The sequence below is a fragment of the Chrysemys picta genome, chromosome 10 (genome assembly GCF_011386835.1).
Source record: "Chrysemys picta bellii isolate R12L10 chromosome 10, ASM1138683v2, whole genome shotgun sequence".
Lineage (NCBI taxonomy): Eukaryota > Metazoa > Chordata > Testudines > Emydidae > Chrysemys > Chrysemys picta.
The window spans coordinates 6545404-6833761 of record NC_088800.1 but is presented as its reverse complement, the minus strand read 5'-3'; the positions used below and the strand labels follow the sequence as shown (position 1 = coordinate 6833761).

The window sequence follows — 288358 nt, the reverse complement described above, 5'->3', positions numbered from 1 at the left end:
GTCCAGATCTACATGCAAATCCAATTAGATTTCCCAAGTCAATAACTTTAAAGCTGTGAATAATTATTATTCCAATACATAATCTGTTAGCATCTGCATTTAGCATGATGGGAAATTTAAATATTTTTAAATCCATTTAGTGGCAAAGAACAGTAGTGTATTTGCCATTAATGAAATTCTTTTATAGGCTTGACCCCATCAAGCTGATGTGTATGAACTGAAAAGAATTCCTTCATATACATCTTCTCCCGAGAAATGTGATTGAAACCTGATGAGGAGAACAATGGAGCATCCTTAGCTTGATTCCTTATCAGTAATGAATCAAGAGTTAAAATCTAAGATGTGTGTTCTGAGCACACAGTTTCTTTGCTTAACATGAATGGGGGCATAAGTTTCACAGATACAGAAATGGGGTCATTTTTCAAAAAGAAAGCACTAGAGAAATGGGGTGGTTTTTCACCCTGAAATGACAGCGTGAAAGTGGTAAAAAAAAAAAATAATTGGCAATACTGTTGTTTAACAATGGAAACTAAATTAGATTTTAAAAAAATATGTATTCTACCTGAACTAGAGAATCCCCGCTGAACGCTACTGTGGAAACATGTATTTTAAACCGACAGCTGGGTACTCAGGCTGCTCCTGTGAGATATGCAGGCTCAATGCCTATCGAGCGAAAGAGGAGTTTATAGTCTGTTTTCTGGAAAAGAGATCCTGGATTCTAAGGTCAGAAGGGGAAGTTCTGACCTCATGTCTAGCACAGACCAGAGGATTCAAACGCTTTGTACGTTTTCTCCCTATAAACAGTCAGATAAAGGGTGACATTCTTGCCCCTGCTCTGGAAGGGCCAGAGTGCTATAAAAAGGCCCGAAAAGCCCCAGATCTGGCTGGGGAAGGATTCCCCTGGCTCAAGCATGGCAGAAGATAGCTGTAAGACTGTCTCCCAAGGATTCCTGCTATGCAGGGGCCCAGAGGGAAGCCCTGCAAGGCTGCCTTAGGTGCAGAGCCTGTGTGATTTATGCAGGGGGCCCCTCCAGCTACTGGAGCAGCCCAGGACTGGGAGGACAAAAAGCTGGCTTGGGGTCGCCTTTGCTCCACCTTGGGCTGCAGATTCTGGGCCCTACCTCTTCAGGCACATTTCTTCTCTTTCAGACTGACGCCCCCTGAAAGAGCGTGAAATCTTTCTCCCCTAAATGTTTCCTTTGTCAGAAGAGCTCGATTGAATTCAACACATCAGAAGGTTTACGGTTCAGAGGTTGCCAGGTGTGTGCCAACATGCTTGCAATGAGACTCCTCGAAGAAAGTGTCCTCCTGGAAGTCAAGTTCTTCGGGGGAGCAAAGCCTAGGTCCCAATGCTGCATATGCTTATGCACAAGAGTAACTTCATGTGAGCAGTTCCATTGTCTGCAGGATTGGGCCCTAAAGTATGAAACTGGAAATCAGGATCTCTGGGCCCTCCTTGCAGCTGGGCCCCTAGCTGGCTGGCTGAGTGTGGATAAGCCTTGTCCCCCATTTGCGTTCAAAATAGGGTTACCATATTTTGTGCCTCCAAAAGGAGGACACTCCACGGGGCCCTGGCCCCGCCCCAGCCCCGCCCCCTCCCCCGCCCCAACTCCGCCCCCTCCCCAAAGTCTCCGCCCCCTCCCCTGCTTCCCGCGAACATTTAATTCGCGGGAAGCCTGGGCAGGTAAGGGGGGGTATGGGGGGAGGAGGTGCGGCCCAGGCTGGCCCCCCCGGCGGCTCCAGCCTGGGTCGGCTCGGGCCCTGGGGTGCCGGCCCTGGCCCCCGGCCGACCACCCCCGGCCCGCCCAGCACTGCCGGCCGGCCCCCGGCGGCCCAGCGCACCCCCCCGGCTCCCGGCCCCGGCGGCCCAGCGCACCCCCCGGATCCCGGCCCCGGCGGCCCAGCGCACCCCCCCGGCGGCCCGACCCCGCGGCCCAGCGCACCCCCCCCGGCGGCCCGGCTCCCGGCCCGACCCCCCGGCTCCCGGCCCCGCGGCCCAGCGCACCCCCCCGGCGGCCCGGCCCCGCAGCCCCGGCCCGGCTCCCGACCCGGCCCAGCGCACCCCCCCGGCCCCGCGCACCCCCCCGGCGGCCCGGCTCCCGGCCCGGCCCCCCGGCCCCGCGCACCCCCCCGGCGGCCCGGCTCCCGGCCCGACCTCCCGGCCCCGCAGCCCAGCGCACCCCCCCGGCGGCCCGGCTCCCGGCCCGACCCCCCGGCTCCCGGCCCCGCGGCCCAGCGCACCCCCCCCCGGTGGCCCGGCTCCCGGCCCGACCCCCCGGCCCCGCGGCCCAGCGCACCCCCCCGGCGGCCCGGCTCCCGGCCCGACCCCCCGGCTCCCGGCCCCGCGCACCCCCTCGGCGGCCCGACCCCGCGGCCCCGGCCCGGCACTGCGCCCCTGGACCCCGGCCCGGCACCGCGACCCCGGCCCCGCGACCCCGGCCCAGCCCTCCCTCCCGATTTTCCCGGACATGCCCAGCTTTTGGGGATTTCCCCCCGGACGGGGATTTGAGCCCCCAAAAGCCGGACATGTCCGGGAAAATCCGGACGTATGGTAACCCTAGTTCAAAACCAATCAGAAACATGCAAAACACCAGGTCAGTTTCTAGTAAAAATGGGTGAATGTCCGGACAGGCTCATTTCCAAGCAGAACATAGACCCCAAAACATGGGAAACTTTCCTGGATTTTTAGGTGCCTAAAACTAGTTGGATCCTCAACAGTGTGAAACATAAAAATTCAGAGCAGAGAGTTGGGAATTTGCGTGAAAGAGCAGCTTCATTACAGGAACCTGGAATTAGCTTCCAGATCCCCAACCTGGACATTTTCAAAGGAAAACGTATGGTTGCAAGCTGTCAACTTCTTCCAAGTACACCAGCAAGAAAAAAAGCTGTGGACATATGGCTTAGATGGTATAGAGGCTAAATTCTGCTTTCAATCCATTGGTGTGAATCCAGAGTAACTCCACTAATTTAAGTAGTGTTACCCTGGATTTACACCGGCGCAACGGAGCATAATTTGACATTTTGTCCGTAACATTCTTCTCTGGGTGTGATAGAAAATCCAATTAAACTATAATTACTGCAGTTTAAATGTTCTGATGCGTGTAACTCCAGCAGTGTCCCTTCCAAAATAAATAGATTCATGAGATTTATTCAGCTGGGATGCTTGTTACACACACACAGTCTGAGTGTCATTATATCAATTTAACATTTTAACTAATAGCTTTGCTTTTGACTGGTCCAATGTTTTCAACCTCTCTCTCTTCCTAAAAGATATCACTTACCTGTTAAAACCCCAAGAACGCTGTTTACTGCAGAAATGCAGCGGTAGGTCAGCAGATCAGCCTTGCTCACAAGATTAGTGATTCAAAAAGGACTTCTTTGCCTTTTGGTAAGATTAACTGTAGCATCAATTTAATATTGGACATATCCTCTCTTAGGGAAGGGGGGCGGGCAGGAAGACTAGAACTTGGCCTTGTATGGGCATTGACTTGGTTGTCCTAAGTGTATTCCTACCCTATAGGATATTTAATTACTATGACCCTATAAAACAATGGCAGTTATGTTTCCCTTTTCTATCTGTGCTTCCCACAACCCCTTTCTCCGCTTTTTAAGAGGAAGGGATCGGAGTGGGCAACTTTTTCCCTTAGATTGGATAGTTCCTTTTCCCAGATGCATGGGAGATTCAAGGTTTCATTTACCTGCCCGTTAGAGAATGACAGTGATTTCAGCATTGGAGAAATACATACAAAACCTACTAGAGAATGGACAGAATGAGACAAGGCATAAAAAGAAGAGGAAATGGAAGGAAAGAGTCATGCAGGGAGGAAAAACACTTGTTTTGTGTGCAAAATAAGTTGTAGTTTTTCTAAACACTAGAATGGATTTTTTTATGTTAGCACCCTCCTGCTAGGTTACTTGGCATTTAGAGCTAGTGGAAATTTTGAAGTCAAAACCATTTTCTGACACATTCTCTCTTTTCTAAGCTGGAGAGTTTTGTGAGCATTTTTGGTGTTTTATCATTTTCCTGTTTTGTTTTGTTTTGTTTTTTTCTCAAAATTTAAAAGTTTGACTTTTTTAAAATTATTTTTCCACTTTGCCTCCTTTTATTTCCTTTTGGCACTAAATGCAGTGAGATGAATGGTCTGGGTTTTATTTGTTTTGTTTGATGTTTGCCACATTTTGCAACTTTACTAAAGCCGAGGAAACTCTGAGAGCAGCAGAAGGAAAAATGAGACTCTAACTTTGCCTCCCTGCGACTTTTCGAAAGTTGGAGAAGTTCTGAAGAGTTACAAGGTAGCCAAAAGAAATATGGAAACAAAAAAGTCTGTGTAGGGAAAATGCACATGATGATTGTACTCGGTTGCAAAAAGGGGGGAAAAAAAGATGAGCCGGAGAATATATTGAAATTTCAAAAAAAATTCTAAAAAATCCTTTTGGGGGGGAAAAATTCAACCAGAAGTTTCCATCATATCTTAAACCCATGTTTCTTTATCAAGTGAGTATATGGCTCACGTAGGTTAGTATTCAGGAGTGCTGGTGTAGTTGTTGCACTTGGACATTTTTAACCAGTGCAATATATCTACTTGGTGTAAAGAAACTATAGATAAAAATAATGATCTCTCCAGCCAGAACCTTAGACAATTGTGGCTATTTGGCCACCGCTGTATAGAGAGTATGAGAGAGAGGATCTAATGAGGTATTGGGTAGGGTACTAAGTGGCTGTGTATTCGTACTTTTAAAACTAAATCCCGTTCTCTTTATATATAATATACAGAAATTTAGAATCTCATTTTTAAATTAAAGTAATGCTTTCCTGCAGGTGGTATAAAGCTTTCACGTTGGTAAAGCAATGATTCACTCTTACTTCTTGGTGCTTGTGTTTTCTAACGATCTCCTGTGGAGGTATGGACGTGCTGTACGTAAACAGAATAATACAGTCGCGCTGAGTCTGTGGAGCCAGCCTGAGGATATCAGCCCCTAGTCTCCCTCTGCTTACCTGAAGCTGGATGAGCCAGTGTAGTAGTTATGGGATGGAGTAGTTATGGGGTGGGAAGTCACAGCTAGAGGAGCCCTTGGGGTAGCAGTAGCTGAAATATTGCTGTACTAAGAGTTTGGTTTGAGTAGCAAGGAGAAGCGCTGCTAGCGCAGACTTTTGATTCTGACTGCAGCCTACGATGCTATTTGTATCGCCCCTTCTCTCTCTCACACGCACACACGGCCTGTTGGGTTGATGGATTCAGTGTTTATTGTCAGCGGTAATGGGATTGTAATGACCCCTGCACATGGAAATCAAAGCAGCAGTGAAGTAAGCAACCGCCTAGGCAATAATTACACTTCTCCTCTTCCCCCCACATTGCCTCGCATAGTGTACGCTGATGCTGTCACCTGTGGCCCAGACCCGGCTCCGTGTGGAAAGGTAGTCCCCATTGCTGCCTCCTCCTGTGGATAACTGTATGCGGGTTGTGACTGGAGATTACACTGATGCTGACAATGCATCCTCTTTCCTCTGCGGGTTACTTAACAGGACAGTGAAAGCTTTCTTCCTCTTGAGATCAGAGGCTCTAGTCCAGGAGTCAGATTCTCCAGCCTGCTCCAGTGGTGCAAGAAGCTGGAAGATGGCTGGATCTTCCAGCCTGGGGGCTCCCCCCAGCATGAAGAAATCCCCAGTGGATGTACAGCTATCACAGTTGGCTCCTACGCTTCCCCATGCAACCCCTGGCATATGAGGCATGTCAAGGGCTGGAGAGTCGATGACACTCTGGCTATTTCTAGCTGGCAGCTAGCCCCTTAGGGGGCCACATCTAGACAGCAGAAATTAGAGTAGCCCCAATGGTACCAGGGAGCCGGGCCCATGCTCAGAAGGGGCCCGGCCTGCTCCACTTGTACTGCACCCTGAGACCCCACCTGCCCGCTGGCTCCCCTCCCTCCCCCCGCCACCACTTGCTCCTCTCGGCCCCCTGGCCCCACCCGCCAGCTCCTCTCTGCCCCCTGGCTGGACCCCAGTGCACCTCCGGCTGCGGACAGTCTCTGCTTCCCACCACCTGAGGGGGCCCGCCTGTCTCCCTGGAGCTGAGCCGCATGGGACTGGTGCAGAAGCCTGCCCAATCTCGACCCAGTTGAGGGTGGGGAACAGTGGGGGGGGGGGTTGGCTGGGCCCCTCCAGGCAAGTGGGTCCTGAGGGAGCCCAGATTGCGCCACTCCCAAGGGGCCGGAGTGATTCCCCGCCCCGGGACCAGCCCTGGCTGCGCTGCCAGCTCAGCCCGGCAGACACAGTCACCTCCCAGCAGGGCTCGGAAGTGCAGCCGGGAGGCAGGACGTGGGGGAGTGAGTCTCTGGGAGGTCTGGAGGGGGGTGCTGGGCTGTGAGGGGGCGGGGAAGATCTGTATGTGTTGGGGCAGTAGGGAGTGGGGGTTCTGTGTGGGGTGCTGGGCAGTTGTGGTGGGGCTGTGGGCAGGGGTGGTGTTGTGTAGGGCACTGTGCATTTGTGCAGGGGGGAGTTTGGGGAGGGGGTGCGATGCTGGGCATAGCGAGTATGGGGGAGGCTCTGGCCATAGGGATTGGGGGGGGGAATTGTTGCAGAGGTGTTGACTTTCTGATTTCCCCAGGGGTGCTTGACCCCTGCTCTCCCCCAATCCCTGCCCCCACTCCACCCTTTCCCCCAAGGCCCCACCCCGATCCACCTCTTCCTGCTCCCGCTCCACCCCTGCCCCACCTCTGCCTGCTCCATTCTGACCCTCCCCTGACTCAGGGGGCCCTGAGTGCCCCCCACCCTTGCTCCGCCTCTTCCTGCCCCCGCTCCTGCTCCTCTCCCTCCCCCCAGCGCCTCCTGCCCGCTGCTGAACAGCTCATCAGTGGCGGGTGGGATGCGATGGGGGGGAGGAGCTGATTGGCGGGGCTGCCGGTGGGTGCTCAGCACACACTATTTTTTTTCTGTGGGTGCTCTGTGGGGTGTTGGCGCCTATGGGGTGTTGGGCAGGGGGGCTGCGTGGTATGGGCCTGCCCCCAAGGAGAAGGGTCATGGTGACAGCATGTAAATAGAGCCCTTGCACCAGGCTGGGCGGAGCTGGGCCGCCCCTGCCATGCCATGCCCCATTGCCCCTGGCTGGCCCTCACTCTGGGGACTGACCTCCCTGCGCCATGCTCCGTTGTCTCCATGGCGTCCCACAAATATGTTTGTCGCCAGGCCCACGAAAGGTTAATCCGGCCCTGGTTGTAACTAGTTCACTTGTGCTTTCCACTGAGACCTTGTGCCTCGGTTCTGACACTAAACCTAGCAGCCGAAGTACTGAAGGAGGTAGTAGTCTGGTTCTGTGACGCGCTGAGCTCTTCCTATGCAGTGCTGAGCAACCTCCGCTCACCTGGAGTACTTTGGAAGCTGAGGGCACTTGCAGAAGGGGCTCAACAGTGCAGGCCCACTGGAGTGAAAGAAGTTCTTCTAGGCTGATCCTGTTGCCAGGTATTAAGCAGTTAAACAAGAGATTTACAAATACACCCTTTTTTAGTGATCCTACTAATGCCTAATATCCTACTTCATTGCAATGTACACGTAGGAATAATGAGGTGAAACAGAGAGAGATGCCCCCTTTGCCAGTCTCTTCCCACTCTTGTAAAAACTGTCAGCATTTCTCAGAAATCTCTCTCCTTAGGACGTGTCTTGATGAGGTTATAGAGTGATTAATAGCTCTGCGATACTAGAATCTTAATTGAAAGTATGGAATCCCCCAGTGATGAATCTGACTGTAGCTGGTGCACAAATATCTCCTTTTAATCTGTGCTGAATAAACGAGTTCAATATCCTGTAGGACCTTTGGGCTAGAAGTGGAAAAGGTAGCTATTCTGATACCGGCTTCTTGCCGTAGACCCCATGGCAACTTGGAAAGTAGATCAAGAGGAGATGTTATAGGTAGGAGAGGCCATGGCAGGAAAATGGCTGGATTGTGATCCTGAATGATTATGATAATTATTCAGCTATTTGGTTTGGGATCAATTCAGAACTATGCCAAAATCTACATGAAACTCCTGCTCCTAGAGACAGGACCTGATTGCAGCTTGGTTGAACAGCCAGTAGTCCAGTTGCTAGTTTAACTAATTAGTAGCTAGCGTTACAGCTAACGAGGGTTGTCAAGAAGCTATGTTCCATCTGAATTGCACGGGAGGTGGATGCATTCTAGGAAGCCACGCTTTATAAAAAATTATATGCCTGGGGGGTTTGACCACTGTATGAGGAATTGAGTTATGTTGTACGCCTCTCCAATATGTTGCAGGGCGGCTGTAGGGAAATGTCGTTCATGTCACTTTATGAGAAAATTTCCAAACAAAAACAAGATCCCATGTACGCGCTAAGACCGGATCCTGCCCGAATAGAACTCTGCATCCAGCCAGAGCTCCTCTGGGAACTTGTGCGGCGGTAAGAGTCCACCCATGCGGATCAGATTGCAGGATCAGGGCCTAGATATAGAGCTAGTCATATGATGGGGTTGTTGTTTTTTTTCCCACCACAGAAAATTTTGACTTCTTGTCCAAAAAATAAAAATCTTTTTGATTTTTCTGCTGGAGGGAAAAAAATGGTCTTTCAGTGAAAAATCAAAAACTTTCAATGTAAGCAGTCACCTCCCATGAAAATGTTTGTTCAGTCAAAAGCCCAATTTTCTGTCAAAAGAAGGTTTTACTGGAGAATTTTTGACCAGCCCTACCTGTAACATAGGTATCATGTTAATATTCAACTTCCTAAATTTGGCAGCATGGTTTAGTGGATAGAGCGCTGAACATCCTCACATGCTTAAAATTCTATCCACGCTTCCGTACCTTACTGAATCAGGGCCTTACTTCATTGTTTCAGTGAACATTTCTGCCCAAAACCTCCATTCACTGGAATATTTGCTGTAACCAAACACACAGGGAATGAGGATATGCTCAAATCAAATTTGTTGCAACATGGAATGCATAATTATGGAGAATTTCTCACAGTATCTGCCTCGCTCTACTGCCGTTGGTATAGTAAAGCAGCAATACAGCAATAAATAGTAATGCCAAACCAGACTCTTCCATCCAGGATATTGTCGGTTGCAATGGACACGTTCTACTTCAGTAGCACTTTTCAGCGCTGGCAGTAATAAGAAATGTTAACTGTTTTGGGGGAGTTTAGGGGTAGATTTTTTTTTTAATCATCTGACACCTCAAAGAGCTTCTTATACATTTTAATTAATGTAGCCTCATGACTACATGTGGCATTTTGTGAGTGGGAAAACTGAAACACCGGTTCCTAAGTGTCCTATCCAGCTTCCGTTAAAGTCAATAGACAGACTTTCATTGACTCCAATGGAAGCTGGAAGCCAATGAGAGTCTTTTCATTGATGAACCAGTTAGTCCGGGAACAAACAAATCACACGGCATCTTATTGTTTAATTTTGACATCGGAATGAAAACACATCTTGAGCTTGAGCAGGAAAATATAGCTTGTTTACTTTTTGTTTCTGTAATGTTTTTTTCTGCACACACGCAAATTGTGGCTTTATTCCTGCAAGATTTACGCAACTAAATGATGGACAATCACAGAGGCAATAAGCAAGAGACAATTTGCTGCAATTATCTTATGCCAAATGCTAATTCCAGAAGAAAATTCTTTTGCCCATTTACTTGCTTCCAGACATCAGTTTCTGCATCTCAAAGTGAACTTGTAAAATTAACTTGCATAAACTCGGCGAATGGCATATGTTTCTTTATTCCTTCACCACCAAGTCCCAGGTAATACTTAATAGCAGTTAATAATATCTGACTGGTTTCTCTGGGCTATTTCAAAAGATACTGCCATTGTTTGTTTGTAAAACAAATGCATTTTCTGAGGAAACTGACAGTTTTAAGCATGTGTCCCGGAAAGGTCCGGGATCAGCAAATATCTTTTATCCGGTTTCTATTTGATCTTTACGGAGTTGGCTTAATTGAATTGACCATTCTTAGAAGCTGCATCTCTCCCCTATTCCTAATCAAGATTTTGTTACAGCCAAAAAAGAGTCTGCTCCCAGATTTTATGCTAAGTCCAGTTCATGCCAGTGTGGGGCCCAGTCCTGCACATCCTTTCTTGTGTGAATAGTTACTTACCCAGGGTCTCCTCCAAATTCCATTGTCATTGAGAGTCCCTTAGTTGTTAACTCTTGGTGCATGGAATGAAGATTTGCCCAACCTTTGGGGTAGGTATTAGCCAGTGGTGATTTGGAGTTCTTAAAGTGAAGCAGCATATGAAAGCTTGGCACCCAGTGCAGAAACACAGGAGATGGGGGTGGGGGAGAGCACGGATATGGGGAAGCCCGGTTGGAGGTTAAATATCACAAGACAGCCGGTGCTCAGCACGTCAGAGCAGGGGAAGTGATTTAGGCTCGGCCTTTACCAGAAAAACATGTTCGGAGAATGCAGCAGTGAGAGGAGCAGCCGTTTCCCATTAGGATAAGAATAGGTCAGGTGTAGTTAAAATTGGGTAAACGGAGCAGGAAACGTGGCAGTATATTACTCACTAAAGATATATTGTGCACATAACTTAGATCTGTTTGTTCAGATTGTTTTGCGATTCTAGACTTGGAGGAGTGTCTCCGGGTGGCCAAAATCAGGCTTTCCGCTCGTTTAAAATCAGTGTCATTGCTAAGCTTGAATAAAGCAGCCATGTTTTAAGAGTAACCCGAATACTGCCATGTCTTTTTGGAAATCTGGGGACTTAACGAATCAAAGCTTGTAATGTGCTTTTGAGGATGGAAGGTGTTGCATTACCATATTGTTTATATATCAAAGTAATTTATGAAGATTCAGTTAGTGATGTTACTGGCTTATAATGGCTTTTGCTATCCTGGTGGAAGGAGCCCTTCCCATAGGAGTGGAGGGGCAGTTTTCTTTTCAAATATTGCCAGATTTTACACCCCAGGGGACACATTCTGCCCTCAGTTACACTTGTACAACCATGGCAACTTTAGCGGGGTGGCGTGATCATAGCTGAGGTGAAAACTTGACTGTGAAGTTTGATTTCCCCCCCCCCCCAAAAAAAAATTGGGTATATGCTTTTTGAGTGCCAAAAATGCACCTGCAGTTCCATGTCTAACTTGCATGCTCATTGTCCACGACTGCAAATGCAAATTGTGTGATTGTGTGTGCCAGTTACCACTCAGGTGAAGAACCATTCAGCCGTGCATGCAGTCATCCAGCTTTACACATGCAAATGAGGTGCACAGATGTGCACATACCTACTTTTGAAGATCAGGCCTTCTATGTCCATAGCCAGAGCTTGTGGGATAGTATTTGTCTGCCTTTTCAGTACATTCACCTTCAATGGTTAATGGAGAAATTTACAATAAAGGATACAATACAACTTCCATTGACATCAAAGACAAAACTCCCGTTTTAGGAACATGATTGTGTCCAAACTGAATAAATACATTATATTTCTCACCTGCCTTCCCACTAACTAAGGGCTGAATCCTGCAAGGTGCAGAACACTGTGGTTCTGATCCAACACAGCCTGTGCTGCCCTTTACCCATGTGAATAGTTCCAATGAAGTCAAAAGGACTACTTATGTTCTTAAAGCTAAGCATGTACTTAAGCACTTCGCTGGATCGAGGCCAGGGTATTCAGTACCAGCTGGATCGAGCCTGAAAGCCCCAATTCAGGAAAGTATTTAAGCATGTGTTTAAGTGCCCATCCTGAATACATGCATCAAGTGGCTTTCCTGCGTCATGGCCTAACCGTGGAATTCTGGCAGGAGCAGCAGAAAATGCTGAAGTTCCGATTTCCCACCACTTTCCACCCCAACCCTCTGTTTTGTTACTTTCTGAAACTTTTGCCGTTGGGGCTGAATTTTCTGAGGCTTGATGAATTTTATTTCATTTTTAAAGTTTGAGTAAAACTGTTCCAGAAATGTCCTTCCAGGAGAGCTGGGGAAAATACACCTTTCTTATTCAATTTAAAAAAATCAATCTACATAAGCGGGGAGAGTTAAGGCCATGCAGGCAGTCATAAATTTGGTATTTCCTGACTCTTGAATGCTGAAGAAGTAACTTTCACATAGAATTTTGTATGGAATGAATATATAAAATAGAAGGGACGTATATGCAAGAAAAATCAGTTGTATGCAACTGTTAATTTGCATTACATGATTTTTTTTTTCCAAAAAATCCTCTTTGGCCTAAACCTGATGCATCTTATCTCTCTGTCATCTACCATAGGTGTTCTTACATGCAACCCCCGGGAGAGATGAGAGAATGGCCCCTATTACTGTAGTATAAAGCACCTCATACTCTTTAATGTATTTATCCTCACAACACCCCTGGGAGGCAGGGCAGTGCTGTTATTTCCATTGTACAGATAGGGAAACTGAGGCACAGAGCGTCTACGTGACTTGCCCAGAGTCACAGAGGAAATCTGTGGCAGAGCAGGGAACTGAATCCAGCTCTCCCAGGTTCCAGGCGCCTGGAACACCCTTCCTCTGAGACTGCGCCTATTTGAGGGCAGAGACTGGGTTTTCACATGTGCTATAGCATGTGGCCACCTCACGTCCATCTGTAGTGCTCTACAGCAGCCAATAATTTATTTAAAAGAGTTTGGGTGCCAAACTGGCTGAAGGAGGAAAAGAGAGTGCAGAAAAACAAATTAAGTTTCCTCCCCATGCGTTAGACTTTACAGGCTCGATAATGCCTTAAAATAAGGTCATTCCTTGCTGATACTTGAGGCCAACTTTCTGAGACACCAGCTCAGAGATGATGGGCAGCTCACTTGCCCATCTGTGGATAGTAAATTATGAAGCTACCCTAACTTATTTCGGTCTTTGCCTCCTACAGAGCTTTATTGTTTCCGAATGGCCTGCTTTTAACAGACCCTCAAGTTACAGCCATATATCTGTACCAATCAAACCCTAGATGGCAGATGGGTCACCGATGAGGTCAGATCAATTGTATGTCACTGATGTCATACGATGAAAAAGCCAGGTTTAAAGCTGCTCAGTGTCTTAAATTCTTTTAATCTCTTTGAAAGATACTAGGCAGGCAACGTTTTTCGGCATCTATCTCAACGTACCATGCACATCTTATGTGCGGGTCCAGCTTGTAAAAATAGATTTCACCCCAATATTTAATGTCTAATGTTTAATTGTTGGTCTATTTTAACATTGAGAGTATCCCTTTATTGAAAGGAACAGTTCCCTTTGCTCTAAATATTCCCTCAGTTGCTATAGGCTGGTGGGGAATGTCTTTAGATTTTGTAAATATGTGCTCTCCTACTAAATTCTCCAGGGCCAGGGTACTGCTCTGATCAATGGGTGCTTTAGTGAATTGCTGTTTCTCCAGAGCAGCCTGACAGACACACGCGCTGTTTTCAAGGCAGAGCCCCTTCCTGTTGACCTGGCCCGCAAAGCGGGTGCAAGGCAAGAAGTAAACAAAAAGCCACCACGTTGGGGTTGGTTTTGTTGGGGGTTTTTTTTGCAGTACCAGAGCATCACGGAGATACAGTGAGCCCAATTGTCCTGTCTTGTGATGGAAGTCTGGGGAAAGTGGAAGGTAGACATGGTGTGAGGGAACTTTAACCTCATCCTTCAGGCAAAATAAAGCCCCAATCCTGCAAGAATTTACACACCTCTGTAGCTTTCTTTCACCGGGGATCCCTGACAAGGACACCTTTCCTTGGGTAGCTTCCAGTTATTTTATACATCTCTTTTTGTCTCTCCAGCTTTCTGTCCTCCTTTTCCTTATCTTTCATTTTAGGTTAGGCTCCAAGGGCTGGTGAAAATCAGCATAACACCACAGAAATCCCCAGCTCTCTCTAGTCCGGTGTCTATTCTTACGTAGGTGTTCAGAACGGAGAGCCCAGGCTAATGCTGGGGGCTGTGTATGCTTGCTTTACTCCCACACCTCCTCCTCTGGTTTGTTTGGTCTCCTGGTTGGAATCTAGCTTGTCCACCATTTGGGGCAGGGACTCTCTTTTTAAATAAGCGTTTCCACCGCACCTCACATAATGAGGGCCCTACCAAATTCACGGCCATGAAAAACGCGTCACGGGCCATGAAATCTGGTCTCCTCCCGTGAAATCTGGTGGGTTTTGTGCTTTTACCATATAGCAGAAAGATTTCATGGGGGAGACCAGCGTTTCTCAAATGGGGGGTCCTGACCTAAAAGGGAGTTGCCTGGGGGTCATGGTATTGCCAGCCTTACTTCTGCGTTGCCTTCAGAGCTGGGTTTCCAGAGAGTGGTGGCTGTTGGCCAGGTGTCCAGCTCTGAAGGCAGCAACCTGCCAGTAGCAGCATAGAAGTAAGGGTGGCGTTACCCTACCATACAATCCTTACTTCTGTGCCGCTGCCTTCAGAGATGAGCGGCAGCTGCTGACTGAGGGCCCCGCTCTGCAGGCAGTGGCGCAGAAGTAAGGATGGCAAGACCGCAACCTCCCCCTGCAATAACCATGCAACTCCCTCACAACTCCTTTTTGGGTCAGGACCCCGACAATTACAACACCCTGAAATTTCAGATTTAAATAGCTGAAATCATGAAATTGACGATTTTTAAAATCCTATGACCATGACATGGACCAAAACAGACTGTGAATTTGGTAGGGCCCTACACATAATGCAGCCCCAGACCAGAAGCTGAAGTCCTTGGGCATTATTACTATACACATGGGAACAACAACCTTTTAGTCAAGCCCTTCCGTGAAAGCGGCGGGTGTCTGGAGCAACTGGGGAATGACCATGTATGGGTTGGAGAGTGGAAGGAAGAAGCAGCGTAGCCACTGGCCAACTTGTTCTGTGCTCTGTGGCCTCATTTCACCATTTGTTATTTATTCTGTATTGTGGCAGGCCAAAGAGCTGTAGTCATGGGCCAGGACCCTGTTGTGCTAGGTGCTGTACAAACACAGAACAAAAAGACAGCCTCTGCCCCAAATAGCTTTCAAACTAAGTGTAAGACAGGCGATAACAGGTGGCTCTGGATGGAGGAAGCACAAGGGAACAATGACACAATACGGGTTGGCAGTGGTTTGAGCACACGTTGTCGAGTTTACAAGTGCTCTTCACGTGCTACACTCTCTGGAAAAAATAAACCAGAGAACAATCCACGGGAGGTTTCGTGATTCTTACAGACCAGCCGCCGCTGGGACCGAACCTGCGCATTGTGGCAAATGCATTTGCGACAAATCCGAAATGTCTAGCTGTGTTCAGAGATTGCTCCAAAAGACAATGGGTGTTGCAGATCCTAGCATGACCTTCATGATCTGTAGATGGATTTGCTGTTGGAAGCTGCCTTCTGATTGTAAACCCCTGCGTGGGGCATTAGAATGAAAGGCCTTGCTTTTCTGCGGAAACTGGTTGTACTGGTGGTACCTGTAGGCAGCATTTTAGGTCTGATTTTGTTCCCGTGGTGTTTGTAATAATAGCTCACATGGTTAAAGGCTAAAGAGGTCCATTTGTATGCTGATAATATGGCTTTGTGAAACCGTGGGGTGATTTGCTACCACACCTGAATGTTTATAAGCTCTGCCATGGGCACTTTAAGCTTAAACCTCCTATTAACCTTTTAGAAATGGGTGTTTTGCCCCCACAAGCCTATGGCTGCGGCACATCGGTCCACAAATTGCCCTTTCTTTGCAATTGTGTCCTGCAGACTTGTTTGTCAGGCTTTCATAGCCAAATGTTGTGCCAACTTTAGACCCACAGTTGCATGTCTAGTTTTCACACCCAGTTGCTGTGATTGCACAATGGAAAAAGCTAATGTACTCAATGATTTTTTTGCCTCTGTCTTCACGCACAAGGTCAGCTCCCAGATTGCTGCACTGGGCAGTACAGCATGGGGAGAAGGTGACCAGCCCTCTGTGGAGAAAGAAGTGGTTCGGGACTATTTAGAAAAACTGGACGTGCACAAGTCCATGGGGCCGGATGCGCTGCATCCGAGGGTGCTAAAGGAGTTGGCGGGTGAGATTGCAGAGCCATTAGCCATTATTTTTGAAAACTCATGGCGATCGGGGGAGGTCCCAGATGATTGGAAAAAGGCTAATGTAGTGCCCATCTTTAAAAAAGGGAAGAAGGAGGATCCGGGGAACTACAGACCAGTCAGCCTCACCTCAGTCCCTGGAAAAATTATGGAGCAGGTCCTCAAGGAATCAATTATGAAACATTTAGAGGAAAGGAAAGTGATCAGGAACAGTCAGCATGGATTCACGAAGGGGAAGTCGTGCCTGACTAACCTAATTGCCTTCTATGATGAGATAACTGGCTCTGTGGATGAGGGGAAAGCAGTGGATGTGTTATTTCTTGACTTTAGCAAAGCTTTTGATACTGTCTCCCACAGTATTCTTGTCACCAAATTAAAGAAGTATGGGCTGGATGAATGGACTGTAAGGTGGATAGAAAGCTGGCTAGATCGTCGGGCTCAACGGGTAGTGATCAATGGCTCCATGTCTAGTTGGCAGCCGGTTTCAAGTGGAGTGCCCCAAGGGTCGGTCCTGGGGCCGGTTTTGTTTAATATCTTTATTAATGATCTGGAGGATGGTGTGGACTGCACTCTCAGCAAGTTTGCAGATGACACTAAACTAGGAGGCGTGGTAGATACACTAGAGGGTAGGGATCGGATACAGAGGGACCTAGACAAATTAGAGGATTGGGCAGATAAAAACCTGATGAGGTTCAACAAGGACAAGTGCAGAGTCCTGCACTTAGGACGGAAGAATCCCATGCACTGCTACAGACTAGGGACCGAATGGCTAGGTAGCAGTTCTGCTGAAAAGGACCTAGGGGTCACAGTGGACGAGAAGCTGGATATGAGTCAACAGTGTGCTCTTGTTGCCAAGAAGGCTAACGGCATTTTGGGCTGTATAAGTAGGGGCATTGCCAGCAGATCGAGGAACGTGATCGTTCCCCTTTATTCGACATTGGTGAGGCCTCATCTGGAATACTGTGTCCAGTTTTGGGCCCCACACTACAAGAAGGATGTGGAAAAATTGGAAAGAGTCCAGCGGAGGGCAACAAAAATGATTAGGGGTCTGGAGCACATGACTTATGAGGAGAGGCTGAGAGAACTGGGATTGTTTAGTCTCCAGAAGAGAAGAATGAGGGGGGATTTGATAGCAGCCTTCAACTACCTGAAGGGGGGTTCCAAAGAGGATGGAGCTCGGCTGTTCTCAGTGGTGGCAGATGACAGAACAAGGAGCAATGGTCTCAAGTTGCGGTGGGGGAGGTCCAGGTTGGATATCAGGAAAAACTATTTCACTAGGAGGGTGGTGAAACACTGGAATGCGTTACCTAGGGAGGTGGTGGAGTCTCCTTCCTTGGAGGTTTTTAAGGCCCGGCTTGACAAAGCCCTGGCTGGGATGATTTAGCTGGGAATTGGTCCTGCTTTGAGCAGGGGGTTGGACTAGATGACCTCTTGAGGTCCCTTCCAACTCTGATATTCTATGATTCTATGAAATGACACAGATTATTCACTTGTACAGTTATGTTCATGGCATACACACAGAGAGAACCTAGATTAAAAACATCAAATCTCTTGCTGGAAGGTTGCGATATAACATGACTTTTTCTTGCAATCCACAGCCCTAACACATAAGAACCAAAAACACAGAGAGAGACAAAGCAGGCTGCTCCCTAGGGCAGAGAGACACAACTCACCCCCCGCCCCCTTGCTTTATGCTGGTTCTTTGTTGAGCAGGACTGCTGAAGATACAGAACCCCTAGCCTCCAAACAGGACCAGGACAGCTTGTCATTTTAATAGTTTCCAATACACCTGAGTTGTGTATGCAATTGGATGTCTACATTTGGTGAAAATTTGGCTAAATTAAATTCATTGGAGGATTGGCTTTAGCTGTGCCAGGCTTGTGCTTAATGTGGCTAAAGGTGGAGGTGGCTCAGCATCAACTGCCTCTCCTAATCTTGGAGCTGAACCAGCCTATGGCTCAAGATAGAGCAGCCTAGGGGCTACTCTAACCTGTGCCACATGTAATGCCTCCCTAGGGACCATTACACTGGGGAGGATAATCAGAGCACAGTGGGCTGTAGCCCTGCTGTGACGGGCTGGATCACAGAAACCCCCCTGGGAGCTGCCAACCGATGTGCCAAGACTACCCCTGATCCTATTTTCCCTGCCACCTCAGGACTCCAGCACCCTGTCTTGCTGAGCCAGACACTCCCGTCTGCTCCAACACAGACCCAGGGTCTGAATTACTTGTCCCAAAGCTGCAGGTTTACCTGAAAACAGCTCCCAGAAGTGTGCTTGTCTTTAGCACTCAGATGCCCAACTCCCAATGGGGTCTAAACCCAAATAAATCCGTTTTACCCTGTACAAAGCTTATACAGAGTAAACTCATAAATTGTTCACCCTCTATAACACTGATAGACAGATATGCACAGTTGTTTGCTCCCCCAGGTATTAATACATACTCTGAGCTAATTAATAAGTAAAAAGTGATTTTATTAAATACAGAAAGTAGGATTTTAGTGGTTCCAAGTAGTAACAGACAGAACAAAGTAAGTCATTAAGCAAAATAAAATAAAATGCGCAAATCTATGTCTAATCAAACTGAATACAGATAATCTCACCCTTAGAGATGCTTCAGTAAGCTTTTTTCCTCAGATTGGACACCTTCCAGGCCTGGGCACAATTCTTTCCCCTGGTACAGCTCTTGTTCCAGCTCAGGTGATAGCTAGGGGATTCTTCATGATGGCTCCTCTCATCCTCTTTGTTCTGTTCCACCCCTTTATATATCTTTTGCATAAGGCGGGAACCCTTTGTCCCTCTGGGTTTCCACCCCCCCTCACTGGAAAAGCACCAGGTTAAAGATGGATTCCAGTTTAGGTGACATGATCACATGTCACTGCAAGACTTCATTGCCCACTTGCCAGCACACACACATACAGGAAGAGTCACAGGTAAACACTGCCATCTGCAGATAATGGTCCTGGTTAATGGGAGTATCATGATTCCAAACCACCATTAATGGCCCACACTTTGCATAATTACAATAGGCCCTCAGAGTTATATTTCATATTTCTAGTTTCAGATACAAGAGTGGTACATTTATACTAATCACACTCAGTAGATTATAAGCTTTGTAATGATACCTTACAAGAGACCTTTTGCATGAAGCATATCCCAGTTACATTATATTCACTTATTATCATGTTTTTATCAAACCATATAGACTGCACAACGTCACACCTGCCTCCTAAAGAACTCCCCTGAAATCACCCCTCATCACAGAGGACCTGACTGTATCTCTAACCATTCCTCCCTGCTGGGTGAATTCTCAGCTGCCCCTTTAAGGTAGGTGTAAGGTCTCTTTGTGCCACTTCACTTGTGCAAAGGGACTCTGGTGGGACTGAGAATTTGACGCCAGGGTTTTAGCGATGAAATTCCTTTCCCTACTTAGGGTGGGTGCTGTGTGCTTGTTAAGCTGCCGTGGGCCTCAGGTTTAGGATCAAGCCCATGGTGTGCTCTAAACCCAGATCCCTCCTCCAAGATCAGAACTGAATTCCGGGGCAGGGAGTCACACAAATGCCTATTCTGATGTTCCATTTGCAGAGTAATGCAGCTAGGGCACCATGTAATGACAAGTGACTGGGCATGCCATTTGTGTTGTCCATGGAGACAATGCCAGATGGGAAAGGCAGCTGGAGGGGCTGGATGCAGATCAGAATTCATTAGAGCTTTCTGTTTCCCCCCCCAATAAGGCATATGTCGAAGCGAAAGCCAGACAGAGCAGAAATGGAGAACAAATGGCAAACGGAGGGAGTGTGAGAACATGGAAGGCCCGGCCCTCAAGGCGGAAGGTTTGCTAGAGCTGTCCCGCTCCTGCCCTGCGACAAGTCAAAAGGGCTTTTTCAGAGATCAGAGGGCGGCAGAATGCACTTTGAAATAAAGTGCTGTGACTTTTCCAACGGCTGGAGGAAGGATTAGAAGGGGAGGGTGTCGTTCTGATGATGGCAAGCGAGGTAGAAAGGAGGAGGGAGGCCCGGCCTGCTGCATTCTGGGAAATTGCTGCCGCTGGAAGTGTGGTTTGGGGAAACGTTATCATCCTTCGCCTCCTTCTCCTGTTCAGCAGCAATTTTTATTCATCAATTTCCCTTTTTCTTAAAAAAAAAAAAAACACCTTCTTGATTAGCTCCGAGCAAACTCCGTCAATCAGCGAGCGCTGCGTGTGTCTCGACAAGCCCTGCTCCCGTCAGTGCCGGAAGGAAGTGAGGGCTGCTGGCTCGGATGCATTTGTTAAAATGAAATAACATGGGCAGAAGGTGCTAGTTTTCGGGGGAAGGATGTTGTTGCCCTTGGGAGCTGTCACTGTGTCCTGTGTGCATTAATGAAGCGCTTTCATTCCGGTTAGGACTTGAAGGATGCTCATTGAAAATCACGCTGCCATGGAAACCAAAGGTGTTAGTCTTTTGGGGATGCTGTTGGAGGGGGCTGGGGCGGGGAGGGGAGCAGACGCTCCAGCTAAGATGGTTTAACTGAAGGCTAGGTTTGGGCCAGGGCTGGCTGTAGCTGACTTTGCTGTTTAAAGAGAGGGGATGATGTCTCTGCTTTCTCTGTTACCCAGGGATTATTTATGTCCGGAAGAGCCTCCGTACACACAGGCACATCCCACCCACCCATTGCTGGGCATTAAAGGCCTGGCAGGATGGTCCAGTGCTAAGGGTACTACCCTGGGCTTCAGGAGACCTGAGTTCAGTTCCCTGCTTCCCCCACAGGCAGCCTGTGTCACCTTGTCTCTCCATGCCTCGGTTCCCCCTCTGTTCAGTGGGAGTTCCTTACCACCCAGGGATGAGGATAAATACATAGCGACTGGCAGGTGCTCAGACACTGTGGTGATGGGGGGCAGAGAAGTGGATGGACGCAGGAGTCTCATCAGGATTGGCCAACCACCACTCCATAATTGGAGACCAATCCAGCGCCCAGGATGTGCAGCTGGGCTGGATTCTGGGTGGGGCTGTGACGATGGAGGGAGGGGCCACAGAGCAGCTGCGGTCCTGCTTTATGGATGCTCTTATAGTCCAGTGGCTGGAATAGCATCTGAGTGGGTCTTTCTAGTCACAGCCTGCCCATGCACTGCTCCATGCAGTACAGTGTTTGCCAGAGACATCTCCGGCAGGTGTGGGGAGCACAGACTGGCTGGTGAAATATACCTGCCAGTGAGATGGGGAGTTCTGTTATTGTCCAGCACTGCGCGCTAGAATTTAACATGTATCTGTTTTGGGGAACCTTCTATTCAGCTAGCCCTGGAGGAACAGAGCATGAGTCCAACATGACGGTGCTCATGGGTGACTAGATGACATTACGGAATCAAATTGAGGTGCATTATACAAGATTAAATCAGAAATAATTAAATTGCATCTTTAAATCTGCAGACCTTGACAGTAAGGAAGAAAGGAGAAATAAGCCGGCAGATGTAGAGTGTTTGCACTCAGCGTAACTGGCAAACGGTAGCCAAAATACTGTGATCTAAATACACAGCCGTTGGCGCTACGACCCTCTCACCAGAGCTTGCATGTGCTGGTTTTGCATTTGTGAGAGCAAAGTGTGTAATGCCCGAGTTGCCCTTGGCACGAATATCGAAGTCCCTAATCACATGCACAGTTACCACTAAATGGTCTTTGTGTGTGAATGCTATAACCGATGCACGTGCATCCACTTTCTGCGCATTGGTCTTGGCTCCTATTGGCAATGGTAAGTCCTGCACATCCGACTAGAACATTGCTCCGTAAGGACAGCATCCCACACTCTGCAGACCCAGCAGTCTATTACAGGGAAGGGGGAGAGGGGGTTTCTTAACTTGGAGACAAGAGAAAATCTAGCCACAATCAACAAAGACTATAGAAGTGGACTAGGGTGACCAGACAGCAAGTGTGAAAAATCGGGACTGGGTGGGAGGCAATAGCCTATATGAGAAAAAGACCCAAAAATCGGGACTGTCACTATAAAATCAGGACATCTGGTCACCCTAAAGTGGACTGATGGTTTCTGTGGCATGCCACCCTTACCAGCTCCAATTGAAGTGAACCGGATTGAGACTTGAAAGTCTAAATCTAGGCTGCTTTGAGTTTACATTCAACATCTCCCTCCAGAGCTGAACTCTAGAGTGGTCCTTGCACCTGTGCCTAAATCTAATTGTAGAGTGATACTGACGCAGGTCGGTGACTCTATTAACTCTTTGTTGTGGGGCTAAAGGGACCCCAGCAACTTGAAATCTAATCAGTTTCATAGAAAGTGAGTTGTAAGAAGTTCTCACCCTGAGCCCCCTGCCAATTTTTGTGGCTTTGCAACCACATTTCCTTTGTTTAAAACCCATGGCCTCCTATTCCTAAGAGCAACAGAGGACTCCTGACTGAGGACACAATTGTCTGCCCATGTAGCTCTCATATGCAGGGACCTGACTGACTCTGCGACCATGACCATAAACTGGTCCCAGTGAGCCTGCACTTGCTGACCTTTTGGGCACAGATCAAAGGGTATTTTCCAGGGGGTGGTTTGCATTAACCCTTCTGCTGCTTTGATTTCCCGGCTGGCTGGATTTTTTGTTTTGTTTTGTTACCTGTCTGATTGTCTCAGGGTGCCAGCTGGGTGAGTTAATGTGTTACCTACATATGTACATTGAATGCTGCTGAGGCTCGTTATTATGTTACCATAAGTCTAATTAATTGTCAGGCTGTTTAGAGCGTTTTATTATTGTTTACATCTAAATCACAGAAGTGCACTGTTGCCAAAGGTAAAAAATAAGCTGGAAAAAATAAAAAGATAAATATAGGGATGGGGACGGATATATCGATCCATAATCACTTCTGTGATTTAGATGTAAACAATAATAAAAAGCTCTAAGCAGCCTTACAATTTATTTTGATATATATATATAACGTACTCTGGCATGACAAAGGCTCTCTGGCTGCGTGGGATGTCGCTGGTGAGCGCCTGGTAAATGCAGATCGGCCTTCACTGGGGTAGATTATCCAAAACCTGAGCGGCTGTAACTGAAAGATCAGGTTCCATATTGTTAAAGACATACTAGGGGCTGGACAACTGACTCTTTTACCTGCGATACTGACCGTAACAGGGATAGGAAACATGCATAGAGAGAAACTAATACCAACAATGTGTGGTCCAATCCTTTGAACTCCCAGTAGCAAATATTGCAGAGGATGTACTTGAGGGGACACAATCAATATAAAACACTGAATTGTTTTACCCCACCACAATGTTTATAACAAGGAGATCAGAGGGACATACATACATAAATGCCCCTCTGATCCTCTTGTTATAATCATTGTGGTGAAGGCTGTAGGGTGATCTGCATTTACAAGGCACTCTTCAGGGACGTCCCAAACATGAGAGCCTTTGTCATGCCAGCCACAGAGTACATTGCTTTATCCAAATCTGGCAACCACGCAGGGATAACGGCCTCGTTGCTTCCTGGCAGCTTGCCGCCACATCATAACAAATCAGCATTGCCAGAAGCGTCCCTTCCTGCCGGAGACGGAGCGGAAGTGCCACCTCCAGCCCTGCCAGTTCTCCTGGGGGATATGGGCCCAGCAGCAGTGGCAGAATGACACGTCTCCCTGGAATCAAGCCAGACATGTGGATGGTTGTTAGCTGGAGGATGCTAGGGCAGCCTTCCCTTCCTCACCTGGAGCCTCGCCTTTAGTAGCGGACTGCTTAGCGTTTCCAACAGCAAGGCTTCTTCCAGCAGTAACACCCTGACTCAAAGGACCTTCCCATTGTCTGGGTGTATGTTCTGCATATGCTGAGCTCAATGCAGACCCTTTTCTTAGACGCTGCCTCTGTTCTGGCATAGCTCATCTCCAGACAGGAAATTAGTGGGATCTAAAATCCCCCCACTGATGTCAGTAAGTGACAGAAGAAAAGCCTGCACCTCTTTAGAATTGATGGTGGTTTTTGTGGCCATGTGGCTAGAAAGGGCTGTCAATAGGACACCTTTCCAACTTTAGCTTTTTATGTCCATTACAGGTCACCAGACTTGAATCCCATCACCATGGTATGTGTTCTGTGAAACATTGCCTGGGATGTGCTATCGCCCGGACATCAAAGCAAGAATGGGCTGCTCATAAAAAAGACTGGTTGGAGAGTTTAACTATCAAGTCTTGCAGCTAATAAGCTCAACCTTCAAAGCTGATGTGCCCGCTTATGCAAAACCCAGGTGGGCTTTTTGCAAACATGAATGGCTTATTGTAATGCACAAATGAAAAATATTGGGCCCTTTGAGAATTTAATGCAGATGTGGGCACAGCAGTAGAAATACACAGCGATGTTAAAATGATATTTCTGCAAAGTAATTACATTTTTGGATACTAATGTTATCTTCCCATTAGCGTTTTGTATAATGTTTTAGTAAAATTCCCAGATGAAAACCTCCTATTGTAAAGAGCTGGTTCAGAACTCTAGAACTCCTTTAGGGATCTTTAGGGATGCCAGAAGAAACACAAGAAATAACTTCATTTAAAAGGGGAAAATGTCATTAGACTCTTCGAGGGAGAAGTACTTGGATAAGGTCATTTCAAAGCAGGTTGGTGCAGCATAGGCTAGTGGTTAAAGAAGAGGAATGGGGATCAGGGAGAGGTTCTGTTCTCAGTGTCATGCTGTCTGGAGAAGCTCACAAACCCCTGTGAGTTCTGTACTTAGATTTCACCAAGCAAGTAAGAAGTGTAAATTCCTCAGGCACTATAACAGCCTTACCATGGAGTCACAGACAGACTGGAGTGTCCCAGGGGACTATCTTGCCATGCAGGCAAGCCTGTCTTTGTGATAGGGGGTCCCTTACACCAAAAATCACAACAATATTTGGGTTACTGCCAGTCCCAAAGGACCAGTCATTTACCTCAGATCTCTAACCAAAGATCGCACTGGTAGCCAATCTTGTAATAAACTAACTAAAGATTTATTGACTAAGAAAAAGAAACAAGAGAGTTCTTTACAAGGCGAAAGCAGGTAACACACACACACACACACACACACACAAATGAGATGCAGTCTGAGGTTCCTTTGTGGCTAACCCAAGCCAAGCAGCTTGGGGATCCCTTGCTTATGCTTAGAAACACTGCCCTCTTTGGATCACAACCAGCAGAGTGAGACAGGGATTGCTCTTCCCTTCCCCCAGAGTTCAAGTGGTGATGGGAGGAGGGCTTGTTTACCCTCTTCCTGGGTGTGGAGGAAGCAATCAACAAAGTCTTTTCTTCATTGATGTTCCCCAATGGTTTGATTGTTGTCTATAGCCCTTCATTTGATGGGGAGGAGACGACACCTCTTGTGATAAATTATTATTTCAGCGCTTGGTAATGCTTCTCCCCTGACAGGTGTGTGTGTATGTTACAGTCTTAGCCAATGTTTTTATAGTTACAGAGCAAGCATTTAAATATTTACCTTATAACACATGGGATTCAGATGTTATAAGTAAGACTAATAAATGCAGCATCCTACACGCATTTCATAAAGTCTAAACACAAAAGACATTCTTATAACTCTATTGTCTCTTTTAAACATGCTAACACACAGGCGAGCCAAACTGGTTTGCAGCTATGCATTATCCGTGCTCAGTGAGGCCCGGTGGCCTTGGCATGAGCTGGCACCTGGTCTGTCTGCATCATACAGAGTTCTTTCCCTGACTTACTGTGACTAGAGTCCTTGGACAAGTTGCTTCTGTCTGTGTCATTTTCTCCATCTGTGCAATGCAGATAATGTGATCGTCCCCCTGGCAAAGCGTAAAGTGGGTTGAATGGTTTCGAATGTCGATGACATTTGGATAAAAATAGGAGAAACCTTGATGGCATTTTTGCAGAATCTCCTCTCTCTCTCTCACATGCACAGATATCCCACCTCAATTTTTCAACCCAGCTCGTTGAAATTGCTGGAATTTCAAAACTTTGAAATTTTTAACTTCTTTGTATTTTCCAAGTTTCCCAAAAAGACAAACGGTTTGAAACGAAATACTTGCCACCTTTTCCCCAATCATCTGTACTAAAGTTCTTTGCAATTGTCTGGTGACAAGAGCAAGACCTAGTTAGTGGTACCAGCGCTATGGGGTATTGGAAACCTATTGGTGGCTTGTGAGACTTTGATTTCTGTGCCTTTGACACTGTATATATGAACATGTTGGGCCTGATTCTACGATCCTTTTGGGTTGCTTTGCTCTGTTCCTCCAGCACAACGCGTCCCTGAAGCATTGTGTTGATGGATCTGATGCAGGACTGCCATCCTCGATAACATGGCTGTGAGAAGAGGGCTAGACCCACCTCCACAGCCATCACTCAAGATATGCACAGTTGGGTGTGACTTGTGCTGGGAAAACATGGCCTTTTGCTGCACTGGTGCAACACAATCCATGCTACCAGGACTGGAAGCTGTAGTGTAGACATGGTGGAGAGGTTTGCTCTGTCATTGGGACAGGAACATGGTGAACAACTTGCCCCAGTCTGCACACCGTTTGCTAGTGAAATGATCCTTTCTCATGCGGTTATTCAACAGCACAAATGTTAAAATGTACCATGTGTTTGCCTTGTGTTTGTTCGTTCTGTTTGCAGAGCTCCCTCTGCTGCTCTGTGGGTGGGAGTTCTCTTTCCTCCATTCAGAAATCAAACCTGAAACAAAGGAGAGCTGCCCAAAGCATCCGTATGTTCACGCAGATGCCTGTACTGTTCTGTCTTCCCAGCCTGACTCCAAGTACTTTGCCTCATCTGATTCTGTAGTTTGCTGACTGAAATAGCAGGTCCGTAAGAGAAGCACAAAGCCAGTGCTGTGCAGGTGCTCAGCAGGTCAGCCTAATAACATTGCTATCAACACTTGAGGGAGAGTGAGCTCTTCGAATGACGTCGGCAGCCAGAGCACTCAAAGCACTTTGCAAAGGAGGATATTGTTATCTCCATTTTACAGATGAGGAAACTGAGGCACACAGAAGTCAAGTGACTTGCCAGCGATCACTAGCAGAGGCAGGATTAGAATCCACGCATCTTGACCTCTAGCCCAGTGCCTTAGCCATCTGGCCATGCTGTCTCCCTAGAAGCTCTTGTTTATCTGGTTGCATTCAGTGCTGCAGACATTTTCAGCAGAACAGTTGCGCACCTTAGGCTTGGTCTACACTACCCCCCCTAATTCGAACTAAGGTACGCAACTTCAGCTACGTGAATAACGTAGCTGAAGTTCGAAGTACCTTATTTCGAATTAGTTCAAACTTACCTTGGTCCACACTCGGCAGGCAGGCTCCCCCGTCGACTCCGCGGTACTCCTCTCGGCGAGCTGGAGTACCGCAGTCGACGGCGAGCACTTCCGGGTTCGACTTATCGCGTCCAGACTAGACGCGATAAGTCGAACCCAGAAGTTCGATTTCCAGCCGTCGAACTTGCCGGTAAGTGTAGCCAAGGCCTTAGATGAACGTATGCCTCTGTAGCTTTATTTAGTCAGGACAGCTGTTCTAGCTGGGCGTCTGTCCAACAGATGTCAGTACTATCCGGGAAGGACCTTCTCTCCAGGGGAAGAGGTAGTTCTGCCTCCATGGCCCATTCAACAGCTGAGGCTGCCAATTGTGATGGTGATGTTCGTAATATTTGCACCTGTGCACTGCACTGAGAGCCAACTAATTCCGTGCTATGTAAGTTCTTATCACTGCAGCATCCGAGTGCCTCTCATTGAACATGGCTGTCAGCATGAGTAAGCTCTTTAGTCACATGGTTTTTCACATTTCAGCATTAAAATCCTAGCCTGCTAATGCTAAACGCAGAGCCCAGGAAAGCGAGTTCAAGTTGTGAGCCTGGTAGCACTACATAGCTAATCTGAAAAAGATTTCAGCAAAGCCTGCCAGCCAGTTTTCCTGTCTGTTTTTGTTACACTCTGCAGCTCCTACAGTCTGGGAAATACAAGAAGCAAATTTGCCGCGTGCTAAATCTTCGGAGGTTTGGCTGAAGTTCACAAAGTGTTCCTGCTCAGAAAGCTCGCCACTCAGCCTCTGATGCCTGCAGATCAGTGAGCAGGAAGTTTGTATCATGCTTCATATTGCAGCTAACGTGCTCCTGGTATTCTACCAAAGAGGGGCACGGTATCTGAGTTCATAATTACACTAACTGCACTCATTGATTATCAACCACTTAAAGCCATTAACAGCCCAGTCCTGAATAATCGCTGTAACAATCAACACTTGCCTTGTAGTATTGTTTATGTAACAAATGAATCCACGGTATGACAGAGGCACTTCTTTGTCATGTTATGGATTAGTTAGTTCCATAAACAGTCCCACAGTGGAAACTACGGCTTTCCATTCAAGGGGCAAGGCGGCCATTGAGGTAAGGGTTGAAAGTCACATTCCAGGCTGAAACTTATTTTAAGAGGGACTTTCACACTAGGGAAAAATAAATATCTCCCTCGTCTAAACTGTTTTAAGGCTGTAAACGCTTCAGGGAGCAGACCACGGATTACTGTGTTTGAACGGCAACTAGCAAAATTGGCCTGGGGTCTCGGGGGGATTATCTCATGTAAATATTAGATTACGCACGCACACACACACACATAAAACCAAACCAAAAACCATGTTGAAAGGACACCGTTAAGGTTGCACTCAAAAGTCAGGAAATGTACAACCTTCATTTGCCCCCCCCCCCCCTTGTGAGTCTGCATTATGATGCAATCGCTAATTACATGATCACATATTCCACGGGATCTCTTCCTCATTCAAAGTACAGGAGGTTGAAGGAGAATCCAGGCTGGGTGTGATAGAGAGCTCTAATTCCAGCAGAAATGTGTCTCCCTCCCCCATCCTCCCTTCACCCCAGCATCCTAATTATTATATATTTATTTGCCCAGGAAAATCTCCACTCAGTGCTCAGCATCTGGTTGTCAGTGAGGACCAGCATTTCACCTTATTTTTTCCAGCTGTGTCACCAGAGGTGGCGCTGGTCTGCGGGAGCTGCCCTATAAATTCAGTCCTTTTAGCCCTTTGTCAGCAAACAACCATCAGAGCAACCCTCTGGCCTGGAGCCCCTTTAACCAGGAAGCCCTCAGGTTCTCAGCCTCAGGGTATCCAACTCCAAACCCAAGAAATTAATAAGTGAAGCAGCCTTTCTCCTTTCCCAAGATGGAAACTGTGTTGTGGGAGGGGAGAAGGATAATGAGAGAAAAAACGGCTCATTGTTTTCCCATTGGGTGCAATTGCCTTGCAGAAGCAGAGTGGTCTAGTGGCTGGGGCATGAGACTGGAAGAGAGGAGTGGCAGTAGATTCAACTCCTGCCCCTGCCATTGGGCTGCTGGGTGACCTTAGAGAATGTTAGGGTGACCAGACAGCAAGTGTGAAAAATTGGGACGGGGGGAGGAGACAGGGGGGTAATAGGAGCCTATATAAGAAAAATACCCCCAAATGGGGACTGTTCTTATAAAATCGGGACATCTGGTCACTCTAGAGAATGTTCATTCATCTCTCGGGGCCCCTGTTTCCCCTCCCACCCTTTGCCCTTTTCATCCAGCTGTCTCTCAGCGGATATGTATGGTGCCTAAAGGTCTCCGAGAGACTACAGTTATTTGTGATGATACAGGAAAAAAGAAATGAACAAATACCACTTGAAAAGCCATTCACAGAGAGCCAGGATGGCTCACACCAGCTTAGGCTGAAAGTTAGTTATGCCAGGTCCTGTTCGGCACTCCTTATTCTTTCACTCCTTAGTTCCTGATGTCTATGAGAACTGCTAGTCATGGGCCCCGCTTCTCAGGGCATCCTTCACCTCTACCAGCTACCATTGTACCCCTAGGGGATATAGAGGTGGAAATTCTTGCTGCCAAGAGCAGTGGGAAATCCTCCTCTAGACGTTCTAATTTCAGGTATGCCTTTAAAGCAGGAGGTGAGCAGACAAGGAAGCTCGCCTTTGAACTAACCCGAACACAGAGGGAACGTCTACACTACAGACTCCACGGCAGCATACCTGTGCGCTGCAGCTTGCTACACTTGCTACAGCAACAGAAGAGTTTTTTCTGTCACTGTCGTTAATCCACCCCCTTGAGAGGTGGTAGCTAGGTCAACAGAAGAATTCTTCTGTTGACCTAGCAGTGTCTATATCACGGCTTAGGTCAGCTTAACTATCAGGGATGTGAATTTTTCACACACCCCTAAGCTACATAGCTAGGTCAAACTAAATTTTAGGGGTAGGCCAGGCCTCAGGTCTCTGGTAGTGAAAACTGCTATTCCTAACATAAGAAGAAACTAAACATCTCCCTAGAGCTGGTCACTTCTTTTTTTTTTTTTTTTAAGCGTCACGTCAATCTGTGAAATTTCAGTTGTTGTTCCCATTTCGCAGGGTTTGAAATGAACCCATTTCTGTTTTTTTCTTTTCTAATTTTGTATGACATTTTTAACTGAAAATGGCTGCTGAGATTTTCATTTGCTGCAAACCAGAATTTACTGGAACAGTTTTGATGACCTTTTCTAGAATATTTTCAATTTAAAATGGCATGAACATTTTTGCAACAAATGCACAGTTTTGGAAAAAGTCAATAGATTTTTTTGCAATGTGTTTTTTTTTTAAATTTTTTGAAGGTCACTTTTCAACTAAAAAAAAAATTTCTTTTGAAAAACGTTGCCCATTTCTACATCTTATTCTCCTAGGACTGCCTTGTGGCAGTATGATCACATTTTCTTCCGTTCCTTGCCTACCTGCTCTCTCTCTGATAATTAATATGTACTGAAGTGGGTTCATACAAAGGCTGTTTTAGATCAGCTTTGTGTTTGGTGGGCTGATGGATGGAGGGTCATGGAGGTGGCATAGGAGATTGAGTGTGTAGTGTTTTAATGTAATCCAGCAGAAACGTGTCCCCCTCCACTTGTTTCCTGTTCCAATATGACTACAATTTTCAGTGCCTGTAAATAGAAAGAAAGGCTTTCAGATAAGAAATAGCCTGGGCTGAGACGGTACTTTTGTGAGAACTAATATGTCAGGCTTACTTGGAGATGAATTGGAAGATAATATATATGAAGAGCTCTATGTGTCATTATATAAAGCAACTCTGAGACAGGGCAATAAAAGGGAAAGTAATCCAATAACCCTGGAGAAGGAAATTCCCCACTTAAATATAATATTACAGCTCTTTGTACTATTAGTGGTTAGGCAGGGGAATAAAACCTGATTCCTCGCTTTCTGGGAAGGAAAATGTGTCATTCATCAAAGTGGTGTCTTTAAATGGAGGGAAGTCATGGAGGCCTTACACAAAACATCTGCTCTACAAAGAAGTTTGGCTGTAAGCGAGTGTGTGGAAAAAGAAAGATGCAAAAGGAAGGAATTGGAAAATGCCTCCTCAAAATGATCTCAGTATTGTAGTTTGGCTTCTGACATAATCTATGTTCAATCTTCTTCAGTTCCTGATAATACAAGCACAGTCTGTCCCTTGCTTTCCCTTGTGCTTAGGAGAAGAGTCATTCCAAGCTAAAGCCCTTGGAGAGGACATCCCAGGATATTAATTTATTGACACACATATTGTGTTGCCAGCATGTGTCTGAATGAAGGCATTTAGGTTCTCATACACCTTCAAAGGCTACTGCAGCTAACTTCCCCATCTGTTAAAAAAATTACTGATCCTTACCTTTGTTTGTAAAGTGCTTTAAACATCTATGCATGAAAATCTCAGTAGAGGAGCTAACTATTATTTCAGGCCGAATTTGACAACCTTTGAGGCGTGCTGCAAAAAAGCATTTCTTTGACAGGATTTATTTTGGAAGGTTGAAGGTATGTTCCTTTGGGGGCTTAAGAGGTTGTTTCACTGCTCTGATTTATTGGCTGGCCGAGTTCATGCATTATTTGTGTATGATTAGGTTTTTGCTGCCGGGCATTCGTCATTTGTGATTGTAAGTCTTAATTAATTATTATGTCATCTCGGGCTTTTTGTTTGACTCTGGGTTGTTGTTTTTTATTAGCATTTCAATCCAAATTAATAATACAAACACTACTTAATACATTTACTATTTTAAACACATTGAAAAGAATCTAGCACTGACTCTATCCTAGGTACTGCAGATGACTCCTATTACCCTAGTATCGGAGCACCTCCCAGTCGTTAATAGATTGAACCTCACAACACCCCGTGAGGTAGGCAGTGCTGTTATCCCTAGTTTGCAGATGGTGAACTGAGACCCAGAGAGACTAAGGCCCAGATCCTCAAAAGTATTTAGGTTCCCCAGCCTCACACAGGAAGTCTGTGGTGTAGCAGGGACCTGAACCTTGATCTCCTGAGTGCCCAGCAGGTGCCCTGACCCACCTCTGCCCCTCGCATTCTGCAGCTCACGTTAGCAAGGCAGTATGTATGCCCACCTTGGACTCAGTGCTCTGTCATCCTTCTCTTAAGGGAAATAAGGTAACATGCAGGTAGCTGGAATGATGTATTTGCTCAGAAGGGACTAAAGCTACAAAGTTAGGCGTGAGAGTTGAACTCTCCCCAGTCCAGGCACAGAGCTGAATAAATACTGGTCAGGGGCCCAGGCATAGGCAGTCTGGCCTAGTAGTCACTGATGGACTGGTGTTCGAGAGTCAAGGCTGGCCTCAAGGCAAGCCAGGTTCAATAGGCAAGGGGCAGGGTAGGGTTCAGAAATCAGGAATAGTCACCAGACTGGAGGCAAGAGTCAGGTTGGGGTCAAAGATTGGAAAGCAAGGCAAGGTCTGGAACCACAGCAGGCCAAGAGTCTGCTGTGGCTGCCCGGACAACTACCCTCCAGGGTTAAATAGTAAATGTGAGCCAATCACAGGGCAGAAGGAGGCTGTCACTCTGGCCGCTTTGGGCGGTACTTCCTGCAGCACCTAATCTCCACAGTGCTCCTTAGAGGTGCCTCTGCAGGACCTCCCAGTGGTGATGTGGGAGTATCCACTGCCCCAGTTCCTGTAAGGCTAGAATCCAGGCCTACAGATCCTTACAACAGGGGGGGAAAGTATTTGTAAAACAATTTTTGTGCATTCTGGATTGCTATTTGATTTGTCCATGTCTATCTCACATATATCTGTCAGCAAGTTTTCACGGGTACAGATGTTTGTGGCATGCAAATTTAGGGCCTGTAGACAAGAAGCAGATAATAAAGAAACTAAATTCATTCTGTGCTAAAATACAGATGTGTTGCATGTGGAAGAGGTCAATCCCATGCAGCCCAAGTGAGACATTAGACACCTTGACTAGCAAATACGTAATACCTGAGTGAATATTTGCCACGAATGTGAAACAATTGTGAGCAGCTCATAGGCTGCCATTTGTTCTTGCTCTTTGTTGAACCAGTGCTGAATAATGAACAAATGTGTAAAGAGCAGCCTTTATGGGAGTGAGGAACCAGCTAAACTCACCCCAGGAAAATGTCTGATGAGCTCTGCTAGGGGTGCTCAGCTCAAAGAGTTTGGGCTGGGCTCATCGTAGGGTTGGGAGCCAACATCGAATTCAGGTTTGAGGCAGGAGAGGCCGATTTGCTACCCATTAAGGTTGTATGGTATTTGTGTGACGTGGTATCACTTACCTTGCATTGCAAATCTCATATACTTGTAACCCTTCTGCCAGGCCGAGTTGATAACAGCAAGGGCCCGGTTTAGTACATAGGGGTCCCCTCCCAACAGCGTGACACAAAACCAGCTCGAGCCCCCACCCAGTGACCTGGGAAAATCTTACACACACCCCTGGGTGCCTCGAAGAGGCAATACTTCCCCTCTCGCAAGCACAGAGCCTCGGTGTAGCAGAAAATGTTTAATAACATGAGGTAAATGACATAGCATTAAATTGGGAAAACACCACAACTAGAGTTCATAGACCAAACCATGAGCGAAGACTCACCCCAGCAGATTGGGCCGTGTCTTTTCCCATTGGTTCTTGAAACCAGCAACACAAAAATCGCCCAAAGTCCCAAAAGTCCAACACCCCCAAAGTCTCTTGGGTCCAGCAACCCAAGAATCACCAAAGCCCCAAAAGTCCAACAACCCCCAAAGTCTCTGTCCCTGGTCAGTGCAGCCCCAGAGTTCAAAGGGGGGCACGCAGGGTGTTAAGGGGCACCTTACGTGATCCAAGGCTGACCGGCCGCCTCTCTGTGGGGTTCCGCTGCAGCCTTCACCACGAGCCGCTCCTGCCGTCCCACGAACTGCTCTGCTCTACCAGCTGCTCCGCTCCGCTCGCCATTCCTTGGGCCGCTCCAACCATCCCCCCAAGGCTCCGCTCTGCTAGCTGCTCCTCCAGCCGTCCCCGCAAACTGCTCCACCAGCCGCTTAGCAATATAGCTTCAGGCTCCCCCACTAGTTAACACAGCACTCAGTGATCTCAGCTCTTAGTAACTTTAGCTCTTTTGTGATTTCAGCTAGTAGTAGGGGAGCCCCACTGCTGGTGCACTATGGGCCCAAAGTGAATTCAGCTCAGCAGTCTGTAACTAGACTTCTAATGGAATCAAAGTTAGCTCTGACATTCAACAGTGTAGAGAGGAGGCAGTGCAACTGGTGTTTCAGACTCACAAAAGAGTCCAACACCATGAAGTACAAATACCTACCCCCAACCCCTCTCAATTCACTAGGATTTTGTAACCCATGCCCCTTGTCAAGCAAGTGCTACTTAGTTAATGGTGAGTCCTTCTGTCATACAACAGTTCCACTGGTCTTGATTCACAGAATCAGGGTAACAAAACTTTATTCTTCCTGCCCCAATAACAGAGAAACTGGGGATCCCACACCAGCCAAAGTAACCACTTTCAGTTGCTGTCATCTCATGCCAGGCGGGTGGGTGTGCCTATGCAAACAAGATCAGCTCCTGGAGTTCTTTTCCACCCTCTCCATAATTCACCACCAGATGTCAGGGTAGAGCTCATCCTGACTCTGCTTACATCCTATCAAAATCAGCGAATGCAACTGCCTCCAAAGTGACAAACTCAATGCTTTGTGATTTTTCAGCTGTGTAATGGGAGAAGTGACTTGAATCGAGAATTGATGGTTATATCTTGGAAGGCCAATTCCCCTATTCCCTGCCTGCTGCAGATCAATGGCTCACGCATTGATTATTTCTCCGTTTCCGGAGAGGAATTATTGCATTTTAGTGGAGCACCATCTGGACAACCAAGGGGCTGAGGTTCATTCCCATTGTCCATTCTTGTCAATGTAACGCTAGTGTCACGCTGGATGCTGTATTTATATAGAGCCTTGAGAATGACCTTTCATTGACTGTATGCCGAATATCCTAAGGCTCTTAAAGGGTCAAGTCACAAACCGAAATCATAAATCACTTATGTTAAGAGTCCCTTGGGGCATTCAGTAAACTAATGTGCAGGCAGGGTAAATATTTATAAACTAGCGGGCTATTTTCTGTTTTGGGAAGTAATTGTGTTTGTGTGTATGACTTATAGATGTGTATATCTATGTACACGTGGCGTGTGTGTCTGTGGTTTAAATAAGCACACGTGTGTATGTATGTATACAATGCAAAAAACAATGGTGCTGTAGTAGACTCATCTAGTCATCTTGTATGATCATACTAGTATAATTTATGGTTTAAAAAACCCGGGGGGTAGGAGAGGGTGTATTGTTCTAAGAGCAGAAGGGAAAAAAAATCTGTGAACAAAAGCAATTGGCCAAATTTCACTTGCAAATTGAGCAGGGAAGGAAAATACCATTATGCAACTATAATTTATTCTTGGAAAATCAAGCACTTACAATATCTGCTTGTCACAGGTTAAGTTATAAAAAGGAAAAAAATTAGATTAATGATGAACATGGCAACATTTCAGGGTAAATCACACAGCGAAAGCCTTTGAAAAGCTTGTATGCTCTCTGCACAACACAGCTGTGGTCATCAGCATGAAAACAGCAACTGCTCTGGGTCTGTGGCATTTGGACTGCAGTTGAAAAACCAGGGACTGCACTGGACCCCAAACACAGGGCACCATCCCATTTCACTTCCTCTCCAGTAACTCCTTTGTTAAATCTACATCAATGACTGTATGAAGCTGAATAGGTTACCTGGGCCAGTCTCCCAGACTGAGAACGGCCTGTTGGATCCAGGCTTCGATCTCAGTTTGCCGTTCATGCCCGTCTCTTTGATGGGCCAAATTTGAATGTCAAATCCAAACCCTCGAACTTTTGGAAATTTACTGTTTTGAAACCCGGATCCAATCTTTAGAGCTGGAATTTAAGTTCCTCCCATTAAAGAGATACAAAGGGCCTGATTCTGCTCTCAGGGTAGGATAGCGTAAAGTCCAACAAAGCACTTACCCATGTGCTTAACTTTAACCATGCAAGTAATCTAGTTGTCGTCCAAAGTTAAGCATATGGTTGAATGCTTTGGTGGATCAGAGTCCAAATCCGGAGTAACCCCACCGATCTCAATGGAGGCACAGCTGATGTAAGTGAGAATTGTAAGTGAGTCTGACCCAGAGTTTGAGCCACAGTGGTTGGGATCCATTTCTACTTTCAAATGAATCCGCCTCAAACAAAAGCTTTTTTTCCACCTCCCATGATAGAGCCTGTTTCACTTGTATGTCAGAATCTTCCTGCGATTTATGCTTTAAGCGTATTTACAGGTTCCAGTAAATCTTTATGGGGAACTTTACACTGGATTTGAATACCTGAACACAGTGGAGCCTTTCCAAAGTTATTAATGTGCTGTAGCACTGCCACGCAATTCCTCGTTGGGGCTCCAGAAGAAGAAACCATGTTGGGATTGGGTGGAGGACCCTCTCACTTATTCCCTCCTGTAGAAAATATTTTGCCACTTCTTGCATTTCCCGCTCACCCTCCTTTCATTGTCTTACCAGAAGAACTTACGGCTTTTTGCATTTTGTCTGTAATTAGTCTTCTATTCAGTTTCATAAATATTAATGACAAAAAAATGAAGATGTTTTGAAAAACATAAACCAGACAATGGACTTTGAATCAGGATGTTGATGCTGAGGTCTCGTTGGTTTTACACTAATGCACCTCATTGACCTCAAAGGAGTTACTCCTGGTCTACCCCAAAATCTGCGTCTGGCCCTTTGTTTTCGAAAGATCATGTTTCAGCCAACTGAACTGCACACAGTACTCTGCGTAGTTGAGGGAGGACCAATCCAATTGCATCCGAGCAATTCTGCAGTGAACCTAAGATCGAACTCTTTGTGACTACCCCCCTTGGCCCTCAACCGGACGGGCCCTACTTGGACACCTCCTATCTCTTAGGGCACATCTACGCAGCCTGTGGCAGCAACCATCCCCGTCCGGGACAGACTTGGGCTCACGCTAATAAGCTAAAAACAGCTGTGCGGACAGTGCTTTTAAGTGACGGCTTGAGCCCACACATTTCGCTAGGCTTCAGAGTGTGAGCCGCAACATCTGCACGGCTATTTTTAGCATGGTACCGTGAGCTCTGCAACCCCTAGTCTATCAAGCCAGGCTTATAAACTCGCTGCTGTGGGCCATGTAGCTGTACCCTTAGAGACTCTAGCATCATACTTTAGGTCAGTATTTCCCAAACTTGGGTCGCCGCTTGTGTAGGGAAAGCCCCTGGCAGGCCGGGCCGGTTTGTTTACCTGCCGCGTCCGCAGGTTCGGCCGATCGCGGCTCCCACTAGCCGCGGTTCGCTGCTCCAGGCCAATGGGAGCTGCTGGAAGTGCCGGCCAGTACGTCCCTTGGCCCATGCCGCTTCCAGCAGCTCCCATTGGCCTGGAGCAGCGAACCACGGCCAGTGGGAGCCGCGATTGGCCGGACCTGCGGACGCGGCAGGTAAACAAACCGGCCCGGCCCGCCAGGGGCTTTCCCTACACAAGCGGCGTCCCAAGTTTGGGAAACTGCTTTAGGTCAACGGATGATTGTGCCTTTGCTGATTGGGGTTTAGGGTGTGAGCTTGCTCCCTCTGAAATCTATCTCCGCCCATCTCCCCACACTTTCTAAAGACACCCAAAACCTTTCTTTACCCTCAGAATTTTTTTTTTTTTTTTAGTTTGACCATCGTTCAGACCTCATATTTATTCCCACCCCCCAAATGTGTGACAGAGTGAAGGTTGTGTAATAAACCGACAGGGTTTGAACTTGGAACCTTCTGTGCTAAAAGCGTGGGTCTTGACCACTTAACTAAAGGAGGAGGAACTCCGTTAGCTGGTAGCAGGAGTAGAAGATTCTGATCCTCTGATGGGGACCAGTCATTAGCGGAGGCATAACAGTGTGCTAATGCCGGTTATATTTGCAAGCTGTATACCAAACAGTTCTCCAAGCGGATGCCAAATGTAAATGCTAATTTCAAATACATAATTTTGAACGGGGTGCCATGAAACTACTTAGGGTCAGATTCTGCTCTGGGTTGCCCTGGTATAACTGTAGTAACTCCACTGATGTCAGTTCAGCTAGTTCAGTTTTACACCAGCGTAACAGAGAGCAGAATTCACGGCTATGCATCTAAACCTAATTGGAATGCAGGCACTTTAGTATTCACATTTTTAGGATGACAAATACATGATTGTGCTTTTTTTATTCCTCTGTAATTAGTACATTCTTTAATGAGTCTGTTTCTTGCAGATGTGCATAATATTACTGCTGATCCACATTTCCTTATTTTGGCTGTGTATTAGCAAAATATAACCAGGGTTTAAAAGAAATGTATTTTTATATCATGTATTCCCTTGAGCTTCTTATAGCATTTTAAAGCTCCGTTTGCAAAGTATCTAATTCAGGAGAAGTCTTTCCCCTGCAATTTTCGTCTGGAGGAGGAAAGCAAATCAGTCTAATGGCGGGTGCAGTTATGGCTTGCCTGTGTTTCCGTAGTTGTTAGTTATTTCAGTGCTCCTTTTCGAATGGATCTCCATCTGAAATGTGGCCAGCCCAATCAGAGAAACCAATCTTGTTTGGAAAGCATAAAAATCTCAAAGCACTTTGCAGTGACAGGTAAATACCGTTATCCCCAGGGGCTCAAGGAGACGAAAAAGGATGGGGAGCTCTCCCCACACAAGCAGCAGGAGAGGACTGGGAGAATGCTCATGGCAGCAAGCTAGGTAGAAGAGGGAGAATTCTGCTCTGCGCTCCCTTTCTGCTCCTTTTATTATTCCCAGGCATGGAAGGGTTCTGTGGCTGATCAACCAGCTGATCGAGTCAATGGAAAGACTCTTATTGACTTAAGTGGGGGTTGCTTCATGAGCTGGCCCTAATGGTCAAGTCTCCATACTTCAAAATAAAAATAAACCATCCCTGCCCTTGGCATCCTAGTTGGCTTTTCTGCTGAGAATGTCAAGATTTTAATGGCCATGGAGACTGACCTAGACCGTCTCTACCTTTCCAGCAGTCCCACTAGAGAAGGAGACATGGAGGTGGGGCAGCAAGGAGATGCTCGCAGTGCTGGTCCCGCTGCTGTACCTGTTGTGTAGCTACACAAGGACTTTGGTTTCCAGGGCCCCCAATCTGAAATCTTCCCCCAGCACTAAATAAAACTAACACATCCCTGCATCTGCCTGTAGCAGAGATCCCATCTGGACAGGGACTTTGCCCCATTGCACTTGTTGGCTAGGGCTCTACACACAGTTTGCCTTTCCTTTGTATAATTGCACAAAGCAATCCACATTTTTTGTCTTTCCCTATTGGCCAAGTTCCGTTCCCATTTGATGTCAATAGATGCGGAGTAGAGCTTTAGTATCTATTTTCTTTTTCTGATCCAATAAGTAAAGTTACTGGATTATAACATAATAACCTGTGCCTTGGAAGCTTGATGCTGTATACATTATTGAAGAGAACATGCCATCCAGCTCTTGATCGAACCCCTGGGAACCATCCTGCCTCTCACACCAAGGCCGGGAGGTGATATTAACCAGTATTACACTTTTCAGTGTGAAGAGTTCAACAACCATAGAATATCAGGGTTGGAAGGGACCTCAGGAGGTCATCTAGTCCAACCACCTCCTCAAAGCGGACCAATCCCCAGACAGATTTTTGCCCCAGATCCCTAAATGGCCCCCTCAAGGATTGAGCTCACAACCCTGGGGTTAGCAGGCCAATGCTCATACCACTGAGCTATCCCTCCCCCCAATAGCTCATCCCTCTTCATTCTGCTGCCTCCCCCTGTTATCCAGTGTCATTTGCCTGTTTAACAGAGGCTGTTTAACCCCAGCAGAAGAAAAATGGTGGTGACTGTGACTGACGTGATGAAATGAAACTGAACAGAGCTGGTGGATGTCAGTTGGGTCCCTCTGGAGATCACGAAGCACCTCTTGTGCGGGATGGGCTGATCTTATGAAACACCTACAGTGATTACCATTAAAAAGCCAATAGTCACCACCTGGTGGTATTGGAAATACTGTGTTGGCCTGGACTTTCCTACCACCATGTAGTGATTGCTGGTAAATGTTGGTTGTTTTTTAAAGAGCAACCACTGTACTTGTCCATTGTTTAACTTTTATGGGAAAAGCTGAATATGGTGTATGTGAAGCCCAGGAAAGAGCAGATTTGTAACCCGGTGCTCTGGTTGAAATGGAGCCGCTATGCACTAGCGTTCTGAATGCGGCAGAAATTGCTAGGTATTAATCTATACGAATACTGACGTGTAATCAGGGCATACACTGTATGTGACCAGGTCAGTGCAGGGAAGTTAGTGTGTATTGGGTTCAGGGCCGGCTCCAGGCACCAGCTGAGCAAGCTGGTGCTTGGGGCGGCAGATTGTCAGAGGCGGCATTCTGCCCAATCCTAGGGTGGCACGGCTGCTTTTGTTGTTGTTGTTGTTCTTGTTCCACGGCAGCGCGGAGAACCAGAGCGCCCTGCAGGGCAGTCCTCTTCCTTCCCTCCCCGCCGACCGGAGCGGAGCCCTCGTGGCAGGCGGCAGGAGGCGGCGCAGCGGGAGGGGCTGCGTGGTAGCGCCCGTGCTGTAGCCCTGGCCGCCCCCTTCTCTCTCTCTCTCTCCCGCCCTCTCCCTCCCCCTCCCCCTCCTCTTCCCACTCCCCCTCCAGCCAGTCCCCCTGCACCCGCGGTCCGGCTGCGCCGCAGGTTTAAAAAAATTTTTTTTTGTTTGCTTTGCCGTTCTGGCGGCCCCGTTTTTTTTTTTGCTTGGGGCGGCCAAAAAGCCAGATTGGGTTATAAAACATTCCTGTGCATTGATCAAACCCACGTTGGGGTTAGTGGAATATTTATTTATTATACACCTGTAATGCTTGAATTCAATGGGGACTGTGCATGAAGGCAACACAACGGCTCAGTAAATCAGAACATCCCAGCAAACAGATGTGGGGCAATTACAGCCCGGTGGTACCCCTTCCGGGCTCCAAGAACACTGTTGTTTTACCAGGCTGGGAGCTGGAGCTCAAAAGGTTGATTAAAGAGTTATACAGCTGTTCTGAGGGGGCTCTTTTCAGCAACTATCTAGGGGCACAGGCTGACACAGAGAGACAGACTCTGCAGAGAGAGAGTGTATAGATGCATTGGGTCTTCCCAGATCCAGGAATGGTAAGTGTTAGGGGAAAGCAGGCACTGTGCTTAGGCTGGTTACTGGTTTTTAAGCTATGTTGCTTTAAGGAAGCTGTTTGACCACTAATGATCATGTTGTTGCTCTGGGAACAATACAGGGGATTGCGTGTTTCCACCCCAAGAGAGAGGTGCCAGCCTGCGCCTGGGAGCGTTTTTCCTGGAGAGCCTCGCCCACAGACAACCCACCAACCTTAAGCATATTCTAACCAGCAACCCCACACCGCACCATAGTAACTGTAACTCAGGAACCAATCCATGCAACAAACCTCGATGCTAACTCTGCCCACATATCTACACCAGTGACACCATCACAGGACCTAACCAGATCAGCTACAACATCACCAGTTTATTCACCTGCACGTCCACCAATGTAACATACACCATCATGTGCCAGCAATGCCCCTCTGCTATGTACATCGGCCAGACTGGACAGTCCCTACGTAAAAGGATAAATGGACACAAGTCAGATATCAGGAATGGCAATATACAAAAATCTGTAGGAGAACACTTCAATCTCCCTGGCCACACAATAGCAGATTTAAAGGTAGCCATCCTGCAGCAAAAAAAACTTCAGGACCAGACTCCAAGAGAAACTGCTGAGCTCCAGTTCATTTGCAAATTTGACACCATCAGCTCAGGATTAAACAAAGACTGAATGGCTATCCAACTACAGAAGCAGTTTCTCCTCCCTTGGTGTTCACCCCTCAACTGCTAGAAGAGGGCCTCATCCTCCCTGATTGAACTAACCTAGTTATCTCTAGACTGACTCTTGCCTGCATATTTATACCTGCCTCTGGAAATTTCCACTACATGCATCTGACGAAGTGGGCATTCACCCACGAAAGCTTATGCTCCAATACGTCTGTTAGTCTATAAGGTGCCACAGGACTCTTTGTCGCTTTTTTCTGGAGAGCTTGTGGCTTGAAATCCTGCTTGGAGGTTTGGCCAGTGTGCTGTAGATTTAACCCTGGTGTTCTCCTTTCCAGCTTGTCCATGCAGTTTCCCTGGAAGCTCAGTTGAATTGGTCACTCGTTCTCAGGGCATTCAGATGTTGGCTTTTTTCAAACTTGTCTCTAAATTCTCAAATACTGCAACGGGCTAGCCAGTGGCTATTTAAATCACTGCTTGGGACTGCTCAATGGGGTCGTAAGTTCTGTAGTGCTAAGGCCTAATGACTCGTCTTTAAATTAACAGTAGGGGAGAGGGGTGACTGAAGTTCTATTCGCGCTGCAGCCAAGAAGTTACCAAGTGATGATAGGGGTGGCTTAGGGACATACCATGAAACCCCAAGATGGTTGTGGAAGATACAGGTAGAACCAGAATTGGGACTCTATAAAAGCACCAGGGGTTACTTCCACATTTACTCTCTGATTTCTAGGTCAAATTCTGCTCAGCTTCCAAGACATGAGAAGTTTTCCCCCCCCTTAAGTGCCAACTCTGCTCCATGGGTTCTTTCTGCTTCTTGTACCATTTTCAACAGTGACAAAGCTTCGGTTGGAACGTAGCTGTCAATTCTGTTGATGGTGCACAAAGCAGAATAGACCCCAGCTGGGTTTCCCTCGTAGTCGCAGAAGCCTTATCAAGAATCAAGCCATTTGCTGTTAAAATGAGCAGGTAGAACTCAAAAATCCATCAAGAGCAGATTTGTTGAGAAAGAATGTGCCATTATTAGAGTCTCTTTTCTGCATTGCCCACACTTTTCCCCTACATTCAAGCACATAGTCCCTTTTCCTTCTGATCCGGGAGCAGCAATAACAGATTCAGCACTGAATAGTGTAGGAAACTGTGTTTTCCATAAGGCGTTATGGCATCATTGCAATTTAAGTGTGAAGAAAATTAATCCTGTACATGGGGAGGTGATACAAGGAGGCAGAACGTGTCAAAATAGAAGAGCTTGACAATTAGAAGGTCTAGTCTCCTTTCAAAGTGCGGGGGATTTTCTAGATTCGACCAGTTAGTGCTTGTGAATTAAACAGCTTGACTCCATTCTGGAAATCACACACTGGACATATTTTCTATGTCTTTATTGAAAGAAATGTCAGGAAATGGTTATGCTTTCTACCATCCGAACTGCATGAGGCAAAGGAAAAACACAACTGGAGTCTGCTTCAGTGGAAAATACCAGTATTGATGAATGATGCATGGTCAAGTCTTTATGGTCCTTGTCTGAGGAGTCTAGCAGAGAGAGACTGTAGTAAGATGGCCATAGTTTTAGAAAGAGTTAAGCCATGGCAGATGCCTTCCTCTTAAGGAATGAGCAACCTGTTTCCAAGCAGAATCACAGCTGATGATAACGCCCTTTCATTTATATTTATAATAGCACCTTAAAAACTGATATTAAAATTATCAACGGGTTGCGACGAGTCGGCCACCTCCTGCAGTGAAATGCAGCAACTGCTTACCCAGGACAGAGCAATATTCTTCAAGAGATTAGCACAGGTAGGGTGACCAGACAGCAAATGTGAAAAATCGGGGCAGGAGGTGGTGGTGGTGGGGGTAATAGGAGCCTATATAAGAAAATGACCCCAAAATCGTGACTGTCCCTATAAAATCGGGACATCTGGTCACCCTAAGCACAGGAAGGCTAGGGGCTTGTAGCCACTGAAAACAGCAGGGGCAATTGAAGTAGGCAGAAAGTAACTCCTCGGGTTGGAATATGGTCAGGACAGTGGGAGTAACAATGGACAGGACCTCAGATTTGCATCTGGACCAAAAGAACCAGAGTCTTTATGCTGGAACGCTGTCACGGCTGCACATGCAAAAGGGTGGAGGAGAAAGGATGGGGATGGATGGAGGAGGACTAGTTTGGAAATCAGACAATGCCTCCTGTTCTCTGTTAGCCAGGAACGGTCACCCTGGCTCCACGGCCAACAGAAATTGGGTCCTTCTCCAAAAATATGTTGTAAACTTTACCGAAAATCCACCACCAAACCGAACTCCCATCTTTGGCCTTTGGAGGGTTTGACGAGGCACCTCCCAGCTTTTGGGGAGCTATGTGGCTGGGGAAAAACCAACCCTGACCTTCAGTTTTCTGAGAAGGAAAGTAAATGGCGTAAGAACCCTTCTGCCTTGTGGTGACCTTTCTGTGAACTATGCCCCCCCCCACCCCGGCCCGCCAGCAGAATGAGGAGGAGGCCAGCTTTTGGGTGGTTGGTCTGCTCGTGTTAAATGCTCTCTGAGGCCCCGGGGCAAGACTAGGGAATGAGGCCAGTGGTGCTATGCAGTTTTCTCAAGGGACTTTGCATGTGCAATGGGGAACATGAGACATATAGCTGAGGAGTCACATGGGAGGTGGGGGATGGAAATATGGGCTGTAAAAACCCTGGAACCTTTCTACCGGGGGAGAGGGGGGAGAGAGCGGGTGTCACAGGCAGATGGAGAGTAGACCCCTGGGGCCTTCCCAAAGCATGTGTGGAATGAAGGTCAAAGAATGTGGCTCATCGGGTCTTGACATCCTTCCAGGAGAAGATCTGTGGTGAGGGGAGTGGTTTAAAGTGAGACAGGCTGTGGCATTTTGGACCCCTCTTGCCCCCAAGAGAACATATTAAATAGCTGACAAATGAGCGGACACCACTATTCTCAAGCTGCGATTGGGCTGGGTAAATAACATTAACACGCATCCTTACAGCGTTCTCAAATCCTGCCACTGGATTGCCAGACCTCTTTTGCTCCATCCCTTGGGGTCAGTAGAGCTTCCGCTTTCCTCAGAGTGGCAAGTTTGTTTTTAAAAGAGACGTCGATGTTTGAAATAAAGAAAGCCGCACAAATGTTTCCGAATAAAGGGGTCGTCTTGTTGTAAGTGCCACAAACCTGAGTACATTCCAGGCCCGTGTTTAAAATCTGTCCCTGTTTGCAGAGGAGTCTGGGAACAGTGAGAATGCTTTTCCATGCCCCGTGTGTCTGGAAATACATTCCTTAGCACCATGGAGGGAAGTTACAGATGGAGAGTCAGCCGGATAGCTGAAATTTCCCTGCTGTTCTAAACTTCAGTCGGACCCTGAGCCTAATGTTTGTGGATGGATTTTGAGTTTTAATTAAGAGACGCTCTTGTACCGAGCGTCCTTCCCAGATGGAGGAAACTTTCCCAGCTGGGGTTTTTTGTCTTGGCCGCTTTGGATGCCAGATTAGATGGCATTCCTTCAAAGAGATTCATCCTACTCCCTTGCCCACCAATAGCAATTAGGATAATGAATGGTCTGCCAAGTTCACACGAGATGTGCCCTATACCCACAGGCAAATGGCTTTCTGACCTGTTCACCAATGAAGCAATAGAGAAATGCCACACTTAGGGCATTACCCAGACCGGAACTTTAAGAAAGGAAGAAAACATTCCTTTTACTTTGCACATCCCAAACCATCATTTCTACTGTCTTCCAGGAAGTGCCTGCTAAAGACGTGAGTTTTTTCGCATGATCCTGACACCCGTCCTGCACCCTGATCCAGTGGTGATAAATCATAGGAAGAAGGTGAGCTGTGCATTAGAGGCTTTGTTTCCTTGATGCAAGAAGTGCTAACAACCAAACTTACAAATATGTGCCGCATGATTTGTTTTTTTAACAGTCACGTGGGGATACTTACAAAGAATGAGACATTTGTCTTCACCCCTTGATCTCATCTAATGTGTGCTAAATCCTAAACCATCAAACTCCTCGCAGACTCACTGCAAATTGACCCAAATGTTTGCCGTACAGGTAAGGTAGCTTCACTAGCCACAATAGTGGCTGGATCACGTCTGCCATTTAGGGTGATAACTAACCTCTCGTGGTATTTTTAAGGCAGCTCTCACTTTGGTACCAAGGCACTTTGTACAATTTAAAAGGTAGCAGAGATCATAACCAAAATGGCACTATTTCCCTGTGGCAACAGCCCGTGCAATAATGCGGTGTTATCCAGCAGGATACTGTGTAGGAGTTCCCAACAGAAATGTTACTGTCATCTGTGAAAAAAAGAGTGGATTTGATTTATTTCCAGAGCGGATGAACACAAGACTGATATGTGGTGGGTCCAGATTTTCAAGAGAGCACTGTTCCCCTTCAGGCCCCTAAATTAGGGCTAGCTCTTCTGAAAATCAGCCAGGGAGGTTCCTAACTGGGAGTTCGGCTCTCTTGAAAATCTGGACCCCGTTATGAATCCAGAGCCCTTCTGCAAATTCTAGCCCTATACGGCACTGCAGAGGTACCAGGTTAGGCCTCAGTTCTGCGAAGCATTTAAGCACAGGCTTATCTTTTAAGTTCTCTTGAAGTCAACAAACTTAAATGTATGCTGAGATGACTGTTTCCTACCCATGTGCAGGGGTATTGTCATAAATTCCCAGGTTCAGGTTCTGTAGGGGAAGCTTGGCTCTGTTTTGCAAGCCTGCGAAATGGTGACTTGTGATGGGGAGTCTCTTGGGTCACTAAATTTTGTCTTTCAAAACCCAGCCCTGAGTTGCTTGCAACGCATGTCTCTGAACTCTGACAGGAGGTGGGTTCAGATCAATGGAGCTGGTTTTGCCAGATGTGTGAGTAACCCGCTGGTCAGTGTGTTACGGGTCCTCTTCTGTGCCAGTCCGTACAGGGCATGAGTCTGTTATAGTCTCAGCTACGTAGACTAGCATCCTTAGCTCATGCTTTTAGGCCCAGAGGTCCCAGTTCAATCCCTGGTGCATTGGCCAAGCTAGCAGCCGTCACATCGACATGAGAATGTTTTCAGTTTTGCCCACCGTTGGTCAATCCAACTCCCATTGGAGTCCACATGCCTCCTCCCAGCTTGAGTGGGAAAGAGATCAAGTCCCAGGGTGAGGAAAGCCCCGTACCTGCATACCACCATCTCTACAACAGCGCCAGCCACAAATGCTCAAAATACAATTTAAGCACCTACCTGACAGATTAGTGCAATTGAGATTTAATTCTGCATTTGATTCTTCCAGCAGTCAGATGAAATTAAAGTCACCAACAAGGCGTGTGCAGAGACAGGCTATTTTTTTATTATGGTGCCATTAAATTGTTATCCCCGTAACAACGTATTTTGAACAAACGCAGCAATTTGCATAATTCCGAAAGGGCCAAGGCATTGTACATCTTCATCTAGCGCTCTGAAAATGCGATGATAAAACTGAGTTCACAGCCTTAGGATCTATTGCAAGCTGTAATAGTATGTCACATATTAAGGGAACATGTTTGAAACTACATTATATTATTAAAATTCATAACAATGATTTATAGGGGGTTTTAAAAACAGCAGCCTGCCGATATAAATTGGCTTAGGAAAGTCAACTGTAATCCACACAGGTCCGAATAATGACATTTCTTCCAGTATGGCCAAAAGGCTGAACAGCAGAAAATAATCTCTAGGCTCCCGCGATAAGGCAAGTGCCCCCAGGGAAACGGGGCTCTAAAATATTCATGCAGTTGTAGATTGGATGCTGGAAATAGCTTTCCCCAATGGCTGTGTTTAGGAACTGATGAATTTAGTTACTGCACCTTTATATTTATCGCTCAATAAACAAGACAGGCTCCTCTGCTACTCCAAGCAACGCTCATTTAGCCATTTCGGTGCTAAAGAAATTAGCTTTCTGGACAAGAGAAAGGTTCGTTAGTGAGCAGTTTTCATATAAAATTAGGAGAATTTGGTTTTTAATCTTTTCCCATTAAAAGTGGCGGATTTTTGACGGCTCTCTCGGAGGGAGGCATATTTGAATCATGAGACACATGTATCTCTTGGGGATATGTGAGTTGTGTAGTTACCTGTATGATAATCATTATTCAAATTAGGAAGGGAAAAGTGGGGGAAAGTCCTTAATGCTGAAACCAAGTTCTGGGCTAGAGCTCCAGTGAAGGTGATTGCTGCAGAATAGGGCTGATCAGAGCCACTTTTGATTAAACCCCTCCACCTTTAGCTTCACTTTTCCTGTGCCTGGGATGACTGTCGGCTCGCTGCTCCTGCTGGGAAATGGAGTTTGCTCCCTTTGGGTGCTGTCTAAGGAGCCAGACCTGCAAACCCTCCTGACAGAGGGTGGGAACCAGGCCAAGCAACCTAAGGAAGGGAGTTTGCTCTAGTGGCTTGAATAGAAAAGCAGAAATCAAGGCTTGTGGGGTTTGTTCCTGTCTCCTCTTGTGACTTCCTGCATCACTTTAACTCCCTGTGCCTCAGCTTATCTGTCTGTGAAATGGGGGGATCATGATATTCCCATATCTAGCTCACTAAATTGTGCTAAGAATTGAACTGAAAAGCTCTTCAGCGTTGGAAATCCTCATGTAAGTAATATGATGAGAGGCAGAACAAAAATTGCTCTTCTGTCTAGTAGATGGGCTGCACCAGGGCTATTGTGCGACCGTCCTTAGAGGCTCAAGGAGCCGGGGCGAGGTGGCTTTCTCTCTTCTTACTCCCTGTTGTTTTTCTTTCTCTGCATGCCCTGTGATATATCCTCAAGCATCCTCGCAGCAAGAAGTCTGCATAGGAGTCACTTCAGATCAAATTCATTGGAGTTGATCAGCGTTTCAGTACGACTCGCTCACCAGGCACGCTACCAGCCCAAAGGATGCCACAGGACAACCCTCTAGCTGGGAGCCAGGAGAGGGGGAGGCTAGAAGGTTGGGTTCTGGGGAGGCCTTTTGTGAGAGTTTTTCTAGAGAGAAATTTTCTTTTGATTCAGGTATACAAGGGCTCCCTTGCATGAGCCTTCCGCAGGGTTAGGGCTGCGAGTGAAATGTCCCCATTTCCAGCTGATTAGAATGACAGACTAGAGACTGGTTAGTCTAGGGCTGTAACGTGCTGTAACGTGCTGGACATCCTAATGGAGCTACAAAACTAGTTAAATAGTGATCGTACTAGGTTGCTCCATATTGTCAGGGCCCCCTGTATGCTGGGACTGTGCAGTGACGTAATTTGCTGTCTTTTAAAATTGCCACAGAGTTGTGATCCAGAATCGAACCTTGCATTTCAAACATCAAGACTCTGTAGCCCTTATGGTTGAGAAGCTACTTTCAATTTTCTTTGTGAAGGTTAACTGATGCCAGAGTCTGCAGACAGCCTGAAACAACAGCTCTGAGACCTGTGAACTGCTTTCCTTTGTCTCACAGTTGCATTGATACTGAAGCCTAACGATGGCCATTTAAGTTTCCTCGTTAACTATATTTCACCACTGCCAATTTCAGCAGAAAAATCCAGATGTGCTTATTTGTCATTGTTGGAGGCAGGGGCAGATAGTGGAAGGGGATGTGGGGCAGCTAGGTGTTGTCCAAGGTTGCTGGAGTGCAGAATGAAAAATTCAAACACTCCCACACACTCATTTCTCTAGGTTTAAAGCTTTTTTTTTGCTCCAAAGTGGGAAGAAATAGGAGATGTATCCCTGAGACCAAATACCTCACCGCACCTCTCATGTTTTTCTAGGTGCCATTCCCCTCAACTGTCCCTTCCCAATGCTGTTAGCACTATCAGTGCAGAATCCTCCAGCACAAGGAACATTTGAAATGGGGGGAGCAGTAGGACATTGCATTTAATACTCAAGTACATAAACAGAAGGAATTCTGTACTGATTGGACTGGACCGGGCAGCACCGAAGGCCCCAAATTTCAATGGTGTCCACCCATTGGAGAGGACTAGCTCAAGACACCATAAGCCTGGAGCTCAGAATTGCAGAACACACAAAAATCTAGCTGACGTCATTGGAGGCTGTGGTTGCTGAGGACTCGGCTCTTGTGTGTCCTATGTGCGGCCCCAGAATGAGAGGATACATTGGTGGGACAGGTTTCCCCCCCACTCGAGGGTGCTACCCGATACACTGGGGTCCCACTGAGCCTGCCCGTTCCACCAGCCTGGGCTCCCTCACCCTGTCCTGTTGTGCCAGGCCCTCAAGTCTTCTCCATCACACACACAGGTAGGGACACGCCCAACTGCAGAAAGATACACAGACACTGAGATCAGCTCTGGGTGGGAAGACTCAGCTCGGGGATTGCCCAGTGCTCAAGTGCACAGCTCCTTTGGGAGGCAACCCCAAAATGATGTCGTCTTGCGCTGCACAGAGATCTAAACAGCGTACGCGCATGAAATCCGCCCCTCCCTCAATGTGGAGGAAGAATGCACAGCTTCCCTTCGCCCCCCCCCCCCCGTTATGAATTACACAAACTGGTTATCGAATAAACTAAAAATAAGTTTATTAAGTACAAAAGGTAAATGTTAAGTGATTATAAGGGATAGCAAACAGATCAAAGCAGATTACTGAGCAAATAAAACAAAACACGCAACCTAAGCTTAACTGGTTAATAGTAGCATATTCCCACCCTAACTTGTTTTATGCAAGTTGCAGAGTTTCTTGACAGTAAACTGCTCTGCTTGCAGCTTAAATCTCCAGATATTCCTTTCACAGGTTAGAACTTTCTCACCTGGGCTCAGCCCCTGCCTCCCCCCCGCCCCGGCTTAATTCCTTTGTTTCTTCAGGTGTTTTCAGCAGTCTCCCTTCTTGGGCAGGGAGGCAGTGGAGAAGAACCAAGATTAACTCACTCCCCAGTGGGAATCCTTTGTTTCCTAGTTTAAATCCCACCCCCTACTACCAGGTGACATGATCACATGACCCTGCAGTGTCAAAACAGCATATCAGGAAGCTCTTCAGGAAGTGGGAGATCAGTATCTTCAAATTGTCCTTTCTAATGACCCATCCAGGCCGATTCCCAACTGTCTGCTGGGCATTCCCCAGGTGCAAATACTTTTGCAATTGATACAGAGTTAATATTCCTAACCTCAGATACAGAAACGATACACACATATAAACAGGATAATCATATTCAGTAAATCAGAACCTTTCCAATAATACCTCACATGACCCATCTTACATAAAACATAACTTAGTTATGCCGTAATCATATTATAACAATATTTCTATGAAGAATATGGGGTGTTGCGTCACAATTGGATACTATAGACTTGCTCAAGGCATCAGAGAGTCAATGTCTGAGCTGGGATTAGAACTCAGGCCTTCTTGGTGCTGTGTTTGCATTACGTCAGGGGTCGGCAACGTTCGGCATGTGGCTCGCCAGGGTAAGCACCCTGGCGGGCCGGGCCAGTTTATTTACCTGCTGATGCGGCAGGTTTGGCCGATTGCGGCCCCCACTGGCCGCAGTTCACCATCCCGGGCCAATTGGGGCGGCGAGAAGCCACGGCCAGCACATCGCCCGCCCGCGGCGCTTCTCGCTGCCTCCATTGGCCTGGGACGGCGAACCGCGGGCCAGTGGGGGCCGCGATCGGCCGAACCTGCCGCGTCAGCAGGTAAATAAAACTGGCCAGGCCCGCCAGGGTGCTTATCCTGGCGAGCCGTGTGCCGAACGTTGCAGCTTGAAAAATACAAACCAATTCCGGTTATTGAGACTGTCAGCTTTTGGGGGCAGGGCTATCTTTTTGGTCTGTGTTTGTACAACACTTAGCACAATGGGGCCCTGCTCCACAATGTGGTATGGGGAACTGTACCTTTAAGTGATTTATCCCCCCAGGCAGCAAGTGTCAGGGAGGGATGCTGCAGCAGCTTATATGCTGTTATTCAGGGGCAGTTGGGAGCTGCCTCATTGAATAAAGAGCGTCTCAAGCACCCTGCATCCAGAGCGATTACTGAACACTACACAAGTCTGGGGCATGATGGTAATACAAGTGATATCCTAAAAGTGCAGGGTGATGCTGGGTAAATGTGGTACCCTGCTGGTGTTAGAAAGAGATGGGAAGTTTGCTAAGTTACCTACCCCCTGCAAGACAGCCTGTTTTAAGTATATAGCCTGTTAACATAAAATGGGTCTGCTAAAGTTCTTGTTTTGATTTCAAACCCCCATGAAAACAGGAGGGTTTGTGATTACACGAGGCTCTTGGGCAGGTAGTGTCTTAGCTGGTCTTGCTTTTCAGGCAGCATGCCAAATAGAAATGACTGTTTTTAAAATAAAACAGGCACTTATTTAGCAGTTTATCCTGGGCCAAACATAACGCTTTCATCAGGCAACCCTGCAGCTTGCTGTGCTGTGCAAAATGGGTGCTGTGAATGGGTCTGTGGGGCTCCCTCGGCCCCAAAGGCAGGCAGCAAAACCTGTCAGACTGCTAGGGGAAAACAGCTTGTTAGCAGCAAAAGCTTGCATCATTCCTAGGCTCTCGAAGCGGAAAGCCACAGCGGAAAGGTGCGTAGGTGTGTCCTGGCAGCAGAGCTCTGATCTGAAGCTAGCAGTCAAGGGATAATTGAATTCCACACTGTCCCTGTTTGTAGCTGAAATGGGGAAGGGGAATCTGACCAGCCAAGCATCCAGGTAGCCTTCCAAAGGGTCACCCACAGGAGAAAGGGCAGCTGAAAAGCAAGGATGGGATGAAAAGTTTTACATTGAAGGGTTGGAAACTGGCACCTTCCATTGTGCGCTCCCAACCCCTTCTCCAGTTCTGGCATCTGACCTGAGCTACATAGCCCAACCCCACCCACAAATATCGAATTGTCTGACAACAATGGATGCACAAGGAATGTATAACTAAAGCATCTGTCGCCTCCGGACCAGGGCACAATCCCACGCCCACCAGGCTGATGGGCTGTCAATAGATGTCTCTCCCTACAGAAGGGTAGGCCATTTCAGGGCTGCTTATTTGCATACAGCTGTTGAAGATGTTCCAGCTCTTGATTTTTAAAGATTATTTTTCAGTGCCGAGAACATCACTATAAAGGTTTTACGACATCCCTGTCGAAATTAAGCGAAGATTCATAAAAGTGTCAGCAAATGAAACCATTATGCCCGAACTGTATTAAAGCTAAAATGACCTTTCGGATAGTTGGGATTTTATGGTATATTAAAAATTCTAGATGCGTTGGCAGTGTTATAAGTAGGACATTAGGAGTAACATCTTTTCCAGCAATACCTTAGGCAGGAAATCCTGCAAGTCTCCATCATTTGCATGTTCAGCATGCTCAGATTCAGTATCTGAAGGTGTTTTTCATTCTGCATTGGCAAACTAAGCAATCATGCCGACAACCTTCTATTTAGCCTGACGCTCGGCTATCTGCTCTACCCTGTTGGCAGTTGGCTCAGTTAACACCCTATTTCCTTACCTATAAACCATATAGACTTTTCAGATGAATGTTTCCATCAGACATTTGAAAGGGACCGAAAAATCATCTGATCAAAATCAAGAATGAAATTTCTTTACCTACGTTACTATCAACACCTTAGATTGTTAAAGGTGAGAGAAATTTTAAATGTATTTGTCTCTAAAGCCAGGATTGCCAACATTCCAGAATCATGACTTGGGCCCCCCCAAAATGGTGAGATTGAATTAAAAAAGCAGGAGATTTTAAAAATAAATCGGGGGTGGGGGGGTGATTATTTGCCTTCAAGGTTTTTTTTATTTTGGGGGGGGGGGTCATGTTTTCAAACTTTGCTCTGCCACCATGAGAGCTTGAAATGTTGTTTAAAAAAGGAAGCTGAGATTCTTATGTAATCGCATGACCTAGGAGCTGCAGTGTTAAGAAAAACAGTAAATAGCATAAGATTTGCGATTAAATCCAGAGTTGGTAACGGTTTAATACTCATTCGCCCCGGGCTATGAAAATGGGCAAAATCCCTTTCACTTGTGTTTATAGTTAGCTTCCAAATGGTTCATTCTGATTTATTGTTCTTAAAGAACCATTTGAAGATTTTGTTTCGAAACAGGCCATTTCATTTTGAAATGTCATTTGGCATCTCCGTTTTGTTTCGGCCAACAAATTAAAAAAATCAGTGATTCTCTCTGCTGCCCTTTCAGTGCTGTCATGTCTGGGCTTCAAACGTGACTGCGAGCTGCTGAAATGTTTAGAAACAATTGTTTTCATTAGAATTTTGTTTAAATGGTTGAATCCGTTCCACTGGTCTTAACTTTATAAGATATTGTTTTTATAAAATTTAAAATTGGGGCCAAATCTGAATGAAGAGTGTCCCTTTACGCTGAATATTTAATGCTGCAAATGAAGGAGGACCCCACTTGTGATAATGCTCATTCCATGCATCATAATATTTTTTCCTTCTTATCAAATGGATTTTAGTTTGCTAATTATCTAGGTTCCAAAAAGATGATGCAACCAGCAAACTTTTTTTTAAAAAGGTAAAACAGTTCACCAAAACGACATTAAAATGATTATCCTTTTTCTAGCCTCCTTTTCTTGAAATGGAGAATTCTTTAGCAGTTAAAGTATAAATCTCAACTACGACTGATGATGATGATCAGTAGACGTGAATTCCATTTCCGGCTCTTCTCCTGGTTTGCGACATTGGCCGAGCCAGCTAACATATCTCTGACTCAGAGTCCCTATCTGTAAATTAATACATTGCATCTCTGTAGTGCCTCTTACCGGAGAATCCCAAAGTGCTTTACAAACATTAGTGAACCAAACCTTACACATGCTGGTGCAGTAGATAGGTGATATTGGTCAGAATGTTCCAAAGTGATTTAGGAGCTTACAGGTAAAAATTTCAGAAGTGCTTATGTTCCATTTTCAAAAGTGATTTAGGGCCGCATTTGTAAAGGTATTTAGGTTCCTAAAGAGGAAGATTGGTACTTAGTGGGGTTTTCAAAAGGGCCTAGGGGTCTGATCCTCCAAGGTATTTAGGTGCCTAGCTCCCATGGATTGCATTAGGATTTAGGTGCATAGGTGCTCTTGAAAATCTAACTAGATGCTTAGTAAACATATTTAAGTGCCTAAACACTTTAAAAAATCTGGCCTTAATTGACTTAGATGGCTCAGTTCCTGTTTAAAAAATGACTCAGGGGCCTAAGTCTCCTTGAAAGTCAATGGGGCTTAGGCTCTTAACTCACTCAGGGGCTTTGGAAATTTGTACCCAATATCCCCAGGTTATAATTGCAGAAATTGCAGCTCAGAAGGGGTAAGACCAATGTCTTCAAAAGAGGCCTATGATTTTTGGATGCCTCCATATGTGAGTGCTCCAAGATGAACACCCAAAATCCAAGGCCACTTTTGAAGATTTTGACCTGATTTACTCAGGATCCCATAGCAACAGAGATGGGAATTGGACTTAGCTCTCTTGGGTTTGTGCATGGATCACACTATCACTGGCAAGTTGTAAGGTCACACCATTAGTGTCTGTAACGAGCTCAGCTTCTCGGGGTGGAGGCACGCTAGCAGGGCAGAACATGACTGAATTTCCCACTGTTTCTGATTGCCAGGAGATGAGGCCCAGCTAGGCATCTAACCTTCATTGAAATCTGGGCACCGTGTGTCTAAAGTGACCCCCCCCTTCCTTTGGGATCACCTGGTTGTCCACCCTGCATGACTTGCTCAGCGATACAATTCACCTTGTGATGTCACAGATGTGGCCACGGTAATGGATTGTGAGGCTACAACCATGGCTGAATGAATTGGGCCAGCTTCGACTGGCCCGGAAGAACCTCCCACTCCCATCTGGATACTGTAGTTGTCCTGAATGAGGAAGGAGGCTTCAGGAAAGCACACGCGGCAGGTAGACCATATGGGGAGAGGAACAATTGACCCTAGGGCCTGATCCAACTTCCAGTAAAATCAATGGAAAGAATCCCTCTGGTTTCCATGGGAATTGAACTAGACTCCATAGAGAGAGGCAGCATAATCGCAGCTATATCAGTGTCTACAATCTGCATCTACCTATGTGAGCGACTATTCAAACAGCCTGCAGTGCCGGGCGGGAGAATTCCTGCAGTATCTATGAACTGGGGTTTCATAGATACCCCTCCTCAAAGCTGCACCTCTGGGGCTCAGCCTAGGTGTTTATCACGCGTATTACCGGTGCTGTTGAAGGGCGTGATATGCACCAGTAAAGTTAAGGGGCATTTTCCGTTAACTGGAATAGAAGCATGCTCAAGCCCTAAATATCTGACACCAGTGACAGAAAGCCAGGAGCTCTGCTGCTCTCTATCTCCTTGGAAGGAACCATTGGAAACAAGCAGCAGACGGATTTTTGTTGGCCGTTAACGTTCAGATGAAGCCAATTTAAAGTACAAGTGACAAGGGTTCTTGAGCTAACCCATGCTGCAAGCCTTTCCCTTACAGCAGATAATTACTTCTGATATTAGCTAATTGCATCTGCATTCCTAGCGCTAGGAAAATTGTGCCAATCAGAGCAGACTACGCTGTGCCGGGGCTGATTTTCTACCTAACTGAGCAGAACTCATGAAAAATCATGTGCATTTATTGGGAGCCTTTTACATTTGTCACAAATTAGCCAAAAAAAACCCCCCAACAAACCCTTGAGGTTTGGCCTCCCTGATGGCGCTAATGCTAAATGAGCAGTCAAGAGGAAGGGTGAGCTTGCATTTAAAGGCCTGAGACTGGGACTTGCGAGATTAGGGCTCAATTCCCATCTTCGCCATAGATGTTTTCTGTGACCTTGGGCAGGTTGCTTTGTGCCTCAGTTTCCCCACCTGTAGAATGGAGAATGGTATGGTTTCTTTTGTCTGTCTTGTCTATTTAGATTGTAAATGCTTGAGGGCAGGGACTGTCTTCTGCTATGGGTCTGTACAACGCCCATCCCAGTGAGGTCCTGATCTCAGATGAGGTGTCTACCTGCTACTATAATCCAAATAATAACATCGAGAAGCAGCATTGTCTAGCTAGTAAACCAGGGGACTGGGTAGCAGGAGACCTGTGTCTTGCTCCTCTCTGTAGGTCATTTGATCACTACATGCCTCAATTTCCCCAGCTGTTAAATAGGCATATTACTATAGACCCATCTCTGTAAAGTATTTGGGTTCCTCAGGTGACAGATGCTGCATCATGCACGTTGTTATTAGAAACCGAACCCAGCACACTGGGAAAGAATGCTAAGAGTTTCAGTGTCGTTAAAATTGTCACCCCCACTTGGCATTAGCCAGCTCCAAGAACTCTAAACTTAGCCTCTGGGGGGGGGTCCTATCCTAGGCACTATAACAACAATGCCTACTAGATCCCTCTGACACCATTTCCCAGCATGCGTGGAGTCGGGGTGGGGACAGCACGGACTAGAAACTCCTCGCTGAGACCAGTAGGGAGGTTTCGGATGGATTGATTTAGACAGTTTGCAGGGTTAGCGATGATCAAGGGCCCTTCGTGCGAGGGGACAGCCTGATTCAGAGACAGAGACTGCTTTTCGTTTCAGTTTTGAGCTTAGAGCTGAGTGAGAAGTAGAACGCCTCAAGGAGTCTCCGATTAACTCCCCTTCCCATTGAACTGCTGTGGGGTCTAGTGCACAGGTCAGGTAGTTCCAGCCCTGCTGAGACCAGTATCCAGACTGGCAGACATCCAACCCAGCTCTGGCGACCAAGACCTCCACAGGACGCCAGACCAGAGACAAAGATACCGTAAGAGGGCTCATTTTTATGTTGAAGCTGGCCAGCGTTCACAGCAGTGCAGCATGCCTCTCTGGACACATCCTCAGCATCTCAGCCTGGGAAAGTGCCCGGGAGGGCAGAGTTGTAAGTAGTAGGAGGTGGGGGACTCGGTGATTTGTTGATGTATTAGTACAGTACTTACCTTCCCCAGATCCTATTCTCCTGCTCCCAACAGTGTCATGTTGTTATTTGTTATTCCCCCCTTTGTTATTTTAGGGCTGAATCATTTCTTTGCTTGGGTTTGTGTTGATGGATTTTATTGTTTCTTGTGTCCTGGCTTTTATACTCCTTCCCAGCATTGGTAGCGTTATTCATTTCCCCAGAGGACAGCACCCCTAGTAGGCCGGGCACACTGAGGAGGCACCTTGAGTGGAGGCACCAGGCAACACAAAAAGAAACCCAAGCCCCAACCCATGCTAGGAGAGGAGAGGAGAGAAGCCGCTCCCAGTAGCAAGCACCGGGGACGAGGCTTGAGCCACACCTCTGGGGAGGGGCAATATAACTCAGGGTTGGCAAAGCAGCACTCACCAAGCAAAATTGCATCATAATCTTTGACGTGAAGAACACATCCCGTATAGTCGTATGGAGTTTAATGGGCCTGGTGGGCTCCGTATGTTATGAGCTAGTGCCAGCCTAGAAAATCCTCATCTCAGTTAAACAGGCTTTTAGGGGGTTCACTGGGCTGAAAATATTTCTATTCTGGGTAGGATGCTTAAAGCCTTGATTCCATCAGCTCAAGTAAAGCAATAATGCCAGTGTGACCCCTTGGGATACGTGGTTTACTCAAGCATTCCCTGTTTCGGTTTTTATTGCCGAGTACCTTCTGTCTCTCATTAAAAGCATATTGCTACTAACACAGAAAGACATTCAGATGGTGGCTTAAGAAAAACGGGGGCGGGGGAAATCTTATTACTCTAGACTTAGCTGGATGGAGTCCAAGGAAATGTGTTCTGTGCTGAAAGAGTAGCACATATTACACAGCGGACAGATCTGGGAGTGTGGGTGGGGCGGAGCAGTGGGAAATAATTGAATTACAATTCAAGCCCCATCATGGGAGGGGGGTTGTTTGCCTCCAACTTGTCTGGCAAAAGCAGCCTCTTTGTACCAGGAGGGCATCTTTTGCCGCAGACCATAAGAGCTGCTGAGTCTGGAACAAGGAATTGTCACTGCAAGCGGCTGTTCTATCCGTGCAAACATTTTTATGGAGAGGTATTTGGGGAGTTGGTGGGGATGAAACGTACCATAGTGGGAGGGGAGGCAGTGGGTGGAAAGGGAAGGGGCTTACTGGGACCAGGGCTTGTCTTCACTGGGGAAAAAAAGCATGTGTCTGCTGTAGGATAACCAGCTAATGCTTGTTAGCTGTAAAAACAGTACCCACAAGGCACTTTACAGCAAGGTCAACTCGGCAAGGTCAACCCCAGGCAGGGGTATAATGTCGACCTTGGATAACGACCTTGTGGTAAGCCCCATCTGCACTTACTGGGAGAACTATCATCCATTTGTTATCTCGCAGTAAAAACCCACCTTGTTAAGGCCAGGTCTACACTAAAAAGCTAGGTCGACCCAGCTACGTTGCTCAGCGGTGTGAAAAATCCACCCCCCTGAGCGATGTAGTTAAGCCAATGCAACCCCCGATATGGACACTGCTAGGTTGACAGAAGAATTCTTCTGTCGACCTAGCTACTGCTCTGAGGGAGGTGGACTAACTACAGCGAGGAGAACCACTCCCATCGCTGTAGGGAGTGTCTACCCTGAAGCACTACAGTGATAGCTGACGCCTTCCATGGAAGGTACTGGAGAAGTGCAAAGTATTTTCAGAGCTAGTCAAACAGTTCTTAGATAGACGGGACCATTAGTTCACCTAGTCTGACCTCCTGTATATCACAGGCCAGAGAGTTACTCCCCATTTACTCCCGATACATTTAGAAAACTGGAACATTTCTCACACACACACACACACACACACACACACACACAAATCCATCCCTTTCCACTGAGAGTCAGAATTTCTGTGTCATTTTTCACCAGAATTTTTCGTGAATGGTTTGTGGAAAGTCCAGTCTGTTTTTTTGCCCCCAATAAAATTCAAAATGTCAATGCAAAATGTCCTCAAACTGTGACAAGCTCTAATTGTGATTACTCCTAACCAGTGACGAGCACATCATGTGACTGACTACCTGCCAAAAGAAAGGTCAGGTGTTGCATGTGGCCAGAATGCTCTCTCATGTTTATAGTCCTGGTGATTTTGCTGCTGCTCCTTGTATTCACCATAGTGAAGGCTTGAACCTGTAACCCTGATTCATGCAAGTGGCCTTAACTCCCATGAATAGCCTTAATTCCTGCCAGTAGTGCCGTGGAATCCAACAGAATGACTCAGAGAAAGTGCGACAGGCTGGGGTTCTGTGTGCCCAGCCTCTCCCCTAGCCAAGCTGGGTGGCGTGTAGCATACAGCCAGGAAACTGCACAGGTTTTAAAAGCTAATCAGCCTCGCGTGGCCGAGCACGTTAACGATTCAGACTGGAGAAATGTGTATATGTTTAATGGTAAAGGTAACTAACCACTGAGCCATTCATCATAACGGAGTCTCTCCATCGTTGACAATGCTCAAGCGAGACTGGGTGTTTTTCTAAAATCTGCTGGAGGAATTATTTGGGAGGGAAGTTCGCTGGCCTGTGCTTTAGGGAACATCAGCCTAGATGATCTCAATGGTCCCTTCTGGCCTCAGAATCAGAGCGTGGGCCAGATTGTGCCCATGGTGCTCTGTGGGGGGCTGGAAGGACCACGTTGCAGCCAGAGTCTCTGGTCCGAATTCTGGTTCCCTCAGCCACTGGCAGGGGGTGCATTGGGAGAGGATGCAGTGGGCCCCCACTCCTATTCCTTTCGCCGGGGCTGCTGGCCCTGCCTACATTCTGTCTTGTGCTTAGTGCTAGGAGAGAGCAGGGCCTGTGCGCCGGAGCCATCCCTGTCCAGGGTGGGAAGAGATGAGATTTATTCTCGCCCTTAGCCAGGGCTTTCAATCACACACACTACGACCTTGGTGCGCCCAGCACCAGCACAATGGAGCAGATCCTGAGCACGATCTCCCATGGGAGCTGCAGGGTGCCTTTCAATTGCACATACACAGAAGCACCATGTTCATCTCCAGAATGTCACTGACCTTTACATAAATGCCAGTTGTCCGTTTAAAGAGTGGTATTGGAATGTGACTAAATATGAATTTACTGTTTCCATGACAACTCCCTGCCATAATTAAGTAATGAAGGGGAGCTCATTCCTTAGACAGGGAAAACAAAAGTTCATGTAGCTACAAAGCGATCATGAATTTTTTTGAGGCCTCCTTAATTGATTTCAGCATTTGACGACAACCGTGCTGATGGCAAGCATTGCCGAATGCTCTTTTAGTAACAGCGACGTTTGCACAAGCCGAATAGGGCTCGGGTAGAGGCTGGCCATGAAGGTGGGTTTTTTATCCTAAAACAGTAAGAAAAAAAGGGCAGTGAGTTAGCGTGGCAGAGCCCATTTGTGAGCGTCCTTTTAGCAAGCCGGGCGAAACAGGGTGTGTACAAATGAGACGCCACCCGAGAGTTCATCTGAGGATCCGTCAGCAATTCAGTAGCACGGTGCAATTCACTAACCCACCCTGGACTCTGCTCGTCTCTCAGGTGTCAAGCCAAGCGCCTACAAATTGAGACAACTAAAATTTGTGGACATGTTTGACAACTTCGCTCTACGGGACTGTGATGAGCAAGTAATAGAGGCTTCATCTCCTGACTCTGGAGCCATTGCATGACCATGTTACCCTCCTTTTTCTCTTATGCAGCAGCCTTTAAGACCCACTAATTCCCAGTTTCCATATTAAAAAGGCAACATGTGGGAGCAGTTTGCAATACCGTTATTTCCTGTTCCAATTACAGAGGAGCAGTGTGGTATCTCACGCAGTACAAAACTTGCTGGCAAATTTTGCCTTCACCTTAGCATCCATGTTATTAACATGTTAAAAGGGGCTTTCTTTGAAGAGCAGGACCACTGGGAAAAAACTGGTGAGAAAGGGCTTGAAACTGCAAGATGCTGAACGCGCTGCAAAGCCCATAAACACGGGTTTTATTTTAAAACAGGACTAGTGTCGTTGATGCCAACAGGACCTAGGCACTTGCTTAAAGTTAAGCATGTATTTATGTGCGTGGCTGGACTGGGCCATGAATAAGAATAATTATGTATCATGGGGGATTCCAGCCACAGACGTATTCCAACTGTGTGGGCTGCAGCGGAGCCGGCCCTTACACCAGTCTGATTGTCCAGAGATACAGCGAGGAGGCCAGTGCCAGAGACACAGATGGAGTGGAGTGAGAGTCTGGCCCGTTTTATATAACCACAGCGAGTGGCCCGGCCTACCTGACAGGCATTGGGTCAGATCCTCCGCAGTATAACTCACTGTAGCTCTGTTAAAGTCAACGGAGCCGTATTGACTTACACTAGCTGAAGCTCTGGTTCATTGTCCCTCCTTTCTCCACTCCATCTGACCCAATGCCTGTCAGGTAGGCCGGGCCACTCGCTGTGGTTATATAAAACGGGCCAGACTCTCACCCATCTGGCCCTGTGCTGATTTGGCTACCCCACCGTCCCTTCTTGCACAGCAAGAGGTGCAAAAAAGTTTCCTTCGCGCTGCTTGAGCGCTTCTGCTGTGCAACATCTGGAACTAATCGACAGGACCTGAAACACTTTGCTTCATTGGCAAGTCTTCGCGCGCCATTTTTAACATAGTTAAAATCGTTTGCAAAACTTGACATGCCCTGATTGCTCTTGGCACTACACTCAACCTTGACCAAATGGTCCAGTGCATCAGGGCGTGAGCTCACCAGAGTGCCTGGCACCCATGACCCAAGCACTGCAAGGGGAATGTGTTCATACAGCTGCTGAGCTGCCTTCAAATTGTAAGGCTAAAGCCTCCGTCTGCAGCCAGATTAAAAGAGCAGCGGCCATTAGTTGAGAAGCAGGAAGTCACATCCCCACATTCCATCTAAATCACATTAAAACAATGTCATATCGGGCTGTTAAGAAGGAGACCCCGTCCTAATGGCCCCCACTATCGCCAGATACAGAAACAGATCTTCAGATGGTTAAAGAAAATTTCGTTTGATAGCATCTGTCTGTCAAGAAATCACTTATCAGTAGTTGTGGTTGTGAAATCCTCATTTCTTTATTGTTTTGTCATTATGGTCCCCACTCCCCTAGTGTTTGTCTGTATGGTCTCTGTCTGGTTCTTTGATTGTTTCTGTCTGTTCCATAATTAATTTTGCGAGGTGTAAATTAATTAAGGTGGTGCGGTAGGATTGGTTAGAGAATTTTGTTGCGATTTGTCAGGATTGGTTAGTAAAATGTTAGTATAATGACTGGTGAAGGTACAGCTCAGCAGGACTCAAGTTTCATGACATAAACTGGGGTCCAAAAGGACGTTCTTTGGGAACCAACTCCAGGACACAGCCCCAAAGCTCAGAGCTGCCAGACCTCAACCCTCTGCCAGTGCCATTGTGCAGAAACTGGAGTCTCCCAGATGGACCTGTTCCTGACTGGCCATCAAGCAACGTTCACCTGTTTTATGGGAGTGGTGAGCATTGGTTGTGTACCGTGTGCCTTCTGCTTTGGGTGATTGTTAATAAATAGAGGTTACGTAGGATATTACTGGGTAAGGCTCTTTCACTGGTAAAAGACCCTGCAAATCCGCAGGGTGTAAGGTTACGCCGTTAGCCCACAGAAGGGTGTGGGTGGGCACCTACATTGACAGGGTTACGCCTGAGCCCTAGGAACAGGGTAAGGGTGGGTGCACCTAGAGTGTGTGAGTAACAGAGAATTTTGTGCTGGTAACAAAGTTTCGTCTTTGTTTTACTCAACAGCCTTTTGTTTCCAACGGGGATTGTATTAATGTTTTGTCCACTGGGAGATGGAGAACTAAGATCTTTATGCATAGGATCCATTATCGTAGATTAGTAGACTCCAAGGCCGGAAGGAACCATTGTGATCTTCTAGTCTGGCCTCCTGAATAGCGCAGGCCAAAGAAAGAATTCCTAGAGCAGATTGTTTAGAAAAACATCCGATCCATGATGCTGGAGACTCCACCGTGATCCTTGGTAAATTGTTCCAATGGTTAATTATTCTCACTGTTAAAAATGTACGCTTTATTTTCATTCTGAATTTGTCTAGCTTCAGCTTCCAGCCATTAGATCATGTTATCTCGTTCTCTGCTAGATTGGAGAGCTCATCGTGATGCTGGCTGAGCAGGTTCCGGCTCACGCCAAGGCCCCGGGCCTTACTGAACCCTGGCAAATGCAAGGCTGGAAACCAGTCTGGCTGGCCTGCGGGTGGGTAGAGTTAAAAGAGATATTAGTGTTATAAGAATGTGTTGAGTGTTTTCACTTTATGGAATGCTTGTTGGATGCTGCAGGTATTAATCCTGCATATAAGATTTGTATCCCACACTATAAGGTCCTCTTAGGTGTTTGCTCTAGAACTGTAAAATGTTTGTTCTGAAACTCACCAAACCAGAAAAACTTCACCCCGTGCAAAATGCTGGATCCTGACAGAAGGTGTTATCTCCTGCCCATCAGGAAGGACTATTGAATCCAAATGGGCCATAGTGGAACAACTTTGTTGACTGCTTCCCCCACCCACCAAGGAAGAGGTTATGTGCAGAAGCACTCGTCACATCAGCTTGGTCCCTAGGGAGATGGGGATAAAAATCTCAGAGCAGAAGGGATTAGGATTTCCTTATGCCGTTTGGACTCTAAGGAGCAAAGATTCCTAAACAAAAGCAAGAGATCACCAGGACTAACCTAATGGACATATAGAGCTGGCATATTTCAGTAGCTCTATCGCCATCTGAAACTTAAGACTGCAGCTCAGTTGTGCGTGTGTGTGTTTATCTGTTTTTACCTTGTAAATAACTCATTTCTTTTTCCTAGTTAATAAATCTTTAGTTAGTTTATTACAGGACTGGCTAGAAGTGTTGTCTTTGGTGGGAGATCTATGGTGCAAATTGACCTGGGATAAGTGATGTGTCCTTCGGTCTGGGAGTAACCTGAATATTTTATGATCTCTGGTGTAAAGTGACCATCGATCACAGAGTTAAGCTTGCTTGGGTGGCTGGATAGATCGGTCTGCCCAAGGGACATGTCTGTCTCCATCTTAAGTCTGTATAGTGCCTTAGGAGTTTACACATATTACTTGGTTGGTGAAATCTAATTCTAGACCCCCTCAACCAGTTTGGGGTTTGTGCCCTGCTTCTTAACAGTCTGCTCTTAGGCTGATGAAGACAAGCCTTTAATAATGTGCGTCACACTGGTTCACGAGCGAGAACACCAACCTATCGCTTCCTTGGTTATAAACAAGCTCACGGTGGCATGTGCAGCTTTCCAAGCAAGGGGAAATGCCGTGATTCAGGGTGCGGCTGACAGACCCAAGTGGGCCGTTCACACTAGCAAGACCCACGTTAGCTCACATTTAGAGCAACTTGACTTTGTCTGTAAGCTCTGTGCGGCTGGGCTTGGGCATTGTATGTTTGTGCAGCATCGCACAATGGGGCCCTGATTGGGCCCACTCAGAGCCGTCACACTTCGGCTATTTAGCCATCAGAATAAGTGGGCTGTAGTCCACGAAAGCTGATGCTCTAATAAATTTGTTAGTCTCTAAGGTGCCACAAGTACTCCTGTTCTTTTTGCGGATACAGACTAACACGGCTGCTACTCTGAAACCTGAAATTCAACATGAGTTGCTGTTAAATGGAAATGTTACCTAGTAAAAATACACGTAGAGATTCTATGTACCGAGTGCAGCCTTCCCTGTTCGTGTCATCTCTAGCCACTTTATTGTGGAGTTGTATTTCACTCGCACTTTCAGGACCCTATTGTGCGCGGTGCTGTACGTACACAGAGTAAGCGACCAACCCTCCCCACACAGAGCTTAGAAGCTAAAAAGCCAAAGAGTGAGCGGAGAAAGAAGAGCGAGGGAATGCGATTCTGACCGCATTGGGGGAACAGACCCCGCCCCCACCAAAGCAGTTGACTGAACAGCACATGGATGGGTTTCAGAGTCGAGCTGTAGCGTGAGTAGTGAGTTCTGGGTTTTGCCAGCCTTGCTCACAGAGGGGCCCTGCTCCCGGAGGCAGAATGGGGCCCCAAAAGGTATAAAATGCCCCACTCCCCTAAACGCCTCCAACTTGTCGATGTCTCTGGCAGGCAGCGCCTCCTGCTGGGAACGGTGTCAGTTTGTGGTGCTCACCGATAACTTACAACCCCCTTTTTTACAGTAAATGCCCTAGCGCCCCAGCGGGCTTTGTGGGCTACACGTTACGTGCCGTGCACAGGGGATTAGCTGGGGCTTTCCCATTAGCACTCACAGGGCTGCCAGCCTAATGCCCTGCACGCTACACTGGAAACTTAGCTCTAAGCCTCAGCCGAATTAGCCGCGTGGCTTCCCGCTCAATCTGGAAGCAGTAAAAGTCCTAGGAAGGGACGACTTGAACGTGCTCTTATTTGAACTCTGAACCCTTAGCAAAATCCCTTTGAACGTGTCAAGGCAGTGTAGGGTGCAATTGTCAAAAGCCAGCTGGCTCTGGCCCTGTAGCTGGTTCCCACACTCTCCCCACCATATGGACGGGAAAAGAGCTTTGAGCTGATGGTTCAAAGATGTAGCCGTGTTCTTTCCTGTTGTTTCCCCAATTTTTTATGTGGCTTCGGTGCTCTCCGATGACCGCGTGGGGGGGCCTTTGGAAGGGGGGAGCTCAGATTGCAAAACCCGGCCCTGGATTTTAAACACCCCAAACTTCAGGCTTGTTTGGCGCTGGGTGTCAGTGTAGGATGCGGGCTCTCTCTCTCTCTCTCTCTTACTTTCAAACAACGAGGAGAGGCGAAAGGGGATGTGAAGAAGCAGAGCTGGTCCCTCCCCTGCAGGGGATTGAAACAGCCCCATGTGCATTGCTCAAGCCGTAGACTTCGCCACCACAGGTAACCAACGTGACATGTGGAGGGCTAGTTAATGCTAAATTCTTACTCCAAGCCAGCAGACTGCGTCTTACCAGGCAGTGGCACCCAGAATCACACTCCCCTCGGCGGCGGGTGACTCCGCCAGGCTGGCACCAAAGCAAGGCGTTGCTCTTTTTTAAAATCCTGCCTGTTGGTGGTGGGAGCTTGGTTTGGTTCAGCATCAGGACAGAGGAACGTAGGTTCCATAAGCCCGAGCTATGAACTAAAACTCTGCCACCCTGCTGCCAAGGGCAGTTCCTGCCCGCCATGCCACGAGTGCAGCGCCCCCAGACCATGTTGGCACGCTTACGTGGAGCAGCACCGCCTTCACCCCAGGCACAGCGTGGCAGGTAAACGAGCAAGCGCCCCGCTCGGAGCTCATGAGTTCTTACAGGAGGGATTTTTAAACCACCCGGACAGGGCCTCGCAGACCCTTTAAAACAGAGCTCAGGAAGGTGGGAGGTGACGTCACAAGGGCAGCACGCCATGTGAGCCAGGAGCAGGAGGGCCAAGCAGTGCAAAAGGGGTGAGCCAAACAGGCCACTGGGCTTTGTGCTGCCTTTGCGATAGTGCCACATGTTTCTGAGGACGGATCTTGGTGGTAGCTGAGTCACTTCATCATCTGGGTCCGACTCTTTTTGGAACCCAGCCGGATGCGTTGAAGTAATGAACGGGCCGCAGAGTCAGCTCCATTGTTATTTCCCTGCTACGGTCTCTCAGCAAGCTTGACTTTCAAGGCGTGATTCTCCCCGGCCTTTGACCTTGTGTGGTCATTGACACATGGGTAAAATGCCACGCACTCATGGGGGGGCGGGGAAGGGAGGGGGCGTGCACTGTGACAGGTGGACGTGAGCCAGCGGGTGATGAGAACTCCAGCTCGGAGGAGTCCAGACCAACGGGTGGTGTTTAGTGACCGTTTGTGCTGGTCGGGCCATTTGCTGGCAATGGAAATTGATTTCCTTCAGCTCCCCTGAGGCCCAAGGCCTGACGGTTCGTGTCTGTGAGCAATGAGTAGCTGACTGCAGTACCCAAATTGACTCCTCGTCATAAAATCACCAGTCAATAAGCAGATGGCTCTAAATCGGTTTCCATAACAGCCCCCTCTTCCGCCTCACCATCGTTCTGTGGCCTCCGGCTGGCCCCGGGACCCACCTGTCTCTGACCACTGGGAGACAGGCTCTGTCCCCCCTCCCCCCAGTGGTGCCAAGGAGCCATTAATGCCCTGAAACTAGTGGGCCAGCATTCTCCCAGCACCACCTAGAGCCCTGCCCCAGGGGCTGGGCTTGGGAGGGCGAGCGCTCATGGCACTACAATGATTCTGGGCTGGGCTGCGGCCCAGGCTGGCTCACTCCCCGGAGCAGCCCAGCACGCAGAGGCGTAAAGAGGAGACAAAGCCGAGGGTGCCATTTCCTCCGGCTCTCGGGAGGTCCATGACTCAGACCATTTAATTCCGCTGCATTTCCAGGCCCTCCCGGAAGCACACCACAACGCCTCCCAGTGTGCCTCTGCCCGGCTGCCCCCAGGTTGCTGCTTGAAAAATACCGTCCACAGCACAATCCTGCAAGGCTGCAGTCCAGCTGTGCGGCCTTCCGCCTCACTCGGCACCTGACCAGAGCGGGGTGGTGGTGATGGTGCAGGATTTGATCCCCCACCCCAAATTCCTAAGGTTGTTTCATGAGCCAGCGATACCTTGCACAGGCTTTGTTGCTGTCTATGTCTGAGTCCCACCCCCAGGTGTGTACTATGTAGAACGGGCAGCGTCACCATAATTAGCAGCCTGTGTCAAGCAACCGGCCTGGTTGAGCCAGGCTGTCGGTTCAACCAGGTCACAAGGGCAGGGCCTCTGCGCTAAAGACGTGCTTGCGCTCAGAGCGAGGGGAGGAGACGCTGCAGCCTTAAACACCTGCTGGGACTGTAGAACCTGCATACCACACAGCAGTGACCGCACAATACTGACAAATCCGACGGTGTCCGGGCCCACGCGGCCAGTGGCAAGAGAGAGCAGCGAGATGTCATTGGGCCAATCGAGGCATTGGGGTGGGACTCAGGACACCTGGGTTCAAGGCCTGACTCTGCCCCAAACTGCCTGTGTGACCTGGGGCATGTCACTTAATCACTGCTGGGGAGGGGACTTCATTCTGGCGCCAAGGCAGGGATGTAGGAGGGTGGCTCGTGCCATCCTTGTTCAGGTGCTTCAGGAGCTGGCACTCACGTCTGCCATAGCCTCATGCCAATTGTTGGTCTGCTTGGCAATGTCTTCACCCGCCCCCGCAGTGGCTCTGGAACCCCTCCAGGGTCAGGGGCTACTACGGGCCATGGCGGAAAAGCCCCTCTGTGCTTCGTCCTGCCCTAGTGCCTTTGTCCACCAGCTACCCTAGTGCCCAGGGGCATGGCCGGCCTTAGGGGTGGGCCACCCGGGTGACTGCCCAGGGCGCCGTAGTCTGCAGGCGCTGTGTGGCGGCACAGAGGTGTGCGCTGCCGGTGTAGAAACTGCTCCCAGCTGGCAGGGGAGCACCGCATGGGGGAGCACCCAGATTAACCCCTGCTCCCGCCCAGTGGAGGAACAGGCGAGCGGTGAGGCACAGCCACTGCCCCATTCCGCTGCTTGCACCAAGCGCTCCCTGCAGCCAGGTCACTTTCCCCATGTGGGTGCAGGAGGGGGGTGGCAGGCGTTAGGGATATGGGGGGCACACTGCAGGGTTTGGGGTGGGGGCAGGGGCTGGGGGGGGCAGGGATTGAGGCAAAGGGGGCACAGGGCAGGGGTTAGTGGGGGAGCCCAGGGCGTCCCCGGGCTTCAGGGGCAATGGGAGGCACCCACAGGGACCAGGGGCAATGGGGGGCACTGCGCCCATGAGGGCCAGGGCACCAAAATACAAGTTTGCCCAGGGTGCCATTTTCCTTAAGGCCGGCCCTGCCCAGGGCCTCTGGCTCGTTGTGCCGTACATGCCCAGCTGTACGCTGGCACTAGCCCACCTCACAGGGTGCCGTAAGGCTAACGGCATCACTGGTTGGCTACGGCTGCCATACGGGCATCGCAGGAGCTAGGGCGGGGCAGCCTCCCATCTAGATTGCATTGGCGGGTCCCGGGGGGGGGGGGGTGTCGCTCTGTGCCTCAGTTTCCCCAGCTGGCAAATGGGGATAACAGCATGGCTGCAGCAACGCGGGGGTAGGGGGGGCGCAGATAAGCAACTACGATGGATAGAAATCTGGACCATGTCCTAAATGGCACTTGTATTTATAATGGGCCATGCCAGAGCCCTGGCTTGACACAACCCTGAACTTTAAGGGTTCAGAGAACTGGACACACATTTTGCACCCACGACCTTTGATGTCCTGTGCAATGCTTCTGAGCCTGACGCCAATGGGCACTTTGTAGGAAGTGGGGTAACGCCAAGCAACGGGCACTTAAAACCCCACCCGGCCTTACACTGGCTAAGCGTGACAGTGCCATCAGCCACTTTAAAAGAGCAGCTTTCGGCTCATTCTGCAGGACGGCCGTTCGGCCCCACCCCGTCCAGAATAAGTTGTCATGGCTTATGATGACTCATTATGGCCTCAGCTATAAAACCGTTTAAAGCAATTGCTAGAAACCCGCCTCTGTTTGGCGCCGCGCTGCCTTTAGGCCTTTTACGCGTTTTCTGCTCCCAGCCCTTTGATAAATCTTCATTTTTTTATTATGAGCTGTAAAACTTACACACGAAAATGACTGCAGTGATTTTTGACTATCAAATAAATTTATCTTCACAACTTTGCCTTTACAATTGGTGATTTCAATCGCCTTGGAGCAGCTCGGCCATATTTTGTCTTTGCCTGCCTCGATTTCTTTGCATTCAAAGGAGCAGCGACGCCTTTCTTCCTCGGGGCTGGGGGGGGTAATCTTTAAAGTACGTCCGCTCAAGCGAAGCAGCAGATGACCCAGGCACCACACCTGTGTCTTGACCTGTTCTAGGAAGGCCAACCTAAAATGTGGTTCTGTACTTGGCTCTGCCTGGGCAGACTTGGACCCTCTCATGAGTCTTATTGGCTGCCCCGCACAAGGAGCCGTAGCCCCAGAGCCAGCTGCAGCGTTGGGCCATAGGAACCATCACACCCGATTAGAGCACTGCTCCAGCCTCCATGTCCTGTCGTTGGCCGTGAGTCAGGAAAGCACTTACACGTGCTTAAATGCCCTTCTCTGAATATAAATGTGTTCCTTAACCAGGGCCTTTGGAAGTAGCCACAATGTTCTTTATCACGTGTGGCCCTTAACGCCACGCCCCACCCCCCCACCTCCAAAACCAAAATGCTCTTGCCCAAGATTGATGCTTTTCATCCAGGCTCTCTGGCCCAGCTGGGGAACTAGGCTCTAGCTTGGGGGCTGCTTTCATGGAATCCTAGAATCTCAGGGTTGGAAGGGACCTCAGGAGGTATCTACTCCAACCCCCTGCTCAAAGCAGGACCAACCCCAACTCAATCATCCCAGCCAGGGCTTTGTCAAGCCGGGCCGTAAAAACCTTCACTTTCACTTGGGCTGGTAACGCACCCACTTTGCAATGAGGATGCAGGCTCACTAGCAGGGGTGCCGCTAGGCCACTGGTGCCTTCCCATAATTCCCCGGGTGCCCAGTGGGACAGGCCAGTTCGTGCACGTTTCTCTGGGAAAGACTCGGAGAGCGGCTCAGCTGAATGCAACACACAGACCCTTGGGCCACACTCCCCGAAGTCCTAGTGCCACAGGGGAACGCAGGTGTTTTTATAGGGTCAGTTGTGGGGGCTGGCGTGCCGCTAGCTGGAATTTGGGACTCTGGGTTTTAGATTATGGGCTTGATCCTCCTGTCATTTAACAGTGGTGTAAATCAGGCATGTCAGCCAATGGCGCTGTGCCGGGGGTAAATGAGAGAGAGAGACTCGAGGATGTTACTTTAACAAGATCCCTGATTACTCCCTGTGCTTGAAGAGCCAAGGGGCCCAGAGCCTTAGCTGATACGGCTCCAATTTACACCAGCTCCAGAGGGCCCAGGATGTGTGAGCAATGCCTAAGACAAAAGTGAAAAAACAATCCAAACAGTCACGGTGTAGAACTTTGTTTTTCCAAGCAGGGCCGGCTCTGGCTTTTTTGCCGCCCCAGGCAGAAAAGCCTCCTGCCGCCCCCCGCCCCCCCTCCCCCCCCCCGCTGGGGAGCGCGGCAGGGGAGGGCGCCGAGCCCAGCCGCGGCCCCGCTCTCCCCGGCCAGCCAGAGCACCAGGGGAGGACGGCCCCGCTCTTCCCGGCCGGCCGGAGCGCTGGGAGGAGGGCGGAGAGTCCGTCTGGGGCCAGGCCATAGGCGTTGACTTCTTCTGGTACTGGTGGGTGCTCGAACCCCCTCTGCCCCCAGCCCCGCCCCGACTCCACCCCTGCTCCGCCCCCATTCCAACCCTTCCCCAAAGTCCTCGCCCCAACTCTACCCCCTCCCTGCCCCTATTTGACTCCTTCCTCAGATCCTCGCCCCCGTCCCCACATCTTCCCCGCCGCCTCCCCTGAGCGTGCCACGTTCCCGCTTCTCCCCCCTCCCTCCCGGAGCTTGCTACAGCTGTTTGGCGGCAGCAAGCGCTGGGAGGGAGGAGCAGAGACGGGGCGCGCTCAGGGGAGGAGGAGGAGGTGGAGGTGAGGTGGGGGCGCAGAGCACCCACCGCCTATGGGCCAGGTGCGGGGCTGGGAGCGGGGCCAGAGCAGAGCTGGGGACTGAGTGGCGCTCCCTCCACACCCCCCCCCCATGGGGCTGGCCTGGACCCACCACGCCCCTCTGAATGCTTCTCTGTGTCCCCCCAAGGGGGGAACGCCCCACAGTTTGGGAACCTCTGGCTGATGGAAAATAGATCCTGTCAAACTTGATTTTTTTATGAGCTTGATTACACACATAGTTAATAAAGGTAATAGCGTTGATATTTATACCTGACTTCTGTGAGGCATTTGACTTGTGAACACATCACCTTTTGATTAAGAAACTAGAATGATGCAAAATCAACACGGCCTATAATAAATGGCTTAAAAACTGGCTGACAGATCTCAAAATGTAAATCATCATCAAGTGGGGGAGTGCCTAGTGGGGGGATCCTGTAGAGATCAGTTCTTTTACCATTTGTATCAATAAGCTGAAGAAAACATCACTGATTAAGTTTGCAGATGACTCAAAGACTGGAGGAGTGATAAGTAATGAGGAGGACACGTCACTTATACTGTGCCGTCTGGTTCACTTGATAAGCAGGGCACAAGCCAACAACGTATGTTTTAATATGGCCAAATGTAACATTACAGGAATAAAGAATGCAGGCCATGCTTACTGGCTGGGCGACTCTCTCCGTCCTGGGAAGCAGTGGCTCTGAAAAGAATTTGTGGCTCTACGTGGATAATTAGTTGAACATGAGCGCTCAGTGTGGTGGTGTGGCCAAAAGGCTAATGCAACCCGGGATGTATACGTAGGGAATATCATTCACGTAGGAGTAGGAAGATTATTTTATTTCTGTATTTAGCGTTGGTGCGACTGCTGCTGGAATCCTGTGCCCAGTTCTGGTGTCCGCAATTCAAGAAGGATGTTGAAAACATTGGAGAGGTTCAGAGAAGAGCCAGAATTGGCTTGAATTCCTTCCCCCTTGTTGTTAATATTAATAGTAAGTATCCGGTCACAATTTACCTTTTTAGTAAAGACTGAAGCAAAATAGATATTAAACACAGCAACCTTCTTGATGTCATGTCTTGAGCTCTCCTTCCCCACTAAGGAACTACACTTTCCTTCGTCTTTCTCTTGCTCCTAGTGGATTTCTAGAACCTCTTCTTACTGCCTTTTATTTCCCTTGCTCGGTGTAACTTATTTGGTGCCTTAGCCTTTCTGGTTTTGTCCCTACGTGCTCGGACTATTCTTTTGTATTCCACTTTAGCAATTTGTTCAGGCTTCCACTTTTTGTAGGATTCCTTTTTGATTTTCAGGTGATTAAAGAACTCCTCTGGCTATTCCTCCTATCTTCTCTTCGCATTGGAGTAGGTTGCTGTTGCATCTTTAATACTGTCTCTTTGAGAAATTGTCAGCTCTCCTAAACTCCTTTCTCCCTTAGATTTTCTTCCTATGGGACCTTACCTACCCAGGTCTCCCCATTTGTTAAAATCTGCATTTTTTGAAGCCCATTGTCCTTATTTGAGCTCTTCTCACTCCTTCCTTTGCTTAGAATCACAAAATCTATCATTTCATGATCACTTCCACCCAAATTGCCTTCAACCTTCAGATTTTCAACCAATTTCTCCCTGGAAGGTTAAGCGGTGAACTTGATCAAATGGGGAACAAAACTTAGATAACAAAGGGCTTTCCAATCTGACAGACAAAGCTAATACATGATCCAATGGCTGGAAGTTGAAACTAGACAAATTCAGACTAGAAATAAGATGTCAGTTTTTAACAATGAGGGTAATTAACCATTGGAATAATTTGCCAAGGGTTGTGGTGGATTCTCTATCACTAGCAATTTTTAACTCAAGATGGGAAGTTTTTTTAAAAGATCTGCTCTAGTTCAAACAAGAATTAATTCAGTGAAATCCTTTGGCCTGTGTTATATAGTAGGCCAGAAAAGATTTTCACAATAGTCCCTTCTGACTTTATAATCTATGAATCTATAATAACCATCCACAGCTTTAGTCCAAAAGAGAATGTTGCGTTTATACACTTGAAAGCAACCCAAATCCACACACACAATTCATTGATTTTGCATTTGATTTAAGAATAACGAAGCAACACTCATAATGAATCACTGGATCTAGTTTATTCTAGTTTTATTTTTCTTATACAAGTAGCCACAGGCTAAAATCTAAACAGAGCAAACTACAAAAAAAATCTATTTTTTTCTTTCTTTTTGTCTTTTATACAAGGACTAACAATCATAGGATCAGTGGGATTTCAAATATCAAGACAGATAAAAGTAAGAAAGGTAGAAAATAAACAGTAGAAAAGTGCTTTGCATTTTGGGTTTTTATTTTTCCTTAACAGTTTATTCCTGAAGAGGACTGGGACAAAGAGTTTTATTATAGTTATTATTACTTTATTACAAATGTAAAGATATTACAAGTTTACACAATGCTGCAAATACCATCAAAATAAACTCCCTCTTCGCTTTGTAAGAAAGAACCGGATCCAAAACCTAGTGAAGTCAATGTGAGTCTTTCCATTGACTTCAGTGGGCTCTAGATCAGGCCCCAAGTCCCTTCTCCTTATAAAACGTCCAGGGCCAAATCCTGCTCTCACTTATGCTGGCATAAATCCAGAGTAATTCCATTGATTTACACAGTCATGGCGGATTGATACTGCTGTAACTGAGAGGCGAATGTGGCCCTGAAATAACAGAGTTTTCCCTTGAAGATGCTACTGGCTTCACGCATAATCACTGCCAGAGTTCAAACATGCTGTCAGAAATTCAGTGAGATCACTATTCTAGTTGGTACAAATCCAAGTTTCCTCTTTTTTAATTTAATTAACAGGTGTCAAGGTGCTAGATAAGATCGTTAGTCTGCCTTTAATGTATCTTTATTGGGAGGGATACATTTGCAAATACCGTTTGCACAGATGATCTCCACAGGGGCCTCCCCCTGCACCCCCAGGCTTTTATCACTTGTTTCTATAGGATTTTTTAAATTTTTATTTCTTTTTTTGCTGTTCTTTTCAGAATCCCACTTGCTTTTAATCAGCTATTAACGCCTGCTGATGAAGACAGCTCGTTCGAACACATGGCTGCCATTCAAAGACCAAACCCCAGGTCTGATTTTCACCTCCACTGATAGCAGCAGATTTCCTCTGGGCTCACCCCAGCGAGGTAACTGGAATCTGGCTCAGTGAGTTTCTGTACAAAGCAAACTCTGCAGTAGCACCTCCCAGCTCTGTTTCTTGAGACATCCGTCTGTACACAAATATCACATTTCCTGTAAGTACCTCAAACTTTGGGCTTCTCTGAGCTTAAATACTCTTGTCTCTAAAAAATTTGAAAAAAATAAACCAAAGCTCTGTCCCAGCCGTTACGTTTTTCCCTCCAACCATGAAACATTAACATTGCAAATGTTTTAGGTAACCCACAACAAAGTAACAGCCGACCATGTAGAATAGAGATGCCAACTAGCTCTGTACAACTGAGACAATCCAGTGTCAAAGCTCTAGAAGCATTTTCTCTTCTATGGGTTACTTCCTCCCCCCATCTTCCTTTCTACAGTATATACACAGTAAGGGCAACGCTAATGATGAGAATCACAAAACACTATGCAATGGGACACCTACACACATGGCAGAAAATGTAAAGACAGTAATTTAAGAACGACAGCTGATCTGAGTCTTTCCCGGATTTGAAATCTTCCTAGCTGCGATCTCTGTGTGACAAGATATTTGAAGGCAAATCATGGGAGCAGACGTACCTGGTTATAATGGTCTTTCTTTGCAAAGACTTTTATTTGCTTTGACTGACAATGTGTGTGGGGCGGGATGGAGGGGGATGAAAGGAAGGGGACAGGATGGCTATAGAGGGTGAAAGGGCAAAGGTCATCACCAAAAGGATGATGGAGTCATATTCAAGGGGCAATGGAAAATAGTGGGGTGAAAAATTATTTCAAGGAGAATGTGTGCTAAGCACTCATTCACATTGAAAACATGAGCATTACAAAGGAACAAGACATAGGGCTTGTGAGGAGAGAAGAACCCAAATTTGAATACAGGCTAAGAAGTCTGGAATAAAGGATGAAGCTCAGAACAGAATTTGGAAATGTATTTTATCGTATGCTTTGCTTTTTTCTTAAAGACCATCATACGCTTCCTACACATAAAAAACCATTCATATTGATTCCCCCCAGTAGGGGCTCTGCAATGCTGTAGAGACTTTTGTCCTCAAATCACTGCATAGTATAATTATCTTAGTAAAAAAATGTGCCGGGAAACACACAGTGAGGTTGTTTCAGATTCACAATGCAGTGTGTATTTTGTACCATACGCCAGACCCACCACCCATGGAAATCAAGGAAGTCTTTCCGTTGATTTAAATAGGCTTTGGATTGGGCCCTACAGTGACAGCACGTCATGTATTGTTTCTTTTCTGATTGCTGACTTCAATGTAAAATCCTGGTTCTCTTTAATCCTGGGTGGAAGTTTTACAAATTCCAGTCTGGTTTTAACACTTACAAAATTCCAGCATCTTTATGAAACAAGGTAGAAGTAAAAAAAGATACATTTCACAAATAAATACCTGAATCCAACAGTCTGAAAATACCCTGTCGCAGCATAAAATTCTTCCCTGTTGAATTAAACATAAAATGCAGATATTTTCCCTGAGGTAGCAGCCATCTCTGGTAAACTTGGGAACAGATCTCCAAGAATAGGTCGTGCTCACTAGGGGTTATCAAAGCCAGGTCTTGGATACTTCCTGCCACAGCTTCACCTCGCTGTAGCCAGGAAAGCGATAGTAAACAAAGTCAGTTTATTTGAAGGAATGGAACGCTTTCCTTGGCTAAATATACAGGACGAGAGTCTGTTGTCAGTTACAGCAGTGTAAAGAAGGAGTAGCTCCACAGTGAAGCTACTCCAGATTTATACTGGTGTTACGAAGGGTATGTGCGCCCTGCAGTAAAACCCCCGTGGCTGGCCTGTGTCAGCTGACTCGGGCTCGTGGGGCTTGGGCTGTAGGGCTATCAAGTTGCACGATAGACATCCAGGCTCTGGGACGCTCTGGGCTCAAACCCAGCCTAAGCCCACACATCTACTCTGCAATTTTATAGTCCTGCAGCACAAGTCCTTCGAGCCCGAGTCAGCTGCCGTGGGCCAGCCGTGGGTGTTTTACTGCAGTGTAGACATACCCTAAGGAGGAAAACAAACCAACCAACCCTGTTTCTTAAGGTGCAGCATTCCAATCTCCTTTAATTTAAAACACTGGAAAGAATTTTTTTTTGTAATGCATGAGATATCAGGGTAAAGAACAACAGTATGGAATGGAAGCTTTTTGATGTTAATTCTTCAAACACACCCAGCTTATTGTCAAGTCCCCAAGATCAGCTATCAAAAAGAACACCATCGCTTTACTTCCATCCATGCATTAACACATGTAAATGCTGCTATCACCTGCCATATATCTGATGGTGGGGAATACAGTGTCCTAATTCGGAAGTCCTAGTCAAGCAGAGACCTCTTGTAGACGATAACATAAGACTGTTCCTCAAAATGCCCTTTGTGTTGTTTAGGAAGCCCAGCCACGGGAACTCAAATCCACTTGTCAATCCTCAGGACACATGGATCTAGGCTGGTTCAAAACTGAACATTTTCAGTGTAGTCAATGCACATATTTTTAAATACCCAGGACTAGATTCTCAGGAGGTGTAAACAGATGCAATGCTATTGAAATTAAAGGCGCTCTGGCAATTTAAACCTCCTGGGAATCTGGCCTCAGGTGCTTAAAACCACCGACACACATACATAATCTTTGATGCGGAATATTGTGTGTCGCACACATCGCACTGACAAGATCTCACCCAGTGCTCAGGAAAGACTCCCATCGTCACATCTGCGGTACATAAGGCAGCCACTGTTTGCTGCACACATAACTCGAACAAGTAAATCAGCACCGGCAAAAAAAAAAGTGTTCTTTACAACAACAAATCACTGGTATATGGAAACAAGAGGTTTGTGCTGGCTGGCATTTCCTGGAACGTTATGAAGGCCACTTCAACAAATATCCAGTAAATGTAAATGGATCTGTTTAAGTCAACATCCCCGACTCCGACCTTAAAAGCTGATCCTTATGAGTGGACACCATATTATATGAAGCTGGAGTAAATAACTGATAAAGACCTTGCGCCCAAATTTGCCCTCAACACCTTGTAAAACTCCATCTAAGTTGATGGGGTTGCACAAGGTGTAAGTCAGAAGAGCATCAGGCCCCACCTTTCTAGTTTCATTTCCAAGCTGGATTGTGTTCTTCAGGTTTCTATCAGAGATGGGTGAACCTGTCTGGATAAACCAAGAACTGACCTGATTCTCTGCCCAACACTTGAACCAAACCTAAAGTCAGCTTCTTTGGAGACTTGAAAAAGTTCAATTAGTGTTTTCCCAATTTTTTTATTTATTTTTTGCACAGGTCTGTGCTACTCTGTTCAGTCGGGGATCAAAAATGGAGGCATCCAAGAGCCAAAAAGATAGCTGCTACTTGTGTTAATTCCCATCTAACTAGAAGCTGGATGGTCATGTACTCAAAAACACACAAGGCAACGCCCGTTGTTGCAAGGTTTCCTGTCCAGTGTTGCAGACTCAGAAGGCTTAGATAATTCAGGTAGGATAACATCTCCTTGGTGGCTCTCCAGAATGGACCCTCAAACATTCTGAGGTTTGCCCATCACAAACTTCTGTGGATATTTTGCAATGCTATGGATTTACAAGAGCTTAAAAGAAACCTCAAAGTGAGGAAAATCTAAATATCTAAAAATAATCTTTAAAGGTTCACATATATCTTTTACTGTCTTAAACCAACAGATAATCAACATCAGTTCAAGCCATTACATTTCTGCATCTTAGAAAAAAAATCTATTCTTGACATACTACTGTATTTCAACTAATCGAATGGCACAGCATTTCCCTTTAATAAAAGGAAGTAGTGACAAATATGTGTTACTATTACAATATCACAATAATGTGATATTGAACTAATAACAGGTTCACAGCCCCAGGTATTTTGAGCCGAAAGCTAGTCTAAATTATGTGTTCACTTTGGCAACAGTACTTTATTCAATCTGAACTTCATTACACAAAGAGACAATAAAAACAAGAGTTCAAATGAGGGAGTCTGGGTTCTCTTTGATACCAGGTCGTAACTCAATGTACGAGGAAATACATCATCATTTTCTTTTTTCCTTCCTTCTGGTAGTAAATTGTAACCTCGGCAATACCGATGCTGTGCACGTGGCAGAGGGGCTCTGCGTCGTGACATGTCGGGTGAGTGCTGTAAGTGTTAGCAAAACGCCCAGAGCTGGAGATCAAGCTCTGAAATGCTCGAAATCCAGGCCTTGCAGTTTGAGCTTTCTCTAACAGGGACTTCAAATCTTAGACGCTGATTCTTGTTTTGATTGAAATAAAAGAGACACATTTATCAAGCCCTTCAAATCACTAACATTAACCCTTCCTTGGCTTTTCGTCATACACACTGGCCTTATTTCTTTAATAAGGCTCCAGCATCCCTGCCACTCTCGGGTCACCCTGCACCTCCATCGCCCATGACTTTGCCTCTCCAAACACTGGCATAAATTGGCTCCTACAAAACAATCTCTTCTTCTGTAGCTAGGCATCCCCAGCTGATCAATAATACCCTAAACTCAGAAACCACAGGGCCTGAGAGCATAGGTGCTCTGGCTTAAAGCTGTTATACTCTCACTCGCAATCTGCTTAAGAAATTTGGAGCGAGAGGGGAAAAAAACCCTCCCCCAGCATACTGTAAAAGCGTGAGCAGCAACCTCTCTGAGGTCATAGTTAGCCACTGCTTTATTGGCAGAGGGAGAGCATTTGTGGGTTTGATCGCATACAGATCTGGCCCTTTAAAACTCCATCCAATCCTGCAGTACAAAACATAACAAAACCAAAAGACATCATGTAGGACAAGAGGAATTTTAAAGGGCCAGGACACTTATAAACACTGACTCATATTCGCCACTGGCGCATGTTGCTCAACTTAATTGAGGTCAACGGCATTGCATCTGCTTATGCCAGTCTGGTCAATCGGACCCTCAGGGAAGCTGCCCCCTCCGATCTAACCCTCATGAGTAAATCTATTTCAGAACAAAGGAAATGGGAGTTATATATTTTTGCTCACTGTGCTATATATCATATGACAATTCTTTCAGTACTCAAATGCCAAAGGGTATAGTTAGTTAAGAGGGGCTGATAAGCATGTTTCTGATACATCCTGATCTATTCCACAGGTACTGAAGCTGTCGAACTGTTTTTCTTTTTTTTTTTTTTTTAAAAAGGCAAGACAATTAATTCTTTACTGAACCGAGTTTCCTTTCCTGATTCCTTTCCACTTTCAAAGAAAAGTGAAATTGTCACCTTCACGGTGTATAAAAATACTTCACAAATAAACTTCTTAAAAACACATGCCCGTGAAATGGCTGCCCTGGATGTTTAGAGCTGTGGATTGGATTCTCTTCAGCATCGCAATACAGAGGTTTCAATACCACCAGGTTGCTTGACCACTTGTACTGAGGTAGGTCACCAGCAACATGCACCGACCGAACACATTACATTCTAAGGCTTTGTACATGAGGTCTACAACAGATACCACCACCAATAGCCTAAAGATCAGCTGCCGGGAGGAATTTCTCCACGCCCGTTGGCACAATGCCACGTTAAGAGCACGGTGATCCTGTCAGTATACATGCTGGTGCCGTATCAACTCGTATGGCCAATTTTGGAGGGGTTGGGGACACTGACAGCTAGTCCTGCGGCACTGTACAAACTGCGGCTGTGGACACTCAGGCCTGGTCTACACTGGGGAGGCGGGGGGGGTGTTCGATCTAAGTTACACAACTTCAGCTACATGAATAGCGTAGCTGAAGTCGACGTACTCAGATCTACTTACCTGGTGGAATACTGGAGTCGACAGGAGAGCACTCGGCAGTCAATTGATCGCATCTAGACTAGACACGTTAAAACGACCCCCGTTGGATTGATCGCTGCCCGTGGATCCAGCAGGTAATGTAGACAAGCCCTTAGAACTGTCTCTTTTTCCCACCCTTCCAAATTGAATTAGGTCTTTACCATTCAAAACAGCATGTGGCTAAGCAAACAAAACCTTTAATGGCCTGGAGTGCTGACACCTTCTATTTCATAATAAAGGGTAATTAATGTAGAGTTTGAGGCAATCTAAAAAAAAAGACTGAGATAAGTGGGTCCCTACATTGCTAACCCTGGGCCAGATTCTGGCCTTGTTTCCATCTTGTGAAACCCTAATGGAGCTCCACTGGCTGGAAAGCTGCTCAAAACACAGCCCAGTGTAGTCTTTTGGGCTGCTTGAGAGACAACCATAATTGTCCCCAATAGCTCTCTTGACTCTTCAATGTCTTGACGAAGACATTGCATTAATTTCCTAACCTCCTATTAAAAAGCCGCTGCACATCCAAGTGATATATTCATCACTGCTGGAGGCTCTCTTTATGACCATTCCCTTCATCCTTTTTTAATACTACATCCAGCGTGGATGCACCCAACAACTGCCCTTTCCTGGTAAAAGGAAGCCATTTTTAAATGGCTTCTTGCTTTACGAGCGGCGCATTAGACATGGGCAAAGAGATTTTTTGTGTTAAAGCGAAGTGTGTTTGCAGACTACGGTGCACACACAGATGCTGTTGGGCAGCAACTTTAGTATATATTACCATGTGCACCCAGTCACAGGGCTCTTACTCCTGGGATCTCGTCAGCTGAACAGCAGAGAATGTGATGACCATCTAGTAGTGAAAGAGCGTAGGCGGGATGGTGAGGTGCAGGCACTGAGATGCACGCACCAGATTGTACTCTCCGTTAGCTGAGTGCGTCCCCACTAATGATAATGGACCAAATTCAGCCCCAGCGCAAGTGAGGACAACTGAATTGAAGTCAATGGAGCCAGGTCTGGCTTTGACCCATTGGGACTGAACTAGCATAGTTCAGGGCAGAATCAGACCTTTAGGGCTTGTCTACACTCACCAGGGGATTGACGAGCGGCGATAGATGCATCGGCAGTCAATTTAGCGGGTCTAGTGAAGACACACTAAATCGACCGCAGATCGCTCTCCCGTCGACTCCTGTACTCCACCGGATCGAAAAGAGTAGGGGGAGTCGACGGGAGAGCATCTCACGTCGACATCGCGTAGTGTGGGCCCCGCAGTAAGTATATCTAAGCTACGTCGATTTGAGTTACGCTATTCACGTAACTCAAATTGCATAGCTTAGATCGGATTTCCCCTGTAGTGTAGACAAGGTCTTAGTAACTTGTTTAGGCCTTCAGAAAATGGCTTTTCTCAGACACAGTTCTCACTGAAGCTAATGGGAGTTTGAGTGACTACACACTGAGTAAAGGATCTCAGATTTTGTCCTCTCTGCTTTAAATATATATACATGTTGCCTCTCACTTTATTTTTTCCATTTTTTTCTATATTAATAAAAAAATTCCCCCTTTCCTTTCAAAACAACCAATGTTCTTCCCAGTGGGGTGTTAATGAAATAGTCTAGTGGCCATTCCACCACACCGGGCCATCTTTCCACTCAGAAAGGTGACATACTAGGGTAGGCAGCTCATCCAGCCAGCTGTACCCTTGAACATTCGGACGTGCTTTTTAAGTTTCAAGTTTAAGCGGGTTTTTCATTCAAAAGTAAGAAGTGACACACTATGGCTGAAAAGAAATAAAGCTAATAAAGAAAATGCATCTTTTAGAAATATGTATTTAGCCCCAAAAGAGGGAGAAAGGGGTCAAAATAGACTTATCTTTCACAAAGCACTTCCCTGAGGCATTTAACACACGACAGAGGATGTGTCAGTCATTGTGAAATAATCAGGCAGCTCCTTGTATGCGTGAGGAATGAGGCTGAAAAGCCAAGCGTCTCCAGTATACAACAAGTGCCATTATCTCCGCTGGGAGTGTGTTATTCCAGGTAGCCAATGGTAGAACCTGAGGGTTCTGAGTGAAGATGGGAACGTGCATATGGGTAGGTGCTGTAGTTCTAATCTATCCAGCTGATGTCCCATAATGTGTCAGACTGGAACTGTAATTAGACAAACTGGATATTCCCTCGGGGCTGGATCCTGCATGGAGCTGAGCACTCTGATCCTAATTCAGCAAAAGACGCATGCTTAGTTCTTGGCTAAGCATTGACTTTGTTGGGCCAAAACCAGACTGCTTACTTTCTTGTAGGATCAAGCCCACAATCCTTAGAAAATGGGCAGGTTCACTGGTTTGAAGGAGCAATTGGGAACAGCTCACCTGTACTCCAGGGTCCAGTTTGGCCCTAATGTGGCAGGTGAAGATTCTCTTTAGGTTACTAGTGGTGGTAGACCTGCTACAGCTCTAACAGTCGTTAAAGTAGAACCATCATATAAAACTCCGTCACACAAAACCAAACACAAGCACTATGACTTGGCTAAATGTAAAGCTTTTAACACTAACGAAATGTCACCACAATCGCTACTTAACGCAAACACACTGCCCTTTCATTTGTCTTTGAACAGGTTTCACTGGAGCAGAGCAGAACAGTCAGATGAAGGAGGAGCAGGTTTGACGACACAAACGAATGAACTTCTATATAAAACTTGAGGTAGAACATTGCTTTCAAGGTTTGGAAGTGCTTTACATCAGAATGACGACGACACAAAAAAAGGACAACACCATGGCAGATATGGAGCATGACTTCTGAGGTAGTACCAAGCTTATGCAGACCAAGTGCTACGCTACTTGTTTTGAAAACAAAGGAAGACACAGATATTTGCTGCTTCCCCGAAGACATTCATTCCGGTTGAGGTAGGTTCTGAGTCTACTCGGGATGTTTGTCCAAGTCTTTCAGTAGCCCTCATGCAGGCCTCTTTTGACACATATTTTTTTTTCTTATTTATAGTCAATCACCAAAAAAGCATCCTGAGAAATAGAGAAAGTGTACAAAATCATCAAATCCATGGAGAGGTGGCCTTTCCCGGCCTGAATTTTTGGAGTCAAGTTAGAAGGATTCATCTTAATCCAGTCATCATGAAATAAAAAATAGATCACAAAGTACTCCTAAAGCTGCTAATGGGGAACATGGGCTGGGATGCCAAGGGAACAAGGCTCCGCCATATTCCATCATTGATAGAGTCTGGAGAATTTGTAAAGTCTGTTACCTAGCAGCCATGGGAAAAACAATCATGACCAGTCTTGATAATGCAATTGTAGGAAGAAATGCACAAAGAGGCCTGAGACAGGTCAGGAAGATAAACTTCATAGCGCTTCAAAAAAGCTGTATATCGATATAAAAGAAATAATAAAGCAAAAAAAAAAAAAAAAACCCCAGACTGTAGAAATCTTAAATTGACCTGAGATTGACGAATCATTGTAAAGACATCACCAGACATGGAAATGGTTCTTGGTGAGTCCTACAAGAGGCTTAGAGACTTGGCAATTATCCTTCATTGGTGGGACTATGTTTCAAAACTGGGACTTCCTGGCTAAAGTTGTGTAGCGGTCCACCCTGATCATCAGGCGCCAGACTTTTGGCTGGGGGATCGAGTTGTTCTTCTATAATGCTGAATTCATCCAGTGGAAGGGTAGATATCTGAGTCTCATCATGTGAGTCAGGTGGGACGTGATCTGGCTGAGAGGAGACAAAACACCCCATTACAAAGACAATAATTGTTGCATTTGGCTATCACTACCAAGATGCTGGGCTTCTTAGAAATGACATGGCTCATCCAGGAACGAATATGCACATCTTACATAGATGTCCTTAACATCTACAGTTTAAAATCTACTCCATCGGCCAGGAATAAGGATTGTTTGTGGGCTACCACTATGAAGTTGTACATTCGTAACCAACCCCGTTTGGGCTGACAGTGGGGTTCAAACTTGAGACTGTCAGTGCTAAAAGCAGGAGCCTCTATCACTTGTGATAAAAGAATAATTCCTCTAGCCAGCTGCTGTAGTAGACTCTTAACCTCTTATATGAACTAACCACTAGCGGGGGACAAAGACACACACTCTCCCAGTGTGGAATGGATTAAACATTAGTGCTTAGCGGATCTATATTTTCAATGCATGGAAGGGAATTAAGCATATAAATCTCTCCCCATAACAAGGGGAGAGGAGTGTGTTGGAAAGGGGAGAGTGTCCGTAAATCCCATGATTAATGTCAAGGCAGGACCCTTACCATTATTCCCTTATCCTGTTGATCCTGGGAAGGCAATGCTAGAAACAACCTTTCCAGTTCGTTCATCTCCAGTTGCTTCCCATTCATGTCCAGGTCATCCCTGTCCCTCCGAGCGGCTCCATTCAGAACCAGGCCTGTGGCGTTCCTCTGACTCCTCGGGATCTGGGGAGTTGACAGCTGTTCCTGGACGTTTTTACACATCAGCAGTCTGGAAAACCGAGAGGGGAGGAAACTGAAAGTGTAGCACCTCCCAGCACTGCATGCTGCCCCTTTATATGGGCCTGGACACACCTCGCCGTTCACATCTTACAGTGAATTCTATGCTCATATACAACCTCCCAAAACAGGAGCTAGGTTCAGAGAGAAGCCGAGAGAAGTCACAATTCTAGTCTTTGTCTCCGCCTCTCCTCCCCCTGACACCCGAAACCCCCTCCACACTTATCAGTGCGCCATGTTCTCTCGCTCCTCCTTATAACCCATTTCTCTGACACAGCTTTCAAAGCAGATCTCCCTGCGGATGTGTCCACCACGTGTGCCACCTCAGCTGTTGCCCCATGTAGGGTAGTTAGTGTAACTGTCTTTTAATACGTTTTGTAAAGGGGGCGGTGCTGGATTGACATCAAAGGCCTCTTGCCGGATGTGGCCGCACAGCTTTGCTTACGATAAAGTGAGCACCCACAACTCTTATGCACTTCAGGTCTAATCCAAGACCCTTTGGAGCCAATGGAAAGACTCCTATTGACTTAACTGGTCTTTGATCAGAGCCTAGGTAAGCGATTACTGTACCAGCGACAGGGATGTTATACAATCCCACGGGGAGGGGCACAATCACCAATGGAAGGAGAAGTGGACCCTGCAATCACAAGTGTGACCACGGCCTGGCCTGTGGACTCACAAATGGGAGGTGGTCCACGAGACATTCATGCTACTGCAACGCGGTTGAGTCTTAGAACCCTTTGAATAGCTTGAGAACCACCGGCGCAAAGCAAACAGCACAATACAAGTAGATAGTGTATTCGTGTCACCCGGCCGGTGTGGGGAGAGAACCGTACCTTCCTCTGTACCCACACATGAGGAACAGGACACAGAATATAATGCACGTGACTCCAATGTGGATCCCAATGATGATCCCCGTGGTGGAGGTCTTATTATTTTGCTCATCTTTCATGCAGTCACACGGGGGATTCAACACTGTGAGGAGAAGCAGTGAAAAGGGAGTTAGTCACTGGGGTTTTAGCCACCTAGACACGGAAGCGTTGCAGCATGTGCTGGGGTGGGAAGCCCAGAATCAGGCCATGTTCTTGAGTAGCTCAGAGGCTGCCTCTCCTTCCTGGGCCTAGTTGTAGAAGGAAGGAGGAGACAGGGAGGAGGCAGCCGCAGTCACAGTGACTAGGGGGCTGCTCTGTTCCCCCTGCTATCAGGACCTGGAACAGCTCCCTCCCCATTGCCCCCCAGGCTGAGAGTGCAGAGCAGGGGGAGCCCAACTGGGGGATGGTGGGGGGCTGAGCCAGCTCCAGGGAAGAGACTGATCCCAGCCCAGCAGCAGCTCCTCTTTTCCCCCTCCCTGAAGGGGAGCCGGGGTGGGGAAAACGAGCGTGGAAGGCGCTTCGGGGGAATGAGCTGTAGAACCAGCAGCCTGGAGGGGAGGACAAGGGTTGGGTGGGAGAGGGGAGGGCTGAGGAGTATTTGGGGAAGGGAAGGCTTGGGTGGGGGTGTTGGAGGGAGGGGTAGAGGGTGTTTTAGGGAGAGGAGGGGTGGGGGGTGTTTGTTGGAAGGTGGGAAAAGTAGAGGAGGGGAGCCTTTGGGAGAGGAGAGGGAGTTGTGGGGGAGAGGGAGGTTTGCAAGGGTCAGGGAGGGAGGGAACGTTTGGGGGGCAAGAGGGGCCTCACTGTACTATGAGGGGGTGCCTCCCCACAGCTTTGCTGGCAATGCGACTCCCTTGCTCTCCTTAACGCCCCACTACAGCAATGGCCACCAGTGAGGGGGCCCTGCCGGCTGCCCTCAGAGCTGGACTCCAGGCTGTGACCAGCAGGACCCCACTAGCACAGGCTCTTTGCTCTGGAACCGGCTCCCCACAGCCCGGCGAGTGGCTCTTTAGGACTTGGCGTAAGATGTGCTCGTTCGCCGTGGCGCTCTCTTCCGTCGGGCCCGGAGCCAGAGGGTATTTATTCAGCACCAGATGAGGGGTGTGGAGGCAGGGCTGTCTCTCATCTGTGCCAGCTGTTGCTGACAGTCTTTCATTGTAATGTCCCCAGATCAATCAACCGATATCCATGGTAACACCCAGGGCTAGCACTGGACACCATTATTTAATGAATGAAATGGGATCAGGCTGCCAAGCATAATATTTGTTTTATTCAGACTGCAGGTCGATGGCTGCAGCAGGCTGCCAGCTGAACACTCTTACAAACCGTACGTTATCCCCTCGCCGTGATCTGTATCGAGAACATCCGAGGTACCGATGCGCCTATTTAACTACAGGCTAAAGCTAGCTGAGGAGAAAACAACAGCCCCGCAACAGCTTTCCACGATAGCGACGCGCTCTCCCCAAATACACCCCCCTATCGCAGTTAGCTATTTACAGGCCAGCGTCTCCCCCTGGCCCTTTGTGCTGGAGGGGCTAGCAGGGACTTTCAACTGAACCAATTCCTAAGATTTTGCAGTTCTGCTACATGGTAACAAAAGCTTTCAGCCTAGTCTCCGGAGACCAGCAATTTCCTTTAAAAGTAGAGCCTGCATCTCTGATCTCTAACGCTGCGCTCGGATGAGAAGTGAAAGGATAACATACAATTATCTTGCCTTCCTGCCTGGGGATCTGTAAACTTTGCATTTTCTCTGTGTCAGAGGTATGATGGGAATTACACTGGAGGAAAAATGCAGCCAGCCAGAGCAGTTCATAATACCTTATTCAGTGGTATCCCCCAAACCAAAGGCTAAGTATTAGAACGGAGCGGATGGACTTATCTGTACTTCCAACAGAGATGAATGTTTACTACATTAAAGGGACAGTATGAATAACAATCTATGTTTTGAAGATATTCCCATTGGTCGTCTGGTGAAAATGACTCCCAAAGCACCAGGGTATTTTTCAACACATACAAGAACACAAAAGGTGTGAGCAATTAAAGATTCCCCCAAGAGGAGAATCCTGTTGCCTCCAGGTAACTAAAGCACTGATGCATTCAGTCTCTTTCTTGCTTCCTACCAAACATAGATGCCCTCCAAAGAACTAGGTTACAATTATTTGAAACCTGATTTTCAGAGGTGCTCTCGCCCACAATTCCAATGGAAAGCAATGGAAGCCGCAAGTGGTCAGTGCCTCTGAATACAGGGCCCAGAGAGGAGTCTAGTCTAGGTGAGGAAGAGCCAGGAGAGTAGAATTATGGCAGCAAACGCATCCTTAACCCATCACTGCGGCTCACAAACCAGATGCAAAACCACCAGCTGCTCTGAGACCAATTCCCTGCAGTGGGAACAGAATCCTAGTAAGGAGTGAGAGATGGCAAAAACCACGGTAGTCCGGGGAGTCATCTCCTTCCAAAGCCAAGATACCCTCCAATGTGAAACTGATAATACAGCTGATCATAACCAAAACTCTATAGATTCATAGATCCTAGGACTGGAAGGGACCTCGAGAGGTCATCGAGTCCAGTCCCCTGCCCTCATGTAGAACCAAATACTGTCTAGACGTCCATTCCTGTGCACCAGCAAGAGGAGCAAAGGATGGGTCAAATCTGGGCTTCAGTTCAGGCCCAGATTTGTAAAGGATTTAGGCACTTCTCCACTCAGCATTGCAAGGACTAGGCAATTTAGACAGTGATTTTGACTTCCGATGAGAAGTAGGCTCCTAAATCACTTTTGAAAATGGGACTTAGCATCTAAGTCGCTCAGGTCTTGCAGCGCTAAGTAGAGCAATGCCTAAATACCTTTACAAATCGTAGCATCCATTGTTTTGTCAGTTTCAAACAGGCTCTTCTTCATTTTCTTGTTCACAGGAATTTCCTTGTTTACTTGGTTTGTTGACAGAAAGAGACTGTCATGGACAAAACTGTCCCAGATTGTTAACAACCAAGCAATCACTCCAGAAACAATGAAAAAAGAACGAGGAGTCCTCGTGGCACCTTAGAGACTAACAAATTTATTTGGGCAGAAGCTTTCGTGGGCTAAAACCCACTTAGCCCACGAAAGCTTATGCCCAAATAAATTTGTTATTCTCTAAGGTGCCACAGCCCACGAAAGCTTATGCCCAAATAAATTTGTTCGTCTCTAAGGTGCCACAAGTTCTCCTCGTTCTTTTTGCTGATACAGACTAACAGGGCTACCACTCTGAATCCAGGAACAATGATTCTTTATCTGCTATTATCACCCACTTGCAATAAGTGTGTGGAGATTTAGAAAAGCAGGACAACAATGGGCTCCTTAAACTACTATAATCAATACAATCTCATCTAATCTGTCTAATGCACCCAGCACACTGGTGACTACACCCAGTTCTGCGTTCTTTCCGAGCACTAAAAGCCTGACGTGCTCCTCTGAGTACAATGAACTTATCTAAATGTAACTAAGGATAGAACTGGGCTCCGAGTTTATTAAGAGCCAGATTCTGACCTCGGATCCATGTTCCGGGTTCCCGCTGAAGTTAGTTGGAATTGCACATATACGGAACGAACTCCCAGGATTTAACCCTAAGACTTTTAAAACAATGTTGGTGATAAAAAGGAATGGCCTTTGGGGCAGGGACCATCTTTTGATTCTGTGTTTGTACAGCACCTAAGCCATGAGTGGGGCTCCTAGGTGATGTGATAATACAAATACATAACCACACTTGTCCATACACAGCTGTTGCTTGTGAAAGCGAGAGAGCTAACTGTGTGCACTCTCTAACCTGTCCACCAAACAGTATGCCACATTCTCCATTTGTGGCCTGTACAATCTGAATTTAGAAGACAAACATTGCTATTTAGTTACAGGAGTACCGGAAACTGTTTTCTGTAACTAGAGATCAGACTGAACGGAGCCAGATCCAGAATGTTTTCCTTCCTAGCAACACTAACAATCGGTAATGGTGGTTTGGAGTGTGCTACAGAGCTGGCGGTTCATGCCCATATTATTTTCAGTTGCTTCCTTTAGAAAGAAAGAAAGGGGTAATGAACTTGCATAAAGATTAAGCAACTGGAATTAAGCACATTAGCCACCAGAGGGCACCGCTTCTCCATGCAACCTAGCTTCACATTTATTTGCTGTGCAGAAAATAAAGTGCTTCTTAAAGGTGATGGTTCAGAAGTCGCAGCATACAGTGTTGGATGCACTATTAAATTAACTGTGCGTTAGTAAGACCCTCACCGTCTCTGGCTAGATCACTCCGATGCTGTGACGTTTCACATCGCGTACACAAGTTGGACTGATTCTGCCTCTTACCTGTTCTTTCAACAGTTTCTCGAAGGGATACAAAGCGGACAGTAGAATTTCCATCCCCATGCTGGTTATATGCCAGGAGTTTTACTTCATATACCACTGATGGGTCTATTTTAGAAAAGACACGAGGAGGGCATTTCAGGTTAAAGAGCTACAGTACACTAATCTTGCTGAGCCTGCATTTGTCATGAAAACAGAAACATCTTACACGCATTGCAAAAGCCAGTCACTGTAAGTATAAGTGAACCTGCTCTCACTTAAATCAGTGGGGGCAGGCTGAGGGCCTAAGGGAGGAGTGGAAAACAAACCTTGCTAGGCACTCATGATATATATTTCCTAGCTGTCGTATATTACTCTAGACATTCTGTTATGATGACAACATGAAGGGGAATTTTCTTGCTCAGCGAAGGCACGTAATGTGGCTAACGCCCTCCTCTGTACTTACCCAAGTGAGTAATGTTATAAGATGTAATGTTGCTGGGCAGGAGCATAGGGCCAGTAAAGTGGGATAGGTGAACTTTACGGTAGTAGAGTTTGAATCCTTCATGCTGGCCCAGTTTGACGGAGGGCTCCCACACCGCTTGGATGGTGGTGCTGTTAAGAACTTTAATAAAGAGGGACGGAATTGCTGGGACTGAAACAGAGAGAGAGAGAGAGAGAGGTTTTTCAAGACTTGGGTCATGCTTGTTCCCGTCGTAGCCTAAACATAATCGGCAGTGCACAGAAAAATAATGAAATCCCTCCTAGCATTTCATGGTAGCTGCTGAGTCAGGGGGTGTGATAGAAAGATTCACTTGGTCGAGATTAGCTTAGGCTAGATCCTGCTTTTATAGTCCTGAATTCCTGCAAGAAGTTGTGTGAGTTTCAAACCGTTTCCTGTTCTCAGCATGGCCGTTCAACAAGCTAGGAGGCTACTTTGTAGATTCTGTTGCAATTTGATTCTCGGCTCCATCGGGTCAGGTCAGGAATGCAGGAGCATTGGAAGTGAATTGCCAGATTCCCCTCTCCTCCCCCCAGGGCAATGGTAGCCTTTTAGAGTGATTAATCCCTGAGGGAGGGAGAAACCAGAAGGATGGAGTTAGAGACATCAGTCTTAAAGCAATAAGTGAAATATGCTGCAACCGGCTGAGCTCTCAGGCTTCCTGCACTGACTTGCAGTCACTGTTCCAGCAGCGTTTGCTAGTCTGGGCTCTGCTCTGCAGAGTGTTTCAGGGGCCATTACACAGAGAGGTTAATAAAGAAGGGAAAGAATCGGGGATCAGAGTGAAAAACAAAGTCGTTTCAATCAAGGCAGTACATTTCTCTACGTTATGTGGCTGCTACCTTGCAAGCAGTTTCATCATAATCTTTTTGGAAAGGGATGTGCTTACCGGATCTCAAGGATGCATGAGGTTGGGGGGCAGGGGAGATGCAGGACTCTCCTTTCTTACTTGGTTATCCCCACTTACCCATAATGCTGAGGCCAGGGCCTGATCCAAAGCCCAGTGAAGTCAATAGGAGTCTTTCCATTGACATCAATGGATTTGGGGCTCAGGCCCCTGGAGACAAGGGGAGGAGCTGCTAGTGGCAGGAGTGCTTTACTCCCACAAGGGATGGAGCTGGTAGGGTTGTCCTCCAATGTACGCACTGGGCACCGCTGCATGGCTGGCACTGACAGGGGGTAGCAAGGGCTGCTGCTGAACTTGGGTCATCCAGCGCCCCTGGGGGTATTGCATCTCTTCCTGTTTTCCACAGGCCACATGCCGATTTATGCCATAGAGGTAAAGAAAGATTTATAGTCAGAGCATTGGGCAGGCCTAGAGCTAGCTATATGCCCCCCAGGCCCCATTCTCAACGCTCTTGCCGGTGGCTGGAGTGGTGAGTTGCGCAGAGATTTTCCCCACATTTGTTTCTTCCTTGCACCCATCAGAGTGTTTTAACACAAAGATAACCAGAGTGAGACCACGTACCAGGAGCGAGCCAACCCCACCTAGCTTGACGGCCTGATTTGGGGGTCTGCAAACCCAGTTCAAGTTTCCCTGTAATTTAAACATGGGGGTTTTTCATGGCTGATTCAGTTTAAAAAGCAAGGTGGCTTCCGAAGTGATGGAAACCCCAGGCTGTGTTTTAGGGATAGAGAAAGTAGACTAACATGGGTGCCTGCCTAACACATAATACGAGAGACAGTTTGGACTGAGGTTTTCGGTTTGCTTTCCCCTTCCTCTCTGTGCTCCTTTCCCTCCCAAACTCTCGTGTACAACTTTCTTTAGACGTCCCAGGTGTTGCTCCGTCATTCACACTTTTGCTGACTACCACAAAACTCGATAGAGCAAATGTTCTAATCAGTGTCTGGCCCTTTTGCACCATTCACTAAGTGCAAACTGACCACAATTGGCCCACAGAGAATTTCCTTGTCAAAGGGGTGTGTTCCCTGCTGGTGCCGATGTGCCAGTTGTGGGCCCCTGACATCTGGTGTAGGGGGCATGCCAGGGGAGGGAGGAGGTGTTTTGGGGTCAGGCAGGAGGAGTGGCAGAGATCTGCCACACCATGGCAATCCTGGATGGTTTTAGGGTCCCTGAAGGACTCTAAACCAGTTATGCAGCTTGAAGTCACTTGTCCAGGGCTTGCTCCAAGAATCAGAGAGCTGGACCTAGCTCCTTATTGCCCCTGCCCTTGGTGCAGGAGAGAATCTAGCCCTATAACAATTTGGGAATAAATCTGATCTCAGTTAATCCTGGTAAACAGGAACACTGGAATTGCCAAACTGCAACAGGACAACAGTCCATCTATAGCAGAATCCTGTATCCAATAGTAGCCAGTATCAGATACCTCTGAAAAAGGTGTTCATCTTCCATAAAGTACCTAACAGGGATGAAATTAGTATCTGAGTCCAATTGGTTAGCAGTCTGTGCTCAAAAGAATAAGGATTGGTGGTCCTGTAGTTGTATCCTAGTGGCTCTAATTACAGTCATTATTCTTTTTCTTAGAAATGTCTAACCATTTATTGCAGTGCTGGTGTAGCCATGTTGGTCCCAGAATATGAGAGAGACAAGATAGGGGAGGTAATATCTTTTATTGGACCAATTTCTGTTGGTGGAAGGTACAGGCTTTTGAGCTGCACAGAGCTCTTCTACAGACTTGGGGAAGGAAGCAAAATTGGGACAGACTGCAAAACAGAAGGGGTAAGGCATGTTGGAGGTGGCTTCTTCCATCTACTCCACCTCAAGGAATTCTTTCACAACAAAGATGACACCACCCAGAAGCACCACATCCCCATTGATAATCATAAGAAAAAAGAATCATTGGACTGGATGTGCTACCAGAGGACAAAACCACACACTGGATCATTACATTGATTACTTCAGGAAAAAAATTCTCTGTGAAATCCTCAACAAACATTACATCCACCACAATCTGTCTACCACCAAGAGGAAAGCAGATAGTCTCTGAAATCCATCGACCAAATAGTGATCAAACCTGAAGACAAAGAGGACACCGCCATAGTCCTTTATCGTGATGGCTATGTCAACGAGGCTAACAGACAACTCTCTGACACTACCTACTGTAAAGAGCTCATAGGAGACCTCCTAACACAATTCACCCAGGAATTTAAAGATACTGTCAAATACTTCCCAAAACAACTTGAAGAAAAACCCTACAACCTCATCCCCCAAGAACCCACTCAAGGGACTTTCTACATGCTTCCCAAGATACACGAACAAGGGAACCCAAGCAGGCCCATCATATATGGCCAGGGCACTTTTACTGAAGGAATATCAGGATTAGCAATGTAAAATGTTAACCAGTTAATCGTAAGCATTAGTCATACCAGTTAACCCACCTTAACTGTTAACCCCTGGGCCGCCTGGCCACCTGGCTCCAGCCGCCCTGTGCCACCCACTGGCTCCAGCCACCCCACGTCGCCCCGCCAGAGCAGCCCCTGCTGCACCATACCTGGCCCTTTAATTGGTTAACCGTTTAACCATTTAAACAAAATATTTTTAATTGTTTGAACAGTTAACTTTTAAAATGATATTTACATCCCTTATCAGGACTCATAGAAAACATCCTTAAACCACTCACCACACAAAAGGGCAGCTTCCTCCAAGACACTACGGCCTTCCCCAAGAAACTCTGCAACTTTAACAACCTCCCTCAAACGCCATCCTTGCCACCACGGATGTCACCTCCCTATACACCAACATCCCTCAACGCAACAGCTTCGCTGCCTGCCTCAAACACATACAAGATAATGCACAACCCTCAGAAATCCAAACTCATCTTCACCCATAATAACTTCACTTTTAACAGCAAACGCGTTGTCCAAACCAGGAGGACAGCCACGAATACTAGGATGGTTCCTCAATATGCCAACCTCTTCATCGGCCACCTTGAGGAAGAATTTCTGGCAAAATGCACCACAAGACCAACGATATCCCTGAGATAAGCCATGATATTTTCCTCCTCAGACAGAAGACCTAAACTCCCTCGTAGATTTCCACCACAACTTCAACAGCCATCACCCATCCATCAAACTTTCTCTAGAACAGTGGTTTTCAACCTTTTTTCATTTGCAGATTCCTAAAAAATGTCAAATGGAGGTCGGACCCCTTTGGAAGTCTTACTACATAACCTGCGGACCCCCGGGGGTCTGCGCACCACAGGTTGAAAATCACTGTGCTAGAACACTTCCACACCAGCATCAACTTCCAGGACACCATGATTAGCTTTGACAATGGAACCCCACAAATGACTATATACAAGAAACCCACCTCACCTCCACAGAGCCAGCAACCACCCCAGACACACCACAAAAATCTGTTATCTACAGCCAGACGCTCAGAGAAACTCCAAAGAGAAAGTCCAGCGTATACACCTAAACACACGTAAACCCACCTTCACTAAACAAAGACATTCCACCAGAGAAGTAGATTGCATCATGGAATGGACTACCTAAATATCCCATGAGAACCTGCTTTGATACAGAAAAAAAAAACCACTGACAGCACACCTCTGGTTGTTACCTACCACCAGCCATTGGAACCCGTATGAGGTATCATCAAACAGTTACAACACATATTTGAGGGGGACCATATCCTGAAAGAAATCTTTCCTGAACCCCCACTTCTGGCCTTCAAATAACCTGCAAAACTTGCCAAGTTCATCATGAGAAGCTAACTTCCCACAGATCAGGACACACCAACTCAAAGCAGCACCAGGCCCTGCTAGAACAACAGGTGCAAAACGTGCAGACGTATCTCCATTGCTACAAAGATCAATATCCCTCACAACATACACCTTTCAAGGTTCATGGGTCCTACCTATGCTTATCACAACCTGTGGCATACCTCATCCAATGCATCAAATGCCCCAGTAACAACTATGTGGGTGTAGCTTGAAAGCTTGTACCGTCCACCAGTAGAAGTTACTCCAATAAAAGACTTTACTTCAGCTATCTTGTCTCTACCTTTTATCAAGGCTTACTGAGATATTTGTCTTGACAATATCTTCTAGCACAGAGTTCCACGAAGTTATTGTATACTTGAATAAATCATAATAATAACTGATTTTAAATGTATCCGTTTTTAATTGAACTGAGTGGCATCTTGTCCTGGTATTACAGAAAAGGTAAGTTTGTTTCCAAATGTCGATAAAAAGTAATTGTGCCAATTTGAAGCTTGACAACAGCAAATAAGCTACTTTCACAGGTTTTTACTGTTTTATGACATTACGGTCAAAACAGCATATCTGAAGGATCTGAAATTTCCCAGACATTTTAAACATTTTTTTCCAAAAAGTACAGTCGTGATGGAAAAACAAAAACTAATCTGTTGTTTGAGACACTTCTATGCAATCACGTCTTTCAAAAAGGTATTCCATCTCCACTGATTCCCAATGGGATGCAATGTCAGGGCAAGTCAATGAATTTTCCTAATGACTTGCATGTAAGTCAATAGAAAGGACCAATGAGTGGGAGTTTTCCCATTGACCTACATTAGGAGAACATCCCCATGTACATTCAGTAGAAAACGATAAGAAAGCAGGCTTCCACATTCATTTGTATAAAGATATTCCGGCTTAACATCTGTTATCGGAAAACAACCAATTATATCAAAGTTTGCTTCTTACCAGGATAGTATCCAGACGTGTAAGTTATTGAAATGGAAATCTGTTTACACCCTGGCTTTGTATGTGTACACACATCAGTGGAGTCTGTTTATGGATCAGAACTAAACTTGTACTGGAATATGCCATTTCATCCAAGATGTAGATATAATTTTTTTTTTAAATCCAATAATGTAATTTTTCCTATAACTCTTCTTCCCTCCTGATCCCTCCAGGACAAAACTGTGGGGTGGCCTGGGCTCCCCTCTTTGAGGTAGGCCGTTTGACTCAGCCTAGGGGGTGGAACTCCAGGCCCTACTCTAAAATGGAAAATAGCCTAGTAAACTGAATCCCTAGAGAAGGTGGAGGTGATGGACCCCATCCGTTGAAGTGTGGCCCTTATTTATTGGTCTCATGTCATCACATGGCCAGCATCTGCTCATGGTGACATCTCAAAGCGGTTCATTTCACCACATGACATTTTAGCAATGGTTGTGTCCCTGTTATAACATATGGGACCAGGAGTTAGAGACCAGGATTTACTTAGTTAGATTTAGACTCACACTCGCTTACCAAAATGTATCTTATATATCACCTCTGAATTCGGAACACAGAATTGAATAGAGCATAAAGGAGTCTACGCTGGTTTAACTAACATGGGGAGGACCCAGAAGGCAGCCGTGCAGCTAACAGGAGGATGTAAGAAGGTGTATTACATTATGCTTCTCTCCCCATACCCTTTCTACGGGACAATGGGGATAAAACGTGCCATTCCATGAGATGACAATATCATTATGGAGATAAAAACTGACCTATATAAGAATCATTTGATGCCCGAGGCGGTTGCACGGCATAAATCCAGTGAATGGATCTATGGCTACAACAGGACTGTGCTGCACAACATTAGTCAATTCAGGTAACCGCCCTGGAGTCAATCCCTAAGCTAGGGCTGAGCTATACAAGGGCGCACGTGATGTTCTCTCCGCTAGGGAGAAATAATGCATCACTTCTGTGTGATGAGCTCAGCATTTGGTAGCCCCAAGAATTGAAAATTTGAGTGTATCCTTAAGTAAACAGATGTCACATGGCAGCACGGGGTGCTTAGCCTTGTGCTACCTGAACAAAGCTGAAATGACGGGAGGGAGGGAAACTGCCTGGACATCTCTAAATTGCCCTACAACACTCAAGGACTAGGTGTTGCAGAAATCACCTTAGAGACTAAGAAACCTTGGTCAGGCACAGGATGTATTTAAAGAGCTTAACAGCTAAGGACACTAGGGTACAGAATTTCAGCCTCATTGCAGAGGCAGATATACCAGATAGCAACTGTGAAAAAACGGGACGGGGGTTGGGGGGTAATAGGCACCTATATAAGAAAAAGTCCCCAGAAACGGGGCTGTCCCTTTAAAAATGGGACATCTGGTCACCCTATTGCAGCTGTTTCGCACCGACTCAGCAAGAACCCCAGTTGGTCTGGCCACTGGAGGATCTACCCTGCATAGAGGACTCCACTTGTAATGCAGGGTGGCCACCACTGCTTCTACGCCTCTCCCCTCCCCCAGGACCAAGGGACCCGTGCAACCCTGCATGCTGGAAATACTTGGCTACTGGAATGGCTCTGAGGGCCACTGACAACAAGTGTACAAATAGCACAGCCCTAAGCTACGGCAAGCTCAGTTCGGCCACAGCCCGGTATCTGGCCTCAGCATATGAACTCTGAAAGCTGAGGAAGTTAGGAGAGGTCTGGCATTTAGACCATTATAAGCATAAGGGCCAGCTGCAAAGTCTGGATCTGGATTTGGATCCAGATTTCTCTAAAGTTGAGGGAATTTAGGATCTGGCATTTAGTGCTAAACGTTCTTATCCACAGTGCTTGTCAGGCTGCTGCCCCTGCCTTTTATAAAAAGGGCCTGATCATTTTCAATGGCACGACGTGCACAGAGGTGCATCCATAGAGGCTTTTCATTTGCTCAGGTGTGTGCAATTTCGATGTAATTCTCAAGTTCCTGGCATTTTGCCATAGCAGGCTTCAGCTGGGCAAAGCCCGTGAGCCTCTGAATATTGTAATATTACAGTACATAGGTTCTCTCTCGCCAGCTCTCAAGGTTCTTACACAGCATTTACAGTGCATGCCTCACCAGGGTACGCGCAAAAACTGCCCTTTCTGATCTGCTCGTTGAAGCATGTGTCTTTCTCTTGAGACTCTGCATGCCGAAGAGTCGGAGACACAACGAAACCAGCTGCCATGTTTCAACAGAAGAGCAGTGGGCACACTCGGGGCAAAGTCTCCCCCTCTGGACTCCAATGTTGAGCATGCAAGTGATTGCACCACAGAAGTAGGCATCTGCCAAATCTGTGCATACAAGCAGCCATGTTTCAGTTCCAGTGGGAGCCCGGCAATCCGATCTCCACACAAACCTGCAGGATCGTTGCAAAAACGAGTGTGCACTGGTTGTGCGGGCAGAAGTGGGTACGCTCAATGGCAGGCTGTCTGAAAATCTGTAGAGTGACCAGATGTCCTGATTTTATAGGGACAGTCCCGATATTTGGGGCTTTTTCTTATATAGATACCTATTACCCCCCACCCTCATCCCGATTTTTCACACTTGCTGTCTGGTCACCCTAGAAAATCTGCCCTTTGTTAAAGCCTCATTACCTGACTCATAAATGAAAATGTGGTAATGGGGGGAGAAATACCTTTATTATCCGTTGGACAAAGAAACATTAACATTGGCCACCCCAATTTGTGAAGAGTTGGTTTTATTTTACGGGTTCAGAGCCTTACAATTACTAAAAACCACAAGAACGTCTCTCCTTCAAAGCTTGAAATATATAGTATTCATTAAAACTTGGAATATATCATTTTCATTTTATGTATGCACTTGTAGAATGCATGTGCTGTTTATAATTTCATTACACAAATAAATGTATACAGCATGGCAGTATAGAGGTATGTGTGTATATATACACGTGTACACACACATTTATATGTGTTTCACAGAAGTAGATATGAGGTAAAATAGATCTAATATATGTAAGGAGTCTCCCAAGTTTACTAAGGGATGGAATACTTGTTTTCCTCTTCCGTGCTGTTTGGAGTTTTCCCCAGGTCATTTCAACTTTCTTCCTGGCGTCCTCTTTAGCCGAAGATGACTAAAGGAACAGTCTTCATCCTAGAGAAATGTCAAAAAGTCCTGGAGAAAACCCTAAAAAGCATTAAAAGACAAGAATAGGAGTGTGTGCTGCTTACACACGGTTATGATGCACATATAGTTTGAGATTTTAAAAGTCATATTGTTTGCATCTAAGGCGTGCACCTGTTTCTCCCAGTCTGTAATATGCCACCTCTTTATCTTGTTACCGGAAGGCTGAGCAGCAATCCCAACTATTGGAACAGATTCTGATCTCATCTACATGCCCATAAATCCAGAGTGAATACACTGAAATCAAAGGAGTTATTCAGCCTATTCCGCTCTTTCTAGGCTTGTGCCGTGTCATCTTTCCAATTCATATTATACTGAAGTACCTACAGTGTCTAATCCAGGGGTCCCCAACGCGGTGCCTGTGGGTGCCATGGCGCCCGCCAGGGCATCCATGTGCGCCTGTCTACTGGCCGCTGGACAAGCAGCTGTCGAAATGCCGTGGAGAAGCGGCAACGTCAAGAAGCGCTACTGCTGAAATGCTGCCAAATTTCGGCGTCGCCGCCTCTCGACGTTGCCGCTTCACGAATTTCAGCGGCGACGCCTCTTGATGTTGCCGCTTCACGGCGGCATTTCGGTGGCTGCTTGTCCGGCAGCCACAGCCCTTGGTGGCTAGTCGTCTGGCGCCCGCCCCACGGAAAAGGTTGGGGACCTCTGATCTAATCCATCTCTTCCCCTTCTGCCTGTGAATCATTCCCTCCGGTGACTGGATTGAGATGGTACCTGACAATACAACCAACAGCTTCTGTGCTGGCTCTTTCAGTTCCGGTGCAATTTAAATTTTCATTAAAAAAAAAAAAAAGATTCTAGACTATGAAGAAAACCTTCCAAAGATGGCCCAACGCGCTGCTGTCTTCCTGCACCTGCCTGTAGACAGCCTGAGACAATGGGCCCAATCTTCACCTCACTTCTGCTAGTGCAAATTAGGAGTCACTCCACCCAATTAAGTGGAGTCACGCAGATGTAAAACTGGCTTACAGGAGCTCAGGACCAGGCTGGAGAGCTCTAAGAGAAGCATTAAACTGCTGAAATGTGAAATTCTGCCAATGATCAAACAAACATTATATTAGAATGAAGCTCAGACTCTCCCACACCTTGTTATCACATCCCTCTCTCCATTGCATTGATTGCTTGTCCACTTCTCAACACACTATTGAGTATGGTGCTACTACTACGCCTAGAGCTTTACATGAGGTCCCTGCCCCGAGGAGCTTAGAATTCAAACAAGAGAGACATGACGAGAAATGAGAACCAGCTGTGGTGTAGACAGGGAGGAAGCATGAACAATGGAAAACATAGAGGAAGACTTCTCTAATGCCAGATATTTACCAAGGATGCAGATCGTTTATTTGGTTTCCCTCCTTGCTACCTTCTTCTTCTTCTTCTTCTTCATTTTTAATATGACCAGGTGCAAAGAAAGAAGCAGAAAGCACCCGAGTTGAGATAGTGACAGAAAATACGAGAGGAGTCCGTTTGGAGGAAGGGTTTGAAGGAGGCAGATATACACGGCTTGTTGCTATTTGCCAGCATTTGTGTGTTAGACGTGCATTTATGGGCATCGAAATCTGAAATAAGTCCAAGTCACTGCCCAGCAGCCACATCCCCATCCTCGGGCCAGCCACTAGAACACCTGTTATGGGATCTTTTCTTGTCTACAAACGAAGGGCCAAATCCAACTCAGCTTCCTCTCAGAAAGCTCCGGCTGACTTCTTCATGGGGCCTTACCCACAACCTCCCGGGGAAGCAGAGCTCACTTCTGCACTGCAAGTAGTGTCTCCCTGTTTTATGTTCTGGTAAACTGTCTCAGCACAGTTTGCATCAAGAAGCAGAGAGCCCTATACTCTTATGTAGCCTTGCTCTTAATGAGCTGAATTTCTTCACCATATTACACCCTGGAAAAATCTCTACCAGGTAATAATTCTGTATTGTGCTGACATTCACCTTGTGGCTAAGAACTACAATGGCCACATCTATACAGAAGTTACTGGGATACATCTGGCCCTGATGCACTGGACCCAACGGTTTACAATGAGGTTGGATGCAGTGTAAGCTAGGGCAAAATTCATCTTGTTATTTTGTTTAAGATACAAAGCTTGGCAAGCCGCCGCTGTGTGAGGAACGGGCAACAGACGTGCCAAAGCAGAGGATTCTGAGTGCATCTAATACGTCTCCTAGTAGCAGCGACACTAAGTGTCACCGTTCCTCTGTCCCTGAGTCAGGATGACAGAGCCATCCTGGGGGAAACTTGACAGCAACAGATAAGACATTGCACATGGAATATCGTATGGAGGGGAAACGACATCTTTTTTCCTGTCACAGTAACTTTAGTCAGTTTTAATAGACGAACACACCCATTTCTTCTGCAGACACGTACAGTCCTGGACAGCATAGGTCCTCTCCTGGCAATAAGATTTCACCAAAACAGCCACCTAAGCATCCGTATGAACATGTTCCACGGTACATAAACTTGGCTTCAGTCTTATACTCAGTGATCATCCACACCTAGTGCTCTACGTTTTCATGGAACTGGGATGCCACAGATTCTGTTCTTGCAGCTCCTTTCAGCCTGTAGATAGAATATTTTATCCTTGAACAGAAAACAGCTGGGTGTGGCAGACGGGAGCTCCACAATGACAATTTTCCACTGGTGTAAAGTCCATTCAAGACCCTAAGTCAGTGAGGAAACTTAAAGCAGCAGCTGTTCTACGTGGTCCTAAAACCAGGTCCGATCCTCAGAGTCGGGGAGACGTAACTGGCTGTCCCGAGAGGGCAATGGGAAGCAGAGTGGAAAGTAGAGCAGGCCCTCAGCCGTACTAGAATTTGGAGACTGCAAAGGTGGCTTAAAGCCATCTCTGCCCCACACCTCTGTTTCTCCACCAAGGGCAGGAACAGAGCAACTCAGAATCTAGCGTTTGAAAGATGTGTCTACACTACACCGCAGTGAAAGACCTGCAGCATGGCCATGACTGTCAGACGTATCCTAAGTCTCTCCTTGTCAAAACACAAACTGAACCTGGTTTCACTTAACTTAAAATAAGTCACGAAAACATTTCTGTTCTTAGGAGAGTCTTTTAGAACAACATCTTACAGATCAACTAGATGACAAGAGCCCCTTTAAACAGCAGCAATTGGGGGGGGGGGGAGAACGTGAATTAAACTCAGTGGAGGGAGAATGGGATATTTAGCCAGGCTTACTTGTCCATTACAAATTGCAGCTTAGTGGTTAATCTTTGTTACACGGGGCGATGTTGTTTTTAAAGACATTAGGTCTGGACGATGATGCCTTCAAGCTTCAAAGAGCCCGGAAATTTATTACCCTGATACAAAATCCGTAAACGTGCATGTGCTGATTTAGGGGAATAATGTGAAAAAGCCCTACCCAGCCTGCCCCAACCTTGTCCAGAAAACACCAAGTTTTATGAGGCATGCGTGGCTGCTGGCTACTGCTACTGAACTCAGAGCTTTGGGTCAAGGATTTAAAGTTTACACCCCCTCTCTCTACGCTGAAAGGAAAAGGATGACTGGTTTACTTCAGAATGCTGAGTGAATAACCTTGAAGGGTATCTACCCTGCCCGCCCCATTGCAAGGATTTATTAGCCCTTTTACTTAAATACTACAGCAAATGTTCACATCCACTGAAAGCCGCGTCACGATCTGATTCACCAACTTGAAGTCAATGGCCCTATTTCAACTATATCTGAAATAGGCCCTTTCTCCTCATATCATTGATATTTCAATTTCAAATTCATAATCAGAGTGCTTTCTTGAGGGAAAACACACCCCTCCTATGTATTTGTCTCACAGCAAAAGAAGATTTTGCTGTGAGACAAATAAACCAAATAAGGGATAAACCATGAAATGCTCAGAGAACTGCCCCTTCAGAAAACACTGCACCCTCCTGCACATTGGCAGTGACTGAAAGCTATTGCAGTTCACGACTGTGGCCTGTCAAACAGGGTTTGGTGGTTTCTGTCCAGTTTCCTGTGGACAAGTGTCTCCCATCACAAAGAGCACTTTCCCATTGGGGACACTAACTGGCAACCTCCACAGAGAGGCCAAGGTACGAATAGGCCCCAGAGGTTGAACTGAAAGATTCGGTCAGTCCAGGTCAGGGCTTTGCGGCTGGGAAGGAAACTTCTTGTTCTGTGGGTAAAGCGAGGACTTGCTGTGTGGGGCTGTTAATCAACTGCCTTCAGGAGGACCAGTGTCATCCAAAGAAAGTACACTACAGTGTTCTTCAGGCTGCAGACACCAGAGCCCGTGCGCATGTTACTACAGTATTTTGTCTCCGGGGGAACACGGAGATCTTTGTTTCATGCGTAGGGGTTTAGGCCCAGAGCCTCAATGCGAGTTCAGCGCCTGAATACCTTGGAGGACCTGGGCTTTAGTCTTTGTTAAAACAAGTGGTTTAAGGTTACAGTGCAGCGTTGGCCTGATCCTGAGATGGGCTGGGCATTCAACTCCCATTGGCTTCAGCGCTACTCTCGTGTAGCTGGCTGCCAGCGTAGGGCTACCCTTGCCCCAACCCTTGCCCCGGCCTCACCCCCTGAGCCAGGAACCAGGAAAGTGAGTGGCACGGGAGCAGCTCCAATCGCTCTCCATATCCCCTCTATGCAGGTGTGCTGGTTTTATTCTACCTCATGCTCCCCCTCAAAGCAGCTACCCCAGCTCACACCAGCTCCAAACTGAGACCCAGAGCACCACCTGGCAAATAGCCTTTACTTCCTTCATCGCTAGGGCCTCATCCCGCAAGACCTGCACACAGAATTGAGGGGGTGAGGGGGGATTCTAGGCACGAGGCCGCCCAAAGTCAGGCCCCACTGAGGTGATCAAAAGAACTCATTCATTTCCCAGAGAAGGGAGACTGACCCTGGGTAAGGAGAAATGGGAACAAAAGGGCCGTGTGAGGAAGCCACTGGCATTACACAGCACAAAATATCGCAGAGGTCTCTACAGTGTATTTAGATGGGGATAAAGACAGAGAGAAAATCCACAAACATACCCCACTTGCTGGAAAAGACTCTCCTTTGGTACATTATAAACAATAAAGAGCCTTTCACCTGCAACAGGTCACACAACCAACAGAGGAACAGCTACATTTAAAAAAAAAACCCTCAATAACTTCCAATTACACAATGTTAGGCTGTGTAGCATAGGAGGTCAGATAGAGCGTGAGCTGCTTGTGATTTGCCAGTACAATACTGCCAGAATAAGGAAGGCCATTAACTCCTTGTCATAAGGAGACACTTGAATTCTATGTAACATCCTACAGCACAATACAGAGCAGGAAAAAGGGGGAACAATATGAAGACATGATCTAAAATATTCAAGTACATTTATCAGCCCGATAAATGGCGTTGCTATCTGCAGGTTTCCCAGCACCAGATCTCGCAAGCTTTAGGTCTCCTTACCTTCTCCCAGCGTGCTCACCACCATGACTTCAGAGGCTTTGCTGGCACCCCGGGAGGTATAAGCCTTTATATAGAAGCTATAACTGGTCGAGGGCTCTAAATCGGTCACTAGCTGCTGGAAGGTGCTTTTGCTAACAGCCTCCTGGTATTCCATCTCCACGGGGTCTGAAATGCACAAGAAAGGGAAAGCAGAGAGCCATTAGGTTTGCCTAAGAGGGAATGACAGGACGGACAAATGTTGCAGCGACAGTTTACTAAGTCGTAGTTTTGCATCAAAACACGGAACTGCATTTGCCTGGGCCTGATTCTGCGCACAGTGGGAGTTGGACTGGGCCCATATAGCTTCACTTTCCCTTCCCTCTTAGAGGAAATACCAGAACGCAGTTCCTTATATTTAGCTATTAGGCTATATGGAAGGCTTGGTATCACTTTTCTGATATTCTGCTTATTCTTATCTCCTAGTCACTGCCCTGCACACAAAGATTAATCCTCAGGGAGATGCAGATGACAGGGATGAGATAACCGGATCATCTCTCTATCTAGTCATTTACATGTCCCTCATCACCATAATATTCAAGTGCCTGGGAGAAGGAGCATCAGGTTTTGGTCCCATACCTGCAGCTTTCCTTATGTGCAGCACATAACCGATGATCTCCTTGGTGTTCTGCAGAGGTTCGCTCCAGGATACCTGGACAGTGGTTGCGGAGACCGTCTCGGCTTTCACATTCTGCGGAGGGCCAGGCAACCCATCCGCCCACAGCACCGTCAGGCGGGCGCTGGCTTGGGTGGAGCCGGCGCTGTTCTCAGCGATGCACTGGTAGATGGCTTCATCCTCCTGACTGATCCCGTAGATTGTGAGCGTGCTAAAAATACAGGCAGACAAAACAAAACAAGATGTTCTGAGCCGAGCGCCTTCCTAGGAATATCTGGCCCCTTCAAAATCCTACCCGCCCGCCACAGCGAGGTCCATCCGGACGGGTCTGAGAAGACGTCACGAACGGCTGAGACTGACCAAGGGACCGTTGAAATAAATCCCATTTGGCATTGCTTGCTGAGCCAAACAGGAGCTATAAATAGGCTCCCAACCCTGCATCTGCATGTTGATGATTCCATGAAAAGGAAAAGCCCAGGGAGGAGGAAGAGGAAGAGGAGGAGACATTATCCTGATTTTGTAACCATATCTGTGTCTTGAATGGAAGAGATTGTGGTCGCCTCTAATTAAAGTTACAAGGGAAGAGGCACGCCCCGAGAGGCTGCTAACATGGGCTGTGGAGAAAGGTCGCAGTTACAGGATGGGCGACTGTGTCCTAGACTGAGCAGTGACTCTGAGAATGACTTAGGGGTCACGGAGGAAGTCAGTGGGACATGGGCTCCCAGTACAATACCGTGGGGCTAAGAGGGAGAATGCAATCCTCAGCTGTATAAACAGGCGAATATCGAGGAAGAGTAGCGAGGTGGCATTCTCACATCTGATCCATGTTCATCTTCTTGCTTAGAACCTGCCCTTTCTCAGTGGAATCTCAGTCTGCCCTTCCCCCCAAGCTCAGCTGAGTTGCTTTCAGCACAGCTCTTTATACCTGAGATATTTGCCAGTCATTTGTTATTTCAGCCTAGAGATGAGACCGGTGCTTCATGATCACAAATTGTCATGAGGGTGGGAAGCAATCCGAGTTCAGCAGAGTGAGTATGCAAGACAGCACAGGGATAGCGTGAATTTTGAGCCCCACTTTCAGTAAGATTTTAGTCCCACTGAAGAGCCTGATTCCACAAGAAGGCAAGAGCCTCTAGACAGGTGCTGAGCTCAGCTGGTGCCAACTTCAGCTGTTAACGGTGCTTGGTGCCTTGCAGAGATGGGCCCTAAACCTGCTTGGTTCCTGTGCCTAGTCACATGTTAACTTGGCTAGGAAGGATCATCATAATAGCTACCAACAATGAGCTGGCTTGCAAAGGCAAAGCACGTGAAATGTAAGCCAAGTCTAATCAATCCCCGTCAGAAAGCCCTCTGGTGATGTTGTAATTGTATTATAGCACATTCTAGCAGTCTTAGGGTAACATTAGGATTAGCCCACTTATCCTGCGGGGCTATAGCTTCATCCTTTGCCTTTGTGTGCTGAAAAACCGGATCATTTCAAATCGAAATCCAAAGCCTGCCAGCCTGTTCTCAGGTTTTCACAAAACCTCCGTGTGCATTTCTGACGCTCGTGTTTGAAAGCACTGATTTCATACTACAATAGTTGGAACTGCTCTTCAAACATATTGCAGGGATGGGGGTGGGGGCTGTTTTCAGTCACAATCATTTCAGAAGGGAAAAAAACCCGGTCACGCTCCAAATTTCTAAAATGCTGGTGGCTCTGTTCATTGACGCTCGCGCCCCAGTCCTGCCAGCGTGACAGGATGGTTGTTCACTGGATAGGTGGTAATAAGAAGGATTAGACTCCATTTACACCTCAGGTAGTTAAAGTGAATTGCTGCTTCAAGAACTGCACGGTTTTATGACAAGGGCCATTTATAACTGAGACAATTTCATATCCAATGGGGTGGAACAGCTGCCCAGATTCAGACAAACAGAGCCAGCAACTATCGATTTCAGAAAGAAAGAAAAAAAAAAAGAGGACACACTTGTTAGTAGCAACCTGCCTATTTTGCTATTTACTGTTCAAAACAGCCGGGGTGGCCAACCTGAGCCTGAGAAGGAGCCAGAATTTACCAATGTACATTGCCAAAGAGCCGCAGTAATACGTCAGCTTCCCCCCTGCCCCGCTCCCAAAGCCTCCCGCCCACTGGCAGCCCTGCCAATCAGCGCCTCCCCCTCCCTCCCCGCACCTCCTGATCAGGTGTTTTGTGGCGTGCAGGAGGCTCTGGGGGAGGAGCGAGGACATGTCAGGCTCAGGGGAGGGGGCGGGAAGGGGTGGCGTGGGGGCAGGGCCTGTGGGAGAGCCAGGGGTTGCGCAGTGAGCACCCTCCGGCACATTTGAAAGTTGACGCCTACAGCTCCAGCCCCGGAGTCGGGGCCTGTACAAGGAGCCGCATATTAACCTCTGAAGAGCCGCACGTGGCTCCGGAGCCACCCCTGAAAACAGCATTTTAATAACTTTCAGCTCTCAAAAGGGGGACCGAGTGGGGCAGACAATACATGCTCTTGTCTTTCAAGTTCTTACGTATTTCCTCAAAAATCAAGCTTGGAACAAAAAGAGATGAAAATCGCTGCGATCAAACGGTTACAAGAAATCACAAGTAAATATCCAATACATCAACCTTCAAAGACCCTCGGTCACTGTACTCCTACAATGTTCTTTCTACCACCTAATAGGAACAGGCAGGCAGCCTTCGAAGCTAGAATAAACTGGAGTTGCTTTTAACAACCTGGATGCAGTAGCTCAAAGAGGTTACAAACAAAATATATTTATAACTGCGTTAATCCAGTTACTATTGTGTTAAAAAGAGGGAAGTTGATGCTTTTTTTCCGCCTGCGCTGAAGATGTAAATTCCTGCTAAGCTCAGCATGAGAATATATTGTATGGGAGCAAATACTGGAACCCTTATTTTAAAAAATAAGAGATGGTAATAGTTCAAATCACTGCTGTAAATTGTAGTTGAATTGTAATTTCTGCTGGAAATTGTAGTGTTCTGGACCACAGCTAGAATACTAAAATACTTATATATAAGGTTACCTTCCATTAGCCTTAAATGGAGTTACTTGAACTCATCAAGGGGAGAACTTGGCCCTGTGTGTGGAGGAATGTAAGAAAAGTTAAAGGGAATATCCATCCACTTAGAAATCCCACTGACTGGCCCCCACTTTATTAATATGTCATGCTAGCCGTTGTAAATACTGATCACCAGAGGCTAGTAAAAGAGCCAAACCTCTCTGAACAGCATCCACGGGTTATCTTCATGGCTGATGTCAGGCACTAACATGAAGATCTGAGTTCAAGTGCAAAAGGAATTGACTAGGGGGCTGGCGCTCGGTCCTGGTGGGTGAATGACTCCAGCAAACTCCTCTGGCCAGCCAAAAAAGTGCAGAAGGGATCTGGAAGAGTGTCCTGTCCCAGTCTCCTCTCTGGGCGGGGAGGAAGGTTCCCACAGCTTGGGGCCTTGACTGGGAAGGAGTGAAAGGGAGAAGAACAATCTGGTGGGAGAGGTACAGTGTATGATGTCTTCAGACCATTTCTATCTCACATTCAAGGGCAAATGATAAACCATTGATGTAGCTTACATAGGTCTCTGTTAGAGATGAGCCCTAACCAAACACACAGATCCAACCCCTCACTCTGGGGAAGCTCAGACATGGTGCTAAACCCAGTGCCTGAGCCCCGTCCCTAACTGATGTCGGGAAGTTACCGGTACATTTACATCAGCCAGGACTGGACAATGTTGGAAATGTTTTTACTAACCCTTGAACTGGCATTTTAACCTACCATGTTCTATTGGATGTTTCTCATCACCTGACAAAATCCTGCTGGGTGTATATTTTCACAGAGGACATTTTTCATTCATTATTGTACGTAAACTCTGCTTACCACTGTATCACATAATACAGTTATACAGTGTGGTGGCCACATAGATGTTGCGTTGTATTTATGCTTATTGGCCTGGTTGTTCTTGTGATGATTTCCTGAGTTCTGTTCAGCACATTTGACAGGTTTTGAATGGGTGGTGCATTGGCTCACTTGTAACTTAGCAGTAACTTTCATTAGATCATAATGTCTCAGGGTTTCAGTGACATAGAATCATAGAATATCAGGGTTGGAAGGGACCTCAGGAGGTCATCTAGTCCAACCCCCTGCTCAAAGCAGGACCAATTCCCAACTAAATCATCCCAGCCAGGGCTTTGTCAAGCCTGATCTTAAAAACTTCTAAGGAAGGAGATTCCACCACCTCCCTAGGTAACCCATTCCAGTGCTTCACCATAGTATATGTCAAAGGCAGCATCCAATAAACGATTCCTGAACCAGAAACAAACACACACACACAGACCCTTTGGTATGTGAGAAATGCTCCAAGTCTAACCAAATCCTCATTTATTACCAGATCATGGCATTAAAAAAACCCATTTTATTACATTAGGGTGAATGTTCGAGATAAAGAAACGCTGGGGATGATTCTGATCTCAGTTACGCTGGAGAAAATCTGGAGTAACTCTGCTGAAGTCAATGAAATTACATGACTTTAAGTAAGGTCAGAATCAGGCACATTGTTTATGTCAGAGAAAAACCGTAAGCAGAAAATGTAAATTACAAATAACCCGGCATTGCCTGATTGTATATCATAATGAATGATTCTTTTAATTGTAACAAAAATATTGGTCTGCCTATATTAAAATTCATTATTGCTGTTGATTTAACATTCATATTTCTGCCCTGCAAATCATCAGGACTGGCGCACATGAGCAAATGTTTAACAGCCATCTATTTATGTCCTAGGCCTTTGTTTCCTTGGAAACATTGTAAATGGAATACGAAATGGGGTGGTTTCAGCTGATATGGTGATTTCAGTGAATCAAACCGTAAGCTCCCTTCATAGCCATAGGCTCAATATAGCTGATTAAAGGGGAAAGGAAAGGGGGGAAAGAAGGCCCAACGTGTAGCTAAACTGTGTCAACAAGAGATGATTTCCACAAGGACAGATGGTGGAAAGGCGGGATTATGCAATTCAAAAGCTGTATTTGCAGCTTTGCATAAAACAGATGATGTGAGAAAGGAGCAGGAATGCCGCTTCCGTCTGCAGCGTCAATACTGGGATTATTCTCCTGAATTCGCTGGGCATCTGTGTACCTAAGAACAGCCTTATCCAGGCTGGCTCTGAAGCAGAGGGGGGCGCGGAACCTCCCGACTGCACAGAAACAATGGGAAGCATTTAGCTTCCACTGACTTATAGCTGGGTTTAATATATATTTTAAATGTAGGAAGAGAGTCAGTGGAAGACAGTGGAAAGTCAGGGTTGGGAAGGGAGACGTGCCCAGGCTCCGTTCACACCTCACTGTCCTTTCGTTTCATTCTTGGGCTGGCTGCTCAGATCGATGGAGCAGACTCTCCAGCCTTCCTTTTTCATATGGCCACTTGCGAAGAAGCACTCAAGGTCAACGTCCAAGTCTGTGACTTCCAGTGAAAGGGAATGAATCAAAGCTGCCCCACCAGAGAAGGCTCTTAGAGGGCAGTGGTTCACTAGATGGTCCGGGGTTTGGATGTCTTCCCTGACAGCTTCCTGTAGTGGGGAGCCTCTGAAAATGTTAGGAACTGGCCCCTATTGAACCAGACCTGTACTTCATGCCCTGCTCTCCGACATGTATGTAGCCTTCTGTAAACAAAAAGCCAACTCTCTGTTGCAACATGCTGAGGAAATCACATGACACCAGAGAAGTAGATGCTGATCTAATCCCAGGGTCTGCAATCAGCCAGTTTCTAATTTATACCTTGGCACCAGATGGCATGTGAAAGAGCCTCCAACTCATATCCAATTCACCAATCCCCGCAGAATCTAGGTGTCAGATACCTAAACAAGTCGCACCAACGCTGTCAGGAAGAGATCAAAACTCTCCACCTCTCCCTCGACTCCTCAGCTGTCCTGAGTGGACCCACACTCGGGGGTTGTCTTCCAGAAGACTGTGATTTGGTCTTTCTGCAGTTGCATTACTGGGGGAAACTGGGTGGAGCATCATAACCGAGAAATGGTCGGGCTTGGTGATCCTGCTGATCTCTGGTGGCGGGAGATTCCCCAGCCTCGGATGCACACGCTACCGCAAATGCAATGCCCCCAAAAGGTCAGATCAACCTCAAGCCAAGATCATAGTTACAACTCTTAATACGAGGGCCTATTCTGCCTAAGAGATCAGAGCACTGCATCTAATTCAAGTCCAGTCTGTGGCCGCCCGTCGTAATGCTAAACAGGCTCTGTAGATTAGAGCAGGTGGCTTATTGTTCTTTACCGGTGAAATTCTTTACTGCCGAAGTCCAACGCTGGTGGTCTCGAATGTGTCACAGAAGAACAGCAATATAATAAAAGTTGAGCAATAGCAGTTCTCAGAGTGGAATCTGAACACTACGGCAACACAAATCATAGGTTGAATTTGAAATTAAAAACATTTGTTTCTTTTATCTTTAGCGCTGGGGAAAAGTGCTGGATTGATGTCTGCCTCTAGCCACAGAACAGGTACAGCTCGGGCTGCGGCAGGCTTGCCCAAGAATGGTCTGCCGACACTCCTCAATGCGGGCTGGGAGGGGTTATTTGATTTACCTCCATGTTCATGAACTGTCTCTCTGCGTTTTTCACAATGCACCCATCTCTCTAGTACCTAGATGCAGCATACAGGAATAAGAATCATATAACATCTGAATCACATAATGGATCCTGTTCATCATGGCTAGCTTTAGGTACTCTTCCCTGGAGGTGTTTTCCATATTTATTTGTTCTTTGACTCCTGTCATTGCAGGAAGGCTTTTGCATAAGAAGGTGACCTTTGCGCAGCAACAGAGCAAGACTTGGGATCATCTCCAGCAGAGAGACCCACAGTCCTCCGGGACCTCTCTGTCTACCCCCTACCACCTCCTACCAAAAGTCTCATCCCAGGCACCAACAGCATTAACATTCTTGACTGCAGCTGTCCTGGTGGGTCAGGAATGGAAAGATACACATGGAGGGCCTTAAAGAATAGGACCAGTGCCTTGATTTTGACCCAGATCTCCCTTCCCCCAGTTGAAAACAGCCTACTCTCCAGCCAGCATCATGTTGCCAGTCCAGATGAAATTATATTATCTCCATTAAAATTTGATCTGCCTCTGGCTGTTTCAATATTAGAAAGAGGCTTGTCTCAACACGTCTGCGGGCAGCTTATCTTAGTGGAATGCTAGCAGAGTTAAAGGGCAGGCAACTCAATTGCTGCAAGATAGCCACTGTATACCTGACCCTTTCTCCTGTATTTTCAGAGAGCATTTCAGAGGGCAAAGTGTGAGGTGATTAGCTGCCATTTTAAACCAAACCATGTTGTCCAGATGCTAGAACTTCCAGCCCAAGAGGTCCCTGGGGTTGCTAAGCGATCAGGCTCTGGGTAGGCATACCCTGTGATATTTCACAGGCACCATATGCCTTACCAATAGGACCCTGATATCACTGTATTCTGCCATATTAAATAACTAAACTTCCTCACTGAGCCGTAGCTCGTGAGATTTTACACCAGCAGCTCACATTCCTAGAGCAGACTGTCGTGGCTGAAGAAAGAAGATTCTGTGAACACTGAAGACAGCATGCAGCTAAAACCTCTGCCTTAGAGACTTTTTAAAACTTTTCTTTCCTGGAGGTTTATAAGTGCGAGTTTGTGAGTGGTAGATGATGAGGGCCAAAGATAGCCATTAAAAATGATCAACAGAGGCCACAGATGTTGTGTTACTTTGAACTAGGTCACAGACAGTGGGTCGATACAATTATTAAATTTTCAACAACACCTAAAAACCTTAATGAGGTGTAGAAATTGAGGGCAGAGAAGCAGGCAGAGTGCTTATCCTAGGAAAAAATGCTGTGCTTTCCATAAGGTACAATATATAAGGAACTAGTAACCTCAAAATAAAGCTCGTTCTCTCTCTCACACACTCACGCTGAAAAAAACAACACAACCTGACCTGCGGATATCACAAATGGACTATCAAGACTCCTGTATATCCTCAGTGGAAGCACCTACCATGGGTACTGGAAGTAGGGGTGCTGGGGGTACAGCAGCCCCCCTGGCTTGAAGTGGTTCCATCATATCCAGGGTTTACAATTTGGTTCAATGGCTCTCAGCACCCCCACAATATAAATTGTTCCAGCACCCTGCCTACACCATGGTAATCTCTATCATGCCTACGTTCTAAGGGGGGTTACTTAGCAGCAAGTCAGATATGAGGCTCTGCTCCTTGAAGAGGCCATTGGTAAGCTCCAGTTTGCCTCTTAAATATTTATGGGACCAATTCTGCCTGCTTTTGCCCATTGTGAACCCCCACCAAAATCAGTGAGGCTGCAGCAGGCGTCATTTGGGGCCGAATCTGGCCCGGTTTCCCAAAGTTGTTGGGTTTTTTTTTTTATTAAGAAGCTCAAACAAAAGCAAAATGTCGAGCTGCTGTGTGACCTCCCCCTCCCCTTCGCACAGCAGCAGAGTGGCTCTGGCTCGAAATGCCTGAAATATGCAAGTGCCCTTTATTTCTCCCTGTGAACAGAAAATCTGTCACGTTGGGACATCTGCTCTTTGAAAACTTTTCCGCTCCTGCCAGACTGATGGCAACATTAACGCATCAGACGATATGAGATGCCAGAACGCTTTCTGCTGGCCACTAAGCTGAGAGCTCAATCAAATTTTTGCACAATGCACTGACAGGCATTGATAAAAGTGGGGAGCGGGGTTGTTGTCAATTCACACCACGCCGATCTGAAGTGGGGGGTGGAGAGGAACAGGAGGCCTCAGCCGTTCAAAAGCAGCATATTCACAAGCTGTCTCTCGGTTCACAGGCAATCAAGATGACTGATCTCACTTGGGTCAGAGGTCTAGGCCAGTGACCAGAGCTCAGCTTTCCAAAGTGAAGGAAACCTCTTCACTGATTCAGCGGCACAAAGAAAAAGAGGGGCCTACTTGGAAAGGTATCGGCATGTGCACACAAAAAAAGAGGCTCGTTCCTGATCAGGAGAAAATGCGATGTAACTAACGCAGAGATTAGAGTGTGACTAGTTGTGGGAGCCTTTTCAGTTTTGTTGATGGCAGGAATATACCAGTCAGCATTCAGGTGCACGACAATTGCCCATTCAAAAAGTTTCCTACCACATGCTACGGCCAGCATGACTGTATTTGTGATGGTCTGTCTCGGAGACGACTGTACAGATGAATAACTGTCTCCCGGCCACTTGCCAGCCTGGTTAGAAAAAAGCTTTTGCCTGGAGGGGTGTGTGATGACGTCGTTCCAAAAGTGTCCCACATTTGGAAGCTAGACAAATTCAGAGTGGAAATAAGGTGCCTGTTTTTAAGAGTGAGGGTAATTAATGGAAGAACTGCCCAAGGGACGAGATGGATTCTCCATCACTTGAAATCGTTACATCAGCATGGATGTCTTTCTAAACAATGCGCTCTAGCTCAACCAGACATGATGGACTTGATTCAGGAACCACTAGGTGAAATGCTTTGGCCTGTGTTCTGCAGGAAGTCAAACTAGATGATCAGAATGGTCTCTTCTGGCTTTAAGCTCTATGGATTCACACTTAATAGAACACGATGTAACCCTCTTTCTGGCTGGCCAGGATCGGTTTTAAATCCTGCAATTGGAGCCTGGCTCAGACCTACCACAATTTCTCCAAAAGTACTGGAGTAAGATGGAGGACAGAAGTGGTACCCAGATAGCACAATGCATTAAAAATGGGCAGGTAGGTAGATACTGATAGAGAGGCTCCATATCTAGCTGTCCTGTGCTCATCAACAGGGGATCTGAATGTCTTAAAGATTTAGGTCCAGATTCTGCCTGATCGTCATATGGTTGGGCACTGGGATGAGGGAGCATGGAACTCCCCTGTTCCCAGGTCTCCCACATAAGAGTTAGGCAGGATTCCTGTCTATTTCAGGGGGAAACAGGGACTGCTCCTGCCTACTCCTTAGGGGGTGCACAACACGCCGAGGGGACAGGGCTTCAGCTCCACCATATCCTAGCCCCAGGCAGCAGAACTGGTTGGCCACAGAGGAGATAGTAAGCTGCAGCCCACATACTCCAGAAGCCACAGTCAAGGCCTTAAAAAGTGATCTAGTTTCAATCCAGGCCCATTTCATTATTATTATGATTTATTATTTGTATTATCATGGACCAGGACCCTGTTGTGTTAGGTGATGTACAAACACACAACACAAAGAGACAGTCCCTGCCCCAAAGGGCCTGCAGTCTAAGACGAGAAACAATAGATGGATACATGGAACTACAAGAGACGATCTAGGTCGGCAGGACCGGCAGCGGGTTCAGCACACCAGCAGTCTAACCTTCACTTTGAATGTATTTTCTCTCACAAGCATACACACAGCTGCACGTGCACACAAAGTACACACAGGTATGCAATGCGTACACACTCATGGTACACAAACTGCCCTTTGGGTTCTTTAGGATTTTACTGTTGTGGATATAGATATAAATAAAAATAATAATTACAGGTGTCCAAGCTGCTGGTTCAGATCTAAATCCCAACCCAAATCCAAACTTCCCTGAGTTCAAGGGCTCTTGGATCATGGTTTCAGTTGGTCCTTCTTACAGAGAAGGGTCTGAGCTGCAAAGTTTGGGTAGGGATCGGAGCTTTCCCAATGTCTGAAGGAGTTTCACTTAGAGCCCGTGTTGCAATTAAGATCCATCTCTAACAATACCTGGCACTAATCTTAAAGCAATTTTCAGAGGCGAGTAGCACGATTATCTTCATTTTACAGATAGGGAATGGGTGTCACAGAGAGTTTAAATGATTTGTCCGAAGTCAGTGTCAGAGCTGGGAACAGAACTCAGGAGCCAGGTTCTCTGTTGATGTCAGAAGATACAATTCCATTCACTTCTGTGGTGTTGTGTCTTCTTATGCCAGCAGAGAACCTGATACCGCAGTGGCTTCCTGATTCCCTGCTCTAAACAGTAGATAACGGCCAATGACAGGTTTTTCTTGATTACATAGTTTGATGGCAGCGGGTTTTATACAAACAAGAGGAAGCACTTTTTCACACACTGCACAGCTAGCCTGGGATGTTGTGATGACCAAAAGTATAACTGGATTCAAAAAAGAACTGAAAAAGTTCATGGAGGATAAGTCCATCAATGGCTATTAGCCAAGATAGTCAGGGACGAAACTTCATGGCGGGGCAACCCTAAACCTGTGACTTCCAGAAGGTGGGTTCCGTACATTCTCCCGAACCTCTGGTACAGGTAACTCTTGGAGACGGGACACTGGGCAAGATGGACCATGGTCTGACCCAGTATGGCAGTCCTTATGTCTGTTTGGGTGTGTGTATGTATGTGCTGGCTGGGTGTGTGTTGGGGGCGGGGTTAAGATATAAAAGGAGGAACGGGAGAACACGCAGAGCTGTACAAGGGACCCCTCTACAAATGTTTTGTTTTCCATACATAACCAACACAAGAGTGAGTTATAACACGGAATCAGCAAGTTATTAATATGCCAGCTAGATGGAACGGACCACTGAGAAAAATCACAGCAGCAGCAAAATAATCATCGAGACACATGAGATGGGAAAGACCGAGGTCCATCAATGTCAGCTGCCCTGTAATTGCTGCAAATCCATCTTGTGGGATATGACCACTGATCCCAATGCATGATCCCTGCTCAGTGCAGAGAAGCCTGAGTTACGATGATGCCTCACTGTTGGCTTTGTGCTCTGTTCGAGGGATTCTGCGTCCCATGCTGCAGAGGCAATTAGGTTGCAGAGCAGGTTTTACATATTCCTTCAAAACAAAATCAAACCCATACATTAGCTTTAAGTGAGGAGCAGCTGCTTAACATCTACCCTCCCTCCACCTTCTTGTTCTTCCTTATTTTTCATGCTTCTGGGAACTGAAATACACTTTAGCATGCAGCTCCCTCGACCCGTAATCAGTGAAGTTCTCCAACTGCACTCTCGACTTGAAACACACGGGCCTGATTGTTCCCCACATTTGTGCACGCAGTTCAGTCACGTCAGCGGGAATTTGCTGGGACCATGAACCCCTATTTGTTTTCATAACAAGCCACTGAACTATTTCACTCCCCTGCAAGGGGCAGTTATTCTACTCAGCCATAGCAAGAAGTAGATTGCTTGCATTTGATATCCAAAAGCTGACAATGCAGCGTAGACAAGAGCAGGTGGATGGGGACTGACATCTATTAGAATGATAGCCGGTGTATTGCACTGGAATTCAGCACAAAGAGAAGGAACAAAACTTTCTCTACATTTATTTCTAGTGTATTATTTTCTCCGATGAGGGTTTAACCCACACCACTCTGGTAGTAAGTCATTCAAGGGATACTGACAACAGGAGCTCAACATATAAAGGTAACAGAGTTTAAAGGGGGACAGTTCATAAGCTAAGGTCACTGAGATAGCAAAAGCCACTTGAGCCCTGGGGTGTACTGATGCCCTTTTCAGTGGAATAATTGAAACCCCTTAATTACCATTTTGTAAATAAAATCTTCCTGAAAAAATCAATATTTAGAGCCTGCCTTCTCTGTAGATGTTGGCCTTTGTTACTTGCTGTTATGGCAATTGCCGCCTAGCTAAATAAACCTCTGAACCTGATTTATTTCTAGCCTGAAAATGACCCCCTGGAACCTACTGAACACTTATTGGGTCAAATGATGAAAAGCAATAAACCTTTCATAGTGGCAATTTTGTTATTATTTCGTGCCTCATCCTCTCCTGGTATATTTCAATCTACCAACCTCAAAGGCATGATTTTGAAAAGTGTGCGAGCTCACCTCTACCGTCCAAAAGAATCACCCGTTCGCCAGGGTAACGATATGTTGTCTTGCCGATTGCATTGACTGCAAAAGTCTCGGAATTTGCCAGCAACACATTATACTCCCCCTTCCATCTTTGGGGAAACCATTCCAGCCTGTGTGTTTGTAACTATTTAAGAAGCAGTCGGACTCTTGTTGTTGTAAACTGCAAAATAAGGTACCGTTGACCACGAGCCATTGAAATCATTCTGTAGGCGAATGTGTACTCTCAGATCAGGGCAGAGTGGGACAGGTCCTCAGCTAGTGCAAAGGGCGTATCTCCACTGAAGTCAATGAAACTGCAGGTGAGGATCTGGCACTTTGTATGCAGACTCCACTCTACCTGTTCCGTATCCCCCACTGGAATCTGCATATGCAGGGTGAGCAAATCAGACCTGCAATCTACTGTGAGGATCCGAGAGCAGCATTCAGCCCTATGTTTGTCAGATGAAACAAATTCCAATGAGCTGGTCAAATGTACAATCATTCCAACAAACGTGGGCTCCATGGTCTGAGAAAGGGATCATATAGCAAGAATCTTACTTCTTAGGAAAAGTGATTTTTATTCACAGCTTTTCATGGAAAATCCCACAATTCCCTAGGCCTGGGCCTTCATGCATTTTTCATTAACAATTATCCGGGATCCAGAATTGCCTTTGATTTTTGCGAAACATTGATCAGATATTTTGTTCCCACACTGCTGGCATTTTCAAAACAAAACCACCTCCTTTGGAGAGGGCATCGCATTGGACGATCTTTAATGTTAATGTACTAAGAACTCTTCAGAGCATAAAATAATTGGAATTCACATTTTACAGATGGGGGAATGGAAAGGGTATTTCTTGGACTTTGCTTGTAAAGGTCGTTTGACTATGCAAAAAGACTACACATTGCTTGGCAAGTGAATCACTGTGTCCATAGCCCCATACCAGGCCTGAAGATCACTAAAATAACTGGCTCAGTAAGGCACAGGTCCGAGGGATATAATGAGTCACAATCTGCTGAGGTTTTAGTCGTAAAGAGCAGTCTACCCCATGGGATAGAATTTTTCATCCATCCAAAACCCAGTTCTAAATTCAGTGTTTCTCCAACATACCGAACTCTGATACCGCGGGTTGAAAATGAGGCTCGAACAATTTTCAAGAAGAGAGTCAAATTCTCTTGTGGGGAAAATTGTTGACGGTCTTTTTATATTTTAAAGTCACATGTCTCCTAATAGTTCTTCCTTCTCTTCCAATTATTTTAGCCACCACTTGGTACCTAAGGACACATGCACACATCCCTCCAAAAGGACCCAGGCCTCATCCTGGGACTCTCTGTAAGGCAGCAGTTTAGTCCAGTTATTCCATCTGGACAATTCTGTATGACCAAGCTTTACCTTCTGCCATCAATTCTTACTCAAAATTCTGATTGATTTCAATAGGACTTTGGCGTAGGAAGCCATGAGAGGAAATGGCCCCAAAGTCAAAGGTGTGTCCTTCCGTACCAGGAAAAACAACCCCAACGCCTTTGAAATGGTCTTTCCCTGTTTTACATTCAGACCACAAAACAACGTGGCCCTGAACTCCTATTTACTCCTTCCTTTGGAGACCAATCTGGGCTGGAACTGGCACATGTCAGGAAGAGCTCCAGGCTAGTTTTATCTTCTTTGGTTGTGTGTGTGGGGGGCCGGGGGAGAACAGAGAATACAATATGCCCAAAACTGATTCCCTTTTCCCCCTGAAGGATCAAATGGACAGAGAAATACCCTCAAGAGGAGACAGGGTTCTGAACACTCTTTCTCCAGCCTATAATTTGAATAATCAGATACAATTATCAGGAAAGTTCCGTAATTCCCAGTGCATCAGGCAATATTTTTAAAGCATGATCTCAGAAAAGTGAGTCAAAGCCTCTTAACTGAAGTGCATTAACCTCTGCGCTAGCCTTCTGACTGCTGCCTACTGTGGTTAATAGACAAAAGAGGAGCAGAAGTTTCTCTGGCGTGCGGTTTGCTTTCCTTGTGCAGAAGCAGCCCATACGGGGCATGACACAGGATGATCTAGACTTCCAGAAGCTAACGGGCCTCTTCTCAACTGCATGATGCCCTCCGCAAAGTCTTCAGAACAGAACTTCCTATATATGGCTTCTATCTGATTGGAATACAGGAAGAATCACTTAAGTACCTCAGCCTCCCTTTCTGGCACTGATCTGGGGACTGCCTCTGTCCCACTGGAGTGAACAGAAGTTTTGCAAGATTAGGTCTCTAAATGACTCTAAGTGAGAGGTGCAAGAATCCAAAAAGGCGAAGGGAAATGCGGGGGGGGGGGGGGAAGAGATTTCCTTAAACAAATGTCTACCGCAGACAATACTACTTTGTAGCTTTCTACAGCAGCTCCTTCTGCCTGAGGATGTCAGAGCATTTCACATACATTAATGAATCATAACACCATGGTGAAATATTATCATCCCTATTCTAGAGAAGGGGAAACCGAGGCACAGAATTCAAATGACTTGCCCAAGGACTTGTCACGTTATCTGTACTTTCTAGTGCACTATCTGGGCGCTCCCAGTAACCATGTGGAATGGCTGGGCTGAGAACTTTGATCTCTTAACTCCTTGTCCTGCACTTCACCCACAAGACAAGGAAAATCCTGCATGGTCACCCCCCAGCATCGAGAACCATGAATTCCCCCCATCATGGGATTTTGAAAACAACAAATTTGGGGTTATTTTATTTGCTTTTTGGTTTTTAAGTCTTTGTGGTCCACATTTTCCAGCTTTTCTCCACAACCCCTAGGGCTAGAAACACACTTCTTAAAAACAAGAAGCAAGATTTTCATGTAATCTTATGACTCCAGGAGCTGGGTGGTCTCTCTTACTACCCTTCCAGGATGGGTACAGAATCCTAGGCTAGTCTATGCCTGCATCTTCTTTTTGCCCTGAGACACTGTCTTAAGGAAGCTATAAGTGCTTTGTGACCTTGGACACAAACAGCTCTGCTCTTTTGGGATTACACGCCTCATTTTCACATGCAGTCTAAACCTTCTCTGCTGTGTTCAGCTGCGTTCCTGACAGATCTGAACATGGCTCCTTTAAAGGGTACCTCAGGGGCCTGGAGTGGGGGCAATCTATTGAACACGTGCAAAATACACATGGCAGCTGGTAGCAACAAGGAAGCAGGAGGAATGGTTTAATAGGCAGGGTTGACGCTGGAGCCAGGGACTTCACACAAGGCATTCTACCTTACCAGGGTTGGCTTGGATCAGAACCACTCATGGAAGGACTACACCCCTGAGAAGGCTGTCAGGAAATGTCCAGGGTGGGGATGCTGGCAGAGCAGAGACCAGGGGCTGGATTTGAGCGCTACAATATCTCCGCACACACAGCCCCATTCCAGTTCTTCCTGTCGCATGCTGGGGACTGGGCCATGCAGTCTTTATTTTCTAGGCTACGTATTGTCAGGGGGGCACAGATCAATTATTGCATAAAGTGAACGAAACCCAACTGTGTGGAAAGAACAATGCAATAGCTACCCTCTCAAAGAGTCTCTGTTTACCCTGTTTTATGCTATTAGAATGACTGTGGTACAGTCACCCAAGCAGTGTGTGTAAGTCCCACTTCTATCTGTCAATGGGTGCCTACGGACTCATAGAATATCAGGGTTGGAAGGGACCTCAGGAGGTCATCTAGTCCAACCCCCTGCTCAAATCAGGACCAATCCCCAACTAAATCATCCCAGCCAGGGCTTCGTCAAGCCTGACCTTAAAAACCTCTAAGGAAGGAGATTCCACCACCTCCCTAGGTAACCCATTCCAGTGCTTCACCCACTGTTTGTTCAACACAAGAGCCCGATGAAGGACCAAAGGGTTTGACTGGGAAGTTTTCCAGGTTGCTGTGCTTTAATTTCGTTATGCAGCCGTCTACAAGAACAACATCTCCAATGGAGGTGAGGGGAGAATGCACGCTCTGAGCCGATGTCATTCCTCGGACGGAGCCCCTCTTCCAAACTGCTTCTGGCACTTGACATATTTATCCGTCACTTCTAGCTGTGTCGTTTTCAGGAGCGGGGTTGTTCATATGGTGCCTTTGAAAATCAATTAGTGCACAATATGACTTTGGATGATTTATTCTTTTTCAAAAAACCCCTTTGGGGGCATTCAGACCTTTATAGCCATATTAAGCAGAGTTTTAATCCAAATGAATTTTCCAGGAAACCGGGTAATCTAATTAAAAAGCTTAGAGTGCAGTTTAGTAGCTTCATTACCATTAGATTCTAGATCCATCATTACATGGACAAATATTTTCTGAGTGCAAGTGACTGATAAATCCAAAGGCCTAATCGCAAATGGACTTTGCCTGGAACTAAGCAAGTTACAGTACTTAGTTATGCACCCAAGAATGAAACGAAAGGACACATTGAAAAAGGTCCTTGCAGGAAAACAAACCATTGACTTCTTTTCTCCAGTTCATCCTCTCCCACAACAATCAGCCGTTCTGTAAACCCACTTGCAATTGCACTTCTCAGATGAGTGGCTTTGGAAACTCCCTCAGGTGTGTCCCATCCCTTCCATCTCCCAGGGTTGCAAGCCCAAGTAGGCCAAACTAACTCCCAAACTATCTCCAAAGGTTTGAGTACCTCCAAGCTTTGGGTACTTACCACCTTCCTCAGACTGAGAGGACGGATGGGCTTGTGGGTAAAGCACTGGACTAGGACACGAAGAAGAACTGGGTTCAGTGCCAGGCTCTGTCACAGATTCTCTTAGGCAAAACCCTTAAGGTATGTCTACACTGCAATCAGAGGTGTGACCACAGCACCTGTAGGCATCCACAAGCTAGCTTTGGTCTAGATCAGCAGTTCTCACACTTTCCTTTCTCCCACTCCTTGTCTCTGTAGATTGGAAGCTTTCCAGGGGCAGGGACTGTCTCTTGTTATGTATCTCTATAGCACCAGGCATGATGGGGCCCTGAACTCAGCCAGCACTGCAATACAACTCAGGGGATGTGCATGTGTGCACAAAGGTATGGTGGGGCCTGGAGTTTTATAAAGACGCCTGACTGGGATGAAAACTCCACTTAGGGTGGATAATATCTCACTACCCTTATTCCAACTCACATCCTGCGATCATTTCACAAAGCTTCAAAACCATCAGAAACCTAATGCTAAAAAGCCTCGGTAAAAGCTCATGGGCGGCGGGTGGACCCTCGCGTCAGGGAGGCTAGCCCCCTGGCCCTGCCCTTTCTGTATGAGGCCCTCCCCCCCCGCAGAGCCCAAAGGCCCCCTGCCCCTGGAGCCCTCCTCCTGCCTCCCCCCTCCCCGCAGTTGGAGCCCCGACCCCCCCACACACACACGCAGCCGGAGGAGTCTTGGTCCAGCCCAAGCCGCCCCAGACCAGTCCCAGCCACCCTGAGCTGGCCCAAGCTGCCTAATAGGAACCGTGCCGTGCCACGCCTCCCCTCCCGAGACGCCGAGTGGGAAAAACATACGCTGTTCCTGAAGAACCTGAGCTTTTATATGCGCCATGCAGGTTCTGGGGCAGCTGAGGAGGCGGTATCTGCTACTCAGCTTCCCGGGTTCCTCAGTCATCTCCCCTGGCCTATTAGACCTGCCGCCTCTGGTAAAGCTTTAAAAAACAAAAGCATCGTTCTCCCAGGAAGGAGACGCTAATGCCACCAGAACATTTCGCTGATGGACAAAACTGAAGGAAGCGGCGTTTCTCAACCAATGTTGTGTTAATTGGATTCCTGCATACAGATAATACAGGTAACAGTTATATCACACCAGGGACCAGAAAGCTCTGCTGATAATTTAGGCGTATGGCACAGCGACTGTTATTTCATAGTACGTTCTTCCGTGTTATTTCCATAGAAACTGTGCTGTCAACTTGTAATTTTCACACTAAGTGCATCCCACCATATTATTTCTGCAACACAAACATGACCGTATTTTAGCATGGAAATGCAGTTATTTAGTACTTGCGGAAAACGCTGTTCCCCGGTGAGATAAAAGGCCTACATTTAGTGAAACTCTGCTACCGAGCCAATATTATCTCAAACGGGGGTGCCTGCAGGAGCATTTGAGCATACCAGGGATCAAAAGGTACAGATTAAAATGTGGTTCTATTCTGGGAACTGACGGTGTGAAAATATCTTTTATTGCACCAACTTCTGCTGGTGAAAGAGACAAGCTTTTGAGTTGCTCAGAGTTCTTCAGAGCTGCTGCTGCTTCCAATGGGTATGCAGAGTAATCTTTGCTTACTTCAGTGATAGCCTGTTTCTCCCATCGGCTCTGCAGAACCAACAGAGAGATGGGGGGAGCATTTTTCAGGCTCATCGGTGTGATTTCAAACAAAGGTCCTGATCCAAAGGAAGCACTTAAGCACATGCTTGACTTTAAGACCACGCGTTGGAGGCTAAAGCACACGCTTCCATGTTTTGTTGTATCACAGTCTACGTTCAAACTGCAGGCCCACCTTTGCAACTTTACCGCCTTTCAATGATTTCCTCAGTTACACCCATGCCGCCTCCCTGAAGGCAACAAAACCGCACGAGTGTAGTTGAAGCCAGAATCTGAGAACAAGGGAGTTGCACAGAGGTCACCGAGGGCAGCAGTTGGCCTACAGCCTCGTGATTATGGTAATGACACGCAAGCCGAGAACCCAACTTGGCTCTCAGATCTTGACTGAGTTTGCAGGGCTGGTTAGTAAAAACATCTTTTTCTTTGTGAACTGAGCAAACCCGGGGTAGGAATCACGGAGATGCAGCAAACATGGGAACCCCCTGATGCAAGTTCCATAAAGTCTTTTTTCAGAACATTTTTATAGTGTGATTTTAAAAAGAACACCCCACTTTTAAAGAGGGCCCTATTATGCTATGAGCTGTGCAGACACTTAAACTGAGACAGTCCCTACTCTGAAGAACTTGCCAGACAACGAGTGGAAGCTGAAAAATACCATTATGCCTTTTTTACAGATAGGAAACTAAAGCTCAGGGAGACTGAGTGACTTCCCACAAGGAGTCAGCGGCAGAGACGGGAACGGAACCCAGTCCTGGGTCTACGTCAGTGTTTAACTACAAGACCATCTTTCTGGTCTCCTTTAGCTATATAATTAGTTGCTCTATTTTAATAAAGAAGAAGTGTGTGTTTCTTCCTGCTCCCCCACCATTGGAGCCCTGATTGTTACTAATAATGGCTCTCAGTTCAGCTTCCTTTTGTAAGGCAGGTCAGAGAGTCTTTCGTTACAAGTGTCCCCTTGTTCCAGGAGCACATGTGAAACTGCCCAATCTCTTCTGCTCTATCCTCACTCTGAGATAGCGCTTTCGCTCTCCAAAAGCAATCAAGGAGCAGGAATGGAAGTGCCTTGGGATCGCTCATTTAACTATCGTCCAGTAGAACAGGGGACGTTTAAGCAGGGGCGGTTCTATGTTTTTTGCTGCCCCAAGCATGGCAGTCAGGCGGGCTTCGGCGGCATGCCTGTGGGCGGTCCGCGGTCAGGCGGATTCGGCGGCGTTTCTGCGGGTGGTCTGCCGGTCCCGCGGCTTCAGCGTACTTGCCGCTGAATTGCCGCCGAAACCACGGGAGTGGCCGCCGGCGGACCTCCCGTAGGCATGCCGCCGAAGCCCGCCTGACTGCCGCCCTCACAGTGACCGACATGCCGCCCCCCGCAGCTTGCCGCCCCAGGCACACGCTTACTGCGCTGGTGCCTGGAGCCGCCCCTGCGTTTAAGACACAGAGACGCCAATGCATGGGATAGAATTTGTCAGCATCTCTCCCCAAAAGTAGCATCACTGCAAAGGCTTGTCAGTCACTGTTACTTCAGGAGACTTCAACGGCCCCAGTCAAAAATGAAGGGATTATGCTTTCGTAACAAATTAGCCTCAACTATCTTCTATTCAAAAGGTAATGCCTGGGTGAAATTCATCTGCTCTGCTGCCCTATCGATCCTGTATCTAAATAAATGTCTGCATGGACAGCACACTTCCAAAAATGATTATTTAGGGGTTGGTGAAGTTCCCGACACATAAGAATTCTGCTCCAATTTACACCAGTGTAATGTATTGAATTCAGCAGCGTTACTCCTGACTTACACCAGGGCAATATCAGACCCGGCTGTACGTTTCATGTCAGCACTGACCTTTTTGCCGTCCCTCCACCCAACTCAACGAGGCTGAAATCTGTTGCCAACTGATTTACCTGTTGTTATTCTTCAGTTTGATGTGATCAGTCGGTTCTAGGATCTGCCCGTTCTTCAGCCAGGTGATCTGAGGGGAAGGCTCTCCCTGGGCCAGGCAGGTGAAGATCGCAGTCGTCCCTACGGGTCTGGAAATTGACTGAGGGTGTTGCACGAACTCCGCAGGGGCTGTGAAGGGAAGGAAACCGAAGCATGAGGAACACTGCCAGGAGCCAACGTTGCCCTGGCACCAAGCCTGTTCTAATCACTTGGTGTAAAATAACCTGAGTCTATTTTGTGAGCGCGGCGAAGGCTGACAAAAGAAAGCCACCGCAGTTTATCAGCCCCAGAGGTAGCTTGGCAGGTTTGACAGGCGTGTGTGGTCTACAGATAACTATAGATCGTGCTTGCCCATCTGTAACCATGATTGTAACCAACTAAAGAATAGAGCTGGGCTGGTTAATCGGGGAGAGGGAATTTTCAGTAATTGGATGATGCCAGGTGGGCTAGTCATTTAAAAACACAATGTCCCCTTCCTGCTCTTTAAGGGACCTGGATGCTTGTTTGTTTACACAGAGGCGCGTTATTATATTAGGCTGCCCTGAACCACAAAGCCCTGCCTGCTTACCATGGCTTTACTGCAATGGTACCATGGCTCTGGGCCAGTGCTACGGTGGTACAAGGCCCATGTGATGAAGGCTCCTTAAAAATGAATCCTGCACATTAGTAAGGCCCTGCTGGAACTTTATTGATCTGAATGAATTCAAACACAGGGATGAAATACAAAAGCCAGAATACCCCCCCCCCCATATATTTTTTAATATCATGTGCTGGGGAGTGTTGGCTTCATTCCTTCTTTCTCCTTGTGACTGATTGTGTACGTCGTATGAAATGAGCTCTGGTGAAAGGTGCCCGATCAGCAGCTCTGCAGTCCCGTTTGAAAGTGTGAGCCCCAAACTATAGTGTGTATCATTCCAGTGCCACTTTCACATCCTTCCACGCCCTGGCCCACACACCGCCAGGAATGGCAAATGATACCATAGCTTTGCACTCTACGGTAAGTACCGTGGGTAGAGTGCTGGGCATGGAGTCAGGATTCCTGGGTTCTAGTCCCAGCACTGACTTCAAATGTGTCTTTGGGCAAGTTGTCTCTGAGACGCCATTTACCCACCTTCACAACAAATACCAGGCCACCGACCTCAGAGCGACGGCGCAAGGTCTACTTAACGTTAGCTGTAGCAGGGTGGACACCCGCTCCTGCCCTGAAGGGCTTAAAACAGCCCTGGGGGAAGGTTGTGGCTGGGAGCTGCTAAGCTGGGCTGATTGGGAAGTGGCTGCAGCTGGGCCACGCCCCAATCAGGCCGCAGCTGGCCCTATAAAGGCTGGGAGCCAGGAGCCAGGGCCCTGTCTTTCTCTGTGTTCAGAGAGAGAAGGGCCTGGCTGCAGGGAGCTTTACCAGACACCTAGATTGGGAGCAGGGCTGGGGGAGGAGCAGAGAGCTCCGGCCTAAGAAACCCCCAGGCTGCAGGCCTGGCAAGGTCTAGTAGGTGTAGGGTTGCAGGGGGCAACCCATGGGTAGGCAGAGGCAGCAGGTGTGAACCCCTTTGCCTGTGATGAGTGGCTGATACTGCAGTCTGCCCTAGTGAACGGGGGCTACATGGAGACTGGGCAGTAGCCAAGACTGAGGCAAAGTGGGGATAGTGGGTGGGGGGTTCCCCTGGGAGGGGGAGACCCAGAACTGTGGGGGTACTGCCAGGGGACAGCACCACAGGTAAAAGGGCACCGGGGTCCTGGGAGGGACGTGGGGCCAGAGGACAGGTGGATCACTGGCCAGCCTCCGGAGCTGGAATGAGCTAATTCCCGGAAGTCACCAGCAGGAGGCGCCGCAGGGGTGAGTCCGCTCCTCTACATTAGCAAAGAGCTTTCCGCTGCTCAAATGCAAAATATTATGACAATTCTCTCTCGAAACGGGAGCTCAAGCTCCTCAGCTATACAAATCCCTCCGGAAATTGGAGTATGCTGCAGAGTTTGCCAGTATACGAGCAAATGGAGTTCAAATGAGCCACATTCATTTCCACCTGCCTGGCTGCGGAGCAGTCTGGAGTTTGTTAGCGATCAGCATTGCTTCACTCAAAGAGACAAACGGTTATGAGCGTTTCCGGCAATACCATTGCAAATATGATTATTTTGTGCTGCAGTAATGGGTAAGAGCGCCACTGTGCCAGGGATTATACATTCATAGAACAAAAAGCTGTTCCGAGCTTCAAAGAACTTCCCATCTAAGAATAAAACAAGAGCCAACAGGTGGAGCAAGACAGACAGACGCGGGGAACACAAGTAAACAAGACAGATGAATAAGGGAGTTCATTTCTTTACCCTATACACAGCCAGCCAGAGACTGTGCTCATATGCAGTGGTCTTCACCCAGAGATCCCAAAGCACTTTATACAGGAGGGTAAATAACATTCTCCCCATTTCACAGATGAGGAAACTGAGGCACAGAGAGGTGAAGTGACTTGCCCAGAGTCAGCGGCACGTCTGCAATGGAAACCCAGACTCCTGACACTCTCCCCTAGATGATGCTCCCTTAGCGAGCTACAAACATTTTGGCAGCTACATACAGCGTGTTTTTACAATAGTAACATATCAAAAGTTTGGCTGGCCATTCTCTCCTCGCCAGATACCCATTTGCTGCAGGTTCATAGACCAGTAACAGATCAGAGCTGCCCCTGTATGCCCAAGTCTTCAGCCTGGACCCAGAACTCCTGGAGGCAGAAGCCAGAACGGTTCTAACTGCTACTCAGTTCACAATAGTCACAAACGTTTCGGACTTTTCACCAGATTTTAAGAGGAAATGATTTCTCCCGCCTCCAAGCAGCTCATCTGAGACTTAAAATCATTTATCAGAATAGAGCAATATATTGGGATCCAGAAAGCGGCGCCTGAAACGCATGTCTGAATAGCTAAGTTTATACAAGCAGTTACGCTTCGAAGGGCAAAGCTATACTACACTCCATATTGCTGCTTCTAAGACCCGAATCCCATTGCAATCTCCAGCAGTTCCTAGGACGACAAACAAACGACAGCCACAGGTCTAATGAATTTATAGCCCAAAGGCACAAAGTGGCTTGCTGCCATTAAATATTTTTGACAAAAGCAAGGTTATTTAGTGAGGGATGCTCACTGCACAGGCGGGCATTTTCCAAGCAGGAGATTAGCGGGCACTGCCATGAAAGATGCACATCTCCCTTCCTTGCCACACTTACATCACCGGACTTCCAGAAATCTAGGACACAGACAGGCTTCCCTAAGATGTGGCAGCCAGGGTGAAATTCACCCCATGAGCAGAGAGACAGCCCAAGGTCTATGATCCACTAAGGTCTTGTCCACACACAGAGTTATTCTGGAATAGCTACTGAGCTTTACATTCACACCCTTTCTTAATCTGAATTAACTTTCAAGTGCAGACAAGCCCTCATTACTTGCACGTAAGCCTTATGTCTTGCACAGCTGTAGTGCTGACCCTCTGCAGAGGAATGAACTTCACCCTGCATGAACAAAAAGCCTCTCTCTCTCTCTCTCTCTCTCTGAAGAGGACTGTAATCATGGGATGATCTTGGATTTCTATTGGCTTTGATGGTTGGTCCAGTGCAGTGGTTGGATAAGAGCAATGTGAATAATGATGATTATTCTGATCATTGCTATTACCTGGCTTATATATCACCCTCTGCAAGCCTAACAGCACCTTGCAGGATTGCCAATTATATACAGACAGGGCCTGATTTTCACTGAATGCCTCCAATTGTGTGTGTACGCATGTTTGCATGCACAACTCTGTCACCACAAAATCAGAGACTGGATTGCAGCCTGGCTGAAAAATCATACCCCGTGGGGTTCATTTCCCCCATCTGCCCTGCAGGATGCAGGGAAGAAAGTTAGGCCACTGGTCTTTTGTGATTTTCTCCCCACCCACTCCCCCTCCCAATCAAATTTGGATAGAAGGACCCATCGCTATAACATCGTTAGGCTGTTACTCTTCAGGAATCGCTCAAATTCTAAGGGGATGGTCGCTATTATACAAAGCTGATTGGCTAGATAGATGCTGGGCCGTTTGTTCTTTACTGACTCGGAGGGAAAACAGTCTCCAGGGCCTGTACAGACCAGGTCCTTCCTTGCTTAACTAGCAGTACGGTAATGAGAGTGCAGCCTGAGGTGAAATGGCTCCATGACACCTCTGAAGTATCCCCGTGCAGGTGACAGCACTGCAGGAGGCAAAGAACTCTCCAACCTTGGGAAATCTGCCTCCGGAGCAGCCTGTTAAAAGTCTTGCTTCAAATAGACGTTTGCCAATTATTTAGACAGAGGCAGGAGGAGCACCCTGCATACCTGTTTGGGAAATAATTTGTTCAAATGCCATGTTGCCATGCAAACTGCAAACACAGGAGTGAAATGACTTCTGCCTCATTTTACAAATCGGCTTGAGGCCTCCCTGCAAAAGGAGGGAAAGAGAGAAGGAAAATAATTCTGCCAACAGAGACTGGCACCAACAAGGAGGGCACGTTAACACGGTGCCACCCGAGAGCCAGCAGCGACCACAATACACATAACGAGACTGTTCGTGAGATGAAAACATTGGTAGTTTGTTCCCTTGCAAGACCGATCAGTCTCGTGAAGATTCCATAAGTGTCTCCTCAAGGGAGGAAAAGACCAAAGGGTGGATCCAACTCTTTTCTCCCACCAAGTAAATCCTATACACCGAGACAAACTCCATTTTCTCCACCGGAGCTAACTCCGTGTTACACCAGCGTGACCAAGGAGAGAGCCGCACCCTGGCGTGTGTATTCGACATCTGGCATAGACTCTGCAGGGGATTAAAAAAAGCCAACTCCCACTCCTTTCGCAATCAAAGCTGTACGAGAAAATGGCATCCTGACTGCTGCTTCAAGGCCAAAGCAAAGCGAAAGGTACCGACACTGAAGAGCAACGGCATAAAGATGGCAAGCCCTGAGAGTGACAATACAAAAAAAAAACCCGCTGAAGAGACGAGGATGTGTTCCTCACGAGAGCCCCCCTCTTTCATTTTTAATCATCAAAGAGAAGTGGAGCATTTGACTTCTGCGAGCAGGAGGGGGGTGTTCCACTGATGGAGTTCATTGTCAGACTAGTTTGGCAGGAGCTGGAGACTAATAATGAACCTAATCTTAGAAAGCTAATGGACACGGCTTCCTAAAACCTCCTGCTGAAACTTCCTTAGATTCCAATCAGTGAGTTTTCTCTCCCCCCCACCCCGACTCTTTCACCTCCTAGATCAAGTTAATTTTTAAATTAAATTAAAATGGAGGATGATTTTGGTAGAAGAATGACAAACGAGGGGGAGGGGGAGGGACCCTGTTCCCTGCAGCGAGCGATCGCTTTGTATTGCTTAAGTGGTGTATTGAGAGCATGACACGGTGGGGACCTAATTTTCAAGCGGTGACTTAACCTTCCCGCCTCTTTGTGCTGGCGCAATTTTGCAAGCGCAATTATTCTGCGAGCAGTTCACTGCCCGCTCGCTCTCGTTGGAGCCTGCAGATCATTTGCCCTCAATGCTGCAGGTGCGCTTAAAGACGCCAAGTGAGGGGACAGACATCTTCCGACTCCATTCGTCCTGTTTCATTAACCCCCCGCCCCCTGGCCGGTTACCTTTACCCCCCCAAAACCTGAACCCGCTCGTTGTTCAAGGGAAAACATCTTTTCAAGAGGGAAGAAGCCGCCCAGCGGATCCCTTCTGGAGTCACTCTCTCTTCTCATTCTCTCTCATTAGCCGGTGTCAAGAGGGAGTAATTGGGACACTGTCGTATTTTACTCCAGGGGAACCAAACATACAGCTGTGTCCACTGGCACTGAGCCAGGGACGCTAGTCACCATTCAAAACCCCATCCCCTTGGATTCAGCGTGTCCCCGCTCTGCTCTTTCACTAAACAAAACCAGATCTAACGCCAGACTCCAGGTTCCACTTGCTTAAAATCTCCAGAGAAGGAACAAGATTGACCAAACATCGGCAGCCTCCTCCCCCCACTTCTCTTCCCATTGCCTCTGCCCGAGTGCACCTCTGGGACCGACTCCTGCCTCTCCACCGCTCCTGCACCCTGTGAAACAGTCCTTACTGGCTCCTACTGCAACCTCCTGCTTGCTGTTTAACAACATACGGCCGAATTCTGGCTTTTGCACTGGCAAGGGAAGGGGTGCGGCGCTGCGGTGGCCAAGTGGAGCTAGCCTGGGGCTTTTCGCCTGCATAGGCCAGACCAGGCAGAATGTCGCGGGGGAGCTGGGTGAATGCATTTAGCAGCAGCACTTACTGCTGCCTTTAAAAGGTGACACGTGCACTCCCCAGTTACTAACAGCAGTGGGATCAGGGATGGGACAGGAAAATTTGGCCCTGGCCAAGCCCCCTGGGGCCCTTAGAAAGATGCTGGGCATGGTAGCGAGGAGCGGGCAAAGCAGCACGCTGCCCAGGCCCCAGACAGGTGCATCAGAGGTCCCTGTGCCTCCTTCCACACACAGGGCAGACCGGAATTCAGGCCACCGCGTGCAGCGCCAGATACAGTAGCTCTGCTAAAATGATACAGCCTGTGTAGCTAAACAATGTGATCAGAGGAATGTTTTGAGGCAAGTGCTATCAGATACACATGCTCAGGTCCTCTGTATTCGCCTAAACTAGAGCTACAGAAAACTGGCAAAACTGTTCGCACAGGAGGGGGGCAAAGGCTCATGTGGGGGGTCTGGTGGGGAAAAAGTTGAGTGGTTACTGCAGTAAATTGTTAATACCGTAACCCTGTGTTTTTCAGCAGCAGGGCTGCTGATACGCTTTGGTGGGCTGGACCAGCCTATTTCAGGGGAAGAGCAAGTGCAAGTGAAGGGGAAAGAAAGGAATTGTTGCCTTTTTTTGGTGTAGGACGTAGCAGAATTCAGTGCTTAACAGACTGGGAATTCCCAGCGGGGGAACTCCAAACACCTAAGAAAACAGATACGATTGTTTTGTCCCATCCACAGATTAGGAAGAGGCCTGGTTTCTCTGGAAGGTCGCCTGGCCCTTCCCTTCCCCAATCGTTAATGTGTTTCCAATAAGCAGCGACTGAATGTTTTTCTTTCTTTGCTGGGTTAGGAGCATAAGGTGGACAGTTTGAAACACCCTGCCCATTCCCAATCTCCTTACCCTACCCACACCAGCATCTTTCTGCTCCATGCTATCCATCCCCCTTTGTCATTCATAATGGATGGATCGTCTTGTCGATGCTTACTTCACCTGAGAGGAGGTTCACTGGCCCAAATGCCTCCACTCCCTCCACCTTACCACAACAAAAGACCATAGTGGGGAGAAAACCAGAAACCCATTTCACCCAGATCCACTGCTATATTTAAGGTGGTAACGTCAAACCCGTGGTGAGGAGGCCCGGACACATCCCGGCTCTTGTTTGTTTGAAGTACAGCAAGTGGATAGAAAGCTTGATTATCCAGGATATAATGAGAGGCAGGGAAGAAATCATACAGTTTTAATGACTATTTAAAGGCGTGACATATGTATCAAAAAGCAATAAAGCTTAATACCTTCTTCAGAAATGTTTAAACAAATGCACTAATAGGTTTGGCTGTGCCTCGCTATGCTGCATGGTGATGTTATGAAGATCTATGGCGCGCCGTATCTATCCCCGGGGGAATGTCCCATCTCACCAGCAGCTACTCACACCAATGGCCATTATCGTTATTTGTTTCTAAGTATTTTGGGTGTCCTGGAGCGTGAAGTCGTCTGGGCCTGACTTTCTCAGGTGCTGAGCACCCTCCACTCCAGCTGAAGCCAACGGGAGCTGGAGGCGTGCAGCCGCTCTGATAATCCACACCCTTTGCAACACAAGGGGTGCTGTGCATCAGATGCAGTGATAGGGCAAGTGGAGGGACTGCATCTAGCTGTGACATGGAAGTTCAGTCCCCAGGGCCCGTTCAGGCCTTGGTCTCTCGGCTGAGATTGCCAACAGGGAGTCACTTAGTCCCAGCTATGGTGTTATTACAACTGTGGTCAAACCTGTCAGAGATGGTCTAGGTATACTTGGTCCTGCCTCCTAGTGGAGGGATGAACTAGATCAGGGGTTCTTTTTTCTTTCTGAGGCCCCCCCAACATGCTATAAAAACTCCACAGCCCACCTGTGCCACCACAACTGGTTTTCTGCTTATAAAAGCCAGGGCTGGAGTTAGGGGGTAGCAAGCAGGGCAGTTGCCTGGGGCCCCACACCACAGGGGCTCCCACGAAGCTACATTGCTCAGGCTTCGGCTTCAGCCCCAGGTGGTGAGGCTCTGGGCCCTGGGCTTCAGCCCCATTTGGTGAGGCTTCGGCTTTCTACCCTGGGCCCCAGTGAGTGCTGGGCCTCCTTGGCGGCCCCCCTGAAACCTGCTTGCAGCCCCCCGGGGGCCCTGGACCCTTGGTTAAGAACCACTGGACTAGATGACCTCTTGAGGTCCCTTCCAGCCCTCCATTTCTATGATTCCATACTACTGGGGATTGGACTGAGCCCTCCAAATTCATTTCATGCAGGTTGCCAAACAGCCATAAGATGGTTAACAGCTATAATAACTTACTTGCCTAGGCAGGCTTTTAATTATGGATCTACAGTAGCAGCATGCATGCCCATTTTATGTACCTACATACTGACCTGAGCATCCTAATGCAGGATGTGGACATCTCACTAAGGGGCAAAAATTTGAAAACTGGGCCCAGAGTTTTAATGTCGGAATGGAGGCTGAACTTCAGAAGTCCACTTGAAGGAGAACTGTGGGAAAACAGCACCATCACTGGTCAAAACATGACACATGACTTTTATGAGAGATCGGCTAATAATCCAAAGTAAAATTCTGCTTCCACTGAGCCCCGAGACTGAGAATCTGTATAGATACTGACACAGCAAGTATCCAAAACACTGGAGAGGAAAAAGAGGGCAGAATATCTCCAACTTTGGGAAGTTTCAAAAGCCAAACCCTGATGTGAAATTTGCAAGTGTCCCTTTCTCTCTGGAGCTGATCTAACAGCTGGTGAAGTCAATGCAAATCTTTTCATGGTGAGACCTTGAACACATTTTTATGGCACGAATTTAGGGTGTAAATGCTCTTTGCTCCTTAGCGAGGGCCAACAACTGTGTCAATGAAAATGCCAAGAATTCCAACCCATAACACGGTAACTGCAGCACATCTGGGAATGAATTCTAACCTGGAGCCCGATCCTGCATCCCTTGCTAATGAAATCAACAGAACTGCTCACATAAGAGTATGAGCTGCAGAATCCACTGTACAAAAGAACAAAACCCATTTCTGAAAGCAGAGAACAGAGATATAAGACAACGATTGTCAAAAAGAGCCTTCTAAAATGTGTTCTCAAGATGGACAGTCGTTTGTGAGACGGGATCTCATTTTTCTCCATAGCTTTCAGGAGGCAATGAAGCGTGGAGTGGAGAACACTGGTGACCATCTGGCCATTCAGAGCCCATCAGTTTGTTATGACACCAAACACATAATAAAGCACAATAGATCGTACAGGAGATAGAGAAAGAGAGGACTTTGATTTATTTTCTTTACTGCCACTGACCCCTCCGTGTCTCCCATCCATCCCACACAAACACCCTCCATTTTGTATTTAGACACAGTCCACTCTTAAAACAGCCCCTCACAAGACTTTCGCTTGCGACATGGCACAACGTGATATTCAAATGTCTGTCTTAGGATCCCAGAAGAAAACGGAAACTTTTCTGTGTAGGGACTTAACAAAGAGATCAAAGAACTCTAAATGGATAGGGGAGAGAGAGAGAGAGAGATTGAGACCCTAACCTTTGAAGGTGGGAGAAGTCCCTGGACGATAATAAGATGGTGTTAGCCAATCTAAAAGGGAGATTGTAATGAGAAAGATAATTATCACTGAAACAGAATAAGTGTTCAAATAGAGAGTGAAGACATCAGATGTGACGATCTCAGCCCAACCTACACCCAAGATTTTCATTAAGATCTTTGGGACGCAGCATTACTTAGTGACTGAAGCTGAATAATGGGAGTCAGGACTCCTGGGTTCTCTTCCAAACTCTTCCACTGACTTATTGTGCGACACTAGGCAAATCACATTAACCTCTTTTTGTCTCAGTTTCCCCACCTATAAAACGTGGACAAGAATGCCTTCTTCACAGGGTATTGCAAAGGTTAATTGATTTATGCCTGGAAAGCATGCTGAGAGCCTCCCGTAACAGGAATGAAAGTATTATTTATTAGCACTTTGGAATATCATGCTGTGGGGACTTGGGCATTGTTTCGGAGGCCCAGCACTTCTGCAGAGCTCCTCCCAAATCATTCAGACTTTTGTTTCGTTGTTATTGGTTTTTCCCCTTAAACTGTGTAATTTACACCTTTGATATCTTGATAAAGCTAAAACCCGCAGTCTGGATCTCGGCAGTTTCTTATGCCCAAATAAATTTGCTAGTCTCTAAGGTGCCCCAAGAACTCCTCGTTGTTTTTGCTGATGCAGACTAACACGGCTACCGCTCTGAAAACAATCCCTCGAAGCTCTGAGTGGGAAAACTCAGACAATACCGTTCAGATAAAGCAGACGCTGCTGGCAGCTACAGTAGTTGAGCACACCAAGGGCACAACTCTGTTGCCAATGGAAGTTTTGCCCCTGGCTTCCTCCGGGGAAGGATTCGGCCCTCGGAAAGAGACTAAACACTAGATCGGATGACCCTTGCTATACCTCTGAATTCCAAACAGTTCCCAGATCCAGCTCAGCTAGCAACAGTCAGAGCTGGATACCCCTGCTGTGTCTGCCCAGAGAAGCAGTCGCCGGCTCCTCATATTCATAGGCCCTTTTAAGCTTCTAGTTCTTAATGGAAAAGCATTTGCTCCATGACAAGGAGGCTGTCCCCGATGGCTGTGGCAGCACTTCCATTAGAAACCTAGGAACCGATCCTCCTCTCCGTTCCCCCAGTGTCAATCCAGAGTAACCCCAATGGAAGTCCGTAGAGTCACTCTGGATTGAACTCAGAATGGGAACCCACGTTTTCAAAGATGTGATTTTAAACCCTGCCTCTTTGTAATGAGTTCGGCTACGTAACAGTTTCCTCGAGGGTGTTGTTGCTAAAGAGGACGCAGTCAGCAATAGGGAAAGCTTTTATTTGTGCAACTTCCATGAAGATTTTTAAACTAGCTGCACTTTTTTTAAACTTCCCTTTTCTGCTCCCCTACCATGTTTGGTTCAATAGCCTTTCCCACATGCATACTCTTGGGAAGGATCTCCTACCAGATGCAAAGTACTTTGCAATTGCTTTTCTTCCACTCCCCCATCCCATCCCAATCCTGGGCTGCACCTCGCTGCATTCCAGGCAGTCGCTGATTTACTGCTCCAAAACCTGAATCTGCCTTACTCCTGCTATGAATTATTAGCAGCACTTTTATTCAGCACCTTTAACGTTCAAGATGAATGGGGAGCATCCCTTGTGCCTATCTCGGCGGGTGCAAGCGGGGGAAAAACATCACACAAAGAAATCTGACCTTACAGCCACTCTCAATTATTTTGTGCCACAGAAGTAAATGCTTAATGCCAGGGTTCCCAAATTTTTCCACTGTGTGGGCCACATCTTAATAGGGAAATCGCTGTGTGTGACCCCCTCCCATCCCTGCTGGCAATGGTATAATATCCCTGTGGCAACTACAGCAATTGCTTACAGGGAGGGGATTTCACATACTTTCAGCTTCTTTTAGTGTGATTTAGCAGGTGGGAACAAAAAGGAGGCCATCGCCCTTTGACCTGAGTGCTCTCCATAGATCAGCATTGGAAGGAATACATGTATTGAGTGATCAGGATCAATTCGTTGTAGAGCTGATATCACTTCTGCACTGCTAGCAGAGATACAGCTGTGAACCCAGCATGTGACTCGCGGTAACTGAGAGGTGAACATCACCGCGGAAGGATAGCACTTTCCCTGTCACTAGCATGAAAGGTTCAATTAGCCCGCTCCGGCAGGAGATGCATAATTTGAGATTCAGGATATCATCAGTCAACCGTTAATGAGTGAACTGATGAGAGTGTGAGATGCTGTAAGTGGACCAGCCTGAGGAGGAGGTGAGTGCCTGTAATCAGGGGAGGATTATTACCATTCAGCTCCACTCTGCTGGCTGTGTTGCCTTTCTAAACACTTGCCTGGCTCCTTTCACCATGGAGACTGGTGGCTCGTGAGTTTCGGAGCGCTTGGTTCTGGCTGCTGGAGGGAAGGCCCATGAGAAGTGGCCCTGTCAGGACTATTGCTGTGGGCCAATGCTGGAGCCTGCATTTCCCTGGCACTGAGACTACGGGGAATGTCCCAGGTGACTTTTTAACAGGGCTCAGCTCCGAATCTTTCATCTGTTGCTAGAGTCCGTCGCGGTGGGTCCACTGCCCATCCAGAACTAGAGTTTTAAATGTCTTAACTGTACAAAATAAATGTCATGCTGGCAAAAGATGCCCTGGTGAGTGAACTCTGTTATCCGCAGAGAACAGGTATAACACAGCATCAATAGCACTACAAGCTTCCTCCATGCCACCCTACCAGTGGGCCTCAACCCTGCCCTGGTGGGGCCACTGGTAGAGGGGAGAGAGTAAATCAATCTCCAGGCCCATTCAGCCTTTAGGCTCCCAGCTGGTCCTGTTAAAAAGGGTGCTAACTAATGACGGGTGAGTTTTGTGATCACAAGAACTGGATAGGGGCATTTCCACCTGTTTCACAAAGGCAACAAAAGAACCATTGGACGTTAATGACGTCTGTTCTCTACTGACCTGGGCTGGATACACCCGAACGAGGGATTTCGAAAGGAAAGGCTGTGTGTCACATGATCCTTCTCAGCTCAGGCAGACAGACATGTACTAGCTCTGCTCCGGGTGGCCCCTAAACACAGCAGTGGCTGCAGCAGCACGGGCAGCGGCTCAGGCTAGCCAGCCGAGTCCCTGCCTGGGGACTGGGGAGGATTGTACTTTTAAAAAAAAAAACTTTCCTCTCTTCACGAACATGCAATGCAAAGAACATCTAGGAAAAACTGAACCAGCATCTGTTAAGGGCCAGATCTTTACACGGGGCTAGGAAGAGGTGGAGGAAATAGCTAAATGGGTGTAATTATCCAATAGTACCCTGGTTATCTTACCTTGTACGACTAGCCTTCCCTGGGCAGTTCTCCGCACCCTGGTGCCGGGTTTGTTAGCAGCACACACGTATATCCCAGAATGCTGCACAGTGAGGTCAGAAATCATTAGGTTTCCTGTCCCCAGCACCTGAATTCCTTCTACGCCAATGGGACGGCCATCTGGAAGAGGAAACCAGACCAAATTACTTAGTGTACCTTTAAGCTGAACTCTCTGGCCCACTGCGAGGGGAGTTAGTCCTGAGTCCCATTCAACGGGAGTCCTTCCATTCACTTCAGTGAGTTTTAGCTCCAGCCCTCCACGGTGCAACTCGAACGATGCACGTGAAGTGCGGAAAAAGCCAGTCCAAGGGCCTCAACTCAGCCTTTGCCCCCAATTACAACGTGTTTCAGTTGTATCGGGCCATTGCATTTTATTGTTCCATTGGTTGGGGTTTTAAGATTCCGTACCTGACAAACACAGCTCTAAATCAGCCCTAGCCCGTTCCAGAGTGTCTGAGTGGAGAGCCGGGTGGTTATTGCTGGAGGAGCTGCCCTTTCATCAGATATGAAACTGAAATCCTGTTTCCTTCTTGCATGTGTGTTTAGAAAGAAGGTTAAAGGCCCTACAGAACCAAAAAATAAAGGCCCAGCCTTGGGGATCTTAGCACCTGAGCACAACACACCCTCTTCAAATAGCTGCTCCTTTAGGTAGCAAAACAGTTGGTGTGTTGTGCTTTAAAGGTGTATTGAGATGTTAAGAAAAAAGGAAAATTTGGGATCACTATTAAGGAAAAACTCCTGCCAGTGATTATATTAGATTGTGGCATAGTCTCCTCAGAGAAGTAGTGGAAGTCCAATAAAGACTTTAAACATTCTGTAGGGAACAATCGTTCACGGGCAGGAGATCAGCTAGATGAGACAGTTGTTTTCCATTTCTATTGGCCCAATCCTGAGATGCTGTGCACCTGCAACTCCCATTGATTTGGCCCTCTGATTCTAGGATTGGCTTTACTCCAGTTGGATGCATAACTACGAAGTTGTCTTAATCACAAGGAGCCTTATCCCAAAGGGACCGCGAATGGTACTGCTTGCAAACATTCAGGGCTCTATGGAGCATACAGTGTCAATATCTACAGTAATCCAATGATGGGAAATCTATGTGCAAATCAGTGTGGAAATGAAGCTGTTGACATTCAAAATGTGGTTGGGTCACCTCAGTCAAGCAGCTGAGACACCTTATAATTTTTATCTTAGCTATTGGTCTTCATGCTTCAGGCAATAAACTGATTAGCAGCTGGGGTCAGGAAGAAAATTCCTTCTGTAGAATACATAATGAAGAGCTTTTAGGGGGACTTTATCCTACCTGTGAAGAATCCAGAGCCAGCCACAGCCTTACAGAAAACCAAGTAAATGGCTACACTGGTCAATTACAGTATAGTCGTTCTTCCAGCAGAAAGGGACAAATAACTATCACCCAACCCAAAAGCCACTTTGCAAGCCATCTGTGATATTTTGAGCATCTACCCATTTCTTCGGTTTGTTTCTACTTATGTTTAGGCATGCAATTTCTTCCTCATTCCAGGAACTATTTTTTTCTTTAACACCAAAAGCACAACCACTTATCACAGGAGCCAAACCACCAAGACAGCTTAAGTCCTCAAGAACACGAGCACTAAGAGATGATAGATATGAAACCAGGCCTTTCAAAAAAATCAGCAGATCCTGCAGTTTGTGTTTATCCATCAGACCAGCAGAAATAAATAGTCTAATTTCAGATGGCAGCTTGACAGAGAGCGGTGGGAAAAGGTACTATGGATTGAAAGACACAACGCTCTGAAATTTGCAGACGCCTCTCCTGCCCATGCTCTTTGCAATGTTTTACAGGAAATGTTTAACTCAAAGGTTTCACTGTTCCGCCAGGCAGGCAGACCCTGGACACTTCATTATTTAAGTTACAGTGAAAGGTGCTCAGGTCTTTCAGATGGAGAAAAACAATGTCATTAAATAATTGTATAGCTGGCCAATGCGCAGCAGCAGTAAATTGCTCAGCCATAAAAAGAACAGTAAAGCGTGACCTGTCCAGTGTTTAATGAGCAGGAAGAAGGGTCTGTTCCCTTTGAATAATATCATTTAAACCAAACTGTAAAGAAGGTCTGAATTAAATTCAAATTGGACTTGATTTCATCTTTAAATTAGACCTTTTTGAAGCCCATATTTACAGTAGGTGTAAAAATCAAATCTCTCCCTTGAGGAAGTAGGACAGGTGAAATATATGAGCAGACTGTACCCGGCTGTAGGATTGTATAAATGAATTAAGAAATAACACAGAACTATGACTTGAATGCCTGTCTGGGTTATTACGCTATTTACCATGGGCTACATCATTTAAACATAAAAGACCCAGGCTGCGTCAGATACACCGCGCAGTCGAAATATCAGTGTCTATATGTTTCCATTTGTCTCTACAGCTGCCATCTACTAATTAGAGATGTGAGAGTTTGAGGAAATTTCTCCTGCCAGGTAAATTTATCTTTTTTCTAAACAAAAAAAAAATAAAGTTCTCCCAGCTCATATTCACCAGTCGAGAGACGAGGCGGCTGAGGTAATATATGTCATGGGACCAACTTCTGCTGGTGAGGGAGACCCGCTTTCGAGCCACACAGAGCTCTCCTTCAGCTCTGGGAAAGGTAGTGAAGAGCTCTGTGTGGCTCGAAAGCTTCTCTCTCTCTCTCACCAACAGAAGTCGATCCAAATAACAGATATTCCCTCACCCACCTCGTCCCTCTAGTATCCAGGAACCGACGTGGCTACAACTACACTACACCATTCAAGTCAGACAAGTTTTGCCGTCTCTAATAATCATAAATGGTTGCATTTGCTGGCTCAATTCACACTCCGTCTCTCAGGGTCTGTCTACAGCAGCACTCTGAAGTGTAGACCAGTGCTTCTCAAAGTCGGGCTGCCACTTGTTCAAGGAACAACCCCGGCAGTCTGGGCCGGTTTGTTTACCTGCCGCGTCCGCAGGTTCGGCTGATCGCGGCTCCCACTGGCTGCAGTTCGCTGCTCCAGGCCAATGGGAGCTGCTGGAAGCAGCGGCCAGCACATCCCTCGGCCCGCGCCACTTCCCGCAGCTCCCATTGGCCTGGAGCGGCGAACCGCAGCCAGTGGGAGCCGCGATCGGCCGGACCTGCGGATGCAGCAGGTAAACAAACCGGCCCGGACTCCCGGGGTTGTTCCTTGAACAACCCTTTCCCTGAACAAACAACCCTTTCCCTGAACAAGCGGCGGACCAGCTTTGAGAAGCTCTGGTGTAGACACTACAGCGATGGAAAGGTTCTTCCGTCTCTGTAGTAAACCCACCCCCTCAAGAGGCAGTCGCTAAGTCGATGGAAGGAGACCTAGCTGCATCTACAGTGGGCGTTTGGTCGACCTAATTCCGGTATAACATTTTTCACAGCCCTGAGCGATGTAGTGTAAGAAATGTCACGGGATGGGGTGTGGCCCAAGCCCCGCCCCTCCGAGTGACTTAGGTCCCCAGCTGGGCCAGAGTGTGGTGCCTCCCTCCATTCAGGATTCACAGCCATGAACCCTCTCCTGGAGTTAGGTGCACGCGGATCTAGCCCTCCGTGTTATCATCAAGGCCCATCTCTCAGTCGCAGAGAGAGCACAAAAATAATCCTTTGCAGAGGTCTGGCTCCTTTCCTCTGACGAGCACAGAGGGCTCCACAAACATGAACTGCCCCTCCCAACCCCCTGGCATGGTCGACACATAGTCTCAAACCCATTGTGCAGAGAGGGAAACCCCACACTGAGGTTTGCCCACAGTCTCAGCGAGTTAATGACAGGGCGAGGAACACAACCCAGGAAACCTGCTTTCCTGACTTTAATCACCAGGTCCCCATCTTTCAATACAACAGCGGTTTTCAACTGGGGGGTCCATGGACCGCAGAGAGTCTGCAGACTATGTCTAGGATTTCCAAAGGGGTCCCCCCTCCTCCATTTGAAAATTTTAGGGGTCTGCGAATGAAAAGAAGGTTGACAACCACTGCAATAGGCTATATCACAAAGATGAAAAACATCCAGCCCCAGCCAAGGTGAGGCCAGAGCTAACTTGCTCTAAACGCTGCTGCTTGGCTCCCTACGCTACAGGGGCTCAGAGGAGTGAAATGTTTGAGGTGACCTTTAACTTATTTTGAATCAGCGAGCAGCAGAGAGCCAATCCGGATGGGCTTGTTCACCGTATCCTGTTTGCCAAAGCTTGCTGAAGAGCTATCCACCCTTTGAAGCGACAGAGACTGGACAATCTCCAAAGAAGCCAGCCTTCCAAGTCTAACCAGTCTGGCAAACTCAAACCCAAACAGAACATGAACGTACCATACTTGGCTTGTGATAATGCCTTGGAAGCCTATCCAGGGACCAGGGCCCCACTGGCACCATACAAACAGGTAATGAAAAGATGCCCTGAAGAGCTCACACTCTTAGCAAGGACAAGAGGCAATGCATCCAAACGAGAGTGAGAACTCCCCAACCATGCAGAGCGATGGGTGTGCTGCAATACCTTCCCGCTGCAATGCCAGCTCAGAAGAGTTGAGACACCCTTTCCCAGAGCACATGCAGCCAGCCCCCGGCTCTCACCCGAGCTCTGTGGTTTCTTCTGGGTTGGTGAAATGGCTCAAACCACCACATGCACTACAGAAGTTTGGAATCAATCTGTCAGACTCAAATGGAGACGGGGGCTCAGATCCCCAAACTGCCTACCCGGGACAGGGTGCGAATCTACAGTGTACTATGTGCCTTCTGCAAGGTACCGAGCACCTCCCTTTCCCTTTTAGGACTAGTGTTTGGAAATAGCATTCCTTTTCACAGGGGCCCAAGGAGCCCAGCAAATTTACATGCAGCAGTCCCTTCCAGAAACTCAACCACAACGGCCTCTCTAATAATAAGTAGGACATTTTGCGTCCTCTGAAATCAGCCGTGCCAGCGGCTTTCTGATGTTTTAATTCTATAAATGACTTCGTAAGACAAAAACCATCATGTGGACCTCCTACATCTTCCTACCCCGTGACATTCACTGTCTGCAGACTATAGTCTCTTAGAAATGATGACTAGTGAATCAAAGAACTACCAATGAACCACTAGAATAGGTGGTTCACGGACCATCGTTTGACATCCAGCAAGCTGTCTGATTGAGCAGGAGATGAAACACCATTATGAGTCCCAGTGTCACACGGCTTCTCCAGGGGCTATAGGAGGAACTGAGCCCTAGCTATGTGGACTTACTCTGAGACTGCAGAATTAGGTCATTTCCATTTCACTTTATACTGATGCGATTGTGACAAAACAACACTATGAACCAACTAGCGACCAGCAGGGTGGAATACTGATAGGGCCTTAAAAGGCATGTTGTTTTTAAGGTGTGGGTTTCGGCTGGTAGTGAAGAGCGGCTGGGTTACTAATTAATAAACACTGGTCACACTGAAGCTGGCTATACTCCAAATAGGAGACACCCTCAAAGAACCTCCTTGCAGTGCTCAAATCAAGTTTTAAAAATTCCCATTAGAGTGAAATCTGGATGAAAGATCCCTGCAATTTGGGATAGAAGTGATTTAATTTTCCAAGGTATCTGGGATGCTTTTTCACTGTAACGGATTCCATTGTTCCGGCTACTAAGCAAATGACTGGCACATCAGCACCAATTACAGAAATTCGTTAAAACGTGCCAGGCGATATGAATATGCAACAACGCGGATGCCTTTCTTTTATAAGTAGCAAGTAGAAAGAAAGTAACAACTTTCTAATGTTGACCATTTAGGTCTTTTGTGAATTCTTTGTACCCTTGCATAGTAGCCTTCTACTTTTTAGACACATGGGTCTTCTACTCCATCGGACATTGGGCACCATGTATTAGCATATTTAGAATACATTGCAACAGTTGACTATTCAGTGTGTGAAGTGGTGAAATTTACTCTATTATTTCTAAACACTTCAGGGAATGGTGCTCCTGTCAACCAGTCAGCCATCTATTGCAAGCTTCTGTGTCCAATAAGTTACCAATTAATTGGCTCCTACAACTGTTGTATGGTTTATGTGTTGAATGGCTCTCTCTTTAGTAATTTCCTTCCCATTGTGTAACCCTTTCTGACGAGTTCTGTATAACGCTATCAGATAATCACTGCCCTTTCTTCCTTGTCTCACTTTTCTAGATCTCTCTAAATAGTGTGTTATTTTGTCTCAGTACCTTTGATGGAGGCCAGATCAGCAGCTTGTCAGTTAAAGGATAAGCTGATACGTAACACATTAAGAATTGTTATTCATTCTGCTGGCTTTGCAATAAGTTCCCTGGGGATTCATTTTTGTACGCATATGGGTTCAGGTTCGAGTGTGTAGTTGTGAAAGAACAAATCTTATCTTTCTTGAACAAACCAAAACCTTAATGATTTTATACTTCTCTCGGAACAAATCCTCTAATGAACATTTCACTTTGCAAAGCATTTCATGCAGTGGGAAACACAAGAACTTTGTGGTAGAGGGATACAAAATATTCACAAGGAAATAAAAGGAAAAGTTTATTGCATATCGTTTAAAAATTGACCCATGATTTGAGTGATTTTTTTTTCCAAACAAAACTGGGTCCATTTCCCACTGAAAATCAGCCAGGCTTTTGGCAAAGTCAGAGCAAAAAGTGGTTCCATTTGTTTAAGAGAAGACAGTTTTTACACAGAAAACAATGCAAAAATTCACATTTGTGCTCATTTCTGAGTAAAACAATTGCCATTTCATTGAAATGGCCAGCAAAATAAAATTTGAGGGGTGCAAAGGACCCCCATGAAACGGCAAAATCCTGCAAAAGTGAAATACTTCAATGGGAACTTTTTCTGATTTTTAAAAAAATGGTGTGAAAATTATTCATTGATATTAGTTTTTATTTAAATAAAACTGAACTGAGCCTAATCTAAGTGGGCTGCCTCCATTTAAGACCCCACTGCTCCTATATTTTATAGTTTATGGTACTGTGTGGAAAGTTTTGTTCTCCAAGCTGTGTTGCTTTAACAGTTATTTAAGAGGAGTCCTCCTGCAATTACTCTTCATGAACTGGCGTCTTAGGAGGTGCCTCAGACAGGTAAACTTCATACATGAAGAAGCTACACATGTATAAACTCAATTAGGCACGACAATACCTCTCCTTCAATGCGCGCTCCCCTCCCCACCCTCCCCCACTCTCCTCAACTGGTTTGGTCCTACTTGGAATCCTCTCAAAGTTGTATTGTCTCCCTTCCCCTCCTCCTGACTGTGAGGGAATATGAATATGTCTGATACTTTCACACGTTATTGAAATAGTTCAAAACAGAGCCAAAAGGATCCCTAGATCCATTAACCCGTCAGCAACCTTTCACATCATTGCAGAATTAGACAAAAGAATGTGTTTCTTTGGGAGGAAGCGTTCACACTTACGTGGAAATAAAAAGAGTGAGGTTTTCTTTTGACTCGGTAACTCTACAGCAAATGCCGTGACAGAGAAGTTGTGGGGTTTTTTTTGATAGATGGTAGTGTTGGACTGAATCTATATGGGGTAATATGGCTTGACGCTATTATATCTTCATTACTACACCATTCTATGGAGACAAGTGTTTTGAACAAGCCAATGAGCTGATATAATTAGGGCAATTATAAAGTAGTTTATTATAGTTGAGAGTCAAGGTAGAGCGGCCTTGTGCCCAAAAGAACATCGCAACACCGTGGCGTAGCGTATCCAGCAGGTTTTTAAAACAGCATCAGTATGATGATTATTGCTCAGGGGGAAAAGGTCAGTTAGCGACAGACTTGGGTAGGTGGTATTAACAGTCTATAGAATCTGAATGGAAAAGGCAGTGTGAAAAAATCTTTCTGGATTACCACTATATAAGTGTATTCTTGCTGTTTCCCTGAAGGCTCTAGACTGGGAAGCTAACCACCATTAATCAAAGTCTGAGAACCAGAGATTCATGAATAAAAAGCAAGGAGTGTGGCTGAAGTCTAGGGTGAGCATAGCTACTTAGAGTGTGTTTCAGTCCCAAAAACGTAGCCCACAACCCTGCAGAGCCACTTTGGGGAACAAGTAATATCCTGGTGGGAAGATCTTGTGAGAATGAAATGGTTGCAATGTGCTTCTCCGAGGAGGAACAGCTCAAAGGTCTGGAAACATTCACTGGGTTCAGTTCAAATACACAGATATTTTCAGGTACCAGAGTGCAATACAAAGGCCATCAGCTATTTATTTGGGAAAGACTTCTGCTTGGCAGTTAAATGTGAAAGCACCCTTCCACTGTATGCAGATCTCTGGGCTAACGTCGAGCAGGCAGAGCTTAAAATAACATTCATCTTTCGATTGCAAAAAACTCCGCACTACTCCACTCGGGTGATGGAATTTGACAGTGGCTCAGTTTTTCATGCTGATTAACAAATACTCTTGACCTCACCACTGAGAATCTATTCTTCAGAGCTTCATGTGTGCAACTATTAACCACTCCCATTCCCTGGTTTTATTTTAAATCACTCAATAGACAGACACTTTCTTTCAAGTCTGTTTTACTTGGAAGACATGTTTGTGTATGAATTCACTTCTCTGGAGTCAACGTTGATGCTTTCGATGTAACTAAAGAAAAGGCTGTCACTTTTTGGAAAGATAAAATTATCGCCTTTCATAAAATGTCTGGCTTCAACCAACCCACCTCAATAACAAGTTGAAATAGGAACTCGGAAGGCAGTACAAACCCTAGACAGAAAGATAAAAGGGGTTCTGAGTCTACAATTAACCTGAAGAGTAAAGAGAAGGCTGAATTGTCCTGTGCAATAAATAATCAATGGCACGTAATTATTTCCCGTGCGAGGACAATCAGCAGTGCCAAGAAATTCCTGCCACTCAGTTGCTTACCTAGTCGACTCCAGGACACGATGGGCCGGGGATTCCCAGTTGCAATGCATTCCAGGATAGCTGTCTGGTGCACAGTCAGCGTGAGGTTCTCTGGGCCGACAAGAATCATGGGATCCTTGTAAACCGTCGAATGGGAGCCTGCAAAGAGATACTCACTGTTAACTGAGACCTACCAGGCTTTAGTGCTTAACTGCAACACGTGACACTATAGAGTATAATGATACCCACGAGGGCTCAGTTCATCTACATCAGGGGTTCTCAAACTGGGGGTCGGGACCCCTCAGGGGGTCACGAGGTTATTACATGGGGGGTCGCGAGCTGTCAGCCTCCACCCCAAACCCCGCTTTGCCTCCAGCATTTATAATGGTGTTAAATATATAAACAAGTGTTTTTAATTTATAAGGGGGGGTCGCACTCAGAGCTTGCTATGTGAAAGGGGTCACCAGTACAAAAGTTTGAGAACCATTGATCTACATGAAGCCTAATGGGAACAGGACGTGACCCATGTAATCCAGAACGAATGATTTCATTATATGCATTCACTAACTAGTGACACCGAACAAGGACGTTGCCTATATAACAGGTGTAGGTTGAAGTGTGCCTTAAATATGCATATTGACGTTTCCATGATAACACTCTTGACAGAAATGACCAGTCCACAAGCACATTCTGTAAATCCAATTCATATACTGCACACATATGCCAAGTCTAAGAAAAACAGCATTGATTAGCAATGGATCTGCCAAGTTTTTAACTGAAATGCACGCGGTGCCCAAGTCATCTGTAATGGTATGGACCGAATACCATCTCTGTTGCAAAGCAGCGTTAAATGGAACAGACCAGATTTAGACGTGACAAAACCGCTGGTGAAAGTACACGCCAACAGGTGGGTGTAAACTGATGTATGTGACGTGGGGGGAACGGGGAAGTGGCTTAGAGGAAGGAAAGCAGCTACAGGGAAAGTGTAAGGAGATGTGAGACCCATTAGGGAAAGGGCAGCTTTATCTTTCACCTTTGTATGCCCTCGCTCGCGTGAATTGTTTTTCCTGTTTCACCTCTTGCTTCCCCCTTGGTGTGTAAGTTACACCCACGGACTTTAGACGGTGGTAGTCCAGAACATGCTAGGGCCTGGACAAACACAGGGGAAGCTGCAGCCTCCCCCACTTCATGATGTGGCTCACAGCATCCAAAACAGCTGATAGCCGCCTGTAAAGGAGCCATCTCTTATCGCTGCTGGGGCCATGTGCTTTGGCCCCAAACTTGGCTAGGCTGCTGCCTCTGACCCCTGGTGTTGCTCACAGGGGCTGCTTCTAAGTCTCTCCTTCCAGGGTTCTTTTTAAAGGGACATTCCCCCCCAAGGAAATACTACAGGGGGTTCCACATGGTGTTCCTTCCACGACAATTGACATCACCTCTGACTTCGGGCCAAACGGTTAACATATCAGAAAACCTTTCTGGCTTGCAGTAAAGGGGTGGAGCAGATTGATTCACACTGATGCACTTTGTATGACAAGTTACGGATCTCGTGGGCAGGGCTACAGTACCATTAGTATCTCCTTGTCTCACAGTAGCGCCTAGACTGGCACCTGATTGTGCTAGAGGAGGCAGGTACTCCTAGCAAAAGATAATCCCTGTCCCGAAGAACTCATAGTCTAAACAGACAAGACAAACAGAGGAAGTATTATTCCATTTTACAGGTGGGCAACCGGGGCCCATGGACATTGGGTGACTTGCATAAGAAGCATATTGCAGAGCTGGGAACTGAATCCAAATCTTGTGAGAGCCCAGTGCCATATTCCTAGGACCAACTTTCCTTTCGTGCTTCCTACAGATTTGAAATATGATTTGGAGGAGGCGTGTTCCTCTGTACTGTTATTTGACTGATTTCTGGGCCTTTCATCATCTTCCAGGAGGTAGGCAGATAAGGCAGAGCTGATGTACGCTTGAGGACTCAGAAACCCTGGAAATGCTGGAGCGTGGCAACGCCGCTTAGCGCCCAGTACCATTCTTTGAAGCTAAGAATGCATGAAGAGGCAACAAAAAGAGCAATGCCTTCCAATCCAGAACTTCTGCATCTCAGCGCTCCACACACTACCGCTTTCCACGGAGCCCCACACAGTGCAAGCTGAACGCCCGCGAGAGCCGTCTCTCCCCAGGAGATTGTCTGCTCTGCACAGGGGGCACGAAGTAACGTATCAGACAGTCTGTGTGCGGATGGAAGGAGCTGGGCTCAACCCCTGGTTTTGCCCCAGACTTCCTGTGTGTAGTTGGGTAAATCATTTAACCTCAGTTCCTCATCTGTAAAATGGAAATAACAATACTTCCTTTGCTGGACTGCAAGCTCTTCAAGGCAGGCGCTGTCGCTTGTACGTGGACATGCAGCATACTGTACAATACGGCCCTGAGCTTGGCTGAAGCCTCTGGGCATGACCATAATGCGATAAAGCAAAATAATACCCTGTGCACTAAACCCATAACCTGTCAGACAAATTGCACGTCGCTGTGAATCAATACGATACAACCCTTTCTTACACACAATAAAGGTTTACCGTTACTAAAAACTGGGCCCAATTCCAGAAAGACAAAATCAGCCCAAAGCCATGACAACCCACAGGCTGAATGTTATAGCCTGATGCGTGCTTTTTAGAGTGACCAAAGTCCATATCTGGTGCAGTCCCACTCTCGTGTACTCCACAAACACTGAGGTCAAGCAGTGTTTAAGGAATTTCAACAATCCATTGCCGGTGGCAAGAATATTCTGTACACCTGCATGGAGAAATACATCCATCAATTTCTATTCGTAGGAGTTTGAGGGCAGCAGTGGGGGTAGGAAGAGGTGAAGGGTTTAATTAAGTCAGCCCAGGCTCATTTGAGTCTGATTTGCGACTAATATTGAGGATTGTGCTATTCTGCTTTAAGATCTCTCCACTACTGGCTCTTGTACATGGAGCTTCTTATTATTTATTTATTAATTAATTAATGGAGATATCCTAGCTCCTAGAACTGGAAGGGACCTTGAAAGGCCATCAAGTCCAGCCCCCTGCCTTCACTAGCAGGACCAAGTACTGATTTTGCCCCAAATACTTCAGTGGCCCCCTCAAGGATTGAACTCACAACCCTGGGCTTAGCAGGCCGATGCTCAAACCACTGAGCTATCCCTCCCCCCTCTGCAAAGATCATTCAGACAGAAATGCTGCATTGGAAATTCTTTGCAAAGGCTAGATTTCATTTCCTCCTGTACTTTTTAGCTTCACACTGCAGCGGGGGCTGAAGTCAGGGGATATTACAGTGGTACTGAAGCAACCACAAATGAGTGGCTCATTTAATCATGTATATGGCTGCTGTACAGGGGGTGATAAAGCTACAGGATGGATTGTTTTTAAAGAGGTAAAATCCAAGAAAAATCGCGTTGTGTATGTGTGGCTTAAAAGCTGGCTCCTTGCTAAGTACTACACTGTGCAATACCGATCTCTGAAGCGAATCAGAGCAGTTAATTACATTTAACAACTGGCGAACGTTAGAAGATTTGAAAAATGAGACTTTCTATCAAGAGATCCCAACACCGTTCAAATCATCTCTGCAGCATCACAATACCAAGGCTTGGCTCCTATTCTGAAGAACTCAGCACTGGCCTCACTCAGCTCCCACTGAAGTCAATGGAAGCTTTATCGTCGACTTCCATAGGAAGAGGAGAGGCAGTTTGGCCTAGTGCTCTGGAGTAGGATTCAGGAGACCATGGTTCTGTTCCCAGCTCTGCTACCACTTTGCTGGGTGGCCTTGGACAAGTCACTTTCCTCCCTGTGCCTCAGTTTCCCCACCTGTCAAATAGGGATAAGGATACTGATCTTCTTTGTAAAGCGCTTTAAGATCCATTGATGCAAAGCGCTGTCTAAGAACTAGGTAGGATGAACATGCTTTTTGAAAATCACCCCCCTCAATTCGTACTTAGGCTCCTAAATAAAAAGTCCTGGTTTTCAAACGCACTAAAAACATGCGGCATCTCTCACTGAAGTCCATGGATGCTTACCATTATTTAAATGCCTAAATATTACCTTAAGAACCTAACTTTCAGCGCCCATTTTTAAAAATCTTGATCCAATCTGGGCTAGGAACCCAGGTCTCCTGGCCCAGGAACCCAGGTCTCCTGGCCCGCCATGCTGTGTTTTAACCCCAAGACCAACTCAAATACTTCATTGTACCTCATGCAAGCCATGCACCCCTCTGGATTTGCAGCCCTGGGTCGGACATCTCACAAGAACAGGTTCTCTCTCAAGATTCCTGGTACTTCTCACTTCCGGCCAAGGCTGAAATAAAGCACTTTCCCAAGATTCCTACAGTTCTGTCCAGAACCAGAAATAGAAGGGCACGATCAGCAGCCAAAATGAAACAGAACTGTTTTAAAAGTTGTCCAAACTCTTTTGAACCCCAGAAGAATCCATTTGGGGTTCATCTTAAATGGTGAGCTCTGGTGTGTGTCCGTTCTTATCTGCACCAGCCCCTCTATCCCCATGCAACGTGATTTGCTCACTGAACCGTAGAAAGGACAAATGGACAAGGCCTCATACATCATCTTATCCCTCCCTCTTCATAGGCAGGATTGTTCCTGACGGCGTCTTCCCTCCTGCTTTATCTGGTCCGGATGGAAATGTCCATCGAATGACAGGGGTGTCTGTCTTCACCATGAGAACAGGAACGAACAGCCCAGTAAGGTGCAAGATCCAGGGATGTTTTCTAGGCGGAGACTCAGAGTAAATAAAGCAGGGCCAGGGGAGGAGGAAGAGACCAGTATATGTGCCATAATAAACTAAGGACTGGGTAACCAGTGGAATCTCCATCTCTGGAGATCTTTAAGAGTAGGTTAGATAAATGTCTATCAGGGATGGTCTAGACAGTATTTGGTCCTGCCATGCGGGCAGGGGACTGGACTCGATGACCTCTCGAGGTCCCTTCCAGTCCTAGAATCTATGAATCTATGAAAACCCATTCCTCTGTGTTGCTGGAACAAGGGATGAGGTCCACCTCATTTGCCTTGTCATGCCTCGGGAAATACAAAATGCAAACAGCCTATTTTCTTCCCCATGCCCCTGACACAGGGGCCGGGCAGCATGCTGCTCTCTGTTCACAAGAAGCAACGGGCTAGCATCTCCAGCTGTACATCAGAGCCCCAGAGGGGACCTGGCCAGGCAGGTTGGGGGCTGACCTGCATATCTGTTAGTATACAGGTACAACACAGCTTCACTCTGCACCCTGACGGGGCCTGTCCTATGTGGGCAGAATGCCCCTTAACACCGCTGCCCGTGTGCTCCCGCACCCCGGCTCTGCACCGTGCTCCTTTGACTGCCAGAGCCAGATGGGAACCACTTACGGTTTCATCGCCTCCAATTCAGAAGTAACCAGAGTGCAGTGTACCAGTGCTACCTCCCATGGTGCTGGCACAGGGGCAAGCAAAGGGTAGGTGGCTGCCGAGCAGGGCCTATGTTGACTGTGGCTGGAAATGTAAAACACCAGCCTTCCATGCAGGGCGGCTGATCTTGGCAGACGATCCGTCAGGAGGTTCTCCACACCACACAGGAAATTCGTTTGATCCAGGGGGTGGGAATGAAGGAGCGATTCTTGGTCGAGAGCTCTAGGCGAGCAACCTAGCAGCAGAGCCCAATAGGTTTCAAAACACCGCAGGGGAGTAAAAGGAAACAGCTGGCATTCCTAAACGAAACTGGCACAAAGTCCCCACCTCTGAAATCAGTCACTGTGGCAGCAGCGCCAAAGAGAAGGATGTTCCGGCTGGTAAAAGGTCCCAGGCACCATTAATAAGGACAAGTACTCTGTTAGAGAAAGAAAAGCGCACACCAATGACATTGCTATCTTGATCAAAAAGGCAGCAGCAGCAGCACAATCGTCTGCTTGTGTAGGAAAGGTGTCAGTACTGAGAGGCAGGGAAGCCACATGGGAACATCTGCTCTAAGAAGGCACTTGAAAATAATCAATCACTAGGATGGAAGAAACATCTGTGCTTTGTGCTGCCATGGGGCCACCACCCGTGCTGCAGCAGAGGAGAGGGAAGACAGCTGCGAGACTGACAGCATGCTTTAGGGTCTACATCCACAGCAGGCAACCCCAGTGGTTCTATCCTCCAGTTCTTCCAATTCCATCACCACAGCATGGTCTAAGAGTGAGGCAAGCGGTGCCAACTGGTAGGTTGGGGTGCAGGCAGGTTGTCCATCCTCTTGTACAACCATCTCATGTGGGAGAATTTGCAAGGACGACAAAACTGATCAGAAAGCATCCTGCAAGCAGTTCTATCAGAGAGGGACTTAAGCTCCACCACGCTCCCAGGAAACAGGGAAACAGCAGCAAAGAATGAATCTTCTTGAACCAGCAACCTGCTCATCAGGTGTCTCTCTTTTTACCAACATCCCCGTGAGACACACTGACAGTCCATTCTGTTCTGGTGTTGCAGCCCTGGTCAGAAACCAGCTTCATCTTGTATCTCCTCTGGTCCATTAGCAAAGTCTTGGTTCTGAAACCAAGTTCCAAGGCTCCAATAAAAAACTGGCGTGGGTTCATTTCTTTGCAGGTGGACAAATGATATAGATTCACAGCCCCAATTATGGAGGTGATGGGCAGAACACCAGTAGGTGTAATTCTTATCCCCTGCCACCATCACATCCAAGGGCAAGAAGAAGATGCAAAGGTTTGTGAGGTGATTTTGTGTTCTATTATGGCAGTGCAACTCCCATGCACTTATGCCGGTGCATCACTTATACTGATGCAAGGTGAAAGCACGTTTAAATGCTATCTATGTAGTGCTCACGCTGATGATAATGGTGTAACTTCCGCTAGTGAAATAGCACTTATATCAGTGCAGTCTGCACAGTGTTGACTTATTCATCATGGTATTTGTTTCTTTAAGGAAAACAAATACCACAAATGCTGCACATAAAGGAAACCAGGGGAATATCCATTCAGAGTGAGAGATGGTCAGATGAAAGCAGCTAGCACTTTACTCCCTGAGTGAAATAATAACTCAGAGCAGTAAATTGTTAAACAGAACTTCATCCCGCTGATAATTTATTGTTCATTTTCCCCTCCTTGCAGCTACTGTTCACATACATCAAGCAAGCAGATCTGTAACAGGCCTCGAATGCTACCTGGTCTTTCAGAACCAGTTAAGCCATTTTCTTCTCCCATCAGATCTGATGTACAACATTTCTCTGCCCCAGCCTCTCCCCATTTCCCAAAGGTGTTTTCTTACATGCAGTCGAGAGACTCATCTTGCATTCAGGAAAGGAACAGCCCAAGCTCTATGCCGTCCCTGGCCACAGAGCCATGTCCGAGGATTACAGCAGGCTTGGTGACACAAGTCTAACTCGGCAGGTCAGGGGCCTCAGTGTGCATAGTTGTATGAGACAACAGGATTGTGACTCCTGGTAATGAGATGTGGTGATTGTCTACAGATGCTGAAGTCCTGCCCCCTGAATCGCATTAAGGGACATCTGAAGCTCCAGAAATTCCAGAATTGGTTTGTTCAGAGTGCTGTTCTACACTCAAAAGTGACTATGTCCAAGTTCTTGCTTAACGGATCTGCTCCTCGGGTATAATCGGGGTCAGATCAGCTCGCTCAACTGACCATTATATGTTTTTATGCCTTATTTCACCTGTCAGCCCTACAGACCTGTCCAGGTGCAGCAGAGGAAGCTGGATTCTATTCCTGCTTGTGTATCTTCAAAAAATGGTTAATTCAATTCCAGCTGGAGTCGTGTGTCTGACTGACCATCTGCATGCGTGATTTTCTCTACGGAGCACCTATTTTCCAGGCACAATTTAACATACGTGTTTTTTGAAAATCGGCACCCATATTACCATTCGTTCTGCAGTATAATTCCTTATCTGAAATTGACATGTAAATTAGGTTTCTATAACTCCAAGAAGAAACCCAGACTGCTGGGTTCTTTGCCCAGTAGTGGCCATTCAGGAAGAATGCAACCAACAGAAACTAAGAACCTCTGACACTTTGAAACCACCAAGAAGCAAACCACTTGTTTTCTAAAAGGAAGCTGAGGACAGAGGCAGCCTTCTCCTGCACAAAGTTCTAAGTTGTCATCTACTGTTGCCTGCTTCCTGGGCTATGGGTGCATGATTTGACTTTGTATTTTCTTTTCATCACACTAGGGAGGGTGATTGAAACACTGAAGTAGGTTTTGTAGACTAGCACTGCCTAAAATTAAAGGAGTGGCCAAACACCATCGGATCAAATGCGAAGTAGAAGGCTACACAACTGATGTTAGTTGACTGGCCTGGCAGAAATTGTTGATGAGCCAATTGTTCAAAGAGGCTTCTAGATTGTTACTTGTGTGCTAGAAGGGTAGTCCAATGAACGATCGCCCACAGAACATGACAGACAAGACAAGCTGGATCTAATGAAGTTATGGAAACATTGTGGGCCATATTTTCAAAGGCAATTCAATCCATCCTCCACTGAGTGCGTGGAAATCACCGGAATGCTTCATTTTTGTGCGTTATCACAAAATGAAGGAATTTGCACATGCAAATCCCATGCATACTCCATTTGTGCAGGGAAGCAGTGCTGTGTTTTTTATGGTATCATTTGTTTGCACTGGTGGCAATGTGCAAAAACTGTATGGGCAAACAAGACTTTGTGCACCAGCACAGGTCACCTTCTGGAAAACAGTTCATATGCCATTATATTTCCCCTTAAAGTTTTCCGTACTATCAGGAGTGAAAACCTGGTCCCAGTGACTTCAGCAGGGCCAGATTTCACCTCGGTCGAGTAAAACCAAATAAAACCTCAACTTAATGCTCTGAGTATTGTTTGTGTTCTTCTTTTTCTTCTTTTTTTTAAATGTCAGTACTCTTTAGGATGTAAAGTAGCACTAGAATGTATTTCCCTGATTGGGTAAATAATTGATCATGCCACGGGTTGCAGTTACTTCCAGAGTAGACTGAGTTTGTAAGGAAGTTGTAACTCTTTCACATTTCAGAAAGAATGTATTCTCCCTTCCTTCCTTCTACAACTCATGTTTTCCTCTTCCTCCCTCCTCCACCTGCCCAACAATTGGTACTAATTAAAAGGCCAAGAGACAGGTTTATTTGCTATCAAATGGACCAATCTGGCAGCAACTAACAACAAGCAGGAACAATGAATGTACTGTTTGTGGACAGAAGAAAGCTTTTCAATACTGTTATCACGAAAGTTCTGTTAAACTGAGCTGGTCCAGAACAATGGATAGAAGGGGAAAGTGTGAAAGAACAACTCGACCACGTTTACTGTTACTAACCTGACACAGAGAGTCTGGCCTCCCGGCTGAATTTCACATTAGCTATGTTGGTAGCCACACAGTGAAAAATCCCACTGTCTTCTGCTCTGAGTCCGGTAATCTGCAAGACTCCTTTGGGAAGCAGCGTGTACCTAGAGGACATGAAAAGAACAAACGACAAAACAGTTGCAGAATGCAACGTGGGTGGGGAGCAGAACTGCACGTCCCAGGTGAGGCTGCCCTAACCTAGGCCAGTCGGGACCATGCTGACACCCACTAGCCCCAGTGTTTAGGGGTACATACAGGTGCTGCACAACCCAGTACAGCACCAAGCTAGCTCAATCAGACCCAAGGATCGGGGCCTATATTTTAAAAAAAATCCTTTCAATGTTAATCTCTGGTCTCATAATGCATGGGATTTATCCTCTGCTTTGAAGAGACATTCTCCCTTCCTACATGTTTAACAGTAGTAACATTCACTCGTAAGAAAGGCGTATAAAACACTGGATAGATTGCGGCTGGTCTGATTTTTTTAATCAGGACACCGTCCCTTTAGCGGGAACTTTCCTCTCATGTTCCACTGGAATGTTCCACGTCAAAGGTGGCGTCCCTGGTACATCATCTTGCTATACCAGAGATAGGAGTCACCAGCAAAGAAGAACGTTTGCAGAGAGGGAACTAGCGAGATGTGAACGGTTTTGAGAAATCGTCCCCACTGAGTGCGGCATCGTTTTCTTGACTTCGTTAATAGTAGTTTTCATGTTACCAAAATTGGACAATGGCCCGGGGCGGCTGGCCCCTGTAACTGAAGTAAGTCCAGCTTGCCTGTGCTAGAACAGGTGCTCCCAGCTGGGCCAATTAATGGGGTGGGCTGCCCCTGGGGCTCTAACGGGAGTTCCAGTGAAGGGCTGGCTGTGAGAAGGAACTGGCTGAGGGTCAGCAGGTGAGAGAGAGGCAGGAAGCTGGAAGAAGCAGGACTGCCAGAGACCCCCGGGAGGGGAGGCAGTGAAAACATGAGTTATAAAATTGGTTTTGTTTGTTGGTTTCAGTTTGGGAATAAAACTGCCCCAAAGAGGCTTTAGGCCTGGCAGAGAGTCATTTGGAAGCTCTGCCTTATCACAGACAAAAATGTGATTATTCAGATTTCATTGGTTGAAAGACAAAAGAATACCACCACCGCACCTCAGCGCTAATTTCCCGCTAGCATCGTTCCATGTGGTGCAAGATGGCTCAGTTTGGCCTCATGGCGCTGGACCAGGTTACACAAATGGTGATTTTTGTCCACCCTCTACCCTGGTCTCATGATGCAGAACGTGTTGGGCTGTTGACCACATTCATTGGCCAAACACACCAGAACTTCTGCCGTGTGTCTGTTACTACGGACGCTGCCAATAAAACTCTCTCTGTCTTACTGGCTCCTTATGATACAGGTGGGAATGAACCTCAGACCTTCTCACACCACATGTCAATAGAACAATTAAAAAAACAAAACTAAAACAACCTAGATTGAAAAGCATTAGTGATCTGGCAAACCAATAAAAGCCAGGGAATTCAAAGTTAAAGCTTAAATACTGTTCTCTCTTTAACCCAAAGGGATTAACCTTGATGTTGCAGAAGTCTCTAAATAACATGCTTCAAAGGTGGCGTCCCTGGTACATCATCTTGCTATACCAGAGATAGGAGTAATGCTATGTGATGGCAATGGCCTGAGTTACACACAGAGTTTGTAGGTTTTAGGAAGTCTGAATTTTCTGGCCTTTGCGAGTCAGTTCTGCATAACCTTAAATGAGTGTGTTCGTGGGTTTCAAAGATATATATTTATTATAGGTTGTCTGGCATTTTTTTTAAACAACCAAGTCGTTAAATTAGCTGGTAGTAGGTCATTACATTTTGATGAGTTAACGATTATTTCTGTCTGGAAGATTGAGACTATCTTTTCTAGATCAGCATATGGTTAAGTGTCTCTAACCGGCTCTCAATGTGGGTTCCAAGGGCTCGGCTGAATGTCTGAGACAGCATGACAGCAATCAGTTTTGGACGTACTGCCGTTGATTGCAATCTCTCTGGGACTTTCAAATGTCCTTTATTTTGGATGAATTATACCACCAGAAGCCTTCATTTTTGTTAACAATCTGCCCACCACATTAGAAGATTCAATTCCAAAGCTATTATTCTGTCTTCAAAGCCTCGAAGTGGAACACTCAGCATACAAATGTGTATGCAATTTATACACAGAATTGCACCAACCATGATTAATGCAGAATTCCAGCTCAGCTACAAAGGAAGCATCCCTCTTCACCAAATCCCATTGGTGTCAGAGATTACAAATGTCACGATTTATGGACTGAGCTAATGTTAAAAACCTGCTGGGCAACCGTCATCCTAAAAGAAGCAGAATCAGTTCAAAATCAGGATGCCCAGCCCAGGTAGAAGGAGCCTACACTAGCTCCTTTGAAAGCATCTGAATATTCCTCCTTCACCAAAGGAAAAGGAGAGGGCAAGTCGGGCAAATGGGTTTGGTTAGCAGAGCACTGGATTCTGTGGCGGTTCCTTTTGAGCCTCAGCTAAAGTGAGGTGTGGTGGTCTCACTCAAATCCCTACCAGACGCGCGGCCAATGTTAGCAGTCTGGGGATGTGGACATACCTGGCAGTCTATTCTGGCACCGCAGTTCCAACCCTGTGCATCTCTGGAACAGATACCTGAGGAACTTGCTCACAGATCTGCCCATGGCATGGGCCTGCTCTAGCCGGTTCTAACAGTCTCATTTTGATGAGCGCCAAAAATGTTAGGCCCAATTCTGTGGCCTTTACTCACATTGAGTAGTACTTACCTTAAACAGTCCCACTGTGCCATGCATCCTGCTAGCAAGCACCCTTATGGAGCTACTCACATGAGTAAGTACTATTCAAAGTGAGTTAGGTAGAAGAATAAAGCCTAGGGTCTGTCTATACTGCCACAAAAACGCTGCAGCTCAGAGTCTCAGAGCCCAGGTCAGCTGACTCAGGATTGGGTTGTGGGGCTAAAAATAGCAGTGTAGACATTCAGACTCCGGCTGGAGCCCAGGTTCCCGCTCCAGCGTGCCCAAATGTCTACACTGCAGGTTTATAGCCCTGAAGCCCAAACCTTGCGAGCCCAAGTCAGCTGACCCGGGCCAACCACGGCCATGCCCAGGGTCTTTTATTGCAGTGCAGACATACCACTAGTAGGCTACAAACGGGTAGATGGAATACACCAGGAAAATCAGACCGTTGCCATTTTAAACTCTGCGGTCGGTCTCTTGGGCGCTTCTATAAGTTCACAGTAGAGCTGAAAAGGTCAAGTATTGTTCTGGTTCGCGTGTGTTTTGTTTTAGCTCCAAAGGAACCAAGCCACATTCTGAGGCTGAGCTGACGTTGTAAAAACAGGGGCCTTTCAGAAAAATATTTACAGCTTCCTGGTTTCATCTCTCCCCAGTGTGCGGACATCAAGACACGATCAAGGTGTGCCGTGATGGATTGGCTCCGGGAAGACTTGCTTTGTGGTTCTTTGGCTGCAGCTGTGACTTTCACAGACTGGAGCCAGCACATCATGCGTTTCCTGTTACGTGCTGAAACTCTTCCCAAAGACTAGGGTGGCCTGCCACCTGTCCCTTCATTCCACGCCGATACTCAGAAGATCAAAACAGGCTTAGCGGCACTTCCTAAGCAAAGGGGGAAGGCTGTCAAACAAAGGAAGAAAGGACATGCCATTTAAGTTTTCAGACAGGGCAAGAAGGGGAAAGTGATTTTGGTTTTTTTAAGGAGGATTGAATGGGAAAGAGCTAAAAAGGTCTTCTGTTGGCACCCTTCTTTTGGTCTCGTTGCCAAGGCTGGGGTATTACAATGTAGCTCACTTGGGAAGGCAACGCTAGTGATGAGATTGCATTTTAAACCTTCAGAACATAAAAGGATCTTATTGTACAACGCTTTGTCGTGCAGGTGAGCGCTAACTTTTGTGAGCCGTCCCTTGTGGAGGGCTCCTAGCAAGGGAGAATCAACCTGCAGTGGGAGCAAAGTGCAGAGATAGATATTGTACATGGCAATCTGATTAAAAAACCTCTCCGGTCTGAGACAAAACATGGCCAGTGACTGCCACACTGGCTCAGGAAGAGGCCCTACAGAAAGTGATTAAGGCTATACAGGGTGGCCAGGACAGTATGTTCCCAGTCCCTGGGATGGCCCTAGGACGCATTAATTCGGCACATCCCCTAGCCAGAAGCATAGGTGCTGGAACTAGAGATGCAGCACCCCCTGGCTTGAAGTGGTTTCCATCATATACAGGGTTCACAGTTTGGTTCAATGGCTCTCAGCACCCCCACTATACAAATTGTTCCAGCACCCCGAGCCAGGAGGATGGAGCTCATGGCATAGATTTAAATGCTTTCCAAGGCAGAAACACAAGAGAAGAGCCTTCTTTCAGGTGAACCCCGCTCTGGTGTGCAGTGGGTCCAGATAGTGCATTTGCATCTCTCTCTACCTGCAAGAGAGCCTCTGGCCGGCTATTTCCAACATGTGGGTGTCGGTCAGTAATAAGTTACCTCTACGTCTCTTACCTATCATTGTCCGTGTTGATGGGGACTCGATTCTTTTGCCACAAGATTACAGGCTCTGGTAAACCATGGATCTGGCACTGGAACCTTGCGACACCACCTTCTTCCACAACTGCGTTCTGAGGATGAATATGGAAGTCTGACATAGCTGGAGGAGGGAAGAAGAGAAACAAAGACACAAAATGAGATCACAACAGCTCAGCGCTGAGAGGGCGCACTGCCAGCACAGGTCACAATGACCCAGCCTGGCAGAAATATCCACCACTTCACCTGCCAAGAAACAGCAAATACAAGTGTGGCTTGTGGGGTCATATCTGAATTTGGCCCGTGCCTGGGGGTGCAGAAACGATGTTTGCACACCAGGCATTTGCACATGCAAACCCTGCCCCCAGGCAAAGAAAGCAGGATGGGAGGCTTGCGATTACACGATTTACGTGCTCCGCAATCATGTGTAGAAGTGTCCCCACCATCACAACAGGGGCCAGTAGGATGCTCCTTGTCACTCATTGGCAGTCTTTGTCGTCAGCTTCAGTAGGCTTTGGATTTGGCCGCACAGCAGAAACGGTCTTGTCTCTGCACTTTTCATTCCAATGCTGTCAGTGCCCTTGTACCATGTCCACCACAAACGTCTTGTCTGTGGGTTTGACTTAACTTCCCCATTAACTTTATTTTCATTTCTCCATTGAAAGAGTGCAAAGAACAGGCTAGCAAACATTTTATGGAAGTTGATTTTTTGCTTGGCACATACTCCAGGTGGCCTCCTATCATTTCAAGTTTCTGACTTCCAGCATCACAAAATGAAAGGGAACAACCCCAATAAAGTCAGGGCTGTTAGAATGACAGGATCAGAACTGATCGTGACAGAGGTTGGCAAACACTGTCCAGCATCAGAGATGATCCCAGTGCCAATTTTAGTGCATATTTTCTCCATCACCCTAATAGCAGCAGAGGGACCAGTTCAACGACCATTCAGAAAGGAGAATTGGTGACAGAAAGGAGAATTGTTGACATTACTGAATACAAAGAGACGACTGGCCAAATTCTAAGCTGCCCAGATCAAGACACTGGGACTCACTAGTTAAGTACAGAACTAGGAGAGCTATCAATCACACAAGAACTCACACAGCAGCCCCTAAACCCCTGATCCAGCATGCATTGGGCTCACTATAAAACCAGGGAGGGAAGTCCTGGCTGGGAATATGGAGAGGAAGGGTCTAGGACACTGTAGTATGATCTACAGTAGCGTTCCCACCATTGGAACCATTGATGGATCTGCACAGGTGATCAGCTTCCAGCATATAGTCACCATGTCACAAGGCCAATAGTTTTAAGTCTGAGCTTTGTCCGTCATTCATTCCAGTCAAAGAAAAACAATAAAAAGGGAGCACTGTCCTGAGGGATCCTTTCGACAAATGTTTGGGTTAGTCCTTATTTTAGCTCTCCCAAACTGTTAGCATGATGCAGTGGGGTTTTGCAATAATTTGGGAAGAAAACAGAGTTCCCCCTGTGCTAACATGGCATCACACTCTGGAGGAGAATAGGAAAGGCCACAAACTGCTTAAAGATGGCCATGCTTATCAAGGAGTCGCACACAGTCATGATAGGATTTGGGGGTATCCTTCAACAGAAGACAAGTTTAAGACAACAGCCCATTGTTTGTTATTTCCTGGTCACGACTCTCATTAGGATATAGGTTGCCCTCCATTACATTAAGGCGAAAAGCATGGGTATAAACTACTGATTCACACATCTACCTCAGTTCTGCACAACCACATAACATGCACGTTCCTCTACAGTTAAACTCAGTTACTACAGGCCCTAAGCCTGGGAGGTAATGGGCATCTCCAACAAGCATCCTTTTCAACCAGTGGGCCTGTAGTGATTCCCACAAAGTGCACAGGACTTTGTAGGATTAGACCCTGCATGCCCACAACATCTGGGGTCGCCTGGGCTTCTCATTTCAACCAGCTGTCAGCCAAGGATAACTCTCAAAGCATCAGGGAAGGAGAAGAAAGACCAGCCTTTGCAGTACAATAAGAGTAATAATCATTTGTGGGTAAAGTGTCTGGCATGCTGTTAGCATTCCATAAATCATCATAATCAGAACGCAATAATTATTACTATTAATTAATTGGAAGGTGTTAACTTTTGACTGCGTAATAAACATAACATGGGCTAATAAACACCTCAGAGCCTTTATTTAGCTCATGATTCATTTTTAGTACCATATACACAGAAGGATCCCTCAAGTTACCATATAATATCAACTCCAAGAAAATCACCTATCCCCTAGCTCTGCTTTACCATCCCTAAAAACACCCCTCTCCCGCACAGAAAAGCCCACCTCCTTTTACATGTGTCAAGGGTAATCAATGTGCATCTGCTAAGGAACAAGCTACGTATGTGTCAGGGTTGCTCATCTGCCGAATCCAGTTGGGCTTGGGCAGATGGGAGACGGCTATTAGCAATACATTAAATATGTGCTGCCTTAAACCACCCTGCTCCCCAAATCATCAGTCTCAAGCTCAACATGCTAAATAAGGATTTGTTAAGTTGATTGAATAGCGCTTGGTAGAAAGCCCCAGCACAGGGCGGTTGGAGGATTGGGAAGGTTTCCCCTGGACCCTGCTCTTTGGTTCTAAGTATTTCATTAATATCCATTTTGTTTCAAGTGCTTGTGAATTCCCCTTGCCATATGGTCTTGTGTAGACAGCAGTAACACCCAAGCTGCCGTGAACCCTCAGCACACTAGACATATTGCATGACCGGATTAAAGCCCGCCTAGTCTATGGGAAATCTAATGGGAAACATAACCTGGAAACCGCACACACAGGCATACAGAAACATTTTCTGTTTTCCCTTCAGGGAGTATTTCTGGGGAGGGTCCTGATACTTTCAATAAACTGACCAAACCTATTTCTGATTTAACTTTTGAAGGTGAAGAATGATCCCTTATCCCTTTTTCTCAAAAGGGCAACATGCCTGATTGTGGGCCCCGAGTTACCCTGGCAAGCACTGCATGAGCTATCCCACTGACTTCAAATGGAACCACTGATCTCAGTCAGTGCTCACCAACAGAGGGACGAGTTCCAGAAGGAGACCTGGTCCAACGTCCTCTGAAATCACTGGGCCACTTTCCATTTCAATGGGTTTGGGCTCAGGGCCAGGATGAGGTACGTTATTGTGTCCATCAAATGCAAATTACTATTCAATCCTCTATGGATTCTCTGGGTTTGTCCCAACAAATTCACCTCATGAAGGGCTTGATCCACATCAGTGGGAGCTGGAGCATGCCCCATTTTTGCCCTGTAAAGTTAATGCCTTATTTATTTTCCTACTGTTAAACTGATTCATATTTCCATGAATAAAGCTCTCGTCAAATATAATGAGATGGAAGAAAATCCTGCACTAGGGGAAAATACGTGGCGTGCGCAATAAACTAATGATGATGTATTAGTATTGTTTGTATTATGGTAGCCCTTAACCAAGGATTAGGAACCCATTGTTCCAGTGCTGTACAAACACAGTGAAAAGACAGTCTCTATCCCCAAAAGGGGGTACAGTCACCATCACCTACCTGTCAATAGTACATAAGCGCCCACTAACTGATAACCAGGCACACTGACTGACCGGGTGATCACGCTGTAATTGGTATCGGCTGGCTAATCACCAGGTGTCCATAAGCTCACCGAACTAAGTTAAATAAGAAAACAAAAACGCCAGCAACACAGATGTAAGCTGGAAAAACGACCACGGTGTTCTCTAGCAATACCCAATATTGACATTTCACAGTAGCTGAAGGGGTTAATTTGAGGAGAGGTGGGTGAATGAAAATAGCCCTCGGTAAAGAACGCATTTCCATTCCTTTATTTCAATCGTATTTCGTATAGGTAACATTGCAGTGATAACCTCTACTCTTAAAGACACTGGTATTAATATTTATCATGAATAAAACATGTGAGGTGATAAATAATTCAGTTATGAGGATGGTAAGTAAAATATTACTCTTCAGTGACCCTGTAATGTGGCTTTGAAGCATAGTTTTATGTTAAATGCCTAGGAAACACCGCGACCCCTGCCAAGGCAGCTGGTTTTCACAATCTGCATTAAAAATTAATTATTTTTTAAAGCAGGTTTGAAACTTTCTTTAGAGTTACAAAGACAAAGGCTTTGCTGGAGCTCATATAAACTGCAACAAAGTTAACAGCAAGTGAGCACCTGGATGTTGTTCCCGACCTGGAAATAAATCACATCGGTGTGTAAAGGAGAAAGGGGTGGGAAACTGACTGCTTTATGGGACACCATTCAAGGGAGATAAATCTGTACGTACAATCCTACATACTTCTCACCTGACTGCACAACAAACTCACACAGCTGAGCGCTTGCTCCTCTGACTCTCCTGCCTTTCACCAGGAAACACTAGGGTTCCTGTTATCAGGGGGGCTTAATTGTTTAAACATACGTTGGGAGCAGTGCTGCCCACACCTTCCCGACACCAAGGACGGCATCAGCCACTTGCCAAGAGCCTGAGGGCTGCATCTAATTTGCATGCACATTTACATAATTATATTTTAAACTAATTGCATGGAACTATAATATTCATTTGCACTCTTTAGTCTCCTAGATAGGGAGACACTATCTAATCCATCTATCTTGGTTTTTTTAACTTAATCCATCCAGTTGTCCCCAATGCAACCATCACTGCAGCATCTGAGTAGTAGTGGATGAGTGGAAACTGCTGGCTGGTTCCGTTAACCTGCTGTTAGAGGGTATCTGACCTGGTCTTTTCCCCCTTAACACTTTCTACTGGTTCAGCTCTGACTGTGGTAGCAACAATGGGAGTATTAGTGTAGGCAAGGCACCAACATGTTGACCATTGTGTCATCTAACTCTGCTAAGTACAATTACGGACAACGTGATGGTTCAAAATGCCCGTAGCTGCTGGGGCATTGGCTATAGCAAACATCACTCTGAGCCTGCGTATAAGCAAATGTGGTATCCTCCCCTCCAAGGGAAGTATTTCGTAAGACCACCACAGGCATAGAGAGCCAAGAATGATGCTGGTGGTATCTTTATCACCAGAACATGACTACGGCGTGAAACGTCTCAGAGCTGCTCCCGATCAACTGGGCTCAGGGCTAGCTCGAACTGGCACTCCCGTCCTTTTGCAGTGCCACACATTGTCCATGCAGAGCACAAACAGCCAAGCAGAGGAGGTGCTGCACCAGTGGACTGGGGGCTGCATGAGCAGTGCTCACAGACTGCAGGCAGTAGCTGTGCTGATCTCGTAAGCGATAAAGCGTTCGGCTGGATGTGAGAACTCCAAAAGAAGCCCCAGGCCATAGGTGCCGACTCCATGGGTGCTCCGGGGCTTAAGCACCCACTGAAAAAACAGGGGGTGCTCAGCACCCGCAGGACCCAAATTAATCTTTTGTGGGACCCATCCCCTGCTCGGCCTCTTCCCCCAGAGGCCCCGCCTGCCGCTCCACCTCGAGGCCCCATTCAGCCTCTTCCCCCCAAGGCCCTGCCTCCGCTCTGCCCTGAGGCCCCGCCCATGCTCTGCCTTAAGGCCCCGCCCATGCTCCACCTGAGGTCCCGCCGCTCACACAGGGAGGGAAAGGGCGGAGAGGAACACCCACCAGCAAAAACAAAAGTCAGCACCTGTGCCCCAGAAGCTGCAAGACACAGGGCTGGTGATTCTGTAAGGTGATACTGTTCCTTCTAATTCAGTATTGAGCCAATGTCTCTGCATGGCAATGTGGGGGAGGACCTGCTGCAGGAGACCCCCATCTTTTGAATGCGCTAGAAATCCAAGGCTCTAGCCATTTTTTGGTATTGAAGAGCCTATGGCATTTTTCATCACTATGTCCTGGACACAACCCAGTGTGGACATTTACATCATTCCTAACTGTACTTTCAGCTCTGTGTTCTTGGGGAACCGGGGCGCAGTATCCAGCCTGTCTGACTCATGAAAGATACCCCCCCAAACACACATCAGCCTCTGCTTGAACCAAAACCGATCCGAGAAAAAACTTGCAGAGTGAAGGGCGCTGGGAGACACACCTAGACCCCTCCTGATACGGGTGACAAGATTAGCATACAGAATGGAGAACAGGGAACCGCACTGAACTCTGGGACCAGAATACCAGGGAAGCACTGCATCATGGGAGATCTCTGCTCCAGATGTTAATGAACCTACGCCTGCACACACCCAGCTCAGCAGTTATCAGACCAATTCTAGTCATGAATCCTTGATTCAGATCCAACATACTGAAGCAGACGAATTGCATTGTGAGCTCCTTGGAAGAAAACACCACCCATAGCCAAGAGTGATCAGCTCCTATTGTCTAGCCTAAACAAAACCCTTGAGTCATCAGTTTACCCATAAACAAATCTAGTGTTCTCCCTTAAACCATTGTTGTTTCTCTACCAAAACCCCGACCTATGCCCAAGTAAATGTTCTGATGCATGGACCCAAACTCTGCATCAGTTCTACTGGGACTCCATCTCCTGACTGACCGTGCTGGGGGATCTGCCTTTCTCCAGCACTCAGGACCCTCTGCTACCACCATCACCTGGGAACTCCAACCAGTTCAAGCCTCGTGGAGTGGGTGAGATCCCTCCCTCTCTCGCTCTCTCTCTTTTTTCTACCTCAGGTATTAACCTTTAATAATGTAACTGTTATGTTTGTTTAGCCCTCCTTGTGTAGTTATCGCTATTATTCAATAAATAACTTCTATGGTTAAGCTGGTTGCTTCTCTCTCTCTCTCTGAACTTTACTCTTTTGTGTTTTTAGCTTCCTCATTTACTCTGCAGCAACGCTCCGTTTACCTAAGCTAAAGATCCCTGCAGTGCCCAAAAATAATGTGGGGTTTGCTCATCAAGAGGGTTACTACCAGTACAACTGTGATGTGAAAGTAGGGATAGGGACGTGCTGTGATATACGAGGGTGGCAGGTTGGAAGTGCTGCTCGACCCAGACAACTGAGTCTAGGGGCATATAAGGGTGGCAGCTTGAAAGTGCTGATTGATCAGGTCCGCTCAGACTTGCTCTGTGTGTGTGTGTGTGTGTGTGTGTGTGTGTGTGTGTGTGTGTGTGTGTGTGTGTGTGCGCCTGCGGTTCTGGGCCTGGAGGAACCCAACCCTGGGGAACCTAGGTCCTGCAGGATAGCTCCATTGGGAGGGGACTTGCAGAAGGGAGGAGTAGAGCTCCACATGAACACACAAGTGACATAAGCAGGACATTAATAGAATTATAGAACCGCCCCCCCCTCCACCCCCCCGGAAGAGTAACCCTAATAAATGAGCATACCCCAAAGTATCGAGCAAATCTGGTAGCAACTGGAGAAATTATCCTTCACTTCTTCTTCCTAAAACCGTTGTGTAGTGTTGCTCAAATGCATTGACTATCACATCCCACTCCAGTGGTTGGCAGACAGTGAGTGAGGTATCAGTATACAGTGCACTAAGGAGCTTCCAAATTCAGAATTCCTTTGCTATAAGATTCCCGGAGGAAAAGTCCTCAAGACATTGCACTAAACCTGCAGCATCTCATAGGTAAGAGGCAGATCTTGACCTCATCCATATTCACAGAGGATTTATTACGGCAAACAAGTTTGCTGGGTCTTCCATAATCGAAGAGCAAATACACTCTCCAGGCTAACAGATGCCACGGAAAGTCTGATGTAATAAAAATGAAAATAGGTATTGAATGAAATTTTCTTTACTCCGTGAAAAACTAAATTGAAACCATTAGTGGCCAATCCTTTTTTGTTCGGTAGAGCATTAGTGCTAAGCAAGAGATTGACCTAGATCTGATGTAGAAAAAGAAAACATTAACTCGGTATGTCAAAGCAAATCCCATGCCTGTTAGAATCATTAAAACGCAAACATTATTATCAACTGCAGACACGGGGGAGAACTCTGAAGGTTCAGTACAAAGCATGGCGTTTGGAGAGCGGGAAGCCCTACTACTTTTGTAATCAATTACTCCAGAAAACAACACACCCAAGTTGCTTGTGATACAATGCAGTGATCCAATGCAGCCTTAAGGGCACGTCCTGCAAGGTGCTAAGCACCCTCAAAAGCCATGGAAGTCCAACTGTATGCAAAACGACACGCGAAAAGGGCCGTCACTTCGATAGTAGTGCTCCACATTTCTGCCCACCAACACCTCAGACCCTCTAGAAATTGCAAATCACAGGTGAAAATGAGAGTGTAAAAGGAGGAAGAGTCATGATGCTTAGTTTTTATATGCAGCTTTTCATCCAAAGCCCTCAAAGTCCTTTATAAAGGAGCGTGTGTACCACTAACCCCATTTTACAGATGAGAAGACTAAGGCACAGAGGTAAGTGATTTGCCCCAAGTCACAAAGCAAGGCAGTGGCAGAACTGGTTCCCTTAAAGAGTGGTTCTTCCCTGAAAGGTAATGTTGTAAAAATGTCACTGTGCGAGGGGAACGGCTTTTATCATGTGTCTCTGATTTTCTCACTGATGCTAGTTTACTACTAAAAAGGCCTTTTTCCTAACAGCCCATCCCCACAAACTCAGTCTGAGCCCTAAGAGGCAAGTCGTGTTATTTCCATCTCGTACATCACCACCAGTAACAGAAGCTCTGCTAGCCAAAGCAGGCCCTCAGACACAATACACCCCACTGCCTTCTGATTACCCCTCTCTAAAGGCTAATGGGATTGCCCAGGCATAGCTGTGGCCCGCAGAACCTGTATAACTGAGGATGACGCATAAGAGGGAGAGACCCCTGAGTCCTGGGTAAGTCCATGAGGACAGTAGTTGGAACAAATCTTTTTATTTGTACGCTGAGCAAATCTTGGAAATCCCTGGGACACAATGAACATGGTGAGAATCACATTTCTGGGTGGAAGCATATTTTAACCACCTTCCATTCTGCTTCCTGTATATAAGGGCGTAGGGAAGCCTCTATAATAGTAAGACAGCAGTAAGATCAGAGCCTGATCACGGCCACCCTTGAAGGAATCCAGCCGACAGAAGTCAGAGGGACCTTTTCCACACAGTAATTAAACAATGTGCCAATTAAATGTGTATCTGGAGTATTTCAACCTCATGCTGAAAGGCATGTGAGAAACAATCTTCGGGGTCCGTTAGGCTCATTAAATGCTGGCAGTCCGCACCACCCCTCACCCATCTCCAAACTCCCCCCAATAGCCAAGTTCCCACAGCAAACACAAGGATTATGTCCCTCTTCACTCCCTACTGCTTTAAGAGACCTGGCACCATTAACCTAGCAAACTATCTGAATATTTTCAAAGGAGCTGGCAGGTTAAGGCTTAACAAATATGGAGTCTGCTTTATCTGCAAAGAGAAATTCTTATCTTGGACAAGGTCATTTTATTTGCTACCTTTCACACTCTGGGAACTGAGAATCGGCCTGTCTGAAAGGAGCCCGGACATAAAAAGGGGTTGTGGAGAGAGAATAAGCAAATTCCATTGGGTTTCTCCTCTCCTCTCAATGACCCCTGCTTTCAGAACAGAACGGTTTTACGAGTCTTTAAGAAAAGACACTGTATCTTCTTTTTACATTCTTTTTAAAAAGATGCATAAAAAAAAAAAAAACCACCTCACACAAGAGCCCAGTGGCTATTCACAGCTGCACAGCAACCTCACCCTGACTGGAAGCTCACTCTCCGTGTCTAATGATGCTATTGTGTGAGGCCGTGGCTGAACGGCTATGGAGCCCTATTTTGAATGCATGCGGCTTTGTGCATAGTGAAGCGTGAACAACAGCGCCGCCCATTTATCTATTTAATTCTCCAGGAGTATCAGAAGTGGGGGCCGTCACTCCCAGCTGAGGGAAATGAAAAATCGCCTCTCTCCCAGCTTTAAAAAGGGAGGGACCTATTAGAGAGCAGCAGTGCCTTGCTCTCCACAGAAGAAAATCCCCTTCAGCTCTTCCCTCTAATAAGAGGGTTTAAAATCCCAAATCTCCATTGTGCACGTTGGGTCTCAGATCTGAAAACCAAATGGGCCGTGAGACTCCGCAGTGTTAGAATGGAGGAAGACATTTTGGATGAATGCAATGCAAACACGCAGCCACCAGAAGATAGAGGGAAAAAAACATTTTTGCTAGGTACAGTACTGCACTTCCCAACCCGAGTGGGGGTTTCTGAAAGGGCACAGGACTCCATCCCACACTCTCATTAGCCATCTTCATTCCCCAGAGCAGCCCCGTTGAATTCAACAGGACTAATGGAGTAAAACACACACAGGATCAGGCCTAAGGCTTGTAACTTGCTATGTGGATTTTCAACAGTTTTGTGTCTATTGTCCACGCCTAGAACCAAATACAGACTCCAATTAGCCACATGTTTTCTGCTGGCATCCAAACCATTTTTCAGCTCCAATAGTGGAACAAACGGAACTACTCCCAGAGCAAGGCAGCAGGAGGAGGAATGGCTGAATCAGGTTCTCTGGAGCGGTTTTTTTTTTTTTTTTTTGTATTGACAAAATCTCCCAGAGCACAAGATCCCTCTCGTTTCCTCACTCTCCCGCAACTTTAAAAATCATCAGAACTGATTCTTTCTGACCAAAGTTGGGTGAGATGATTTAATCCAAATATGGTTCCCAAATAAAGTCAGATCAAAAGCAGTTCTCAGGCCAACATGCCAAGTTTCCACCTGGAGTGGACCGGGGATTTTTATTCCATTCATTTATTTATTTATTCTTGCTGCTCAGTTTTAAACCGCCTGAAGACAGGAGCTGCTGATTGAGTTTGACTAGCGCTGGTGCGCTGCATCGCATTCTAATAACCCATCTCGTGACGGAGCAGCTGTCTATGGGAGAAAATAAGCAGCAGATACTAAAAAAAACCCAGCATCCCATACTCACAGCAAGATGAAATCACTTCATTTGTGTCAAGCATTATCGGCTTTTTACTTTACAATTTACATGGCCATGTGCCAAAAAACCAGGCAATCTACACCCTCCCCCCCTTTCGGTCCAGACTGGTTGGAAGGTAGGGGATGCATTGGGATGGGGGAGGAGGAACATGTTGTGGTGGAAATTTTAGGGACTTCAGCTAGAATTCTTCTAAGGGCTCCGGGGAAACACATTATCACAAGACTCTTCCACTTTCCCAGGGGGTGTGCACCACACTCGCCCTGCGCAGACCCAGTGTCGATGGCTGTTGCACAGGGAGAAGCCATAGCCCTGGCCTTACCCTCTGGCTAGCCCATTGTCTTCTTGCGTTGTGGCTCGTCCCTGCACAAGCTGGGGGGAGAAAGGTTTTCCATCTTCATTCAGCTGACCCAGTGCTCTCTGAGTCGTTGAGCAGACAGCCCAGCACCAGGCCCATCAGGGAGACAGGAACAATGCCAGACTTTTCTTCCTCCTGACCTGGGATCATCACAACTGATCGTTAAAGCTAAGCTGCGCTGACTCCAAAACGGGAGTGAGTGCACCTGAAAGGTCCTCGCAGGGCACCCTTGGGAGTCCCCATTCTGCGCTAGGTGGGCTTTTCCCATGCAGGGCACAGGACACTCAACTTGATGTTTCCTACGTGTCCTTCCTTTGGGGGTCCAGAGTTCCCCTCCCCAACACAGAACAGCCAGATGGAGGAACACCCACAGATCCAGTTTCAATAAGCTCCTGTTCTCTGGCTGCCCCTGTTGCCCTAGCAACTGCCCACGAAGCAGCCATGCTGCCCCGGGGCTCTCCAACCACGGCACAGCAGCAGGCTGTAGAAGAGATCTTAGTGCAGGGATCGGCAACCTTTGGCACACGGCCCGCCAGGGTAAGTCCCCTGTTGGGCCGGGCCGATTTGTTTACCTGCCGCGTCCGCAGGTTCGACCGATCACGGCTCCCACTGGCCGCGGTTTGCTGCTCCAGGCCAATGGGGGCAGCGGGAAGCAGCGCGGGCCAAGGGATGTGCTGGCCGCCCTTCCTGCAGCCCCCATTGGCCGGGGGGCTTACCCTGGCAGGCCGCGTGCCAAAGGTTGCCAATCCCTGTGTTAGTGTCTCAACGGGAAATCCAGGGGGTATTGCGGAGTGTAACAGGCCTGATCCCATGGGTCTCCAACAGAGGAACCTGCCATAGAACTGGCCTCCCCTCAATAGCATCAGAGAACTTTGGTTGCCCTTTCCAAGGGATACAATATTGCCCAGTGTCCGGATTGTAAAGGATACAACATCTTTTGTTTTAAATAATGAAAACTTGCCAACACCCTGCCCTGCAGAGCGATGTTCCCCTGCTTACAGGAACTTGGCGTTATTCAGTGGGATTCCCCCGGAGGACAGGTGGAATTTAAAAGATCTAGGAGGGCAGGAAGGTCTTTTATAAATCTAGTTTTTAAACGCTGTGATGTGGGATCCAATCTCAGACCTTCACATAGACAAAAACACCAAACCAGACAGCACAACTCAGCCAGGTAAAGCTGTGTCGTCAGGTCAAAGAAAAGCGAGTCCCTCTGGACCGGACTCAGATGGGCGTGTTTCCTGAGTAAGGCAGGTAGGATCGGGCCTTGGGACTAAACAGTCCTCTCTCCCCCTTTCCTGCTTTCGTTTTCCTGGGGAAACTGTCCATCCTGCTGCTCTCCTAAGGCCAGACAAAGATCTGCAGCCTGGTAACATCTTCTTAAGGCGCAGAAATTAGTTACTGTTTGTTTTGTTGCTTCACCAAAAGGGTGGAAAGATGCCGAACCATTAGGGGGATAATTTCTGTGCATAGGTGCTAAATATCCCCAAGAGGTAGGTACTCACTAACGTGACTCCACCACACACAGGTTGCAAAGGAAGGACGCGCAGTATTCATAGATTCTATGAATAGATTCATAGATTCTAGGATTGGAAGGGACCTCGAGAGGTCATCGAGTCCAGTCCCCTCCGAGTAAAACCTCTGAGTCCCAGCAAGGTCCATCCAAGCCACATTGTGGATGGTCCCAAGCAGGTGAACGAGGCGAAAGGAAGATGGCACCAGGGGACAACCACAGTGGCAGCGGGGAATGCCAGCCCTGGGCTGGTGTCTCACGCCCATCAACACGAGCCAGCTCAGAAGGTCGTGACGAGGAGTGACGATGACACCGTGGCTCCCCCAACCCCCACATGGGCCAGCGGACCAGAGCTGACACTGGGAGGGGCAGCACCTACTGGCGGGACCCTCTCACCAGTACGCACGCCACAGGAGTCCCTGGAGGAACCGGGGCTGAGGCAACTACAACGCCTTTGCGTCCTCCTGCAGCAGCTCGGTTCTGCCTTACGCTGCTAGGTCCTCCATGGGCTTAAAGGCACTGAGTGGCCCCGTAAAGCTACTGCTCTCCTTCCAACCAGCTTCAAGACACTCCCACAGAGCTGTGTAGGGCAGAATTTAGCTCAATGTATTGAGTCATGAAAGTGACTGATAGGTACATGCATCATCTCCTACATCTCAACAATTCAGATGTTGATGGGCTTCTTTTCAATACACACGTGCATGCTCTGTCTCTCTCCCAAACACACATATCCAAGCCATGCTGACAGTCTTAAAGAATATCGAGTAGATTTATAGTATTGATTATAGTTCACTTATTGGAAAATAACTATCACACCATTAATTTTTGATGCAGGAACACTCTCCTGTGAATCTGAGATCTTTCCCGGGACAGAAACGATCTGTGAGATATGCATGGAAAGGGACTGTGATCGGATACCAAAAGGGGCTGGTTCACACCAAAATACACCCTACAACTGTTAAAGGCCAGAAAGCAATAATCCCACGGTTCCCCCCAGATCCTCGTTTCTAATGATCTTACAGATGCTTTTTCCCTGTAAATTCAACCCAACTTCTATGCAGAGAATTAATAAAAAAGTGAGACGGCTGCCAGAAAAAACCCCCAGCTCTGACACAGAGTTTTTCCAGCCAGAGATCTCCAAGCACTTTGTAAATGAGGTCAGTATCATGATCCCCATTTTACAGATAAGGGGAACTGGGCAGAGAGAGAGAAGTGACTCACTCAAGGTCACCCAGGCCAGAGGCAAAGCTGGGAATATAATCTGCATCCACCAAGTCACAGTCCAGGGCTCTATCCTCTAGGCCCCACTGCTTTGCATGTTTTAACTAGCTTTTAAAGATACATGGTACCAATTCATGGAACACAGGGTAACTCTTTTGGCCACTCCCATCCTTTTTATAGCACCAGCTCTAGCTCTCAGGAGCTTTCTGTCCAGTCACCGGCTAGGCAGAGCTGCAAAACAGAGGACAGTGGAACATTTGTTTTCATAGACTCATAGACTCATAGACTTTAAGGTCAGAAGGGACCATTATGATCATCTGGTCTGACCCCCTGCATGCTGCAGGCCACAAAACCGTCCCTACCCCTTCCCTTGACTCTGCTGTTGAAGTCCCCAAATCCTGTGTTTTAGTGACTTCAATTGGCAGAGAACCCTCCTGCTAGCGATCCCTGCCCCATGCTGCGGAGGAAGGCGAAAAACCTCCAGGGCCTCAGCCAATCTTCCCTGGAGGAAAATTCCTTCCCGACCCCAAATATGGCGATCAGTAAATCCCCGAGCATGTAGGCAAGAGTCTCCAGCCTGACCCTTGTTAGCCATTATACTATTTACCTGCCATTGCTCGGTATTCCTTGGCTAATATGTTTTTCCATTAAACCATTCCCTCCATAAACTTATCCAACTTAATCTTAAAACCAGACAGGTCCCTCGCCCCCACTGTTTCCCTCGCAAGGCCGTTCCAATATTTCACCCCTCTGACGGTCAGAAACCTTTGTCTAATTTCAAGCCTAAACTTCCCCACGGCCAGTTTATATCCATTCGTTCTCGTGTCCACATTAGTACTAAGCTGGAATAATTCCTCTCCCTCCCTTGTATTTATCCCTCTGATATATTTAAAGAGAGCAATCATATCCCCCCTCAGCCTTCGTTTTGTCAGACTAAACAACCCGAGCTCCTCTAGTCTCCTTTCATTCGACAGGTTTTCCATTCCTCTGATTTCCGGCGCACTCTTCCATGCAACACATTTTCCTCACAACCTGCCCTTTCAGCACTCTCCTATTGGTTAAGGGGAGAGCAGAGGTTTCTATCAGAAAGGCGGCATCACGGGGAGAGACCTTTATCAGCAAGCTGGCTTGCAGTCATTTTTCAGGAAGGAACGGTTCTCTGACTCTGAGACAGCTTTTAGTGTATCCTGAGGCAACCATTTGTGAAACAAAAGCCGGGCTCCCCCCGCCCTGCCGCTGCGGGGGAAAAGGGAGTATTAAATGTCATAAACAACTCTTAATTTGCTTGGGAGGGTGCACATGGGGCTTACGGAGTTCACTCGGAGGTTATTTGACATCTTTATAAAGCGACGGCCCCGACTAGGTGGCGCTGGTTAGCTCGGGGACACTCCGGCAGTCCTGCAGAGCCATTCCGGAGGCGCGAGTTTGAAGGAGGCTATCACAGCGGAAGTGCCGCCTGTGCTTGGCAAAAGGACTCCCCCTGATACCGAAGGATTAAGCCTGAGACTCGTGGACGATGGAGCCAGGGCTGGCTTTATCTCCCGTGGACTCCGGAGACGTGAACAGCAAACCACAACACTCGTTACATCGGCAGCGTAGCCTTGTGGCAGCAAGGAGCCTCTGCTCCCTGCCGCTGTAGCTCGTTGTTGTACCAAGTGGCTACTTCTAGCCTTCCCCATCCCCACGGTCAGTTCATTTGAAGGCACACGTCTGCAGGACCCAATCCTGAGAGGTGCTGAGCACCACAAGGCAGTGGGCAAGATCCTGAGGCCCTTACTCAGGCAAACTATCGTTGCCCTCAATAGCAGCGGGGACAAAGGACCACAGGAGGTGTCCCCAAGGGAATTTCAGGCGCTCAGCAACTTCTCAGGATCAGGCCCAGATATTGTTCCCTGCCTGATATTTTGATGCATGGGCGGGTGTGCTGCTTCCTGTGATGTGCTACCACATCTAGAGCAGACAGGCACTATTTTACCATGGTGATGATTTACAGGTCTAGTAACACAATTTAAATCCATCATGCGTTTGATGACATTGCATCCCCCTGGAGCAGAGCGCGTCGCCAAGCTCTGAAAGATTTCAATTTGGTTTTAACCAGACACCTACCCTGATGGGAGAACGTCCCTCCACTGTGCAGCACCTGACCTCATGCTGCAGGTGAAGACAGAGATCATGAATCATCAGTTCAAGTCATTCCGACAGACCCCGGTGATAATGGAAAAACAAAGAAGAAGATGTCTGATAAATCTCCAGAAATTGGTGGATCATAAGGTGCAAACCAAACAATCCGGCATGTTGCCAGCAAACAGTTGTCCTTATTTAGATTTTTTTCCCTACTCCTGACACATGCAATTAAAACATTACTGTTTTGATTTGTTGTATAATAAGGATGCTGACTGATGGTATCATGGGAAGTTCTCTAACATCCATTTTCTGCACTTAGCTACCACCTGTTGGGTCCAATCTATCCTGATATCGAAGCTGTAGGACCAGTAAGATTGTATGTTAACAATTTTCAGGTGGGGTGAACTATCTTAGCACCAACCAGCAATAACGAAAGAACACAGAGCTCTATCCTGCCCCCACTGAAGTCAATGGGAACACTTGCAGAGATTTCAGTGGGAGCCGGCTCACCGTGTGTTGCAGGAGGCATAACAATTTTCCTTTTGAATATGATTTGATGCATTTGTTTGCCTTTTTGTTTTAAAGATTGGGACTATGTGCCTGTTTGGTTTTGGCCTCTGGGAAGGTGACATGCAATTACAGAATTCTGAAGGAAAGGCAACGAAAGGAAAGGAAGCCATTCATTAGCTGTGCCCACTGAAATGCCACCAGGCCCACTTTGAGAGGCGGGAACTCTTCTGATTTACAAAGGCTAATGAATTTTAAATGAGATGCATTTTTTAATTTTTGTTGTTGGCGATACCCATTTCTCTGCTAGCAATCATTTCAATAATAGCTTGAAATTTTCAGCATCTGTTTTCAACAGCTCTCTTGTAATTAGCTTACTAATGTATTTCACTGTGCCTTTGTTATTTTCAGAGAATTACTTCATTCCCAGCTATCAGAGATAGTGCACTTTAGTCTATACGGAGGCTGGCCTTTGTTCCCTTGTGGTTATTCACATGAGGGAAGATGGCTCAGTGAATGACAAGCCATTCTGTCACAGCACATTCTACATTTAATGTCTTTATACTCGCTCATTAATTACCTCAGAAAACTCCTTTCCGAATGGAACCTGTGATTTATAGAACACTGGGGCAGCACGCCATTTTTATCAGGGCTACCACATCAATGCAGTTAATTCACTCTCTCATTTCCGTTTCTATTACAATACCTGACAATCGCAGCCCAAGTCTTTACTCGGTGGGAGTAAAGGACTAAGGAACTCAAGATCTGGCTTAGAACTAATAAACTTGGAGCCCAATCCAGTAACCCTGACTCATGCAAGCAGCTTCATTGAAGTCACTGGTGCAACACTATCCTCAGTCGTGAAGGAATGTTCACACAAATAAGAGCTTCCAAGGTCAGGCCCTTTATCTTTTCATTAAACCTGTTGATCCACAATGTGGCAAGATGTAAAGCTGAGTGAGGATCTCGGAGACCCTGGCAAGAACCAGGCACAAGGATACATTTTCAGCCCTTACTTACATGGGTATCAGTGAGATACCTCAAGACCATCCCTTTGCATTGTCCAGGTTGGAGAACAGAGATTGCAGGGCAGATTAAAAAGTCCCAGTTGCAATACTCAATGTCTATGTGACATGCATGTTCTGCTTTGCTACCGAATTACCAGTCTTGCAATGATATCACAGGGAGGGGAAAGAACAAGAGGCAGCCGTGCCATGCTTGGGGAAACTTCATCAATGCATGTAATCCAGTTAGAGGTCAGAATAAGGGAGAACTCCCATCTTTCCAAAGGAAGCAGCTTCACCTACAAAACTTGATTCCAGGGGCCTCTGGAGAATCTAAGTGGTGGCCTACTTGTCCTGTCCTGAGAAGAATACATTTTGGCCCACAGCTAAGGCTATGGTGTACACATTGAATGTCTTGTCACTCCTTCCTTTCCTGTAGGGTCACTGGTGAGAGAGGCCAGTCCATTACTCCGTTTGATCCTTCATGTCAGTCTAAACTTCGTCCTTCAGCAACACGACCAGTTCCAAATACTGGCCAAGGAGACTTTGAATGCCACATCATCGTTCTCTCTCTGTGCTAATGCTGTTTTGCTTTTCTGACCTGCTCTTTCAAAATCCTTGGGCTGCTGGACTTTTAGAAACAGGCAAGACATTTGCTTACTTCTGTTTCACAGATTCAAACAAAGAGGAGCAAGGATAGGGATCCAGTAGTGAAGCGTTTCTACGATGATAAGAACTGGGAGGGGACCTGGTGAGGATAATGCCACATTGGGAGCCAGAAGCGATCAGGCAATCTCTGCTGCCTCTGTTCAGATCAGGTTCTTATGCCAGGCCGATCACACAGTATCCAAGTGCCTGTCTCTTTCAAACTCAGCTAGAGAGAAACTTTGGTAATGTCTAGCTGGGATTGCTACATGATCTGCCACTCCCTCTTTCTACAGCTTGCAGACATCTTGATTGCCTTGGGATTTGCTGTTGTTCATCAGATGCTCAGCACTTCTTTAGTTGCCCTGTGATTTTAGTTGTAGCTTTTGTTATTAAATAATGAAAGAAAGCTGACAATCATTTATACTTTAGCAAAAGACATAACTGACTATAAATAAATATTAATAAATTTGTGCTGTACTCACATCACACCAGTCATCTGGGCCTCCTCCCCCCCATGAGGTATGGCAGTATTATGTCCATTGCACACAAGGGGAAAGTGAGGCAGAGAAACTAAAGAACTCGACCAAGGTCACAGAGCAAGTCAGTGGCAGAATCAGGATTAGAACTCACGGGTCTAACACTCCTTGTTTACTGCACCACTGAACACATCTCTCGTGTCCATTCTGGGCCTGATTCTATCAGGTGCCAAGTGCTCTCCTAGGGGAGTCCTAGGTGCTCACAGCACCTGGCGTGATCTGCACCACCATGTGCTGATGCTAATTCACTCAGATTCGAGGTGAAAATACGATGCTAGGGCAGTGAAGACTGGGATGAACCACCGCCCAGGTTTCATTTCCCCCCTAGACACAGCTAAGCCCTTCGCTGACATTTCTTCCATGAGGCTACATTACACACATAAATTCTCATTCACTCCTCTGGTACTAGAAACGGCTGCCTATTTTGCTGGCACCGATCCAAGGGGATTCAAGTTGAATTACGGCCGTTCTTCAGAAAATAGGCCAAACGCCACAAAAGTGGGACACATGACACATACGTACGCCTCACGCTTCATTCTATTTATTCGCAGAGAGAAGCCCTCTTGGCCGAAAATAGCTTCTCTGTGGAAGTTCCCCTTTCCACTTACTCTGCCGCTGCTGGCTGCTATCCAAGCTCCTGCCACCTCAAAGAGAAAGTTCACTGCTCAGGCATATCAGCTCTGCTGAGCAGTCTGTGTGTTTTGATGTTTTCCGGGATTTCTCCCTGTGAACCACCAGGAGAGGTGGATTGGGTTTCTGTGGCGGTGTCTTCTGGTGTTAACCCCTTCCTTGCCCTTCTGCTAGCATTGCTGGATTAGGGGTTTGGCTAACGAGCACAGGCATCTCACCATCCGCTCCCTCACCAAACTCCTTGGTAAGTAATCATTCGACAACGTAGGGCTAAAGCCCCGAGGCAGTGACTTCCATTGCACCATATGTCTCTGTTGCATCAAACATAAGCTGCTTGGACTCGCTTTCAAGGCCTTTCGCGGTAATCTCCACCCCGCCTGTCACCTCTCATTCACTATCGAGCTGTTGATGCTGGCCTCCGCTCGGCCCTGACGCCAGCCTCCTCTGCCCACTTATTACATTTTCGAACACACACCTGGGTGCTTTCTTCCACTTGCTTGGGAGGCGAACCCCAGAACCAGCCGCAAAGCAACATTGTTATCCACTTCCAAATCCCCACTCAAAACTCCCCTCTGCCGTGATGCCTGCAAAAAATTTGACAATGGTTCGGCTGGTAGCGTGCAGAGATCACTACCTGTCATGCTGACCGATGGTGTCTTATTGTTTCCTTGCACTCCCCCGTCTGTCTGTAGCCATCTGTTGTCTCTTGTCTCAAACTTAGATTGTAAGTTCCTTGGGGTGGGGACTGTCTTTTTGTCCTGTGTTGTACAGCGCCTAGCACAAGGGGTCCTGCTCCATGACTAGCAGCAATACAAATAATAAATACAGTAGAACCTCAGAGTTACAAACACCAGAATTACGAATGGACCGATCAACCACAAACCTAATTTGGAACCGGAAATACGCAATCAGGCAGCAGCAGCAGCGACCAAAAAACAACAACCACCAAATACAGTACAGTACTGTGTTAAACGTAAACTACTAAAAAACCAAAGGGAAAGATTAAAAAAAAGATTTGACGAAGTACGTGCTTGTGCTTGTTTTATTTAAATTAAGAGGGTTAAAAGCATTTTTCTTCTGCATAATAAAGTTTCAAAGCTGTATTAAATCAATGTTCACTTGTAAACTTTTGAAAGAATGTTTTGGTCAGAGTTACAAAGCATTTCAGAGTTATGAACAACCTCCATTCCCGAGGTGTTCATAACTCTGAGATTCGACTGTAACAACAATAACATATGGACAGACGTAGCACCGTGAATGAAGTAGCCATTGCATATAATGAGCATCTTACCTGAGTTCTTATTTTTGGAATTGGTCCTAAATTCCATAATTCCCATGCTTCAATGGAGCTCTTCGGCTACCTTTTTCGCCTCACAATATACATGCAGCACAGGAATTATTAATAAAGCACCATAAACTACACAGTACTTTAAAAGTAAGAGTTAGACCCGGCCCTGGAAGCCTCCAAACTAAATAAGAAAAGCACAAGTTAGGACACAGGACAACTGTTAAAGAGAGAGAGAATGTGGAGGCTAGTAATATGGAGGAAGAGGAGATGGGTTTTGAGAGGGTTTATAACATAGGCCCTTATCTGCCTCCTTATCATAAACATAACAGAAGGAAGGTGAATGCTTTCCAGAAACCAGAACTGCCCAGAGAAGAACTGGCTTCTAGTTACTAGGAACAGGGAAAACATTGCCTATCAAACTCACAATGGTGTCACGCACCAGTGGGACAGATCCAAACAGGGCTTGAGTACCAAGCCCAACCATCCGTCTATCAAATTGCACCTGCTTCCTTTGAAGGGAGAAAAAATAAAGGCTTGTCTGAAAATAAGAGATGGAAGAGGAATGGCTGCAGCTCATGGTGGCAGTACTTCTACTCCTTAGGTACACTACATCTGAGTCTTCCACTTTTTACTTTAATGTGCTCACCTGCCATGGCATGCAGTTTGTACATACGGTCATAAAGAGAATGCTGTTTCAGAGGTCTGTATAGATACTGAAATATACAAGAATGTCACATAAAGCGAGAGAGATGAGATCAGAAAGATTAGCTAAATGAATTTATCGTGCACCTTTCTATCACATGCTTCTGCAAGTTATCACTGCCACCTACAGAGTGGTTCCATATGTGTTTTAGATATGCAATAAGGTTTACAATAGCTGCATACATCCTAAACAACAGGGCTCGTATGGAACACAAAAACAACATTATCAGTATTGGTGATCAGCCGACACCTAATCTATATCTAAAATGTACATGGGTCTCAAGTATGTTTTCACTGTTCTCCGCTCTCTGTCACAGTCAAACAAGGAGCTTTGGAAATGTGTCTGTTGCTTGTCAGAATTAGGGTTCTACCCTGGATGTTTAAAGGGGATCTGAAAAATAAAGCAAATATACATCACATGCGCCCTTAGCAGCGGCTCCTCTGCGATATTTAAAGGAGGTCTCCCAACGTTTTTAAAGCCTTCTTTTGCTCTCTCTCTGTCTCTCTTTTAAGATTAGGAGCATCAGTAACCGAAGGTCATGTCCTCTCTCTATTCCTGAAGACCTTTGGCACTGTTTGGAGAATGGGGCACATGATATCATACAAGGTCCCAGTAATCAGGGAAGGGGAGGCTGAAGCTTAAGAAGCCTGTGAAGAGTAGGCTAACTTCCAAAGCATTCGACGATAAGGGTACAGCCTCTGATCAAAAAAAGATGCATTCTATCGATTCACCGGTGACAGGGGAGGGTGTCAGCATTTTTGCGTCTGTGTAATTTGCCAACATTTTATCACAAAATTTCAAAAAGCAAAAATACAGAGACCTGGCCAGAATGCTGTCATCCCTCAGCAATCAGTTGCACCATTCGACTGGCATATAGTTGCAAAGCCACCTAGGCCAGTAGCATCTTTTCTGCAAGAAGCCCTTCAGCATGCCAGCAGCGAAGCACAATCACCACACAGCCCTGATCACAGCTGCTACTATTTAACTAAAAACATTTACATGCCTACCGCACGCTCTCTTTACCACGCCTTACACACACCTAGAAACACCCTCCATAGTGGATCAAATGTAGATATCATTAACAAGAGACAGGAATGTATCTTGGAAAATAATCAAAGCCCCTTAGGGCTTAATTCTGAGAGGTACTCAGCATCTGCAGCTCCCATTGAAGTAAAGGGAATTGCAGGCTCTTAGGGTACGTCTATACTACCCGCCAGCTCGGCGGGGAGTGATCGATCTATCGGAGATCGATGTATCGCGTCTCATCTAGACGCGATACATCGATCCCCGAACACGCTCCCCGTTGACTCCGGAACTCCACCAGGGTGAGAGGCGGAAGCGGAGTCGACGGGGGAGCGGCAGCCGTCGATCCCGCGCCGCGAGGATGCGAAGTAAGTCGATCTAAGATACGTCGACTTCAGCTACACTATTCTCGTAGTTGAAGTTGCATATCTTAGATCGATCTCCCCCTCCCCAGTGTAGACCAGGCCTCAGGATCAAGCCCTTAGAGAATTAAATATATTAAAAAACCAACAGAACGATAGCTGGGCAATAGTGCATAAGCAAATTTTTAAAAAGAACATGAGTACTTGTGGCACCTTAGAGACTAACAAATTTATTAGAGCATAAGCTTTCGTGGGCTACAACCCACTTCTTCTCATGAAGAAGTGAGGTTCTTACCCACGAAAGCTTATGCTCCCAATACTTCTGTTAGTCTTAAAGGTGCCACAGGACCCTCTGTTGCTTTTTACAGATTCAGACTAACACGGCTACCCCTCTGATAGGAGAGAGGTCTAGTGGCCTACGAACCCGGAGTCCTGAGCTTGAATCCTGACTCAGTCACTCGGTGACCTCCAATTTTCCCCATCTATGAAACATTATTAACAATATTTACCTCACTAGCCTCACAACATTGTTGTGAGGATTCATTTCAGTTGACGTTGGCCAAGGTGAAAAGTTCTGGAGAAGGGCTAAATATGATCTTCACTGTCATTAGAAACCGACTGTTACCAAGAGCGCCGCCAGCTTTTTTGCCGCCCTAGGCGGCGGAAGGTCCCGCCCCCGAAATGCCGCCCCCAACAGAGACGGCGGAAGGTCCCGCACCCAAAATACCGCCGACGACTGGGGCGGCCGAAGATCCAGCCGCCGCGGTCGCCGCCCCCCAAATGTTAGCGCCTGCGGTCGCCTAAGGGGTTGCGCCAGCCCTGACTGTTACCAGAATACCAGAGAGACAAGGTGGGCAAAGTAACATCTTTTATTGGACCAACTTTTGTTGGTGAGAGAGACCAGCTTTTGAGCTTACACAGAGCTCTTCTTCAGGTCACAACAACATCGTGAGCAGATTAGTCAGTTAAAAACTCTGGGCCAGACTGCAGCCCCACCTGACACAGCGGCATGGGGCCATAAAGGAAAGTAAGCGCTCCCCACACCACTGAGGAGTCCCCCTACATATCAGCACAGGCAGGAAGTTGACAACAAAGGCTCCATGCAGCACGCACACCCCACCCCTGCAGAGGGGAGAGCAGCTGGAACTTTGCAGCCACAATGCACCAGCCAGCGTGGTTGAACTTGCGGGGGAAGGGGAAGGGATACTTGCATATTCCTCCCCCCAGGACCAAAGGGGGAATCAGGAAAGGAAATAATGGAGATTTATTGACAATTCCTCCCCTGACTTGTTCCGGGGAGAGCGAATCTCTCCACCACCTGCTCAGTCTAGCCCGGGAATCCCACCTGAAGACGCATCAAATAAAGTCAAGATCTTCACTTGGCACAGCAAGGGTGTGTTTTGTTCTCCCCTGCCCCCACAAAGAGACAAACCGTAACCAGCCTAAACACTTTCCAAGCACTTAAGAGCAGGAATGCCAAAACAGTCCCACAGTGGTACACTCCCATCTGTCTGCCTTGTTCAGGCGCCCTTTGCACCAGCCGAAACGCTGCTCAGGACGGGGCTTAGGAAGGAAAGAGAGCAATCATTAAAGTATGGCCAACACCCAAAAGGAATTCACATTTCTCCTAAGCTGGCAGATTTCAAAAAGTTTCTTTTTGGAAATGACCGGGAGTTCTGAATTTGATCTGTGGCACCATTTCTGCTGGCAGATCTGTCAATCGGAGCTTGTCATCAGCTTCCTTCATGCCTGATCTTCAGGGAATCTCAGAAGCTAATAGCTCAGCCCTCGCTACATTATACTTGCGGAGTTGGTCTTCTCTTCAGAGAGTCACATCTTTATGGAAACAAACACTCAGTCCCCAATACGGGCCTAACTACGGTATTAACAAAGACGATGCAAAGTCAGCAACTGAAAACACTGGTATTAACGCCCTGCAAAACCACCTGGACACCCGAAAAATCCAGCACGCTGATTAAGTCTATCTTAACGAAACCTTATTGCACATAATGGCTCCCTAGGAGACCAACTAGGATACCTTAATAACTTTTTTATGAGACCAAATTGACTGCGAATAGGATTCTTGTGTATGCGTGTCTGTGGGCAAGACGGCGTGTGTGTGTGCGCACGTCTGGGTGTTCGTGCTTTATAGAAAAGACGGGGGAAACAGCTTACAGGCTATCTAGGTAGAAAATGATACAGGGAATCATGTCAAAAATGTAAGGCGAAGATTTATACCCTGCTAACAATTAACTAAAAAAATTAATACATAGATAAAGCCCCAAGAACTATCTATTATAGTGACAGCGCTGAATGAAAATTAAGGCAGAAGAAAAAACAGCCATCCTTTCTTTTGTAATAAAGCACAATGGGCTTGTCAGTTTGGTGGCCTTCACAAACCATAACCCACCATCTGGCACGGGGCTGGACCACTAAACTGAGGTCCCAGCCATCCAGCTGACTCAGAGAACCGCTGGGGAAATCAGGCTAAGACAAGCTGGCCACATTAAACCATATAAATTAATGCAGATGCATGGCTGCTCGGGAGAAATGTTGCCGGCGTACAGCTTGACCAGTGGGTCTGACCAAGAGGCAGAAGACGGGAGAGGAGTGTGATATTTGCAGAACAGCACTAGCTGCATTTCAGCTCAGAGTCATAGCTGGGCAATCTATTAAAAGGCAAGAGAAAGTCTCCGTTGCAGATTTGCATGACGTATTGTACACCGGGGGCTCTGGAAATGCACCGCCTTTCAACAAATGGTCAATGTTACACTGAAAGACATACGAGACTGTCTGCTTCAAGATGCCCACATGCAAATTCTGCCACCGCAGCAGGGACAACCCAGATTAATACTGCTCTGCTCATACACTGTGCTTAGAAACCAGGTCCATTAAATAATGCTTCTCGAATGCTGAACTACAACGGCTCTGCTAGGAAGTGACTATGAATAGGGCACAGATGCCAATATGCCCACCTCAGGCCCAGATTCTGTAGCCCTTACTCTGCAAGGAGTCCCATTGATTTCAGTGGGCTGCACTGTGGCCCCCTTACCCACCCTAAGGACTCATGGGAGCAATCCCATTGATTTCCTCCTGCGGTAACGTACTACTCACTGTGAACAGAGGTGACAGCATCTGGCCCTTAACAAACAAAGAAGTCATAACAAGAGGTCTTGGGGTAACACGTGATCCTGCCTGGTGTCAGCACCTCCCAGAAGGTGCTGGGCGCCCCTCCGCTCTCATGGAAGACATTGGGCCGGATTCTGAACTCACCACTCCAGCCAATGGCATTGAGCTGGTATAAGCGACATGAGAAGTGGATCAGGCCCAGCGGGAGTGAGGCTGTTCAGTGCCGCGCTGGAGCCAACAGGTTAAGGGCCTTGGAACTGAGCGTTGGTGGCTTAGGGTTAGGCCCTCTGTAGAACAGACGATCCTGCCTGGCTGGTGGGGCAAGAGCTAGAAGTGCAGGCGGAGGCGGGGACAGGCGCCGGAGAGAAGGTGCTGCCAGGGAAGGGAGTCCTGCAGCTGAAGGCAACATTCACTTGGGACCCCCTCTAATCCGTCAGTCTCTCTGGCCAGGCGTTACAGAATAAGGCTGCTTCGGTTTGGATTTCAATTCATGAGAGACATTCATGCCTTATGGCTATTCTATCTAAGGGGGAAACTCTGCCTGGCCTCTCCTGTGACATAGGAGGAAGGAGAGAGGCTCGGTAGGGCTGGGGGCAACCTGTTAACCATGCCCACTTGCTGCGGTGCAACCTCCACTCCACTGCCTGCTGCCAGAGAGAGAGGCAGAGCACGCAGCTGTATTAACTCCTCTCATTCGGAGGCGGGGGAGCAGGCCCTGCTGCAGCCAGGAGAAGCCCATTCAGCACAACTCAGGGCTATTGGGGAACATATCAGTGGGCTCCAGAGCCAACGCAGAGACCCGTGGCCTCTCTGCAGACAGCTCCGTGCCTCAAAGTAATCCTCAGAGATCTTGGAGATCTATGTATTTTGAAGGGATGCCGGCTGTTTCTTCTAGTCGGGGGTCAGACCTCACCCCGAGTGAGGAATTCAGCTCTGCATGGGGGATGTCTCAGAGTTTGCCTCCTCCACCAGAGGGCGCAATGTGAGCCATCATTAGGGTCGGGTTTTTATGCCCTAACCAGCTTCAGAAAGCTGTAAGAAGCCCACATACATGCCGCGCTAGCAGAAAGGATCAGAGGCAGCGGGGTTAATCCAGAGAGGCAGGCCAAGAGCTGCACAGGAGAAGGATCAAAGGAGCTTCACAAACTACAAAAAGCAGGGAGTGCTGGCCATATGGCTCTCACCTGCTGCCAGTTAATTAAAGGACACGCCACGCATGGAGAAAAGTTAGCCCCACACTACCTGCATTCAGAAGTCTCCCTTCAGCCACCTCTATATACATTCTGCCTGCCTTTACTCCTGCTCCACTCCCAAAGCAGCAGGCCCCCATCCAGCCAGCTTACGTTTCTCATGCCTGCCTGTCACTGTTACAACTAAGCATGGATTTATCACAAATGCAGATAGATAACCACATGGATAACCACTGATAAGAGCCATGAACCAGCATAATCACCTTGTTAGAGAAACTCAGGGGATCCTGGCAAACAGAGATGACAAACCTTGGGCCATGCGAACATCTTTTTTTAACTTAGGAGGCATTTCAGCAAGCTGTCTGCTAGCTCTCTCTCTCCGTCTTCACACCAAGCAGCGACACACTCAGCGACGCAGTCTGGATTGAGGCGGGTCGTTATTCATTCACTAACAGAATCCGCTACGTAAGGAATGGAATGATCTGTGTTTGATGGCTAAGTTTGTGCTTGCAGCAGTCTGTTGATGAGACCGTGGGTGAAATTCTCATCTCGTTGACACAATGACAACTCCAGACCAGTGACTTCAACGAGGTTACTCCAAATCTACACCTTCAGGGCCAGCTTCCATATTGCTTCATGGGAAGTGAAGTTTGCTTCACCCTCTCTTCCCCCAGCCCAGGGAATAGGCCATAGGCCATGCCCCTGGTGGATCCGCAAAGGTCCATGAGAAGCCAGGGCCATCTGCACAGAAGCCCTGTGCCGTCACACAGTAGCCACTGGCTTCCTGGCAATGCTACTACCAGGACCGCCCCTGGCTGAAACTGCTCCAGAACTCCAGATTTGGGCTGCGTGAGGAAGAAATACAGTCCTAGGCTGTGTTATCTTTCCCAGGGATTCCACCCAGGGTCATCGGGGAACAACGTGCACCCGACTCCAGCCCCACCTGTTGCCTGTCTACTTCTTCCCTCCTCCCCCCAGATCCACTCTCTTCCTCTGCATGAACCCCAGACCTACAGATGGGCCTCCATGGGTTCCGAAGGGACCCCTCTGTGCATGTATTGGGGGGAACCCAACACCAATCTGGGCCGCAGAGATCTACACTGACTTTCAGCATCTTTAATCCAGATTGACACTGAGACCAGATTCTGGCCCCGATTTTAAATGTTACGCTATTATAATATCACATAGTGCATTCCTGAAAAGTATCATATAGGCTCTACTTTCCAGAGTGGAAAAATACCAGAAGCAAATACCATGAGGCAATCACAAAATGAATGCCACAGATGAAACGTTTCATTTCAAAATGCATGTGCATGACTCCCAATGCACAGAGATCCACAAACCAGGGGGTTGGCGCTATTATATCACACATCCGAGATCAGCGGTGGAAGAGGGTGAAATGTCCATGGTATACACCCTTGGGAGTGTAATATCATACGTAAACTAGAGGCTACACTCAGACCCAGAGAGAGTGGTGTAACTCCTCTGAATAGGGCTTCCAAAATTCTAACAGATGATGAGCAGTCTTTGAAAGGATGCCCATATAGACGCTAAAAACTGCCCCTGAACGGGAAAAGGGTTGTTGTTCCTAGAGGATTAGTTTGGCTACAGATTCAGGCTAGCTGAAATAATCTCTTGATACATGTAAAACACTGCAGGGATAGAAGCTAAGCAGAAATTTATATTAAACGAGCATCTTCAGATGACAATATCAGTCATCTAAAAGGCATCACCGTTCATTCATGCTCAATAAAACATGAGATGGTTACAGATAGGGCTGATGGAAAACTTAACAGAGAAATGGAATCAAACCCAAAGCTGCCAGGAAGAAAACAGCACAAGAAAAAAAAATGGTGGAAAATGAGTTGATTTAACATTCTAGTCTGGGAGAAAATTCCAACTTCTTTACTGTCTGATAAAACTTCACTGCCGGCTGTAGCTGCCAGATGGAAGCAAAGCAGCACTAACAGCATACATGTCCTATGTGAGCAAACACTTTACAATGAAATATCTTCACTGTGGACTCTATATTTTTAAAGGGATTGTTATAAGTCATTCACAGTCATTGGTTTCAACCCAGTAATTCCGAGAGATGGACAGCTTCGTGTATACCTGACAGGCAGGTCGCACAGTGCATTAATACTTGTTCAACGAAGAAAGGTTTACGTTTTAGTAATTAAATTCTCTATAAACCGATCCTTGATGCAAGGAACTGCTAGAGGAGGTGGTGACTGGAGAGCTCACAGGATAGATAACAGAAACAGAGGGAGAGATTCTCTGGCCCACTCCGGCCCCTTTGCATTGCTCCGGCAATACAAAAAGGCTGAAGACGGGTCAAATCTTCTTACCCACAGATTCCCTAGCAGGCGTAGAGCCAGCTTCTGGGCCACACTGACAGCAACGCCTGGTGTAGGGGGCATGCTGGGAAACGGGCATAGCCAAAGTGCACTGCGCTCCTGCAACTCCCAGCTTTCAGACGGCACCTTGGGGGGCCGCTGCTGTCCGGACGAGTTTAGAACAGCTCATAAGAACGTAAGAACGGCCATACTAGGTCAGACCAAAGGTCCATCCAGCCCAGTATCCTGTCTACCGACAGTGGCCAATGCCAGGTGCCCCAGAGGGAGTGAACCTAACAGGTAATGATCAAGTGATCTCTCTCCTGCCATCCATCTCCACCCTCTGACAAACAGAGGCTAGGGACACCATTCCTTACCCATCCTGGCCAATAGCCATTAATGGACTTAACCTCCATGAATTTATCCAGTTCTCTTTTAAACCCTGTTATAGTCCTAGCCTTCACAACCTCCTCAAGCAAGGAGTTCCACAGGCTGACTGTGCACTGTGTGAAGAAGAACTTCCTTTTATTTGTTTTAAACCTGCTGCCCATTAATTTAAATTGGTGGCCCCTCGTTCCTATATTATGGGAACAAGTAAATAACTTTTCCTTATTCACTTTCTCCACACCACTCATGATTTTATAGACCTCTATCATATCCCCCCTTAGTCCCCTCTTTTCCAAGCTGATCTCCCAGGTTGATGTAATACTTGGGTCTGGGGCCAATGTGGAACCAGCTCTGGGATCACCATCTGGCAGCTTGTTCCCTTGGTCCCTTCCCATCTCCAACCAGGGTCCATTGACAGACCTGGAGAGTCTCCCTTTAATCCTTAGTTAGACCCATAGGCTCCAATCAAACGGCTGGGTACTGCTGATTCTACTTTAGAGAGAGGCACAATGGGTCAGCTTCAAATGCACTACTGCTTTATGGCTGATGGCTCAGTCCAATAAAGCGGCATACCATTATCTACCCTTTCTGCTTTTATTTCACAAGGAACAATAGGACTACAAACATTTTTTCCGTTTCACTAATAAAACTTTTATAGCCCCTTCCTAGACGATCCCTGAGCTGTAGTACTTAGCCTAACAAGAAACCTGGGATAAACAGGAAGAAAATGAATCCGTGTGTGTCCAGATCCGGCAGCACTATCCTGAAACGTCTGAGTCCTGCTCGGCGGCAGGTTGGAAAGATACTTGGCAACAGCTTGCTTTTTTACGCTCTCACTTAGTCCAATGCGCAGAGATTGTTACCGCCAATCAAATGCATACAAAAGGTTTTATTTGACATGGGGTTAGTAAAAAGGATCATTGTCAAGCTCCAAAAGGCATTTTGTCCATTATATTTTTAAATCGTGTTCTAAAATGTTTGTTATGTGATCACTGGTTTGCTCTCTTGCTTCTGTTTTCAAACAGTTTGCAATACATGACAGCATGGGGTCCTGTGCCCCGTCCTGCAGCCTCTGTGATTCATTGCAATCCATGGGAGTGCTGTCTGCCTAAGTTCTAAAGACCGAGCCTGTGGGTACTAAATGGTCTAGCTCAGGGGTGGGCTAGCCTTTTGGCCCGAGGGCCACATCTGGGTGGGGAAATTGTATGCAGGGCCATGAATGTAGCGCTGGGGCAGGGTATTTGGGTGCAGGAGGGAGTGCGGGATGTGGGAGGGGGCTCAGGGCAGGGGGTTGGGGGCTCAGGGCAGGGGGTTGAGGTGCGGGGTGCAGGAGGGGTTCAGGGTGCAGGCTCCAGCCCGGCACCATTTACCTCAAGCGGCTCCAGGGTGGCAGCGGTGCGCAGTGGGGCTAAGGCAGGCTTTCTGCCTGCTCTGGCCCCGCGCCGCTCCCGGAAGTGGCCAGCATGTCCGGCAGTGGCTCCTGGGGGTGGGGTGGGGCAGGTGGGTCCGTCGCGCGCTGCCCTCATCTGCAGGTACCACCCCTGAAGCTTCCATTGGCGGTTCACCGTTCCCAGCCAATGAGAGCTGCAGGGGGTGGTGCCTGCTGGCAAGGGCAGTGCATGGAGCCCTCTGCCCTGCCCTCCCCCAGGGGTCACAGGGACGTAGTGCTGGCCGCTTCCGGGAGCGGCGCGGGACCAGGGCCAACAGGGAGTCTGCCTTAGCCCCGCTGCGCCACGGGGCTGGCAATCCCACGGGCCGGATTGAAAGCCCTGACAGGCCGGATCCGGTCTAGCTATACCACCCTCTGTAAAGACACTGCACTCCCGGAAGTTATACACAGGTATCACAGAGAGTAAGGCTAGGTCTGCAATTAAAAGTTTTACTGACATAGCTAGGTCAGTTAGGGGAGTGATTTTTTATGATACATCTATGGCAGCAAAATCCCTAGCGTAGTGGCATAAAAATGCTTCTCCTAATGTAGGCTATTTCGCTTGCTGAACCAAAATAAGCTATGCCAACAAAAGCACTTTTCTGCCAGTATAACTGCATCTCCACTAGGAGGGATTTGCTAGCAAAGCCGCACCAGCAAAATTTGCAAGAATAGACTAACGCTCATATGCCAGTGCTTAAATAGTAAGGTGACGTTTGCTTCAGAAATACCGATTAGTTAGATCAGAGGTAATGAACTCAAAATAGTGGTTTTCAGTGCAACATATAAGCCAGACAGACAAGGGCAATGTAAATCTGGTCCCAAACTGTACTTCTGGAAAGCCAAGGGAAGAACAAAACTGTTTGCAGTCGTGTTCATACATTGCCTCCTTTCTAAAACACGCAGCAGTATTCTACACAACTGCCTAAAACTCCATGGGCCTCGTTGTCCTCTGACATACATCAGTGCAAACTGGGAGTCACTCCATGGAGTTACACTCGTATGCCATAAACGAGCCAGACCAGTGGCTTATAAAAGTGTCTCTACAGTGCTGGCACCATGACGTGTCTGTCGCTTTTAAGGGATACCAACAGAGAAAGAACAGGGTATGGCAACATCTGAGACAGCTGATTCCCAGGGAAGCAGCATTACGGGGAGCAAAGATACAGATGCTTTGGGGAAACGGGCAAGAGACAATGAAGACCTAAACAAATATTGCCAGGACACCAGTGGAGAAGCCGAATCAACCAACCAAACTAGGAGGAAGAAAGGAGGGCAAGAAATGGGTTGCAACTGTAGTCCATTCAAAACCAACCCCCACCCGCTCCCAAAATCACATCAATCAATGCAGGGGGAAAGAGTTTCATGCCACAGCAAAGGCAGAGTTAAGCGCATGTTCAATCATAAATTCCAGGAAGGCGAGATCTTTCCTTTCTTTCAGCAGGATGCTTTTTATGTCAGGAATGGCTTTAATTAGCGCGGCTGCAGTTTGTAAGCAGCTCCGTCGAGATGAGAAAATGGGCCATTTAACGGTCGCCAAAAAAAAGCCCAGCACACCACCCGAGTTCGGCCTGAGTGCTAGGGACAGGCCTGGAGTGCAACTCCAGTTCCCAAACACCCCTGGGCCGCTAGATCTGGATTGGAACGTTACTGCCTGGGCCCGTTTCAGTTCAGATTGTATCTTTCAAACCAGCCGGTGAACCCGACAACGGGGGTTAGATTATCCCCCCTAGGGCGTAGCCAGTCCTGGGAGAACCAGACCCTATCTGAGGCCAGAGTAAGGGATAGGAGTAGGGAGATGGAGTGTGCAGGAGGTGTCCATGTGCACCAGAGAGCCCCAGCTATAGTAATGGCCCCTCGGAGATTTTCCCAGCTGGCTCAAATTAGAACAGCCTCCAGCTGTAGCCCTTTAGCCAGCGCAGCCCAGTTCCCTCCACCTTCAATCACTGCCGACGTTGCTTAATATTAATGAAAAGTGTCATAGGGCAGCCCCACCCCCCAGCGCCCTCCAAGGCAGGCAGGCCTGCCTCAGTTTCCCCTTTCTTCCAGCTGTACGAATGAACACTGTCTCTCTCTTAGCGGCAAATTCAAATGCTTTTATTAATGTAAAGTGCCACAGTCCATGGATCCCTCGCAGTAAAAACAGGTCCTCTCAAATCCCCAAAGCAAAAGAAGGCAGACGAGAGTTACTGACCACTCTGTCCCGGCTCCTTTAGCCCCTGCTCCAGGGCCCCACTCTCCAGCCTCCCTGAAGCATTTTACTCTCCCAGGCCTCCCCACCGGTCAGTCCCACTCCCGCTCAGGGGAACGTCCCTCCAGGATCAATCCCTCGTTCCTGGTCTCCTCCCACAGCCCTCCATGCAGGTCTTCTGTCAGAGGCCGCTCTGCTGCATTATGCTCCCCAGGCCTCCCCAGCTGTGAAACCTACCCCTATTCCTGGAGAACATAAGAATGGCCATACTGCGTCAGACCACTGGTCCATCTAGCCCAGTAGCCTGTCTTCTGACAATGGCCAGATGTTTGAGAGGGAGTGAACAGAACAGGGCAATTATTGAGAGTTCCATCCCATCATCCAGTCCCAGCTTCTAGCAGTCAGAGGTTTAGGGACACCCAGAGTACCAGGCTGCATCCCGGACCATCTTGGCTAATGTCCTCCACCCTTCAGAATCAACCACTTGCTTCTGGGCCACTGACCACGCTGGTTCTTCCCCTCATTCCTAGAGGCCTCTGCACAAGGCCATGCAGTTAGCCATGGTTCCCCAGCTCAAGCCAGTCTTTCAATGGTCAGACCGCATCACCAGCAGCTCAGAGCTTCGGTTTCCTGCAGCTCTTTCCCTTGAGCAACTCTACTCCATTCCCAGGCAGCTCTCACCTGCCCCTTCCCATCTTCCTGCAGGGACCTCCCCCGTCTAGGGCCCTCTTTTAAGTCTAATTGGGGGGTCAACTGACCAATCATTGGTAACCTTCCCTCTTAAAGGTCCAATGTCACCCTGGCATTAGATTAATACACTTACTAGGCTTACAGGCCTCATCATCCAATGCTCAGAAGTGCATAGTCGAATGCTTAATTTACACACTCACTTGCTATGATTTGCATACGCAAACAGCCAATTACGTGCTTCAATGTGTGCACTCGATTTGTCAACAGATCTAAAGACCTGATTTGCATGCACCAGCGCTGTAAATGCCAGTGCAAATTAAGCACGCAATTGTAAACACATTTTTCAGCTAGCCTTGACCACTCGTCCCCCTGAGATCTGGGTGTGGCACTTGGCTCACACAGGCCTGGTTGGGATCATTTCTTCTGGAGATGCCATTGCTCTTCCTGACTTCTCTTCCTCTTTGTATCAGCCCAACAAAAATAAGTCCTGCAGTTCAGTCATTAAACAGAGTCTTGTTTAGAAATGCACACTCACCCTCCCTTTAAAATAAAATTCAAAAAAAACCTCTGACCTCAATAAACTATAAAACAATTAACTTACTAATTAGTCAGCAGATAACCCTTTCACACAAGTAGATATGAAGTTGTTAGGAAATCTATTAGCATTTCCACTGTAATTTCATGCTTTGCTGATGATGAATAAAACAAAGCTGAATGGGACCCATTCACATCCAGATCACAGAGCCCATTAGCTTCGAGATAACTAGTGGGAATCTTCATCAAAAGCACCCAATGCTGGAATCAGAACCATTCACTGGCTGGTGCCATTTATGCCTCAGCAGTAAAATAAAGAGACAGAGACCAATACACAGAGCAAGAGGAGGAGCAGCGAGTGAATGGCTGTTGGGGTAGCCAGAAGCTATGGAATTCTTTGATCTTTTAAATGTGTCCAGTGTTTCCCTGCAAATCACACTTATAGGCCAGATTCAACGCTGGTTGCACATGGAGCTGGACACGCTTAACCAGGATTAGATTTGTCCCTCTGTTTATCTTGATCACTTTAAATGTACCTACTCAGCTCCTCTAGGAGTGTGTACAATAAAAACCAGTTACATACCTTGCAAAATAAACAAATACATGATTATGAACTCTTCCTTCCTCTAACTTACTGGTACGATCTATAAACAGGACCATCAACAACCACAAACCTAAATCCACATACATCCCGCTTCCCAAACGCCAGGGGAAACAGATATCCTTACAGCAAAGATCAGCTGACTTGGGTTATGTCAGATCAAGAGAGAGGCAAGTTCCCAAGATGATTGGCCATGCCCTGCTGCCAGCCCTTCCCATTTAAACCTGGCAACTGTTTGCTTGAGGGCCTCAGCTGATCACAGCTGGGAAAGCAGGGGATCGCTCAGCTAACCAGTGCTCACTGTGTGCTAGGCACTTTCCAGACAGACAAGAAGGTGCAGGCCCCGCCCCACTGGGCCAGGATATTCTTTCTAAGGACACACAGTGCTTAGAAGGATGGAGGTAAATAATATAATAGAGCAGTCGAGGTGCAACTTGGCAATTAAGTGATAGATGCAAGAAATTTGTAACGTTATGGCCTATTTACACGATATGTTGGATCAACAGTAGGACATGGGAAACTAGGATCCAAAACTGTATAGTGATGTAAATTCTGGAAGGTCTGGCCTAAGTGACATTTTAACTGTGCATATTAAGAATTCAGTACATACACTCATTTCACTTAAGAACATAAGAATGGCCAGACTGGGTCAGACCAAAGGTCCATCTAGCCCAGTATCCTGTCTTCAGACAGTGGCCAATGCCAGGTGCCCCAGAGGGAATGAACAGAACAGGTAATCATCAAGTGATCCATCCCCTGTTGCTCATTCCCAGCTTCTGGCAAACAGAAGCTAGGGATACCATCCCTGCCCATCCTGGCTAATAGCCATTGATGGACCTATCCTCCATGAAGTTATCTAGTTCTTTTTTGAATCCTGTTATAACCTTGGCCTTCACAACATCCTCTGACAAGGAGTTCCACAGGTTGACTGTGAATTGTCTGAATAAATACTTCCTTTTGTTTGTTTTAAACCTGCTGCCTACTAATTTCATTTGGTGATCCCTAGTTCTTGTGTTATCAGAAGGACTAAGTAACACTACCTTGTGTACTTTCTCCACACCAGTCATGATTTTATAGACCTCCATCATATCCCCCCTTAGTCATCTCTTTTCCAAGCTGAAAAGTCCCAAATTTATTAATCTCTCCTCATAGGGAAGCTGTTCCATACTCCTAATCATTTTTGTTGCCCTTTTTTGAACCTTCTCCAAGTCCAATATAACTTTTTTGAGATGGGGCATATTCAAGTATTCAAGATGTGGGCGTACCATGGATTTATAGAGAGGCAATATGATATTTTCTGTCTTATTATCTATCCTTTTCTTAATGATGCCCAACCTCTGTTAGCGTTTTTGACTGCCGCTGCACATTGAGTGGATGTTTTTAGAGAACTAGCCACAATGACTCTAAAATCTCTTTCTTGAGTGGTAGCAGCTAATTTAGACCCCATCATTCTGTATGCATAGTTGGGATTATGTTTTCCAATGGGCATGACTTTGCATTTCTCAACATTTTGTTGCCCAGTCACCCAGTTTTGTGAGATCACTTGGTTTGCGTTTAGATATTTTTTCTCAGAGATGGGCCCATTCACATCTGTATCCAAACTTCTGGGAAATTCAGATCCAAGCTTTGGGCTCAATCCGCTATAGAGAAAGGGGTGAGCTGGGAAGTTTGGATCTGTGGCATATTCTGCTATGTAAGTAGAACGGCTTGGCCCTCCAGAGCCGTCGATCTGGCATTTTTCACCTGCACTAAATTCATTCAGCAACTAGAGGTCTCAGGCTCTGGCTACACTAGAGAGCTTACAACAGTGCAGCCGTACCAATGTAGCTGCACCGCTATAGCGTTGCTAATGCGGATGCTCTAAGCCGATGGGAGAGAGCTCTCCCGTCAGCTTAATTAATCCACACCCAGTGAGTGGCGGTAGCTGTGGCGGCAGGAGAAGCTTGCCCAGCAACACTGCTGTCCACACCGGCGCTTAGGTCAGGGGGTGGCTTATTCACACCCCTGAGCGACATAAATTATGCCAACATAAGGTGTGGTGTAGCCGCAGCCTCCGTTTGGGATTTGGGGTTCCTGGAGGCTCTTTCAAGCATCTTGCCGTGCAATAAACCCAGTCAAAACCGTAGGCTGATGTACCCAATGCTTTGCTATGTGCGGGGCTCCCCTTACACCGCACATGGACATCGAATGCATCCACCACTTCCTTTTATCTTAATATGTGCCAGCTTTAGAAAGAATTTGCATGTTAGAACAATTAGATGTGAAACATTACATCCCTTATCTCGCATCTATTATATAATTGGATTTGCAGCTTACACAGATCATGAAAGCCAGAGCTTCCAGCAGCAGATATAAATCATAGGCTGCAATTTCAGCTTTCATGTTAGGGCACAGTTTTTAAGAGGTCCCAGTAAATACATTGCTTATATTAAGAAATCGAATCACGTTATTAGAGCCTCGATTTATCCAGTAAAATCTTTAAAAAGCTCATAAATTCGTTACTTTATTAGTCCAGACTTATTATATACATTTGGGGTAATGCTCAGAGGTATTGTTAAGCTACTTGCAGGCAAAGGGTTACAGATCTTTATGCCTTTTCCTTTTGGTAGTAACTGATGTCCCAGAAGCTGCAGCCATGGTGGGGGCTGGCATTTGGACACCCAGAACCCTGAATGAATCCAAAAGAAAAAGACAATTTATTGGCCGGTTACCTGGGTCCTCTACCATCGTTAGCATGTCTGCAGGCACTCCCCGTGGCTTTTCCTGAGGACGGTTCTTCCCCCCCTTACTGCAGACCTCCTGTGAGGATAGAGCACTGCCTCTGTACTAGCTAGCTAGCCCTGTAGTCTTGGATCACGCACAACCTCCCTTTGAAGTCATGGGCATAATTTCTGGCCACGTACCAAGCCAGGGGCATCACAGCTGGCCAAAGAAGTCCCTGCAGCGGGGAGCATGGATTTCTTCCCCATTCCTCCCACAGCTGATGCTCGACAGCCACTACCAACGCCCACTGGCTGCAGTAGCAGCACGGCCCTGTGCACCCAGCTCTAATATTCACAGACCGCTGGCAATGCCTTTGCCTTTCCCCTGCCCAGCCCTCACCTGGCTCCCAGCCTCTCCCTTCCGCACCGATGCAGAGAGCTGCACCACCACACGGCCCTGTGGAGTCTTCCCACATAGGGTGACCAAACAGCAAGTGTGAAAAATCGGGACAGGGAGTGGGGGGTAATAGAAGCCTATATAAGAAAAAGACCCCAAAATCGGGACTGTCCCTATAAAATCGGGACATCTGGTCACTCTATTCCCACATGGCCTCTTGGTGGTGTCCTGTACCCTCCCGATCACCCCCCACCATCACACGGCGCCGCATTCACTCCTGTGCAGCTGTGCTGGGAGAGGCAGGATTTCACTCCACGGTAGGGTTGCCAGTTTTGGTTGGACGTATTCCTGGAGGTCTTATCATTAAGCTCTAATTAAAGATTTGTCTTGACTTCCTGGAGACTCTAGGATCCTCCTGGAGGGCTGGCAACCCTAGAGTCGTTCTGCCTTCCAATGTGGCAGCCATCAGTGAGTGACCCCATATGAGCTTCAGGTTAAGTCACACATTGGTGCTTATGGCCAGATTCTGTAAGACCCTCACTCCTACAAGCAATCCCTCTGACCAAGGCCTACTCATGTCGGGATTTCTAGGCTCGCGACTCTATGGTTCCTCTCGTTTATTTGAGTTATTGTTCGCCATCCGATACATGTGTGGCACTTGCCCTGCATGTAATGGATGCAATTCTGAGGAAAGGCAGATGCCTGGTTTTATCATATGACTGAACACGTGGTTATGGTCAGAAAAGTCTCTGTGTAATAATGGCATTGTCTTATCCCCAGGATCTACCGTGGGTGTATTCAGTGTCAGACCTCCTTACCTGTACGAACCAAAACAAGTTCCTGCTCCTTTTTGCTGCCGTTCACACTGCAGAGCAGAAACAGCTGTGGGAGAGCGAGCTGGATTCTAGTCTGCCTTGTGCATCAACAGAATGACTAAGTGTCTGCTGCAGAATCCATGAGTTGTGGCTGAAGGTTCAGAAATCATGAGGTTGCATGAAAATGACTTAATGTCCTAATTTACATATTTGATGAATATGCATTATCTTATCTACATAAATGAACATCCTAATTACCAGAGGCTGTAGCATGGAACAAGCTTTAGAAACATAGGAATCACTATGCTCCTGGTTGGCTCCGGCATTTTACCTGGGCTGGTGTCCAGATATCTCTGGTGGCTCCTTGAGGCTCTGTCCGGGTTGTCCTGGGAGATCTGGCTGCTTCCTGCAATCAGGTGAAGGATGCTCTGGCAGCCCCTAGCTGGGCGCCTACCTCCGACTACTCCTTTCCCTTGCTCTCTGGCTGGGTGGCTCTGGTCCTGACTCTATTGCTGCTCCCAAGCCCCGGTGGCCAGGGGGTGAGGGGTAGAGCAGTGTTGATGGGGTAGACAGGTGTGGCTCTAACCACGGCCCGAAGTCTGTGGTCATGGATGGATTGGGAGCCTACAACTGGCCTACGCTGTCTGTCTATAGTTGGAATCCTCCATCACCTCACCATAGAAACCCCATGGAAAAACTGCCTAGAAGGTCTCCTCAGCTGTCCCAACCAGGGGCTTCAGGATCTTAGGCAGGAGCACAGAAGCCTCCTGGCTACCCTACTCTTGGCTGGGCCGGGACCAACTCTGGACTGGGAGGCAAGGTTATTGCCAACTCTATAGTCTCTCTATGTGGGGTGTTTTCTTAACACCCCAGCTGCTAGAACCAAGAGACGGCACAAGCATCTCAGCTTCCTTACGTGTCAAGCCCGGCAGAGGCAAGCTTGGAACCACAGCCCCAGTGTCCCCTAAAGGCTCAGAAACCAGGCAGCAAAATCAAGAGAACCCAAACAACTCGCTGTGTTTTTGAAAACCTCGTGGGTTTTTCAGCCAGTCTCATGATGTTGGGGGGGGGGGGGGGGCCTGACTCACGATTTTTGAAGGCTTGAGGTTGGCCATTCTGTAGTGCACGAGCCAGAGCACGCCCAGCTCAGCTCCCGGCTAAGCACCCAGGGCCGGCAGAGCCATCTATCACTGCAATGCCGATTTGCCGTGAAGTCACTGAGAGGCTGTCACTCCTGGGAGGAGACCTGCACTTTAAACAGCCCCACCTTCCTAATGGGCAGTGTTCTACCCCTTCACCCCTGCCCGTTGTGCTGCTCTCAAGTACTAAATGTGAGCGTTGGTATCATTTTTGGACTACGCGTTGCATTCCATTCAGGACAGTTAACAAGGCTGTAGTTTTCTGTACCATGGCCTGCCTCTCTCTCTCTCTCTCTCTCTCTCTCTCTCTCTGCTTTTATTTTAGGGTTACCATATTTCAACAAGCAAAAAAGAGGACGGGAGGAGCCCCGCCCTAGCCCCGCCCCTGCCCCTCCCACTTCCTGCCCCCCCAGAACCCCCAATCCTCCCCCCGTTCCTTGTCCCCTGACTGCCCCCTCCTGGGACCCCTGCCCCTAACTGCCCCCCGGGACTCCACTCCCTATCTAAGCCTCCTTGCCTCTTGTCCCCTGACTGCCCCAACCCTTATCCACACCCCCACCCCCAGACAGACCCCTGGGACTCCCACGCCCCATCCAACCACTCCCCACCCCCTGACAGCCCCCCCCCCAGAACTCCCAACCCATCTAAACCCCTCTGCTCCCTGTCCCCTGACTGCTCCGATACCTCTCCCCACTCCTGCCCCCTGACAGCTCCCCCCCAGAACTCCCAGCCCCCTACCCCCCGCTCCTTGTCCCCTGACTGCCCCCTCCTGGGACCCCTGCTCCTAACTGCCCTCCAGAACCCCACCCCCTACCTAAGCCTCCCTGTTCCTTATCCCCTAACTGCCCCTTCCTAAGAACCCCCCCCCAACTGCCTCCCAGGACCCTACCCCCTACCTGTACCCTGACTGCCCAAAACTTTCTCCACTCCCCTCCAAAAGCCCCCCCCCGTTTCTTGCCTGCCCCCTCCAGAACCTCCCTGTCCCTTCTCCTGCCCCCCCTTACCCTGCTGCTCAGAACAGGGTGTTGGGCTCTGTGCCAGCCGGACACATGGCTGAGCTCCCCTGCAAAACACAAAACCCGGTCCCTGGCCCTGCACAGGGTTGCTGGAGCGGGCTGCAGGAGGAGGAGCTGCCGGCCGGCTCAGAATGCAGGGAGGGGGGGGTGGGAGGAGGAAGCTGCTCCGGAGTCCAGCCCGGGACTTTCCTGCAGCCCTCCCAGCCGCCCTCCCAGCCCGGGGAGGGGGAAATCCCGGACATTGTGAGTGCTTTACAAATTCCCCCCGGACGCTATTTTTAGCACACAAAAGGAGGACATGTCCGGGTAAATCCGGACGAATGGTAACCCTATTTTATTTTGCTTTTTCCTTGAAGCAGCAGCTATGTGCCAGTTGAATAAATCCAGTGGCGTATATATGTAGAGTCTGTTCTAATTGGGTCACAGCCTTCAATCAACCCCCAACTCCGCTTCCAACCTAATGCCTGAATTGCTTTGAAGCCCAACTAATGACAAAACGACATCCTGCTCCCTCCACCCATATTCCCCCGTTGCCAACTAGCAGGGGCCCCTTGGCCTGACCTTAAGGTGTTACAGCTTCTCAAATTCAAAGCAGAGTTTAAGATCCAAACCGTTGCTGTGATGTTTTCTTCAAGAGGAAAATGCAACGTCTTGGAAATGTGATGTGACTCCAAGGGTTCCCTTCAAAAATGGCAGAGTTGTGGCCTTCTAAAGAGTGGATTTGTTTGGATTACCTTGTTATTAGTACCCCTACATCTCACTGGGAGGGTGTTTTCTCTTTCACTCTCTCCTCACTGCAATACTGAAATGTGATCTGTCACTTTGTGGCCTGAGATTTGCTGATTATGGTTTTTTGTGGCAAGTCACCACTTTCTTTTTCAGTCTGGTCCTAGGAGATCAAGGAAAGAGAGATTCATGCTCCTGCTTCATGCCAGATACAACCTTAACAGACTAACTGAAACTGATGGGGGTGGCAGGATGTGCTCCAGAAACCCAGTTCTTTCCAGCTGATCAGCCTTAGATCTCTCTGAAGTAGTGGAGTCTAAATACTTTATCCAGTTTCATTCCTGGTTCAAATGGACAGTGAATTTCTACAATCTGTTTCATCTGATGTGTAGTTCTCTATTTGATACATTTGGTAGGTTAATCTCTTTGTCTCCATTCTTTATACTGGACATTAAAGTCGATAACAAAACTGCTCCTGACTTCATTGGGAGCAGAAGCTGGCTTTTAGAAAGTCAAAAATAACAATGCTGTTTGTTCTCTTCATTTATTTACACCACAGATCACTCCGGAGAGGAACAACAGAAATGGGAATACAAGCAGCAAGTAATATCTTGCTAGAAATAAGGTTCTTGCCCTACAAGTTGCTTCCTCCAATTGAAGCCAGTGCATGAGGCACTGAGGCCCAGATCCTCAAAAGTATGTATGCACCTAACTCCCACTGACTTCAATGTGTCAATGGGAGTTAGGCACCTCACTACACCTTTGAGGACCATGGGCCTCGGTGCCTTATGGAATCAAGCCCTAGAAACTTACACATTATGCTGTTCTAGTTTTGGCCAGGAACTTCGATGTGACTTTTTCTAGCTTTTTTTCTTTCTTATACATCCCCTCCCTAAAAAAAAATAAAATCCCTTCAATCCAACACTCACCCTCCTATGAAGTCAGAGTGGCGAGAGAAGGCCTTCCTAATCTATCCCACTGAAGCTTAATATCTGCAATCAGTTACAGTAGGCTCCGATTTATTTAATGCAATGTATAGCGTGAACAAGCAACCTTTTCCTGTTAGGAGCTGTGGATGCAAAACTCCGTCACTGGCTGCCACAACCATCATAAAGGCCATTAAGGGAGTTAGTCTGCCTAAATGCACATAATCAGCAAATTTATGGCCTGTTTCTTTCTGTTCAGTGTGGAACATGGCAGAGGCAAGGGAAATCTGTGATGCAGAATGCTTAAAGGCAGGATTGGCACACAGCTAGGAAGACTCGAGTAGTTATCGGGAACAGTGTGGTGTGCAAAGTGTGATTCACATGTTCTATCACACACATACACAAAGCTGCCTGTTTCAATTTAATCGATTCCCCCTAGGGCTTTGGTATGGGTTTTATAGTGCATAACTAATACTGATAAGCAGGCATGATAAGGCAGTGTTATTACCCAACTAATGGGTCACTTCATCCACAAATACTTTCTAATTTAATTGAAAACAGGAACATGAGCTATGAGCAATCACAACCTCAGGTACCATCAGCACTAGCATCCACTGCCCTCTCTTCGGTGGTTTTTTAGCCTTCTACCCTAGCTGCAATTGTAAACCATGGCAGATGTCACAAAACAAGGTTCTGTGACTAAAAACATAATTTAAAAAAAAATCAACATTCTAAAGTCTTTGGATTAAATTTAGCCCTGGCGTAAGGGCATGCAACTCCCGTTGACGTTGCATGAAGTTGCACTCACTTACAACAGGGCTGAATTTGCCCCTTTGCCCTCTAGCCTACCTACATCCTTATATAAGCCTAGTTTGTAGTAAAGAGAGTAAAGAGAGCTATTGGAATAACTTTCAGGTGCTTAACCCTTTGGAGACTGGGCATTAATGTATCTAAGTATCCATTTGGCTGACAGACCCTGGAAACTATCCATGTTCAAAGGGTTAAGCTCGTCACTGATCAGTCATGCAAAAATCAAATTCCACATTCTCTGTTGCAATCTTGTTCTGCATATTTCTAGCCTCCCTTAAGGAAATTCATGAGGAAGGCTGCAGCTATCAAGCAAATTGCTTTCACATGAACTTGGGCTCCTCTAACAACAACAACAACAACAACTGGGGTTTCAATGGCATCCGCAGAAATATCAGGTTTCAGAGTGGTAGCCGTGTTAGTCTGTATCAGCAAAAAGAATGAGGAGAACTCATGGCACCTTAGAGACTAACAAATTTATTTGGGCATAAGCTGTCGTGGGCTAAAACCCACTTCATCAGATGCATGCAGTGGAAAATACAGTAGGAAGATAGATATATATATATATATATATACACAGAGAACATGAAAAAATGGGTATTGCCATACCAACTCTAACGAGACTAATCAATTAAGGTGGGCTATTATCAGCAGGAGGAAAAAAACTTTTGTAGTGATAATCAGGATGGCCCATTTCAAACAGTTGACAAGGAGGTGTGAGTAACAGTAGGGGGAACATTAGCATGGGGAAATAGTTTTTAGTTTGTGTAATGACCCATCCACTCCCAGTCTTTATTCAAGCCTAATTTAATGGTGTCCAGTTTGCAAATTAATTCCCGTTCTGCAGTTTCTCGTTGGAGTCTGTTTTTGAAGGGTTTTTTTTGAAGAATTGTGACTTTTAGGTCTGTAATCGAGTGACCAGAGAGGTTGAAGTGTTCTCCGACTGGTTTTTGAATGTTTTAATTCTTGATGTCTGATTTGTGTCCATTTATTCTTTTGCGTAGAGACTGTCCGGTTTGGCCAATGTACATGGCAGAGGGGCATTGCTGGCACATGATGTAATATATCACACTGGTAGATGTGCAGGTGAACGAGCCTCTGATCTTCCTACTGTATTTTCCACAGCATGCATCTGATGAAGTGGGTTTTAGCCCACGAAAGCTTATGCCCAAATAAATTTCTTAGAAATATCAGAGGAACTTATTGGAAATACTAATGAGAAAAGCGGTTCCTTCTAATTCGCACAGAAACATATATCTGCTCCATGAATGGATCACTCTTATTTTATAAGGCACTTCAGTCATTGTTATTTATTATGACATCCTTCTTGCACCAACGTTGGTGAGGAAACTAGTCTCTTCAGCCATAACATCCCTCTGCTCCAGTAACTCAAACTTAAAGTAGCAAAGAAAATAAAAGAGACATATTGTGGAGAAGTGCAGCAGTAACAATATCTGACAATGGTATCAGAAATAGCTGATTAAAAGACCCACTTACAACAAATATATGTTTGACACACACACACACACACACCCCGCTCCTGGGAGGCTTTCTATTTAATTCAGTTAGAATGGGATCTGGCCCTCTATTTGGTATCATTTAGTTCTACTACATTGCAATGTCCTAGCTTAGCCGATGAGCTGATGTCACCACTGACCCCTGTTGTCTGAAATCAGAATTGCTGACATATTAGTGATTATGTCACCCTCTAGTGCAGCGGTTCTCAACTAGGGGCCCGGGGCCCCCTGGGGGGCCACGAGCAGGTTTCAGGGGGTCCGCCAAAATAAACCAGAAAGCAGGGCCGGTGTTAGACTGGCTGGGGCCCAGGGCAATAGCCCTGCTTGGTACCCCCTTTAATCTACTGGATATGCAGAAAAACAGGTGGGCCATGGAATTTTTATAACATGGGGGGGGGGGGGGCTCAGAAAGAAAAAGGTTGAGAACCCCTGCTCTACTGTCTAGAACCTCTGAAGAGGTTATGAACCCTAATTCTACCAGTGTTTAATAGACAGAGATTCTCCTTTAGCTACGTGGTGGGAAAGGCAGTGCCATCAAGTGGAACTCCGGAGTTTTCATCCCAACTCTGCACAAAACAGACATCCGCAAAATAAAATGTGGTTTGTAAAACCAGCGCACTGGGAGTTTCTGACTTTGAGCACCAGAGCTTCACTCGCTCTGTGTGTGTGTGTGTGTGTGTGTGTGCGCAGATTTTTGCAAAGCAGCAGACATTTACATAAAATCTAAAACCTTCAAACCTGTCCATGAGTCCATCTTCCACTAAGAGCAACAATTTAACTTAGGGCACCTAGGGGAGAGGGTGACCAATCCAAACAGTTTTACTGAAAATTCAATCTAAACGAACCTAGTTTTCTGTGCTTTTGGCAAAAGCGGGATAATGGATGCCTATTAAAGAGCACGCCAAAGTCCTAGTCACACAGTCCAGGCATTCAGTTAAAGTGAAGGTCACGGATCTGTGCCCCGGAGCCATGAGAGAAAAGCTCAGAGGAAGGGGCGTGGCCGTCTGCTCGACTACTTATTCAGAGGTCACTGCCTTCTGTCACCCCCCCATTGGCCTTTGACTTTTAGGACTCAAGGGGGGGAGGGGCGGGGTAGATAGACATGGATGAAAATGAGGCCCTGATGTGGTGAGACAATTTGCTGCAAGAGCTTTAAGTAAAAACAGCTACGCCCTCTGCACAGTTAAAGGAACAGCAGCGCCCATTTTCAGCTTACAAGAGATTACACTTTTCTTGTTTAAACACACCCAAAATAGCTGCGATGAAAAACTGAACTGGCTAAAAAAGTTCTAATTGTTATGGCGGCAGGGGGGGACCCTATCAAAACCACAACCGCTAAAACAATCCATCTATTAGAATGATAACTAACCAGCAACTGAGATGAGCAGTAGAGGAGCCCACTATGGAGATATACACAGTATGTTGGAAGTGAGAGCAAGGAGGACAGTGAGGAGAAAGCAAGAGGCTTTTAAAAAATATGTTAAGTGTCTGGCAATTGCATATGCTTGCAACTAAGATTGATTCTACTCATATATGTGGTGCGTTTGTTTGCCGTTTCGGTAATGGTAGGTGGATTGAATAGGGCCAACTAATTGTTCTGTTCACACTATAATTTGTGAATAAGCTCACTGAGCACCATTAACGTCTAAGAGAGAAAATAAACTGGGTGTTTATATAAAAGAAAGGCTGGTTTCATATTCTTAATAAAAGATAAATGGCTCTTGATTTCTTTGCCTCTCCAAACTGGCTGGTGGGTTAAGACTGGATTCCGAGTTGCTGGTGCTTTTATCCTTTAAGAGACGTATACTCAGCATGAGAATCTGAAAGGCCCATTAGCGAAGCTGCCGCTTGTTTTCATAGTAAACAGGTTTCTTGTTCGTTAATTAAATGGTTCTTCAGATAACACACTGAATTTCCCATTAGCAGGAATCGCCTCTCCAATTTGTTCCTGGCGCACCTGAAAAATGTGGATTTTTATTGTGTCATTCTGCTTCATTTTAATCTCCAGTTTATCCAAGGTCCCAGCTTCAGTGCCTGAAGGGTCCCGTGAAGTAACAATGCTGATACAAAAAGAAGAACAGGAGGACTTGTGGCACCTTAGAGACTAACAAATTTATTAGAGCATAAGCTTTCGTGGACTATAGCCCACTTCTTCGGATGCATAGTGGGCTATAGTCCACGAAAGCTTATGCTCTAATAAATTTGTTAGTCTCTAAGGTGCCACAAGTCCTCCTGTTCTTCTTTTTGCGGATACAGACTAACACGGCTGCTACTCTGAAATGCTGATACACACATTCCCACTCCCACATCAAATGTCAAGGAGAAACGGGGTTGTTCAAATGTGCGTGTGGACTCAAAGGAAATCATTAAAAGCCATTGGCCTGCAGAAACTAAAGTTTATTCAAAAAGAAAAACCAAAGACTGAAGGCAAGCAAGCAGTGTTTAGGCAAGTCTTATCAGGGGAAATAGATGCATTTCCCCTTAGAGAAACTTACCAGAGCTAGATTTCACCCAGACTTCTTTTTCTGTGCTGGGCACAAATTTGGATTCAAATCCAGATCCGCAGCTGCAGTCTTTGGATCTGGTGCGGCTTGCACCTTTCTCTAGATCTAACTCCTATTTTCCACATCGCAGTGGGTGAAATACTATCTCTAGTGCAGCCAGTGGCAAAACTCCCACTGGACTTGAATGGAGCCAGAATTTCACCCAATGTACTTATATTTTGCCAATTCCACAGCTGGTGTAAAGTAGCATAGCGCCATTGAAAGGGACTGTGCCAATTAACACCAGCTGAGGATCTGGTCCACGATTTACTGCAAAGGTGGTAACTTATACATTATATGGACAAGAAGGTATATTACACACGACTGACGTTCATACTCCCAGAAAGCAAACAACACTGAAACTGACTTAGAAGTTACTTTTAAAGCTTAGAAGCTAGGAAGTCTGCAACATACTAGACAAGGCTAATCACTATGTCTAAGTACAGGCCCTCTCACTGGCTGGTGCACCCTGGCTCCCGAGCGGGTGCAGCAGCCTGCCCAAAGGAGCAGCGGAGTAGGCTCTGGGGTGAGCCACCCCACGCAATGCCATGGAGAGCGTGGAGCAAGCGCGCCCGCTGTCCCCTCAGCGCTGAGCAGGACGGGGGTTAGCCTGCTGGCAGAGGCTAGCGCCGGGCACAGGTGTGGAAATACCGGAACACTGACATTTTTCAACCTAGGATCCAATCCAGCGCCCAGCAAAGCCCCCAAAGTCTAATCTCATGCACTCTCAGCCTCATGCAATGTGGCCTCCCAGCTGGTGAGACCTGCCTGCTCTCGGAGCTGGCGACAGGGCATTTTATTGGCGGACATGCCGATTTCCGGGCTTGGAACTCAGCCTCACACCAGCACTTCCTTTTCCTGCCAGAGCATCCCAATCCCTTTACATCTGCCCATGACCATAGGGGACAAAGCCGTGATTGTGAATCCCATCGGTGTCTCGCTAGAAGCGGCAGCTTTAAAGGTGCTGTTTCCGGAGCCCAGGGAAGACAACAGAGTCCCTCACAGAATCAGCGTCGCAAAACATTGTTAGCAGTCACAACAATACCAGTGTTTCCTTTGCTAACGCTTTGCTACGTTTAATCAGACACGTTGTACTTAACGCGCACCGGCAGAGACGCTCTTATGGTTCATGCTAATATGGTGGAGAACTTAGGACACAAACATGAGTGAAGTAAGATAGCAATAATGATTGTTATGGCATTGCCCCCTGCACTAGGCCATTGTGTCAGCACTGGTGTGGACTCTGACTCGGAAAGCACTTGAGAACTTGCTTAACTCTAGGCCTCTTCAGGACATCACTTAAGCAACGTGCTTAGCTTGTCTTCAGTGGGAGTTAAGCACATGCTTGCGTGCTGTCCTGAATAGCGATGACTTCCAGGGCCTCAGAAAAAAATGCCACTAATAGATTCACTAGCACCACTTCCTGAAGCAGCCAGCATTCATTTTCCTTTTGGTGGGGGTGGGTCTTCCATGAAATCCCAGACTGGCCTCACCCAGCTAAACCTGTGAGTTAACAGGATCACCCCACATCCTCCCAACCACGTCTTCTCCTTCTCCCCACTTCCTGCCCATTTCTCTGTGCCAGTCACCTCTTACATCCTGTCATCAACGTAGGCAGCACGTGGGTATACACCCGAGACTACATGAACCCCTCTGGCTCTGCATGGATATCACAACCTGCCTGGGCTCTGACAATTGCAGGATCGGGGCCCTAGATTGTAAGCTCTCTGACACAGGGGCTGGTTTTCATTACTTGTTTTACCGCATCTAGCACAAGCGGAGCCTGATCTTTGGTTGGGGCCCTCAGGTGCTATCACAATGCAAATAAGCAAGGAAATCAAATAATAAATCACAATTATTATTAATAATACAATAATAAAGAAGTACGGGTGTCTAGGCAGCATCTGTGTCATAAACTCAAACAGCAGCCATTCACCAAGCGTAACGAACCTTCCAAAGAGAATGGTGCAAATTACTTCTAACGCCCTGGGTGAAACTATACTTTTAACCATATATCACAGTAAGAAAAGAATAGGGCACCGCTTAATTCATCTGCAAATATAATTAAACTATGTGCTGCTAAGACTTCATCGTTAATTTACTTGCACATCCATGTCATCTGTACAACAAATCACAGACTGGTCTGCTCATTTACAACTTTATGTATAATGCATTCGGCAAATAGCATAAAATGGCAGAAATACAGGCGATGCCATCTAAAACCCTGCGGTTGGTAAATTAAATCTATTTGCAGCAAAGTAAATTGAAATACGTATTGAACTTATTACAGTGTCTAGTTTAATAGCCACAAATGGCTGGATTTCTCCAGGTGAACATCATCTGCATGCAATGAAAGGGATTTGGATGTTTTAAAGTCTTTGTTCAACTGTATTGCACAGATTCTACTGGGGCTACTTAGTGCTGATTTGCATTGAGGGTGGTTTTTATTTTTGCCAGTAATCAATATTTTCTAGCTTCCTAACCAAACCCCTCCACACCTGTTTTCATATCTGCCCCGAACAGTTCTGCAAGGATCGACGGGAACACACACAAAGTGCTTGGAATAATTTTATTTTTAAAACTGCTGCATGAATTTAGTGTTCATGAACGTTGCCAGACAGTCCTGGGAAATAAGGTCCTCTGTTTGTCCACAGAACAGACAGCACTTAGCACTTTTTATCCATAGATCTCAAAAAGTGTCATTAACTCCATTTTACAGATGGGGAAACTGAGGCACAGAACCCCACAACGCTAGGAAGAGAACACAGCCTCTCAACTCCCAGTGTCCTGCGCACTGCAAACATTCACACGGCCACAAAACTGTCTCACTCACCAGACCTGGAGGCACCATCTCTAAGGCTGAGAGGGCAGCTCGGTTTGCAAGCCCTCCCTCGTTACCCTCTCTGCAGGTCCTTCTGATGCAGTGACACTGATTTTAATTTCTGCTGCATGGTGCAGTTGCGGTCCCACCCTGTCTTCTCTACTATAATCTAGGGCCCGGGCCTGAACTCCTTAAGCAGGCAAAATTCCCATCACTTTCAAGAAGATCCTTAGGTGGGTGATGGAACAAGAGGTGCTGGGGGTGCTGCCCGCACCCCCTGTCTTGAAGTGGTTTCCGTCATATACAGGGTTTCCAGTTTGGTTCAATGGCGCTCAGCCCCCCCGCTATACAAATTGTTCCAGCCCCCCTGGATCCTTACGCAGTTTTTACTCAGAGATGCCCAGGGGAGCGTGGCCTGAGTATAAACACAGTCAGGATTTCAGGCTCAGGCCCAGTGTGCACATTCGCCTGACTCAAGGAGTCAAGGAGATTTCACCTGAACTCAGCTTTCAGAAACGTTCCCCTCCATTCCCCACCATGCGGCTCAGAGCCCAGCGGGCTTTATCCAAACAGGAATCATTACGATGGCTTTTTGTTTTAACTTTCTTCGCACAATGCCTGAAAGCCTCTTTTCCTGGACCTTCTAAAGAGCCTGTATAGTTTACGGGGTTAATTGAATGCACATTGATTCCACTAAGTGTCCACAAGAAGAAGCATGGTTCTTTCCCATGTCAGTTCTTTCCCCTCCCAGATAACGCTGCAGGGCACTGCACAGAGCCAGCCAGCCCCCCCCAACACCAAGGTATTGTTCCCAGGTTTTGGGGAGGGGGAGGTGTAAAAAAAAAAAAAAAAACCCTCTCTTACATGCCTAAAAAGCAAATTTAGCACCAGAGCGAACCTTTGAAGATTTACTCCCGCCGCCCCCATGACCTAGTACAACCTCCATTACTCAGGAATTCCCCCGACAAGCCCTGAAAGGCAGGGATGGAATTTCGGACCGTCTAACTCGTTTGTTTGTGCAGGGCAGGGTGGTCTGGAAACATCCGGACCGAAATGAAATTCATTTGCTTGGTTCATTTGGAGGGGTTTTATTATTATTTTTATTATTCTCTTCCCCTGTCTGCTTAAAATTGCAAATGCCCGCCTTGTACAATGAGATGGCTTTGTGCAGTTGCTTCGCTCAAGCCTTAGAATTCCCAGCTTGGTTTTAGGGCTGACGACTGAAAAAGGCTCATCTACATTCGAAAACTGAAGCATGTTCCTCTTGAGAATGTCTCTAGTGGGGTGAGAACTTGGGAAAGGCTCATGTCGGACATCTGCTTCAAAAACCGCCTTTGCAGCAAAGCTGAGCAGTGAAAAGGGAGTGGGAGGAGGGGGAGACAGAGTTAACAATGGCTGTGGGGTTTGCAAATCTGTAATCCTGGGGGCACTAGAAATGCATGGCTGGAGAGCTCGTTTGAGGATGGAGAGATGTGTTTGTGTGTGAGAAAGTCAAAAAGACAGAGAGTAAAGGGGCGGCGGGGTGAGAGCTGTAGACTCAGCGAGAACATGTCCTGATAATATTAGCATTGCACTGAGATTCCACCCACAGAATCCTCCCAGGCTCTCGTCTCCTCCTTCAAACTCAATGCCCAAGCTTTCATCACGTGTCACAAAGGCTCAAGCGTCGAGGTGAATTTGATCTAGTGGTTGGTTGTTTCTCTCTGAAGCGTGAGTGGGAGATCTCAGGGGGGCTATGTTTACGGTGGCCTGCGTCAACCCTCTAATAGGACGTTTGATCGCAACAAGTGCTAGGAGCGGCATGTTAGAAATGGTGGCAGAGACCCAGGAGACAGGACCAAATCGTGCCCTTCCACAGACACAACCAAAGAGGCAGAAACTTACTGTGAACATGCCTTGGTCCTCCAGAATGTCAATGCGACACAGATAATGGGCTGGCAAAGATAGGACATGGATCTGAAGCCCAACGCCCTTCCACGTTCTGACACCACAGCTTGGCTCGAGTACCACCAAGGATGGCCTAACCCTACCCTTTCTGGGGGAGCTAATGCACAGAGCAGAGGAGTTAACACCAAACAACCTAGCATCATCCACTGGGACGCTCCTGGTGGGACTCTACATTTCTCAGGTGCCGTGCCTCCGGCTTTACCCCTAAACCTCCTTACGGCCCTGCCCCAAACGTTCATTGTTCTCAAACACAGTCTGCGGCCGGGAGAGGAAAGGGGAGACACCTGCATGACAGATGCCACATATTCCTCAGCTGTCACCCATGCAGTCCTTGGCCCCATTTCTATGTGCCAACCGGCAGAGGGGAGCATCTAAGCCAAAGAGAGGAAGATTTCTCCCTCTGCCCCACAGGCCAAAAAAGTTTTTGCCTGGTCTTTTGCTAAGGTCTTACTAAGCAGTCTTGGCTCCCGTTGCACCCTTCATCCAGAAGAGCAAAGGGGATTTTGCATGCCTCGGGTGGTGGGAACAATGATGTCTCAGGCTTTGTAATAAAAAAGAAAAAAAATCTCTCCGCATGTGCAGTGACAATGGATGAAAAATAATTGCCTGGGTCTTAGCTGCCCCACTTGCTATTTCCTGAAAGAGCAGTTAAGCAAAGAGCTGCCCCCACCAAGCCCCCTCTGGAGTTCATTTGTCCCCTCGCTTGGCAACGGTTCCAAGCCTTTGATTTAGTTGAGCCAGAGTCCAGAATCGGTGTCAAAATCCAAGTGGAGAGAGACGAGTGTGGAACGGCCTGGTTGAAGATTTTTATTCTAACCCCACCGTATTCTGCTTGTTCGGGGGGAAAACAGCCAGTCACCTCGCTGGCAAGGGAAGAGGGAATTACTTAGAGCCACAGGACAACATGAACTTAAGCAAGTGCAACCCAAGTAAAAGCAAAGAGAGGTTTATTTACCGCTGACCTTATGGGCTATTTGTCTCTATAATACTTCAACTTCTGACAGCATGAAATATTTACAGCACCGTTTGCTCTTACAAAAGGCCTGATTCTGCCTCCTTAACCACAGAGGGAGTAGAAGCGCACAGTACTTACAGGTAGTTAGCGACGACATGGCACCGATGCCACGTGAGAGACATTTGGGGCCAGATTCATGCCTAGAGTTGACACCAAGCATGGATTTGCCCCTTATGTTTGTAGCGCTTGGCTCCCAAACAGCACGCCTGGAGTAATGGTGCGATACAGTCTAAACAAGGTGAAAACCCTGCACCCGGTCCCTCCTTCACCAAACACAGCACTTATACAGCCAGCAAAATCATCGTCTTCGGACAAAGACACTCATGAATGCTAAACTTTTCATCTTCAGCGTAGCTACTTATGCCCCTTACGCCCCAGTGGCCTAATTCTCCATTGTTTTGCACCCTGCACCGTGGGTATAAAATGCTACCAGACCAGAATATTTTGTACTTGCTTCTGATGTGAATCCATCAGGTGCAGGGCAACAAGCAATCAGACCTAGAAAGAGGATAAGAATTCTTACGCAGAGACAAGAAACAGGGAACCTGAACAAGGTACTAGAAGCCAAGAACTCTCAGGTGCGAATCTTGGCTCTGTCACTGTTTAACCATGTCACCTTGGGTAAGTTACTTAAACTCTGCATCACAGCTTCCCCATCTGTAAAATGAGGGTGAGATTTACCTGCCTCCCAGAGATGTTGTGAGGATTCCCTAGCTAATCACTGTACAGGGCTTTGCCAGCTACTCAGCTGGAGCTATGCCAATTTGGTATTATTCTCTATATTCAATAGTCATGAGAAAGGGTTGAAAAATGGGCTTGTGCTCATAGCATGGCACCACAGATGAACGAATAGAGACAGCTTTACTTTTATTAAAGTTGACATGGCATTGGCTACCTGGTGGAATGCACCATCTATGTGCAGTCAGACGACACCAGAGACCGCCCAGCGTTACGTCCACAGGCACTACAGTCTTGTGGGTTTGGTCTAAAAATTCTATGCGCTGATAGGTTAGAGACAGCGTGCGGATGCTGGATGGTGGCTGACCTCCTGCATCGGACAGGCAATGGAAATGATCTAGTGGACCCTTCTGGCCTTAAATTCTATGACTCTATGATAGTGACTTTAAGAGAACGTGTAGCTAAACCTCATATAACCAAACTTCAATGATCTGAAAGCTTGTGTCTCCTAAATGTGCCTTGTCCCCCTGACATGCATCAAATATGTTGAAAAAGCCCTCATATGTGTCTTATCAATCCCAATTATCTCCCTGTCCCCTCTCACTCAGGTGAGGTCCAACTCCTACAGTATCTTTCCTACTTCTCCCAGTGTAAAAATAAGAGATAAATGGCTGCTTAACTGTTGTCTTCCTCTATGTACCCAAAGGTAGTTCATGGACCTCCAATATAATAAGGAAGCAGCAATCTAATTCCTCAACAGGAATCACGGGCTTCATTCTCCATTAGATTGCACCAATACAAATTGCAGGTCTCTCCACTGAAGTCAATGGAGTGACTCCTAATTTGCACCAGTGCAAGTGAAAGCAGAATCAGACCCTATATGCTTTATTCTGTGTTCAATCAACTGAAATCCTTTGAGATTCACTAACTGCGAACAAGTAGTCTCCCATTTGCTCTAGTTATGGGCAAAGCCCCCCGGCAATGGAATACTGTAAAATCTAGTTGAACTCCTCACTCTGTTAAACATGGATACGCTCCCATTAGTTAGAGGATCTCAGATGAAGCTGGAGGGTAAATGAGATATCCCAGCTGGTTTATTTGAATAGGGTGCTCTGTTTGTTATTGCCAGGGATTTTCCTGACATGCATTGCATACCATACTAATCAAGGAGTAGAGAAAGGTTTTGAAGAGGCTTGTATGAAAGCAGGAAAGATACTTCAAGTTGGGGGAGGGGGGCAAGAGAGGAAACGGTTTTTCCATATCTGCTTACAAATTTTAAAAAATAATCAGGGTTTAACATGATTATCAAGGAGTGGCAACCTCCGGGTGAATCTGATACAGCCCATCAAACTCAATTCAGAACAGATTTTTACACTGTTAAGAGTAAAGTTTCTGTTATTATGTGGCATCACTACCTTAGGCTGCATTTGGAAGCGCTGTCTCATTAAACTGAGCTTCCCTGTTTCCCCTTCCCCTTTAATCCTGAGTAGAACAGCTAACCTAGAATAAAAGTGGGGTGAAACAGCACATATTTACGTGACGGGTCTGAGTCCCATCTAACTAGGCCTGGGGAAGTGACCGCACAGAAAATGTGTTCCAGCTAAACTTTGTTCATAGCCTTGCATGCCCTACATCACTGCGGGACATTGCCATTATTTCATATGTTGTAGCACTCACCAGTATGCTTGGGTGCTTCCCAGAAAACAGTTCCCTGCTCCGGTGAGCTTGCAAATTAAGGACCACTCCTGCTAACAGATTTGCATGTGCCTGCGCCAAGGACCACTGGAGTCCATGTGCTCATGTCCTGCTCTGCCATGCAGATTTAGGGTGGATCTGGCTTTGAGTGAGCTTAACCTGTCTGTTCTCCTGCCAGATGGTCCGTGTTCAACCTATGCTCACCTCGGAGCCTCTATGGAGAACAGCTCCAATCCAAACTCCCAGAGCCACACACTCCAGAACGCGGAGGAATTCAGATACCAAACTCCTTGAGTCAGGGACCTTTTTGTTACGTATTTGTACAATACCCAGCACAATAGAGACCTAATGAGCCCTATCTGTCCAATCCACCCATTTCTTCACCAGATATGATAATGGAGATCATCTATGCATGGCAGATACAAGACGTGTGGCTGAAACTGCAGATTCCCCACAGCTCAGCAAAGTGAGGTCTGAGGAAGAAGTGAAATAAGCCCCCATTTCTCATCTCCGGCTTATGAGTGTTGGCATTGTAAACTGCACGTAGCTCATCGGTGCTACAGTCTTGGAGCCTCGATACCCCACAAGTCCCGCAGGAATTCAGTGTTATGCAATGGATGTCACCCGGCAGAGCAGGAAGCCCCTTGCAGGAGGAGAGGTGGAAAAGCAAGCCTCCATGTCTATCGAGATCTTTGGCCTGAATCCCCCAGACCCTAACACTTCTATACACTTGCTGTGAGGTGCTGTTCAGCCACTTACATCCGCTTTCAGGCTCTCTTGCACTCCTAGGCCAGTGTAAAAGGGACTTCAGGTTAATGAAACTCAGGGCTGGTCTTCACTACCAGCCCGGATCGGCGGTAGAAAATCGATCTCTCGGGGATCGATTTATCTCATCTCGTCGGGACGAGATAATCGATCCCCGAATCGACGCGCGTACTCCACCAGCCCAGGTAGGAGTAAGCGCCGTCGACGGGGGAGCCGCGGCGGTTGATTTGCCGCCGTCCTCACAGCGGGGTAAGTCGGATCAGATACGTCGAATTCAGCTACGCTATTTGCATAGCTGAATTTGCGTATCTGAAATCGATCCCTCCCCGTAGTGTAGACGTAGCCTCAGACTTACAATCAAGGGGCAGTGCAGCATTTTGTCACTAGGGCCATGACTTTTTGTGCCATGCATCTCAGTACAGTGGATGGCTGATGACAAGCCACAAGCCAACGTGGCTGCAATCCATTTGCACTCAACGGTGCTCCCAGGACTCTGACACCATTGGGGCCTGATTCAGCACCCACGGAAGCCAATGGAAGGGATGCCATTTTTACTTCAGTGGGTGCTGAGCCAAGCCCTTAAAGTAAATGAATATTCCCAGCCTACCCTACTTACCTGTGCTGAATTACAGGTGGGTGACATACTGTTGAAGATCGCCCGTACCGTACCTACTGCAGAGGGAAAGGATCACCAGGGTCGCCAGCATCACACCTCCGGCACAATGGAACGCTCTGCAATAAGGGTAAAGCCCATTCTGGGTGGGAGACAGAATGTTCTCGGGGAGGGCTGGCCCAAGACTGGGGAATGGTCTCCCCCAGGAATTAAGGAGCATCTCAAACCTCTCCACCATCTTCTGCTCCAACGCAAGGCGCATTTCTGTGACCTGCCTTCTCTAACAAATACAGAGCAACATTTACAACCCTACCAAAACAATGGGTGCATTAACCGCCCATTGGGGGAGGCTAGCTCCCGGCTGTACCTCACCCCTGCCCCTCTCGCCACCTCCCCTCCCCTGCCAGTGCCCAGAGCCCCCCCCCCAAAGCTGCTGCCTAACCCCGGGCCGCCCGAACACCCCCAGTGCCAGAGTGCCGGGTGGGCGCCACAGCCCCAGCGCCCCCAGCCCTGGAGCACTGGGTGGGTGCCCCCAGCCCCAGGCGGGTGGCCCAGCCCCACAGTGCCGGGTGGATGCCCCCAGTACCAGAGCACTGGGTAGCCAGAGTACTGGACCCAACTGCCCCAAGTCCCAGGCCGCAGGCCTGCCCACCCTAGCCCCAGCCCAAGCCCGGGCCACAGGAAAAGAGCAGGAACCAGGAGGGGGCTTCGGGGTAGACTGGGGGTGGGGCCATGCCTGGCTGTTTGGGGAGGCTCAGCATCCCCTGGCCTGCGATACCCGCCGCCCATGCATTCAGCTGCACACACTTCTCCCCCGTGAGAGAACAAAACTTATTACAGATATTAGTCATGTTGCTTAACGCACAACTGGAAGGCGCTCAGACTCCGATGATGAGCATGCTGCAAGAACCTCCAGAGAACAGAACAGTATCTGGCGGAAAGTACTCCAGTTGTCGTCTTTTGTACAGTCAGCCTAGGCTCGGTACTGCTGAGTCCTACCAAGAGGTGGGTCCAGTTACCTCAAAGCAGGATATAAAAAGGAGCAGGTTGAGCTACAGAGAACTAAGACAGAGGAGATCCTAGAGAGACACCCTAGGAACAACGAAACAGCAGAAAAAGCTGTTTGAGTTACCCCTACAGCCAAACCCCAGTAGGGTGTGAGCTGAGGCACTGACCCAGACTCACAGAAGGTCTACACTTACAAGCTTACAGCGGCACAGCTGTACTGATACAGCATGTGTGTAGTATCAGAGGGGTAGCCGTGTTAGTCTGAATCTGTAAAAAGCAACAGAGGGTCCTGTGGCACCTTTAAGACTAACAGAAGTATTGGGAGCATAAGCTTTCGTGGGTAAGAACCTCACTTCTTCAGACTTGCATCTGAAGAAGTGAGGTTCTTACCCACGAAAGCTTATGCTCCCAATACTTCTGTTAGTCTTAAAGATGCCACAGGACCCTCTGTAGCATGTGTGTAGCTGCTCTATGCTGACAGGAGAGCGCTCTCCCGTCGACATCATAAAGCCAGCTCAACGAGCGGTGGTGGCTCTATCGGCAGGAGAGCATCTCCTGCCGACACAGCACTGTGCGTATAAGCGCTTATGTCAGCAAAACTTACGTCACTTAGAGGGGTGTTTTTTTCACCCCTTGAGCGACAAAAGTTTTCCCAACATAAGTGCTAGTGTAGACAGGGCTTCTGTCTGCTCTGTCAAGGGTGGAGAATGGCCTCACCCTTTTGACAATCACCTTATGTGATGTATCGTTTTATATCCCTGAAAAGTGTGCACTGAGCCTATGTTTGCATTTTATAACCCGGTTGGTTTAAGTCTGGGGATAGTCTTTCTACATGATAATAACAGGGATAATAAAAAATAAAACCGGCATATTAAGACCTTGTGAGATACATTAATTAGAAAGGGCCTGATTCTGTCACCTTTGCTCCTGCAGAGTAGCACCTCCCCAAAGGGCGAAAGGGGGCGAGGAACTGGGTAAGAGAGACTCTTGGCTGCTTAAAGAGCCCTTGATATCGCTGGGGATGGGTTTTATCAGCTGCTTTAATGTGCACTGAATGAACTACAGTGCTGGCTTGTTTCGCCATTCAGAGAAGGATTAGCATTAAACTGGGGGGAGCAGGAAGCAATTGGATGGGAAAATATGTGCTTCAAGCAGTTGAAGACTGGGAACCACTTCACCCTCCACAATACTCTGTGAGTCTGGGCAAAACCCATAAAAAAAACCCACCCAAAATGTCACCATTAAGCTGTCCTCCATTTATTTTCTATTAAAAGGCCTGTTTTTGTCTCAATTGGATTCAAATGAATGTATTTACATTTGCGGTAAGTACCTGAAGTCAAGCTGTCAAAATGTCCGTCTGTCACTCATGTTTTCATAGTGCCCCATCACAACACTCAGACATTTCCCCCCTTGACAGCTCCTTTGGACACAAGAGAATGAGTGACAGGAAGGAGTGCTGCTAAGAGAGCGTCTCATAATTACGCTGTAGTGGAAAAGTGTTATTTGTCTGTTAATTCTGGCACGCCGGGCCATTATTGTCATTGGCTGCCAGCCAACCATTCCCAATACAGAAAAAGTCACTTTATGTCAGGATTTTCATCCACTCCCTATCCTTCATTCCCCAGGTTTTGGGGGCAATTTGTTACAAAAGCCAGAGTTGGCCATTCGTGGCGTTTTCATGTAACTATTCATCCTATTAACAGTAAGCCAGGCTAGGAGAAGAAATTACAATGGGTCGAGATTACATTCACTTGTGAAAAATTACACATTATTAGTTGGGGACAATACGCCATTTGTCAGGGCTTGTGTGAAGCCCTTGGCTTTCTTTTTTTTTTAAATGCAAAACCTTCTTGGACCAAAAAAATATAATCAAACTTCCGGAGACAAAATGAAAGCTAATTAGTGAAAATAAATTCCAAACGAAGACCAAGATTTACCACCTGCACCTAACCATGTCAGATGAAGTAATAGCAGCAAGAACCCAATGTTCCACACATGATTGTGATTTGTGCTATAGTGAAACATAGATGCCCCAGCTAAGATCTAGGCTCCATCGCGGTAGATGCTGTCCATACACATGGTAAAAGACAATCCAGATTCTGAAAAGCTGACACTCTAAACAGACAAGAAATGGGTGGGAAAAGGGACCTATTATCCCATTGTACAGATGGGCTATAAGGCACAGCATCGTTGACTTGCCCAAGTTCACAAAAGAAGCCTTTGGCAGAGCCAGGAATGGACTCCGATGTCTCAAGTATCAATCTAGTGCCCTAGCTCTCCGAGCTGCCTTTCCTGGCAGAGGTGAAAATGATCTAGCCTCGTCTACACCAGCATTTAAACCATTGTGTGTCTGCAATGCTGTTCAACAATCCATACCGAGCATCCCAGAAGCTAGAAAGGTAGCATGCCCATTTGTCGGTGGCAGTAAGTTGAAGCACCAGGCTATGTAGGAAAACCCAGCAGACACTCAGTAGTGGCGCTGCTCTGATACTCTCACACATCACGACCGAACACCCAGTCAGAGAGAACCTGGCTGACAACGGTTTCCTTGAAGAATGGTCAGGCGACACTGTAACATGGAGGCCAGATCTGCTAATGGGTAAAGCAGAAGACTGGATGGCAGGAAATTTGACTTCTGTTCCTGGCTTGGGCACAGACTTGCTGTACTATCTTGGGTCTAGACCCTCAGCTGGCGTAAATGGACATAGCTCCAGTGAAATCAATGGGTAACGTTTCCAAAAGCACACCAGTGATTCAGGACCTTAAATCCCACTCAAAGTCAGTGGGACATAGACCCTTAAAATGTGTTTACCTAGTGGAATCACTCTGATTTATACCAGCTAAGGATCTGGCCTTTAATCTCTCTGTTCTTCAGCTTCTCCAGCTGCAAAATGGAGAGGTTACTTACCTAGCACACAGGGGTGATGCAAGAGGTAACTTCAACTCTTGCAGACCACCAGCATTAAACTCAGTCTAATTCCCTCCTTGTAAGGACTTTTTATAGCACTATACTAAAGTAGGATATCTGGTTGTAGAGGACACTTAACACTGGCAATGCAAAATATTGCAATATCCAAAACATCTACTGTGCAGAAACCCGGCTACTGTGTGAAATGAGGTTCTGAGAGGGACGGGTACTGGCAGCCTTTATGGGATTTAATGGTAGCTAACCTTTGTTGGGTATATCAGAGATGGGGATTAAAAACATCAGAGCCAACCCCACGGGAGTTGTCCCAAAAGCAACTAAGTGAGAAGCAGACGTCATTTGAAGAGAGCGCTTGTAATATTGTATCAGTAGAACAAGACATTGCTGCTATCCCAAGACCAGACTTCATGCTAAGGTCAAGGGGGATACTGTGCAGGGAGCAAGCATATGAAAGGCGCGACTGTCTGTCAAGAAGACAAAACGGAAGTGCATGTGCAGCGACGAGAGAAGCGTGCCAGCCGCTGAAAGAGGACGCTAGTTGCTCGTGAGACAGGTGAGCTGCAGGAGGTTCCCAAGTACTCAGGGTGAAGAGAGCCAAGTACTCTGGGTATCGTCGCGGAAGATAACTGGATGTTATCCGGGAGCTCTCAGAGGCAGCTGGGAAGGAAGAAAGGGGGATCTTGCTCAGTGCACTCAGCCTGGGGGCATAAAACTAACTGCCCGCCATCAGAGGTGCCCACCAATCCGATCTGATGTACGTATATACTCATTCATTAGCCCGTTCGTTTATAAGTAAACCCCCCAAGATGGTTAGGTAAAAATAGCAAAAACTGTATGACCCTTTCATAAGCCGACCCTATATTTCAGGGGTTGGAAAACTTTTTCCAGAGAGTTTAAAATCATCAAATTTTGGTGTAGACCCGTTTATAAGCCGACCCCCACTCTTTGATGCGTCACTTTTTTACCAAAAATATTCGGCTTATGAACGAGTATATACGGTAAGTAGTATATGGGGACAGATGGAATGGAACAAGGAGAAAGGGCACAGCTCTCAGTTCTGTTGGAAATGCATGTAATGTCGGGGTGGTGGGAAGTCTCCCCTATTCCAAACCTAGCCTCAGGACTTCTCTAAATAGTGCTGAAGATACACGTGCTCCCCCAGAACCTGGGGCCTTCGAGGACAGCCAGAGTGTATCAGCACTCCAGCCCTGCCCAGTCCCTCGCCAACATGCCTGCTAAGCCATGGGCTGCAAGGGGAGCCATCATGGAACCATTCCAACCAGCTACACTGGCTGGGAAGCCCCTATATGTCAGGGAAGTTCTCCCGGGAAAGATCTGTTGCTGCTGGAGTAGCATATGAAGAATCCGGTGAAAAATGGAGAATCCGGTCCAAGGTATTAGTGCCTAGACGCACCCTGGGGAGAAATCTGTGGGTGAGGTCAATGGCTAATTGACTTCCTTTCTCCTTGTATGTTTTTCCTTCATCCCTGATATAGAAGAAGGATAATTTGTTTAAAAAACAGATAGGCTGCTGGGAGGAGTTGTAAGGTAAGTGCTAACCCGCTGCTGAGCCAACCTGGAAACATTCAGGGACTTAACTCTAGCTGGACTTCAAACCTCTCCCTCCTTCTACTCAATCCCTCAAAAAGATCAATGAACATTAATCCAGTTTATGGTTCTACCTTTAGGATACTGTGTGCGCATTTACAATTAGCCTGCAAATGCAGTGCGGTATCGAGCAACAAAATCCACAAGAGGGTAAATTGACACCACCAAAATCAGTATTAGCAAAGCCCAGAAATAGAGACAGGCAGCTCAGAACATGGATAACTCCGTGTATTATGAGTTGTTAATGAAAGCCAGAGACTTTCCAGAAGCAAGGTGATGCACGCAGTAGACTGTGAAAACAAGGTGAATTACGACAGACAGAGACAATAAAGTCTCACGTAGATACAGTGAAATGATCATTATTGTTTGGATTGCAGTTAGAAACATTCAGGCCAGTTCCTCAGCTGGGGCTGGAAGTGGTCTCAAGAAATCATGTCCAACCCTCTGTGCTGAGGACCAAGAAAACCTAGACCACCAACCTTTTCTTTAAAACATCCAGTGATGCGGATTCCACAATCTCCCTTGGAAGCCTGTTCCAGTATTTAACTACCCTTAGGGTATATCTTCACTACCTGCCGGATCAGCGGGTAGTGATCGATCTATTGGGGATCGATTTATCGCGTCTAGTGTAGAGACACGATAAATCGATCCCCGATCGATCTGCCGTCGACTCCGGAACTCCACTGCGGCGAGAGGTGGAAGCGGAGTCGACGGGGGAGCAGTGGCAGTCGATCCCACGCCGTGAGGATGCGAGGTAAGTCGAACTAAGATACGTCAACTTCAGCTACACTATTCTCATAGCTGAAGTTGCGTACCTTAGGTCGATTCCACCCCACACACACAATGTAGACCAGGGCTTAGAGTTCGAAAGTTTTTCCCAATATCTAATCTAAATCTCCCTTGCTGCAGATTAAGCCCATTACTTCTAGTCCTACCTTAAGTGGACATGGCGAACCACTGATCACCGTCCTCTTCCTAACAGCCCTTAACATATTTGGCCTTGGAACCTATTGGGTGAACGTTTCTATGCCTGTGTCAGATAGCTGCAGTGGCAAGCAGCAGAGGCACTCACCTTGGACCCCTCGCTTTAAAAAATGAAGGGGCTCCTGTAGGAAGAATTTGTAAAGGGACTGCTCAGTGCAACCAACATAAGTCTACTAACAGGACTGCAGGCTGGGAACTTGCTGCTTTATTTAACTGCATCACAATTAGGAGAGCAGGACTCCCACTGACTAAAGAAGGGAGGGTGGAGCATAGCTGGATACCCAGCTAACCCTATCACAATCACTCTATTACAGAGGGGATACCCTTCATGCGTTCTGCTGGTCTTGGAACTTAGATTACAAGCAGACTGCCATTGTCTCTTGTGGTTCTGACAAGGCGGTGAATGTAACATCACCTTGCAATGCTGCAAAATCCACAACAGTATTCTCCAGTAAGAGTCCACAACCCAGCAACCATAAGTTGTGGCATTTGGGGCCATGGAGCTCATTATCACAAAGTATCACTGAGGCCAAGAGCTGAACAGGGTTCAAAAGACTATTTATACGGATATTGCTGTGTTGCTTAATTTCATGATTTTATTGTGACACTTGCAGTATTTGGTGTTTCTCTTAAAGCCACAGCTCTAGGATCCTGTGATTATATGAAAATCTCAGCTTTCACTAAAAAAAATTAAGTTCCCAGCCCTCATGATTGTGGAGGGCAGTTTGAAAACATAACCCTAAAGTCTCAAAATCCTGAAGACAACTAAAAAGAACTCCACATTCATTTTAAAATCTCATAATATTTAAGCCAATCTCATGATTTTGGATGCTTGGGGCTGTCAATGCTGGGCTAACAGGAATATCCAGAGTTATAATAATCAGAAATAAACTAAAAGTTATGGAAGCGGTAGAATCTCGCATGCTTCAGGGCATCGGCGAACCTCTAATTATTGGGGGTCAGGAGGAAACTTTCCTAGGGGACAGGCTATCTCAGAACTACCCACTGCAGTAGTCCTGTACCTTCCTCTGAAGCATCTGGAGCTGTCAGCGACAAAAGACTCGACAAGTGGGATTTTATTTCTTATCTAATTCCTATTTTCCTATTGGATGCTACTTGTTAAGCTCCTTAACCAAATGATAATTTTGAAGAGAATTGTACAGAATTAAAGTATCATCAGCAGACAGGGGGAAAACACCCACCACAAACCCAAGATCTAATTAATAAGGAAACCGCCAGCCCTGGAGGTGCTTTGCTAGAGTTTCACCCTGCAAGATGCACAATAATATTAGCTCTCCTGAATCTTGAATGGGACTTCAGTATGCTGCTTCCATAACATGCCATAAGTGATTAGCAGTAGTTCCCCCTTATGTGTTTCAGAAACTATTACAAAGTCATCCATTCACGTTTAAGGGCTTCTTCCTAGATTAAAACTTCCTTCAAGAGGGTAAAGACAGTTCATTGAAGCAATTATATTTATATGGCATTAAATAAAAAAATACAAAAGACACAGCAATTTCCTTTTTGCATAGTATCAGAGAGATAATGAGAAACTCACCCCGATCACAGCCTCTCAAGTAGATTTGTACTTATTTAAAGGTTGCTAAAACATAAACCAGTTTTTACCCTATGACACGACAAACCCAAGGGATTTGACAAATTGGTGTCTATTTGTCACAAGAAGCTGATCGGCTTATTCTGTTTTGACAGCTTTTGTGATTTTATTGTGATATGTGGTGATTTTCTGAAAGCTCCAGCTCCCGGAGTCCTGCAATCACATAATCTCAGCTTTCATTATATTAAAAGGAGTACGTTTCTTGGCCTTGTGATCATGGAGAAAAGCTTGAAAGCAAGAACTGCATATATCCTAAAGGCACAGAAACAAACAGAACCCTATTTTTTTTAATCTCATGAATTTTAAGCCAATTTCAGGATTTTAGGGGGATTTCTGAACACAAAGTTGGCAATATAACTTATTCCTGCTTCCATTTGTCCCACTCCTCCTCATCCTCTAGAGAACAGAAAGTGGCTCTGCAGAAATATTCCACCTCATGTGTCTCCCACCATAGAAATTTTAAATCTTGGAGTGGAGAGAGGTGAAGAGAACTACAACTCCCATTCTTTTGTTTTCCAACGCTTATCATCTGTTCACTTTGATCGGCACCAATTGCATCCTTCTGGCATGTGGCTGGCTTAGCCGTAGTTGGAGTGCTGATGTCAGACACTGGCACGCAGTACAAATGGACCTTTGGTATAAAATCCCAACATCCTCAGTAGAGGGCCTATAACAGATTTTGTCAATTTCTCAACAATTCCACACAAAAAATTAAACAGTCACTGCAGGTTGAACCAAAAAGGAAATTTTTCCAAATTTTCAGTTCACCAAAAAGTAAAGAAAAATGAATTTCAGGTATTACAAATTGTTTCATTCTTGACCATTAAAAAAAAAATAAAGTCAAAGGACATTTCAAAATGAAAGTTGTTTCAAATAATAAAAAAACACATTTAATTACAAAAACATCAAAACAAAATGTTTAGATTTTTTCCAAAAAAAAAAAAATGTGCAGTGGAAACCATTTGGCAAAATTGTCACAAATGCACAAAACGTTTCAGTGTCACTGAATCTGCATTTTTTACCACAAATTTTTTTTTTTGGTGCTGTAAAGGTTTCTCTGACTGGTGTTTTTAAGTGACAATAATAACAGTAGTAGTCATTATGACCTTGCATTTAAATAGCACCTTTCCTACACCTCACAATAGCACCTGTGAGCTGGATAAGTAGGGATGAATTTTACAGATGGATAAGAGACATGATGAGGGGAACACCCAAAAGGCCCCCTAATAAGCAAGAGTTGCAGCTGGGAATAAAAACCCAGGAGGTCCTGGCTCCCAGTCTCCTGTTGTAGCTACTATCTCCACTAGACAGCAGTAACTGCCCATATTCACCACCCTGACGCTGCACAATTAAGTGCACTGAAAGGGTTAGCTTTACTAGCCAGCAGGTGACTCCTGGTCTTGCCAAAGCACCTGGAATTCTGCAGCCAGCGGTGCATTCTGTGGGTGTGAAATGCAGAGCCTGCACTCTCCCTCGGTACATTTTGTTATTCCTGCAGAGTTCCCCTCTGCTGATTAAGGAGATTGGTCTTAAAGTCCCACAGAATTCCAGAGGCCTGTCGCGTTCATGCCACGGTGAATTTCCATACATCACAGAGCCACGCCCTTTCTCCAGCGAGCCGTCCTCTTTCTTCTAGGTCTCTCGTTGTCATTCCAAACCGCTCCCTCGCGCCTTCCTGGAGAAAGTGACCTTTCTTCCCCAGGAAGTCACAGTCTGGATGGTCTCCTGGATACCTTGTTATGCTATAGCCCCATGTTGCAGGCGACCAATATACTGGCCTAAAGATGAACTTGTTGCTATGGTGGGAGTTCAAGTATGCACCACGAAGCTTCAATTGGGGTGAACAACACACGGAGCTCGGTCTGCTTGTCTCGGTCTCCTCAGCCATTGCTCCTTCACCAAAATGAAGTTGCACCAATGGGTCCCACCATCCAGTGACACTTGGGTTGAAATGTTTGGTTTGTGTTTAGCGTGGAAGGAGTTAGGGACGCACCCCACAGAAATAATTCACGAATTTAGCTAGAAATGATTTACCCTCTACACAACCGAATGAAATCATTCAGCTCCTTACACACACCCAGTATCCCATTCAGCTACTGGATGTGTTAGAATGTCACCAGTGCCTTATGATTTACAAAAAAACACCGTGCAGAGGCCGATTGCAACAGGCCGTACCCCAGGGCACTAACACTGCGGAGCTCAGCTGTGCTCACTCTGCTAGAAACTCCACGTCTCCCTCCAATAGTTCTGGACAACAAAACAGCCTCACTCCAGCGACAAAAGACCTTCTGCTGGCTGAGCCTTTATTCGAGAACAAAAGTGCGGTTACAGCCCTGCCACTGTGAAACCCATGCAAATGCCTTCTTTTAGCCCAGAGGGAAGAGGAGAGGAAGAATAATGCTAATAAATGCATCTTAATTTCCATAGCCGTATATTGTGGGCCACTTTGCACTGTGCGACCTGTGGACCCTGGGCCCGCCAATAGCAGACAGCCAGTATGGAGGATCCTAAACCACCCCCCCCAATCTGCCCTACCACTGCCGCAAGGGATGTGGCTGAAGGAAAGGTGTCATGGCAGGGAGACCTGCTCTACTGAACTGATCCCCAGTTACCAATCCATCCCCATGAGGACTCATTAGCAGCTACCATAAATTACAGCAGCTCTCACCTAGTGCCAGGGGACTGGCCCTACGTGCCATGACGTCAGGATCTAGGTGGTGCCAAGGTGAGCTTTACACGAACCATGCAAGCCTCTTCCCCCTTCCCTGGAGCTGTGTGCTCCTTGGCTGTAGAACAGGAGCTGGTCCATAGCCACATTTATTACAGGCATGCACACACAAGGACCCAGTCCTGCAAAGAGTTCATATCCCGGGTCTCTTTACTCCTACACGGCGCTATATGGTGTGGGATAGTAACTCTTTGCTGGATCACGTCCTGAACTTTTACCTTCGAACAAACAGTTTCTCTTCCTCCTTTTAAAATCTGACTTTTAGGCAACCAAGGGGGAAAAAACAAAATTTAACCCCCGTCCCTCCAAATCTCTTGCCAAATGAGTGGAGCTGCCACAAAGAACGAGCAAGAGCAATCAGCATCATGTTCCTTCCCTCGCCGTGTCAGCAGCTGGACAACAAAACCTAGAGGTAGAATTGGCACAAACATTCACGGGGGCCATTAGAAGAGAATACGCTTTCTTCAAGCCACAGGAGTTCCTGTCATTTGATTCGTTCTGAATTTTCAAACAATGACTAACTAATTGTGACAGATGCAGGGCGATCGGAATCATTGTGCAGGAAAACACAGACTCAGAACCTAACGGCTCCTCGGCTCCTTTTTGTGGAGCGATTCTATACCTTTTTCATCTCTGGAATACAGAAACTTCCCCTCTCTTTATTTCCTCTCCCACGTTCAGCCATGGAGTTTATTGATCATAGATTATATACTTAGTTTTGTATCTTGAATAATCCACAAGGATTGCAATTGTTTTGTGGCAAGAGTTTCATAAACCTCAGACCAGCGTATTTTAAATGAGAGGGAAAATCACTGCAAAAAAAGTTTACCTCCTATGACATTAAAAAACCAATATCCTGCTGTGAATAGTGTTTAGAATGCAAATCCCAGGACAATTTTACCCTCGCTTTCAATTTAATGACTCCCAATGCTCCCTTCCTTCTCTGAATAGGATAGCTAAGACAAGTGGCATCTTCCATCCATTCACCAATTAATCACCTCTCTGCCCACGAAAGGTTTAGAACGTGTCTGAATTCTAGATCACTACAGATTTTAACATGAGGAAATCCAGAACTGAAATTTAAAAAAAAATAATAAAAGTCAGTGCTCACTTCTCATAGAACGGCAGAATTTCAGTGCCTCTGTGAAACTCCAAACCAATGTCTGAACGTGTGTCAGCCAACAATTCCCAAATAATGATCCAGCGTCCATCCCATATGGCTCCCGCTGAAATGGAAAAGTGAGTATGGATGGACGTCTCTCACTCACCAGTTGGATGTTCTTCATTGTAATTCTAGTCACCATGCTTCCGTAAACGAAGAGGGGATCCATGCTTTGGTCAGGATTGCTAATTAAAACTGGTGAGTCATCCAAACATCCTCACACATAGGAAAGGCACATCGGAAGAACAGGTACTCTCAATCTTGGGTGAATTTAGTTAATGAAAGAAAATTTAAGCAGGCTTCTCTGGGGATGGAAGTGATGAAACAAAGGTAAGATACCACGTTCCCCCTAGAGCCCACAGCCCCATGAATCATTGAGTTGCTTCACACCTACGCTAACCAGATATTTTAAAAGATGAATGGCCTGTGCGTATTCTCTACAGTTGTAACTCAACCTTTCTATAAATACACACACACACACACACTACAATAATACTTAGAGGCCCCCCCCCAAGACTATGGTGCTAGGCGCTGTACAGACACATAGGAAGAGAAAGGCCCTGCCCTACAAAGCTTGCATTCCAATAGACAAAACAAAGGCTGGGAGAAAAGCATATTGTTATTCTCATTTGACAGATACAGCCAGGAATTATACGCAGGTCTCCTGAGTGCCTGAGGCCTCAAGCAAAAGCCCATCCAAAATTTTCAGAGCTGAATCCTTAAAAGCAGGTTCCAAAGTCCACTAAGGACTTAGGACACTTAGGCTACATCTACACTACAGGGGGGGTCGATTTAAGATACGCAAATTCAGCTACGCGAATAGCGTAGCTGAATTCGACGTATCGCAGCCGACTTACCCCGCTGTAGGGACGGCGGCAAAATCGATCTCTGCGGCTTCCCGTCGTCGGCGCTTACTCCAACCTCCGCTGGTGGAGTAAGAGCGTCGATTTGGGGATCGACTGTCAAGTCCCAACGGGACGCGATAAATCGATCCCAGAGAGGTCGATTTCTACCCGCCGATTCAGGCGGGTAGTGTAGACCCAGCCTAACTAAGAGTAGCTTGATTTTACCAGGTGCTTGTGCACCTGCAAATCCTGCTGTTTGGAAATTCCAGCAGTGCCTCTTCCAGCTAGTTTGTTAGCACAGAGAGGGCGATTGTTTCCTCCCCAGCAGACAATTCTAGTTAAATTTTGACCCTGTTCATGCATCGAAAAGGCTGTGATGTGTTGCTTTGACCCACAATCCTGGCACGACCTCAGGAGTTCCATGAATTTCTTTGCTCCCTGCTGTGTCCCTTATGTCTGACATCACCTCACAATCCCCCCTCTCCTCACAGGCAGGAATTTGGGTTTTACTTCTTGAGAGAGTTGCAGCCTCCATTTGATTTTCAGCTTTCAAACATTTTCGCCTTTGCCGACGATGGCCCCGATCCTCCAGCGTTCTCCCTGCACCCACCTGGAGCTACTCACGAGTCCAGGGCTTGGCCCGCAGGGAGCTCCTCTCACGACCGGGGCCTATGGTGTAAGAAGCCCCTGACAACCGCTTTGCTTAGCTCACTGCAAGGAAAACGTGCAAACACACTGGACTACAAAACATGAAGGGAAAACTGGCTGCAGAAGATTCCCTGGTGAAGTCCAGAGTGCAGCCAAAGTGGAACTGTACAACCCTAACAGGAGAAAGGAAGAGAAAAAGCCCTCCCCAAAATCCAACCCTTCCCTCGCAATATTAACACTCGGAATCCCTCAAACCTGCCAGAGCCTGTCTAACCCAGCACTAGAAGCTAGAGCGAGATTCTTCCCAACACTCATTAAACTTCCCCAATTCTCATTAGCTTCAAACCAGGCTCACTTAAAAGAAATTCTCTCTTTTTTTTTTTTTTTTTGAGCAATAGATAGATTTGACCCTTTGGGGGCCCTCCCCTCTTTCCTCCCCATCTCTTGGTGTATTAGGATTGTAAATGAAAGACACAATCAGGACTTTCGCTCCCACCCCCTTTATACATTTCCATGGGAAACCATGGTGAGTTGGATGTACTCCGCTGCTCTGGCCAAACAAAATGCTTCAGTAAGCATTCTTGTTTAGGAGGGAACCGCCAAACGGGAGGGAACAAAGGGACTGGACTTTCCTTCAGAGCTGAGCATCATGGGACAGCAAAACTGAGGAGAGCTCAAGACCAGAGCAGCCATATCGATTGACACTAACTGGGCAAGGGAAGGCGGTGGAAAACGAAATAAATGAGTGGAGCTAGGAGCTAGCACCGATCCTGAAACCTAAACTTCAGCCAATTGCCAGGCATTAGAGATGCATGAGAAGGCAACCTGGGCTCTGACCGGCCTCCCACACAGCTCCTTTACTTTCAGGGAATTATAGCCAGAGGTCAATATTTTCAAAAGTGGGCCCCAACTTGGGGGCATCTCTCCTTGTGGCTGCCTGCACAGAGACCCCGTGCAGCCTCTGTTCAGGAGAGCTGAGCACACAGGACTTCACCTGAAGCCAAGAGGAGCTGTGGGGGACTCAAAGGCAAGAGGTCTTCGGTTGGTGCCAGAGAATCAAGGCAATCCAAAATCAGAGACCACTTTTGAAAATATTGGCCTTCTTGTTTTCGGTGCAGTGCAAGCCAGGTTAGCATCTGGCCCAATATATCTTACTGGGGCAATAGTTTTCTGTTGCTGTTAGTGCAGATTGCATTTGAAGAAAAGCTTTCACCTTCACATTCTAGTGTATCATTATTAATGATAATTATTTGTATAATGGTGATGCCTAGGGGCCCCAACAGAGACTGGGGTCCCATGGCGCTGGGAGATGTACAAACACAGTGAAACAGTCCCAGTCCTAAAGACCTTACACAGTCTAAATGGACAAAACAAGCACAGTTAGAGGGAAAAGAGAGGCACCGGGAGATGAATTCACTTGCCAAGGGTCACACAGCTGGTCAGAGCTGAAGACAGACACCCAGCCAGTGCCCTCTTGATTCTGCAGTACGGTTTTAAAGGTTGGCTTATAGCTAAGAGGATAGCACACTGGCGTAGGACTCCAAAGACATAGGTTCTGATCTGAGCTATGTATCTGGCCTGCTGAGTGACTTGGGGCAAGTCCAGGCCCTCCCTGCCTCAGTTTCCCCATCTGTAAAAAGGGGATAATGATACTGACACCTCCTTTGTAACACACTTTGAGCTCCATGGATGAAAAGAGCTAAGTATTATTATGGCCATCAAAGCCTTTTGCTGTCTGAAAATAATGTCAGAAGCATTCATTTCAGAGCAGAGAGAAGGAGAAGACGGCAGGAAGGAAGAAAGCCTGTGCCCTAATACAAATTAGTCCTGCAAAGGGCAAACCATGCCATGGAAACATGTAAAGCATGGGCAGTAAGTGGACTTGAGTTTAACCCTGATCTGTTGGGAGGGTTTCCTCAATATGAGAAATCCTATTTCAGCCAAAAACTTTGGAGCCTTCATGGACACGAAACACCTCACGGAAGCTCTTCCTGAGAAATGACTCGGCCCTTCAGGATTCAAACTCGGGAAGTTCCAGCAGTTAACACGTGCCCTCCCTGGAGTTTGGATTTAGAGCCACATTTTACACATCTGCCGTATTTGCTTGGTTTTCATTCACTTATTTAAGCCCTTTCATTCTAAACATGCCCAAATAAGGTAATGTGAATGTATTTTTTTAATGGTGTAAAGGGGTATGTACTTGGTGAATACAAAAGATTAATGAAAATACAGTCAATGAAAGTAAAGAATGACTCCACTTATTAGTGGCTACTGAGAACAAAAGAGAACAGCCCCCTCCCACCAGCGAGCAGGGACCAGCCGCCACGGCTCAGGATTCAGCCCACAGCAAGTGTAATGACCCTTTCCAGGAACTTTTAAAAAAATCAGTAAGAACTGGGGTGCATGGAGCCTACAAACAAGACTGTCTTCAGCTTAAAGGGCCGCTCAAGTCCAAATCTGGTTAAAAACATTGATTTACCTCACCCAAACCTAAACCCCATAAAAAGGTTCAAGATTTAAAACCCTAAAAACGAATGCAAGTGAGAGATGTTAGTCCCAGCTGAGGTGTTCCACTCCCACGGTGATGAGGACGTAAAACAGAACTGAACAAACGGATCTGAAGTAGGCTCGAACAGCGCTTGCAGCTGAAGATGCAGAGCATTGTACTGATGCCTGAGAAGCCAAAAGAGACATTGGCGAACCTGATATGAAGAACCTGAGGCCCGGCTCTACATAGAGTTGCACCAGTTGAAGTAGGGTTTTTAAACAGATTTTATTTAAGCCGGTCTGACTTGGGTGTTTAAACAAACCCTCGGATCCATATTTAGGACCTGATCCAACTCCCACTGAATGGAAGTAGGATCTTTCTGGGAAGGGGTTATTTCACCTGTAGAGAAGGACTCATGTGAACCCCAATCCTCTCTTCTTACTGCTCCCTTACGAACTTTTACGCATTCCTGGCTTCTTGCCTTCTATCCTGTTGTGCCTGCAACATCTGGCAAGATCTCTCTTCTACCAAACCCTCCAGAAACCCTCCCTTTCCCCTCTCCCTTCACTCACCTCCGCTCACTGGTGCTTCCCAGCACTGTTATGGGCTGTTCTTTCCATTTGCCTTAGGCCCAAATTCTGCCATCCTCACTCACCTGGAGTACTACTCTGCTCTGCGAATGGTCTCAGTGCAATCAATGAGACTGCTAGGAGGGAGGCAATATTCACACTCAGGAAGGGCATCAGAGACGGGCCTCCTAGGCTGTAGGGTCTTTGGAGCAGGGACTGTATCTGATTCTGTGTTTGCAAAGCACCAGGTAGGTTTACCAGTCTGTGGAAATGTTTTCAGGGATAGCTCAGTGGTTTGAGCATTGGCCTGCTAAACCCAGGGTTGTGAGCTCAATCTTTGAGGGGGCTGCTTAGGAATCTAGGGCAAAATCAGTACTCGGTCCTGCTAGACAGGGGGCTGGACTCGATGACCTTTCGGGGTCCCTTCCAGCTCTATGAGATAAGTATATCTCCATATATTATATTAACTATCATCAATGATCATGTGGAATATGAGCCTCGTGGCTTGATATTTTTAATGCTAGACAGCACAACATATCTCACAGGCTACAATGCTGCACTGACCTGGTAATAGAGTAGATCTAATAAGTCTTTTCTCAGGATTAATGCCTGACCTTCCAAGACACGCTAGGTAGGAAAACATTTTGTTCTTCCACAATGAATAAGCACAGAAGCATGGACCATGATCAAATGCAACTGAGAACAAGACTGCAGCTGAAGCCCATACACACACACACACACACACACACACACACACACACGTCTTTTTTATTGCAAGCACTACCACTCATTTACACACCACCCGCCTAAAACTATCTCCTTTGTGCGCCAGAATTGATCCTTGCTCTTAATTAGTGCTCTCGGTTGCAGCAAAATTTCATTTGTTTCTTCCCAACGTAGCCTGATCCATTGTCCCTCTGCCGTGACCTGTGAAAATTAGTCATTGAGCTCGGTGACAGTGGTAAGTGCAAAATGCAGCATCAAAGGGACATAATGGGGGCCTCTTAGGACGGACAAAGAAACGCCATTAATCAAGGAATGCTCTGGAGGTGTCAGCTTATTCACTGCTGTTCCTAAGGTGGAGAAAGCGTCGGGAGGAGGAGGGGAGGGTGGCTTGCAGAGAGGAGCTGTCCAGCCCTAGGAAAGGAATTTCCCTGGCTCTCCAAGGAACACCAGCGCCTGTGTACAGACATGTCCTCTTCCTTGTTGTCCAAGTGACGGGGATAGAAACGATAGCCAAGTATTGCTTATTCCTGGCGCACAGAGGGGCTGAGGTAACTGTCCCCTCCAGACTTTGCTCGTATATGGTACCTTTCCCCTAAGCATCTCAAAATGATTTACAGAAATGGTCAATGTGTTAGTTCTTCCCCCCACCCCCCCGCCGCCACCATTTTATAGGTGGGGAAACTGAGGCACAGAACGGTCACATGACTTCCCCAAGCTCACCCAGCAAGTAACTTGCAGAGCTGCAGCCCATGCAGATTTTGCATCTGATGTGAACAGGGGATCAGGAGAGGCGAAGACAGGACATGTGGAGGTGGCACTATCGTAAGATTTCACAGTCAGCAAACTTCCCATTCTCCCTTGTGTGTTTCAATGTATACATCAGTTCCCCTTTCTGTTTCCATGGCCCCTACACCCCCAACACCCCCAGCCACTGCATGGTACATAGGGCATCAAGGCAGACACAGAAAACATCACAGAAATGGGACACCATGGGATCATGTGGACTGAAGAGACTTTCCCACATCAAGTAGGTACCAACATCCCTTCCGTGGGCACTGGAGGGTGGCCTGAGGGAAGGAGCCAGCCACTCTGTGCATTGTGTGTTCCCAGGAAAAATGGGCTTCACTTCCAGAGCAAATCACAGGTTCATTCAGCAGCTTTCTGCACTGAAACCCCTCCCAGGGACGAGCGGCGGGAGGCACCTGCAAGCAACCCGGGTGTGAAAGCCATAGGAGCGTGGCATGTCCATTCACTGCGCCACCAGAGATGGGAGAGGGCAGGGGCAAACATCACCCAGCCAGGCCATCCACAGGACTTGGGCTCAAACGTTTCCTTCACGTAGATGTCAGCCCTGTCTTTACCTCTCCACCCATCTCAGCTTGGCAGTGGGCTGATGCGGTGGAACAGAAGCAGCGCAGATGAAATGTACGAGAGATCCATTTTCACCTGCTGCTGGTTTGGAGAGAGAAAGGCAGCTTTATGCTTAGAAAACTGCTCGAAGTGATGTGGAGAGCAAAGAGATTTCGAACCTTTTTACAGATGGAAACACACAGAGAGGCAGCTTTAAACCCTCTCCTGAGAACCCGCGTCATTAAACAGTCACTCAGACTCCGCAAATCCCAGCCGACTCTCACTTTCACCGTCCTGCATTCAGAGCCCCACAATAAAGAACAATGAGGGAGAGAAAAGGCCGAGGAGCTTTAAGTTGCATTCAGGAGGCCATCTGGCCCGGCAGTCACAGCCAAGGCTGGGAACCGGGAGGGTCCTGGGTTCAGATTTAATCCGAGCCACTTATGGAATGACCTTCGGCGAATCGTTTGACCTCCTTTTGCCTCAGTCAACCCAACTGTAAAATTGGGTTTAAAGCAGGAACCTGCTGGAAAACCATGTGCCGGATCTGGAGGGAGCAGGAGCATATCCCATGCCCAGAAAGGGGACCGACCTGGAGATGTCGGTATACAATGGAAGAAAAGAGATCATGCAATAGTCCCTTCCCCCCACCCGTTGACCTTTAGGGCCACATCCCCATTCCAGCGCAGGCCAGCACCTGTGCTCACAGCACGGCTCACCAGTCTGGCAGCACACTCTCTCCTAATGAAACCTGTTGCTTATCTTCAGCCAGCATGTGAGTGAGTTCTCCGCCTCCTCGCTCACTGTATCACTCTGAAGCTTTTCTGCATTCTCTTGCCCTGGAGCGCAGAGGGGCCGGCAGTCCTGGGTTCTATTCCCAGCCTCCCACTTGCTCCTTTCACAGGGCCACGTGAAGATTAATAAAGTACTGTGGGACCCTGATTTCAGAGTGCAAAGTAGTATCGTTATGGGTCCATTTTTCCCAAGCACCTAAGTGACTTAGCAGCCAAAGTCTCATGGGTGCCTAAGTCACTTAGGAGCTGTTGACATATTTTGCACATAACAGAAAAGGGTTTAAAACCCTACCCCAGGGCTGTCACTCCCCGGGAGGGAGCTGTAACTGCAGCAGGCAGGTTAAAGTGCAGAATCCATCACCCTGCTGGATTTCAGAAATTAAACATCTTTTCAAACATCTTTTATTTCCTTTCCTTCTTGTGGCCATTATCAGTAACCACAGGTCAAGTCCAGGATTAGCAAAATACAATGTATCAAGCCAGGCACCGGCATTTTTTAAGTTACAAAGAATCACTAGTTACCCATCAGACCAACAGTATTGATTCCTGGGCTGAATGGCTCCAGAAAGTTAATTCCTACTCACAGTCTTTCCAGTAAATGTTGGCCAAAAAAGCAGAAGCATTTCTCTCACCTAGTCTTTGTAGCCACCTCTCTTCTTCGGCTTTGGAAACTATTTGCATGCTGATAGGCTTGCAAAAAAGTTTTAATGGCATCTCTAGATCCCAGCCAAAATAAATTCCCAGTGAATCATGTTACCTAATTCTTTGCTCTTTTGTAACGCCTTCTGGTCAGGTTCTCAGAGCACTTGAGGTTTGCAGTCTGGGAGATTCCTGGCAATAAATGTTGATTCCAAGCTCTAAGGTTCCAAATTAGGATAGAAGTTATAGAGGCATTATTGGGATTCCTGGACAACGGGTCACAGCTACTTGTGTTCCCCCTGTTGGCGCAAGATAAAGCAGCCTGCATTCACCGTGTTTCCTGCCACTTCAGTAGTGAGATTTCAAGCTGTCAAAATAAGACATCACAACAAACGTCTGCAACTCAGGCGATCAACCCGCGCTCCAGGGCTGCAATCCTGAAATCCCAGTCCTCAGGATGATGGAGAAGTCTACACTAGAGCTTTCCTGGGCTCCTTTCTCCTTCTCTAGTCACTACTGACGGCTTGATGTGCTATTAAATAGTTTCAGGCAACTTGATGTCTTAGAAAATGGCATCCCGTCTCCCAGAACAGTGGTCCTCAACCAGGGGTATGCGCACTCCTGAAGGTATGCAGAGATCGACCAGGGGGTACTCAACTCACCTAGATCAGTGTTTCTCAACCTGAGGGTTGCAGCCCCCGGGGAGTGGCAGGGGTCACGGAAGGGGTTTAGGGATTTCGCAAGTGCAGGGCTGGCAAGCAGGCAGTTGCCTAGGGACCCACGCCACAGGGAGCCCTGCGAAACTAAGTTACATGCTTCAGCACCGCTGCCTGGGGCTCAGGCTTCAGACAAGGCTCAAGTGAAAAACAGGTTCAAGTATCACACTGAAAAGTAAGTACAATATTTATATTCCAACTGGTTTATTTTATAATTCTATGGTAAAAATGAGAACGTCAGCACTTTTTCAGTAACGGTGAGCCGTGACATGTTCGTATGTTTATGTCTGATTTTGGAAGCCTGTCGTTTTTAAGTGAGGTGAAACTTGGGGTATGCAAGACAAATCAGACTCCTGGAAGGGGGACAGGAGCCCGGAAAGGTTGAGAACCACTGTCCCAGTCGATGAAAATGAAAATTTACTGGCTCCACACCATAGAATCCCTGCAGTCATCTGAAGGAACTCCGGTACCCCACTCTTTGCCAAGTACAACGGCCACCATCTTGGCGGGCACACTGGCAAAATAACGCAGGGACAGAACAGAGATTTTTAACGCACAAGTAAACAAAACCGAAACACCAAGAGCTTGATCAGCAGCTGATGTAAATCAGCATTGCTCCATTGCCTTCAGTGGAGCCCCCAGTTTCACCAGTTTACACCGGTTGAGGATGTAGACTTTTTTTTTTTTTAAGCCACCTTCAAATTGCTCTGGTTATGTCTCAAAATCAGTTATTTAGGGCCTGCTGACCTTAGAGATGTCAAAACTTCCTCAGCTTTGCTACAAAGGTTAAATGAGACAAATAACTCAACAGTGCTACCATTAATGAAACTCCTCTGATATATTTCCCTGGAGCCTTCTTTAAACGACTAAGTGCCATTACTGCCTGAAGAGCAAACGCTCCTATAAGCGAGAAAACATTGCTGTGACCACGGCTTGGCTTAGCTCCATTACCAGCATTACAGAGAAGAGTGAGATTACATTGAAATGAACATCACACTGCTGCAAACCAGCACCCTTTAAAAGAAAGGTGAAACAAGCACCAAATTTCAAGCTTTCAAAGGCAACTTAGGCACACTCTGAAATTCAATGGGAGATGGGTGACTAACTCTTTTAAAGCTGCAAATCTATTAAAAATCCAAGCCACTTGTCCCAGTTTTCCTTGGACAATTCTGTTTCTTTCATGTGGTTTTGCTGGGTCACAAGAACTTTACAGGACCCCCGAAATGTCCTTGTTTTTTCATTTCAACCAATCAAACCATTTGGTTGATTTTATAACTAAAATGTTGTTTGTTGTTCCCCCCACCCCCAAGACATATTGCTACAGCAAGTAGAATCTGCTCAGGGTTTACCAAGAACAATCCAGTCCAGCTGAATGGGGGTTCCGCATGATGCACAATATTTGGACTGAGAATAGTCGGAGGAACACAGACATTATCAGAGTGACACTATTCAACGTCTCAGATCAAAGCTCATTCAGACCCAGATCCACAAAGATATTAGGTGCTTAACGCCCACTGAAATCAATGGAAGCTGGAAGCCTACCTACTTTGGAAAAAGTCCTCCACCAGAAGTAATCTGCCCATGTCCCTCTTGAGCCAGATGTTGGCTCTGGCGACACCAGCGTATATATTTTTAAGTGCATTTTTGTCTTGTGCAAATATTTCATGACCCTAAAAAATGTCACCACAAAAGAACCCCAAGTTTTTAATTTTGGAAATGTGGTGACCCAATCTCCACTTTCCACCCAAAGGGCTCTCCGGCTTCTCGACAAGAAGAACAACAAACCAGGTAGGTGGGTCTAAGGTTTGATTAGGAAGTTCTGGTGAGTGGTTTGCATCCAAATCCAAATGGTGGCACTGCCCAGGAAACACCTTCGTGACAACATTGGGACCACCTTATTTCAGCCTTAATTTAAAATGCTAACTTCATAATGAGTGGAACAAAACTGTGTAAAAACATTTCCCACTATGATCCTGGTCTGATCCTTCCAATATGGCCCGCTTTTGTAATCACACCCCTTTGTGATCTCACTCTAATGCCTTGTATTGTGACCCATAAAATAATCAGTCCTCTTTGTCTCTACTTAATCCTTTTAGACTTCCTTCTTGCCTCTTCCCTCCTATCAATTCTCCCATTATTTGAGCTCAACCAGCTCGTCCCCCATCCCACAGCTCAAAGGGGGCTGCAGTTTCAATATACTGAATGCCTTCTACGCAGAGGAGTTGAAATGATGAGAAGATCTTTGCTGCTTTTAAAGAAAAAAAAAAAGCACTCAACCTTCTTCGCCGGGCAAATAGCTTAGGCAAAAGGACTCACAGGCATGTGGGAACAGCAGGGTTTTTTGCAAGTGACCTTGAGACCCTCACCCGTTAGGTCGCAGAGGCTAGCAGGGAAGGAGTGTTGGCCTCGGGGTTCACTAGAGAAGTTGGTGCTGTTGTCTGTAATGTCCGTCTCCAAAGGATCGATGCAGAGTACAGAAGTCACATCTGCCTTGCTCCCAATATCAACACTCCCCTCCTGCCAGCAGGGGAAGTGCTAAGTACACACAGGCACAGTGGGATGGAAGCAAGTGGCTGGGGATTTGCTGAAATAAGGGAAATGAGGTGGGGGCTTACAGCGCTGGTAACTGAGGTCCCTCTGGACAACAGATGATGGCGGGGGACTCTTGTGTGGCAGGTACAGCCCTCTGCAGAGCCATTGTGGGGTGCCAACCTAGACCAACGCCTCAGGCCAACACATCTCGCCTGGCTTCGGGAAACCCACTTGGCATCCAGCAACGCGACTGTCTTTTTTAATACGATCAGATCAAACTGTGCAACTTGCCAGCATCAGGCCAGATGTGTGCAGCAGCTGACCCAGCATCCACTAGGACAGTGGTTTCCAATTAGCGATAATTGCTTGTTATTGAGTGATATAATCAATGGGTCCTATTCCACGGGCCAGGCCGTGATTTATGATGATGCAGTGCAGCTCCATCAAAGTATAGTGTGGGTGGAAAGGCTGCAAATTCTGCAAGAGGACACAGGGCTGCCAGATAAGCCCTAGATAAACAAAGGGCAGTGATAGCCAGGAACATGGCTGCATTACATTCTGTAGTGCTCTTCTCCTGAAGGAGGCCTGGAGAGTGGCATAACACCAGCATGCATGGCATAAACCCAATAGAATGGAAATATTACTCACTTCTTTCACATTAAACTCATCCTGTGTTTATTTGGGACTAGGCTGTGAGACCTGAATTACAAGAGCGTAAGGGCTCCTAACCCATTCCTTCATCCCTTCCAGATCTTAGACCGATTCCTTCATCCCTTCCAGATCTTAGACCGATTCCTTCATCCCCTCCAGATCTTAGACCCATTCCTTCATCCCTTCCAGATCTTAGACCCATTCCTTCATCCCCTCCAGATCTTAGACCCATTCCTTCATCCCTTCCAGATCTTAGACCCATTCCTTCATCCCTTCCAGATCTTAGATCCATTTATCTTCCCTCACCTGAGCAGGTAGGTGGGAGTAGACAGAGAGTGGAAGGAGCCTGAGTTCCACCAATCCGTACGCCTGCATGCCACTGGGAGAAGCCAGCAGAAGGTGCTATTCCGCTGGAAGGAGAAGGAGGCAGGGAGGGATTTGTGCCTCCGAGAGGGTAGTGTTGATATGCTACAGTTTATGGACTAGCGCTTGCTCAGGGCTGTGCCTATAGACACAATCAAGCCCTCTGCATCTGTTTTATCCACCAAAAGGGGAATGTAAAACAAAAACAAAACATCACACCTTTTCATTATTAATACCTAGCGATTATATGGCATTTCCATCCACAGATCTCAAAGAGCTTTACCAAGGAGGTCAGACTCATCATCCCCATTTTACAGATGGGGGAAACCGAGGCACAAAGAAGGGAAGTGGCTTGCTCAAGGTTACCCAGGAGTTCAGTGTCAGAACCAGGAACTGATCCCTCAGTCTCCTGACTCCCAGACCGGTGGCCTGCCCACTGAATGATGCTACTGTAGTTAAGCACAACATCTGCAGGCCAGGAGAGAAAAAGAGAACTAGTGTGAAACGAGCAATAAAATGCCTCATCAAAGTGCCTCTAATCAGCTTTTCCGGGGGCAAATTGAAGATCTTTAATGCTGTCCTGCTAAACAAGGATCCCTCTTTCTTCCCCCTGCCCATGAATCTCTGCAAGCCAGAGCCAGACCAACCCAGATACATTCACACATCCTCCCTGATCTTTCCCTCAGGAGAACTGTGGATACACGAAACTGATTTTAAGTAAGGAAGCTAAGAGTTATGAGTAAATAAGTTATGAAACTGTTCTGTTATCTTCAGAAAAAAATATCTGTATTCAAGAACAATCAGATGATAAAAGAGCATGCCGTATGCTGCGACCTTTCAAACCCACTCACTGGAGTTGGACAAACGAACAAAAAACAACTGGAAAGTTCTGATCAAGGACAGGCAAAGAAGTTTGCTAGATGCAGGTACAAATATCAAAGGTCTTTGTTCGGTTTAATTACTACTGTATGAAAATACTATTAGCACATGTTCTGAAAATCCACATAACAGAACAAGCCAATTTCCATCCATGCAATACTACTATATAGCAACAGAAGTACCCTTATGAAGCCTAGGTTTTATTAATGAGACTACAAGCAATCATAGAATCATAGAATCATAGAATATCAGAGTTGGAAGGGACCTCAAGAGGTCATCTAGTCCAACCCCCTGCTCAAAGCAGGACCAATTCCCAGCTAAATCATCCCAGCCAGGGCTTTGTCAAGCCGGGCCTTAAAAACCTCCAAGGAAGGAGACTCCACCACCTCCCTAGGTAACGCATTCCAGTGTTTCACCACCCTCCTAGTGAAATAGTTTTTCCTGATATCCAACCTGGACCTCCCCCATTGCAACTTGAGACCATTGCTCCTTGTTCTGTCATCTGCCACCACTGAGAACAGCCGAGCTCCATCCTCTTTGGAACCCCCCTTCAGGTAGTTGAAGGCTGCTATCAAATCCCCCCTCATTCTTCTCTTCTGGAGACTAAACAATCCCAGTTCCCTCAGCCTATCCTCATAAGTCATGTGCTCCAGACCCCTAATCATTTTTGTTGCCCTCCGCTGGACTCTTTCCAATTTTTCCACATCCTTCTTGTAGTGTGGGGCCCAAAACTGGACACAGTATTCCAGATCATATACCATTTAACTAATTAAATTTGATAACCCTGCCCCCAGGAGGTTAAAAAGTGCAGTTTAGCCCCATTTTACAGATGGGGAAACTGAGGCAGAGAAATGACATGACTTGCCCAAGGCTGCAGGAAAAATCAGTGCCAGAGCTGGGATTTGGAGTCTTGGTTGCCTCAGGAATGTCTGGCCCCCACTTCTATGCTCAGATCATGTTTCTCTATATTAAAATTCCCCAAATCATTGCATCTCTGAGGTGTCTAAATATTGCCAAATCTGAGACTTTATTGCAAAGCTCGGGTAATTTACCTTCCTTGAGATATACGGCATAACCTTTCATTTCAGTGCCAATAATCTATGAGGAGTTCGAATCTGAGCATTCATACCATGAGGGCCCTGTATTGTATGTACATCATCTGTGATCAGCCTGGTTTTCCAGTTAAATTTTACCCAATATCAATGTGTTGAAATGAACCTGAAACATTAAAAAAATATGTGATATCCAACAACACTTCCTGAATGCAAACATGGACGCTCCACAGAGCCAAGAAGACTATAGGCCAAGGAACAATACAACGCCAGAGTCTGTAATGATGATATGAGACAAACGGCATCCCTTTGAACAGAGTGAAACATATAGCAGAGCTCTCTGGGGGCTCTGCTTTATCAGATTCCTTTTACTTCTCAGTAGCGCAGCCTTGATCAACTTGCATGATTTTTTTTAATTTCTCCTTCACTTTTCTGCCCAGCTGTCAATACCGAGCGAAGGGCATATCTGCACGGGGAGCAGGATTTAGCCCATAGACATTTTAACTCTTTCAGAAAGGGTTTATACAACACATATTTTCTTCCTTAAAGCAAACCAGCGCCCAAGCTATTCAAGGCTCCCAGGATTATAAGTGCTCATTACCAGGTAATGTAACTGGAATTTCTGTGCTTAGTGCGCGAGGTGGGCTCCTCAAGGCAAGGACCATCTTTTTGGCATGTGTTTGTACAGCACCTAGCACAACGGAACCCTGATCCACGACTGGGACCCGTAGGTGCTACCATGGGACAAATAATAAATAACCAGTGGCCCTGGCAGTGTGGAAGTCCAGTGCAAGAGATGGCAAACCAATTTCCACCTGTTAGAAACATTGCTTCTAAATAGAGCTGGGCAAAATTTTTCCACCCTAAACCTTTCTTCAGCAAAAGATGCAGATTCAGGGACACCAAACCATTGCATGAATTCATGCCAATTTCAACTGTTTCGGTCAAAAAAACCTCAAACCTAATAAAAATTCTGAAAACAATAGAAACAGTTCTTTTTTGATACCCAGCTGACTGAGGTGCCAGTCTACATTCTAACAAAGAAGCAAGATGGGTGGTGAACCTTTGGGGCCTGGGAGAACAGCCATCATCTTGATCGTCGGAGAGGATTGAACCCAGGACCTAAAGAATAAGCCACCGAACTAAGTGTCTAGCGGGCACTTGCAGCAGATTCATATTTTCTATGGATCGGCAACACACACTGAACAGTGGGTTACACTGGCCCAAGTACACATGCTCAGCTCCATCCAACACAATGCCCTGCAGATGACTCCTGTTACTGGAGGGATCTCACTGCATGGGTGGGGCAAAGACAGTATAGTCTGTACAGGATTAATGGCGCATGGGAAGAAATTATGACAGCTCCAAGCCCGAAGCCAGAATAGGGCCCAGCGTATTTTCAACGTGATTCTCTTCCATTTTGATTTAAGCTAAAATCTAGTTACCAAAGGAAATGCTATTCAGGAACATGCAGCTCTTCACATCCATATTGACACCGTAGCCTAGAGAACACTGTTTATTGACCGGCAGCTATCCTCTGGCTCTTACATCTCCCACTTACAGGTCCAGGAAGTCTGACATTGTACTCCTGTGTCAGCCATCTCCCAGCTCAGAAGTGACAACACTGGTCACCAAAAACACTCTGAGGCTTGTCCTCTGGAGACTGACAGGTTATAGATCTGACTGCTTACCTGCACAGACCCAAACCCTTTGCCTCCTCGATACTGTCATTACTCACACCACTAAACAGCGAGGTTGGCTGATGGCCTCTCCGTACACTCAGGAACGGTTGACGGCAGGGCGTTGCCTTTAAGGGCAGTCAGCGAGCCAAAGCCCTCCAGCAGGAAAGGAAGGGTTTTAAGTGGTTTCGGTGGCAATAAGTATAACCAGGGAAGTTTCACACCCTTACAGAGGATGTTGCCTGGGCTTTTTTGCCCCTTCCATCGGATGGTCTCAAAATAAATTACAAAGGCAATGGAAGCGTTTTTACGGGACTACTCCAAGGATGAGCAAAACATGTTCTCTTAAAGGAGTTGGGGTCTTTTCATAAAGGTGGCCCAAAATTTTTACATGAAGGACCTCAACCTGGTGATAGCCAAGGTGGGAATGGGGTATCTCCTTACTCGAACGGTACATAAAGTACATGCCTAGATATAACCACCAGATCTGGTTGAATGCAAAAAGGACACCCTACTGGACCTCAGGCAGCCTGCAGATAGCCTACAGGCAAAAGGACATACTCTCCGTGCAAGGCACACACAGAGAAACTACCACTCAGGGGGTCATTAGCTGCTGCTGTTATCTGGACAAGGCTCACACTCATGACCAAACCAGCAATCAAAAACCCAAGCAGGCTACATTTAGGAAAGCACCAGCAGAGCACATGCCACTCAAGAAAGAATTAACCTCAGGAACAGCATTTCCAAATACAATGGGATAAATAAGAGAGCAGCAGACTGCAGGCCACGGAATCACAATTGTGTCCTGCTCGGTATTTTTTTCCCTTTCTTCCTTTTTTTTTTAATTTCATTCACTCTTTGACATTTTCATTTTTCCCCCCCTACAGGCTCCTACAACAGACAATCTGTCTTGTGTTGTTAGCCTTGCCCCCAAAGGCAATGCCAGGGAGTAAATAAGACTTGCTGCTTCCATGCCGCCTGCCTTAAATAACAAAGAAACTGTGACCTTCAAAAGGTCTTTGCCTACTGTTGGAAAAGTGATGCCTTATGAATGGTACCTAGCAGCGGCGAGAGGCAAAGAGGTTTCAAAACACAGCACAGAAGAGACGTGAGTGATGGAGTATTCGCTGTGTGACTGACTGTGACTCACTCCTTTGGGACAGGGGATTTACTACCATGAGGTCTCTTTATTTTTCTCCTCCTTAAGCAAGGGCTGATTAGCTCTCCTTTTACAGGAGTACAATTATTCCGGAGATTAGATCACAGCGATAGCCCACATCTGCTCCCCACTCGTCTTTTTCTCTCACTCCTTTAATCCTTTCCTCAACCCCCATTCAATTTTCCAGACAGAAGCCTGCCAATGGCTTGGTTCTTACTGTTTAGCAATCCCGTCCATATATGAACTTTCACCTTTCCAGCCCTGCGTGTAAGATCTATCGGAAGAGGGGCCCGGACGCTCCTGCGTCAGTTCTGAAAGCATGCCCAAATCACACCTCTGTGCACCAGATACAGGGAGGGCAGGCAGGGAGCAAATGTAAGTGGCAGCTGGGCTCCCAAAATCCATTAGTTCTGGGACAGAATGGCAGCACATGTACCGGTCTGTCTCAGATCTATAATCAAGTCATGACACCCACTTGGCGTTCATATCATCTAGGTCAGTGTTTCCCAAACTTGGGATGCTGCTTGTGTAGGGAAAGCCCCTGGTGGGCCAGGCCAGCTTGTTTACTTGCCGCATCCGCAGGTCCAACCAATTGCGGCTCCCACTGGCCGCAGTTCGCTGCTCCGGGCCAATGGGGGCGGTGGGAAGTGGTGGCCAGCACATCCCTCGGCCTGCGCCACTTCCCGCAGCTCCCATTGGCCTGGAGCAGCGAACCGCGGCCAGTGGGAGCCGCGATCGGCCGAACCTGCGGACGCGGCAGGTAAACAAACCGGCCCGGCCCGCCAGGGGCTTTCCCTACACAAGTGGCGTCCCAAGTTTGGGAAACACTGTGCTAGATCCTTGTAGACTTACTGCTCTACCTCCAGCCAGCCAATACAACTAATTTGCATCCTTGAATGCTACCAGGGAATGAACATTTCTAATTCAAAACCAAGACCATCCTTGGCTGGAATTTGGAGGCACGGATAGGGCGAGCGCAGTACTTACTAGCTGCTTGAATCTTCGCCTTGCGGCTGACCACCAGCCCAAAGCGGTTTTGAGCCATGCAGTCGTATTCACCTTCATCAGACGACCCATCCCCCCTGACTTTCTGGAAGCGGGAGACGTACAGCGATCCATTGGCCAGCACGAAGGTGTTCTCATTCTCCACGATCATCGCCCCGTTCTTCCGCCACGTAATGGTGATGGGCGGGATTCCCTCCACCTGGCAGTACAGCACCAGCGGCCGCTCCTGCACTGCTATGTCATCGCTGGGCTCCACAGCGAAGGCCAGCTCGGTGGAATGACCAAAATCTAGAAGATGGGGGAAAGGGGAACAAATAAAGTCAGTTACTTAATCCACAAGAAGCATCCAGAGTTAAGGCTTTGACTAAGACCAGGGATTCGCGAAACCAGTCTAGAAACAACAGGTTACTGTATGTGTCTGGGCCATAAGTACCTTTCCTAAGAAAGGTTTCAGAGTAGCAGCCGTGTTAGTCTGTATCCGCAAAAAGAACAGGAGTACTTGTGGCACCTTAGTTAGTCTTGGGGAAAAGAACAGGAACAGGAGTACTTGTGGCAATTTGTTAGTCTCTAAGGTGCCACAAGTACTCCTGTTCTTTTTCCCAAGAAACAGGCAGAAGCACTTGTGCACAAGCTGCTTGGTCAAGAAGACTGGAAAGGGACCACTCCAGCAAGGAATAGTTAGTTGCTCCTGGCGCCCTGAGGCGCACCTGGGAAGAGCTGTGCATCCAGGAGCATGCACATTCCAACAAGGAGTCTGTGGTTTCATTTGAATCAGCATGGAGCTGGCCAGGGGAATACAATAAGGAGCAGCTGCAGGCAGCATTGTTCAAAGATGCCCTAAGGGAACTGGGCATCCAAATCCTTGAGGCGTCTTAGGAAATCTCAGCCATACTATACCCACTTCAAGACTATTACCTGAGCCCTGACTGCTGGGGCAATGTCTGTAAAAGGAGGAGTCATTCAAACAACGGGCATCTGTTACTTTAGAACAGCCATTCTACACCTCATGACCCTAGATGACAACAGAAAAAAAACCTTCCGCCGCTCCTCTAAGCATACAGAAAGATATGGTGGCCATGGCCCCCTGACTTATCACGACACCCCCTCAGGGGTCACGACCCTCAAGTTCCTTGCAACTTATTGTTTCCAGGAAGCTAGTGGTGCCTTCTGAGGGAAGCCCCTTATTCGGCAGAGTTGGGCAGCTGTTTACTTTTACCGCCTAGTGTATCTTATGCTGTAGCAGTCACGTGATGCCATGATTACATTCTTAATGAACAGTCAATTAGGCACAGTAATATTAACTCACAATCTTATAGAGCAGAAACACAAAACATCTCCTGCAAGCCCATTACACTAACTGACGTCTTTAGAACATCGGTTAACATAGAATTTCTAACACTAAGCAAACCCACACTTCACACCACAAAGATACATACTAATTTTCTCCTTTTCCCAACAGAATGTCTAAACACTATGTCCTTTGTATTTTATGCTTCATTTAGTCCAGCATACCTTCTTAGGCTATAATTTGCAATGCAGTCGTGATTACAGACTTGAAGGAAAGGTGAAAACAGGCCAGCACTTTTAAGAATAGTGCAGAGTAAGTGTTTACATGCAGACCTGAAATGTAAAAGGGGACCAAAGAACAGCTGTCCTAATATAAATATTAGAAGCATGTAAACACCATGGATGGAGAATTTATTAGGGTGGTTAAGAGGAAGGATCACTAGAGGTACTGTCAGGACACTGAGAAAAGGAAAATGTAAGCTGAGTATCAGGAAAGTCTTCCCAACAATTATGTTTTACAAGTCTCCCAAGGGTTGTGGTGGAAGCCTCGTCATGTGGGGCATTCACCAGATGCTGCTTTCAAACATGAGGAGATCAGAGAATCATAGAAGATTAGGGTTGGAAGAGACCTCAGGAGGTCATCTAGTCCAACCCCCAGCTCAAAGCAGCACTTGCCCCAACTAAATCAAATAGATATGCAGTTGAACACAATCCTGCAGTTCCAGGAAGGGACCAGATCTTCAAACATGCCTCTTCCTTCTGCAATTTCTACAGTTCTCTGAAAAAAAATGCTACTTGCTGCAGACTGCGGGTGCAATAGAACTGGAACTCACCAATTTGCAGAACGAGTATGAGTGTCATGTCTTGCTGATACTCAAGTGGAAAAGTTCTCTGCTACATATTCCAGAAACAACAGCACCGAATTTCTTTTCTATACACCTCGAGTCTCATCTGACTCCCTCTGATGTCAACGGGGGGCTTGTCATGGATTTTAAATGGTCCTGTCTGGAAAAACTAGTGTAACTGAGCAAAACAGCAATATTGATGCCTTTCTCCATAGTACGTATCAGTATCTCTTCACCTCTTTATATCCTAGGAGCACAGGAAAGGTTTCCAGTTTAAATTAATGGGCGTAGCCATCAGTTAATCAGCAATGTCCTCAACAGATAGAGTCAGCAAAGCACACAACGGGCTCAATCCTGCATCCACAGAAATCAACAGCAAAACTCTCCCACTGATTTGCAGGGAGGAGGAGAAAAAGGCAGCAGGGCAGTGGCAGTTAAAGTTCCTTTCATGTTTGTTACCCTGCCCATGTGTCTCAACCCTGCCCTGGAAAGTCCACTTGTAGGGGGGAGAGGGGTGTTTAGTCTCCAGGGACGTCACTGATGTAGTTACACTGCTGCAAATTCCTTGGATGTGGACAAGATCCAACTGCCATGCTCATAGATACCATAGTGGCAATCTGGGCAACTACCTTGGGAACTTTCCAGTTACCTTATGTCTTCTCCTTCTCTAACTATTACTATAGAACAGGGTCTCAAACACGCAGCCCGCGGGGTTATTTCCTGCGGCCCGCCAAGCTGCCCCGGAGTTATTTCCTGAGGCCACCAAGCTCCCCTCACCTGCTCCCCCCCCCTTCTCCCCAGTGCACCGCATCCCCGTTCCTCTGCCTACCTCCAGGAGCTTCCCGCCACCAAACAGCTGTTTGGCGGCGCTTAGCGCTTTCCAGGAGGGAGGGGGAGTAATGGGGAGCCACGCGCTCAGGGGAGGAGACGGAGAAGAGGCGGGGCAGGGGTGGGGATTTGGGGAAGGGGTTGGAATAGGAGCAGGGAGGGGGCGGAGTTGGGGTGGGGACTTTGGGGAGGGGTTGAAATGGGGGCGGGAAGAGGCGGGGCCTCATAGAAGGCGTGGAATGGGGGTGGGGCCAGGGCTTTTGTACCTTTATATCAAAAGGTGCCAGTGATGTGGCCTTGGGCCAATGTACTAGTCCTCACGTGACCCTCCTGGTGATTTGAGTTTGAGATCCCTGCTATAGAACCATAAGCAACAAATATCAATCCAGCGTACGTGCTGCCGACTTTGAACACTGCAGTAAGCAATATGTCAGCTACACCGAAGAAAACTGTTAGAATAGGGATCATTCACTGGGTCAGAAGGAAGTTTGACAGTATGGTATCAGATGATTCTAAAACTCCCGATGGGGTTGAGAAATCAACAAGTTCCTTGTCCCAAATTGCTGCTGGTGTCGTAACTTAAAATTCTGCCTTGGGATGGGTTAGTGGAGTTAACAGAGCCCTAGTACATGCATCTGTGTCCAGACAGAGTTCCACCAGGTGGAGTCTACTAGTGCTAGAGAATCCATTCTGATCCACTGGGCTTTTCGGGTTTGGCCCAGGGAGCTCTTATCTAAGTAGTTCTGCCTCTCTCCCACTGGCTCCAATGGGATGAATTACTTGAGTAAGGGCTACCCGCGCACAGGTTTGCGGAATTGGGACCTTTATAGAGAAGTTTCCCTGGTGACCCCCAGAACTTATCATCATTTATCATTTATATGACAGCAAGGCCTACAAGACCTCATCCAAGAACCAGATCCTAGGTGCTGTATACACAGATGTTTTGAGGTCCTCTTTATGCGTACCTTTCATGCTAGCTAAAAATAAATAAGGGAAAGCGATACAAGGTTATTTTTAAACAAAATTACCTTCCCTTCTGTTTTGTGAGCCAGGGTACTTTTCCTCTATTTTTTTTTTCCTTTAGTTGCTATCAATTACTTATATACAGCAACTTAACTTGGATTACTGGGGCTAGATACTGAGTGTAACCTGAGAGGAGGCACAGGGACAGAGTGAGCAAAGGAGGCAGGGTAATGCATAGCATGTCAAAGGTACTGCTGGAGAGGTAGGCATGTGCACATTTAACAGCAGACCCCTAAAATAAACATGCTCTCCCACCAGGTTACGAACCCTTCATTACGTGTCTTAGAATGTCAGGATAGCCTCATGCACCTCGGTGATCTACCGGACCCTCCAACTCCTTTTTAAGAGACAGCCCTGCGGCTCTCTCAGAGGCCCAGTGTGCAGCCGGCACAATCCGTCAATTACTTTCCCCCCCAAATTAAGGAATTAGACGAATGCTCAGCATTTTTCTTCAGCATGGGCCAGATTCTAAATAGCACCTAACACCACAGGGCTCCATTCTCTGCTGAGGCAGAGAATGTAATAAGGGTTTCTTACTCATTCAACTCCCACTGAGTTGAGTGGGAATTTTGCCTGAGTAAAGACTGAATAAAGACTTCAGGATTTGGCCCATCAACCAATCATTGAAGAGCCTAATGAAATAAATGCCCCATCTTCCCCCTTGTCTGTTGCACGAAATTGCTTATTATTATATGTACAATAAAGAGAAGAATCAACGTAATTACACACCCTTTCCCCACAATCGCTGTCATTATAATAACCGTCATTAGGGGCTGTGATTGGGGATAATCATGTTTACCTCAGTAAACATTCTGCCTTGATCCTGAATGTGCACGGCTTGAACAGGAAAAGGGCTATAGCCCATCGTTTAAAAAATCTGTTGCTCTCAGACCCGTGCTGGTCTGTGGAAGGCTTGAAAGATACTCCCCGAACGCGGACCCTCGGTGTGGTTTTTATTAAGTGAGGAGCTGGATTGTTCCTTTTGGGGGACTGCTCCACCCTAGATGCATTGCAACTCACAGACCCCTCTCTGGGGCCGGAATCCTACCCCGATTCCCTCTTCCTTCGGAGGGCTAGCTTCCTCCTAGCCTACACCAGCAGCGAATTAAGCCTCCCCAGCCCTCTCTTGGCTTAGCTATGCTTGCTGACACCTGGGGGCTGGCTCTGCCCACTCCCCACCTGCTTATTCTGTGGCCATGTGGAGTAGCAGGCACACACCCCTCTGCTTACAGGAAGGATGGTGGTTAGGGCACTAGCCTAAGGACTTAGGAAATTTTGGGTCAATTCCCTGCTCCGCCACAGACTTCCAGCGTAACCCTGGGCAAGTCACTAAGGGCCAGGTATTGAGGTGAGGTGCCTAAAAATGCAGAGGGGTGACTAGTGGACTATTCAGAAGCTCTTAAGTGTTTAGACACGTCGGAAAATCCCACTGGGCACCTGTGTGTGTTTTAGGCACCTAAATACCTTTAAAAATCAGGGCCTCAGTCTCTCTGGGCCTCAGTTCCCCTCTGTGAAATGGGGATAACAGCACTGCCCTGCCTCCAAGAGGTGATAACTACATTAAGATGTTTAGGGGGTGCTCAGAAACTAAAGTAATGGGGCCATAGAAGTACCTAAAACATACACCCTGATTCCTGTGTGCCCATATTCAGGAGTGTCAGGAGGAGGGCATCTCCACCCCATTTGTCCCTGAGGGGACACCCAGTGCACCAGCCAAAAGCACTACTTAGGAAGTAAGGCATTGAGTATCCATGGAGCAAGGTACTACTGAGCATGAATCAAATGTGGCGGAATCTGGCCACAGGTTTCACCCAGACAAAACTCCCATTGAATGAGGCCCAGTTCTGCTCATCCTTGTTCATGAAATCAATGGGATTCTCCATGTGAGAAAGAGCCAGTCAGGTGAGACAGGGGTACAGGACAGGGCATTCATCTCCGGTAGTTTTGCCTCAATAAGGACTGAATTAACCCGGAAAACCTGAGATCCTATATCACTTCCTCCGCTCACACGGGGCCAGGTTGTGCTTCCCATACTCGCCCTCAGCGTTACTTCACTCTCCAAGCTGTCCCATCATTACTCAACATGGGAAAGGGTGGCACTGCCTGATCTAAAGTCCTTTAGGCCCAGGAATGCTCTCTTTGAGTAAGATATTTCAAAGGCTCCACTGGGAACTGATTTTCACAGGGAGTTAGGCACCATGCCTTTGAACCATGGGGGAGATTTTCAAAGTCCATTTGACTTTACACACATGGGGAAATTCAAGTCCTCTAGGACGCGGAGGGGATTTACTCCCATGAAGCAAAGATTTTCCTTATCAGATTCTGGATCTTAAAAGGCAGATTCCAAACTCAGAGCCAGGCTTTCTCCATGACCGTCAAGATTACAGTAAAAGGAATGATGACGTTAGCACAAGAATTCCCCCTGTGGGACAAGCAGCCTCCTTTTAGACAAAGGAATGTTTACTTTAGAGGTCAACCTGGATGGAGGAGAGGATGGATAGATTAGATAGATAGATTAGATGGATAAGGACCAAACATATGTAAACTCTTGTCTCATAAACAGCAGAGTAAATTTACCAGGAAGCCACCAATTTGGGGCAAAGTGGAAATAAACTCCATTTTCTAGTCAAATGTAAACCATTCAACTTTGTAATTAATTGGAGTGAGGGGTAATTATTCAGGCCATATGCATTCATTAGAAAAGTCTCATTCCCTGATATGCCTGTCCACATCTTGGCTGGATATCAAACCTAACATCATCCCATGCAAAGTCCCTGGAAAGAGGGATTTATGAAAATAGACTCTCGGAGTCAGTATGTGATATATTTGCTGCCTGAAAAGATGCAAACTGTTCTAAAACTCGACCCAGCAGCCAGCTCGGAGTAACCGGGCATTGTTCAGCCAATTAACCAAATGCTTGTCTTAACTCCAGCTGCCTGTGCTTTGGAATTTGTGAGGGGAAATTGCTGTACCTTCTATTAAAGGGAGGGAGGGTGAGTATTATTAGCACTGACACAAAAGAAAAGAGAAAATGACCGGAGCCCTCATCCTACAACTGCCCCTTTAAGAAATATTTAACATCTTTCCGAACAATATATGTGACAATGTATATGATTATTTAATGCCAAATATCTCCTAATATTGATCACCTAGAAAAGCACACAGAGAAACCAATTAGCACTAGCACTTCGGAACCATGAGATTTGCCTCGTGCTGAAAGAGACAGAACTTAGAATGAATTAAAAGCTTAAAAGACACTTCCAAGTATTTTTTTTATATAATTTTAATTTTTTTTTTAAACTCAACATTCATTGTGATTCCCTTTAGAAGCTTGAAAAGAAATTTTTCTTCCCCTGATTTTTCCCTTTTCCGTTTGGGAACCTTTTTCCCCCTCCTGTACTTTCAAAAAAGGTAAAATTAAAAAGTCTTATTTTACAAGAATAATTATTGTTATTATCTGTAATAGTGGAACTTGTAGAGGCCCCGACTCAGATCAGGGCCCCATTGTGCTAGGCGCTGTACAAACACAGAGGAAGAGAGATCATCCCTGCCCCAAAGAGTCTACAGTTTAAGCAGACAAAGCTAGTATTATGATTATTTCCAATTCACAGGTGAAGGAATCGAGACACTGAGAAATTAAATGACTTACTAAAGTCACACAGGAAGTCAGTGGCAGGGCCAGGAATTAAAATGGGTCCCAGTCCAGTTCAGTTCCACCATGCCCCCTCCTGTCCTCACCCAGCCCTTTGTCCCTATATGTTGGGGGAGGAGCGGCAGCCGGCATATGACATGGCTATGTAGTCTTTGCCAGCTTTAGGCTAATGGAGATGCCCCTTCACAGGGAGAATTTTCCTGTCCAGTTCTCTGGATGGTTTAAATTCACTTTGCACCATGTCAGTGGCACAATGTGAACTTGTCAGACTACCAAATCCAGCCTCATGTAGCCTACTGAATACAAGGGGCCTGACTGTCCTCTGCATTATTCCACTGTCAATGGGGCCAATGAGCATAAACCCGGAGGAACGCAATGAGGAGTTCGGCCCAAGGTGCCTTACCCACAGAACTATCGTGGTTAGTAAAGGTAAATGCCTATGGACGTTTGGCAGCAGGATCAGAGCCTTTAATAGTCAACTGCAGAGCCAGCAGAAAGATGAGCACAAACCAACTGTTTTTTTGGTCAGGTCCTACAAAAAGGGGCTACTATTTTGCTTTCCACATTTCTCAGTAACCCGGGGAGACGCACATAAAGCACTTTAATAAAATGGTGGAGTTAAAGGAACATGTCGACAAGGATGACCCAGTGTACTTGGATTTCCAGAAAGCCTTTGAGAAGATCCCTTACCAAAGGCTCGTAAGCAAACTAAGAAGTCCTGGGATACGACGCTAGGTTCTCTCATGGATTAGTAACTGGTTAAAAGACAGGGCAGGAATAAATGGTCAGTTTTCACAGTGGAAAGAGGTAAATAATGGTGTCCCCCAGGGGTCTGTACTGGGACCAGTGCTGTTCAACATAGTCATAAACGATCTGGAATAAGGGGTAAACAATGACATTGCAAAGTTTGCAGATGATACAAAATTACTCAAGACAATTAAGTCCAAAGCAGACTGCAAAGAGTTACAAGGGGATCTCGCAAAACAGGGTGACTGGGCAACAAAATGGCAGATGAAATTCAATGTGGATAAATGCAAAGTAATGAACATTGGAAAATGTAATCCCAACTATACATACAAAATGTTGAGTCGAAATTAGCTGTTACCACTCTAAGAAAGAGATCTTGGGGTCATTGTAGTAAATCTCTGAAAACATCCACTCAATGTGCAGCGGCAGTCAAGAAAACTAACAGAATGTTAGGAACCACTAAGAAGGGATAGCTAATAAGACAGAAAATATCATAATGCCAATATATAAAGCCATGGTAGGCCCAAACCTTGAATACGGCAATCAATTCTGCTCGCCCCATCTCAAAAAAGCTATATTAAAATTGGACAAGGTACAGAGAAGGGCAACAAAAATGATAAGGGGTAAGGAACAGCTTCCATAGGAGGAGAGGGTAAAAAGACTGGGACAGTTCATCTTGGAAAAAAGATGACTAAGGGGGGACAGGACAGAGGTCTATAAAATCATGACTGATGTGGAGAAACTGATTAGGGAAGTGTTATTTATTCCTTCACATAACACAAGAACCCGGGGGTCACACAATGAATTTAATAGGCAGAAGGTTTAAAACAAACAAAAGGAAATACACTGTCAACCTATGGTGCTCATGGCCAGGTGATGTTGTGACGGCCAAAACTATAACTGGGTTCAAAAAAGAATTAGATAAGTTCATGGCGGACAGGTCCATCAGTGGCTATTAGCCAAGATGGTCAAGGATACAACCCCATGTTCTGCGTGCCCCTAAGCCTCTGACTGCCAGAAGCGGGGACAGATCAACCCAGGATGGATCACACGATACATTGCCTTGTTCTGTTCATTACCTCTCAAGCACCTGGCATTGGCCACTATGGACTATTGGTCTGACCCAGTATGGCCATTCTTAGGTTCTTATTAGAGAGTTAGGACCTGAAGGAGGTTCTCTAGCAGATTACAACTGTTTCAAGGCTGATGAAATTGGGAACCTAAAAATCTGGACAGTGTCCCTTTAAATCTTCCTGAAGATGACCAAGTCACTGACGAGTAAAGCCCTACTCTGTAGTATAGTGCAAACTGGTTCTTTAGGCCAGTCAGAAAATTTACATTTAAAGAAGAGAACAGACTATAAGGGTCCCTAGTAAAGTTTACCAGCACTGAATTTTTTTATCCCCTTTCCATTTGGATGGGAGGTTATATAAAGCGATTTTCCCATCGGCGCACATAAAACATGAGGGAGTGCACGAGGACTTTGCCAAGGATAACACAGCACCTCTGGGACATCTGACCTAGGGCCCAGCCCAGCCCTCTTCACCCAGTGATTGCAGCCGTAGAGAGGACTTTGGGGCCCACTACAACATGTTTGCTGACTGGCTCCCATTTCACCCCACTTGCAGATGCTTTGGGGCCCCAGTACAATTGCCCCTCCTCCCATCAGCCGCGCCCACCGATGCTGATGAACATTTTGCCTGAGTAAGGAGCAAGTATGAAGTGAAGAACCAGTCTCCCATTCAGCAAAATGCCCCCCAATGTTATAAACTAGAGTGGACAATTCCCAGGGGCTCGAACTCTAAATACAGTCACAACAAGGAAATCAGGTGAGAAAAATTCCAAACGCTACAGCCCGCTCTGGAGTGAGACCCAAAACGTGTTGGCTGTGACCATCTTTAAACAAAGCTGTAGCCAGCGGGGCTCTTGGCTGGAAGGATGGTCCAGGTGAGGCATCAGTCTAAGACTCAAGAGGCCCGAATTCAATTCCCAGTCTATTTGGGAATACCTGGAAAGGGAGAAGACCTCTTCCAGATTGATCTATTGAGTGGAATTAGTCAACAATAAAGTGTTCATAGAGTAGACAGTCACCCTGGAGTATAGAATGCATTATTATTATTTAGATTACAGATGAGCTTAGAGACCTCAAACAAGACCACAGCTCCATTGGGCTGGGTGCTGTACACGCACAGATAGGAAGATACAGTCCCTGCCACAAAGAACTATAATAGACACGACAGCAGCACGGAGAGATGAAATGATTTGCTCAAGGTCACATGGTAAGTTAGTGGGTCCCCTCTGCATGTTATTGCGGCCTGGAGCAAGTTAGAGCAGCCTTTCTTCTGCTCTAACAGTGCAGGAGGAAGAGTCAGGCACAGCAGCATGATTAAGGGCTGGTCTACATTGGGGGGGGGGGGGGGAAATCGATCCAAGATACGCGAATAGCGTAGCTGAAGTCGAAGTATCTTGGATCGAATTACCTGGGGTCCAGACGGCGCGGGATCGACGGCTGTGGCTTCCCCGTCGACTGCCCTACCGCCGCTCGCTCTGGTTGAGTTCCGGAGTCGACGGTGAGCGCGTTCGGGGATCGATATATCACGTCTTAACGAGACACGATATATCAATCCTGGATAAATCGATTGCTACCTGCCGATACGGTGGGTAGTGAAGACGTACCCCAAGGGAGCATATACACACCCTGACTCATACTCGGTGTAATTTGGCCACATGTAAGGATCTTGCCCACAAAACTTTGATCTATATAACTTTTGTGTAAGTATTTCAGACACAGATCCTCAAGATCCCACTGCAGCTCTGGAAAGTCAACCACATCAGATACATGTACCTCTACCCAACAGTTGATTCACATTATGTGCATCAAAGCAGGGCAAAAACACCCAATGTCCTTGTCAACATGCCCATGCCAATCAACCTCTCGGAAAACATGGGTTACTTGTAGCATCCAAAGCAGAGTGGGCAGGGGTAGAGATTAGCACCCATCCTCTTCCAAAGGCCGGAACATGCTCTATTTCATACAGCTGCACCAGAAAGCACAGACACTGTTGTGACCCCAGCCTTGTGACCAATGGTTGTGCCTTTTCTCTTCATACAACAAGTTATATGAAGAAGCCACCCAGGCACAGTGGGGTCCCAGACAACCACCTGTACTAACACACTCAAACACGCCAGGCCTAGCTACATGCACACTGATGCTCTGGCCGCTTCTAAACCACTGAGCACAGTGAGTGCCATTAGAAGGCCCACAAACTATTTAAAGGGATATTTCCCTATCTCTCTTCACTACAGCTAGAAACAACCACCACCACCATGGGACCAAACAATCCAAAATGTCTCATAGAGCATCGGTTCTGTTCTTTTTATTATCTTCTTTTTTTCCCCTTCTGTCCCTGGTCCCCACTCTTCCTTCAAGACCTTTTTCTTCTCTAACTTAACCTTCTCCCTCATTTTTTTAACATCTGGCATTTTCTCTCTTTATCATTCTTTCTCTCCCGCAACCACACCTTGGTCCTCTCCTCTGTCCCTTGGGGAGCAAAGTGCAATTGCTCCTCACCCTCCAAATATGACTATATCGATAGCCCCACGTGACATGTCAGCCTCAGGAACTTTTTCCTGCCCCCAAACATGACACTCATTGTAACCCTGTGTCTGGGCCCCACTGACCTTTCAGAAAGTGAATGGGAACCTTCCCCACTGACTTCCAGGGACGCTGGGTCAATCCATCCTGTCTGTGGGGCAGAACTGCCACCTGTAGGTATCTAAGCTAACCAATGCCTGGCGATAGCACTGGGATCCAAACAACCCCCCATTTCCTTCGGGATCCTCCACAATGGTGCTTCACAAGGAGAATGATGGCAGGGAAACTGCCCTCGAGAGCTTTCGCTCCGAACAGATGTCAGAAATGCCATGCACCTCATGTGGGTGATAAGGCGGTAAAGGGGATTCTGTCTTGAGATTGCTGGACACATGGAGACCCTGCAGTTCTCTCTCTAGCATCACAGGTCTACAGCCCCCACTCAGAGTCTCCCCAAGCCGTGGGCTACACGGTCCTGGACTGGAAGATGACCATACGACAGACATAGCAGGTTCCTTTGGGGAAAAAAATCCCCAGCGTATCCTTAATCTAATCTTTGGGGTGTTTTATTAATTCCCAGGGGATTTAAAGAAGATACCAACCACTCTAGCTCTTTCCATCCCCTTCAATTCCCTTTGCCTTATCACTTCTCATTCCACATCTTACTGAAAATTAACAGAGGCAAACGTGGCCATCAATCTGATGGAGATATAATTAGTACACCTCTACCCTGATATAACGCGACCCGATATAACACGAATTCAGATATAACGCGGTAAAGCAGTGCTCCGGGGGGGGGCGGGGCTGCACACCCCGGCGGATCAAAGCAAGTTCAATATAACGCGGTTTCAACTATAACGCGGTAAGATTTTTTGCCTCCCAAGGACAGCGTTATATCGGGGTAGAGGTGTACCAAGGGCTAACTGATCAGTACTGGCTCCACCTCCAGGGGGCATCAGTTGAGTGGGCCACACATCAGAGTTGCTTTCAAATGAAATATCAGCACCTCTCCCCCTTCACACTCATTGCGTGGGTTTGAGCGGCAAAGATTCCTTCGGCAAAAGCACTGGTTTACAAAAGAGCTGTCATACTGGGTCAGACCAATGGTCCATCTAACCCAGTATCCTGTCTTCCGACCGTGGCCAGTGCCAGACGCCCCAGAGGAAAAGAGCAGAACAGGGCAATTATCCAGTGATCCACCCCCTGTCGTCCAATCCCAGCTTCTGCCAAAGAAAGGCGGGGGGGGGGAACCCAACTTTTGTTTACGATTAGCTTCATCAAAACAATGAGCAAAAATGAAACGAATCCTTTTCTCTGCTATGAAACTCCGGTTTTAAATTACCCAAGCAGCAGCAGGTCTGGACTGTTAAGTGTCTAGGCTCCACTCAAGTGCCGGCTGCGGTGGGACAGTGACATCTGATATAATAGCAACACCAGATTAGTAGCTATGTGCCTTTCCCAATATGTCAGCCTGCTTCCCTCGCTCTTCTTTTAAAGTGCAATTATTGACATGTCTGCCCCCTTAAACATTGGTTTTATATGCTTGCCAGTGACTCCCGAACATGTGTCAACAATTATTTTTATTTCCTTGAAAAACCAAAATGTTGCATATTCTTTCGGATAAAGTGACTGGGTAGGTTTTCATGAGCTCTGTTCTGTAATTTATTAGTTTCCAAACTCTGTAAAACGACAAACTCCAGTAAAGTTCAAATAAATTGGTCATTCCAAAGTAATTTTGAATTGACTATTTCCCCTCCCACCACATTTGGATTTAGGCGAATTAAAATTAAAATTCTTAATCTGCAAAAGGTTTGCCTGGCTTGTCTGGTTAGATCAAATAAAAGGGTGATATTATGGGTCAAAACACCAGAAAGCCGCTCATGTTCTGAGGGCTGCAAAATGAAATGCATGGCATGGTCTCTAATCAATGCAGAATTAGCTCTCTGCTTTCAACAGGAAAAAGCCAGACGCTCAGCATGGAGCTATACCGACACGCTGCTCCTCACACAGAAACCACACGTTTCGGGCCCGATCCTGCTCCCGCTGAAGTCAATAAGAAAGCTCCCGTTGACTTCAATGGGAGTAGAAGCCAGCCTTTGAATGTCAATGCTGCACCATGGTGATAAAGCCAGGCTCTCTTGATCTCAACACGTCAGACAAAGGAGTTACTTTTAGGCAGTGGGGAAGCGAATGCATGGGGGGGGGGAGGGATAAAGGAGCACACACTAAATGGAACTGCTTCTAAAGTATCTGTGGAGCACAGGGGAGAAGGGGCTGGCGCTGCCTGGGATCTGTGCTCTGCACTTAGCATGCTCCAAGAGGAAGAGGAGAGAGAGAGAGAGAAATTCCAGGCACAAAGAAGGGAATCAGAAAAGTAAAGTCAGTGTGAAGGAAAAAAGAAAGAGAGTTCCTCGTTCGTATGTATACAATAAAAAGGCCTTGTCTGCTGTTTGACAGCAGTTACTGCTGGGAGCCTGATTCTGCTCTCACGTATGCCCTGTAAATGACACCAGTAAAGTCAGTGGAGTCACACTGGTGTAGAAATGGAGGGGGGGGGGCGGGGAGTCAGGACTGTAATATAGACCCTGGGCCCAACTCTGTATTCTTTACGTGCTCTCAACTCCCAATGGACTTCACGGGGAGTTTGGGGAGTAGGAGGACAGCAGGATGATACGTAATAAAGAACAGGAAGAAATGATTAGACAGATGTATAAAATTTCTATCTGTATTGCCATTATGCCGAGTCTCATCTAGCAGCTTGGGTCGGGGACTGACTATATGTACAGCACCTAATACCATGGGGCACTCTCTGCATTAGCCATTAGGTGCCGTTGAAATATAAATATTAAATAATAATAGGCACCCTGATACCTTGGGGTTGGGCATGATGTTATTCCAATAACAATCATTGTATATTTACACAATACGGTAATGCAGGCATACTCTACGCTCTCTTTTCAGCACTCTCGGGTTTTACATGTAACTTTGTTATTGCTCGACAACCCTTGCTGTCATTTTATTAACCATGAGATTCTGATGGCAAATGAAAACTGATCAGCTCTCAGGACTTCAACACATTCTCAAACTGAACTCCCTGAACGAAACAAAGACCGAACGCAGGTTTGAATTTCATATATTGTCTTTGAGTTTCATTAGGGAAATGATACCAGATCCCCTGTATGTATTTTAAGAGAAAAGACAGGGTCTTATGCCAGTTTAGGAGAAAGCAATCCCTTCTCACATGAAAAAAACCTAAAGCCATGTAGAATAGGAATTAGCGAAAGCGTATAGCTTCAATCATTTAAAAGTTAAGCCTACTTAAATATAAATGACAACATTTAATTCCAAGGCTGTTACTAAGCAGAACCGGGGTGCATCTCATATCCTGTGCCTTTCTTTGAATGCAGGGCTCAGCAGTGACAGACAAAAGCTGTCCATCACCCAGAACAAAGAACTCCAGGAAATTAAAAAAAGAGGAAATACTGTCTCGAAGCGGAACCCAGCTCCCATGAACTGAGCCCCCAGCCGGTTCAGCTTTCACTGGGTTTATTTAAGAGGCAGCCTACACTCATTTTGGAAAGTTTGAAAAACCCGAGGATGGAACTCAAGCATTATGTAATGAAAAGCGAGAACATCCTGAGTAAAAGAAAGCCTAACATGACACAGTACCTCCTGTATGCAGAACCGATGAGTCACAGCCTCCATCACAGTGGAAAAGGTTTCTATTGAGTGACTGATTGACATACATATAGAATGTTTTCTTAAGTTCAGCAGAGCACAGAAACTTACACTCACTGTTTCTACAGTGTTAAGCCTATGGGGGGGGGGATCCTAGAATAAGAAGGAAAAAACAACAACCACCTTTTAAACCGCAGCCAAATGTTCCTAAGAAGGACCAGGAAAGCACACCTCCAAGTCACCAAAACAACTACACACTGCAATACAAACGAAAACATGATGCAATCTAAGAGATCAGTAGGCAATAAACGAATAATGAGCTTGATTTTTGAAGGTTAAACTTTCAATAACTTGCAATGAAAAAAAGAGGTAAAAACACCAGAAGTATTATTTCAATCACCTTAATTGCACGATTATCTATCCAGAAATCATACCAGGCTGATTGTAATAAGGAGACCTGTCTCGTTACTGTTCAATTCATCACTGTGTTTATATTGTCCAATAGCTTCACACACTTCTTCTACCTGCTAAGGACCATGCACCAGGTTTATTAATGTAATAACCCAGCAACCTGATTTCCTAATCATTTTTCATACACTCAGATTAAGTGTAACACTATTCTCCTGTTCTGAGAAGGCTAAGCTGTTTCTCAAACAACTCATACTGTATTTTGTTCAGGTTCCTCCACTAACTGGGGAGGGGGAAAGAGAGAAAATCATTTTACCACATGAATATTTCCACCTTTGCCAGAGAAGATCACTTGCCTTTCTTGGCTCTGTTTTTACATTGATTTTGTATTTTAACGGCACCCAGAGTAGGGGAGAAAATAAAATTTATCAGCAGGGTTTGTGGTAGATCCAGCGGAAAATCCCTTTGATGTTTTTGTAGTTCAGCCTTAGACCTATGCGGGTGTTACTAGTTGTGTTGCCGTTTGTGTGAACTAAAGCCAAGCATTACATGAAAGCATAACACTTGTAGGTTTAAAATAGTTTGCTATTTCCCTTGTAACTTTCACTATAACTTCTTCCCCGAGAGCTACCATTTGCACTGACAAGGATTGTGCATTTTATGGTAGGATTCCTACACACACACACACACACACACACACACTCCGGTGTGTGTATATTTTTCCAGGTGTGAATTCTAAGTAGTAACGGTACAAACAGCATTGCAATCATAGGAATTAACGTTGGTGTGACTGAGTGATCTATCACCGATAATGAATGCCATGGGCTCTATTCTGAATCTATATCCAGGGGGGTCTTTCCTTTCTTCCAATTGAACAAATGGCATTTCTGAAATAGTTGGGACATTTCCAATTAATTTGGTTTATAATTTGATAGGCCATCATAAAATTCTATAGGAACATCTCTGGGGGAGGGGGAATCCCCCATTATTTAAGTGTATATCCCCTTCTCGCCAACCTACACAGCTACACACAATCTTCGCCACTGAAGCCAATCAAGGTTTAAACTTCAAAAACCTGGCCAGAGAACATTTTAAATGGCTTGGCTTGCAGTTTACCAGCATACCCCTGCCTCCCTCCTCCTCCCCCCCATAAGAGCCCGATTGACAGGGGAAATCCTGTCGAACTTTGCAAACATGTGATGCTAATACAGAACATGGGGATGGAATAAAATGCCTCTGTGTGTGTGTGTGTGTGTGTTTAAAAAAAGTTTACTCGGCGCTTCCAAATATCGCTCACAGACATCTGGCCCGGTTTCAGGATGAGTCAGACGCAGATGAAATCAGAAGGGCATTTCAGTGCAAGGATGAGCCTACCTGATGCAACTGATGGGACTCCGGAGCTGCCGGCTGGAGCCCCGAAAAGAGCGAGTCTGTCTATACTAACGAACTGCCAAGGGGGATAACAGCCAAGCCAGCAAGTGCTGCGCGGCCACAGAGTGGGGGTGTGGGTGTAGCGAGAGAGCAACCCGTTTGCAGCAGGAGTATTCACGGCTGCTTGGCAAATTTCCCTGTTTGGAAAGGCGCTTGTTGACAGAACCATGTGCTCCCAGCAAAGCAGCGAGGAAAATCAAAACACAGACGGGGAGTGTGTGGCTGGATCAGCGCTTGTGCCCCCCCCGCCCCGTCCTTACATCCCCCCCTTTAAAGCAAAGAAAACCAGGCACAAATTCCGGTGCAAATGCCCCCGCAAGAGAGGGGCTCCCGCCCCTTCTGCAAAGCGGCTCAGCAAGGCGCCCCGAGCCGGCGAGAGGCAGGTCGGAGCCGGGGTAGATGGCATGGGGTGGAGGGGTCTCTCCCCCCGGGCAGGCAGGAGAAGGCGCCCCGCTTACCTCCCGCGAAGGCGAGCAGCAGGAATCCGAACACGCCGGCCGGCAGAGGGGAGCCGGGGGAAGCCATGGAACCACTTTTGGTGCGGCTGGTGTTTCTCCTCCTCTGCGATCGGGGGTGGAAAATCCAGCTGGAGGGGGGGGGAGAGAATCAGCCCCCCCAAAAGCGGGTTTCAAGCCCCCCCAAAAAAATATCCGCAAAGCACCGAAATGGAAAAAGGGGTGGAGGTGGTTGGAAGCCAACCTAGATCCTCATGGTGCGAGCGCTGCCTAAGACAATTGGTGGCTGGAGAGGCTGGAATGGGCTTGCGCCATCTTGCACATCTATCAGGGATCTGTCAGCATCTCCCTTTGCTCTTTGCAAACACACAGGCATGAACATTACTGCCTCCTCTGCACCGGGGCCAGCGATCCCTCTCTTCCCCCCTTGCACACTCGCTCCTCTCTCTCCTGGAGGCCCCTTCTGGGGAACAAAAGATCCAACTGGCGCTTTATGCGACTGGACATTTCAAGGCAAAGCAAACGGATCCCCTCCTTACCCCACTATGCTTTGAACTGGAGCCTGGATATTCCAGGGGAACATCAAAAGGCTCGTGCACTTTCTTTTATAAGCCGGCGAATAGCTGCTTTCTTTCCTGAGATTCAGGGGAGCCGGCTCCTTTTGCAAAGCATAAAGGAAAAGGCAGAGAGGGGAGTCCAAGAAAAAGTGATGCTCGTGTTCGCACCGTAGTTAAAAAAAAAATTAAAGGACACACACACAAAAATGTTGCCTGGGAACCTTTTCCTTTGGCCCGACGACAAATACCGCTGCCCGTTTTTATTTTTGCTCTGGATTAGCTCAATGAAAGGGCACCCTCCACCAATTGTTGGGGGTTTGTGCAAATGCAAAGCATGTGCTTCATTTATTTCACTCTGCAAAAGCATCCCAGGAGGCAGCTTTGAGAGACCAGCGGTTCTACAAAATAGAGTTGCATTGTGTTTCTTTGCACCGTTGAATTCCTCCGGGTTTATGCTGCTGTGACTGAGAAGGAGGGATTTGGCCCACTCTGATGCAAAGAGCAAGAGACGATCTCCCATTTAATATGGTAAAACTTATCTACCGTTGGGTCAGATGAAGGGGATTTGGACCGTTAGACTGAAGTTAAAGAAATTCAAATATTCCCCCCCATAAAAACAAGACACATTGGGCTAAATTTATTCCTAGTGTATCTTGACTCGAGTCAGTGCATTTATACAACAGGGGTGAGTTTAGTCCACTGGAAATTAATTAAAGCAAACTTCTACCATGTGAACAAATGGATGTTAAAACAGAGCTCTGCTCTCTAAATCAGGCAATTCAAAGAGAGAGGGATTACAAAGGAAGTATGTTATGCATTTACCGGCTGCATATAAGAGAAAGAGCAACAGTATGCAAGATGCTGAAGTCAGATTTCTACTCTCTAAAACAAAGCCATCGAGAAGAACTCCTGTAGCTCCCATGTGCTGTCCCTCCCCCACCACCCCCCTGTTGTAGAGGATATAAACAACATTTCTGTCTATAAAGGATTGATTTATTGCACTGAAAGAAAAGAGAAAATTGCTTTACATTCTAATTCTAGAAGATCAAATTAAGAGCTAACAAATTATTTTACACTTTAAGAAAGGGACCATTTGTCTTGCAGAGTTAAACATAACTCTTCAGGGCAAAGTTATTCTACTTAATAATCCTTTGTGGTCAGGTTCTGAAGGAAATGTTGTTGTTTTTTTTAACTGACTTGTCTTGGGGGGATGTTTTAAATATGGGAACATCTTGAATCTTGTTCGCCTGAATTTAATTGACTGTGCCAACAATCAGGAATGTGCACAGACAACATGGTCAGGACTAGAAAAGAAGTAACTTTGGTCCCTTTTATACAAGATGTACAAAGGAAGTTCAAAAAGTATCAGTGAAACATTTCCAGCTGAAGTTAGGAACTGTTAAGGTAGCTTGAATCCACAGCAATGAACTTCAAAAAAAAAAAAAGAGAGAGAGAGAGAGAGAGACTAACTTTTCTAAATGCGCACACAGGAGCAGAGAGAGGGAGGTAGGATTATACATAAACTATATTTCTATTTACTAATTGTATTACAGTACAGCACCTATAGGCCCCAACTAAGATCATTGTGGTAGGTGTTTTACAAACATAGTGAGAGACACTCCCTGCCCCCAAACAGCTTATACACTAAGAAAGTTGGAGGGTCAAAGGGGAAACCAATAATTATAACATGTAGCTCTTACATAGTGCACTTCATCCATGGGTCTCAAAGCACGTAACAAAGGAGGTCAGGATCATTATCCTCATTTTACAGATGGGGAAACCAGGGCACTAAAGGGACGTCGCCTTGTACAAGCTCACACAGCAGGTCAGCAACAGGGACAGGAATAAACCCCAGGGCTCCTGACTCCCAGCGCAATACCCCATCTGTTGCTGCAGAGATCGTCTCTCTCGAGTGGGTCTCTTCAGCGCAGTCCCGGCTGCCATAAAACCAACTGAGGAAATTCTTGACCTCTTGGTCTCTCGAGACTGAAGAATGCCTACTAGAAACCAGGCGGCCATCAAGCCTGAGACCGAGCATGTGTAATTACAGGCCAAAAGGAAGGATTGTTTCGCCCATACTCCTTTGATTTCCATGGAATTATACCAGGGATGAATTTATGAAATTGTCCCATATGGTGGTCTGGCTTCTTCCTCCTCCCACATCACCCTTAGGACTAGTAAGCTAAAAACAGCCTCCTAGGAGTAGCTTTTCTGGCCCTCCCCTGCTGCAGTTTCACAACTGCTCCCCATCTGGCACCTGCTGCTTCGCAGGGGCGGGAGGAGAAGCTCCATTCCTTCTTCCCTACTAGGAGCTGGGAGCCCTGGGGACAGCAGGAGAGGTGTTCAACCGGTTCTGCCTGAGCAGTGGTGCTGGAGCAATTTTTATAGTGGGGATGCTGGAGGTAGACGCCATGTATTTGGGTTGTTTTTGCTACTTCAAGCCAGGAGGTGCAGCAGCACCCCTGGATCCAGCACCTATGTGCCTGAGGCAAGGGAAGTGGTCTGGCCTTGAAAGAATTGTCTAACCCCTCAAGGTTGAACATAACTAGGAATGGTCTAGTTATTACTTCGTCCTGCCTGGAGTAAAAGTAGGTGCAGGGGACTGGACTAGAAGATCTATTGAGGTCCCTTCCAGTCTTACATGCCTGTGATTCTACAAGGCCATTTCTTGGGGCTCTGGTTTCTGAGCTCAGTTTTAGGGGTTCAACAGTGATTGCTGGATAATTGGGAGGACAATCAGCCGGCTCTTGCTGTACAACAAGCTCATTCTCACCTTGCGGAGAACCAGAGATTTTTTGACATTAAAAAAAAAAGTCGATGAAATGTTCATGATCCACACCCCCTCCCTTTGTTTTTCCAAGCAGTGCTATTAGGGGTTCAGTTTGCAGACTTTGTTTTGAGACCAAAGTGAATTCTTTGGTCAGGCATTAGCCCATGCTTTCGACAGAGGTGCATGCAGATTGCAGACTAAATACAGCACAGTATGGCTTTTGTAACAGATGATGGTAAAGACAGATAACGGTACATAAATGTCAACCAAAAGAACCCTGTAAAACGAATGCAAAACTTTGCATGGTCTAGGCCCTGTTTACCCTGGTCTTTGCCTGAGTTAGGGGGCAGTGGTGAGCTCACTTCAAACACAAATCCAAATCCACTGGCTTCTAACACAGTTTGACTGACCAGTGTGGGTGTACGTCCTTTGAAATATGGTCCTCAAGAGATTAATCCATCCATACTGGCAGGACAAACCATATTATACATAAGTCTAGCTGGCCCATGGTTAAACATAGTTCCCTAATTCAGGTTAAAACCCACTGCAGCACGAGGTGCCTAAAGGAGAAACGCTGGGTTCTATTCTCAAATTATACCACAGACTCATTCTGTGCTCTTGAACAAGTCATGTTAATGTGCCCAGAGCCTCAGGTTCCCCGTGTGAGAAGTGGGGATGAGAATATTTCCCTACTATCCAGGTGCAAGTCTGAATTCATTCATGGATCCAAAGCCAGAAAGGACCACTGTGATCATCTCGTCTGGCCTCCTACATAACACAGGCCAGAGAATTTCCCACAATAATTCCTAGAGCAGAGCTTTTAGAAAAACATCTCATCTTGATCTCAAAGTGTCAGTGATGGAGAATCCACCATGACCTCGGCAAAAAAACCTGCATAATTCTATCTTTGTAAGTTCAACTTTCATGATAAAGAGATTGCACTGCAGTACTTGTATTAGGTGAATTGAAGAATACTATTTCTTTTGTTTTTTACAGTGCAAATATTTGTCATCAAAAATAAATATAAAGTGAGCACTGTACACTCCGTATTCTGTGTTGTAATTGAAGTTGATATATTTGAAAATGTAAAAAGATCCAAAAATATTTAAATAATTGCTATTCTATTATTCTTTAACAGCGCGATTAATCGCGATTAATTTTTTTAATCCCTTGACAGCCCTAATTTTAAGACATAATAAATCAGGGGTCGGCAACCTTTGGCACGCAGCTCGCCAGGGTAAGCACCCTGGCGGGCCAGGACAGTTTTTTTACCTACTGACGCGGCAGGTTCGGCCGATCGCGGCCCCCACTGGCCGCGGTTCGCCGTCCCGGGCCAATGGGGGCAGTGGGAAGCAGCGTGGGCGAGGGATGTGCTGGCCGCGGCTTCCCGCCACCCCCATTGGCCCGGGACGGCGAACCGCGGCCCCTCGGCCGAACTTGCTGCGTCAGCAGGTAAATAAACTGGCCCGGCCCGCCAGGGTGCTTACCCTGGCGAGCCGCGTGCCAAACATTGCCGACCCCTGTAATAAATGTTGGGTTCTTTATTCGCCTTCTGGTTTTTGAGCCTTTACGATTCACTTTTTCAAGCTTTTTTCTGCCACCACAAGGGCTACAAACTTACTTTTCAAAAACAGAAGCAGAGAGTGGCACATACTCACATGACCCTGGGAGCTGGAGCTTTCAGGCAAACACCAGATAGTGCAAGAGCTGTGATGAAATCTTGGGAGCTGGCAACACGTCCTTTTTCTACGTTTTGCTGGCTAAGGTAGGAAACTTTTTCAGTGCTCAGGCCTCCCTAGCCCAACCCCAGTGGCCCAGGACTTGGGAGCAGAGAATAAACCAAAATAGCTGAGTAGTGTCACTGAGTGGAATTTGGTACCTAGAGCAATCACCCTTTTCTCCAGCCATTAGAACCAGCCCTGCTCAAGTCCATTGCCCTTGAGCATTTTTGGGGTAGCTATCCCCCCTTGTCTCCCACCAATCAGACCTTCCAGGGACTATGAGAACTGAGACTTTGAGGGCATGACTCTCCGTCACGTACACTGGTTTTATACCGCAGTAGCTCCATTGAATGGAGTTACTCCTGATTTACACCAGTGAGTTGAGACTCAGTCCCTGAAACTCAGTTTCTACTGTTCTGGGGGATGATCTGGGCCGCAGTTGACATAATAAAAATGAAGTTCGGGGCAAGGACAACTTCTTCTTCTCTCTGTCAAGTGCCATGCACAGTTATGGGGCTACCTAAATATCAGCATCTCCTGAGCAGTTAGGTATAGACACGTACATTGTTTTTGCACCAGCCATTTTATGATCATGGCGCCATATTCTGCACTCATTAAGACCTGGAGTTTTCCAGGCTTTCAGCCTGGAGTGGGTTTGCCATTTTATGGAACGTCTCAAAGAGCGTCTCATTTTATTAGTCAGGATTTTAACTAAGTTTAAGAGCCCCAGTTGTGAGAGATGAGAATTGACCTGGCACCCGCTCCTCTTTTCGGAAAAAGGCAGCACAATTTGCTATCCCCTATGTTCTGCCTGGAATCAGCCTGAGCTGGAATACCAGAGAATAGCTGGTAATCTTCGCTGGTTCCAGGATTTCAGCAAAAGGTTTCTATTGCTGCTGGAGTGGACAGAGCAGCAGGCCAGGACACAGGCAACCTGGGGTCCAGTCCCGACTCTGCTGCTGCTTTTCCTGGGTGATCTTGGACAAGTCACTGCGCTTCTCCGTGCCTCAGTTTCCCCCCTCTGGGATAATGATACTCCCCTACTTTGTAAAGCCCTTTGAGATCTGTGGATGAACAGTGCTAGGTGGTATTGTTAAAAAGGGAGTAATATTTATTTGTCTGTTGTACCTCCATGGCAGCATGCTCCCATGCCTGCCAAGGGCTCTCCACAGGTCTGGGGATCCCTGCGTGGCAGTAAGTATGTGGGCAAAGGAGCTGTGTTACTGGCTTGGGGAAAATCCTCCTGCCCCAGGACCCCATGGGGGGTGAGGCAGAAGAGTAATGCTGCCAAATGCTGCATTGCTTCTTCCCACAGATCCCCCTCAGCAGAGAGGACCCCTGTCTCAGGGAGGATCCTCAGGTCAGCTGTGGACAGAAGAGGCCAGCAGGAACTGGGGTAGGGAAGTTTGGGAGCAGAAACATGACTTGTTCTAAGGAGGACATCCCCCCCGACAGAGCTACGGGGGGAGTCTGGGTCCTCCCTCAGGCTGCAGCTCTGTCACCTCCCCTGGATTCAGTGCTGGAACATTTAACCTGGCCATTTAAAATGGCATCTCTGCCAAAGGGATTAGTTTCCATCTCCAGAATCTCTTTCTGAAGAGCAAGACCTTAGCCAGCTCCCCAGCTGGTGCCAATGGGCCTCGCTCTCCCCCCCCAGTCAATGAGCCAAGTCTATAGACCCTGGGGATCTAGCCCACTCACTTGCTTTCCCTTGTGTGGCAGGCAGAGGGTTTCCTTTCAGTCAGTGCAGTGTGCGATGTGCAAATGGTACATCTGACAGGAAGAGGCGCTTCGAGCACAAGGATGGAGGTGGGTTGTCAGCCGTCTGTCCTGCCTGAGGAATCTGTCTTTAAATCAGAGGTGGCCAGGGGTTTCCCACGCCCTGCACTAGCTCCAGCCGGGGGAAATGGAACAGATTCCAGAGGGGAACTACAACCACAGCCCTTCCCAGTCCTTGCTTGCCTGTGTCTTGACAACTGCCCTCGTTACCAGAGGAATTACAGGCACAAAAGCCCCCAGAGGATTAGAAGACACTAGCCCTAAAACTTTCTGGAGCCCATCTTCAGGATTGGAGCTCAAAGACACCCCTGCATGGCAATGCAGTCAGACGACTGCTCCTGAGGTCTCTGCTGAAGCATGGGGCGGGGTGGGAGGCCCGGTGGGGCTCTCCCCTGGAAATCGCTTTCGCTAATAGAAATCCTTTGTTTACGGCCCTAATAGTGGCTGTTAAGAAACAGCCTTCGCCATTTCATTACAGGCATAAATGAATGGTAGCTTGTGCCATCGTACCTTGCTGCGCATATGCTGGGTGATTCTGCATGGCAGTGAGGTTGCTGAGCTGAGGAGGAGCGATATATCCTCGATTAATTGAAAACAACTGTGCCAATGATCCGGCAGTTTTGCTATCAGTGGAAATGAGTGTGTGGCGTCAGCACTAATGACGCCTTAGAGAAAATAGAGGAGCACGACTGTACATCCCATGCAAATGAGATGAACTAGGAAATCCAAAGAAATATCTTTCTGGCCGCTACGTTCTAGTCCCCTCCCCGCCCCATTGCATTAGCTTCTCAGTTAAAAGAGATGATGCGTTAATGCTGATGGTCATCAGAGGCAGTTACACCAACCCCACCATGCAAGTGCATCGAACTGACTAACCTGATCTGATTGAGATCAAAATAGCTTGGCTGGGTGGGATTTTTCTCTTATTTTTTATTGCTATAAGTAAACAGGGACAGTATATCAGAATGGTCCCCCAAAGCCCATGGGCAGCTCTGGTTACAGGGCCTGATTTCAAAGTCTGTTGAAGTCAATGGAACTAGTATCAGGGTAACATTTTTCAGAAGTGCCTAATGCCCAGATTGTCAAAGGTATTTAGGTGCCTAATTCTCATTTATTTCCCTTAGAGGAGCTGGACCTAAGTGACACAGTCCAATTTTCAAAAAGTGACTTTGGGATTTAGGAGACTAAAGTCCGAGAACTTGCAACGAGACTTCGGCTCCTAAGTCCCTTCAGAAAATTTTTCCATATTGTCTTCAGGGGACTTTGGCTCAGGCCCAAACCCCATTCACCCCTGTGGGTCTGATACTGCGAGGTGCTGCGTGCCCTCAACTTTGATTGGAGTAATAGGCAGCATACTATAGGCGTTGCTCATAGCCATGCAGGACTGGGGTTCCCGTGGAGGGATGAGGCACGGTAGGAAGTCAGGATTCCTGGAGTCTATTCCTGGCTCTGACATAGACATACTGTGGGCCCCATGGGCAAGTCATTTAACCTGGGTGGGCCTCAGTTTCTCCTCTCTCCCCACCCCCAATAATAGCTCATGGGGATAACATGGGGCTTAATTTTAATGTTTGTAAAGTGGTTGGAGCTTCTTCTTGGTGGGTTGGTGCTGTGGAAGCTCAAAGTACATCTAGTTTCAAGGCCGATTGGATGTGCCGTGCAATGGGCCCAGACCCACGGCAGGGAAGGCACTTTATAAAATCGTTAATAATACTAATGCTTCCCTAGGTCATGGAACATATTGGGGTCAGTTCCCCAGCAAGACTAAATCGATGTAGCTCTATTGACCTCAGTGGACTGATACCAAGCTGAAGATCTGGCTCATCCAGTCCAATGGGCACTCAGCCATCCTGCCACAGTGGTACGCAATCTGGCATGCAGAGGGAGCTGCTGGCAGGTAGATGCCAATTGACCCAAAGGAAAGTCTTATATTGTCGTATAGACATTATTGTTACAAATGCAATAAAATAGTGAATACATCCGTGTTTATTTTAATTGTTTGCTAAATCAGTCAATCAACCTTCAATACATTAATTGTATTGCTAGTAAACTGAGTTCTTGCCAATTTATGCTTGTCATTTTTACATCAAGAAAATACTGCAATCAGACCTCATAGTTTAGGCAGAAAATGTCAACCTGTCACTGCGTGAACAATGTAGCAGATTTGGCTTTTGTGTTCCTATTAATACATGAGGTATTATTATAATGGAGTATTACCAAGTATATGCGTGGGAGATCGGATGCACTCTATGCCCTTGAGGCTCACGATTTGAGAGCTGCCATTCCTGAACAAGTCAAAATCTTTCTCAGCACTCCTGATTTCCTTTGCCCCGGCAGAAATCCCCTTCAGAATCAATTGCCTTTACCGGGTGATCCAGGAAACACTGGGGACGCAATGTTTTGTGAGTGGCTGGCGTATTGTGTCTGTGAATAAGCCCATAATGTGTTTATTTGAGTCAGCATCTACAGAGGGGCAATAGGGGATGAGTATCTCAGGGTTTGGGTACATGAGAATTTTTTTTGTCAGTTATACTGGTATAGTTAAATAACTATGTTATACTAATATAACTCCCTGTACGGGCACTCTTATTCCAGAATTAGTGTGGCATTTCTCACTGCTTCCCAAGCGACATAAGCTGAATTGGAAAAAGGGGGAATTGGAATTGGAATAAGGGTGTCCACATCAGAGGGTTAGACCAGTATAAATATAGGGGATTAAATTCACCCCTTACCTTGTACCAGTCTAACTTTCCTGTGTAGACGAGCACTTACGCTAGGTCGGGAGTTCCCATTCAAGCCATTTTTTGGCAGTTCAATGGTCTATATTACAGTATTCACTTCGGAACAGTGCTTAGTGGACAAGGACCAAAGGTCCATATAGGAAAGTTATAACGGTATACAGGAAGGTGTGAATTTTAAGCACTAGAGTTACACCGGTATCATCACCGTGTGGACATTCACAATCTGGTACAAGGAGGCCTTTTTTCCAATTCAGTTTATGTAGCTTTGGAAGAGTTTAAGCTAAACCAAAAAAGCCACTCATTCTAGAATAAGAATGTTCACAGGGGTGTTACACTGACATAACTATAGCGGTTTAATGATACACCTGAAAAAATTCCCCTCAGAAAACCAGCCCTATAGCTGGCATTAATTTGCACCTTTGTTGATGAGCGGAGTTTTGTCACTGTTTAAGTTCCTCGTGGCCCTTCTCTCAGCCTCAGGTGCTGAACTGGATGGCTCCAACCTATCCTTTTCCTGGGAATCCAGATCCAGGCCATCACAGCTCTGCCGTCTCCTCACTGAAGTCCCTTCACAAGAACAACTTCTCCAAGGATGCTCCTCCAGGCTGTTATGTCTAGTTGTCGATTTACTAGCTACAGAACAATTCTCCCTCTGCAAAAAGAAAAAAAGAACCTATGCAACTTTCAAGCCGTGTGACTTCACCTCTGAGACCACCACACCACCATCTTGTGTTCGCCCTTCGTCTCTCTCCAGAAGCCCATCTCCATGTAATGGCTCCTTCTGGTCTCATCGTTCGGAACTTTGGCACAGGACTATTTTCATCCGCTTTGTACAACACCCTGGGCACCTGTGTTGCCAAGACGATGCATTGGGAGGGCATGTGGGGTCACACCCTCTCCCCCCCATTTGCTGCTTGGCTTGGACTGAGCATGCTCAGTAACACTACTGATGTTGGCTGTCCTCACTCTGCTCCCCCACTATCGGCAGGCACGGGTCGTCTTTGTATGATGCTGTATCAGCAGCCAATAGTAACTTTCCACTGGAGCAGGAGAAACTCAGAGAACCCCCCATCCCATAATCTGTCTTCATGGGCTACAAACAATACCACTTTCCCTCAGAATTTGCTTGGAACATCGCTGACTGGACCATATTGCATGACAGCCAATTGAATCCCATTATATCACTTGCCAGAGAGCTGAGCTGGGTAATTCATTGCATAGTACAGCTACTGAATTACATAATGCCTCTTTGCAGACTAGCCCCATGCCTGTAATATCTTTGCTGGCTGTACTGTAGCATAGAGCGTCTGGGGGTAATAAAAGACAGTGATGAGAATGAAATGCAAACTAATGACTCATTCAGATCCTGGCCTTTTTGAAGGCCCAGCTCCATTATGACAAAATATTGCAGATGTGCAGATGGGGAAGTAAGGGGAGCTGCTAACCCTCTGAGTGCAAGAATAAAAAGGAAGTCCCAGGCCGGCCTTTCCTTTCTATTCATGCCAACAGAACGAGCTCCGGCAGAGTCCTGGCTGACTACGGGAAAAGTGGAAGCTCTCTTCTCTGCATTGCTGGGTGGCTTCTTTCCAACCACAGTGGCTAGTCAAATTTTGGGGCCCTGGGGATGTTCCAATTGGGAGTAGAAATTGGTCACAATCAGGTATTTCTCTGATGCTGTTTTGTTTATTTACAAACCATGTACAAAGTCCTGGGTCTCTGGACACAGATGGAACCAAGAACTAAAGGAGCAGCTGCCTAGCATGCAGCCCCAAGCCCCTTTAGCCAACACCCACCTCCATCTGGCCACAATGGCCAGTGGCACCCACTGCCAGTTTCTGGGCACTCTATTTGCCTTTGTTAGGTGGGGCCCCTTCTCTGTTTCTTACAACAATCTTAAATGGAAGGCTCGCTCCCACATCAGTCTGAACACGGTTTTAACTCAACCCTGTAGCCAAACAGGCCATTTTATCATTTAATTGTGTTACCTGTGGTCATGGCAAACTCCTATGTTCTTTCATGTGCAATCGATGTGCGATGAATAGATTTCAGTTGTAGATACAGGTATAGCACTAAGCAGGATAGGAGTAGAACAGTGATAAATAGTGAGGTGTGATAAGTGTGTATCAGGTATATAAGTAATGTGATGCTATAGGCTGAGGCCTGTAAGATCTCAGCTTGGTCATAGTAGGCTTCAGGGAGTTTGACATAAATAGGTGACCCAAGAGTAACCCTATGCCAGGCAAGTTACAAGATTACTGTAAAGAACATGATAATAGGTGATGTTCCAAGAAAATATACTGCACAATGTACCTGTCTAGACCACGCAAGGCACCTGATTGTAACGTCATGGAAAAAGTCTGCTCTTACCGCGGGTTACCATGGAAACATGTTTACATAAACATTTATAAGAATAAGGGGAATTAAGAGGACAACCTATAAAAACAGGGCACCCCAAAATTGATGAGGTGTGGAAGTACAGATAAGGAAAGGGAGGTTAGCACCCTCATGCGTATGCATAAGGTGGTAGGCGTGGTCATAACAACAAGATAAAAAGGGTTCCCTGATATGGATAGGGTGGGAAGATTCCAGCAGGAACTACCCCTCCATCAGTGACCACCTGTTGAGAGATCCACCAGACTCTATAACATCTCTGGCAATGAGAGTATGAATACAGCAGTAGCTATGGCATGGGCTCTCTCGGGGTTTGTGCACGTGGTTGTAATCTTAATCATCTGCTTAGTAAAATTTATAATACAAACAAGACTTCTTACCTGTGACTGTGTTTGTGGTGACTGTCCTTGGTCTCCGTGTGTTCCTAGAGCCTCCCAAACGAAGAGAATCGTACAGGGTGACTTTCACCCTATTGATCTGAAAACTGTAGTACCATGGGAGCTCAGCTCTCTCCCTAGGGACACACTAGTTTATCACAGAATTATCAAGGCTATTTGAAATAGAGGCCACAACCCAGAACAAGGTTTTGCCCACCCCAGCTCATAACAGTAGACAAAGGACACAAGGCAGTTAAATTATGTGTTGCCCTCTAGCGGTTAGGTCAGGGAACTCAGAAACCAGTCTCTTGGATTCTGTTTCTAGCTCTGCTACTTGCCTTGCTGGCATGTTCAGAGGCTTGACTTACGGCCGGTCTATACTAGAACCTTAGATCGACCCAGTTATGTTGCTCAGGGGTGAGAAAAATTCAGCCCCTGAGCAACATAGTTAAGCCAACCTAAGTCCCTGTGTAGACAGCTCTAGGTCGACGGAAGGTCAACTAGCTCCCCCCTCTCGGAGCGGTGGATTTACCATACTCACGGGAGAACCCTTTTCCGCCGCGGTAGCGGGTGGCTGCACTGATGTGCTACAGCGGTGCAGTTGGAGCTGTGCCACCGTTACATTTTAAGTGTAGACATAGCCTGAGTGTTGAGCAAGTACCTGGATTCCCAGCATGTTTCTGGATGACCGGTGTTAATGCTGATGTGCCCAGCCAAGTGCATCTCAGAGACAAACCCTTTCACCTGGTAGTTGAGGTGAGCTGGGCTGCTGGTCCCTGGATAGGAATGTTGGCAAGGGTGGGGGGCAGGACATTGTCACCGGCCCCTGACTGTCACCCTTGGGCTCATACGCTGGGTTTATTGACCTTCTGGCATTGTTGCAACTGCCTCTCTCTTCACTCCAGCTTGTTGTGAATTGGGCGAGTTGCACTGGGAGGGATCCTTTATGGTGGGATGGGAAGGTCTCTCTCTGTCAATTTTGACACGCTGCTGGATGAGGGGATTATTGCCAGAGAGTTTAATTCTTTGTCGTACAATAGAGGTGCATGGTATAAATTGAAAATATAAACATGAGTCAGGGCCTATTTGGGCCTGAACCCTCCATAGTCACATCTATACGTAACTGTATTGCACGGGTGTAAGTGCTCGCTTCGACTGAGCACAAGCTTGCCCAGTTCTGAGCCACTTCCACCGCCTTGGAAGTTGAGGACGTTCGGTATCTCATAGCTCAGCTTCTTGCAGGACTGGGCCGCTAAGTGGGGCAAGTGACAGCAATGCTTTTTACAGCAAAGTTTTCGGAGTCTGAGCTGAACGTGTCAATCCAAGGCACCACGGGGAGAAGAATTCCACCCCCCCCCATTCATTTGCTGGATGCTTTGTCTTATTAACACCCCCAAGATTACAGGTGAGTTAAACTGCAAACTGTTTTGAGTTCAGCTGCCCCCCCCCCCCCATCGTCTTTTATCTGTCATCCTGAGCAGACAGGGATGGAGATACGTCAGGCATAGAGAGACACCTAACAAATCCAAACTATCACCTGTGATGCAGACCATCCACGGGCTAGACTGCGATGGAAAAGAATTAGGTGCCCAACTTCCGTTGCTTGTCCTGAAGTTTTGGATTAGGCTCCCTGGGAAATTCCCAGCCTTCACAAGCAGGCGGATCCCTCGGCTCTGCTCCCAGTAGCTCCTCCGGGACCTCTCACTTTGGACCTGGTGCAAACACACTAATTGCCAGACCAGATCAGGCTAAAGTCCATCTGGTCCAGCAACTTGTCTCCAACCGTGACAGCTGCTTCCGAGGAAAGGGCAAGAAATCCCATAATGAACAATCACGGATCGTACTGTAGAAATGATGGACAATTATGGGCACAGAAATCCATCCTCTCTGCAGCACTCACAGATATTGTAGAAGTTCCCTCCAGGCCATTCCCTCATGTGAATTTACCCCTCAATAGACAATATTCTGGATTCTAAATGTTGGAAAACATGAATCCTGTGCAGTCCAACACACCTGAACCAAAGAGCATAAGAGAGGGTTCTGAGGAGCATAGTTTGGCCCAGAGCCAAACTTCCACAAGTTCTAGGGAAGTTTGGAACTGGGGACTTGATGCAAGTCCCACCACTTTTGTAAGATACCATCTTTTCTGCTATTATATCTCTGCTTTAAAAGATAGTGTAAGTACCACTGTGTAATAGCAAAACTCCCATTGACTTCAATATTAGCAGTGCGGAACCCAGTAGCCCAAACATGGTTAAGGAAACTATCCCCCCACCTGGGGGATAACCAGCTCTACATACAGATTAAATCCTACATTGGATTCTACCTTTTTTTGTAAATATTTTATTAATAATACATTAGTTAAGGAATATAAGGACAACTTTTTCTTACATTTTAACACTAAAGAGTATTTGGGAAGTAAGAATAGTCTCTGAAGAAAGAAAGTTATAATTAAATACAGCATGGAACCAAATACAGACAATCTTTGAACAAGATGAAGTTCCGGTTACCCTTCCTTATGCATTATGTAAAAAAAAAAGTATATTTCATTTAATTTTTAAAATATTAGCAAGGGGAAAATGATAAAAATAGAACTAGACTAAACATTTCTTTTCTAACTAGGATACTCAGGGATCAATTTCTAATGAGAACAAAAAACTTATATCGTGTGATACAAAAATGGTCACTTTCTTATAAAGCATCCATCCTGGACAGATATCAACGTTATTCGTTATTTACTTTTCAAAAATCAGAAACCCTAGAAGGTTATAAATTATCTAATTTGTTACTCTTTAAACCAGAACTTTACTATCTGTGAAAAAATAAACCAAATCAACCAAACGAAAAAGTTGACAACCAGATGTTTTTAACCAAGTCATGTTTCACATGAGAGGAAATTCAAAGAAAAGAATCAGAATTGTGACTTTCACAGCAGCATGGAAAAGATATAGTTGTGTAACCAAATGGTAACATTAACACTACAAAACTTACCTTGGGGAGACACATTTGATATTTAAACAATGTAAAAACAATATAGATAGGCAAAAAACTGAACAGCAATAATCTTTAGTGTTACTGAAGGAAAGAACGGGTGGTGGAGGAAAAAACAGTGCTAACTTTTAGTAAGATACACGAAATCTGATGTGTAATTAAAGGTATCAACCTTTTGTGTGTGTGTGTGTGTGTGTGCGCGCGCGAGAAAGGTGCAAGAAAGCTACTTACTTCTGGAAAACATTTCATGATACAAAAATATATGCACTGGTTATTTCAGCTTTGTACACAGAATGCATAATATTAACCCATTTCTCCAGCTTTTAGTCAACAATGCGAATATAAACGCCCGACATATGTATAGTAAGTGCAGGGGCCAGGGAAACAGCCACGTAAATTCGGATACCTCCCTAACCAAACACTGAACATAATCCATAGTGTGCGCTAATGTGGAAGATCGTGTTAAAAAGTGACTTCAGTACAGTTTTGGGGTCAGGTCCTCAGCTGGTGTAAACCCCTTGACTTCAAGGGAACGACACTGGTTGACACCAACAGAGATTCTTTTGTTTTTACCAATCCAGGGGCTCTGCAGTATGCTGATGTTCCAGTGCTCTGGAACATGCTCTGTTTCAAGTTTCATGCTCTGGAACAATTCGGTTTGGTGGAATAAGAGTAGAGAGGAAGGTTGGATGCAAGGAAATAAAAGTATCCATGTGATGCAAGCTTTCTGCCTACACAATAATGGTAAGTGACGCACTGGAATGGGTTACCTAGGGAGGTGGTGGAATCTCCATCCTTATAGGTTTTTAAGCCCGGCTTGACAACGCCTTGGCTGGGATGATTTAGTTGATGTTGGTCCTGCTTTGAGCAGGGGATTGGAGTAGATGACCTCCTGAGATCTCTTCCAACCCTAATATTCTATGATTCTAAGTAGCACAAAGAGAATCATTCACACTTTTCATAGCATCTTTCCTCTGAGGATCTCAAAGCGTTTAACTAAGCCGCACAAAACCCCTGTGAGGTAGGTTTGTCCAGATAGCGAAACCGAGGCACGGGAAGGTTACATAGCAAGTCAGTGTGGTAGAGATGGCAAGCAGAATCCAGAACTCCCTCAAGCTAGTTCTGGACCCTAGTCATGAAACTCCACTCCCTTCCCGAATGTGAATTAAACTGAAGAGTTGAGATGTGCAGTCACTGAAAGGGTCAGTTGAGACGGTGGTTCAGCAAATAGTATCAAGCATTCCTGTCAGGTAAGATGCCCCCAAATATTATACATCAATTTACAATAGTTTTTCCCTTTGAAATTTTCAACTGTGTAAGAATCACCCCAGCTTTGGTTCCTGGGAGCTTTGCCTGTGGCAGGCAGCATGACTGGGCCTTTACAGAACATAGGAAAGGGAAAGATCCTTTCTCAGACTTCTGTTTGGGATCGGGAAGAGACACTTACAGCGAATCAGGTCTCTCAGTGTCAGAGGCCTGAGGAAATCAGCAATAGCTATTGGCTAGTGAGAAGAGAATGCTGTACAGCATATGACATTCACGGCAATCTGGGCATTTAGACGAGTCAAGATTTAAACAGAAAGCTGGTCTTAACCTTAACTATAAGGTAATAGCAGTGGTCCATTCTAGTAAAGAGCCTGATTTCGAGACTTGGCCTCCTCCCGTTTTGCATCCACAATTTAGGAGGGACAAATAGGAACATCGGAAATGGCTCGTACCAATGAATGATTCATCTAGTCTGTAACCCCATCTCTGACAGTGGCCAGTACCAGATGCTTTGGAGGAAGTCCCAGGAAGCCCATTCTGGAATTATGGTGCATCAAAGGAAATTCCTGCCTAACCCCAGGCAGCTAGTGGTTGGTTTATGCTCCAAAGCAAAAAGGGTTATATTCCTTATGTATTTTTATCCTATCTAATGTAACTGCTCTTATTGTCCATGGAAATGTTTAATCTTTTGATTTTCAAGCTCTTAGCAAAATATCCTGCAGCAGCGAGTTCCACAGCTTAATCATGCATTGTTTAGAATGCACTTCCTTTCATCCGTTTCAAACTGGGTGCTGTGTGTGTCACCCTTCTCTGGTATTATATGAATAAATGAAGAGGAGCTCCCAACTAACCTTCTCTGTGCTACTCTTTATTTAAATACCTGTACTGCGTCCCCTCAGATCTGCCCCTCGCTAAACTAGGTGCCAACTTTAACTAAGCGAAGTAAATAGTGCAGTATGTGCACGACTCCTCTACACTAGATTCCGTTCATTAGCAACCCCTCTGTGGCCAGCCGTTCTCTGGTTGTTGCCAATAAGGCAGGTTTGCGGGGCTGCAGCCAGGGAAGGCAGGTCCCAGAGTTTCCTTCGTTGTCTGCAGCCTCACAAACCCGCCTGTGGCCGGGGCCTTTCCTCCAAAAGCAGTTCTCAGTAAGCAACAGTGCTGCTGCTAGTATCCGCATCTCATTAACATTAAGGTCAGTGGGACAGGACTGGTTCCCAGCAAAATGTTGCTATTCACCGGACATCGTTAGTATTAAGCAGCATGCACTGTACTTTCCTAGCCTTAGTAGAGGGAGTACCACAAATACGGAGGTTAGCTCACAGCAAAGCTTCGGTATCTATGGGAAATGGTGAGCTTTTCACCACAACTGTACATTGCTCCATTTTATTCTAATTTCCTCTCAAAGCCTTTTATCCTGTTCTGTGCCTTTCTCTGCCCCCTTTCCATTTCTCCTGTAGGCTTTCTGAGCAGGGGTATCCAGAGCTGAACACTGTCTCCAAGCAGAGTGAGTATCATTGATTTGACAATGGCATGCAGTATTTCCAGCATTATTCCCTATCCCTTTCTTCATTTAGCCTAACATCTGGTTTTACCCCCCCCCCCCCCCCCGCCCTTCTCTCCTTTGACTGCTGCTGCTCACCGAGCACATGTTTCCATTGCAATGGCTGTATTGACAGCTAGGTCTATTTCCTGAGTGGTTCCAGTTAATTTAAAACCCATCGACATGTCTGGAAAGAAATGTAGGCATGGCTGAGGTCAATGAGACGTGATTGGCAGCTGCTATCCCACATGGCACTGTAGACAGTTGCACCTGCAAATATTTGCCTCACAAAATTGGGTGAGTGTGAAATTTCCACCCACAAAACAGGAAGCCAGGTGGAGGCCTCATTCGGAACCAGGCACAGACCACGTGTCTCGAAAAAGGCTCTTTTGGAATAGCAGAGCTACTCATTTTTTTAAAGTTAGTCCTTGAGCATAACAGCCCCCTTCACTGACCTTGCCATCGCACGGTCTTGGGGCGGGCATTCCTGAGGGTCTAACAAATGATGGTTATGAATGACGAGCCTGTTCAACAGGGATCTCAGGGTTTGTCTGTATGGAGAGGCAGCGAGCTGGGGTGTAGCATTCTAGGCTGCCGTGCACGTAAAGTCCCCTAGTGCACTTTGAACTACTGCAAAGCAGGGTCACAGAGTAGCAGGGTCCACACGGCCAGGCTGGGGCGCTGTAGCTGGATACCCCGGCTTGCCGCACAGTAACTCTCTGTACAGACACGTCCTCGCCCTGTTGCTCCTTCAGTGTGGGTGGCACTGGGAGCAAGGTAGGTGGGATGCAATGGAGGTCGCCTTTCATATACTTTGTGGCTGCTCATGGAATGGCATTCAAGAGGATACGCTAGGCTCCAAACCATCTTTGGGGCTGGGCAGGGCATGGAAAGACGAAGCGGGGACAGAAGTTATATGCTAGAGAAGGGTGGCCCAAAGGCAGGGGAAAGCAAGGTCCTCAGATTCAGGTTAGAGCCTACCAGGGCCTGATCCATTGGCTTGAATGGGTGTTGGACCGGGCCCTTTTAGTACATCCTATCACTGTACACACACACATGGGTTTCAGAGTAGCAGCCGTGTTGGTCTGTATCCGCAAAAAAAACAGGAGTACTTGTGGCACCTTAGAGACTAACAAATTTATTAGAGCATAAGCTTTCGTGGACTACAGCCCATATGCATCCGAAGAAGTGGGCTGTAGTCCACGAAAGCTTATGCTCTAATAAATTTGTTAGTCTCTAAGGTGCCACAAGTACTCCTGTTCTTTTAACACACATGGGGTTCCACTTGGAGTCAAAGTGAGTAGGCAGGGCAGGATCGGACCGCTCAAGAGGGATCTGATTCTTTCCTTGACAGGCACCAGTAAATGCCATGAACATGAATGGGAGTTACAGGCACGCACCATGGAAAGAAAAAACACTGCAGGACGGGAGAGTCCCCTCCCTTTTCACTGTCAGAGTTGCTGGGAGAGGAAGGCATCCTTCATATCCATCCACGTTAACAAAACAGAGGAAACAGGGGACTTTGCGGACTCTT

At 46.8% G+C, this 288358-nt stretch overlaps 1 protein-coding gene across 3 annotated transcripts; it reads right to left on the bottom strand.

Moving 5' to 3' along the window:
• Positions 1-80673: 80673 nt before the first annotated feature.
• Positions 80674-269337, bottom strand: IGDCC3 (immunoglobulin superfamily DCC subclass member 3). Of its 3 annotated transcripts, XM_005305394.5 has the most exons (14): positions 268692-269283; positions 250725-251030; positions 163227-163371; positions 158677-158807; positions 149381-149518; positions 140491-140649; positions 127338-127503; positions 106325-106572; positions 105710-105874; positions 91459-91647; positions 91017-91121; positions 86651-86789; positions 85599-85806; positions 80674-85046 (listed from the first exon to the last, which is right to left on the bottom strand). In XM_005305394.5, exons 1-14 carry the CDS (start codon positions 268756-268758, stop codon positions 84855-84857), a joined length of 2358 nt encoding a protein of 785 aa, XP_005305451.3. In that variant the 5' UTR covers positions 268759-269283; the 3' UTR covers positions 80674-84854. The 3 variants fall into 3 exon arrangements, with proteins under 3 accessions (XP_005305451.3, XP_023964917.2, XP_042712513.2); XM_024109149.3 differs by lacking the exon at positions 140491-140649 and having other exon boundaries at positions 268692-269337; XM_042856579.2 differs by lacking the exons at positions 91017-91121; positions 91459-91647 and having other exon boundaries at positions 268692-269286.
• Between the last annotated feature and the right edge of the window lie 19021 nt (positions 269338-288358).

Excerpts from the sequence above, each read along its gene's own strand:
- IGDCC3 (XM_005305394.5), bottom strand. The coding sequence starts at position 268,758 with ATGGCTTCCCCCGGCTCCCCTCTGCCGGCCGGCGTGTTCGGATTCCTG. Across the intron at positions 91,648-105,709 it reads GGTGAGCACGCTGGGAGAAG|TCCCAGCAATTCCGTCCCTC; the intron begins GTAAGGAGACCT and ends TCTCTGTTTCAG. Across the intron at positions 91,122-91,458 it reads TTATAACATTACTCACTTGG|ACCCATCAGTGGTATATGAA; the intron begins GTAAGTACAGAG and ends TTTCTAAAATAG.